The 243,793-nt window shown below is 35.6% G+C and overlaps 2 protein-coding genes, 1 non-coding gene and 4 pseudogenes across 9 annotated transcripts; 1 reads left to right on the plus strand and 6 right to left on the minus strand.

Moving 5' to 3' along the window:
- Positions 1 to 54,882: 54,882 nt before the first annotated feature.
- On the plus strand, positions 54,883 to 221,963 carry PIK3CB (phosphatidylinositol-4,5-bisphosphate 3-kinase catalytic subunit beta). Of its 3 annotated transcripts, none has more exons than XM_016151202.2 (25): positions 54,883 to 55,055; positions 90,990 to 91,094; positions 132,474 to 132,660; positions 135,352 to 135,577; positions 144,748 to 144,971; positions 153,799 to 153,978; positions 156,415 to 156,585; positions 157,461 to 157,538; positions 164,192 to 164,443; positions 169,524 to 169,620; positions 172,322 to 172,452; positions 174,807 to 174,857; positions 184,597 to 184,785; positions 186,973 to 187,086; positions 188,860 to 188,981; positions 190,563 to 190,706; positions 191,953 to 192,052; positions 200,482 to 200,660; positions 201,505 to 201,614; positions 202,772 to 202,850; positions 215,022 to 215,189; positions 216,205 to 216,328; positions 219,953 to 220,098; positions 221,192 to 221,324; positions 221,697 to 221,963. In XM_016151202.2, the coding sequence occupies exons 3-25, from the start codon at positions 132,508 to 132,510 to the stop codon at positions 221,832 to 221,834; spliced, it is 3,309 nt and encodes a 1,102-aa protein (XP_016006688.1). In that variant the 5' UTR covers positions 54,883 to 55,055; positions 90,990 to 91,094; positions 132,474 to 132,507; the 3' UTR covers positions 221,835 to 221,963. The 3 variants fall into 3 exon arrangements, with proteins under 3 accessions (XP_016006688.1, XP_016006690.1, XP_016006689.1); XM_016151203.2 differs by lacking the exon at positions 54,883 to 55,055 and adding an exon at positions 55,148 to 55,279; XM_016151204.2 differs by lacking the exon at positions 186,973 to 187,086 and having other exon boundaries at positions 54,884 to 55,055.
- LOC107513960 lies at positions 100,352 to 100,823 on the minus strand (annotated as a pseudogene).
- Positions 108,188 to 108,306, minus strand: LOC118602502 (annotated as a pseudogene).
- On the minus strand, positions 126,765 to 126,883 carry LOC118602480 (annotated as a pseudogene).
- LOC107513961 lies at positions 127,592 to 129,375 on the minus strand (annotated as a pseudogene).
- LOC118602349 lies at positions 185,950 to 186,089 on the minus strand. Its single transcript, XR_004950688.1, has one exon. It is a non-coding gene; the product is annotated as a small nucleolar RNA SNORA15 (small nucleolar RNA).
- Positions 221,964 to 222,122: 159 nt separating the features above from the next.
- Positions 222,123 to 243,076, minus strand: FAIM (Fas apoptotic inhibitory molecule). 5 transcript variants are annotated; one of them, XM_016151208.2, is made up of 6 exons: positions 242,940 to 243,074; positions 239,128 to 239,186; positions 237,700 to 237,832; positions 237,127 to 237,355; positions 232,101 to 232,150; positions 222,123 to 229,672 (listed from the first exon to the last, which is right to left on the minus strand). In XM_016151208.2, the coding sequence occupies exons 2-6, from the start codon at positions 239,169 to 239,171 to the stop codon at positions 229,523 to 229,525; spliced, it is 606 nt and encodes a 201-aa protein (XP_016006694.1). In that variant the 5' UTR covers positions 239,172 to 239,186; positions 242,940 to 243,074; the 3' UTR covers positions 222,123 to 229,522. The 5 variants fall into 5 exon arrangements, with proteins under 5 accessions (XP_016006694.1, XP_016006693.1, XP_016006696.1 ...); XM_016151207.2 differs by lacking the exon at positions 242,940 to 243,074 and adding an exon at positions 242,491 to 242,739; XM_016151210.2 differs by lacking the exon at positions 239,128 to 239,186 and having other exon boundaries at positions 242,940 to 243,076.
- Between the last annotated feature and the right edge of the window lie 717 nt (positions 243,077 to 243,793).

A 243,793-nucleotide genomic window follows, 5' to 3' on the forward strand; every position in this document is an offset into this window, starting at 1 on the left:
AAAGGAAGATCCATTTTTAATTTTTTAAGAAACCTCCAGACTGTTTTCCATAGAGGCTGTACCAATTTGCAATTCCACCAACAATGTTTAAGGGTTTCCTTTTCTCTGCATCCTCACCAACATTTGTCATTCTTTGATTTATTGATGATAGCCATTATGACAGGTATGAAGTGATATCTCAATGTGGTTTCAATTTGCATTTCTCTGATGATTAGTGACCTTGAGCACTTTTTCATATGTTTATTAGCCATCTGTATTTCCTCTTCGGAAAAGTATCTGTTCATTTTTTAATTGGATTGTTTGGAGGTTTTTTGTTGTTGTTGAGTTGTATGAGTTCTTTATATACTTTAGATAGTAACCTCTTAGCAGATGTATCATTAAAGAATAACTTCTCCCAGTCTGTTGTCTTTTTGTTTTGTTGATGTTTTCCTTTGCCGTACAAAATATTTTTAGTTTGATGTAGTCCCATTTGTTTATTTTTTCTTTTGTTTCCCTTACCCAGGGAATAGATCCAAAAAAAATTACTGTTAGTAATATCAGAGTGTTTAGTGCCTATGTTTTCTTCTAGAACTTTTATGGTTTCAGGTCTTACATTTAAGTCTTTAATCCATTTTGAGTCTATTCTTGTATGCAGTGTAAGAAGGTAGTCCGGTTTCTTTTCTTTTCCTTTTGCATGTATCTGTCCAACTTTCCCAACACCACCTGTTAAAGAGACTGTCTTTACCCAATTGTATATTCTTACCTTCTTTGTCATATACTAACTGAGCATATAGGCATGGATTTATTTTTGGGCTCTCTATTCTGTTCCATTGATTAATGTATCTATTTATATGCCAGTACCATGCTGTTTTGATTACCGTAGACTTGTAGGATAGTTTGATAACAGGTAGTGTGATACCTCCAACTTTGTTCTTCTTTCTCAAGATTACTATGGCTATTTGGGGTCTTTTATGGTTCATATAAATTTTAGGATTGTTTGTTCTAGCTCTCCGAAAAAAAATGTCATTGGTATTTTGGTAGGGATTGGATTAAATCTATACATTGCTTAGGGAAGTATGGCCATTTTAATGATGTTGATTCTTCCTACCCATGAGCACGGTATATGCTTCCATTTATTTGTATCTTCTTTGATCCCTTTTCTCAATGACTTTTAATTTTCTGAGAACAGGCCTTTTACTTTCTTGGTTAATTTGATTCCTAGGTAGTTTATTGGTTTTGATACAATTGTAAATGGGATTGTTTTCTTAATTTCTCTTTCTGAAAGTTCATCATTGGTATATAAAAATGCCACTGACTTCTAAATAATAAGTCAGTGGCATTTTTACTGAAATGCCACTGACTTATCTGCTACTTTACCGAATTCATTGATCAGTTCTAACAGTTTTTTGGTGGAGTCTTTAGATTTCTCTCTATATAGTATCATGTCATCAACAAATAATGAGAGTTTTACTTCTTCCTTTCCAATTTGAATGCCTTTTATTCCTCTTTCTTGTCTTATTGCTGTGGCTAAGACTTCCAATAAAATGTTGAAGAGGAGTGGTGAAAGTGGGCATCCTTGTCTTGTTCCCGATCTTAAGGAAAATGCTTTTAGCCTTTCCCCATTGAGTATAATGTTAGCTGTAGGTTTGTCATATATGGCCTTTATTATGTTGAGGTATGTTCCTTCTATATCCACTTTGCTCAGAGATTTTATCATAAAGGGATGCCAGATTTTGTTGAATGCTTTTTCTGTACCTATCAATATAATTATATGGTTCTCTTTCGATTTGTTAACATAGTGTATCACATTAATTGATTTGCAGATTTTGTATCAACCTTGTATGCCAGGAATAAATCCAACTTGATCATGGTGTATGATATTTTTAATGTATTGCTGAATTCAGTTCACTATTTAACAACTGTACAATACTCAGCCATGTTTATGTGGTCAAATTTATTTAACTCCAATTTAGTAGGTTCCCAAGTTTTTCACTATCATACAAAGAAAACGTGGCAATGAACATCTTTGATAGTTAACTGTTTCTTTCCTTTGTTTGTTGAAGAGTTTATACTATATTTTAATAACTCTTATGTGATTATGCAGGCAACAGATATTTTTGCATGGAATTTGAAAATTTCAGAACATTATAAAAAAATAAGTAAAAATCAACTATAACCCAAATCCCTTTTTGCTAATCAAGCTTCTCTCACCTCTGAACTCCTGCAGCACATCCCTATACTCCTAGGACTTCATTTACTTTCATCTGTCAGGTCTTGTGTATTTAATGGCTGTTTGTCTTTTCCATACACTTATATTATAATATTATTGAAGCAAAGACCATACCTTTTCATCTGGATAATAACCATAATAGTTAGTTTTTGTTGGGCACCTAGTTTCCTTTTACTGCGTGAGGAAAGTGAGGCTGAGCATAATTAAACAAGTTATGCAGGGTAACCCAGCTGACTTCACATTTATGCCCTTTACACAATATGAACATAGAGAATTGCATTGATAGATGGCCTCTAAAATTTCTTCTGATTCAGGACTATATTGATCTGGTTGTGATTAATAAAATTCTGTATCTTTGTACCAATTATAATACTTTGGGACTGAAAAAAAACTTAAACAGTGAGGGCTTTATTTCTCACAAAAGAGAAGACTTAGAGGGTAGTGGCTCCAGGCTATCAAAATAGTCACTCAAAGACTCATGTCTGAGTCCTGCTACTTGTCATCTTTCCCCTGTGTGGACTATGGCAGGTCCAAGTACATTCAGATTGTAAAATGTCTGATGGGAAAAGGAATCATTTCTTCTAGGCTCTTTCTTAGGAGTCTGGACCACTTTCCCAGAAGCTCTCAGCAGACATTCTCATTCATCTCCTGGGCCAGGATGGAGCCACACACTTGTTCCTATTTGCTGACAAAAAGATGAGACCACCATGGCTGGCTCAGGCTAACTGGAGTAGATAGTATTCAAGTTACCTGCATCCCTGAACAAAGAGAGGGGAAAATGGTTATTAGTGAGGCAGCTAACATCATAATCTTAAAGGGAAATATACCCCAAAATTAATGCACATGAGCTAAAGTGAAAACAATTTGAAATTTCCTCCTCCCATTTGGAATTTTATTATTAGTCTTTAAATCTATCTGTAGATGTAAGTAAATCAGTTAAGTGTCAATGGACAAATTTGTGTTTTAGTTAGACTATGAAATTTCTTTGAGGAAAGAAAAAGGGGGTCAATTGTATGGCCTTGAGACTGGATTGCCTTCAGGATAATAACTTTCTCTGTGTCTTTTTCTCTTCAAGCTCTGGGTCTCTCCCAGGGCCTCCTGCTTCCCTTGAACATCCCCCTGTTCTCTGCCTTATCAACCTTCCCCTCAGACTACTGGCTCCCTGCTAGATTCGGTGGATATGGAGGCCCATCCAATCCCAGCTCTCCCTGCAATTAAGAACCTCTCTCGGAGATTCCTAATTCCCACCTGCAAGAGAAGTAGATGTGTTTGGAGCTGCTCTTCCTGTCAAGACAAGCCAGCAAGCCACCTCAGAGGTTGTTGGTGTGGCCAGCATCTGGAGTGGCTGTGCTGGAGTAAGAGCTATCCAATAAGCACTGACCAAGGAAAGTAGGGCCACTTGTCACAAAACCTGACTGCTGACATCTGCCCTTTTTGGAAGAGAGGCAGGTCTAGGCACTACCCATTAGAAGGCCTGATCCTTGGAGTTCATTTTTCTTTTCTATAGCTGAACCTATGCTCCTGGTAAACCAAATGTTATCTAATTCAAATCTGAGCACATAGTAAGTGCTCGATAAATACAAGCTGGTTGGTCAACTCCTCCTAAGGAGCTTTTATAAGCCAGTGTTGATTCCACTTTAATGCACATGGAAAATCACCTGGACCTTTTTAAAATTCATATTTTCTTTCATTCGGAAGTCTTGGTGTGGCCCGAGCTCTGCTTTTCTAACAGGTTCACAGGTGATGCAGCTGCAGCCCCTCTGGAGCACACTTTCTGCAACACGGGTGTAGGTGACCTTTCGACTTTCTTCAAACCCAAGATATCTGTAGTTTTCAGATTCCATCAGCATGTACCCTTCCCTCCTGCCAGACTGCCTGTGACCTGCCCCCATCAACCAGACACTTTTTCCATCTGCTGAACCTTTGCTTGGGCAGTCCCTCTGTTTGGAATGTCCTCCCTTGGTTCCATGCTGTCCAGACTACTGCAGCACTATTGACATCTGGGACCAGCTTGTTCTTTGTTGTAAAGGGCTGTCTCGTACACTGGAAGATGTTTAGCAGCATTCCTATTCTCTGCCCATTAGACGCCAGTAGCGCCCCCCTCAGTTGTGACAACCAAAAATGTCTCCAGACACAGTCAGATGTCTCCAGGGAGTGGGGTGGTCAGGAGTAAAATCAACCTGGTTGAGAACCACTGTTCTTAAGACCTTTAAACAGAATCCATCTTTTCAAGAGACCCTGAGTGATTTACAAGCGCATTAAATTTTGAGAAGCATTGCTCTATGATACAGCTCCAATCCAAACATTCACCCTGTCCTCTGAACTCTCACAGTCCTGGCTATCTGCACTTCTCATCTGAGAGGTCCTCACACCCCATCTATGCTGACATTTAGCTACAATTAGGCTCCCAGCTTGAGCCTCACTTGTTCTCAATGCAGGGATGCAGATGAGCACACTTCTGAAGTTTTGTTCCTGCCTGGCCTCTACTCTCCTTTCATCTTCTAAAAGAACCTTGATTTTTTTTTTTTTTTTTTTTTGCATATCGTGAAACCCAATTTTACTATAGACTAATTCATAGGCATCTTCTCAACATTACAATGAAACTGTTATCTGAGGACCTGCTGTGTATGTATATGTACTTCTCCCTTCCCATACACCTCAGAAAATTGCACATTGGAAGCAGTGTCTTTGATGTTGCCTTTCTCCTCTTGCAGTCAGATTTCAATGGATTACAAGTGGATACTTACTGGGCCTTCCCCAATATTCATCCACCTGAGATAACAGCAACTCCCCCAGAGTATGAATCTGTAATTGCCTGAGCCTCTTTTATAAGCATCGAGAAAGTGAACCTCATAAAGAGAGAGCAAAATAATGGCCATAACCTTTATTTTCTATAGGGGAACTACTTCTCCCTATCTCTCATTTCAGCAGTTTCAGAAGGAACCGTACACACCTCCACCTCCGCTCCTATGGAAGGGGATGTATTTTTCATCCCCACTTCCCACAGACAAGTAAATTAAGCCAAGGAGACCCACTTCCAGAACTTTTGTAGGGACTAAAGGTAAAGATTAGCTCTCTTTCCACCAAGACTGATCGCTGTAGGGAAGACATAAGCCTAGAACTTTTCGAGGCACACAAGTGGAGAAAGTCTGCCTGAGAGTGAAGCCAACACAAAGAAAAGCATAACGGGCAGGAGAGAGGCCAAGTTCTGACCACACTGTTTGAGCTCCTGGTTCCAGCCATTCTTGGAGACTTACCATGAGTTTTCAGTGATACAAACCAATAAATTCCCTTAAAAAAAATAGTAGGCAACTTAAGTTGAGTTTTCATCACCTGCAAACAGCAGACTCCTGACTAATATGAGAGGCCAGCCTGAGGAGTTAGGTCATCAAGTATGCATGTCAGGGTCCTATAAGGCCACAGGCTGAGGCTGAAGATGCCTCGACAGGAGGCTCCTAAGAGCCCCAGTACCACAGGCAGCACTGTATCTATGCCCAGGTCATAAGGTACTACACTGAGTGAGGGGGGGGGGGGGACATCCTCCCACCTCTGACGAGGTCACAGCCTGGCTGCAGAGAGACCCTCTGGATTCTCTGGAACTGCAGTTTTAAGGGGCTGGCAAATGCCCCCTGGACAGGAAGATAGCCTCACAGCCAAAACAGTCCTGGACAGCAATGACAGTAAAGAGTCACCATCAAGTGGCTTCACAGGCAGCCAAATTCCACAAGGGGGCAGGGCAGTCCCAAGTAGAAGATGAGCAAAATGTTAGTAAGCTCTCAGGAAATATTCCCTGGAAACTCTAGAAGCATTGGGATGGTGCAGTTTTGCTACAAGTTGAGGTCTTGCCTTCTGCAGATGGAGACTGTAGCCACAGAGTTGAGGTTAGGGCTGGGTCCCCTAGCACTCACAGACAGAAAAGACTCAGTGGATCTAAGTTTCAAAAAGTTCTGAAGGTGCCATAGGGAGGTGGTAGCTGCTCAGCAGGGGTGATCACAGGCTACAGCTGTGACTTGGACAGCAGGGCTCCCAGCTCCACCAGCCTGGTGCTGAGACAGCAGAAATGCCAGCCCCAAAGGGACCATACAGTCTTGGGCAGCAAATAACTTGGCAGTGATATCTGAGGACCCCTGTCCCTCTCCAATGCAAGCTGGCAGCAAAAGGAAGGTCTTCGTATGCCTGAGAAGAGACCTATAAGAGACCTACAAGAGCCCGATGTTTTCATGTCTTGGGGGCTTTATCCCTAGGAGCCTACGTGCACCTGGAGTGAAGTCTGAGGCATCTTCTGGAGCTGGATGGCACAGCCACAATTCAGCCACATGGCTGGTCTCCTCAGCATAAATACAAGTGCCCCAACCTGCCCCCACTTACAAAGCAGAAAACAGACTTAGTCAAGTAAACAGACTGGCAGAAACTCTGCTTTGCAGGTGGAAGCACACGCCAGACTCAGAGGCTCTTAGATGGAAAACTCCAGCCCAGCCTCCTCAGGAAACCAAAAACCAGAGGAAAAAAGGAACTTGCCTAAGGTCACACTGTGAGTTGATGACACAGCCAGAAACCAAAGCCAGGGTTCCCAACCCCAGGTCTTGCGCTCTATGACCTGTACTGCAGGATCCCTTACCAAGAGAGATATCTCCTCCACGTTTCAGATGAAGAAAGGGACAAAGAGTTCCGTGCCATGTATTTACCTTTGAACTTAACATTCTGGAATTTTAGAGTGGGAGCTCATTCTTTTCAATTTCTTGAGATAATGCCCATTGCCCTGACCCATAAAACTGCAGTCTTATTTATTGCCCCAAACCAGCAGGAGCCACCACTGAGGTAGATGGTAACAACAGTAGCCATTATTCATTGAACACTGCATCAGTCGGGGGGGGGGGGGGGGGGGGCGGGTGCGGGAAATGGGAAATGGGAGGTGGGGGAGAGATTTTAAGGAATTGGCTCACATGATTATGGGGTCTGGCAAGTCTGAAATCCTGAAATCTGCAAGGCATGTTGGCAGGCTGGAAATTCTAGCAAAAGTCCATGTTGCAGTCTTGAGTCCAAAGGCGGCCTAGAGGCAGAATTCCTTTGTCTTCAGGGGACCTCAGTCTTTTCTTCGAAGGCTTTCAATTGTTTAGATGAGGCTCACTCACATTATTAGAGGTTCATCTGCTTAATTCAAAGTCTACCAATTTAAATATTAATCACATCTGAGGGGAAGCAGAGTTTGGGACCCCAAAATATGCCTTTTGGGATATTGATTATTTTAAGCTGATTATTTTCAAGAAGCAAAAGACTCAGGAAAAACCTTTAACCTTCCCCCTGTCTAAAAAAAATGTAGATAAGAGGACCTGCTCCAGGAAGGGAGCTATCATCATAGGTTATCATTTAATATGAACTAGGTGTGATAGGGAAAAACCTAGTAAGGCCTGTTTGATCAAAGTCCTCTCTGTATCCCGTTGTTAAAGATGGCCCAGCAAACATTTACTTACCAAACATTTGGTTTTACACCTCCATGTAAATTGGTATCCTGCCCTCTGAAGTCCCAAACCACTACTTCCCCTTCCTTCTTAGCTCAAGATGGCATATAAGCCTTAACTGTCAGACTTGTCCAGGAGTCCTATACTCTTATGGAATCCACTTTTGTTAACCTGTCTCATGTTAATTTGACTACTAGTCCAGCTAGAATAATTTAGAAAAGTTTGAATAAAAGTATTTTTTTCAGCCCCACACATATAAAAAAATAACTTCATATCAACACCTAGTCTAGTGTTCGACCAAATAGCTGAGTACTATAGCCTAGACAAGTTGAGGCAGAGCAGATAGTGCAGGGACGCCCCCTCCCCCTCCAGGAAATGGCTCCAGCAATTTTTCCTTTCTTCAGACCTCCCTCTGTTTTAGCCCCAGAAGGCAAAGTTCCCAGAGATTCCCACTTATGTGAAGCCTCAAGCCATTGTCTGGTGGGGTGGGTCCCTAGTTCATGAACCTGTGAAATAGCCCCCACAGCTATGCAACAAAAAAAGTGAGAAACCTTGGAGAGGGTGCCCTTTGTCTCCCCTCTACCCCCAAACTCCACCAATCCTAGAGCTGCCTCCAGTGTGGGTCCAGCCCTGGAGTAGATAGGACAGTCCTGCTGAAATCAGGAAGGAGATGGACTTGACCCATCAGTCCTGCCAGGATCAAGGAAAGAGAACCAGCAAATTTGCACTTCCGGGGAGCACAGACCTATGTTCCAGTGAAAGGGAGAACTTCCAACAGAAACATATTTTCTTTAAAAAAGAAAAAAGAAAAAAAAAGACGGCCTTTTGAGCCACTCTTCTCTTGCTCAGACCCGCTTCCACATCTGGAAGTGTACTTTCCCGTCTAATAAAACTTTTCTTTCTACTGTAAAAAAAAGAAATGACTATGCATTTCTTTTATAATCACCAGAATATAAAAACCAGAATAAAAAGAACAATGTAGATGCAGTGGGCGAGGGTGCAGAGGGGAGAGGAGAGAGGACCACTTGGGGCCCTCACGCCATCCATCAAGGTAGAAAACTTAAGTGCTAACGCCAAGAAGAATCATCCTGTTATTGTCATTCATCAACTCTTCAAAACTTTTCCCCACCTCATCGCGCATATTTCCAATGATCCAGGCCCCGGATCTCTAAATGAAACGGACCCAGAATCCTGCGCTAAGACTCCCAGCACCAGGATCTCGCTGGCCAAAAGGCCCTAAAGGCGCGTTGGGGCTGCGGACGGCCGCCGCTAGGTGGCGCCCTGACATCTGCTCGCGCGGCCGCCGGCTCTTTCTTCCCAAGTTCCTGAGCAGGGCGGTCCACCCACACAGTGTCCGGAGGGACGCGCCTACTGCCCGCGGACCGTGGAGAAGCTCGAGCCCGGCACAGTGGTACCGCCTGCTTTAACCTCAAACTCCTAGTACAGGGCCCGTGGAACTCCCGGTTCCAGGGAGGACAGTGGCACGGCCCATGCCTCCGCCTTATGACCTTGCAGCACCTCGACTCCCGACGGGGAGAAAGGGCGGAAAGTGAGACCGGAGCTGCGCCGGGGAAAGCAAGGCCGTCCAAAAATGACGGGAAAAGCACGTCTCGCGGCTGACGCGATGGGAGAAGGCTCCAGAATTCTGACCTTCATTCCCCTTCCCCGCAGGCCTCGCCCTGCGCTCCGCCTTCCCTCAGCCTTCCTTCCTTTTCCCGCTCGGGGCAAAAGCAGAACTGTGCGAGAGAACGCAGAAACGAGTCCGGGAGTTCTCGGGGTTCCCAGCGGGCCGGCGGAAGGCGGGTGCCATTGCACAGCCCGGCGCAGCTCCGACTTGGGCCGCAGGGAAGCGCGCGCCGCCAGAGGGCGCTGTAGGGTGGGCTGGCCGCGCCTCCCCTACATTCAGGATATGAAAATGAGAGATGTACCCCTTGCAGGGAAAAGGGGCCTTCACACTCACTCTGGTGGGACCAGAGAATGGTGCGGCCTTCTTGGAGAATAATTTGACAGGGTGTCACTTTTAAATGTGGTCATCCTTTGAGCCAAAGCTTTGGTCCGGGACTCCAGCCAGGCCAGGCACCTCAGTATGGTGGTCAGGACCACTGACTGCAGCTGGGTTTTAACCAGCCCCATCTTTTATCAACTCTAGGACCTTGGAAATATTATTTACCTGTGTGCTTTCACATCTATAAAATTAAGCTAATAGTAATAATACCTAACTCAAAGACTTTTTGAGAAAATACATTGTAAAGGATTTAGAGCAGTGCCTAGCTCATAGCAAGTGCTCTGTAAATGTTAGCTATTATTTGCTTAGGCAACTGTTTGCGCAAAAGCGCAAGTTGACCTGTTCGCCAAAATGCTTTTTGCAAAATTATCTATATAGCTCCATACTGGAGCAACCTCAGTAAAGGTGCAACAATAGGGAGATGACTAAGCAGATTATGGTGCATCCATTCTATAGAATAAAACGTAATTTTAGAAAGATTGTGCCAATGAAAGACATCTTGAGACCCATATCAGCAAGTCAAACCAGATATCAAAAAGTGGTGAGTATTGTGGAATGCTAGGATGTGTAGCATAAGAGGACCAGGGAGGATGTGGCTCTGGGGACCTCAGTTCCTCCAATGAGAGCTAATCTGAGCTGTTATCTGAATAGTCAGTATCCATCAAAAATTTTAAAATGCACTTATCCTTTGACCCAGCAATTCTACTTCCAGGAGCTTACCCTAAAAATATACTTCCACATTTGCACAAAGACACATGAACAAGAAGATTTGTGGCAACATTGTAAGAAATGGAAACAACCTTGTTGTCCATTAACAGGAATAGTTAAATAAATTATGAAGACTCCATCCAGTGAAAGATTACATGGCCATTAAAGTTACTGAAGCAGACCTATGTGTGCTAATGTGAAAATATCTCCAAGATGCATTAAGTTAAATAGGCATCAGGACCACAATGACTTACCACTATATACCCATGAAAATGGCTAAAATTAAAAAGACTGACAACACAAAATATTTGTAAAAATGTGGAGCAAACGGAACTCTTATACATTGCTAGTGGTCACATAAAATGGCACAATCATTTTGGAAAACAGTTTGGTAGGGGGTGTGTGTGCGTGTGTGTGTGTGTGTGTGTGTGTATGTTTGAATAAAGTTAAACATACACCTAAGGGGAGACCTAGCAAATGCACTCCTAGGTATTACCCAAGAGAAATCAAAATGTATGCCCTCGTATATTACACACAAATGCTGGTAGCAACTTTATTTGTTAATAACTCAAAACTAGAAACAACTCAAATGTCCGACTAGTATGTGATGTAACTATTCAACTGTTCGGATGGTGTTCTGCCTCCAGGAGCTCACTACTGTGAACTTACATCTCCTAATCAACAATAAAAAGGAACGGACTATTATGCAACAACATGAACGAATCTCAAAAATATTCTGAGTGAAAGAAGCTAGTACAAAAAGAGTGCCAAGTTCTATAACAGGCAAAACTATGCTAGGATGATAGAAAACAGAACAAAGGATTGGGGTGGAGGGGGGTAAATGGAAGGGGTCACCAGGAAATTTCCTGTGGTGACTGAAACATTCCATATCTTGGTTGGTGTATATGCGTTATCAAAAGTCAGAAAACTCTTAAGATTTGTGCATTTTATTATATGTAAATATTCCTCAGTTATAAAAGAAAAGAAAAGTCCAGGACTTTACAATAAGAATCCTGAAGAATTTGAAAGGGGAAGGGGCTGCTCTGGTGACCTCAGGAAGAGATGCACTCTCATAGCGGTGAACTCCTGGAGACAGAACCCCATGCAGTTCTGCTGCGTTCTTCTCTCCACCCTCTGTACAGGACAGGGCATGACAAGCATTTCCTGAGCACCACAGGGAAAGAGGAGATGATAGGACAGACAAGCACCTCTGAAGCTCATAACAAGCAGCCCCTCGGAGTGATGGCAAATCACAGTCCAGGAGGGCGAGTGCCATGGGCCTGCAAGACTGTTGGATGTGCAGAGCACAGGGCCCCCATCGTTTGGTCCTTGCTCATGCTCTGGGCTAGGCTGAAGCAGCTTGTCTTGGTTGCTGTAGAACAAATACAAAAACTCAGAGATTGCTTAGTAAGACCTACTGATCCTCTCGCAGCTAGCTAAGCCCAAGAGCTTCCTGGCTTTGTCTCATCACACATACCCATTGAGGCTTCTTACATGGTTCCTGTAAATCTTGCCCCCCCCCCAGCTCATCTTCCTACAAAGGATCGTCTTAATCCCAAATACCCAGTACCTCCCTCCCCAATATCCTGAAGTCCACAGAGTTTAAAACAGGCAGATCCCTTGCTGCCAAGGTGGTCGGTCCCAGAGCAGCCCATTCTTGAAATGACTGACAGCAGACCTGAATTCATCCATTATACCTGCCCCATATAAAAAAGGCATATCTAACTATGGCCTAAATCCACAAAATAAAAGACTTATAAATTCAACTAAATGAATTTAAAAAAAATACTTGATTGTAAAAACCACCATAAGCAAATTCAGAGACAAACTGGGAAAACATTTTTCAATTCATACAACAGAATATGAGCTTCATTTCTCTAACGTAAAAGAGCTCCTGTAAATCAATAAAAACCAACCCCCAATTTAAAAATGACAAGTTCTGAAAAGAAAGTTATAGGCAGATGACTCTTAAGATTAAAAAATTCTCGGTCTCAAACAGCGAGAGGAATAAAACCACATAAAATTGCTGATATTCAACAATTATTTTTACCTAAAAAAACAAATTTCATTTGGCCAATAATACAAATTAAAATGTCATTTAGATGCTAGCCTTATCCTTTAATACTGGCAAAGATTAAAAGGTTTGTTAACACCTCATGTTGGCAAAACTGGGGAAACAAGGATATTAAGGACAGAAAGCTAACTTGTACAATCTATTTGGAAGTTGTTTTGATAATTGTCTCTCAAATTGCAAATGTAAATATGCTTTGATCCAGCTGTTCTACTGCTAGGAAATTATTCTATAAATGTACTCACACACCTGTATATACCCAATTATTCACAACAGTGTAATCTCAAACAATTAGAAAAAAACTAGATGCCCATCAATCGATAGACTGGTTCAATAAATTATAGTGCATTCACACATACATACACACACATATAACAAAGCATCAATAAAAATAGAATGATGAATCTCTTTAGGTACTGAATTGAGGTAATCTCTAAGATACACTGTTAGGTTTTTGAAAACCATACACACAAGGTTCAGAACAATATGTATAGAACGTCACCATCTGGGTAAATGTGTTATGATATCTGAAAGAACTGAAAACATTTGTTCTGCCTAAAAAAGGGATCTTAGGTGGCTGGAAATAGAGATAGGAGGAAAACATTGAATTCTGTTTTATTCCTTTTGAATTTTGAACCCTGCAAATAATTACCCATTCAAAAGAAACAACAAATGAAACAGCCAGCCCTGGCAAACCTCTCAATATATCCTATCAAAGTACCACACTCTAACTAAAGCATTAGCAGAGCAAGTTTAGACAGATAGATAAACTTAGCAATGAGGGTCCCTCCTCCAAAAGTCTGCCCTATTCTTGTGATGTGTATTGTTTCAGGACATTTTGTCTGGACAAACACCTGTGGAGCCATTTGGTAACACTAGGCCCAAGGTCTTAGACAGGTGCTGGTCTGAGCTTCTGAGCCCCTGCTGGGCTAGCCCTGACCCTGAAGAATCAATGAGGCTTCCCAGAGGGGGAAGCCAGGCACCTGGTGGCAGGAGCTTGGAGGCAAAACTAATCCAAGTGGGAGACTGAATTAAGAGACAAGGCAGGAAAGACTGGGGTGCAGACTGCCAAGAGAAAATAGGTCACCTAAGCCAGAGAAGAAGGTGATCTGCAGTGGACCAGGAAGTCAACCTGGGTCTGAGAACCACAGTGTGGAAACAGAGGTGGTCCATTTACCATCACTTCCATGACCCACTTTTGTGCTTCCCATGTGTGCAAGTCAGCTCTGCAAGGTTGGAGGTTCTGGTCTTGAAAGGGGCTCCAGTCTTGCCAAGGGACACAACAAGGGTCCCATTGAGCTACGACTTCTCACCAGGTGCCTATATGAGAGGAGGCAAGGGTAATTGACCCTGATCGGCAGAAGGAGGTAGAACTGCTTTTAGAGCTGCTTTCTGGCAGTGTGTGATAAAGCCTATCTGTGCAGTGCAAGAAGGTGGCTAACGTGGCCACGAGAATGTGCCGCTCAGATCTCCATCTGTAGGAGGGTTTGACTATCACCACTTCCCACAAGCTGCTCACAATCAATGACTGAGCACAACAGGGACACTAAGGCAGGCCTGTCCACAGGAGATGTGACGCCTTCGACAGACAACTTTGGCTCAGGGATTCCTTATTGGCATGACCAGAACTTTCTTAGAACGGCACTGCCCTCTAAGACCTCTTATCTAACATTCCTTCTTCCTCTCCCCTCCACACACATCAGACCTGCATCACAGTCTGATGCTCTCCCAACCACCTCTGGCTTCCTAATCGTTTTCCCTCCCAGGTCTTGTCCCTGTAATTCTTGGGGTCTGTCCCCATCTTGGCCTTGACTTCTTGGAAGACCTGAACTAATTCAAATGCTATTGCTATTATATGTAAAACTTACTTCTGAGCTTTCTGGAAATCATAGGGAAAATACTGTTTTATTGTATGATAGTTATCGTGCTCTTCATCAAATTCTTTTAGTTCCCCCACTTCTGAGCACACTGGTAAGATTGCTTCCTTGAATTGAATTGCTCAAAGTCAATAAGATTTGGAGAATCGTTTTCATAACCCTCACCCAGCCTTTCCTGACTAATATACAGTCGTTTTTTTTCTCCAATTCAGTGTTTGCCAATAACAGCGCTATTGACATTTTGGATCAGATAATTCTTTGCTGTGGGAGACAGTATTGTGCATTGCAGGACGGTTAGCAGCATCACTGGCCTCTACCAGTGATACCAGTAACACCTCCACAGTCACGACAACAAAAAGTGTCCAGACGTTGCAGATGTCACCAGGGGAGCAAAATCACTGTCAGTTGAGAACCACTAATGTAACCAATATCGGCAAAACTTTCCTTCAAAAAGGTATCAGTATTTACATATAGAATAATATAAAGTGCTCGATTAAAGCCAGAGAAAGTAGAGAGAAAGGGGAGAAAAGAAATAAAGAACAAGTAAGTACAGCAAATAGAAAACAGTTGCAACATGGTGGATATTAATGTAGCAATGTTATTAATCACTTTAAGTGTGAATTGTCTCATGAAAATGAGAAGACAAGCCACAAACTGGGAGAAAATATCTGAGAAGTCTCTACTTTCTGCTCAATTTTGCTGTAAGCCTAAAATTGTTCTAAAATAGAAGTATATTTAAACAATAATTTTAAAATATGACTAAAAAAAGAGATCGGCCAAATGGGCAAGAAAACCTACAGCTAACCTCATACTCAATAGTGAGAAACTGGATGCTTCCTCCCTGAAATGGGGACAAGGCAAGGGTGTATTCTCTCACATGTCTTCTTGCCACCCTTATTCAACATTGTACTAGACGTCCTAGCTGCTGCGGTAAGACAAGAAAAGGAATGAAAGGTATGTGAATTGGGAAGGAGTTGTAGATGACATGATTGTCTATGCAGAAAACCCCAAAATAACTTTTGGAGCAAGTAAGCAAGTATAGCAAAGTGGTAGTTCGTACCAATATAAATAAATGATTAAACACACAAACAAATAGGGGAGAAGCAATAAATTTCCTATGTGGAAGAATTCCAAATGATTATAAAGATAATAAATATATGTTGCTTTCAGCCACTAAGTTTGTGGTGTTTTGCTATAGCAGTAAACTCTTCTGTACTATTGCCTCAATTTTTATATAAGCCTAACTGTTCTGAAAAATGAAGTCTATTTAAAAGTTTTAAAAAGATGACAAAACATCAATGCTACAAAGATGTCATCAATATTTTTCCCAAAATGCTATAAAAGTTAATAGAATGTTTTAAAAAGACATCAAGTTTATTCTGGTACTTACTCTAAGAAAATTTGCCACTGCATCTTTATACCAGTGCTGGTGGTCACTGTAATAAGCCATTTGTCTGCTGAAGTTTTGTGTTCTTTGTGGCAGAACTGTTTACTGTGTGACAGCTTCGTTTGGTGACCATAGATGAAAGATTAGGGCCTGAAAGCCAACCTGGCCATGTGATCCTTTATGAATACACAGAATAATAATCCTGGCTAATGCATAGCACTTGCTATTATTTCTTCACATTGCGTTATGAAAACTGAGGCACAGAAAGCTTTAATAACTTGCCTAAATCATATAGCAAGTAAAGGCTTAGCTGAGATTTGAACCCAATTCAGTTATCTCCAGACTCTCTATCTAGACGCTTTAGCATATTGTCAGAAGCCAAACTGTAGTAGAGAATTTCATAATACCCTACAAAATCAGGGGAAGAGGGAGGCTGGAAGGGTGTTTTATGCTAGGCATAATAAACTATCCCAGCCTCAAGACTTAGTACATTTGTAAAGGAAGCATAGCATAGGGATTGAAAATTTGAGATATAAACCTAAAAGCAACAAATGAACAGGACAAACAAACAGAGATTCATGGACATGGATAACTAATGGTTACCAGAGGGAAGGGGGAGGGGGGTAAACAGGGGGAAAATTTTTAAATCATTTCTTCAATTAAAAAAAATAATTAATTTGAAAAAAAAAATGTGGGCCCTGGAACCAAACTTCCAGACCTTAAATTTAATCTCTACTGCTGACTCTCTGTGTAATCAAGGCCCAGTTGTTTACCTTCTATGGTAGAAGGAATAACAGCCCCTCCAAAGATGTCCATGTCCTAATCCCCAGAACCTGTGAGTATATTAGGTTACATAGCAAAGGAGAATTAAGGTGCAGATGGAATTAAGGTGACTACTCAGCTAACCTTAAGACAGGGAGATTATGGGTTGTTGGGTTAGGACCAATGTAATCAGAAGGATCCTTAAAAATGGATGAAAGAGGCAGAAGAGAGATTCAGTCAAGAGTCAGAGAAGATGTGACAACAGAAGCAAGATCAGAATGATGCTGTATGAGAAAAACTTGACTCACCATTGTTGCCTTTGAAGCTTGAAGCCAAGGAATGCGTGCAGGCAGCCTCTAAAAGCTGGAAAAGGCAAGGAAACAGATTTTTCCCGAGAGCCTTTAGAAGGAAAGCAGCCCTGCTCACAACTTCATTTCAGTCCAGGAAGACCCATTTCAAACTTCTGACCTCCAGAACTCTTAAAGTAATAAATTTATGTTGCTTTAAGCCACTAAGTTTACAGTGTTTTGTTATAGCAGCAATAGAAAACCAATATATCTTCCGTATGTCTCAGTTTCCTCCCTTGTAAAGTGGAGAAAACTGAATTATAGGGTTATCATGTTGATTAAAGAGAAACTGCAGATAAAACCCCTAGAAGAGTGCCAAATATATGGTACTTTGCTCAATAAATGCTAGAAAAATAATAAATATAAATAATTGAGGGAAGGAACCAAAATGGGTGCTAAAAATAGGCGAAATGTTACTTAGAAACAGGATGTTAGAATGGTGACCTAGGGTTATTTCATAGTTCACATCCTAATTGCAAAATTCCTTACAGTGGATAAATCTGGCAACAACTATCTGACCTCAGTCTTCACCAAAATATCACCAAAAGTGGGACAACCTGACCTTGATATCCCTCCTGATAGGATGCTATATGAAGTAAAACATTATCTGTGAAATATTTCTTACTGGAAAAGCTAACCTGAGTCTAATAAGCAATAGAGCTGACTTTCAGTTTGCAGGAAATGCAAGAAATAGAGGAAGAAGTTAAATAACAACATGAAGAAACATTCAAGACAAATCCTGAATGTGGGGACAGTATACACTTATCTCTTCAAAAGTTCCATGTCATGAAATTTAAAGGTTGTGAGGAAGTGGTTCTCTGCTCCATTTAGTCATCAGGAACCCAGGCCACTTCTACCTGTGATGCTGCCATTGCTAGCACGTTTTCTATAAGGAAGGGGAAGAGAGCATGCAGGATCTTACAGGGTGGCTTTTACTAGGCCACCCCTGAAAGTGGTATACACCAACTTCGACTTGCATTTCTTTGCCCATAACTTCATCTGGCCCCCACCTAACTGCAAGAGGACTGAGAAACGTGGCTGGAAGATTAGGAAGAAGAAAAAAGGTGTTTGGTGAGCATCTAGCCAATCTCAACACACAAAACACCACTTACCCATCTAGTAGTGCAGGTCTCAGCATAGTCTCTGCCAGGCAATCTTGAGCCACGCTATTCCTTGGTCTGAGATGGACCAGCAACCCAATGTCCTCCTTTCTCCCCTCATCCCCCAGAGCCGGTCAATCACCAAATGCCACTATTTCCTCCCTGCATATATATAGATAGCCATCATCTCTCCAACTGCAACTGCCAGAGCTTAGTGCATCAGCCTCTATCTGGCCTCCCTTCATACAAGGCTTCTACACTTAGGGGGTTTATGTATTTTTATAAGGCTGCAAGTGATCAAATAAATAAGTGGACAAGATAAGATAATGACAGGTGCTATGAAGGAACAAAAGGCTGAGAAGGCAAAGAATGACTCTTCAGGGTATGGAGAAGGAGCTAATTAGTATAAGGTAGTAAGTAAATGTCACACTGAGGAAGTAGCTATGGCAGATAATAGTACCCAGAATTATCCAGAAAAGTGATATTTCCATTTCTGTGCGCTATTGCAGAACTCTGCCACTCCCCCTTCAAGTGGTAGGGTCTATATTTTATCCATTTGAACTTGGATAGGTCTTTTTACTTGCTCATTTTAATAAAGTACAACAGAAGTGATGCCATGTGACTTTAGAGGCAAGGTCATGAAAGACGATACGACTTCCACCTAAGTCTTTGGGGACATTTTCCTAGGAACCCAGCTATATGAACGACCAAAGTCTCCAAGCTTCAGCCCTGGCTTAGCTCCTAGTCAGCTATCGGCAACAACTTGCCAGCCAAGTGAGTGAGCCATCATGGAAGCAGATCCTTAGTTCTTGGTTGATTCGCCCCAGTTGATGCTGCACAGAGCGAAATGCATCTTCTCCATCAAGCTCTGCTCAAATTACAGATACATAAGCAAAACAGATGACTGCTGTTTTGAAGCCACTAAGCTTTGGAAGGTTTCATTATGGAGCAACATACTGAACTGAGGCCTAAATACTGAGGAGCCAGCCACAAGGAAATCTTCACAGAGCATCTTAAGTTTTGCCAACAACAATCCCATGGCTCTATGACAGAAACATGCTTGGCATGCTGAAGGAACAGACAAGGCCATGTGGCTGAGAGGGAGAGCAGTAAAACATGTGACTGAAGAGAAAGGTTGCAGTCACTTTATACAGAGCCTCATGCACTATGGTCAGAAGTTTGAAATGTATCAAAAGTAGTGGGAGTCTTTGGAGGGTTATGGTCAGGGGATGTGGCTTGTCCTTGAAAGGTGGCTTTGGCTGCTGTGAGGAGAGTGATCTGTAGCAAGGCATGAGTGGAAGCAGAGAGACCAGTTAGCAGACCACTGCAGTTGTCCAAGATGAACACAATTGTCACTAAGTGGTGGAGAGAAGATAGATTCTGGGCATATTTTATAGAGGCAATAGGCCTTGCTAATAGATAGGATGAGAAGCAAGGGATAAGGAAGAATAAAGGTGAATTGTTAGGTTTCTCTTTCAAGCAGCCAGGTGAATAACAGTGCTACTGGCTAGATGGGAAAGGCTTGGGGAGAAGCAGGGTGGGGGTGAGGAATGTCCCTTTCCCTGAGGAGATCCAATTTCTATGTGATTATGGAAAGAACTCAAGCCAGTTAAATAATTCTCACTAAGCACTTATGGGCAAGGGAGTACAGAGCTTCTGAATCTCATGGGAGTGGTGATTCTGATAACCACTTGGCTTAAGAATTTCTTACTATTTATTTGTTTGCCTATATAACTTTAAGAGCCTCCCTGTAGAGCATGGTTATTATTATTACTATGGCAAAGATCCCGGTTGGAAGTTAAAACACACCCAAAGGAGGAAATTGAACTCAACATGTAAGGTACCCAGCCAAGCACTTTTCCCAAACCACACATGCTCCATTAGCCAGTCTGGAGAAGAGCCCTTGAGTGACCAAGGTGCGTACTAGAAGAATGGCTTAAATGAGTCAAGAGAAACAACTATGAACTTCTGGAAGAAGTGTCTGGAGTCTCGCTCTCGGCTCTTTTAGTCTCAAAGGACTAAAAGAATGGCTTAAATGAGTCAAGAGAAACAACTATGAACTTCTGGAAGGAACAGACCTAAGAGCAGACCTAAACTTTTGGAAGCAGCTGCTGGATTTCCAGCGGGGAGAAGAAGGAGAGGGTATTGTGTGGCCCAGGAGGAGAGGAAAAGATTCTAGGCCCGGCCACACCCAGATGCCCTCTTTACCTTTCCTCTCCATCAGTTCGAGGAGTTCGCCCAATCCACATAATTCCCTCCCTCTACAGGATGCACCCCAAATGCTCAGAAGGAAACTGCTCTCTTCACCTGGTCTTTATCAAGCGTCATTCACCTGTTCAGGCTTCTTGGAGATCCCCTTCTTGGAGACCCTGGATTGGACCGATTGAAGGAGGGAAGCAGGATAACCAGCCAGGCTGTATATGGGCAAAGGATGGGCAATCGCAACAGCAAGGACAGGACCTTCAGTGACATAGAGTACCTGAGCTGATTCCCGTGGTGACTTAGAGTCCTAATTCCACTGACTACTCTCTCCTGTCTTTTTCATGTTTTCTTCAACTTTCTTCCCTGTTGTTTCCCCCATGGGCCCAGAGTACTTGCTGTCTAAATATTACTTCTTCCCACTCTCTCCCCAAAATATAGCAAGGGGTGTCAAGTTTAACCATGAGCCACCAAAGAGCCAATATAACTCATACCTGAGCATCGCTTTATTTATTCATTCAATAATTATCTATCGAGCTCCTACAGTGTGATCATTAGGAGGCTATTACACTAATCCAAGTGAGAGATGATAGAGACTTTGACCAGTATGGTAGTGGTGGGGATGATGAGAAGTGGTTGGATGTTGTATGTATATCAAAAGGTGTAGCAAACAGGATTCACCGATGGATTGGACATGAGGTATAAGAGAAGAACAGAAAGATTCTTCCCAGTTTTTGGTCAAAGCATCCAAAAGGGTGGGGTCGTCATTTTCTGAGGTAGGAAAGTCTGCAAGACAAGCAGGTTGAAAGAACTAAATCGAGAGCTTGATTTCAGGACATATTAAGTTCGAGGGGCTTATTTAGACATTCCAGTGGCCAGATTCAGTTAGCAGTCTGGATTCCTGAGAAAGGTCCAGGCTGGAGATAAAAATTTCAAAACCTTAGCCTGCCTTTCTGGGCTCATAAGCAAAACGAAGTGTTGAAATCAGAGGGAGCCTGCAGATTGCCTTCTTGCACTTACTAGTTTGCATTTAAGCGTCCTCCATATCTCTTCATGGCTTGGTAGCTCATTTCTTTTTAGCACTGAATATGCCATGTACTGATGTACAATGGACATATTGTATTGATATAACCCTGTTATTTACCTATTCACCTACTGCCTTCAGTAGATGGTTATTCTGGGTTGCCCTCTGGATGTCTTTAATATAGTCCCCCTATCTTTGCTCTTCTTCAGTTTCCCTTTAAAGAATGTAGGTGTGGATTTATTTTTTTTTAATTTTTATGTATTTTTATTTTTGAGATTCATTCTGACTTCTGAATCAGAAGATTCATATAATTCTAGAAAATTTTTCAGACATTTTTCTTTGAATAATATCTCTTTTCCATGTTCTTTATTTTTTTCTTCTGGAACCCGGTTGTATATCTATTAACCTTCTCATTATATCATTCACGTTTCCTAACATCTCTTTATTTCTCTGTATGGTCTGAAAAATTTCTGCATATCTATCTTCTAATTTATTAATGCCCTCTTCAGTTATATCTAATTTGCTTTTTGACCTGTTCATTTAGGGTTTTATACTTTTTAATTGTCAAAAACACATAACATAAAATTTACCATCTCATCCATTTTTAAGTGTACATTTCAGTAAAGTATATTCAAATTGTACGCAACCAATCTACAGAAGTTTTTCATCTTGCAAAACTGAAACTTTGTACTCATTAAACAACTCCCCTTTCACCACTACCCCAGCGACCACCATTCAACTGTTTCTATGAATTCAACTGCTTTATATACCACACGTAAGTGAAATCATACAGTATTTGTCTTTTTGGGATTGTCTTGTATCACATAGCATGGTATCCTACAAGTTCATCCATGCTGTAGCATGTAACAGGGTTTCTTCCTTTTTAAGGCTGAAGAATATTCCATTGTGTGTGTATGTATATATATATAAATATTATAGATATAGATATAGATATAGATATAGATATAGATATAGATACCCCATTTGTTTATCCACTCATTCATAAATGGACACTGGGTTGCTTCCATGGTTTATCAGTTGTGAATAATACTGCTATAAACATGGGTGTGAAAATATCTCTTCCAGGCCTTGTTCTTAATTCTTTGGGGTATATACTCAGAAGTGGGATTGTTGGATCAGATGATAATTCTATTCTTTAACTTTTTGAGTGCTGTCATCCTATTTTCCACAATGGCTGTAACATTTTACATTCCCACCAATATGTGCAAACTTCTCATTTCTCTACTCCTCATTAACACTTGTTATTTTCTGCATTTAGGGTTGCAGGAGGTTTCTATGAATTTAACTACTTTATATACCACATGTAAGTTAAATCATACAACATTTGTCTTTTTGTGATTATCTTGTTTCACATAGCATGATACACTCAAAGTTCATCCATGCTGTAGGATGTATGCAGAATAAAGCATTATTGTCCTAAATCAACAAACATAGACTCTTCAATTTTTAAGTTCCTCATTTCTGAGAACAACTTTTACCCACCCCACTTGTGGTTAATTGTTCATTGGCCAGCCTGAGATCCGGACTCCTAAATGCGGAGTTTCTTTGACGTGTGAAAATAACTAGTGTGACAGTGTTTTTCCACAAATTCCAGAGGTCAGTCCCCAGAGAAACTTGAAAATACAACTCTAGAGAAAAGTTGGGGAAAGAAAGGACTCCTGAGTAGCAGAAGACCATGGCTACTTCCTCAGGGTGACCAGAGACTAGCAGGTCCTGTGAGCAGGTTTCCCTATTCCCTTCCCCTTCAAGGGCAGGAATTCCTCTGCCATTGTCAGAGAATAGAGGCCTGCTGTATTTATGTGGAAAGGGATCCTAACCAGAAGACACAGTCAGCTTTTTAAAAACTGTGACTTTCTTTAGTGGAAAGAACACTGCACTAGGAATCTGGAGCTCAGAACCCTGGGTTTCAGTTCTTTGGCTCAGAGGCTATGCGGTATTCACTTTCTCCAGAAATTTCCTTTTTCAAGGTATACAAGGCACTCACTTGCTCTGGACACAAGGCTGAGACAACAACCCTCAGAATGTAGGTGTGGATTTATTTTTATTTTTAAATTTTTATGTATTTTTATTTTTGAGATTCATTCTGACTTTTGAATCAGAGGATTCATATTTTTTCAATCCTGGAAAAATTTTCAGACATTGTATCTTTGAATAATCTCTTTCCCATTTTCTTTATGCTTTTCTTCTGGAACCCAGTTGTCTATATATTAGACCTTTATAGAACAATGTAAAACTTACCTTTATGAGAAATCTCGGCATTACTATATGGTTCTTTCCAACACAGTAAGCTAGGCAAAAATATGACTGTGTGTAATCCCCACTCGGAGAAGTATATAGAAATGAAATGACTCATGCTACGGTAGTGATACTACTAAGTGGGGAGTGGGGAAGGTATAGGGTGTGGCAGTTTCTTTTTTAAAATTTAGCTCAACTTTGCATATTTTCTATTTAATGGCAATATTTAAACACAAAATTATACAATAGCTTCTTATAAATTATTCAAGTTTTTGTAAGAGAACAAAATGTGAAAAAGCCATCCACTTATCCTCCACCCTTTGTTGTAGGGTGAGTACCACGGGAAATAAACTCTGAGACAAATTTGTGTGCAGGTGATTTATTGGGAATTATTCTCGGAAACAACATTTGTAAGGGAATGAGAGTAGTGAGATTAAGCATGGAGAGAAGTTAGGCTGCAAAGCAGTTACAGTTGCAACAGAGGCTGCCCAATACCTTGGAGAGCTCTGAAGTATGGCCCTTCAGAACTGTCCCAAATTGAGGCAAAGGGGACATGCACTTGTATTGCATAAAACCAGTCATTGGATTCAATCTGTCCCCAAGGAGGGGCTTGAACTTGGCAATGCATCTACATGCAGATGAGGACAATGCCTGGAGAGGCACTCTGTCTAAGCTGTCAGCACACAACATTCCTGGCAACTGGGCGAAGTGCCCTGGTTCTAAAGAGAGGCATCTGGATAACACCCTATAGTATCCAGGACAGTCCTATACTCCTATTGCCCTCCCCAGAAACAAAACCATGACAGTTAAGTGTGTACCCCTTCTGTTTTTAAAATTCATATGTATATATATTTTCATACAAAAGTATATATGTAAATACCTTTTATGTTTCTACTTCAAGAGATACATAAGATATACATTGTTCTATTGCTTTGTTCACTTGTGTTGGCAATCTTTCCATTCTGTTATAAATAACTCTCTTTTTTTCTTTAAACAACTGCTTAATATTCCATATTGTAGATGTTCAATTTCATCAAATGCTTCTTTGACATCTTTTGGTATGATCGTATGGTCATCTTTAAGCTTATCTGATTCTCAAGATAGTTTGAATTAAAAATGCTTGAAAAAAATGCTCGAGCACAACAAAGAACATTAAAAAAATGATCCATAATGGGAAAAGTTATCCTTTCAGATAACAATCATAGTAAAAGGCAACAATAATTGACACAATATGGTATCATTGCAGGAATAGACAGATAAACAGAATGAATAAAAAACCTCAAAACAGGAGAATTTGAGATCTTGCTCCTTGATGTATGTTGTCAGTTTGGCTCAAACAAACTCTTTAAAAAAAAAAAAAAAAAGGGAAGAAAACCCCCAAATAGCTCAATGTATATCTTAAAATATATTTAATTTATGATAAAGATGACATTTGCAAATCACTGGAATAAGTATTCAGTGTATGGTACTGACAACTAAATAATAACAAATTAAGTTATATTCTATTTCACATCATATACAAATAAACATCTCAAACATTTAAGAATGCAATATAGAAACCGTAAGTATTAGAGGAAAATATTATCATGAACTCAGTTTATGATCATTTTGAGTTTTTATTATATAATATTTAAAATCTATGCAACTAAACACACATAAAACAAAAAAAGATTAAAATACAAGTGATAAATTACATATATTTGAAATATATGTAATCATCCAACTCACTAATACACAGAATATATAATCAGTAAAAAAGAGATGGGACAAATTATAAAAGACGTGAGAGAAAGCAGATTTTGCCACCCCCAAATATGCCTTTTGGGATTTTGAATATTTTAAGCTGATGGTTTTTAAGAAGCAAAAGGCTCAGAAACTTTGAACTTACCCTTAGCCAGCCGCCTAGAGAATTTAGACAGAGGACCAGCTCCAGGAAGGGAGCTATCATCATGGATAACTACAGCTTAATGTAAACTAAGTGTGATTGATAGGGAAGACCTTAGCAAGGCCTGTTTGATCAAAGTCCTTTCTGTGTCCCATTGATAATGGCTCAGCAAACATTTATTTACCAAACATTTGTTTTTCTGTCTTCATGTGAATTTCCCTCCTGCCATTTGAAGTCCCAAACTAACCACCCTTCCCCTCTTCTCCTTAGCTCAAAATGAGATATGAGCCTTAACTGCCCTATCTGTCCTGGAGTGCCATGCTGTTACAGAAAACCCATATGTATATATGTAATAAATTTGGTCATTTTCTCTTGTTAATCTGGCTCATGTTAATTTGATTATTAGCCCAGCCAGAAGAACTTAGAAGGGTAGAATATTACTTTTCTTCCTCTACAGATAATAAAGATGTAATTTATAGAAGAAGAGATATAAATGTCTGCTAAAGATATGAAAAGTTACTGTTCTTACTAGTAATCAGAGAAATGTGAATTAAAACAACATAATATAATTGGGGAGGGACAGACTTATCGAGGATTTAAATATACAGTAATATTCATTACTGGCACAGCTATGGAATAATGAGTGCATTATTTTTTTGTTGAGCAGAAAATAAATTGGTAAAGAGAAGTTTAGCAAGTTGTATCCACAATTTAAGTAAAGATATCTTTGGTCCATAAATTCTATTTCTCTAAATTAATCCTGAAGAAATATACATGTATACAGGGAAGTACATGCAATAATCTTGAATACAGTATAGTCTGTAATTGCAGAACATTCTAAATAACCTAAATATTTACTAATGAGAACATTTAATCAAATTACAATACATTCATGCTATAAAATACTAAAAAAAGCTTTAAATAATGAAAGAGTTGACATTGAAGTCTTCAATACAGAGTGTGGAGAGAAAAAAAACCTGATCAATTATATGTTTAAAAATATGTATTCTCATTTAAATATATGTATGCATGCATGTATACACATACAATAAAATTTTATCTGTAGTTTTAAACCTGGGAGGAGACCAATATTGGTCCTTGGGTAAAATGACACTAACTTTTTATAAGTATTTTTCTGTGTGACTTGAAGATTTTACAACAAGCCTATGTTATTTTTGTGATTGAAAAACAATTTCAAAAGGAAAAAGTAATACTGGATAATACAAAAGGATATGAAGAAAAATCCCATTATTTTAAAATCCTATATATTTTTTTTCTTTAATGCCTATGGCACCTGGTATTCCAAGTGGTCTCCCATCCAAGTACTAACCAGGCCTGACCCTGCTTAGCTTCCAAGATCAGACAAGATCAGGCTGTTTGAGATGGTATGGCCATAATCTTAAAATTCCATTTTTAAGAGAAAACCTCTGTCAATATTTTAATGTAAATCTTTTCCATTCCTTTTCTGTATGTAATTAATTTTTTTTTAACATAGTCAAGATACAGACTGAATAGTATTTAAATTCTGTTTTATTTTCTTTTAGCTTTCTTTAGAAATTATGTAGTTTAGAATTCTCCCTATTCCATTGAAGTCACTATCTTTATTCAGGCTCTGCTTCTGGGTCAAAGTCAATGCTACTTGCTCTGGAAGGACTCTCCCCTGCTGACCACTAGGCTTGAGACTCCAGATCCTAAGCACAGGAGTGACCCCGCAGGTCACTGCCGCCTGGTCTGAGAGCTTCAGACTACTTTGAAACACTTGGGAAGTAAAGGCACACCAAGGCGCAAGGCTGACTCAGCTCGGGGATCAGACGAGGGGGCTGAGGAGACCCTGACTGTAGCTGACCTTGATTCTTTGAAAAGAAATACTCAAAAGACCACAGTAAAAAAAAAAGTATCCTTCAGGTGAAGCTCAGCACTACTTCTTTGGGGAATTAGAAGAAATTTACTCCTTTCATCTGGCTTGAAAGGCAACATGAGCTGAATGATTTTCTGCACAATGCTTTCTGCAATTAGGGATACCTTACACTTGAGCCTAGTTCAATGCGGACAGTGTTTGCTTAGAGATCAAGAGCAAATTCACACTTCTGGTTTACAAAGGACCCTTGAAAAAAGTTCCTGTAGACTTAAACAATGACAGTGGGAGCACGCCAAGTTAGGGAGTGAGTCTTAGCCAGAAAACTACTTGCAGTATCCTCCCAGATCCCAGCCACATGGATGCAAAATTGAACGTGTGGGAATCAGAGGGTGTCACAGTATGCAGAACCTACATGTGGATGAGTGGGCCCTGGCATTCAGGGAAGAGGTGACAAGTTGGATTAGCATCTGAATTTAATCTAATTGTGATCTTACACAGTATGGGATAAGAATCCATGTATAAATTTATAATCAGAGGAAGTAAACATTTAGTATACAAGAGTCAAGAAGGAGACAGAAAATCTGATTGTAAAACAGGAAAGTTACCAAGATTGTGAAGTGTTTGAGGATCTCTTTCCAGCAATCATTTTGCAATATATATATATATATATATATATATGTATCAAATCATTATGTTGTATATCTTAAACTAACACAAGGTTATGTCAATTTTATATTGTAATAAAACTAAAAAAATAAAACCCCTTTCCATAAAATAAAATGGTCCTCTGCCCTCCAGATCTAAACCCTAAAAGATTTTAGAAGTCCTTTAGTGAGCATACATGTTGATTTATACATGAACGCTACTGCAGTAAGACTGTCTTCATGATTAAGGCCCAGACCTGCCACCTCTTTACATCTCCAGCTCTTCTACCATAGTGAATAACTTCATGTTTATTGTTGATGGCAAAGCTGTTGAGTTTCTATAGTTGAATCTGATTATTCTCTCAAGAGAGTGAAAAAAAGCACAAATAACCCAAAATAATTGACTCTTGAATATATTTGATTTTAAAGTACATTGTGATAATTTTATGATAAATTGTCCTTTGTATTCACTTTATTAGTAGTTTAAATGTTTACTTCCTCAGATTATAAATTTATGAACTGAGCATTAATCAATTAGTTAATCTAGGCATTAACTCTCTTACTAAGGAAGCTCTAGTGTCCCTAGAGGATCCTTTCAACAGAAATTTCCATTCACTGCTTCAGTATGGCATGTGAGAGAAGCTTCATCAATTAAATCTCTCTCCCAGGGCTTCAGTGTTTGAACAAACAGAGAGGAGGGGTATGACCTTTGGTCTCAGAATGGAGTGGACCTCTGAAGACCAAAGGGAACTTATTGTCTATGTAGTAGACTCAAAAAGGGAAACTGGAATTCAATTCCTTTATTAAATTATTCATTTAACAAATATTTACTGAGCATGCAGTGTGTACTAGGGACTGTACTAGATGCTTGCCCATAATCATTTCATTTAACAGATGAGGACAAACTCAAAAACATTCAAGAAACTTCCTAAAGGTCACACAGCCAGGCCAAAAGGGCTAGGATTCAAGCTTTATTTACTAGTGCTGTATTTACTATTCCACAGTTGTCTACAAGGTTTACCCACAAGCAGTTTTAGGGGTAAATTAAAAGAAAAGAAAAGAAAAAAAAACCCAGATTCTTCTTAAACAGATGAGGTTGACTTTAAAAGTAAAACTATTTCAACAAAGTGAGTATTAGATCCTATTTACAGTCCCTGAGAACACATTGCTAGTAGGGGCAGAGCCTGGAAGGGAGGGAGATTTCCCAGGATAGAATGGGTGGGGACAAGCATGCATGGAACAGAACCTCCCTAGATCAGAGGTGTGAACCTCAAAGAGCCCATAGAAAGCTGCTGGTTGAGGTGTTTGGTGTGAATAAGGTAAACAGTGAAACTCTTGGCTGCAAGTGAAAGAAACCCAGTTCAACTAGTTTAGACAACCACAGAAAGCTCCTCAAGGGCAACTGCAACTAAGACTGGCTCTCCCTTTCTCTCCTTTCTTCTCCATTCTGAACATCTCTTTATACGTTAACTTCATTCTCTCTCAGATTAGTTTCTATATGTGAATGGAAGATAGCTGTTGGCAGTTTTAAGAACTTCACTCCTTCCCTTAGTGCCAATTCAAACATCCTGGTGCAGAATTAGGGGAGTTAGGTAGGAGGAGAGGAAGGTAGCCAGTGGCTTTGATTATTCAGAAGAAATGGAAATATATGAGCCTTCGGTGAAAACATTACATGGAGTTATAATTCTAATTGGTCTTTGTTCTTTCTGGTTATAATTACATCATCGTTTCCACAAATTCAGGAAAGATGTGGATGGAAAAGGAAGTTAATGAGCTCAGTTCTATCCCTCATCTGCATTAACAGCATCATTATTTTCATTTATGGGTATGGTATGTTCTGTTGATTAGCTTTTATGCCTATTAGCTCTTGACAGACTGTGACAAATAGAAATTTGATTGTGCTGATCATCTCTGATAACCATCCTTGATTTTTCTGTAGGTTTTTTTTCTTTCAACTTTGAATCTTACCTTCTATTTCTGTGTTGTGGTCCCTTAGCAAGAATAATTCCAAATACTGAAATATAACATATCAGAATTGATTAAGCATTGTATATCCCAAAGTTTGCTTACAAAAGAATTCGTTAGAGCCCCAGATTTTATTGTTTTCCTCTCATTTAGCAGAGATAAAGAAAGGGACCCAAACTGGGAAGGGACGTTGGCTAAGTTCTGTATACATTTAAATTTCCATTTTATTCTCTCTGAAATGTTACCTACTTAACAGGGATACTGGGAGAAGTAGAGATAACAGATGCTTAGTGCAAGGTGTGGGAGGCTTAATAAAAGGTTCTTATTGATTTTAGCCAAAGCCATTCTACAAATGCCCTGAGAAATCCTTATCCCGGTTGACACTACTCAGCAGTGCTCCACTACATACTCACCTGTTCAACTTATACAGAAAACCATCAGTCGGCAGTTTACAGCAATCTTCCCTCTCTGAGCTCAAATTGCCTTATATGACTCACAGTCAATTTGGTCTTCTCATTGCACTGTGTGCTGTAGGGCATGTCTTGCATTGTTAACTCAGACCATTAACTCCCACATTGTTTAATGTTTCACCATCAGTTGCCAAACTGACCTCATTTCCTGCCAAGCTAACCTCATTTCCGTTTTTGATAGGGTTACTAAACTGGATGGGTTCCGAGAATACTGCAGACACAATATATCTGGATTCTGTAAGGGGGATGATAAGGTCCCGTGGTCTCTCTGTGGCCAGAATGTCCAAAGAAACGTGGGAGATAAAGTAGATGCAGGAGTCAAAACTGGCTGAACAATTCCTTCTGAAGCCCAAGAAGAAGTTTAGTTGAGAAGTCAGTAGGTACAAAAAGATTAATCTGGGAATGAGAAGAACTGATGTGGTCGTGAACTCTATCCTCCAAAATCTAGAATAGGAAGCCCATCAACTCATTCATGTAGCAGATATTTACTGAGCGCCTGTGCGGGGCACCTTATAAGGCTCTGGAAATAGAAGAGAACAAAACAGACAAGACTCCTGTCTTTTTGGAGCTAGTGGCAGGAGAGAGACAATGAACACATAAAATGTCTGGAAATTGCTGAAACTCGTGTTACCAATAGCATGACTTGGGGCAGGAGAGGAGTGCTCCTTTAAGGTATGGTCATCTAATGGTCTAAATAATGAATAGCCAGCTCTGTGAGCTCTGAGGCTATAGCAATCTAGATAGAGGAGACAGCAAATACAAAGGACCTAAAATGAGAATGTGTTTGTTCTGTTTAAAGTCTAGAAAGAAAAGCAGGTTCTGGTCACTAAAATGAAGTGAGAGAAGTACAGATGGTCACAGAGTAAACCCTCTAGTGAAGAACCTCCCAGATGATGTGTCCCAGGGGGTTTCACACGGTCCCAGCTGTTGATCCCTTCAGCCTTTGAGTCAGCAGAAGTAGAGCCTGGGGCAGCCTGATTCCCTCCCTACCACCACCATCACCTTGGACTGCAAAAAGTTCCATTAACTTACCTCAGTGATCCAAGGACACATTATAATTTCATTCGTATTCCATGATGTGCAATGTTGGGAAGTGCTAATGTAGGTTTCTGTAGATCATGTTAAACACTTTAAATTTATATCCAGTGTAGTATCAAGGGACAAAGTTAGAACCATTGCCTAGAATATACAGAAAGACATGTACTTCAAAACAAGGTGGAACTTTAAAAACAGTCAGAACCATCCAATGATGGAATGCGTTGCCTCAAAAAAATAGTCTGGTAGGGGGAAAATATACATTATTTGATAAGAAGATGATGTTATAAAGATGTCAATTCACAATATACTAATCTGTACATTTAACATAACCAAGATTAAAACATCAAGTTTTTAAACTAGACAATTTTAAAATTTATATTCCAAGAATATCTGGGAAAATTCTGAAAAATAATTCAGAAAAAAAGGGGAGACCACCTTGTCTAGGTATGAAACATATTAAACATAGAATAATACAGTACAGGGATATGACTAGGCAGATAGATCAATGAAACAAAATTAAAAGCCCAGAAACATATATATGTAAAATTCCATATATTATATTTATATATTTCATTATAAAGATGGTATTCTAAATTAGTTGAGTAAAGATGGATTATTTAATAAAATGTGTTGGAGAAACTGGGGAGGGATCTGGAAAAATATAAATGTGGATCATTGCCTCATATTTTATAATAAAATACATTCTAAATGGAGGAAAGGCTGAAATGTAAAAAGTGAAAGACCAAAGGTACTAGAAGAAAACATGGGAGAATTTTTGTATGCATACAGTCTTGCTGTGGGCAAGCTTTCCTTAGCATGGTAAAACGAACACACATATAAATAAAACAAGCTTTAAAAAACACTAATAAATTCCAGCTTTTCTATCCAACCTTAAGGAAGTATGAGTTAAAAATAAAATTGTATATGAAGTGTATAATGTGATGTTTTGCTATACATATACATTGTGAAATGATTACCATAATTAAGCCAATTAACATTCCTGCCACCTCACAGTTACCTTTTTTTTTTTTTTTTGGTGGTGGTGATTGGTGATGTAAGAGAATAAAATAATCAGACTTTCTGATTCCTTCTTGCTCAAGCCTGCCCTGTTCCCAAAACATGTCCGTTAGCAAATTTTGCTTAGTTCTGCACATAGATATGCTAATCATTAAAGGAATCTAACCTGCAGCCCAGGAATTACTGAAAAAACTTCCTGACTCGAAACTACCTCCCCAAAGAGATAAGAAAGGTATGTACAAAAATAATGATTGTTAGTCTACGACCATGATACCCTGAACAAGTCCAATCCTGTCTGATCTTGGAAGCTAAGTAGGGTGGGGCCTGGTTAGTACTTGGACGGGAGACTACCTAGGAAGACCAAGTAAGTGCTGGAGGCATAAAAAAAATAAAATAAATAAAGGATTGTAAACTAACAAGTTCTTTGCAATCTGTATAGTCAACCAAGGGTTGACAAACAAATAAATAAATAAGTAATGATTTTTTTTTTTTTTTTTTTGTCAAAAGATGTATAGGAATCTCGAGTAGGACCACAGCAACTGGCTTTTGTTGACCAAAAGCAAAAAAGTTTCACCATCCCCCTTGAACCTTTCCTGATATCGGGTGTCTTTGGCATCAACCACCTCCTGACTTCAAACACCACATGTTCCTCCCTTCCCCTGACATAAAAGAAGTCTGAATTCTGTACTTTCTCAAGATCTTTAGGATGCTGGTCCACCATCTTCTTGGCCTGCTGGTTTTCTAAATAAAATGGTTTTCATTGCCCCCACTTCTCGTCACTCAATTTATTGGCTATAATTCAAAGAGTTCCAGCTTTCACTTGATTACAGTGAGAACCCCAGAAATCTACTCTCTTAGCAAATTTCACCTATACAGTATGTTATTATTAACTCTAGTCAACATGCTATCTATCAGGTGTCCAGAAATTATCTTATAACTGAAAATTTGTACCCTTTTACCAACATCTCCTTATTTCCTCCCCCTACTCCAGACACTAGTAATCATCATTCTACTCTTTGTTACTATGTGTTCCAAATTTTTAGATTTCATATATAAGTGAGTTCATGCAGTATTTGTCTTTTTTTTTCCAGCTGATTTCACTTAACTTCACTAAATTCAACTATTAATTTTTCTTTAACTTGTGTGTGGAAAAAAAGTCATAATAAAAATAACAAACTGGAAAATAGTTTCAATTTAAATTGAGCTAATTTAAAAATACATTAAAAGTTAGATATTGACAAGAAAAACAACAAAAAGAAAAAATGAATAGGACAAATTAGTAAAAAAACACAAATAGCCCTCATATATATATGAAAGGATGTTCAACTTCATTCATAATAAGAGAAGTACAAACGAAAACAACTAAGGGTAACTATTTTTGACCTGCTAAATTGGCAAAAGTATTTTTTTATAATTCATTAATATCCTGGTAACAGCATGAGGGAAAAAGTACTCTCATAATTGATGAAAGGAATGCAAATTGATACAGCCTCTATTGTTAGCAACTGGAAATATCTATCAAAATAGCAAATGCATCTGCCCTTTGATCCAGAAATTCTGCTTTTAGATATTTATTCTACAAATTTCCCCACATGCATGAAAAAATGTCTAGTCAAAGTTATTAACTGCGGTCTCGTTTGTAATAAAAGGTTGGTAACACCAAAATATTCATAAGTAGATTGAATTAATAAATTATGACATATCTGTTCAATGAAATGCTGTGCACATTTTAAAAAGAACAAAACACCTCTAAGTAATAATTATGGAATAATGTCTAAGATAACAAGGGGGAAGTATTGTATATGGTATGCTAACACTTGTATTGAAAAAAGAATATTAATGAGAGAGGAAAAAATATGGTGTAGATGATAGAAGCTCTGTTCATCCCTCTGGCAACCAAATCAAAGTTGTGACAGAAACAAGGAGCAGCAGCAAGGAACAATCACCTGGGATCTAGATGAACAAGCCATACAACTAGAGAGAAATACAAGAAATCACCCTACAATGACAGAAGGTAGGACGGGGCAAGGACAAGGGGCTGCCCAGTCTTGAGCAGCTGAGTGAGACAGAGGCTGCGGCAGCTGCAGCAGCAGATGCCTCTTAAAGGGGTCCGAGAGTGGATCTGCACAGTGACGGACCTGCTCGCTCAGAGAACCAGTGCCAATAGAGCTGAGCGCAGGGGGCACCAGGGATTTATAGGGAGACGTTGTCGGAATGAGGGTCAAGGGGAGACTCACTCTGCACAGAAGTGCTGGTGGTATCATTGTTCCCTGTTGAGCCCTTCCCCATATCAGTACACTGGACGGAGCACCACCATAACCATGATGTCATCAAACTGGATAATAGAGGTCGCTCCACCCAGATTCCCTGAAACTCTGCCTCCCCCAACTCACGGCCCCACCCAAGGCATATCCAGGTATATCCTCAGTGGTCAGGAGCTCCTTGCTGAGCAGTGCCTAGACTCGCACTGGAGGCAGCTGGCCTTGATTTTTGGTGTGGCCTTTTGAGGCAACTATAAGCACAGCATCTGTGGATTGCTTGCTGAATCTTAACAGGTGGCCCTGGAGGGACAGAGGCTTGGGCTAAGTTTGGCCTGCAGCTGAACCCCTCTCAGGACTATGCCTCTAGACACATACTTTACAAATCCACACTAATAAGACCGGGAGACTTAGAAGCTTTGCTTAGTACATAGAAACAGACACAGAAAAGCAGAAAAATGGGAAGACAAAGAAGCAGAAACCATAGGAGAGAACAGAACAGAGATCCAGATAGAACAGAATCAAGTCATCTAACAGATGCAGAGTTCAAAACAGTGGTTATAAAGATGCTCAATGATCTCTTGGGAAGTGTAGACAAAATCAGTGAGAACATCAACAAAGAGATAAAAAACATAAAAACGGAAATGGAAATCATAAAAGGGAACCAGTTTGAAAAGAAAAATATATTATCTGAGATGAGAAGTATATTAAATGGAACAAAAAAAGGAATAAACAAAACAAATAAAGAAAAGGATCAAATGTCGTATCTAGAGGACGAGAAAGCAAAAGACACACAATCAGATTGGCAAGAGATAAGATGCCAAAACTATAAAAATAATTTAAGGAGCATATGGGACACTATTAAGGGTCCAAATATCCATCTGATCTGCGTAACTGAAGAAAATCAAGATGTTGAACAGCTGTTTGAAGAAATAATGATGGGAAACATCTCTAACCTGGTGAAGGAAATGAACATAAAACCCCAGGAAGCTCAGAGAATTCCAAAAATGAGTGATCCAAAGAGGCCCTCACCAAGACACATCATAATTAAAACACTAAAGATTAAATATGGAGAAAGAATATTGAAAATGACAAGAGAAAAGCAGTTCATTACTTATAAGGGAACACCCATAAGACTGGCAGCTGATTTCTCAAAAGAAACTATGCGGGACAGAAGGGCTTGGCACAAAATATTTGACAGGATGATGATCCAGGATCTACAACTAAGGATACTTTATCCAGCAAAGCTATCATTTAGAGTTGAAAGACAGATAAAAAGCTTCTCAGACAAAAATAAGCTAAAGGAATTTATCACCACCAAGCCAGTATTACAGGAAATGTTGGAAGGACTTCTTTAAGAAGAAAAAATACAAAAGACTCATTTCAGATTAAAAGACACACACAGACTAAGGAAAGAAATGGAAAAAGATATTGTTCTGATGAACCTAGAAGATATTTAAGTCAGACAGAGAAAAATGAACACTATATGATTTCACTTATATATAGAATCTAAGGAATAAAAAGAACAAACTAATCAATAACAAACTCACAAATACAGTGGACAATGTGGTGATGGACAGAGGGGAGGGGGTTTGGGAGAATGGGGCAAATGGTTAAAGAAGTACAAATTAGTATCTGATGGATGGTCACGGGGATGGGGAGCACAGCACAGAGAATGCAGTTAGCGTTAATACATTTGCTAGGTAGAGGGTCAGGGGAGGGAGAAAGCAATTGGGGGGATCGTTTTACGAACTACATAGATATCTAACCGATGTCCTTCATACTTGAAACTAATCAAAATAAATAAATTATTTTAAAAAGAATATTAATATATATGCTTGCAAAATGCATGGACTGTCTCTGGAAGGATGCACATGAAAGCAGTAATAGTGGTTACCTCTAAGGAGAAGAACTGAGAGACTAGAGGGAGAGAGAAGGGAATAGAAGAGGCTTTCTCTTCATTGTATATTCTTTTTTATCATTTTGTATCTAATTTTTAAAAACAGATTACAATTGAAAGTATGGGGTGAAAATGTTTATATATGTGTTTGTACAAGGATAGAAAATAGCCATCTTCACCATTCTTAACATTCCTCACCAGATAGTGGAAGGTAGAAGATTGAAGGAGAGGTTTGACTTTTTACTTTTATACCCTGCCATATTGTTTCAAAGTGTTACCTCAAGCAAAAAAGTGTTACCTAATTCAAAAAATTAATAGTAGTTTCTTCACCAGAGAAGTGTTGGTACAAAGGCGAAAAAAGACCATTTGCGATATAGTTTTGTCCCCAAATGTGCAACATTCTGTATCTTTGAAAGTTTTTTACTCTAGCCTTAAAAATTCTGTCAAATAAAGAGATAGCTTTGTTTGCCAAACAAACAAACAAAAAGACCATTTACACAGTACTTTGTAAGGGGACTTCCACCTTGGTAGGGAATTTCAGGACCAGATGGGTCTCTAGGCAGCCTTCAACGTAAAACATTCCTTAATTCTATATCTCCAGGTGGATTGATCTTATTTCTAACTGGATTATAAGCTCCTTAAGGACAAGGAGTCTGAATTTTGCTTTTTTTTAAAAAAAAAAAATGCCCCTCATTTTTTAGCACAAAGTTATGTAAACTTGCCCCAAAAAGGCTGTCACTTGAATGCAGAGACACCTGTTTTTCACAGCTGACACAGTACAGACTCAGTGCCCAGAACTGTAAGGTCACATATTGTTGTTCTAACCTTTCCTATCACAAAGAGAAACGCAATACAATTTTCCTGGTAAAGAAGGCTCAGTCAGCATATTTTGTTTCTGGTTGGGTAAAACAAGGGCTTATTTGTTCAAAGTCAGTGGACCAAGAAGGATTGGCTAGCACATAGCCATGATCTCAATTTACACGTCAACAACACCGCTGCAGGTCTAAAGCCTGGGACCTTTTTCTGGGCTTCCAATTGGGTCTATGATTAATGATTATCAATCCCTGTGGCATAAAAGTTTATACTTAATAAAATTGTACTGAATAAATGAATGCACTAATGTGTAAATACATGTCCAAATGAATAGATGTGTTTGTCTACATTTTCTCATGCTCCCCCAAATAATCTAAACAAATTGTGTTCCTAGTGCCCTTGAATAATTCCTCATATGTAGTAGGTACTCAATAAATATCTGTTTAGCTAATAACTTATTTATAATAATAAAAATTAAAACTAATGTGGAAATAAAACAATAATGATTAAGTACATCTTGGCATAGTCTTTATGGTGTAGTCATTACAAATGTAATTATGATAATTATATCAACTTGGAAAATAGATATATTGTTAAGGGGGAAAGCAAAATGCAAAACAGTAGGTAGGTATGGTAGATTGATACAGCAATGGCTGCACTGAACCACACCTACCTATATCCGGACTTTCATCGAGACCCCTCTCAACTGACTCTGGGCTTTGCTGTGTGACTTGCTTTGGACAATGGGACATTAACAAAGATAATTCAGGCAGCAGCTTGAAAACTATTTGCTGCTTTGGAGCCCAGCTACCCAAGTAGCATGCTGGAAATACACCACCTGCCTCGTAGCCACTACCAGACACAGAATGTCTCACTCATCAAATGAGGTCATATTGTAGCATCCAGCCTCAGTTGAGCCACCAGAAGACTTGTGCGCAAGTAAAGCGGTGGTAGTTTTAAGCACTAATTTTTCGGAGTAGTTTGATATAATATCTACTTTGCTAAAATAAGTGTGCATGTGTAGAAGGAAAGCAGAAGTATCATTTACACAGAAAAGAACTCACAGCAATCCTGTGAGGAAAGGCCAGGTGAAGAGACCTCTTGACTAGGCATGATTTGACTTGGCCCCGCTTACCAGAACGGAGACCAACATACTCTAGAGAAAAAGTTATTTAATCAAGAAATAAAAATAAAAAGCACACAAATGAGTACAGAGGTTCAGTTGAGTGATAAAAAAAAGTTTTGGAACTAGATTGTGGTGATGGTTGTACAGCCTTGAGAAAGTAACTAACATCATTGAATTGTATATTTAAAAATGGTTAAAATGGCAAATTTTGTGGCACGTATATTTTACTGCAATTTAAAAAACAAACACAGACCCATATAATCAAAGTCACCCATCACAAACTTTGCCCCAATAACAGAAATCATCACTTAGGCTGAGTGATGAAACTCAATCCTGCCATCTTTTAAACAGGCATGAATGTCAGAACGGGGTGGTGGAGTTTACTTTCCTCAAAAGAACCAACCAGATGCCACTTGGCTGGATCCCCACAGTTACTCACTCTGTCCCAGGAGGCATCAAGGTGCACTATGTGATAATAGCCACACCCATTACCAAGAAGTTTCTTTCATTTCAAAGCACCTTTTCCTGTCCCCTACAGCAAGATGTAATACTTGCAACAATAATCTGACATGTACCCCTTCGCCTTCTGCTCTGTGTAAACCCTGGCTTTAGACAACTCTGACACTGAACAAAGGGTAGCATATCTGGAAGAAACCTCCTGGCAGAGGAAGGAAAGAGAGTTTAAAACAGCCCCTCACTCTCAGTCTCCATGCGAATGAGCCCTTGGGCTGAGTCCAGAGCCAATTTAGTTTCCCCGATCAGGAGGGGTTCCTCATTGGAATGGTCACCTAGCCTGCTCACCAGAAGTGTTTGCCCAGTGCCTTCCCTGAGGCTCTTGTACGCAGAACTTGGATCCACTGGGACTGACTCATTCCTCCCTTGCGGCACCGATACTCAACATGAGGCCACAGAAGCTGCTGCAAAATCCCAGACTGACTTGTAGCTTCTCCCCACCCTGCCTGGACCTGGTTCTTGCTGCCCACCTCAGGTTTCTCCAGTGCCTGTCCAGTTTGGCACTGAGGTTTTCACTTTTTTTGCTACCCCACACAAGTGAATATTTCTCACTAATTTCCCCACTCATCATCTCTGTGTGCTGTCTTCCAGCTCTTTTCTGGGAGTTAATTTCCCTCTGTTCCTGGGTCTGGGTAATTACCCCTTTTAACTCAATTACATGACCTCCACGCCTACACCTCCTCTTTCCTTCCATTGTTATACAGAGGGAGGCGAGGCTGTTGAATGATCAAGGCGAATTGGATTAGGGAGCAAGATATCTCTGCAGATTTCTTCCTGGTTTTGCCTCTGTCCTAGAGATCTCACTTCCAACAAGCCCCACACATGCTATATACTCTTCCCACCTACAAAATGGCCAAGGAGCCAGGAGTGTGGGAGAAATCAATAAGGAGGCCTTGGATGATGGCATCGTAGGGGAGGAAAAAGTTTTCCTCAACTCTCTTAGGACCCCTGGCTGGGTCTGAAAAATTATTATTATTATTATTATTAATATTATTATTATTTTTTACAGTAAAAAAGTTTTATTAGAAAGGAAAGTACACCTCCAGACATGGAAGCAGACCTGAGCAAGAGAAATGTGGCTCAAAAGGCCCGAGTCTGAAAATTAAACCGGCAAAGACAGAGTAATAGGAGAAAAGTATGCAAATTTTATTAAATTTTTACATGTACATGGGAGCCTTCACAAGACCTAAAGAAGACCTGAAGAAGAGACCAGAGCAGGAAGCTTTATATATCTTTTACACAAATATTGCATTTGTGAAGAATTGACAAGATGAAAGTTTTTGGATAGGAGTAGTAAGTGGTGAAGAAGTAAAGAGGAAGATAAAAGTTAGTTTAACGAGGGTCATTTATACAGCCTCATTCCCAAATTCCCTGTCCCTGGAGACAAGAATGTCCTCCTTTCTCCTGGTACCTAAAAGACGGGAGTTTTATGACCTGTTTCAGGAAAGAAGAGGAAGGAGGTCAGAGTGACCCTCCTGCTTCTGACACTTTTTAAAAATTCTCTCAGCTTAGATATTTAATATGCCAAGGTGCCTATTTCAGAGTGCCATATGTATCCTGAACCCCATCAGCGTCTTGTTACCACTTGCTCAGGTGAATGGGAGATCATGACATTACAAAATGACAAGCTCAAGAGATTACACACAGGAAGAAAACAGTAGTGTTGTAAAGAAAAGTGACTTGATTCAGGGAAGTCAATGCTGAGAGTATGTATATCAAGTCTCCATTCCAGAACTATTTTCTCAAATGATTATTCTTATCCTTTTGGGTGGACAGGCACCCCTTCAAAAATCTAATAAAATATAGCATCATATCCCCCAGGAAAATGCACACAAACATAGAAACCAAACCTTAGGAGCTCATTGCCTCCTTGAATCCAGGGTGAGTAGTGTAAGGAGTTGAGAGCTGCAATCAGGCTTTTCCTGCTTTGTAAATCCCATCCAGAGTTCAGCGTAGTTTGGAGAAAGCATTCATTTGTTCATTCATTCAACAAGCAACTCTTTGAGAAACTTCCAAGTGTCAGGCCCCATGCTGGGCCACATTGTGAGACAGAAAGAGGTGAATCGGACACAGCGCCTGCTCCAGGGATGCTCATGGCCTGGCTGGGGAGACCTACGGAGAACAGACAATGAGTGTACAGTGATTGGAGAGGCAGCAGAGGGAAGGGTAGAAGCCTGGAGAGGAGGGGGCAGAACGACTTCCCACAGTTCCCCCTTCCCACTTCAGTCAGTTCCTACACTTCCGACTACAAAGCAAAGTGATTTGAAAAAGCCCAACTCTTCCCAGCCATAGCTCTCACCCCTACTCCCACTGGGCCCCATTCAGCTCTCACACCTCCACTGGGATGGAGCTAGTTTTCCTAGCTCTCACCATGGACTCCCAGGGTGCTAAGCTAGCTTTCACAGCCATGTCACCCCCCACCTACCCCACAGGGGTTGTTCTTGGTTCCCTAGTTCAGTTTCTAAATAAGTAACCAATCCCTCTTGAATCCCCCCGACCCCGCCTTTCTTTGCTTAAATCCTGTTCATTTTACTAGTTCGGCTGCAAGGAAACAAGGAGTAACAAAAATAACTAACTTTAAGGAAGTTACAGATTTGCAAGAAACCTGGGGAGTCCTGGTATGAGTAGAATGGGGAGGAGTGTCATTATTCAGGGACTGAAGGCTGAGCCGGGCTTCTTCTCACCTCTTCCCAGAATTCTCCTTCCTGGGAGCCTTAGGGAAAAATTGCTAGCTTCAAGTTTGGGTGTCAGCACCCCTGCCTGGGTTAAACTCTAGGCCGCATCTGCTTGTCGTAGCTGCTCCCGTATCACACTTCTGGCACAGGCCCCTGAGCAACCTTTACAAGGTTCTGGCTGCCCCTCTTCCTGTCCTGGGTTCAGTTCTTGCCTCCCAAGAGAAAAAAGTCCCTCCCCCTTTTTAGTCTTTAAAGTGCCCTCCCCAGGGCGTCTTTCATTACTTACTCGCAAAGGTTTCTCTTAGATACCTGGAAGTCCTACTGTAATGTTCATTTGCTTTGTAGACTATTCATTTCTATTTTAGAAAATGAATAAGTTTATAGTTTATAGAATTTAAACAAAACCTTTTAGAAATTTGTTAAGTAAAGATAAGTACAAGATGTGTATATTAAACAAAGAAAGGAAGGAGGGACCAAGAAATGCCTAATGTTCTTGAAGTACTGAATATACATGAAGCACTGTATCTCTAAATATTCATGATATTCTAAATATACATGAGATACTAAATATTCATGCATGAAATCTTGATGTGGAGAATGACAATCATTCTGGCCCCATCCTTTCTTTAAAATATATAAATAAAACCCATAGCTGCTCAGCTGGCTAATTGGTGAGCTACCCTGATGACCAGGAATAAGGGGCTGTATATTTCTTTGCCATTAGTGTGTGCCATTGATCCAGGAAGACTTCCATCTGTGGGAGGGCTTTGCTCAGACCTCAACTGTGGTCCTTGTTAACTGCACCATTAGCAGGGAAGGCTGATGTGGCCAACAGACATGATATAAATATAATGCCCTCCTCAGATTCATGCTTTTTTTTTCATCCTACCCTAAAAGTATCATCCGATCCCATCATTTCCCTTGCTTTCCCCTATGTGTTTTTCCTTGGTTTAATAAAGTATGTGATTTGAACATTTTAACCTGGTTTGAGAGACTTTCTGTGGCCTCTGAGATAGCTGGCTTGGTACTGCACTTGGAGGCTACCATTCTATCACTATGTAACAACTACTCTAATAAACATTGTTTCTCCAAATCCCATTTGGCTGGTTATGACAATGAAGTTCAGCGTGGGCTCCCATCCTACATACATTTTGCCCCCATCTCTTCTCCCTCCCCTCATCCAGTGCCTGCCTCATCCCAAATTCTTCGCCTGACCACAGCAACCAGGGTCTGAATTACCACTGAATTACTACAATTAACACAGGTTCTGTTTTACAAAGGCAAGGCCCAGGCCCGCACCCCCTTCCCCCCACCCCGTGCCACTTCCCCTACCCCGTGTCTAGGACTACAATGTTCATTTTCAACTCCAGGTGAGCCCTTCTCTATTTCTGGGGTTCTTGGGTTTTGTTTGTTTGTTTATTTGTTTCTTTTCTGAATGTTAGGACCTCTTCTGCTCTAAGCACCTTGAAGGCAGACATTGTCTTGTCTCTGCTGTCCTTGCTCCTGTCACAGGATCTAGGACATACCAACTACTCTGTGACTACCAGACTCAGCGTGGATTAAATTCTCCATTTGATTCATTCATCTTAACAGTTCAGACTCCTATATTCAATCCATGACCAAGTCCTAGCACTTCTACAAAATCATTCTTAAATTTACTTCTCTTCATCTCCAGTATCATCACCACATCCTGGGCTAAGCCACTCTAACTAGATATTTTTCTAGCTAAAAATATATCATAGCTTCCCTGCTTTCTCTATAAACTCCTCTAACCTTTCCCCACACAGTTGATATAATGATTTGAGACAAAGAGAAGAAAGGAGAGGAAAAGAATAGAATAGAATGAAAAAGAAAAGAAATAAATAAAAAAATGACCAATCTCATAAGTCTGGAATGCTTGACACTTGGCACATTCCAGACAAATTTCTGATTCATGGAAGAAGTGTGTCTGTGACCCGCACACATATATTTCTGTTCTTATTTTTTAAAATAAATTAATTGACTTTTTACTCTTTCTTTCACTTGTAGTCATTATAAATAACGGAGAATCAACTAAAACCAGCACTAGCAAAGAATGGAGTTATTAGCTTAAACGCTTGTGAAGTGTTGCTGATCTGCTGGCCTCAAGCATGTCAGGGACCCAGAGTTTCAAATGATGTTCTTTCTCCCTCTCTTGCTCCTGCTGATGGCTCTCTTTTTCTCTGTTTTTCAACTCAATTTTCTGACCTGCTCTCTTCACACAATGAAAGAGAGCTCTAGCTTCACTTGCTATTACATCTGCAGTCCCAGAGAAAGAGATTCTTTCCATATACCAATTATAAAGATGACTTCGACTGGTCCAGTTAAGGTCAACTGCTCCTCCCTGAAACAATCACATTCATCACTGAAGCCAGAGAAATGGAGACCTCTGATTGGCCATCCTGGGTGCCCCATTCATACCTGTGGGATAGGGGTAGAGTGTCCACATAAGCGTACCAACCAGGCTCATGTAGAGTAGGATTGGAGCTTCCAAAGGAAAAGTAGGGGTAGAAACAACAAAGGTCCATGTCTTTTTGGTGAGGTATTCTACATGTGCCCAACTCCTTCTTGCCTCTGTTCATTGACATGTATGCTCTTTCTTCTTCCTGGAATGCCCTCCCCACTCCCTCGCCTTTCAAATCTTATGTGGCTAACTCCTACCTGGACTTTTGATCTCAGCTGAAATGTCACCTACTTTGAGAGATGCCTCCCCTGACCCCATACGTTAAGTTGTATCTATCTGACTAACATTCTCACAGCAATTTCTTAATTTTTAAACAATTATTTTAAATTTAATATTGGTTGAAAGTCTGTCTCCTTCAATAGGCTGTAAGCCCCACAGCTTTGGCTCTTAGTTTTGGCCATAGTTACATTCCTATTTCCCAATTCACTTGTACACAGTAGTAATGAAAGATGAGGTGAATCCTCCCCCCTTGGGGACTCAAGTCCTACACTGAGGGAGGGTCTTTGACTGTGCATAGGAAAGAATTCAAGCATGAGTCAGAGTTAGAAACTAAAGGAAAGTTTATTAGAGAAGGAATAATGCTCCACAGACAGAGATGTGTTCTTCTCTCAAAGCCAGAGAAAGAGACCCTGAGTGTTCAAATAATTGGGTTTTATATCCGTTTTTTCTTTTAGGATATGAGTTTTCAGTGTTAACAGCATGGGCAAGTAGTTGTTAGTAATCTCAGCAGGAATCTTCTGGTAGGTTTCCCATGGTCTGGCCATATGGTGATCAGCAGATTCCAGTGTCTAGAAACATGTAATAGGCTCTGGTTTAATATCTAGTCAATTTGTGTAGTTCTCATGCCTCTTCCTTGTATTATTTATTTATTTATTCGGCGTAGGGGAATGAGGGGGGCAATAAATGCTAAGGATACAGGTAAATAAGCTCTATGTGTTCCTGTACTCAAGGAGCAGCAACTTTTGCATATGCATTGGGTCAGAGTTTTTCAAATTGCAAGAGTCCCTGCGTGGTGAAATTAACTTGGTGGATTGCAACTACAATTCTTAAAACAAGAAATAGAATAGAGTAGAAAATACAAATGGACTAGAAAACATCAGAATTCATCACACATAATAAGGGTGTTATATTCCACCATATTTTTATTTCAACATATAATATAAAAATACACACACATTCATTGTGCTGTATACCTGAAACTAATATGAAATTTAAAAAAAATACACATATGTACTGGGTTGCATTGTAAAATGCTTTTAATAGTGGTTGGGTCAAAAAGCGTGTTAAGATAGTATCCTTACTGCTCAGAGCAACCCAGGGCTCCAGATATTGAGTCATGTCATCACTGGGAAATAACACCTGGGAAGCTCATTCAAAGAATCAGAGTGGAAGTGGAGACACAATTTCAGGATGCTGTTGCAGGGTGAACTCTGGATTTCTGTGCTTTGGTTGGCTCGTGTTACATCCTCAAGGCCATTTAATAATATGTACAGTCAGGTGTGTTTTCTCTACTTTTTGTTGTTGTTGTTGTTGTTGTTGCAAATAACAGATGACAACGATTTACAAAATTAAATACAAATTTAAAAAAAAAAATTTCCTGCCATATAAAGTCAGGCCATAAATTGCATATTCATAGAAAACAGTTGAATTAATTAAAACCCTGGAAGAATAGAACTCAGGGAGGCTGGAGGACAGAGGTTATCATGGTGTGGGAAGCACAGGGGCTATTGTCCTGAACAGATGGTGTTTGAGTTCCTGTTTCAGTACTTGCTGGCTATTTGGATTCAGGTGAAAGGAACTAATACATATTTGCTTAAGACTTACTCAGGACAAGCCCCTGTGTCAACTGTGGAAGGTATAAAAATAAACACTGTATCCATACCCTGTCCCCAAGGAGTTTACAATCTGGTAGGAGATATGACTGAGCCTAAGTTTCCTCATCTTGAAAATACATGTCATAATAGACTTAATTAATTTAGCTATTAGGAAGATTAAATGAACGAATTCAGATACAAATGGCCATGTTCCCTTCTGCCACAGGACTCTTGCATTGACTGTTTTGATTGGGAAGATTTTTGGCCCCACTCTTTGCCTTCTCTAATCTTCTTTCATACTGAAGCAAGTTTTCCCTTCCTTAGGGAAATGTTTGCATTCCCCTCTCAGTTAATTCCTCAATTATTATTTACTTTTACAGAATCAGGCACCCCCATCTTATGGTAATTTAGCTGTAATTTTCAGTTAATCATGTGACGACTTCATTAATGACTCTTTCTTCCTCTGCAGCATATGCTGTAGGAATCATGTAGTTTTGTTCACTCCTATATCACCACCATTTATCCCAATAGTTGGGACCGTTGCTGAATGAATGAAGAAGTGAATATTCTCAACAGTCTGGAAACATTTTTATACCCTCCAAGGAGTCTGCCTATTATTGAAATTTGGAAAACACTGCCTTACATGAATTCCTCTTAGTAGGTATTAAGGAGATACTCGACAAATACTTGCCAAGTTCGTTCTGAAAGTTTAGTCTAGATGGAACATCCTTGACCCCTCTGACAGTATAAATTTTGATCTTGTAAAAGGAACATTTATTGGCCCCTTGACCAGTCTGAAGAATTGAGGACTAGGAAAGTCATTTTGCATTCTCTCAGGTCTCAACCCTTTAGATTGAGTAATTCAGGTTTTTGTTGTTGAGACCCATTGTGTACCTTTTCGTTTGCATAGGTATTTCAAGACTGCTCTAGACTTCTGACCTCCGCTTGATTTAAGTACCAAAAGTTAGTGCAAGAAACCAAACTGTCTTATCTACCTACATTTTGAAATAAAGCCTTGCTTAAGATGTAGAAGTTAAAGAAAGTCAACTCTTCAATTTGTGTTTGCTTAATGAAAAAGATGTGATGGAGTCATTTTTTCAGCTAAAAAATTCTCTTTGAAGTAAGGGCTTTGTTTTGCAAATCTGAGGGCTTGTGAGCTGTCCAAGAAGCTGAATATAGGCTTCCAATAAAAGTCCAGTCATAGGTGAATTAGGGTGAAACTGCAAACAGGCCACTGGCATTTTGAGTGTGAGACATTTCTGCCTCTGATGGCTTCTTAATGAGCTAAAAAATTCTTGATTCAAGCTGTTCAAGGTAGCAGATTATTTAAAAATTAATTTAATTGCATTACATTATCTTCTATATTTATAAAAAATGGTTAGAGTCTCGGGTGGCTTGTCCTTAACAACAAACAGGGCAGCGCCTTTATTGTTAAATAGCTTACATTCCACAAGGCAGAGAGTCACACCCAAAACCCTAGGGAACCAGGGCTACAATCTTTGATCTACTTAACCCTGCATACGAGTGCTAATTGGTTTTAAAAGTGCCTGATTTATTATTTTTCAACATTCAATTTATTTTTTTTAATGAATGACTTCATTCTAGAGTTGAAAGTTAATAGGATTGAAGATTAATTGGGTTTAAAATACAGTGTGAGTAGCTTTCTCAATTTGTAAGCCTGGTCCCAGAGCCTACTTCCTGTCCTTCTAGTGCCCTCATTGCCACACCCGCTTGATCACTAGGCTCCACCCCTTCCTCTCTTGCTTTTTGCCTCTTCTTCAATGACAGCAATACCTCTTGTTAAATTACAACCCTTTTATATGATATATATAATGGCATATATTTTTATATTATATATAATAGGTATATGTTAATATGTTATATACCATATGATATACACAATATATATTTTATATTACATACCAGATAATATGTTAGTATATATATATCATATATCACATATATTATATATTTTATATTATACGTGATCAGTAGTACATTAGTATATATCATATATCATTTATCATATATATTGCATATTTTTATATTGTATATATAAAATATATATACAATATATATATAATAAGTAACATGTTAGAGAGGGGGAGCAGAGTCTGACACACCAAAATATGCCTTTATTGGGATATTGATTATTTTAAGCTTTTTACTTTTTTAAAATTTAATTTAAATTTTTTAAGCTTTTTATTTTTAAGATACAAAATTAAAAGGAAGAACCTTTGACCTTTCTTACCCCTAACTGTCTAAAAGACTTTAGATAAAGGACCTGCTCCAGGAAAGGAACTATCATCATTAGTAACTATGAACTAAGTGTGGCAATCAGGGAGGAACCTAGCAAGGCCTGTTTGTTAGACACCCCTCTGTGTCCCATTGTTTCTGGGTGGCCTGGCAAGAATTTGTTCACCAAATGTTTGTTCCTCCTCATCTACCTGTGAATTGCCTACTTTCCCTTTGAAGTCCAAACCACTACCCTCCTTTCTCTTTAGCTCAAGATAACATATAACCCTCAACTGTCCTATTTATCCTGAGGTCTCATGAGTCTTACTGAAGGCTCTTATGTACATAATTAAATTTGGTTATTTTCTCCCATTAATCTGTTTCATTTCAATTTGATTATTAGATTAGCCAGAAGAACTATGAGGGAAAGAGGGAAAATTTTCCCCTCTCCTACATGAGTATAAGTATGATAAAAATTTCAAATACCATAAAGAAGAAAAACCATAAAAATTAACTCTTCCTTCTACCCTTGTTGCCCAGCTTCTAGTTCTCCTTCTTACAGGGAATCACTGTTAGTTTCTTGTGTCTTTCTGATGATAATCTATGCACAATCAAACAGTAGCATATTTTATGGTTTTGCATCTTACCTATTTCATGAAAAAATATTTTGGAGATTGTTCGAGACCAGTTTATACAGAAATGTCTCATTCTTTTTAAAGTTGTATAATAACACATAATTCAGCTAAAATCTCTATGTGTGTATGTGCGTGTGTGCTCAGGTGCGTGAGTGTCTATATGTGTTTTATTAAAATTTTACCCACAGCCTTAAATATCTATTACTTTGCTTTATAGTAGAATATAATGTCTGGTTCCCTTTGTGTCCCAATGCCTGGCATTCTCCTTCTCAGAAATGCCCTCTCTATTCCTACAGGCTTCAGCTCTGTAGGTTGTACATTGGTGTGTCTGGACACTGGACCCTCTCCTAAAACAACATGGGTAAAAATGTGAGTAGAGCGGAGAAGTTGGTTCTTTAAAAGAAAGCCTTCAATTAAAACCAACTGACATTTGTGCTGGGACCTGATGACATGGAAGGGAGCAAGAAAGCATTCCAGCCCTCAAGTTTCTTGTATTCCACTGGAGAGGCAGGCTGGAAAAAACAGCGATTATCAGATTGAGAGGTGGGAGTCTGTTGGTATTGGTGTGATGATTTCAAATCCATTTGTTTACGACTTAAGCAAAGTTGTTTTAATCCACCTATGGCCACTGGACATTTAGACTATAAATACTGAGAGTTTCTGAAGATTGTCTGAGAGTTTTGGTCTGCGTAAAGGGATGCTTTACTGACCTAAACAGTTCTCCAGAGATCTTGAAACACTTGCTCCTGCTGTGGCCAAGGTGACTCTGGTTGGCAGTGGTGCTAAACTAACTGTATAATGGTACCTGGAGTGATAACCTTCAGAACAGCATAGCCTGTCTGGGAACAGTGGGATCTTTTTCCCCTAGCAATGTGTTCTAGCAACAAATTTCATTTTGCACTAGTAGCTGGAAGTCATCTTGCAGGTTGTTAGGCCATCTATCCCAAGAAACAAAACTCGTATAAATGGTACACCTCTAAATTTAGACTTGATTCTTTTTGCTTTCCCTTGCCTGTGATAAATCTATCATTTGTTTGGAGTATGTTTTTTTCTTTATTTGGCTTATTAAGAGATATAATCCTGTATGCTATTGGCTTGTGAAATTATTATAATTCCCACAATGAACCTGTGCTAAACAAATTGCTGGCAAAGACAGAATCGGTTTCTGAATATAACTTTGTTGCCTCTGCCAAAACAAGAACAAGAGTCTCATAGTGGAATAGGAAGAGATCAGCAGTCATAAAAAAGTGAAATTGAGTCTGAGGCCTTAGAGAAGGGTTGGCTAAGATAAAAAAGGCAGATGTAGCTTGGATTGTGGGGATGATAAAGAAAATCTAAGAAGCAGAACCTAAATCCTCCTGGACCTTCAGCACCAAAGTAGATATACCTCAGGAAGGCAAGCAGGAAAGATGTCACCAAACAGGATAAATCTACTCTCTGGTACCTATAAAAATGCACTTTGACTCCTCACACAAACCTATGAACACTGTATCAGTCCCGGCAACCCAGGAATGGTTCCTGAGTATTCCTAGAGAATTTCTCCTTCAGCCGGGAATGTTGGCATAAGCGGTGCTTGGGAACCTAATGAGGCCATTTCACTGGGTCATGAGGAGCAACTGGCAGCCTAGATGACCTGGGTTTCCATTGCCTCTGTGGCTTTGAGCAAGCCCGTTCACCTCTCTGGGCCTCAGATTCTTGCCATGTAATTCATTTATTAAAAAATATGTAATAAGCATCTACTATGTATTAGACATAAATCTTGGTTCTGGGGAGGCAGTAGATAAAAGAGACTAACGTGAGGAGACCAAATAATGTTACCCCAGATAGCCTGTTTAAAGTCAGCATTTTATATTTGCAAGTGATCTTACTGATAATCAGGCATTTGTAAAAATGCTTTTCTTGCCTGGAAAAAAGACAGAAATCCATGCCTTTTTGCCTCCCCTTCTGTCTCCAATATTACTGCCCCGTGAATCTGCTCCTCAAATTTTATTTTCTATTGCAGTTTATCTTTCCTCAAGTGGCTGCTGCTCATCCTTCTGCCGTCCCCTCTGCCCTACATCTGCCTTTCCTTTTCTGTCTCCTTCCATGGTTGGTGGCCATGGTGTGTGTGGCTGGGCCTTTTGTGCTGGTCTTTGAAGATAGTTGGAGAAGAAGAGGGGAGAGAGTGGCAGCATGCCAATAGCTGTGGGCAGGACAGGATGTTTGAGGTTGTGTTGGCTCTCTCTGATACTTGAGACCAGCATCCAAGCCTCCTTCAGAATCTGAGGATGATAATTAACTTGCTCTCTGGCTTTGTGCAAGTTAATTTCCATGCTTAAGGGCTTCGATTTCTCTCTGTGTAAGATGAGTGGGCTGTACAATATGATTTCTAAGTCTTCGAGCTTTGCATTCTAAAATCCCAAGAAAATAAGCTCTTAAATACTCTGTATTGGTGGTGTAAAGGGTATGTCTCATATAGAGGGTAATTTAGCAATAGCTTGCAAAATTACAAATACCTATACCTACTGACTGAAGCAATTCTACTTCTAAGAATTTATTCTGTTGTTACACTTGCATATTGCAAAATGATATAAATTTAAGGTTGTTCATTGTAGCATTGTTTGTATATGAAAATATTGGAATTAGTCTAAATATCCATCAATAAGGACAAGATAAATAAATTATAGTATATCTTTACAATGGAATATTACACGAGCATAAAATAGAATACAGATACAATGAAATACTATATAGCAATGAATGAACAAAGTACTGTTACATGCAGTAATGTATGAATATCAAAACAATGTAGAGGAAATGTAGAGCAAAAGAAACCAAACACAAAACGAGCATACACTGTATGAACCTATTTAATTGAAGTTCAAAAACAAGAGAAAAATAGTGGTAACTCCTGTGACTGGAAGTGGTCACGAGTGAGTTTTAAAATGTTTGTCATGTTCTCTTTATTGATTTGGGAACTGGTTACACGGATGTGTTTAGTTTGTGAAAATATGTGACATGTGCAGTTTTTTGGTATGTATTCTATACACCAACAAAAGTTTAAAAAGAATACATAAAGTATATGTACTGATATAAGAAAGCCTGATATGTATTATGTGAAAAAAAAGTACAAATCAAACACTTCCATTTGTATAAAATAAACAGGAAAATATGTCTACATTTGCTAATATATGCATACAATACTTTTGGAAGAATGCTCAAGAAACTGACAACACTGGTTGTCTGTAAAGTGACCTTTATAGCTGAGAGATTTTGTTTGGTTGTACATTTTGGATTCCAAACCATGTGAATATATTACTTATACAGTGAAAAGAAAGCACTCAAATTCTTAAAAAAAAAAAATCTGTAAGTCTAGGAAATATTCAGAAGTTTTCGGAAAGAAGAAAAATAGGAGAATAAGACCAAATTATGCATTGAAAGTATAGCTCAGAACTCAGTGGTGGGGAAATAGGGGTCATGGAGAACAACTCAATCTTCTCTTTACAGTCACAATTTTAGTCATTAACTAAAATCAGTCACATTTTTCTCTCTCTAAAACTGTGTTTATTAGATTAAAGAATAAGATAATACATATACTCGTTATAACAAGTAAGATAATTCAAAGATCTATAAAGAAATAGATGACTCCTTTCCACCTCACGCCCTCCTCTTTCAGCCCTCGGAGGCACCCAGTGTGATTGGCCTAGTGTTAATTCTTCTATCCCTTTCTCTATGCTCACATGAATATATACATAAATGGTCAGCAATGTACTAACAGGATCATACCATTCTTTATCACTTGAAAAAGTGCATTTTCCGCTTCAGCAATATACCATGGACGTCCCTCTGAGTCAATACAAATAAGTCTAACTCATTTTCATCATTGCATAATGTTTCATAGTATGGAGGCAGTACAATTGATTCACGGATTCCATTACCTATGGACAATCAGGTTGTTTCCACTTCATGTTTGTTTTGCACTACAAACAATACAATAAGCATCTGTATTGGTTTCCGTTGGCTACTTTATTAAATTACCACAAACTGAGTGGTTTAAAAAGCCAGAAATTTATTTGCTCACAGTTCTGAAGTCCAGAAGTCTGAAATCAAGGTGCAGCAAGGTTAGTTCCTTCCATAGGCTCTGAGGGAGAATCTGTTCTATGTCCTCCTAGCTTCTGGTAGGTAGCTGCCAGCAATCCTTGGCATTCTTGGCTTGTACATGCATCACCCTCATCTCTGCCTCCTTCCTCATATTTTCTTCATCTCTTTGTCTCTATATCTCAAATCTCCCTCTGCTGTTCTCTTATAAGGACACCTGTCATTGAAGTTATGGCTCACCCTGAATCTAGGATGAGCTCATTTCATGTTCCTTAATTACATCTGCATGGATTCAATTTCCACATAAGGCTATGTTCACAGGTTTCAGGCAGATATATCTTTTGGAGGACCGACATTAAACCCACTACAGCATCCTTGTATATATCCTTACAACTGGTCATTTCTGTAGTTTTTCTACAGGGAAGAGTTGGTGTATTTTTTGGTCAATGAGCAGGTATGTATATTTCAAATTTTAATAGATATTCCTAGATTACTCCTAGAAAGTTGTTGGAAATTTACATTTCCACCAGTGATGTACCAGGGCTCATTTCCACATATATCATTGATGGTTCTTGTGAATGTTTGCCAATCTAATGAGAGAAAAATGGATTATTGTTTTAATTTGCTTTTCCATGCTATTGGTGAAATAAGCATCTAATTAATTTAGATTTTTGTCTTCCATTAATTGCCTGCTTGTACTTTGCCCACATTTTAGAAACACTGAGCTATTTGGCTTTTAAAAAAATCCATTTATGTAAACTCTTTTATGTTAGAGATACAATGTGTTTGCCATATGTTTGGTGTAGTTCTATTGTTTTTTACTTTTTGTAACTTGTCTTATTATGATGTCATGCAAAACTTTCAGAATATCTATGGAGACAAAAGTTTTTATTTTTTCTTTAATGATTCTGGCCTTCCTGTCTTGCTTAAAGTCCCCTCACTATGTTTCTATTCTTTAAAAAATTTCTTCTAAGTCTTTAATTCGTATATCTTATATCTTTAATTCTTCTGGAATTTATTTTTAAATATAGTATGATCCTCTTTTTTTATTATGAAGAGTCAATTAAACCAGGATCATTTATCAAATAAACTATTCGTTTATCACTGGCTTGTTTGCCACCTTTGCTTTATATTAGATTCTACTTCTAGATTCTATCAGACTACTCAACTATTTGCCTGTACTATTAGAGTAAGTTACAATAACTTTGCAGTATAGTAGCTTTACAATAAGATAAAATTCTGGTTTTCAAATAAGTGAAATTCGAGTGTGCCAGCTAAGAAAGAGAGCCATGAAATTTCCTGGTTGAGGTCAAAGAATAACAGGAGATAAGGTATGCGAAAAGGCTGGGTAAACTATAAGGCTCTGCAGACAAATGTTAGCTGCTGTTATAGCAAAAATGAACACACAGAAAAAGAATCTTGGGCTTGGAACGCTAGACTTTTTTTTTTTTTTTTGGACCATTAGCAATGCCAGGATTGAAGGGCCAGGTGAGGGGCAGCCGACCTAGATAGAGTCCCCTCCCCACAACCAGAGTGACAAAGGGGAAGTGGGAAAAGCAAAGTACTGCCACAGGAACCGAAGGCTGTGTTCAAAGTCGCATAACAGAATTAGGGAGAGGAACTGCGAAGAGAAGGCTAGCAACGAGGCCCAGAAACACAGGGGGTCTCTCAGGAAGGGCGTGCCACGGTTGAGGCAGGTGATGGGTCTCTCCTGAAGGTGGCTTGCTGAAGATTCCCGATCCTGTAGTTCCCCCACAACAGCAAAGAGGAGCACAACTGCCGCGAAACAGCTGTGCTGCGCGGTGGGCAGCAGCAGACTGCAGAGCTGCCTCTCCCTCTGCCCCTCCCGTCCCGTCCCGTCCCGTCCCGTCCCGTCCCGTCCTGTCCCGTCCGGTAGGGCTGCGGCAGCCGCCGCGGAGTCGGCGATTGGCTCGAGCAGCGCGCGGGGCGGGGTGAAGGCTGCTGGGAGGCCGGTTGGGGCGGTGCGCGCGCGCGCGCGCGCGCGCGCGAACACTGTCACGGCGGCGGCGCGCGCGTGCTCTGTCGGTCGGTGCGGCGGCGGCGGCGGCGGCGCGGCGGCGGCAGAGGAACCGGCCATGGCAGTGGACAGCGGGCTGGTGTAGCGCCGCATGGGGCAGGCGGGAGGTGGCTGAGAGAGGCGGGATGGGGACGCCGCAGCTGCACCGTCGCTGTGGTCTGGGCTGCTGACCGTGCACTCGGAGCCGGGAGCCGGTGGCGCCGGGCAGGTGAGTGCGGCGGCGCGGGACCCGGATATGCCGCGCGGCTCAGAGGCGGCGCGGTCGCAGCAGCCCGCTGAGGTGCCCCCACGCGGGCCGGAGGCGCGCTCTTGCTGGCCACAGTCTGTGGCGCCGGCGGCTTCGTTGTCTGCGCCGCGCTTCCTGCGGGTTCGGAGGACGCCAGCTCGGCGGGGGCACCTCGCTTGACTGCGGCCCTCCCGGGTTTCTCCAAGGTGAGCGGTGCTCCCCGGCCTCCCGCGGCAGAGACGCAGCCGAGGCTCCGGGCCGCCGGCGCTTTTGGTCGCGTTCCTGAAGGGCGCGTCTGTGGAGAGGCGGTGTCTTGCTCCCTGCGGACACCACCGGAGCTTCCCGACCCTCAGGTGTCTTTTTGCGCAGGAGTGTGTTGTAGGGGCGGGGATCCTGGACTGTTGGGGTTATGGTCGTGTTTTCAAATCCTAGCGCTGCCACTGACCAGCTCTGGGGCCTTGGGCCAAAGTGCCCTGATTTGTTAATGAGAATAATAATAAGTACTTTACAGGGTTTTTGTGAGGATAGGACAAGACGATGTTCATGACCAAACAGCAAGTGACCGGGAAATGGTAGGCTGTGAGGGAGCAACCCTGGTGCAGCAGCTTGTTAGCTGTTGCTGATTCCGGGCTGCGTGTGTACGTTTGGGGAGCAGCACATTGTTTCCGAACTACTCGTATTGCAGTAACCTCTACTGGAGTTGCTTAGTATCGGAGTCTGTTATCTTACAGTGGTCTGGATAGAATCCTGTAGTCTCATTCTGGATTCCTGTAGTCTCTTTCTGGCTAACGCTGCCTTGGAATACCTGTCTCAGGTACCGAGTGGGAATTACTGCTGAAATAAAACCCAGCGACATTTAGAGTTAGCTTGGGATGGAAGATGGTAGTACACATAAACTTGAAGCGCTTTTGCTAGCCTGTCACACTTGTTACAGCGTATAAACACAAAGAATATGGAAACAGACTCCTTTTTCTACATTGCTACATCTGAAGGGAGTGACAAGTGCTTTTGTAAACATCGTTGTGGGCAGTGTTACTGTCTGGTGAAGTCATCATAATTAAATTAGATGAGCATTTTTGAAGCACTGAATATATGTTTGGAAATATGATTCCTAATTAAATCATCTCCAGCGAGTCAGAATTCTCAGCAGTTCATTAATCATTTGGGGCTTTTTATGCTATTCTGTAGGATTTTTATGGTAAAAGCAGAACTGTTTAAGTCATGCTATTGTAGCGTACGAGAGGGTGTTTGGGATAATGGTCTTAACCTAGTTTCAGGAATCATGTGTGTGACACAAACTCTTTAAAACGGGAGTGTATTCACTAAAGCAAAAATGACCAAAACCAAAAAACTTTGTTTTACACCCCCTGGTTCACACTCTTATGAGGATCATTCACTGTCAGGTTGTTTTTTGAAAGTAGAGAAAATCGAGCTGGGTGTTGATTTATCGCAGTTTTGTACCTCTCGCCTGTATTTCCTGCTTTTCTTAGCCAATCACTCAGACTTTTGATCCATCTTGCTTTGTGAATGTGAACAAAATACATAGAAAATAATTAAAAACGAACCTTGTACTCTAATTATGTTCTTCCTAAATTACCATCTGCCTTGTTGTCTAACTTTAGACTGGTCAACTCCACAGTAGAAGCACTGTTAGCCACTGTGAAAAGGCTAGGGGTCAGAAGTCACATTTTGGTTGTAGTTGGACGTGGGTCCCAAATATCTGGGGCTTTCAGGATGCCACAGTCTTTCTGGGCCTCGGTTTTTTTATTTATGGTATTTGAGTGTGTGTCACCAGCAGATTGGGAGGGTGGTGGTGAACTAGAGGATCATATATAAAGGATAGTCTAGGATATTATACTTTTCCTTCTCTTTCACTCTTTCTCTCTGTCCTGTTGACTTTTTCTTTTCCCGAATTCAAACATTCTAATGACTTAGGGCTCCCAAGCCTGGCCCTCTTCTTTTTTCTACCTGTACTCTCTCTGGGTGATTCTATCTTTCATGCCCCGTGGTCTAATGTGCTGTTGTTGACCCAGATTTTTATCTCCTCCAGTCCTGAACTTCAGATTTCTTCTTGCTTGCGTGGCATCTTCTTTTGTCTATAGGCATCTTAAACTTACCAAGTTTAAAGTGAAGCTCTTCATTTCCATCTCCCAATCTATTCCTTCCCCAGCAGTTTCCATTTCATAAGCGCACCCCTCTACCTTCCTCCTCTACCCTGCTTGAGGTGTCCATTCTCAATTCATCCTTTTGCCACACTGCTCCCCCACCTACACAAATGACCAGTCCTTGAACAAATTCTGTCGATTTTACCTCCAGCGTATATCCTGAATATATTAGTTTGCTTTTATTGCTACCACGTCAGTTATTCTTGGGTAGTAGCTTCCTAACTGATCTTGCCTTTGCTCTTGCTCTCCTATAGTCAGTCTATTTTGAAACAGCAAGCAGAGTGATCTTTACTTCCTTTCCTCTAGTAGCTTCTCATTCCGCTAAAAAGTAAATCCAAACTCCTTACCTGCATTATCTGCTGATTATCTTGCTGCTTTTCTTGGTCATTTGTTGATGGTTTTTTTCCTCCAACATATTATGAGCTCTCTGATGGCAGAGACTTTGTCTTCCCTGGGGTATTCTCGGTAACTAGGAGATCGGTGTCTGGAACATTTAACTAATGTTAATGAATGTGTGAATGAAATATAGAATCTTCTGATTCCAAGTATAACATACTCAACACACTTTACACTTTTTTTTGGTTCCGGATTTGTGCAAATGAGGAAGTAATCAGAAGGCCTAGAGTTATTATTAGACATCCTTATTCCCTCAGTCTTCATTAACATCCTGTACCTCCTGAAAAGGCTAACAAGCGTTTAGAAATTAAGCCATTGATAAGAAAACAAATGTGAATTTTGTTAATTATGTGCTGGATCGCTAGTATTTTTGAAAATAAGAAACTAAACAAGCTTTCCAGCCTTGTTTTGTTCTTTTGAAGCATTGAGTTTTGGTCTTGGCTAGAGGGGATTGGTTCTTGAATGTGGTAGTTTGATCTAGTATTGCATACCAAATTCTGTAGGCTTGCAGTTGGAATTTTTACAGAGCAGGTCGTTTTATTTCGGTTCCATTATTTAAAAAAAAATCTGAGACACGCCTCCCCCCACTTCCTGTGAATGTGCACGCACCTGTGTATGTATGTATGTATCCTCTGATTTGATTTAGAGTTATCATAGTTTACTAAATCTTGGGGATAGATCCATATCATTTGGTTTCTATCAACTGCTCATTTGACAGTTTTGTCATGTTGTAGAAAGAGTCAAATAATTTAGGATTTTTTCCCTCTGCCTAAGACTGACTGTAGCCCTGAAAACTATCTAGCAGGTATGTGAATAAAGGTATGGAAAAATTAGAAGTGTACAATTCCATTGTCAAAGTGGAAATAAAGAAAAACTATAAGTTGGAGGAGGAAATCTTAGGCTAGAAGAATTCTAGTGACCGAACCTTTAGTAGAAGAAAAGAAGGAAGATAGGAGAGAAGGTCATAGATTTTCAGGCTTTTGTGGGATCACTTTACTTCTCTCTCATTCCTCTTACCTTTCACCTCCCTCCCCAAATTTTGAAACTTGGGTTTTTTTTTTTTTTTCTCTGCCCCCTCTCCATTCTCTGATTTTCATGGGCTGTTTTTTTAGAGAAGTGTCTATGAACCAGTAGTTGTGTCAGCTAGAACACTTTGCATGAGAGGAAACTCTCTTGCAGAGGCCTTTCTACTTTTTTTTTTTTTTTTTTATAATTAAGCTTCGTTGTCTTGGATTTTCCAGCCATTGGGTCCAGCTTTACCTTTTAGAAAGTGGCTTCGAACTGGTGTACTTCCTTTTTAAGTCATTCTCCTATATATTCAATGGTAGACTTTATGTTATATCAGGTTAAATAATTCTGAGTCATAAACCTGTAGTTGAGGGAAAATGACAGGGACTAGATGTATAATTGGGTACGTATAGTGTGTTAGCCACCAGTTGCTCTGATAAAGCAGAATGCATATTTCTAACTTAGACCTTTCTTTTTTTGAGTCAGTGGACTTATTTTTTTTAGAAAACTAAAGAATTTAATAAAGAACATTTCTATAAGGGGAGCGACAATGAATTAAAAATTATTCACACAGTAAAAACTTTTTTCATGTATAATCCTATGAATTTTAACCCATGCATAAATTCTTGTAACTACTACAGCTAACAGTATACAGAACAATTCCAACACCCCAAAGAATTCCCCCATGTTATTACCTATTTTTAGCCCCCCCCCCCCCCAGTTCTTAACACTTGGACTTAATTGTTTTTTAAAGAAAATTTCTCACAGCTAGAAGGTGTCAGAACTGGAATGAGTGGATAATAGATCAATCTAATTATTGGAGATATATATATATATATATATATATATATATATATATATATATATTCCAGTCTTCAACATAATGGGTTTACATGCAATGAAGTAATTAACTTTGTAGATGGAGGAATGTTTATAAAGTCTTTAAATTAAAAAAAATTGTAACTATTGGAACCTCTCAAGTGAGGCAAATCCCATCATATCAAGTTATATAATAGGAACCATCTAACAAATTTGAGGGCCAAGTCTGTGATAAAATTGTAACAGACATCATCACATATCCTCTCATCTCTTTATAGTAAACCCAGAATTCCCCTTCATTGCTATCACAGGGTAGAGATTAAAGGATTACATTATAAAGTCTCATCTTTTCTCCTTGATTTCGCTCTAGCATTGTCATTTTCTGCTAGTCTATCCATTTTATTCCAGTATTTAAGAGTTGATTTAGGTATTCAGCTCTCCTGGGGATTGAGGGGAGTATATGTTACCTGTATAGCTTGAAGTGTATTGTAGATGTAGATTTCCATTATCCTGTTAATTTGCTTCCAGCCTAACGCAGTTAAAAATCTAGAAATTCCATTGTTTCCTCAGAAAATTCACAATTCTTCCCCCTGAGTCTTGGCTCCAGGATTTAGCTACCTTTCCCCTGCTTCTTCACTAAGAATGTATATCTTCTTATTTCCTTGAATATTTAAAGCAGGTCACCTGAGATTACTATCAATTGACCCTTTAACCTAGGGGTAAAGCATGTTAATCTGGATAGTTCCCTATCCTGGTACTGTTAGAGCCAGGTCTGCACTCAGAATCCCTTTAGTGCAAAACCTGGAGGGACCGACTATAGCTTGTCTCTCTTGTGGCTCCAGCCATTTGGGAGACCACCAGGCAAATGCTCATTTGCCTTCAAGGGAAATGTGATCCTGATTATCCGTGCCTTCAGGAGGAGGATTATGTGGATTAAAAGAAATCCATGGGTAATCCAGAAGCTTTATTTAAACTGCCGTTTACCCACATTCCTGACCATAGGTTTTCCTTGCATTTCTAATAACTAATTTATAATATTTACTAATTTCATATCTGTCACCTTCTACCATTTAGAAGTAATGACAGTCGGGAAGTGGAGAAAAGAGGGGAGGAGTCAAAGGAGTTAGATAATCATCAGGCATTGCCCTACATAATTTAGTGTTGACTAGGTGGTTTAACCACAATGCTTACTAAACCTTAAAGACCTGAATTCCATGAATTCTTTACCTGCTGAGCCACTGTAAGAAATTTGAGGTGACTGTCAACAAGAGGTCAAACTCCATTTTGAGAAATTTGCAATTTACTAGCTTAAATGATTGCGCTTTTGTGACTTAAATGAGATTTCAGATTGTCAGAATTTTAATTTTAATGCAATTTGAACTTTTCTTTAATGTTCATTTAATAATTTAACCTATTGACAATTTTTATAGGAATTAAACTGAAGACCTGCTATTTGAAATAGAGATGCTCAGTTTTTGTAGCCAGGCCACTAATTACTACCTCCAAAAAGTTACATGTAGCTACACAGTAATTAGTTTTTATTAAATACTTAAAATATAGTTATTTAAAATTATTTACTCTTGAACTATTGTTTTAGTGTAGGTCTTGTATTTGTGTTACCTGCCATTGAGTAGGCTGTGATTCCTGGTGATCCTGTGAATGAGTGATGTCCACAGTGTCTTGTCCTTAATAGCCCTGCTCAGCTCCTGTAGACTCTTGCCTATGGCTTCTTTTATGGAGTCAGTTCATCTCATATTTGGTTTTCTAATTTTTCTGCTGCCTTCTATTTTTGCCAAAATTATTGTCTTCCAAAGAAAAGACATGCTGGAATTATTTTATTTTTGTTCTTTTGATGGTCGTGGAAATATCACCACCTTTTCATTAGAAATCATTAGTTGTCTTAAATCTTGATCCACTTTACCCACCATTCCATTATTAATATTTCTTCTAACTGAGAGGCTCCTGATTTTAGGTATTCATTCTACCTACAAGGACTGTAATTGTAGGTGTGTGTGTTTGTGTATGTGTATGCATGTACCTTTTTTTTTTTTTTCCTTAGAGAGCTGTATATTGCCATACTAACCAGCAACAATGATTTTATCTTTAACTTATGAAGAATTCACTGCCTTCTCCTTGAGTCCTAGGCAGTTAGTTTTAATCAGTGATTCTTTAATCAGTGATTCTGTGTATTCTGTGTATTGTTATATGCTTCTTTTATGTTCTTTTTAAATTTAAAACTGTGACTGTTAATATGGCATAATAGGAAAACTCTCTGTGTGGCTTACTATATATAATTAGACTATAACAATAGTTAACATTAGATGCTTAATTATGTGTCAGGTTATGCTAAGTGTTCTTTCTATATTATTTCATTTTGTCTTATAACAAACTTGTGACGAAGGTCTTAATGGTATTCTCATTTCAGAGATGAGTAAACTGAAGCTTTGAGAAAATAACATGCCAAGTGCACACAGCTTTTAAGTGAGAGTCGGGTTTTAAACTCAGGTCTGCCTGGCTCTAGAATTTAGGCTTTCAGTGATTATCTCATACAGTTCTTTGTTTTTTAAGTCTTTCAGAGGAAGGTTAAAAGAGACCATATAAGTGTAAAGTGTTAGGTTTTTTAGTGTAATAATCACCACTTTCATTTACTACTTGTGTATTTGAAAATAGGAAACAATTTTCCAGTCATTTAACCATTAACTTTCTTTCCCTCACTACTATTAAACAAATTTGTATGGATATAGTACAGTTTTATGGATAAGAGTTGAGTTAACGAATTAGTTATTTGATGTAGTATACCTTTGTTTTGAATGGACAATAGGTTTTCCTTTTGCCTTGGCTTTACAATTAGACTGTGGTTTTGTGGTTTGTCGTATATATGTAACAAAAGTGCTTAAAGTGTGACCTAGTATAGTTAGATGTTCTAGAAAGCTTGTGTAGATCATCTTAACAGAGGTTTAGAATAAGAAAACTGAAAATATTTTTTCCCCTTTGCTCAGGTTATTTGTTTTGGTAGTATATTGAAACGTGTTCCTAAGCTTGATCCTAAAGAATTGGAAATAGAGGAAGGAAGCCATAAATCCATTTTTGAATAAATGAGCCAGTAGACTAATTAATCATCTTTAACTTAAAAAACGAATAAAGAAACATTATACATTTGGCCCTTTTTAAAATATTCACGAGAAAGGAATATGAGCCTTAACATTACATCTACCATTAATAGTACTCAGATACATAGAATGAAATGCATAGGACATAGGGCCTAACTGAATGAAGCCCACTCCCATGGTTATTTTGAGTGAGCCACTAATTTTGAATTATATTATAAGCATAGTTTCTATAGATGAGGCCTGGGTAGTTTTAAAATTAAAAGTATTAATTCTTCATTACTGGGCATAGAGACTTAAAGCCACTGAAATATTAGTACATTTTGAAAATGAGTTATTTAATAAGTTAGAGAAGTTTTGCATTTTACTACATTTAGTTTTATGCTAATCTTGGGATCTGATTTCAGTAAAGGAAATTTTTTAAAAGCAGTCCAGTCCTTTTTGAAGGCTTCTAAATTATTGATGGGGTCAATAATGTTTGCTTCAAAATGTGTCAGTAATGTTTGCTTTAAAATGCAATCTTAAGAAAAAGCATTTTTGGGGTGGATTTACATAGTGAAATACTTTTAAGAAAAACATAAATTATTTTAAATGATACTGAAGTAACTTTTACCTATCAGCTTGGCAGAAATAAAAATATTTTAATACTTTTGAGTAGGATTTGGGGAAAATATCTTTATATATTTTTCCCGAAAGTATATATTGGTACCACTTCTAGGCAGGGCAGTTTAGCAATATCAAAATTATGAATTCACATACTCAGAAATTATCCTATAGTTATACTCACGCGTGCAAAATGATGCATGTATAAGGTTATTTATTGCATTATTGTTTATAATAGCAAAATTCTCGAAGCAACGTGAATGTTCATTAGTAGTGGATTAACTTTTAAAAAGTAGTACATCCATATGGTTGAATGCTCTGTTGCTATAAAACAGAATGAGTTTTTATGTACTGATGTGGAATGATTTCACCACATAAATGGGTAAAGTTAAAAAAAAGTGAGGTCACAGTATGTGTAGAATTCTACCATTACTATTTTTTAAGAAGAAGGTAGTAGAATATACATATTTAATTGCTTGTAAGTGAGATATTTCTGAAATGAAATCCAAATAACTGGTATATGTTGTTCCTTCTGGGAAGAGGAACTTGAATTAACTGAGGGAATTGGGTGGTAGGGAGACTTAATTGTATATCCTTTTGTGCTTTTGAATTTTGAATAAGATTCACCACAAAAGGTGAATATAATAAATGCACATAATTAAAAAGTAAAGAAATTCAAGTATTTTGAAGTTTAAAAAGATACCTATAAGGTATGACAAAATTAAAGTGGACACTAATTACAATGTTTAGTTTAAGTATCATTAAAACTGAAAAAAATATACTTATTCTGTCTTCTACGTTAACTAGTATTATACTAGTACTGCAGTTAATGCATAGGTAGGTAAGATGCAGGTCTCTTTATTTGCATTCATTTTTGATTGAAAACTAAGCCACCTGCATACCTTCCCCCTACTGGAAGTTTTTACCTTATAGAAGTAGTTTTGGGTTTAGCATCAGGAACAAAACAAAAGACAAAATTGGATGATCTTAGCTTTACCACTCACCAGTCACTGTATTAATTTGAGCAAGGAATTTAACCCTGGATGTGAAGGAATATTTGTTGTATGCGTGTTTGTGTATGTTAATGTTAGGCATATTAAAAATGATATTCCAAGTTTTTGGAATGCTTACAATGTACTAAACACAATGCTGCCTTTTATATACATTATCTCCTAATCCTTTCAAAAAGTCTGTTAAGTAGTGTGGTGTTATCTCTAGTTTACATAGGAATAAACTTGAATTTTTAAAAATGGATTATTTATCCAACGGTACACAATTTGAGTAGGAGACCTGGAATTCACATTCTGCTTTACTAGACCTTAAAGCCTGCTTCGCTATATACAGGCCATTCTCGGCTTATATTGGTTCTCCTTTTGTGTAGCTTATACTTTTGTGTGTTACGTGCTGTCATCTTTACCTTAAACTAAATTCAGCCTTCAGTACATTGCCCGATGATTTGGAGCTTTAGCCTGCGGACATTAATGGTTTGCTGCTTCCTCTCTGGAGGAAAGGCTACTGTCAAGAATATTAATTTGATTGACTCTAGCCATAGATTATTTGGAGAATTGCTCAACTGCCCTTTTGATTGCCTTAGTACAAGTAACCCAGGATCCTTGGAGTAGAATTGTAAAATATATTTCTGTGATCTGAAGTCAGGCTTGGAAGGATTTTCTTCACTGATAGGGAAACTGGGGATGGGGAGGTGAGAGGGTGATAGGGGGCTGGAGGGAGGTATTACAATAATCCAGAAGAGCAGTGAAGGATGCTTACCTATGACAGTCTGCATGGGGAGGGGAAATTTGTATTAGAGAGATATTAAACATTTTGGAAATTACTGAGTTTCTAGGAAAAGACCTTTTAATTTTTAAAAGGTCTATGTATGTTTATGTTCATTTGTGTATATGGTATGTAAGATTCAGATTTTGACTAATTTTCTTTTGTGAAGAAAAAATTGCTTTTAGAAAAAGATAACACTCCTGCTATTTTCAGGTTTTAAGAAATAAAGTTAATGGGAATTTGCTTTAAGGTAGGTACATTTTCACCTTTCTGAGATGTCCGTAGTTATTCAGTAACTATATACTAATTGTAAAAAAAATTAGAGAAGGAAAATAGAGAAAAATAGTCCCCTTTTAGACCTCTTCTGTTCTCCTGATTCATATTGCCCTTCTCTAAGATAACAACTGTTTACATACCTTTCTCTGCACATTTTTATCGATATAATTTGTTTTAAATATGATCATTTTAATTTTATGTAAGTATCTCTTTTAATTTTCATTGAATTTCACACAGTCAGTTATCATTTTTCTATTTAACACATATTTTCCAAACACTGTGTGTTCGAACTGTGCTACACAGACTTTTTCCTTGAAGAGATTTTTCGAAATCTAGTCAAATTGAGGAACTATGTGGAGATTCAGGGGATGGATACCCAGAAACACAAATGTGGTTGGAGAAATAGAATAATTATTATTTAATTATCTCAGAATCTGAGAATTTAAGAGGACTCGACTCAGGAATCACTTAGTTGCTAGACTAGAAATGGATCTCTTTGGTCTCTAGTGTTCAAGATGAATATTTCCAGTCTGCTGTGTTTCCGTTTACATAGAGTTTCAATCTCTGGAACTCTCTTTGGCAATAAGATGGAGATATGAGAATGGATGATAGGGCCATTACATGGTTTTAAGTATGTTTTTTGCTCGTCTATAGAATAGTTGCTTAATGGATACTGTGTCAAGCTAGAGGGCCGTCACACATTGAAAGATAATTCTTGAATTTAACTCTCTTTTTTAAAAGTAGATAATACATTTAAAAATTGAAAATACCAAAGGCTTTCTTCCTCCAGCCATGTAGTCATCTTCCCCACAGGCAACCAAAGCCATCAGTTTCTCATGTGTTCTTCTGAGATGTTTTTTACTTTTTCAAACCAATGTATACCTGTGTGTATAGTCTTCTACACACTATTTACATATATATGTATATATGTCTACATATGTGTATATGTGTTAGCAGAGTCTACACACTTTTATGTATAGTATTTTTTTTGACAATTTTATAAACTAGTGATTAGAACTAATAGTGAAAAAGTACTTATGAAATTTTCAGGTGACATACTGGGAGTCGTAGCTGAGATTAATTCTGTATGTTGAATAATAGGATCCAAGTTCTAAGAGAGTTCAACAGACCAAATAAAATGAAATTTTACACCTAACAATTAACTTTTTATTTTAAAATTTCAAAAATAATTCTCTCAAATATGAAAGATATTTTTCTTCTTTTTTTGTTTTCCTTCTTCCCCTTCTCACATTCCATATATCTTTCCAATTTTATTTTCATATTATGTATATTTTTGAAAAACAAAATTGGAATTGCATTATCCATAGTTCTGCTGCCAATTTTCTTTCCTTAATATAGTAACATTTTCAAGTTATTAAATATTTTTTACAACATGATTTTTAATGTCCATATAGTGTTCTATCACATGGATGTAACACAATTTAATCTTTTGTTTGATACTTTTGTTAGTAGTTAATTTACTTTAATTCGCTTTTGTTGTTATGAATGACCTTATAGTGAGAATCTTGAAAGTAAATCTTTATATACAACTATGTATTATTTCTTGGGGCCGACATATTAAGACTTAGAATTATTGGGTCCCAGTGTTTGCTTCTGCATCTCAGCTACTAGGTATATGAAAAAAAATTCTGTGCTTTTTTCTCTAAGTAAGCAGTTTATCTATTTTTACTTTATTTCTTGACTTTTTGTTATATATTTAGTAAGCATTTATTGTCTGCTATGTGTGGAGTCTGCTCCTCCCCCCCCCCATTTTTGGGGCAACAACTTTATTGACATATAATTCACATACCATACCATTCATCCATGTAAAATGTACAGTTCAGTGGTTTTTAGTATATTCAGAATTGCGCAACCATACCAAAATCAATTTTAGAAAATTTTCACCTCAAAAAAGAAACCTTTTAGCTGTTATTGTCCAATCCCATCCTTGCTCCCAGCCCTAAGCAATGACTGATCTACTATATGTCTATAGATTTGACTATTCTGCACATTTCATATAAATGGAATCATGTAATGTGCAGACTTTTGTGGCTGGCTTCTTTTCCTTAGTATAATGCTCCCAAGGTTCATTCATATTGTAGCATGTTTTAGAACTTCCTTTTTATTGCTGAATAATTGTTTCTTTTTTCAATTCTATTAATAAATGTGTTTCACTGAGTATTAGGGCTGTTAATCATTATCCTTGCCCTAGGTTTGCCTTCTGTATGTTATCTGATTCTTAACATTTTGCTGTGTATTATTAATCTCTAAGAGTATTGGCATAGAGAGGGAAAAGATATGAACCTCAAAGCAGGCAGTTTAACTGTTCGTAATATCATCGGCAAGAATTTTATTTTAAAAGGAGTTTGAAACTATGGAATAAAATTAAATGAAACTTGGAAATTGCTCCAGGATTTTACTTTTTATGTTTTCCCTCAACCCCTGTTATATAATGTCTGTATTTGAACCTAAATTAAGGAGAAAGATAGTCAGATGTAGAATTGGAGTGTTGGAAAATAGACAGTTTCATATTCAGAGCACTCATATCCTCAAACCCAGTCCAGACTCAGTCTCCCACAGAGAGTTTCACAGAACACCTTAAGCTGTCTCACTTTAATCTTAGATGTGTAATTTGTAGTGTGTATATTTTAAAAAATGATTTGTCAACTAATCTATCAGGCTTAAAGGAACATTTAACTCTTATTGTTGTCTTTATAAAGAGATTGGATTTCGTTAACTAATGTGTCCATAAAAAAAAAAAAAAAGATTCCTGACATATTTTGCTTAGGTTTTTGTTTTTGTTTTTGTTTTTCGTTTTTTGTTTTGGCTCTAATGGGCTTTTTCACGAATATATAGGAGGATTTTTCCCCTCCGTATAAGTATTTTAAGATCTTTTTCATGAACATAGGAAGCATCTCTTTAGACCGATGATGTCTCTATGTTGACTTTTCAGGAAATAGAACTAGTATGCTAAGAATTTATGAGTAGGCTTAGTTGTCTTGATGCATCACTGCTCAAAAGTGTGATCTCTGTGCTGATCGCCATGTTCACTATGCTCTCCTACAGAATAAAATATGGGCTTATAGTTTGTCTTTTACTTTTCTACTTATTCTTTCTTTTTATTATATTTTAGGAAACTATTAGATTACTACACTGGGGATGGGGAAACCCATTAGTTCTTTACTACTGACAGTTCGAAAAGCACAGAGGACTGTCAGATGTCCAGTTTCCAGCTTTAGGGAGCCTTTAGCTCAGTGGATTTAGGTTTTCAGACTTTTTTAAATTGAAAATTCGAATGAGCTAATTGTAGATTCTTGTGCAGTTGTATTAAATGATACAGAGAAATCCTTCGTATATTTGACTGGGTGTCCCCTAATGATAATATTTTGTAAAACTGATATAGGTAGTATCATGACATTTATATATAGTCCACTAACATTATCAGACTTCCCCGGTTTTACTTGGACTTGTATGTGCAAGTATTAATTTTATGCAATTTTATCACCTGTGTAGGTTTTTGTATGCACCATTGCAGTCAGTGTACTGAACAGTTCCAACACCATAAGGATCCCTTGTGTTTCATGTTTATAACCACACCTACCTATAGCACCCTCTCCTCCTGCCTTCTGCTCCCCTTTGTGGTCTCTAACCCCTGGCATCCACTAATCTGTCCTCCATTTTGTCACTCCAAAATGGTTATATAAATGAAATCAAACAGTATATAACTTTTTCAGATTTTTGTTTTCATTTGTCATAATTTCCCGAACATTTATCCAAGTGTTGCAAGTATTAATAGTTTATTCCTTTTTATTACTGAATAGAATTCATGATATGGATGAACCACCAGTTTGTTTAACCATTCAGCTGTTGAAAGATTTGGATTGTTTTCAGTTAAAGCAGGCATGAACATTTGTTTTTTGTGTGAACACAGGTTTGTGCAACTTAAGTTTTCGTTTCTTTGGGATAAATGCTCAAGAGTGTGATTGCTGAATTGTGTGGTAATTGCATGTTTAATTTGATAAGAAACTGTCGACAGTCCCTTTTATAATACAAGGAGTAACAGAGACATCTTATATAAACAGATGCTAGCCGCAGTATATAAACAGACCCTAGCTAAGCTGCTGTTCTGGTGAAGTAAGCTCAGAGTTCAACCTGCTTGATCACTGTCCAGGGTCTGTGCCAGCCTTGTCTACTTTCTTCACCCAAGCTGGAACTGAGAGCCAGATAGGTAAAGTGACTTTAAATTAGAAAACAAAACAAAACAAACAAACAAGAAAAAGAAAAGATTTAGAAGAGATGTTAGGCTTCTTACTGCCAAAGTTGGTATTGGAATTCAGGTTTCTTGATTCCTAGTTTTTTGTTGTTTTTGTAAATCAGAGTTATTCTTTCATGTGTATTGTTTGAATGGTTAAATAGTCCTCCAAGATTTGTTACGAAAAACAATAGTGTTCTGCTGCTTCACTCCCCCCAAAAGTAATTGTACTAGAGCATTTACCCTTAGCTTATATATTGTTTTGTACTAAATGTTCCTTTTATTCTTTATAATATAGTTAGGATTTTATGTATAGCATATACATATATAATTATTTAAAATTAAGTTTAGTTTATATTATGTATAAATTTTATTTTAGGGTGATAAGAGATGTTATGAAATATTTGTTATTTTAAAAAAAGGAACATTGGGTCTGACATGGCTGAGAACACCTAGGATAGGTAGGATATGAGGGGTGTAGCGCATGAGAAAACTGGTGAGAGGGAGCCTGGCATCTTGGAGAAACTGAAAGGAGGCCGTATGTAGCTTGAGAGGAGAGAGTGAGGGTGAGAGATGTGTAGGATAAGGGATATGTAGGATGAGTCCAAGAGGGGGGCAGGGGCCATGTGGGACCTTCTAAGAAGAAGCTTTGATAGTTGTTTGACTAGAACAAAAGCTAAGGTAAGGTATAGTTTCTTGACCATGTGGAATTTATAGTTGAAATGGACTTTAAAGATCATATAATTTAAACATCCCACTTTACAAATAAGAAAATGGAAATTAAGGGAACTTTCCTAAGGTTAAACAGTTAGTTAATGGATGAGATGGAATTAGAACTTGATGGAGCTAATTGATCATTTACACTTGCTAGGCAGAGGGGTTAAATTTTAGATAGTTGGGTTTTGAGCAAGAGAATTCCAAGATGGAGATGGTAGGATAGCTGTGTGTAGGCTGGAGGCAGTGGGTAATGGAAAGCCACAAAGACAAGGCCCCATGATTTTATGTTCTGGTCAAACCGAATCACTAAATATGTGTTCTTATCTTGACTTAAGATTAGTTTTTAAATAGTTTTTTGTGTTAGTGTTCTTGTCTCCCATTCTAAATTGTATGCCCTATACTTTTTACTTTTTGTATATTCTGGTTTAATACTTTATTTGAATTGTTTAAGTTCATGAACTTACAAGAATCTTCATTTCATCTTTCTTCATTAACTTTTTACCTGCTTATGTATTTTGGTTCAGTAGACTTATGGTTGCCTGCAGAGATTGGTTCATGCTCTGTATAGCAAAGCTCTTCTCTAGCAACATGCTTTGATGACTATACTTTGAAGTAATACTGAAAATAAAGAAATAGGAGTTTTGTGGTTTAAATCAGGGGTCCCCAACTCTTGGGCCACTGATTGGTACCAGTCTGTTAGGAACCAGTCCACACAGCAGGAGGTGAGCAGCAGGGGAGTGAGTGAAGCTTCATCTGTATTTGCAGCCGCTCCCCAGCGCTAGCTAGCATCACTGCATCAGCACTACTTCAGATCATCAGGCATTAGATTCTCAAAGGAGCAACTAGTCCCTGGTGCCAAAAATGTTGAGGACCACTGGTTTAGATCATATTCAGAAGATTATTTAAGAAAAGAATTTATGTGTACTTAATTCTCTCTCGTATTAGTCATGGATTGGTCCTAAAGTGATGCATTATCTGCTTTCCTGGATAAGGTGAATAAGCTCTTATGAGTCCCTGGTACCATTTGATAATGTATACTGAGGGCAGGTCCATTGTTACTAGCAAGTAAATAACAGTCTCCAAGGAGACTTAACTACTTTAACAATGTATTTGATATTATGTATCTGTAGGTATGGAACCTGCTTTACTCTTTTTCATGGTTTCTTAGTATTACATTGTGTCAATGTAATATAATTTTTCTCTGTGTGCTAAGGTATGTGTGGAGATAGGGAAAGAGAGAAAACTATGATAATGATTGAGTCAAGAAAGGAAGATGAGCAGGAGAACATCTAGGGAGAGCTTGAAGAAGCATGAAGGAAAGAGAAGTCAAGGAGAGAAAAATAAAGGATAGCATTGAAGTAGTCATGTCCTCCCACGGCAGATATTGAATGAAACCCAAGATTTAACCTTTCTAAGACTGTCTTGGAACTTGACTGAATTCATGGTTATTAGCCATGTAATCTTGTGCAAGTCTTCTATTCTTTTGTGCTTCTGTTTCCTCATCTGTAAAATGGGATAAATGGGATAATAACACCTCATCATGTGCATCATGTGTTAATTCATATAGAGCTGTTAGTACAGCATCCATCCACATCCATCCACATGGAGAAAGGTTTCTGCTATTCAACCCCCCACCCCCATCTTTGCCCTTATTCAATGTGTTTTTAGCTCAGGTATACTTTTCCCTGAAACCATCTAGGTTACACTAAGAGCAACACTTCTGTATCCTATACCTTTGTCTTATCTTTCATCCCAGTGCTTTGAAATTCCTATATCTAATTATTTACTACTATCTGAGGGTAGGAAACCATCTCTTGTAATGTCTTGTATAATTTAGTTTTACCTTGTGGCCACCACTAAAATAGTTGACACAGTTCCTGGCATATAGTAGGCATTTGATAATATTTGAACTAAACGGAAGAAAGCCTTGGGCCTTAGGAACATTGAACCTAGAGAAATGTTAACCTTTCCACACTTTCCTCTGCCACCCAGTTTTCATTCTCTGAGGCAAGCAATGCTTAAAAATGCCTTTTTTCTAATGTTTATATAAACAAATACATAAATATTTACATATATTTATATATCCTCTCTCCCTTCCTTTAAAAAATAAAATAGTAACATACTCTGAACATTGTTCTGCACATTGTGGTCACTTCAACAAAGGAATGGTGTTCAGTTAAAGGCACCATTGATTTTGAGATAATTGTAGATACACATGTATTTGTAAGATTATACAGAGAAATCTTGGTTACCCTTTACTCCCCAACGGTAACATCTTGCATAACTATAGAAAAATATCACAACCAAGAAATTTACTTTGATATGGTCCATTCACCTTATTCAGATTTCACCAGTTTAAATGCACTTATTCATATATTTAGTTTTATCTAGTTTTATTACACGTGTGGATTTGTGTGATCACCACCACAGTCATGATACAAGTTACATCACAAGAATCTTTCATGCCACATATTTATAGCTCAGCCACCTCCTTCCCTCCAACTCTTCCTAACCTCTGGTAACTAGTAATCTGTTTTCCATCTCTATGATTTTGTCATTTTGAGAATACTCTGTAAATGGAATTATATAGTATATAACCTTTGAGATTGCCTTTTTTCACTCAGCGTAATTCCCTGAAGATCTATCCAAGTTGTTGCACGTATCAGTAGACATTTTCTTACATACCCATAGTATAGTTATCAAATTTAGGAAGTTTAACATTAATAGAATATTATTGTCTGATATATAGTCCATATTTCAGTTTTACCAATTGTACTCATCTTTATGCCACCACCACCACCACCCAATCTAGTATCACATTATGCATATGATCGTGAGGTCTCTAATTTTCTTTAATCTGAAATAATTCCTTTGCCTATTTTTTTTTTTTGTCTTTAATAATTTTTATATATTTGGAAAGTACAGGTCAGTTTATGTTGTAGAATGTTTCTCAGTTTGGGTTTGTCTTTTCTTTATGATTAGATCCAGGTTATGCATTTTTGGCAAGAGCATCACAGAAGTGATGTATGTCCCTCAGCATATGCAAGATGACAGTTCATGCCATTATTGGTCATTTTAACTTTGATCACTTGTTAAAGTGATGTCAGCCTGATTTCTCCACTTAAAGTTATTATATTTTGCTTTCGTTATTAATAAGTATTTTCATGGGAAGATACTTTGAGTCTAAATAAAGATCCTGCATTTTAGCATTCATTCAAGTTTTTGGTTTTTTTGGATTCCTGAATCATGGTTGTAAAATGGTGATAAATTTTTAAAGGTCAGCAAAAAGGCAAAGCTAACTTCTTTATTACCCAGTTAACAAGTAGAAAAAACAGTTCTTTCATATATTAATATAAAACCAAGCCTAAAAAAAGCAAGAGTTAAATTGTATAGAAAAGGATAAATAAATTTGATCCTCCCAAAAGTATAATATTTAAGAGAACAATGTTGAAGGGGCAGTTCTCAAGAAATTAAGATAATAAATTACAAAATAATAAAAGCATGTTTGAGAATCTGAAGGCAGAGGTAGTTAAAAATTGTTTTAAGAACAGTTTTAGATTTATAGAAAAATTACCAAGATAGTCCAGAGTTCCCATATACTTTGCATGTAATTTCTCCTATTATTAACATTAATGTGGTATGTTTGTTAAATTTAGTGAACCAATGTTTATATGTTATTATTAACTAAAGTCCATATTTTATTCAGCTTTCTTTAGTTTTTACCTAATATCTTTTTTTTCTGTTCTAGGATGCCATCCAGGATACTACATTGCATTTAGTTTTCATATTTCCTTCAAGTTCCTATTAGCTTTTCCTTAAAGTTCCTTTAGCTTCTTTTTTTCCCCAGATACTGTTTGTTTTTTAAGACCTTGGCAGTTTTGAGAAATACTGATCAGAACTTTGTATAATATCCTTCAATTGGATTTCTCTGATGACTTTTGAAAAATGATTAGACTGGATTACGGATTTTTGGGAGGAAGACCACAGACATAAAGTGTCATTTTATGATGTTATATCAAGGTACTTGTTATCAGCGTGACTTATTGCTGTTGGTGTTGACTGTGATTGCCTGTCTGAGGTAGTGTTTTTCAGATTTCTCTCTTACAGTTACTGTCCCTATCCCCTACCCTGCCCTTTCACATTTTACTCTATAAAAGGAAAGCACTATGTGCCATCCATGCTTAAGGAGTGGGGAGTATTTATATTTATATAAATTACTTGGAATTCCTTTGTGTGGGAGATTTGTCTCCTTCTTTACCCCCATTTATTTATTTATTTATCATTTATATTAGTATGGACTAGTAGATATTTATTTTATACTTTAGGTTATAATCTAATACTACTTTCTTGATTTTATTATTTGAATGTTCTGACTTTGGCTATTGGGAGCTTTTTCAGTTGGCTTCTGTGTGTGTTTGACATACCCCCATTGGTGTGGTTTCTTTTTATCTTTTTTTCCTTTCTTTTCCTTTTCTTTCCTTCCCCTCCCTTCCCCTCCTTTCTCCTCCCTTCCCCTCCTCTCCCCTCCCTTCCCCTCACCTCTTCTCCCTTCCCTCCCCTCTCCTCCCCTCCCTTCTCCTCCCCTCCTCTGTACTTTCTTACTTTCTGGTACTACAAGATATTCCGAGCTTATCTTGTTTCCTGCCTTAGTCCTAAGATCAGTTATTTCTCAAGGAGCCCTGGTTCCTTTTATTGGAATGTGGTCTAAGAAACTAAGATCTGGGCATTAAGTGTGTTAATTACTACTGGGGTATCATTGCTTCTAGGCTTTCTTGGCTGACATAGTATGGAAATATAGGAGTATATTAATCTGTGAATATACACATGTCTATAAATATTCCTATATTTAACCATTCCTATCTGTGTTAAGCTAAATATTAGTTTATATTGATGTTTTCAATTCTAATCCATTCTGGCTTCTTCTTGTTGCTTAACTGCCCCACTTCAATGGTGAGTAACAGCTTTTGATTTTCTTAACACTGACTTTCACAGAACAGAAGTTTTGAATTTTAATAAAGTCTGGTTTACCCCCCATTCACCCCCACCATGGATCATACTTTTGTCATTGTTTAAAAAACTCATACCTCCATCCATGGCCAAACTCATAGCCAAACCTAAGTTCATCTAGGTTTTCTCGTAGAAGTTTTATAGTTTTGCATTTTATATCAGAGATAGCTTTTTGAACTTTTAACTAAGAGGATTTTGACTGTTTCTATAAGTAATAAATTTTGGCTATTTTCCTCCTTTTTATTTCTTGGATAGAACCTATATGTCAGTTACAAGTTTCATAGTTAGAAAAAGAAATGGTGAAATGAAATTTTAGAAGTTTTTGAGGGGTGAATAAAAAGTTCTAATAATATCAGAATTGAAATATTGTATGTTATAGGGAGAAGATAGATCCATCGTTTCCCAGCCCTTAATCTGATAGAGGATAAAAACATATATAATAAAATGATCAGCACTGTAAGACAACATATAGTGTAATGCTTAATTGTGTTTAAAAAAACCCTAAAATACTGAGACCAAGGTCATTGTCAGCTGGACTAGTAAGGTGAGGCTTTCTGGAAGCCAGACTTAAATTAGGTCTTGAAGAACTTGGCGATAATACTTTCTCAATTGAGGCATGGGACACAATCTAGATTGTAGGCAGTAAGGGAGTTACTGGGGAGAGACAAATGAAGATAATCTTGGCTGTAAGGAAAGAAGAGAAAAAGAATGGGAGGAAAGGAAGAAGGACAAGCTAGGTGTTCAGTTTTTTGGTGTCAGGTAAAAGATCCAGTGGGTAGGAGGAGTTGAAAGTGCTAGCAGAGGAGATAAGTACAGGCAGGAATGAGATGCCTCAAGATTCTGGAGTTAGTTCTTATTTTTTATTTATTGTTTTTTGATTAGGTAACAGGTAATACACTCCTATGATTCAAAATTCAAAAGGAAACAGAGCATACAGTAAAAAGTCTCCGTTCTATGTGTTTCATTCCCGGAGGTAACCAATGGCTTCAAATGCATTTTTCCTGTGCGTTTATATTAGCAAATACATATGTATTTATGTATTCCCCTTTTTCATTCCCGGTTTCATTCCCGGAGGTAACCAATGGCTTCAAATGCATTTTTCCTGTCGTTTATATTAGCAAATACATATGTATTTACGTATTCCCCCTTTTTTAAATTTACAAAATGATAGCATTTTCTAAACATTGCACATTTTTTAAATCACTTTTCAGTTTTTTTTTTTTTTATAGTTGCAGAGCATTCCATTATGTGGATGTACCTAGTCCCCTATTGATGGACTTTTGGTTTACAGTCTTTTGACATTACAAGTGGTCCTGTACTGAATAAATACGGTTTAGATTTTACTTTGAAACATTTGGTTCAGATTCTTTATGATCCAAGGTATGGATTATGACCGATGAAAGAAACAACAAAGGCAAATTGACGTACTGCAATAAATGGTTCAGATTCAGAATAGTGGTTAACACATCTGTATGTATGCACATAATTTATGTATTTGAGGGCACTTCCACAAAGCTGTAGGAGCTGTGGAATGTTTGCACATAGTATAAATTTTAAAAGTACAAAAGTTTATTGTGAAGAGTAAGCACTTAGTTGTCTGCCTAGGGATTCCTGCAATGTTCCAGTTTCTTGTGTTTTGATGATGGTGTTTTTCAATGTCCAGCCATGTGCAGTATCACCACTGGCCAATTGACTTATTTTCCAGGGTGATCCCAGAAATCTCTCATTTTCTCCCTTTTCTTGTAATGTGAGCTTATTTTGCTGCTGGCCATTCCAGCTCTTTAATTCCTGTTGGTCTCTTTTCAAGTCTGATTTATTCCAGATTACTTCTGAATAAACAGGCTCCAGGATTCCTGGGATTCAGAGCCACTTCTCTTCTGTCTCAGCCTTGACTAGATTGGGTGTCAACTCAGTCATTCCTGGGACTAGTCTTTTGCGGAGTATGTTGAGTTATCATGTGGCTGAATGACTATAACAGTAATAGTCCTCTGTAATATTTCTTTTCAACTCTAAAAAAATCGCTGAAGATTTTATAAACAAACCACTGATGTATTTATAAATTGTGTTAATACACCTTTCTCTTTATACAGAAACTGTTTCTCTGCTGATCTAATTAGGGAGAGCCTGATTCTTTTTGTAGGGAAGAATCCTTATAAAATGGGAAGTGGACTTACTAATGCTGATTTTTATACTTATTGAGTTTTTTGAAGACCGCTCATGGTATGCCTAGGAAAAATTGCAGAAATTAAGAATTCTTAAGGAGTTATATGTCTTACATTTAATGACAAGATTTTAGCTTATTTTGTAGAGACGTTCTTAACTTTATCCACTTAAAGGCCATAGAAAGCTTTTTGAATAGGTAACATAAGAAATTAAAGTCTGTTTTCTAAACCATGACATTATTTAGGTTCTGTGAACTGTGTTCCAATGGTATGCCAACTTGAATGTCTGTCATGGTGTCATATTTAATATAGTACATATTTAACATAGGGAATGGGAAATTATTTTAATTATTATTTTCTAAAATATTCACATGGCTTTTCTCTATAAAAGGTCAAGTTATTTGGTTACTTCTGTTTCTATTTCCTTATCTAGAAGATCTGGTAACAGTATTAACCTTTTTGTTGTAAGTGATCTAATAGTATTTGAATGCTTTGCCAATATGATATGGAATACTAGCCAGCTGTCTGGTTAAAATTCAGACCTTTGGAGTGTCAGATTTGTTCTGCCAGGAGATTGGGGCTTTCCTGGGCAACAGAGACTTCCTGAAAATCATGTCAGAGAGCCACTGCATTTAGAACTTCATTTTACAGTTGAGAGTGGAGACCTAGAGAAGGCAGCCATCAGCTCTAGGGTGTGCAGGCTGTAGTGGCTCTATAGAGCCTCAGGCCCATTTAGGTCTGCACTGAATTTCCCCTTCACTCCTGAGAATTGTTCCAAGAGCTTTTGTCATCTTGGTTTGTGTGCCATCCCACCCCTACCCCATCCTAGGTCTTACTGCAAAGGATTTCTTTTTACCTGGCACAAGTACTACTTCAGATACGCAGTTAATGAACAAACCTAGACATATTGATTAATTATCAAGGTACTGGACTAAAATAAGTGAGAGAGACAAATATGTGTCCTGTCGTCAGTAATATGGCGTAGGTGTTTAATTGAATTGGGAGAGTGATGTTCATTTGTAGAAGTAAAAGGAGGTATTGATTTGAAAAACAGGCCAATATAAGCAGGGAAAATATTTTTTATATCCTAATATGATTGATAGAATTTCAAGAAATTCATAAGCCGAGAATACCTGTTCAATTCTTGGTTATCAGCCACTGGCATTCTCCCTATCTTGACACCACATTCCCTCTCTCTGCTCCACTGTTTTTTTTAAAACAGTAGTTTAATTGTCTTGCTGCAGAGGTGGATACCTTTATTCTGTCAGAAGACTGGGGCAGTGGGTGTTTGTTTACAGTCTAAGATGTTTTTTAGGATCTACTTTCCTTGTTTCCTCAAGGGTGAACTTTGAAAAGGTCTAATAGAGTGTGGTTAAGCCAGCCCTGAATGTATCCTTTTTTTTACTTATGGCATTGTTATGAATTTATCATAAGATTTTTCTTTTATAAATTTCTGTTAGCTAAATAATTGGCCATGGGGAAATCTGGTTCATTCACATGTACCTCTTTATATTAGAATGTGTGAATATTTTCCTATATTTATCATTTTATTCATGGAATGTTTATTGTGAGGATATATGCTATATGCTTTGTGAGGCACAGGGGTGCATAGCTGAAGAAGGCTCATGGCTCATAGCTTTAAGGAACTTAAAGACAGACAAATGAACAGATAATTCTGATACTGCGTGATAAGTGCAAATAATAGAGCCTATCCAGAGTATTGGGGGAGCACAGAATGGAGCACTGACTCTCAAAGTATGGTCTGGGGACTCCTGGAGGCCCCTGCAAGTTCAAAAATATTTTCATAACATAAAACAATATTTGCTTTTTGGGGGGATCTTATTTGCTTACAAATATATGATGGAGTTTCCAGAGGCAGTGTAATTTGTGATATTGCAATATATTGAAGGTGGAAGCAGAGATGAGAATTTGCTATCTTCTATTAAGCTTGATGTTAAGGAGATTTGCAGAAATGTAGAACAAGTATCACTCTTCTCACTAAAAATTTTGTATTGAAAAATGTTTTTTAAAACTAAAATATACTTAAAAATATTTTTCAGTAAATATTTGATAAGCTTATTTTTTATGTGAATAAATATTTTTAAATTCACCTTTTTAATTTCAAATTCAGTAAATATTAATAGCTATAATCTACATAGACAAGAGTTTGTGTGTCCTCAATAATTTTTAAGAGTGTGAAGGGGAACTTAAACCAAAAGTTAGGAGAACCACTTGACTAGAAATTTCCAAGCTAGTCCTCAGAAAAAAGGCAGCCAAGGAAGCATTCCTGTAGGAGCATGTAAAGTGGGAGGGAGTTTTTGAAGGTAAGTATGTAGAAGTGGACTGAGAGTATGCTAGACCGAGAAGTTTGTTACAGCTCCTATAATTAGAAATAATGAGTTTTAAAATGTTAATTTTTACTCTTTTGAAATACTGTTGGGAGCTGTTTTACTCTATATGTATTTTTAAGTATAAAGACGTTAGAAGATTGTGTTTCTGATTTTGTGTGATTTGCTGAATGGGCAATCAGCATTTTATATATCAAAGGGTATTCTGTACACAACTATTTTAGTTTTGACAACATATGAATAATCTCTGGCTTCAAGTCCTTATACTACCTAAATGAAGATATTGTATTTCCTGTAAAATGTAGATTTCAAGTACCCATTTATTGGTGATACCAAATTCTTATAAATTGTTTTTGATGTGCTGGCTATGGTTATAAGCTAATATTGACAGAGATCTTCTAAATCTGGAGGTAAGTTGATAGGAAAATGCAGATCTTAATGTTCAAATAGAGGACCAATGGGAAAAACATATCAAATAAGGAATATATAAAGAACATTTACAAGTCAATAATATATTTTAAATAATCTAATTTAAAAATTGGCCAAGTGTTTAAATAAATATTTTCCAAGGAAGATATACAAATGACTAATAAGCATATGATCAGTTACTCAGCATCATTAGTCATTAGGGAAATGCAAATCAAAACCATAATGAGATACCATTTCACACTACTAAGACGGCTATAACCAAAAGATGGGCAATAACAAGTGTTTTGTATGTAGAGTTGGAACCTTCATACATTGCTGGTTGGATTGTAAAATAGTGTAACCATTTTGGAAAAAGCAGTTTGTCAGTTCCTCAAAAAGTTAAACATAGAGTTACCATATGACCCAGCAATTCTACTCCTAGGTATATACCTAAGAGAATTGAAACACATGTCCATATAAAAAAACTTGTACATGTATGTTTAAAGCATCATTATTTATAATAGCCAAAAAGTGGAAAAAACCACAGATATCCATCAACTGGTGAATAGATAAATAAAATATAGTTTATCTTTACAATGGATTAGTGTTCAGCCTTAAAAAGGAATGCAGTTCACATTATACATGCTACAACATGCAAGCATGAACCTTGAAAATATTATGGTATGTGAAGAAGCCAGTCACAAGACTGTATATTGTATGATTCCATTTATATAAAATGTCCAGAATAGTCAATTTCATAGACAGTTATTTGAAATAATTTCAGATTTAGAGACAAGCTTAAAGAATAAAGTTGTGTGCAGTAAAAGCTATCCTCAAGATTCCCTATTTTTCAGTGGAAGAACAAAAATATAAATAATGAGAATTGGAAGTACTAATAACTATTATAAAGGTGATAAAGTGGTAGTGAATGTCAATTTAAGAAAGTCCAAACCTGTAGAGAATTTTTATAAAAATTTATTTGAGCCAAGGACACTCCTGGAAGCAAGATCTCAACAGACTGAGAAAAATGCTTGTTAGAACGACAGCTTGCAGCTTCTTTTATGCATTTGCAATTAAGGAGGGAAAGTAAGGAAGATTATATGAAGGTGGGAGAAAGCAAGATGAAGGCTGGATTACAGTATAAATAACAAGATTATGTACTCTCTTGATTGCTTCTGAGGAGTCTGAAAAGGCGTTTGAAAGGTGTGCTAACTTAGATGCACTAAAACAATGGATAGACTTTGCTTTAAAGCAAAGATAAACCTTTGACTAAAGAAATTATAGGCCTGGGACATGATTACCCATCCTCCGCTGCTCAGTTAGGAATTTATGATTAGATCACCCTCTGAGATTACTTTCTGTAGAACCTCCTTTTCATCCATAAGAAGGACCCAGGTCACCCTTAAAAGAGGTGGCTTTTGAGTTGGGACAGGAATGTTAGAAGGTGGTAGATGACCTGGGGCAGAACATTCCAAGCTGAAAGAACACAGTATAGAAGGATTAAAATATGTGAGGAACAGAAAGCAAAATCAGTATGGCTAGAGAGTAGTGAATGAGGAAGAGAGTGGAAGATGAGGTCAGAAGTAGACAGATATTGTTGTAGCCGCCAGCCCCTGAAAGACACACGGACCACCAGAACTCAGTGAGTTATAGGAAACACTCTTTATTCAGCCAGCTGGGTCTGTCAGGGGTACGCAGACCCCAAATTAAGCTGCCCCGAAATGTAGAGGTACAGGATTTTTAAGCCCAAAATCCCATTTTTCTGTCTAAACACAAAGGGCTATCTTTCTTCTATTCATTATCTGTCAGCTCACAGGTCAGGTGCATAAGCGGGGGGTATAGAAGCAGAAAGCTTATTGTTAGAATGTTATGTTCTTATGGGTGACAGCCTATGTTCCCATGGACATAGCCATGTTCCCATGGACATAGCCAAGCAGTAATTTTCCTTCAAGTAATAAATTTCTAGCAGTCATTTTTCAGGCATTACAATATCAGATCATATAGGGTCTTTGTAAGCCATAGTTGCAATTCAGGGTTACAGTGGGAAGCTTTTGGAAAGTTTTAAGCAAGAAATTGGAGTGATTTGACTTATGCTCTATGAGGTACATTTTGGTTTCTCTGGCACAGATGAATCGTAGAGATGGTAGAGTGGATGCAGAGAGACTGATTAGGCGGTTGTCGGTTGTTGGAGCAAAGCAGCCAGGCAATGCTGATAAATGGCTTAGACTGAGGCTGTGTCAAGGACAATGGGAGTGTTGGGTGAGTTTGTTATGTTTTGGAGGTAGAGCCAGTTTTTCTGTTTTTGTTTTGGGTTGAGATGTTGTTTGAGGGGGGACAGGACAAAAGAATATCAATAGTTTATATTGTAGCATTGTAAAAATACTGGAAGCAATCTAAATAACCATAAATTGGTATACCCATACAGTAGGGTACAGTGCAGATGTAAAAAAAGAATGAGAAAGATGTCTATGAACTGATATAATTTCCAGAACATATTGTTAATGAAAAATAGAGTGCAAAAGAATAACCACAGTATGCTAATGCTACCTTTTAGGTAAGAAAAAGAGGGAAACAAGAATATAGATATGTATTTGCACATTTGTGCGAAAATAAACACAGGAGTGGTAAGCTAGAAACTAATGATGTTGGTTTTCTACAGGATTTAGGTGGGAACAGTGTGGAAAAGTTGAAGGTTATGGGAATGAAGCAGTAGGGATGGAGAGACGGTTGCTTTTCTGAGTATTTTTTTTTATGTACATGTCTGACTTTTAGAACCATATTAATGTTTCACATAATCAAAAACAAATACATAAAATCTATCAGGATGAGAAGAAAAAACCCCAAGTGAAATACAGACAAACGAACCTAACTGGGTTTTTAATGAATTAACAATCAAATTGAAAGGGAGAATAAAAATCTAAACCAATTAACTACAGAGAAATTTTAACTTTAAACCCCAGGCTAAAACAAAATTTCTATAAACAAATACCGAACTCTAGTTAGTATACTTGTTTTTCATACTGGATTGCGTTAGGAATTTCATAACTGCTTTATGTGAATTTTAGGATTGAGCAAGTTAAGTTTTTCATTACATTGAAGATGATGAGAATTAGATTTTTGACTGGTAATAATGAAAGTTTGTGGTTTTGGGTTGGAATCTGAGTATGAATTCTTGCTCTTTTTAGATAGAAATATGGGTAGATGCATGTATGCATGGGTCAGTATACATGCATTTTCTTTCTTAGTTCTGTTTACTCTTTTTTTTTTTTTTATTATTCTCTGATAGAAAATAGAAAGCTGCTGAATTCCTGGATTTTGAGGATAGCATTTGGAGGACAGGCTTATGGTTAAGTAGAGGCATCCTTAATGTTTGCTTTTCTCCTGGGTTCCCAGTTTTTACCAGTGTTTGATGAAATTTGAAAATCTACCCTGAATTACAAACACCAGCCATACAATTCTTGGGTATATGTGAATAGTTGATTATTCTGTTCTCTGCTTGCTCTTCCTCAGGCCACTAGGAACAGCCCATATGGGAAAGTCCATATAAGTAAATGTTCAAGGCACTATGTGGAAAAAGCCCTGTAACCTCGTCTGCCTTCGTAGAAGCTGTTATATATCCTTATTTTTGTTGTCATTGTTGTTATATCTCAGAATTTCTTAAAAACAAAACATGAACAAAAGGTCATAAAATTTAGCACTCTAATATCGGTTTTTTCTTTACCTTTTAATAGATATACATACTTTTTACAGCTTTGTGCAACACTTCTGAAGTGACTGAGATACGTTCTTGATATTTTCAGTTGTTTTATACATATGAAAACCTTATATCTAAGATGTTGATATATTTAACTAAGGAAAAGTATTGGAGGTGCTGTTCTTCAAAACAGGGGGGACTGAATGAAGTAAAATGCTTTTTGGGGTTAAGCAGAACATTAAATGGGATTTCAGCCACATTCATAATTTGTCATCTACATGTGTCATTTCTTTAATTCATTCAGTGAACATTTTTGATTACCTGCTATATTCAAAGGTGCTTTGCTAGTTACTTGGATTATGAGTATGACTTTCTCCTTGTCCTGAGGAATCCACAGTCCAATAGGGGAGACAAGCAAACTGATATTTGTAATGCACTGTAATAAACAAGATACATAGAGGTCACAACAGGATCTAATGGGATTGAGCATTGAGAAATCACAGCTCTAAAGAAAATGTCACCTGAACTGGTGCAGGTGTATAGGAACTGGCCTGATGGACAGGATGCTGGAATGAGCAGCATCTACACAGGCACCAGAGGTTTGGCCCTCATACTCTCATACTTAATCTTGGTATTACCAGAATTTAGTCAAATAGCATTTGGCATTTTAGGTAAATGAGAGATGGATGATATAATTTACTATGGAAGACACTTCAGGATAGGGGTTATCTCACTGATTTAGTTTAGGATGAGACATTATCGGTGGTGAACTTTGAATGTCTTCCTTTTGTAGGTTTCCTTATTTATTAGACCATGACTTAGTTATTAGGGTGAATTACTGTGGTGAGTAGAAAAGACAGGTGAGTGTGAGAGAACCCTTAAGTGGGGCTTTTGTTCAGAAGAGACATGAGGCTTTATATAACTAGGGAAGAGGTTCACCCTAACCTTAAGAGAAGCAAAATGGAATTATGCAGAAAATACTCTTTCTCAAGGAGACTCATGTTAGACATCTTGGGAAAATGACTTAAGCCAGATGGACAGGGTCACATTACAGAACTCAGTGAGATGGACAATACTGGAGTCTTAGTTACAGACATGGTAAAAAGAATAATTTTTGTCATCATGTGTGTTTGTTGATAGTATTTGGACTTTATTTTGGCTTGTTAACATACTAATCTATATATAGTAGTAATAGATGACTATGGGGTTAAAAACTTTTCAATATATAAACAGTGGAAACACTCTAACCCCCAGCCCTCAGCCACACTGTTTCTATTCACCCCATTCTTCTAACAGTCTACCCTGCCCAGAGAACTATTTCTTAGTCTCTTATGTATTTTTCTATAGTTTCTTTATATAAATAAAGACAATAAAAATACAGATTGTTCTTTCTTTCTGTCTTAACCCAAAAACCCATCAACTCCAGAGGTGGCATATTGTACCTATTGTGCAAATTGATCTTCCTATCTTCCCTTTGCCTACTGTGTTTTTTTACTTAACAATGGAGATCTTCACAGTTTCCACAGTGAATAGTTTTGTGTTGCTTTTTAACTTGTGTGGTTTCCCTTTGGATAATTTATTCAACCAGTTCTCTATCGGTAGAAGTTTGAGTTGTTTCCAGTTTTTTATTATTGTAACAGTGTTGCAGTGAATTACCTGGTACATATGTCATTTTGCACATATGCAAATATATAATTATGGAATAAATTCAGATGTGATATTATTAATCAAAGGCCGTATATCTTTTAATTTTGATGAATAGTGCCATAGTGCCCTTATGTTTGAACCCAGGCTCTCCTACTAAAATAAGGGATTATGTGTATTTTTCCTTCCCCAGCTTTATTAAGATTTAATTGACATATAACATTGCTAAGTTTAAGGTGTAAAATGTGATGATTTGATACATGTATATATTGCAAAATATTTACTACAATATGGTTAGTTAACACAATCCTTCACACAATTTATGTAATTATCATTTTGTTGTTGTTATGGTAAATAGGTAATGTGTATTTCTTCACACCCTTGCCAACAAAATAACTTGCCAAAGAGGGATTTTGGCCAATTTGGTGTGTTGAAAATGGTGTCTCAGTGTAGTTTTAATTTGCATTTTTCTAATAAGTGAAGTCTATTATTCTAATGTGTGGGATTAAGAGTCTGTTCATATTCTTAAGACATTTTTTCTTTTCTTTGAACTTTCCTTAACTATATCCTGGAATGTTGAAGCAGAAATGATATTATCCTTATTTATACTTCTTTTTCCCCTCCTGATTCAGTATAACATGTATAACAAAGAGCCTAGGTTTTACGAGTATAGTGAAATGGATTTTCATTAGCCTCTGACACTCATTCTAGTGGTTTTGGTGATTTTTACCAGAAGATGTCAACAAAGATTTCAGACCACAGCCAAGATATTTATTCTAACCTCAAACGATCCTTTCATGGTTTGTGTACTGAAATATTAATGGGTCTTAGTTGTTTTATTAGGCCGTCAGGAAAAAGAATCAAGTTTACATGTACAGGCAATGACCTGTGAGTCATACCTGCTGCCTGACTGATAGTGACTGTAAGATGCATTTCTATATCAAAGGTGTAAAAAGGTGTAAAAAGTGTCATCTTAAAATTGATGAAATATGTTAGGTAATACTAGACTCTTTCCCTAAATGGTCATTGAAATTTATACTGTCACCAGGAAGAGTAAAATGTTTTGAATGTTCCCCATTCTCACAAACAGTTGATACCATCAGTCCTTTTAGTTAGTCTGGCAAATGTGAAATCATGGTTCACTGTGGTTTTTTGTTTTCTCCTTTTAACTTTTTTCCGGTAAATTATAATACATGTAGTAAAAGATAAAAAATCATCAATGTATAACATCATGACTTACCTCAAATTAAACAGACCCATGTAATCGCTGCCAAGTAGAACATTGCTAGGACTCCAGAAACTCTCCTTATGTGTTAAGCCCCCATTACCACTGCTTACCTCTTTCTCAAAGATAGTCACTGTCTGACAGTTAACATCACAGGTTAGTTTTTTTGAACATTATAACATGGCATCATATAGTAAGGATGCCTTTGGATCTGATGTCTTATTCAGCAATATGCTTGTGAGATTTTTCTTTTAGTTGTGTAATTGTGAGTTGCTCCACATAGCTTAATAAAATGGACAAAGTTATTATTTTCATTTTTATGATATGTAGAAGAGTAATTCCCATTTGTGTGTTTGAGGTACACTTTTGTTTTTTATTTTTTTGAGGGATTTGGGAATTATTTTTGTTTTTAAAATATCTTTTTGTATTCAGATGCTCACATTTAAATTGATTAAAAAAATACATGTTATGGAATTTGAATCTTTTTTCTGGATTATTTACATTTGTAGTATATAATAGATCCCTGTTGTTAAAAAGTAAAACGTATAAAAAGATAAACAGTCTCCTACCCCTATTCCCAACTACCGAAATCATATCCACTGCAACCTCCTAACATCTCACTCTGTCTAGGAAACTAGTATTTCTAGTTTCTTGTGTAATCTTTCAATGTCTCTTATATACATAAGCAAATAATAATACAGATTTTTATTTCTTTACATCTTTATCCCTCTGCCAAAATCACATTATAGCTATTATCCTGTACTTTATTATTTTTTGCTTAATGTCTCACATATTTTTATGTATCAGTTCATTTTTATAAAGCTCTAAGGTACTTAATTTATTTTCATTGCAATATAGTATTCCATCGTGATAATATATCATAATTTATCCATTCCGTTTTGGGTTTACTGTTTTTGGCTTTTCTGAATAATGCTGCTGTGACCATTCTAGTAAATTTGTTGAAATGTTTACACATTTCTTTTGGATGTATATCTAGGGTGGAGTTCCTGTGTCTTAAGGTATGTGAATTTCCACATCCCTGACAAGACTGGGTATTGTTAGTTTCTTTAATTTTTTTTTTTTTTTTTACCCATTCTGGTGGATACCAGTGGTATCTTATTGTGGTTTTAATTTTTTATTTTTTGGAGCACTAATGAAATTATGTATTTTTTCTTATGTTAATTGGCTATATTTGTTTTTTAAAAAATCTTTATTTTAAAATCCAGAATAAATAATCCCCATTTGTTGAAATGAAAAAAAACAACCAAAAAAACAAAAAAACCAACAACAAATAAATTGACAAACTCATGCACTAGCAGTCTTAATCTAGTTATTTCTCGAGTAATAGGTTTCAAAGTATATTTTTGACTGTTCTTGTTGCATTTTGTAAATATAAATGGTGGAGTAGAAATTACATTCCTTTGATTAGGACTTCGTGGTTGGACTACATGAGGGGTACGTACTCTGGGTTCAGTAGGAAGGGAGAGAGATGAGCACTTCTCTACCATGAAGGGATTTTGGAATTAAATGGCTCGATTGCTTGCTTGTTTGTGGGTGGAGAATGAGTGGTTGAAATGTTTGTTACTTAAATAGAATAGTTTAGTTAGCTCTCGAGTTATGATATAAATTGCATGATTGAGGCATAGTGTGTTTTTGTTTTGTTTTTGTTGAAAAGTACTTTTACTTGAAAACAGACCAGAGATAGAACTTGTGTAGGGATTTGGTTTGGTCATGGGCCATTCTCAGTGCTTGGGTGAACTTTTGAAATTCTTCTCCCTTTAAAGTTTAATGGATATTTATTTTTTTTAGAATTCTGTTTCCTTTTTTTTTTTTCCCACAATAAAGTTGTATGAGTGGATCTTCGTGTCGTTGTTTATACCTAAGTCATTATTAGGAACTTTAAGAATAATTTTTTGAATTCTGTTTGATGAAATCAGAGTCATTTTATTGGCTGCCCAAGAATAGTAAGCAATATCACTTGCATCATTATTAGCCAATATTGTGTCGTTTTTTTTTTTTTTTTGGTGCAATTGAAACATTTTCTTTACGCATTCCCTTCTTAAATAAACCCTATTTTTTAGAGCAGTTTTAGGTTCACAACAAAATTGAGCAGGAAGTACAAAAGAGTTCTCATATATACCTTCCCCCCCCCCCACTCCCCCACAGCCTCCCACACTGTCATCATCCTGCACCATCAAATTGGTTATTTTTGAGTTGACCAATTCTTTTACTTTTGGGAAAGTAAGCAGTTTGATATATTTTGACATCGTTTTAAAATTTGTTTTATAACATTTTGCTCACTTAAAAAAGAATATTATTGACCTTATTTCAAAAACAAAGACAACTTGAATTAAATTACTTGTTTCCTAGCTGAATTTTATTTTGAAGGTTCAATGTAAAAAAGATTTTCATTTTTATTAGCAACGATTATGCTCTTCTTTGATTCCTACTAATTTTTATGAAACTTGAAGATTTTCAGCCTTTTTTTCCCTTTTACATATAAAATATTCTAACCAAATACTTGAAATTTTTTATTAAAATATCTGACTTGGAGAAATGTAATTCCAAACTTGGTTTATAGCACAACCTCCAATCCAATTTTTTTTGGGCTTTCTCAGAAATGAATTAAGTGATATTGATTAGGATTGATTAGGATACTGTTATAAAGGTCATAAAATGCTATTAAATATTATTAGCAAAGAATGGGACCTTATAGCTGTGAGCTCACCGATCCTTGGAAAGCACCCATGGTTTAGGGCTCAAACTGAAAGGCAAAGTCATAAAACTTTCTAAAGACTAGAGGATTTTTTCAGTGAGACAGAAGAATCAACTGAAAAAAGATATTTTGACCACATTAAAATTAATGTTCATCTAAAGACATCATAAAGAAAATGAAAAGATAAGCCATAAGCTTGGAAAAAAATACTTGTAATATATGTAATAGAGAATTATTGTCCCGAACAGGGCTGCCTTCATAGATACACAACCTGCGCAGTCACACAGGACCCCACACTTATTTTAATGCTAAGCTATCAGTGTCTTGAAATTCTGAATTTTTGAATAAGTGGCCCTGTTTTTTTTTCTTTTACACTGGGCCCTGCAATTTATGTAGCCTGGTCTTTAATGTATAAAGCCTACTAATTAATAAGAAAAAGACAACCCAATAATAAGGGTCAAAAGCTGTGAACAAGGGAACATAGATAATTAATAAACATATAAAAAGATCTTCAGCATTATTGGATCTTCAACCTAATTAAGCCAATACAAATGGAAATCACAGTGCAATACCATTTTATATGTTCTGTAGTGTTACAAATTGAGAAATCTAACTTCATCAAGTATTGGAGAAGATATGTTATTGATTCATATACGTTATCGATTCATATACTGCTGGTGCCTTGGTAAAGAGATACAATTGGAAGACAATTTGACATTTTTGGTTAGGTTGGAAATTTGCATGTCTTATGACCCATCAATTCCACTTCTAGGTTTAAAGCATACCCTAAAGAAATTTTTGTTTAAGTACACCTGGAGACTTGTATAATAATGTTGATAAAAGCAGACAATTATAAACCATCCAAATGTCTTGTCAACAGAATGGGTAAATACATTGTAGCATATTTATATAATGAAATGCTATAGAGCATTGAAAATGTAATATGGATAAAGCTTAGAAAAATATTGAATGAAAAAAATTCAAATTTCTTAATACTTCATATAGTCATACCAATTTGTCAAGCTGAAAAAGAGAGCAGGGTACACAAACAAAATATTTAGGGATATATACCTATGTGACAGTTCTTTTTAAAAAAGTAATAGAATAATAAGTATTCAGGAATAAAGGATGGGATGAGAGGATCATATAGGTGATGTTATTGATGTGGGATGGCGACCCACAGTGTCCGTTATATGCTTGCTTACATGGATATTTTCATATGTTTTATGTGTCAAATTACATTAAAGAAGCAAATGGGAAAAAATGAAATAAGCTACTATATTTAGCAGCTTATAAAGTAGATATAAAAATGGATTGAGAAGTAGAAAGAAAACTACCTTATTACAGAAAAGAAGTTTTAAAGAGAGGTTGATCTTAATGAGAGCATTTAGTTGCACATGACATCTACTTAAGTCCCTTCTGGTTCTAACGTTCTATATTTTAATGTTGTGATTCATGTGTTTTCTATATTTTCCCTGTAATTAAAAATGTAGAGTTATAAGCAGTTCAGTGGCATATAAGTAATAAAATTTATTCATTTTTAATTTAGCTCATTTTAGTGTTAATACCTTTTATCTTGGCTCTTTTTTGCAGTGTATCTTCTAATCTGAAAAAGTCTTCCATGAAAACTTCATTTTTTAAAAATAAGTAATGCTACCTGTTTTCCTAAATGACTGAAATGGGGGCTACAATTTCGAGGTAAGTATCCAGTTTTGTGTCTTTGATTACTTAAATTATTTTTCTAGAAGTTAAATATAGAAAGAAAATGTAAATATTGGTTAGGTTCTAAATCTTTTAGAGTTTCTGGGGTGGAGTGGAATCCTAGGCCTTGTTTTCAGACAGTTGTATATTTAGAATGAAGTTTACTACAGAGTTAATAGAGCTTCATGAAAGAGAGAGGAGGGGCCAGTAGTCGAAACCTTTTTAGAGAGATTAATTGAAAACTGAAGAATTTGGCACTTAGGAGGTCATGTAGCTGGCCCTAGTAGGGCCCATTGTAGGATGACTTTTGTGGTTGAGAATAAGCTTGCAGTTAAAAATGAAGAAGTGATAAAGTGAATATTTCAGCTCTTAATTCATTTATTAAACCAATATGTAGTATGTGTTTAGAATGCAGCAATCTTTCCATAAGCACTGGAGTTATAGTTAGCATGACCATATATTCTGGTTTAAGCCTCTTGTAGATCAGTTAATGCGCAACTTTTTTCCCCCAACTTTGAGATATAATTGACACAACATTGTGTAATTTCTGAACTATTTTCAATGCCCTCTATTACTCTCAAGTCTGCTGATTTAGATAAGTAACACGGTTCACCCTAGTTATACTGTTAACACGGGCTGATATTCCCTGTCTGAGGTTATGTTGCCTGCTAGACTGGGCCTTTAGTCTAGCAGGCAAGTTAGATGCTTAACAGATAGTTATGAAATTAATGGTTAATTATAACATTAAGTGCTGAAGAAGTGAAATAATGACTACTTGAATGAGTGGTGGGAGTGGAAGTCAGTGAGCTGTGAGTTCATTTTACAAGGTTGATTTTATAGGTAGATTTGTCAGGGAATATGGAAGAAAGAAGTCATATAAATGAATTCAAAATTTTGAGTTCCAGTGGTTGAAAGTATGATGGTACCCTGAGCAGAAGTAAGGAACTCATGAGGAAAGACTGGTATTAGGAGGTGAGAAGGTGGGACTGTAACATGGTGAATTCTCTTAGACATGTTTTGATTTTTGAGGTATACGTAGAACTTTGAGAATTATCTCCTTAATTGTGGAAATACGAGACTGAAACTTAGGAAAAGATAATTTAGGACTTGAAGATAAAAAATTTGGAGTGATTCACAGAGTTTAAGCTTTGGTAGCATTTTCAGTGTCCTTGCACATAGCAGAGACATAGAGATAAAGCACTGAACTTTAGGAAGTGCCTATTGTAAATGAATGGCTGTTGTTGAAAACTACCAGTAAAGGAAAAATAAGAAGAAAAGATACGAAAGATGCCAGAATTGTGCAGTGTTTCTCTTTGAAGCACAATAAAGAATTTTAAGGGGAGGCTCTCTGAGAGATGAGATACTGTAGAAAGATTAAGGATTTTAGTACCCTAGAAGGGGGTTGTTGAATTTAATTATTGACAGGTTATTGGTAACTGAGAGAACATATTGAGTAGACCAGGATGAATTGTAACAGGTAAATAAATGGTTTTATAAAATATATAGCAGGAAGAATAAAATAGAATGTTTTTCAAGGAGTTTGTGCCAGTGATCATTTTGAGGACTTTCCACATAGGAAAAGATATTTTAGCATTAGCACCTGGTATATTTTAGGTAAAAGGGAATGATCCATTAGAGTAGTTTGAACATGTAGTTTAAATATTAGAATGATTAATTGTTCAGAGGAAGTAACACAATTTGAGGTCAAGGATATGGGCAAAAAGCTTAACTTTTCTGAAAGAGTAGTAATCTTTCTGGTTAGAAATCAGACAAATGGAAGAAAGGATGAATCAGAAGTTTTTAGGCAAAGAGAAGGAAAACTAAATCAATCATGGCCTCCATGATTGTAGAATTTCTTATTCTACTTTTTTAATAAGGTAGAGATTGAGGTTATCTACTAGGCATATAGTTAATCAGTGGCAAGGTTGGTATCCTGGAAGAAGAAAACATTTAGGAAAAACATTGTAGAGTAATTACCAAATTACTCTAATATTTATTCAACATTTATTGAACACCTGCTTTGTCCCAGGCACTCTATAGGCAAGATCATTGTTCTTATGGAACCAGTCATTGAAATGAATAAGACAAGTACCAACTCATGATGTGATATGAAGAGCATTAAAACAGGGCAGTTGATGGAGTGACTGGGTGTCTACTTCAGGTGACATTAATATAAAGTGTGAAAGTCAAGACTCCAGTCACTTGAAAGTCAAGCTAGTGTAAAATCCTCAAGGTGGAAATGAGCTTGGTCTGCTTGAGGAATGGGAAAAGTCCAGTGTTCTGGAAAAGAGAAGATGAGCACCATAATGTCATGAGACGAAGTTAAAGTAAGCTGGGCCAGGCCATGTTGGTCTCTGTGGCCATGGTAAGAAGTTTAGTTAGGTTCAAGGAAGTCTTTTATGAAAGGTTTTAAGCAGAAAAATGTCATGATATAATACATGTTTTAAAGACTTCCCTGGCTGCTTTATTGAAGATGGATATAGGAGTAAAGGGAAACCAGGAAGGTCAGTTAAGAGGCTGTTGGAATGACCAGGCCAGAAACGATGATGGAGAAACTTAATATCATCACTAGGATAGAAGAGAAAGGATTGCCGAGCAATAATAATGAAGGCTCAGTTTAAGATAAACTAGCATGACATGGTAGGCAGTGTGAATTTAGCTAGTATAACCTTTTAGATAGGAATGAGATATTTGACATTGGTGGTTGAAATTACTGTCTATGGGATGCAGGCTTGGTGACAGGGAATGCATCAAGGGACTGATATAGTATGTATTGATTTAGTATGATTGATTTAGTATGTATTCGTTGAGCATGTACTAATATACCAAGAACTGTGCTAGATGCTAGGGTTACAACAAAAAACAAAAACAGAGGTCCCTTTCTCATGGAATTGGTATTCTAATGAGGTGTGGAAGATAAACTGTAAGTAAATATATGCTGTGTTGCATGAGTAGTGAGAAATACTATTAAAACGTATTAGGGAAAGGTAGACATTGATGTGGGTAGGGCAGGCTTACTGTTTTATCAGGCGGATTAGGGAAGCCTTCTCTGATTAGGTGACATTTGAGTTGACAGCTCTAAATGAAATAAGGGAGCAGGCAAGGTAGATATTTGGGGTGGGGGAAATGGCAGAGCATTACAGGATGAAAGAACTTAAATACAAAGACTTTGAGGCTGGATGTGTCCTAGGAGGAGTGTTGAGAGGGCCAAGTGTGGCTGGAATGGAGTTAGTGAGGGAGGAGGTAGTAGAAGCTGACATTGTGAAGGTAGAAAAGGCTTAAGTCAAGGTGTAGACCAGGGTTTGGCCTTCGTGTTTTCTTCTACGTGATAGTGGAGATGAAGATCCAGGGGTGAGGATGGGAGAGGAGTGAAAGGTAAGGCTATAACTGAGAAGTGTAACTTGTGGTTAATGAACTATGAGGCCAGGTGTTTGAAGTATCTAAAAGTGATAAGAGGGATGTACAATAACATTAATTAGAATCACAGGGAGATAGGAAGAGTAGAAAAAGGTGAGTTGGAGAAACAGAGGGCTTATAGTTCCTGAAAAGTTTATTTGGATTTTTTTACATTGTAAAATATGCATAACAAAATTGACCATTTTAACAATTTTGAAGTGTACAATTCACTGGCGTTACGTTCACAGTATTGTGCAACCATCACCAGTCTCCATCTCCAGAACTTTTTCATCATCCCAAACTGACAGTCTGAACTCACTAAACAATAATTCCCCATTGCCTTCTCACCCCTCGTTCCTGTCCACTATTTTACTTTCTGTCTTTATGAATTTGCCTATACTAGATATCTCATGTAAGTGGAATCATGCAATATTTATCCTTTTGTGGCTGGTTTATTTCACTTAGCATAATGTCCTCAAGTTTCATCCACATTGTAGCATATTTATTACAATGTTTTTTTTTTTTTTTTTAATGGCTGATAATATTCCATTGTATGTATATATACCCCATTTTGTTTTTATCTGTCCACTCATCGATGGTTGTTTGGCTATTGCTGTCAATGTGAGTATACAAATCCTTATTTTGAGTCCTTGCTTTTAATTCTTTTGGGTATTTATATCCAGAATTAGAATAACTGGATCATATGGTAATTCCGTTTAAATTTTTAGGAAATTGCCAAACTTTTTCACAGCAGTTACAATATTTTACATTTTGATCAGTAATACAGAAAGGTTACAGTTACTCCATATTTTTGCCTGGATTTGGTTTATAGGGTACCTTTGATTTTGGGCAGTAGAATATTTTAAATATCTTTCCTTAAAAGAATGTAATCATAGATCATTTTCTAGTAGTTTTGGCAGTAACACAAATCCTCATGCCCTGCTGTGAGGTCAGAGTTGGTAAACAAGGTTGTCTTCTAGTTAAATTTTAGTGAGAAATCCTCTCTGGAATTAAAATTCTGTAATTTTAAAAAGAATGGGTTGTTAGACAGTCGTGGTTACTGTATCTATGTAACTATGGATATGAAGTCTAATAAACGAAGTATCTTCAATTGACTCAGTGGAAAGGTATGAGTTTTGATTCCTAGGCAGGGATAATTGCTCTCTCAGGATTGGACAAGATAGTTAAATGAGCTGGAATGATTTTTTTTTTTTTCAAAGAGGATACTTGTTAACCTCTGAGATTGGGAATTTTATAAGAGCTGGAGAAATTTTCATCTTGCTGTTAATTGACACATTTTCTGTGTAACAGATGGGAAAAGACATTCCTTGTTCGGATGGATAATAGACCAATAAAAATTATTAAGGGAAAAATGTTGGTGGGATTACAGCCTCTGCAGAGGTTTTTGAATTTTACACCTTGTTTGCAGTTGTCATTAAGATCTGGAAATTTTGAAGTAGGTCATATTGTCTTTAATACTGTTATAATTTTGCTTTTTCTTGACAAATTATGTTTTAATTTAAAAATGTTTACCTTAGCAGCTTCTTATTATAGTATCTGAACACTATGAGTAAACTGAGTGATTTATATTTGCCTTCCAGTTTTTACTGGTTCTTCCTCCAGTTCTTTGTCTTTGCCTCAGGGTGCTTTTCTTTAATTGCATTGGATGTTTACGCAGTTATAAAAAATGTTCATAAAGATTATATTATTGAGTGCCCACTGTTTCTGGTCCTTTGATAACATGCTTTTTGATTTTGCTCAGAAAATAACTATGGTCAGATTGTCCTATAGGCTGCCATAGACAGTAAGGATATTGTGAAAGAAATTCTGGCTGTCTGTGTAGCATGACCTTTCAAAACTGTTTTTTTTTTTTTTTTTGCTGTAAGCATCTCACTTAGCCTTTTGACTGCCACATGACAGAGGAAGTAGTATATAAAGGGCAACATAAATGGCTGCCTTGTTGATGTCAATACAGTTTTCCAATATAAGAACACGCTTAACAGTTACATACATTATTAAACATCATTGTTTTGTTTATGTGGAGGATTAACTAGTTTTATGCATAATACAGTATATTTAAAGTGTAATTTTATAAAATTTATAATATTTAAATTTTAAATAAAAAAAATTTATGTTACTTTGAAAAAGTATCTAGATTTTTATTTAAAGCACTACGAATTATTAGTGAATGGAGATTATTATATATAGCCATGACTACAAATCCACTCTTTTTGTGGACAACAATATTAAAGCAACTTCGGAGGCATCTTTCTGCTGTTCTTGAGCAGCTGAAAGAGGCTTCTTTAAATCTGTGAATGGGCCTGGGGAACATGAGTAAGTACCAGTCTGATTGTGAACTTTAATCTTATTTTCTACTAGTAATATAGCTCTATAATGCATGTGTTTATTTGTTCTTTGTTCAGAGAATAGTTACTGAGGACTTGTATCAGGCAATGTGTGGAACCTTAAAGATGAAAGAGCCTGTTCCTGTCATTTAGAACCTCACTATCTAGATAATAAGAAAGGATGGCAGGAATAAAGTTTAGCAGGGTCATACTCCTTGCTCTAGTTGCTAATGTCACTTCCCTCCTAGAATCTAGAGATAAAGGCAAAAGTTATAAGCAGTAGGGATGTGAGGATGGTCAGGATTCTTAGATGTGAAGAGGAGAAGCAGCTGCAGATGACAGGAAAAATCTGGAGCTTGGGTTTGATTATCATGAACACTGAGGTCATAGGCAGAGTAAAATGGGGAATAGGTTCCTATTAAATGGATTCTCCATGCCAGTTGCTACCGAGGAGATTTACATATGTCATTGCTACTAAACCAATTCATTTTTTAAAAAGTGTGAAATTTTGCACATATACAGAAGAGCACATGGAAACTTAAATTTATTATTTGAAGAATAATAAAAAATAAAACTTGTGCATGACAGCCAAGCTGAGCCAATCATATGTGCCTTCCTTTAGCATCTTTCTTTCTATCCCTCTCCTGAAGATACACTTTGCTGAATTACTTATTTCCTTGCTTTTCTTTATAACTTTATTATCTACATTTGTATGAACTGTATTTAACTTTATATTTATGCTTGAATAAATAGAATATTGTATATTTTTTAATTTGCTTCTCTTAACGTTGTGAGGTTTATTAATTATGTGTAGCTGAATTTTATTAATTTTCTATAATGTAAAATATTCAATACAATTTATTGATCCATTTTATTAATGTACATTTAGGTTGTGTATCGGTTTTGGGTGTTCTGAAAAATTCCATGTTGAACATATGACACCTTTGGATAAAAATTTTCCTTGCATACATACCTAGTAATGGAATTTTTGATGTCAAAATCTTTGGAAGAGATTGAATCGGTTTATTCTCCCACCAGTAGTGATCTATGAAATGGCATACCATTTACATTTCTTTGGTGACTAATGAGGTTGAACATTTTTGCCTCTGTATACTTAGAGTTTTTTAGTGCTTGTGAAATTTGTTTAATTATTTTACCCATTTTGGGATAAATATATAGGGTTTGTGTTATTTACATATTCATTTTTTCACTATAATATGTAACAATTACTTGATTAATTTTTACCTGTTTAACATTCTTCATTGAGTTTCTTCTTGTTTTTTTTTTGCATCAAGAGCAACACTTTATATGGCGTACCAGAATCTGGATCTAGCCAGCCTCTCCAGTACTATTCTGATTCTGTTTTCTTTCTCTCTGTGTTCCTTAACTTTGAATTCCTCAAATTGTTAAGGTTGCTTAGGTCTTTGCTTACGTTGTTTCGCCCTTTACTTAATTTCTTCTCTTTCTTCAAATCTGTGTTAAAATTCCTCTTTCCTAGGAAAGTACTCTTGGCTTTACCTTCCTTAAATCTATATACTTCATGCCTCTACATTTATATTTGAAAAATATAATAGTTCTCATCAGTTGACCAGTCAGGAACAGAAAGAGACGAGTCAGTGTGTTCATTTCTACCAGGGGATTAAAAAATGCACTTTGCGAAGTGATAAAGATGAAAGCTGTTGAGTTTAAATGAAGAGAATGATTTGCTGGTGTCATGATGGTATTCTCATTAATGTTGTCCTCTCAAGTCTCTTCATGATTCTGTTTGGATGGAGAAGTGCGATAAGGGATACACAGTGGTAAACAGCACTGGACCGAATATGATGGAAGGAAGATAATAGGTTTTAACCATGGCCTTGCAACTATCCAAACTGTATATTTGATTAAATTAACGAAGCCCAAATTGCTGTAACAGACTGAAAAATGAATAATGGCTCAAATACAGCAGTTGTTTATTTCTTATTCATGAAACAGTCTAAGGTGGATTGTCTTCTTGGTGGGTAGTTCTCTTCCAGGTGGTTTCTTCTATCTCATGACTCATTCTCTGTAACCAGTGAAAGAGAAAAGAGAAGGTGTAGGCAGCACACTAACTTTATTAAAAAATTTCACCTGAAGTGGCGCAGGTCTTTTCCATTTAACATTCCTCTGGAGAGAACTTAGTACATGGCTGTTTCTTACTGCACAGAAAGTTGGAGTATCTAGCCTACCATGTGTCCAGCCACAGTCTCATAACTGTGGAAGGAGAAAAGCAGTCTCTGTCACAGTGGCCCTGGGAAAGTTATGTTATTTCTGTAGATCTCAGGTCCTAAGGTATAAAATAACGGATATATACTCAGAAGATTTATAATACACATACCCCTTAAATATTAAATTTGAAAGGCATGAGGAAAGTGTTTCCAGTGTGTCTCCATTCACCTTGTTCCAAGGCAGTTTTGAAGGAATATGAGATGCTAAAGCTTTTTCATCACTATTGGCTCCTCATTATCATAACCAGGCTACTCATAGCTTTTTCATCACTATTGGCTCCTCATTATCATAACCAGGCTACTCATAGCTTTATCTAGGTCCTGGGTATAAACTGTATCATGGTCTTATGGAAGCTTATTATGTGAGATGAAATAATTCTGAGGTTATGTGATGGTGCCAAGCTATAGGCAAATGTATTAGTTTTCAAATACTAAATTAAGAACCTGTTTAAATATTCTACATTTTCTTTGGAAAACAAGAATTTTAATATATTCATAAACATCTAATTAAGGAAGCTGACTAGAGCTTGTCAGCTTATTCATAAATTTAGACTCTAAGTTTCAATCATTATGATTTCAGGGAAACTGCCTTGATGATTTTTTTTTTTGAAAAACACTCCTTTTAATGTTTTAAAAGACAGACAAAAAATGATAGGCAAGGTAGTCTAGACCAATTAGAACTAAGGCAAGTATAACAAAACTGAATACAATACAATGTTTTGCCCTCATGAAGGAAATGACTAAAATAAAATTTCAAGTTTCTGCATGTTAGTAATAATATTAATCACAAAATAACAAAAATGCAAAGTATGAATTTCACCTTTTAGGTTTATAATAAACTATCAAACCTACTTAATGCATTTTCTTTTGTAAGCCTTCTGTTTAGCAGCACATGCTACATAAATACATAGACTAGTATTTTACCATGAGAAATAATAGTTTTCGTCTCAAACTAGTGACTTGTTTTTTTATTCAGTTATATACATTTCATTTCCATTATAAGATATGACCTTTCTAATGGTAAATTTTAATCAACATATTACATAAATGAATCTTGGTTTTTAAAATGAATCTTTTTAGTACTGTAGCATGATGGGTTTAATTAAACAATTGAAGCATAATATGGTAACTACACTGTATTATTTTAAACTAATTCACAGATATAAGAAAATATTTGATTTTTAAAATATATATAACCAAGGTGAGACCGAATAGTTATGAGCAGTAAAATACTAAAAAACAGCAAATTAATAAGGTGTCTTTTTCATCAGTGGCCATTTATTAGTTTGCTCTTAGGACCCTGGAAGAAATTGTCTTGAGTTTCGAATGTTATGGCAAATCTAGTCGTTTCTTAGCTTCCTCAGTATCACCTTGAATTACTGAAATAAGTGATCTAAAGAATCAAAGTTCTTTTCTGGTCTGAGGTAGCCAACAATGGCCACATTGAAGAGTTCCCCATAGAAGTCCTCTTTGAAGGTATGTATGATATGAGTTTCCAAGGACTTTTTTGTATTCTTGTAGTATGCGTTCCTTCCTTTGCTCACCACCATCTTATGGACATCTCCATTTCCAAAACTGGCCCAACCATAATAAATGCCAGTGGATACATCAACTGAAAGATTATCTACCACTTGTTCAGGAAAGTTAGCCGTGGGGGTGCCCAGCTGCTTGGAGCCGCGGCCAAAACCCTGCACAACTTGCCCGCGGCAGAAGTAAGTCAGGAGCCTCATGACGCCATCCGCTCGGCATGCGAGCTGTTGCCCGGTGCACAGGTCTCGTGGAGCCGCCATACAGCCAGTGCCCGGATCCCCCAGACCAGCCGGGGGACATGGGCGGGAACATGGCCCGCGAGCTGAGCTGACGTACTACTGGCCAGGAGGTGCCGGTGACCTGCCGCAGCAAGCCCCTTGCGCAGCTGACCTGATGATTTTTGTAGCTGAAGTTTGGTAGATCAGAGTTAGGTAGTGGAAGTTTCATTTTTCTATATAGTCATTTAAAAGTCATTTAACATATACCTCCCTTTGGGGCAGGGAGTGGGGGAAGGGATGATAGCATTGAGATTATCACAGGAAATTTAATTTTAGCTTTTTAGTTTTCAGTTCCATTTAAATTTCAGTAGAATTTTGGTCTGAGTAATTCTAATTTCAGAGGTTAATTTGTTTGCTAAAATACAGAATCTATTTGTACATAAGAAGAAAATATTTATGATGAATGCTCTTGAGAAAAATTTATAAGAAAATGTATGTGTGTCTCTATATATATTTATAGAAGCAAATGATTTAACTCTTGGCTGTAGTAGTTGCATAACTTGATCTCTTAATCTAATAGATCATGTTTCAATTATCAATAGTTGCAATGAACCACCCCAAAACTTACTGGTATAAAACATCTATTTTATTATGTCCTTGCTCAGTGGTTAGGAATTTAGACAAGGCACAACTTGTCTGTGTTCCATAATGTCTGGACCTTATATTGACAAGCTCAAAGTCTGAGGGCTGAAGTCATGAAGGCCTCTACACTCAAAATCTAGATGTTGATGCTGGCAGTCAGTTGGGGTTGGTCAGAATACCCCCACATGGCTCTTAGAATTGAGCATCTCACAAGCAAATGTCTTAAGAGATAGCAAGTGGAAGCTACTAGTTTCTAAACCCTGGGTCCAAAAACTAGTAGAGCATTATCTCAGCTTTATTCATTTTGTCAAATGGTTACAGAGCTCATTCATATCCAAGGGAAGGGAGCATCGGCCACACTTCCCAATAGGAGGAATATAAAAGAATTTAGGGATTGTTTTAACATCATTTCAGGTCAGGGAGAAAAAAGTGGCGTAGATGATAGAGGCTTTGTTCATCCCTCTTATGACCAAATTAAAGTTGTGACAGAAACATGGAACAAACAGCAAGGAAAGTCGCCTGGGATCTAGATGAACAAACCCTACAACTAGGGAGAGCGATAAGAAATCACCCTGCAACGACAGGAGGTAGGACAGGGCAAGGACGCAAGGCTGCCAGTCCTGAGTGGCCGAGTGAGACTGAGGCTTTGGCAGCGGCAGCAACAGCGGCAGCTTGCAGTAGCAGACATTCCTCTTAAAGGGACCGTGTCTGCCACCGGACTTTTGCGGTGACAGACTTGCTCACTCTGAGCACCAGTGCCTAATTGGAGGCTCAGGGGGCACCAGGGACTTAGAGGTGGACACTGAGTTGTCAGAGCAAGGGCTGGAGGCGAGACTTCTCATGGGCAGAAGTGCTGGCAGTATCCATTTTTTCTCTGTTGAGCCTTTCACCCTCCCATTGTGCTGACCCAGTGCCGCCATAGTTGAGAGGTCATCAAACTGGATAACAGAGGTCACTCCACCCAGAGGATTCCCTGAAACTCCACCTCCCCCAACTCATGGACACACACAAGCCACATCATGGTATATCCTTGGTGAGTCAGATGTTCCTTGCTGAGCACTGCCAAGACTCACACTGGTGGCGGCTGGCCTAAGTTTCTAGTGTGCTTTTTTGAGGGAACTATAAGCACAGCATCTGTGGATTGCTTGCTGAATCTTAAGAGGAGGCACAGGCTGAAGCTAAATTTGGCCTGCAACTGAACCCCTCTCAGGACTGCCACTGGATGCCTACTATACAAAGCCATACTAATAAGACCAAGAGACTCAGGAGCTTTGCTTAGTATATACAAACAGACACAGAAAAGCAATCAAATGGGGAAATAAAGAAGCAGAAACCATATGAGAGACCAAAACAGAGATCCAGATATAATCTAACAGATTCAGAGTTCAAAACACTGGTTATAAAGCTGCTCAGTAAACTTAGGGGAAGTACAGATGAATTCAGTGAGAACTTTAACAAAAAGATAAAAAACAAATGTGGAAATGGAAATTATAAAAGGGAACTAGTCAGAAATGAAGAACATATTATTTGAGGTGAAGAGTCTATTAGATGGAATCAACAAAGTGGATAAAGAAGAGGACTGAACCACCGATATAGAGGCAAGGGAATCCAAGGACACTCAATGAGAACAGCAAGATAAAAGAAGCCAAGACTATAATAATGATTTAAGGAGTCTGTGGGATACTATTAAATGTAAAAATATTTATGTCTTAGGGGTACTTGAAGAAAAATAAATGTTGAAGAGTTATTTGAAGAAATAATGATGGAAAACTTCTCTCACCTCATGAAGGAAATAGATGTGTAACCCCAGGAAGCTCAGAGAGTCCCTAGAAGGATGAACCCAAAGAGGCTCACACCAAGACACATTATAATTAAAATCCCAAAGGTTAAATACAAAGAGAAAATCTTAAAAGTAGCAAGAGAAAAGCAGTTGGATACCAACAAGGGAGCACCCATAAGACCGGCAGCTGATTTCTGTAAAGAAACCATGCAGGGCAGAGGGCGTGACACAAAATTTTCAAAGTGATGAAAATCTAGGATCTACAACCAAGAATGCTTTATCCAGAAAAGCTATCATTTAAAGTCAAAGGACAGATAAAGAGCTTCCCAGACAAAAATTAGCTAAAGGAATTTATCAACAAGAAGGCAGTATTACAGGAAATGTTGGAGGGACTTAAGGAAAAATATGTATCAAAAACAGGAATAGAGAATGGTAGTAATACATTCCTGTCAACAAGTACCTCAAATGGAAAAGATGTATGTGCTCCAAGCAAAAGATAGAGTGGCTGAATGGATGAGAAAACAAGATCTCTACATATGCTGCCTGCAAGAGACTCAATTCTGATTAAAAAACACACAGACTAAAAAGAAGGGAATGGAAAAAGATACTGCCTTGACGGACCTAGAAGATGTTATGCTGAATGAAATGGGTCGGATACAGAAAGACAAATATTGCATGATTTCACGTACATGTGGAATGTAAAGAACAAAATATGCAACAATAACAAAAGCAGTAATAAACTCATAGATACAGAGAATATTTTGAAGGCTACTAGATGGGAGGGAGGTTCGAGGGATGGGAAAAAAAAGCAAAGGGATTAAGGAGTAGAACTGGGTAGTTGCAGAATAGACATGGAGATGTACAGCGTAGCATCGGGAAGTTGGTTAATAATGTAATAATTATGTAAGGAGGAAGAGGGGTACTAGATTTAGTGGGTTGATCGCTTTGAGTTATATAGATCTGATCGCTAAGCTGTACAACTGAAACTAGTATATTGTATGCCAACTGTAATTGAAAAAAACTTATTGAATTGTATAATGTAAATAAGCAACTAATTATCTGTTATATTTCAATAAAACAAAAAAAAATCATTTCAGGTCATTAGGCAGGACTCTATCACGTAATTATGAGTCTTTTGGAGCTAGTTTTCAATACTCGACAAGCTTCTTAAATTGTTAATGTTTTAGCTAATACGTTCTTTTAAGTTTATTGGGTTCATGTTGGTTAATACAATTATATAATTTTCAGGTGTACATTATAATTTGACATCTATATAGTCTATTGTGTGGTTACCACCCAGATTCTAGTTTCCTTCAGCTACCATATATTTGATCCCCTTTACCCACTTCACCCTCTGCCACCCCTTATATTTGACCCCTTTTACCCCATCTACTTCCTCCCTCCTTCCCCACCTCCCCTATCCTCTGGTAACCACTAGTCCATTGTCCATGTCCATGAGTCTCTGTTTGTCCTGTTCATTTGTTGCTTTTAGGTTTATATCCCACATATAAGTGATATCATGTCATTTTCAACTTTTTCTGTCTGGCTTATTTCACTCAGCATGATTATCTCGAGGTCCATCCAGGTTGTTGCAAATAGCAGTATTTCATCTCTTCTTATGGCTGAGTAATATTCCATTGTGTATATGTACCACAGCTTCTTTAGCCAGTTATCTATCATAGGACACGTGGGTTGCTTCCATGTCTTGGCTGCTGCGAATAATGTTGCTATGAACATCAGTATGCAAATATATTTACAGATATGAGTTTTCAAGTCTTTGGGATAAATACCCAATAGAGTGATTGCTGGATCATATGATAGATCAATTCTTAGTTTTGTGAGGAGCCTCCATACTGTTTTCCATAGTTGCTGTACCAATTTGCAGTCCCACCAACAGTGTATGAGGGTTCCTTTTCGTCCGCATCCTCTCCAGCATTTGTTATTACTTGTCCTGTTGATTATAGCTATTTTAATCTCATTGTGGTTTTGAATTGCATTTCCCTAATAGCTAGCGATGTTGAGCAGCTTTTCAAATGTTTGCCTGCCATTTGTATGTCCTCTAGGGAGAAGTATCTGTTCAGGTCCTCTGCCCATTTTTTGATCGGATCGTTTGTTTTTTTGTTGTTCTTGAGTTGAGTGAGTTCTTTGTATATTTTGGATATTAGGCCCTTATTGGAGGCGTCGCTTGCAAATGTATTTTCCCATTCGTGTGATTGTCTCTCTACCTTGTCGATGACTTCTTTTGCTGAGCAGAAGAAGCTTTTGAGTTTGATGTAGTCCCATTCATTTATTTTTGCTTTTACTTCCCTTGCCTTTGAGGTCAAATTCATAAAATCCTCTTTAAGTCCAAGGTCCTTGAGTTTCGTTCCTATGTTTTCTTGTATGCATTTTATTGTTTCAGGTCTTGTATTCAGGTCCTTAATCCATTTTGAGTTAATTTTGGTGTATGGTGATAGACAACAGTCTAGTTTCATTCTTCTGCAGATGGTCTTCCAATTTTTCCAGCATCATTTATTGAAGAGGCTTTCCTTTCTCTCCACTGTATGTTTTTGGCTTTTTCGTTGAAGATTATTTGCCCATATAAATATGGGTTTACTTCTGGACTCTCGATTCCATTCCACTGGTCCTTGTGTCTGTTTTGCTGCCATTACCATGCTATTTTGATTACTGTCTCTTTGTAGAATATTTGAAGTCAGGCAGAGTGATTCCTCCAGCCTCATTCTTTTTTCTCAGGATGACTTTGGCAATTTGGGGTCTTTTGTGCTTCCATACAAATCTGATAATTTTTTGTTCTATTTCTTTAAACAAAAAGCCAATGGGATTTTGATAGGGATTGCATTAAATCTGTATAAGACTTTAGGTAATATGGTCATTTTAACTATGTTGATTCTTCTAATCCAAGAACACGGAATATCTTTCTATTTCTTTGTATCTTCTTCGATTTCTTTTAATAGGATCTTGTAGTTTTCATTATATAGGTCCTTCTCATGTTTTGTTAAATTTATTCCTAGGTATTTTATTCTTTTTATTGCAATTGCAAAAGGAATTGTTTTTTCTACTTCTTTTTCTGACACTTCATTATTAGAGTATAGGAACAGTATGGATTTTTGGACATTGATTTTCTATCCAGAGACTTTACTGTATTTGCTTATTGTTTCTAGTAGTGTTCTTGTGGAGTCTTTAGGGTTTTCTATATAGCAATCCCTGGTCTGTGTGTCTGTTTTGCTGCCATTACCGTGCTATTTTGATTACTGTCACTTTGTAGAATATTTGAAGTCAGGCGGAGTGATGCCTCCAGCCTCATTCTTTTTTCTCAGGATGACTTTGGCAATTTGGAGTCTTTTGTGCTTCCATACAAATCTGATAATTTTTTGTTCTATTTCTTTTTTTAAAAACTCCGGGATTTTGATGGGGATGATGTTTTCGTTTCCTATTTGGATGCCTTTTGTATCTTTCTCAAACTTGGTCACACTTGCTAGGACCTCCAAGGCTAATACATTTTTAAAGTATTTTTTAACTTTTTAATTACAGTTGGTGTAAAATAATATATTATTTAAAATTATATATTATTTAAATTAAAAAATATATAATATATTATTTAAAATAATATATTATTTAAAATTAGTTTCAGATGTAAAACATAGCGATTAGATATTTATATTACTTATGATGTATTCACCGTGATTAGTCTGGTACCCACTTTGCACCATACATAGTACAATATTATTATATATATTCTCTATGCTGTACTTTATTTCCCCTTTTCGTAACTACCAGTTTGTACTTCTTAATTGCTTCCCCTTTTTCATGCATTCCCCCTTTCCTCCTCCCATCTGGCAACCATCAAAATATTTTCTGTATCAGTGAGTTTGTTTTGTTTGTCCATTTACTTTGGTTTTTAGCTCCCACATATAAGTGAAATCACATGGTATTTGTCTTTGTCTGACTTATTTCACTTAGCAGAACACCCTCTTTGTCCATCTATGTTTTCATAGATGGCAAGATTTCATTGTTTTTTTATGACATATTGTACATATTGCCACTTCTTTACCTATTCATCTGTTGATGAACACTTTGGTTGCTTCCATGTCTTGACTATTAAAAATAATGCTGCTATAAATATATAGATGCTTATGTCTTTTTGAATTAGTGTTTTTGTTTTCTTTGAATAAATACCCAAAAGTGGGATTACTGGGTCTTTGTTTCTTGTTGTAGCCTTTATTTTGAAGTCTGTTTTGTCTAAGTGTTTCTACCCTAGCTTTTTAAATTTTGTTTCCATTTTCATGAAATATCTTTTTCTATTCCTTTACTTTCAGTCCGTGTGTATGTCTTTTGATCTAAAGTGAGTCTCTTGTAGATAGCATATGTAAGGGTCTTATTTTTCTTCTCCATTCAGCCACCTTATGTCTTTTGATTGGAGCATTTACTTTTAAGGTAATTGCTGATAGATATGTAGTTATTGCCATTTTATTATTTATATTTTTGATATTTTTTTCTTTGTCTTCTTAAGGAAGTCCTTTAACATTTCTTGGAATACTAGTTTGGTGGTGATGAACTCCTTTAGCTTTTTTTCTGTCTGAGAAGCTCTTTCTCTGTCCCTCCCTCGTTTTAACTGTAGCATGTGGGTATGGGAGCAGTCCTTTTGGTGTCTCGACCCCTTCTGCTGGTCTCGATGTGGCTTCATATGTATATCCTTAGTTATAGGATTTCTGTTTGGCTAGACTTCAGGCAGTTCTCAAAGATGGGTGTTCTGTAGTTTAGTTGTAATTTTGATGTGGTTGTGTGAGGTGGTGAGCACAGCATTTACCTATTCTGCCATCATAACTGGAAGCCTAAGCAAAATATTTTAAATTCTGTAAGTGTATCCCTCAGTTTTTTATTTTATTTTATATATTTTATTTTATTTTTTATTTCATTTATTTATTATTTTTTATGCCTACAGCACCCAGTGTTCCTAGGTGATCTCCCATCCAAGTATTAACCAGGCCCGACTCTTCTTAGCTTCCAAGATCAGATGGGATTGGGGGTGCTCAGGGTGGCATGGCCGTAGACTCCCTTAGTTTTTAGATGGTGTTGGTTTTGAAGCTGAGAAGTCAAAAAGACCTTTAATATTAAGTTTTACTTAAAAAAAAAATGAGAGAAAGTGTAGGTTGGCTTTTATAGCTACATTCAATCAGGAAACATCTATAATTATTTAGCCGTCCTAATGGTGGTATGAAATTGATACTAATGACACCTTTTAAGTTATTTACTCTTACTCATTAATTCATTTGACAGTAAGCAGTGTGGTGGTATGAATGAGTTTGTTCCCAACACAGCAACATTTTATATGGTGTATCAAGAATTAGGAGGTAAAAAAGAAGGAGAGGTTAAGAAGTAGAAATTAGCAGTTAGAAAATAATCATGGAGATGTAAAGTACAGCATAAGGAATATAGTCAATAACATTCTATTATGTATGGTGCCAAGTGCATAGTAGACTTATCTAGAGGTTTAATGCATAAGTTAGATAAATGTTTAACTGTGCCATATATCTGAAACTAAAATAGTATTGAATGTCAACTGTAATTGAAAAATTAAAAAACTAAGAGGAGAGACAAAAATAATGTGGTTTTAATGCCAGTAAATTAAACAGCCTATAAGAAATGGATAAGTGTCTGGAAACATGTAATGTACCAAGACTGAATCATGAAGAAATAGAAAATCTGAACATTCTGATCGCAAGTAAGGAGATCGAATCAATAATCAAAAACCTCCCAACAAACAAGTGTATGGGACCCAACGGCTTCACTGGTGCATTCTACAAAACATTTAAAGAAGAATTCATGCCAGTTCTTCTCAAACTCTTCTAAATATTAGAAGAGGAGGGAACACTTTCATACTCATTTTATGAAGTCAGCATTACCCTGATACCAAATCCAGATTAGGACACCACACGAAAAGAAAATTACCAGCCTGTATTCCTTATGAACATAGCTGCAGAAATTTTTAACAAAATATTAGCAAACCAAGTTCAACAATACATTATACAGTTCATACACCATGATCAAGTGGAATTTATTCCAGAGATGCAAGGATGGTTCAACATCCACGAATCAGTCAGTGTGATACACTACATTAATAAAATGAAGGATAACAATCATAGAATCATCTCAATAGATGTAGAAAAAGCATTTGAGATAATTCAACATCATTTATAATAAAAGCTCTCAACAAAGTAGATATAGTTAGTATATACCTCAACATAAAAAGGCCATTTATGTCAAGCCCACAGCTTGTGAGACTCAACAGTGAAAACATAACAGCTTTTTTAATAAGGTCAGGAACAAGATGAGGATGCCCTCTCTTGCCTGCCTGTTTTCTTCAGCAGTTCCAGGTAAAGCAATTAAGCAAGATTAAGAAAAGGCATCCAAATTGAAGGGAAGAAGTAAAATTGTCACTGTTTATAGATGACATGATATAATATATAAAAAATCTTGAAGACTTTACCAAAGAACTACTGGAACTAAAAGAAATTCAGTAAAGTTAGAGGATAGAAAAAGCAATATACAAAAATTTGTTGAGTTTCTATACCCTGCTAATGAACTATGAGAGAAATTAAGAAAACAGTTCCAGTTATAATTGCATCACGAAGAATAAAATACCTAGGAATAAGTTTAACGAAGGAGGTGAAAGACCTGTACATTGAAAACTAAGACATTGAAGAAATAAATTGAAGAGACAAATAAATGGAAAGATACTTCATGTTCATTGATTGGAAGAATTAATATTATTAGAATGTGTATACTATCCAAAGCAATCTACAGATTCAGTGTAATTCCTATCAAAATTCCAATGGAAGTTTTTACAGAAATAGAAAAAACAATCTTAAAATTTGTATGGAAACACTAAAGATTCCAGATATCCAAAGTAGTCTTGAGAAAGAAAGACAAAGCTGGAGACATTACATGTCCTCATTTCAAACTACATTACAAAGTTACGGTAATACAAATAGTATGATATTGGCAGAATTACAGATACATGGGTCAATGGAACAGAATTGAGAGCCCAGAAATAAGCCCACAGATATTTGTTCATTTAATTTATGACAAAGGAGCTAAGAATGTACAATGTGGAAAGGACAGTCTCATTAATAAATGGTGCTGGGAATTTATGAATTTAAAGAGGACAGAAATAATCCATTTTACTGGGAAACACTCACTTATGTAGAATGGAATCTTCTTGATGATATGTTAATGAGGTGGCTGCCAAAACCTGATCCTGCTGGCCCAAGTAAGAGGTGCTTTGGCCTACTGGCATCCTCCACCTCCCCTTATTCAGGAGAACACTCCTGCCTGCGACCTTACTTGTTATTCTTCTCCTCCCTCCCTTTTTAGAGCTTGACCTCTCTGTGCATAGATATACACACAGCCTGATATATGGGCTAGACTTCTCTTGATTTCCGGAACCAATCAACCCAAGATGGATGTGGCTTCTTACCTGATCTTAGCATTTATTATTCCTCATCTAAAATACCATCCATTTCTTTTGTACAGTTAAAGTACTTGTATAAATGTCTAATCACTATGCTGTACACCTGAAACTAGTATAAAATAATACTGAATATCAACTATAATTGAAAATAAATAAAAATAAAGTACTGGTGGTTTTAATGAAAAAAACTAGAGACATTTTAATTTTGTGAACCATGTGTTCCCATTTAATAAGGGTTTAATTTGATTAAAAAATAAATAGATGGTGCTGCGAAAACTGAACAGCCAGCCACATGCAAAAGAATGAAACTGGACTACTATCTTCCATCTTAAAAAACAATTAACTCAAAATGGATAAAGACTTGAATGTAAGACCTGAAATCATAAAGCTCCTAGAAGAAAACATAGGGATAAGCTCCTTGAAATTGGTCTTGGCAATGATTTTTTGTATCTGACTCCAAAAGCTAAGTCAACAAAAGCAAAAATAAAAATGTGGGACTATATCAAACTAAAAAAAAGCTTCTACACAGTAAGTGAGCCATCAGCAAAATGAAAAGACACCTTTCTGATTGGGAGAAAATATTTGTAAATTATATACCTGATGAAGAGTTAATATCCAAATTATATAAAGAACACATACAACTCAGTAACAAAGAAACAATTTAATTATAAAATGGGTAGAAGATCTGAATAGACATTTTTCAAAGAAGACATACGGATTGTCAACAGGTACACAAAAAAATGTTCGACATTACTAATTGTTAAGAAAATGCATATTTAAACCACAGTGAGATATCACGTTACAATAGCTGTTATCAAAAAGAGAGGAAATAAGTGTTGGCAAGAATGAGGAGAAAGGGATCTCTTGTGCACTGTTGGTGGGAATATAGATTGGTGCAGCCTCTATGGAAAAAAGTATGGAGGTTCCTCAAAAAATTAAAAATAGAACTGATATATGATCCTGCAATACTATTACTGAGTATTTATCCAAAGAAACAGAAAAAAGAACTTGAAAAGGTATCTGCATGCTTATGTTCATTGCAGTATTATTTACAATGGCTAAGGCATGTTAATAGTCTCTTTCTATCAGTGGGTGAATGGATAAAGAAGATGTGGTATATTTATACAATGGATATTATTCAGTCATAAAAAGAAGAAAGTCTTGCATTTGTGACAACATGGATGGATCTTGAGGGCATTATGCCAAGTGATATAAGTCAGACAGGGAAAGACAAATACTGTTTGATTTCATCTGTGGAACTAAAAACAAGAACATAAAAACTAAGAAAGTAGTCAAAGTTAAAGATACAGAGAACAGTTGGTGGTTGCTAGATAGATGCTGGGGGTTGGAGGCTGGCAAAATGAATGAAGGGGATCAAAAGGAACAAACTTTCAATTATAAATAAGTCTTGGGGATGTAATGTATAGCATAGTGACTATAGTTAATAATACTATGTTGTATATTTGAAAGTTAAGATAGGTCTTAAAAGTTTTCATCACAAGAAAAAAATAATGCAGCTTTAAAAATAATGCTGTATTTGAAGTTTTTGAAATAATGTGATAGAGTAACTACAGGGTAATATTATAAATGAAATACAGGACAGTATTCCAAAAGCTGAGTTTGAAGCAGAAATAGGTGAAGATTTCAGATCTTTTGGGAATCTAGACATAGTGAACTGTAATGAATCATTATACTCCAAAACATGTAACTGCCAGTAGTTATTCTATTGTGTGCTGGTCATAGGCTGGAGCAGTGAGAGGGTTTCATGCCAGCGATACTGTGGTGGTGTTTCATCTTTTCAAGTCAGGTTTCCTGGTGTCCAGACATGACCTTCCAAACTTTCTTATGTAAAGTTCATACTTCCCTTTCCCAGTATTCCATCCTCATTTCTTGTGGTTGAGGCTCTTTGGGACCTGAGGTGGAAAACAGTTCAACCAGTCACCTAAGCCTTCACTACCTTTTTCTCTTTCATTCTCCCCAGCAGTCTAAGAAGGAGCATTACCTGAACAGACATAATAGATGTTCCTGCTACTTGTTTTTCTCAGCTGACCTAAGTGCTTTGGTATGGCCTGGGTTGTAGACTGCTCCATGTTTTAGTTTTGTAATCCTCTCTTTCCCAAATCCGGTATATGATATCATATCTTAAACAGAAGGAGTACTTAGTAAATATTTATTAACTCGAAGTCCAATAATTTTTTCTCTCTCTTCTCTTGATCAAGGCCTAGCACTGAGATGACATCATCAGCCTGTCTCTTGACTTACTGTGTCCTCTAGAGAAAGTAGTCAGTGAAAAAAGAGTTGGCACCAAAGACAGATATTGCTTTAATTTTCCCTATGTGGTGTTTTTTTCTTTTGAGGGGGCGGGTGGGGGGTTTGTTAATTCTCAGTTTATGTCAGTAGTGAATGAAAAATAAAAGCTACACACACAAGCATTTGTCATTCATGGCTGGATAGCTTAGGAGGAAAATTGGTCTCCAAGGAAAAGCTTTAAAATAGACAAATACTTGCATAGACTAACTTAGTGTGCAGAAGAGAAATCCTGAAGTGACTTGGGAGAAATGCCAGCTTTTTAGGATGCTCTGTTAATTTTTATATATTGTAACATTTTTAAAATGACAGCAGACAGAAATAATTAAAAGGTTCAGAGTCTGGAATAGTGCTTTTTCTACAGCTGTAAGCTATTTAAAATTCTTCTTGTGTTACTGTTTGTCATCCAGATGGCTTTCTGGCACTGGTTCAGTTCCTAGATGTGAAGGCTATTGGTTAGTTACTAGCTTTACCATACTCTTATACGATTTGGCTCATGACTCAAGCTCATAGCACTTATACGTGGGTACCCTTTGCCATACAATTATTCATTATTGTCATGATGTCACATGTTATAACCAAGTGCCAGAATTAATTGGCTACCATTTCTGGGATGGAGATTTGTTGACATTCAAAAGAACACCCTGGTTAGTCTGTTGGTTCCATTGCTACTGGAGTGAGAAACAGAAGAAACAGAAGCAGTTGTCTAGACAGTGAAACTTTGTGCATGATAGGTACAAAAGTGTATCCCATATACCAAAATTATTTGCTTCACTCTTATACTATTAACTAAAATGATTAAAAAGCAAAAAAAGGCTTACCACAGAAGAAAATGTTGTGGTGAGAGGCTGGGGAGAAGAAGGGGATTACTATCTGGAAGGAACACCCAAGGAGTCTTGGATATGCTGATGTGTTGTATTTCTTGATCTGAAATGTGATTTGCTTTACAGTAGGTGTTTGCTTTTCAATAATTCATTGGGTACTTTTTTGTTTATATATTATTTTAAACAATAAAAATGGAAAATACTTGCCCATTATATAGGCGAAGTCTCTTCAAAGGTCATTGTATTTTATACTAGATATATGGCTTGTTTCAAACTATATTACATGTTCATTGATTATCAGTGGAAGGAGCAAGAACAAGATAGGGTAAAAGTATGAGTAGAGTACCCTGTGGTTTGGTGTTTCCCATGCATTTTGAGATTCATTGTGTTTCTCACTCTGTTCTGCAGCATACAGACTGCTACTGAGATTCTGCTGCCCTGGGTGATCTTCAAGGTTTTATTTGGAATGTAGAACATCTAGGAAGCTGTGTTAGTAAAACTGGATTGCAATTCTTAGACTATGGAGAGACCCTCCCCAGGCCTCTGGAATTAGCCTTGACTATTTCTGATTGTGGAGAGGCCTAAATCCTTACCACATAAAAATCCTCAGTAGAGAAGACACCTTACCAATTAGAAATGAAAAACACTGACACTCCAAAATGGGCAGTAGATAACAAAAGTTAATTTATAAAACAGGATGTCTTTTACTTGAATACTGAATACTTTCTGTTAGTATACAGAGTGTACTGAGAATGGAATTTTTTTAAAGAAAAGTATGGTAGCAATACAATTAAAATAGAAAATATAATTTCTAATATAACAGAAATGACATGTAGATATGTTAGCATTTTGTGAAGTCCGCTTAGTGCATTCCATTATTTGATAAGCTGTTCTTGAAACTTACTGTCTGATGAGTATTTAAAATGAAATGTATTTGGATTTTTTTTTCTTGGAAAATAAGGATCTTATTACTTGATGTCTTTTAGAGATTTATGTGGTCTATTTTATCACAATGGGAATTATTCTCAAAGCAAATATTCTCTAGGATACAAAATTATTCAGTTTATATACATAGAGTATGTTAGCATATTAAAAGTTAAAAAGCCTGAAATAAGCAAGCAACAAATCAGAATCACAGCTCAGAATTCTACCATTTTTACATGGTATCATTCATTATGAAATACAAAAGGATTATTAATGTTTAAGTGGAATGATCTCTAACCTGTAAATTACATTAGTGTGACCAAATACATCCAGAAATACAGATTCTAGTAAATATAAAAAATGTTTGATTTTATAAGTAGAGGAATGCAAATTAACATTTTTTGACTTTAGAAAATTGATTAAGATTAAAAAGCTCTGTTACAATCCTGTTTACGGATACTACATACAACCATTAATATAGTGGGAATACAAAGGATAAACTCTTTCTAGGAAATTTGTCAACATGTATAAAGAACCTTAAAGAAGTTTATACTAGTGATTCTAAATCCTGTTAGGCGCAAACCCCTTTTTGATAATATGTTTTGTAATACTTGGTTTACTATATTGAAATGAAATATATAGAAAATATAATCTACCTACACATATAATAAGAAAAATATTATGCTTTAATTGTAATATAAAGGAAATAATTTGTGATAAAATATATTGTGCTTTTCAATATGTGAATACTCAGGCACACTGTAGTAGACCATAGTCAGAAGCTTATATTTGTACTTAGTTCACTGTGAGTGTATTGATGACAAGTAAAAATTGACACAGGAATGTTGTATTGACAACTTAAATCCAATGAGTAGCTGCTACTTTTGATTCTATATCATGGCTCACAAAATAGTAGACTAAATAAAAAATCCTTACTGTAGTTGAATGGCTTTTTATTCATAAACAGAACAAGAGGTCATTGAGCACTTTTCCCTCAGAAACCGTAATGAACACTCCAGGGGTTTTGGCTTTCATAAAGCAAAATTTCTACTAATATACATGTGTGGTATAATTGCTCTGACATATTATATACCACTGATATACAATGCCCAGTGTTGTAATTCAGTAAAGAAATTTTGCAGTAGCTCATTCTCCTTTCTCTCTGAGCATGGTCATTAACTTTATCATGGCTTTGAAACTTTTTAGTAGTTGTATAAATTGTGTTTGTTTTGTAGGTAGAACCATATCATGTAAACGGTTTCTTGGTGTTGAAATAATAAAACCTGTGGATTTAGTTCAATCAGTATTGAATGAGCCTTATTCTAGATTAAAGAGAATGATAGAATGAAATACATAATGATTATTTTATAAAATTAGATCTTATTTTAAACATTCTAAGTTAGAAAAAGTAACTTTTACACATTGGATAATTTTATCTGAAATGATTCCTTTATTAAATTTGAAATTTGTAATTTGAAGCTTGTCTTTTAAGACCCAATGACATTATATGTATTTTTTATTTTTCGAGGGAAACTTTAGTTATGGATATTTTGTTAAATCTATACTATTTTAGTTTTAGATACATGCTTTCCTCTTCAGGATATTTACTGTGATGGGTGCCAACTGTTTGTGCATTATGGATTGCTTATTAGAAAAAGTTTTAAAAGAGGAATTCTTTAAGCAACACAGGAGTTAATTTTGTCTGTCTTTGCTTAGCCACAGAGTTCATTTTATTATATTAAGTATTTGTGTGGTGGTTTGAAAAAAATTTCTCTACATTTATGGATGTTGAAATAAATCTGGCTTATAATAAGTAGACTCGTTTTACAAAGGCAAACTAAGTATTTATAAGCATTCCATTTATAGTTAGGTTAAATACTAAGAATGTAAGTTTATGGAAGTACTGATGAACACACATATTAAGAATAGATAGCTTAGTTCTAACCAGAGTCCTTCCTCTGGATTCTTCAAAGGGCCCTGAAGATAGAACTTAAAAAAAAGGTAATAAGATGTATGCCCTCATTAATAAAATATGGAAAAAAGGAAATATTTATTTATAGTTTCGAACTACGTTAACATATTTCCTTGCAGCCTAAATTTCTATGCGTTAGGTTATACTCATGGCTTTTTATTTTTACAGTAAGTAGAATTCTGATTATACTTTTGTACTGTTTTATTATTTTGCTATTTTTGTGTCATTTATGAAGATTTCCATAGTATACACACTTGACAAATTGTAGTTTAAATAGCTGCTTAATATGTCATCAAGTGGGTATGTCATTCATTGTTTAACTATTGCTTCATGTTCGGACAGTTTATTTGCAAATTTGTCATATTTATATATTTTGTGTGTATAATTTTTCTGTTATCAAGTTTTAAATATGATATTACCAGGTTAGTAAGTATGAAATATTTCAAGGAAGAGTGCATATTTGCAGATTTGTTTCTAAAAGCAATTTAGAGTGCCACCTTCTATTTGAGAGGGTAAATTTACAATGTTTTAGCAATTATTCTTTAGTAATTTGTAAAATTAGAGATATTTCTTACATAGAATTACAGTTATTCAGATAAAGTAACCATCTCTATAAAATGAAGTTCTACACTGTTCAGTTGTTCATTGCTCAGTATAATGTATACTTCACTGTAAACAAATCAACAGTTAGGGATGATTCATTTTGTTTGAACAATGGGAGCAGGAGGGCTGAAGCCCAGATGAGTCAAGATCCCTTACTTAAATTGTCTCTGATAGAAACCTAAAAGGTGAATGAATAGTAAACGTAGTGCTCATCATTGGTATATGGCTACTTCCAGTGCTAATGTTCTATTATTTTATAAATATGCGCTTTCCTTATAGCTATATCATATAATAGGAAAGAGAAAAGTACTAAGTAACACTGTTGCATTGAATTTTTAAAAATTCCCTTTCAGTCTCTTTTAAAATTTTTCCATGATTTTCCAAAGTAGTTTTTGGTTTAACTTATTCATCTATGTAATAGTTTAATGTTGGTTTCTGCTTGTCATTTGACTTGAAGAGGTAAAATCCAGTGGCTCTCCTGGCACTTGTCTTGGAAGTTGAGAACATTTAAACTCTTTCCTCTCTTTCTGCCATTGAACAATTGACAGGATATGGGTTTGTAACAGTTTAAGGGTTTAGTTGAGCCAACTGTCACTGTGCCCTCTCATAGCTTTCTCGAAAAGTTGTTTTCATAGTTTTTTCATGCTTGTCCTCAGCCTTTCATCATTTGGTAGATGCTCAAACAAAAGAGTGATAGAGACTGAAGGTCTTGCTGGGCCAGGTAACCCTGTGGAGAACATATCCTTTAAAAAAAAAAGAAAGAAAAAATAAAAAGTAAGGAATTCAAAAGTATACTAAATTGCTTGGAAAAATATCTTTCTTTTGGTTCCTGGCTCTACCTCTATGTCATCTTAGATAATTTATTTAATCTCTCTGGACCTTAGTTTCCTTATCTTTAAAATGAGAAGGGTCTGTAACTCCTAAGGCACCTACCTCTTAAACTGAAACTCTGTGTTACTTTACAAACTGGATTCTTGTGTGTGGTGCTCCCTATAACATCAGGGTGACAAGAAGAACCAGAATATATTTAATTTTCGATTACGTGACAATAATTTTATTTATTTTTTTACAAAATATCTGTACAAAAGGTTATGTGTTAGCAGTTGGTTTGTTACCCCAGTTGTTCAGCTAGACTGAATTGTGTCACAATTTTAGGTATGACAAAGGACATGCTATTTTAATTACAGCTAACACATCTTGTAAGTATGTTCTCATTCTCAATACTTATCTTAAAATATTGTGCATGAAGCTCTGAAGAGCTACAAATTATCCTGTGGTTTTAGTTAGACCACTCTGTCTATTGGTATGTTTGTTTACTACTGGGTTTACAGTCCTCTGATCACTTAAGAGGCTAAAGTTTTTTATTTTTTGTTTTGACTTAGAGTGCCTTTTACCCTTCAAGAATTAGCTAAGGACAATATAGCCAAATACATGAAACCCGATTGATTGGCAAGTGGAAATGTATACTAAGTTATGATCATCAATATTTTAAGTACAGATTATAAGTAGGTCTGGATGAATTGTGTTGAGAGCCTATTACTACTTTGAGAAATAGTAATTATCCTAGTGTAGTGGTTCTGAAAGTGGACAATGTGAACTCCCCCCATAATGCTTTTGAATTTTGTCGGGAGTGATTTTGTTGTACTTGTTGAGGGAGTGATTGGGGGAGGTTCTCTTATGTAAGGGATAGTTGGACATCCTGCAATGCATAGGCGAGTATTGGACAAAAAGAAAATGTCTCATGTACAGCAAAATTTTTGAATTTCCTTCCAGTTATTCATGTAGGTGAAAAGTCTCTTTATTGTGTCTGATACTAGATCTTAACTCTATATTACAAAAAAATATAATACAAAGTTTTTATATAATTTCAATATACTGATTTTAGAAGATAAAGACTTGGAATACATAGTTTTGGAAAATCTGTTACCAGAGGCATTTGGTATTTGATCATCTGTACAACATACTTGGATCAGTCTGCATTTGTACTTGTCATAGCCATGGTGATTCTATGTATAAATTCAAACCTCATTAAGCAGTGGTATAGTCATGTCCAAGTGTCCACATACTGAGATATACATTATTAGTTTATTTCTTCTTTACATTACAATTAGGATGTTATATGGGTTTATTTTCAAATGAAGTATATATTTTGTATGTAAGTTATATTAATTATTTCAGATATTTAAAGTATTTGTAAAATATTTGTTTTAAAAGAATATTGAATATGAGAGGATTGAAAATCATTCTTCTAGATAGTATTTAGCTTAAAGTATTTGAAAACTGGTCTAAAGAGAGTGCTGTTATTAAAGTGACACACAAGTACAACCCATATTTTAGATTGTAATTATGTACTATATGTCTACATGGAGTGTTTACAGAGTGTGACAACTAGTTTAACTCAGTTATTAGTAAACTATTAATATGAAATTATCAAGGTAGAAGTTTATGTATCTGGGCATAACCTTGTAATGTTTCCTTTGATAATTTACTCCTTGTTGAGGAAAACATTTCTGCATCTCTTATTTAAACACATTAATGCTTTACAAGCATCTTCAGTATCTTGCTGAATCATTAGATGCTTTGTAAATTGTTGACATTTTGAATGTGAGGATTTCGTCCTTCAAGTTGAAAATAGAGGAATTGATTTTGGAGATTGGCGTGATGTTGTTTAGTAAGCAAAGAACATGGTTAACTGTAAAGCTAAAGGATTAAACTTTCCTTTATGATGCATTTTGAGATAGCATGAGAAAAATACTTGATTTTTGCAACTTATTTTGCCAATTACTAAATGTTTAAGACATTTTTATTGTGAAATATAACATATATAAAAGTAAACAAAATGTAAATATACAGTTTAGTGAATTTTTCTGAAGTGAATTCCTGTGTTCTTTTTCTCTACATTAAAAATAATGGGAGTTGATATCATGGGAGTTCCTCAGTCTGTCTAAATTAAACAGAAGATAACATTTTATGGGAATAAGCAATACTGTAGTCAAACAGTTGAAATACATAATTTTTGGAAGTAATGCCTGTGACATTAGTGGAATTGCAACGCAGCGGGGGGGACAGTACTTAAGTTGTGGGAGAGATTTATTTCATGTTCCTCTTCACATGACAGAAGTTAATGATTGGATACAAGGTGATGTTAGGCAAAGCCTGATCCACTACCATTAATTATGCAGTTAGAGTTCTATATGTTACTATTTTTCTACTTTGCTCTTTTATGGAAAAGTAACATCTATTATAAAATATAGACTGAGGTTTTGTAAAGCCATATGCAAATAAACTTTACTGCTATCTGACTTAAATTATATCAGTTTTTTTAAATATGAGGAATTCTGGGAGATCTAGATGTATATGGAATTTTATCTATGATATTTTATCTGTGTATTGGTAAAATATTACCTTGGCTTCACATAAAGATGTCACCTTTGGAGACTATTTATGGTATTTCTTAGACTAGGCATTAAAAGACGACATTGGAGGGCACATAATTTTTCCTGTCAAGCATAACTTAAATCACAATTTTAATTACCCAATATAATTGTTCTGCTAGTGACTGCCATAAAATTTTTTCATTTATTCATTCAGCTATAAGTAAATATTTATGAGATCTTAATATGTGTCAGGAGCTACAGGTAAAGAGCTGGAAATAATAGGAGATTGGGGACCTATCAGTAAGCAGTGAGCTTCAATATAGTGTTCTTGCGCTATGACAAAGGTATGCTCTGGTGCTTGGGTGCACAGAAGAGTATTAGGAAAGTATTCCAAGAGTCTAGAAGAGTAAGAGTTTGTCAGGAGATAAGTGGGTGAGGATATCCTAAGGAGAGGGAATGATGAGTTTAAAGCGGAAGGCAGGAAGTACCTTCCGCTGGTAAGTACCTGTCATTCAGTTTGGCTGGATTAAGATAATTAGTGTGTGTGAGTGTTGAGTGTCAGATCTTGAAAGGAAGGAAGGTCAGGGCCCATGAATTAATTCTTGTAATTCATTTTAGGTATAACTGTTTCATTAAGAAATTCTTAAATGTACTGTAGTGCTTTTTCCTGTAATACCCCAGAAGTTCAGAATTTTGTATCTGGGGAGTTGATGCTGTTAGGGTGATGAGGTGTAATCAGTCTCTGAAAAGAATTCTACCCTGGGCTCCAGGCTGCAGGAAGCCTCATTATTTCCAGTTGTCTGATAAGAGTGAGATCTTAGAGTTTTTGTTTTTATAATTTCATGTTCCCTTATTACTGCTGTTATTTACTAGCTGATTTGGTTTCAGTTTGAGAATCTTGCCGAAAATCTGTGCTGAAGAAATCAGGTGTGTACAGGTTTATCATGATTGTAATTCTGTGGCAGTCAGCTGATATTTCATAAATGCTTCTCAATTTTAAATCCTTATTTTTGTTTTTTTCCCATCTCAGCTTTTGCTGATATCTCTTGATTCATTTGTTGTATTTGCTGTGACTTGGTATTCAGAAGCTGGCTTGCCCCTCCATTTGTCTTTGCATAGTGGTATTTGAACATAAACAAAGCATGGTCTTTTTAATTTGATGTAACATGTTTTCATTCAGGAGATACTTCTTGGACACCTAATACTTGCAAGGTGTAGAAGCCCTCTACTGAAGACAGTCTCCATAGGCCGTCTTGCCTAAAGCAATTCCAGGACCATGGACTATTAATGACATTTGTTGTAACTTTGTGTAGTTTTGTTCTTGTCTACGAAAATTTATCAATTTAGAGTTCCTAAGTATAGTGACTTCTCCTTGCGCTATGTTGAGACAATACTTTAAAAAGCATGGTGCAAACCCTCCTGGAGCTTGCAGTCAACATAGTGTGGTTTATTATGGTTAAATAAATGTCTGAGACTTTTTTTTCTGGTGCTTCAATAGTTATTATGTAGAGTGTGGTGTAGGGCTCACTCTCTCAAACTCAAATCCTGGGACTGCCACTGTTAGCCATGAGATGTCACCCTCTCTAAGCCTTAGGTACTTCCTTAGGGAGTGTAATATTACCACAGAGTGGTAGTAAAGGATAAAATATAGTAAGTCATGTATGTAAAGAACTTTGTAGAATGCTGAGGCATAGTATATATTAAGTTTTAGCTATTATTAATTCTGTTATCCTATGAGCTTAATTTTTTTAATCGTGGGAGAAGGGATAACAAAATATGTCTTAAATTCATTAAACAAATACTAAATGGCTATTATGTGCTGATCTCTTTTAGGGGAAAAAGTAGTTGAAAAATAACAGCTCGAAAGAACTTATGGCTTTTGAATAAATGAAAAAAAAAGTAGCAGTAAACACTTAGGTTGGGCTTAACTATATTCTGGGCATTCCTTACTCAGTTTTCATAACTATGCCATGAGGTAGATACTATTGTTTTCACCATTTCACAGATAAGGGAACTTAAGTAGGGAGAAGATATGTAATTTGCCCAAGGTCTCTCAGCTAATGAGTGATGGAGTCAGGTCTCAAAACTAACCTGTTAGACTCCGAAGTCAAATATTTAATTCCTGCACTGTTCTGTGTACAGAAATGAGGCTGGAATTTCTGAAAGATTCAGGACCTGTGTGACAGTATCGATGTGATGGGTCTAGCCTATAAAAGGTGTGAAAGTTAGGAGGGAGAGGTCATGGAAAGAAGAGAGCTGTAATTTACTACCACCTACAGTGTATAAGGCTTTCAAGCTTAGCTGCTTTAATTGTGATCCCGAAGAGATACATTTTATTATTATTCACTTTCTCATTTTTATTTATTTTTCCCAACATTTTTTTTCTTATTGGTGTATAAAATGCAACAGATTTCTATATATTGATTCTGTATCATGCAACTTTATTGAATTCATTTATTAGTTCTAGTAGTTTTTTGGAGTATTTAGTGTTTTCTAAGTAGAATAGCATGCTATCTGCAAATAATGAGAGCTTTGCTTCTTCTTTTCTGATTTAGATGCATTTTCTTTCTCTTTTTTTTGTCTGATTGCTGTGGCCAGGACTTCTAATAATGTGTTGAATAGAAGTGGTGATGGTGGATACTCTTGTCCTGTTCCTGATCTTAGAGGAAAAGCTTTCAGCTTTTCCCTATTGAGTATGGTATTAGCTATAGGCCTGTTATATATGGCTTTTATTATGTTGAGGTACATTTTCACTGTACCCACTTTGTTGAGAGTTTTTATCATGAATGTTGAATTTTGTTAAATGCTTTTCCTCAATCTGTTGATATGATCATATGGTTTATATCCTTTATTTTGTTAATGTGTTGGATTGTATTAATTGACTTATGGATGTTGAACCATCCCTGCATCCCTAGGATGAATCTCACTTTGTGTGTGATCCTCGTAATGTATTATTGAATGCAGTTGGTAATATTTTGTTGATAATTTTTGCATCTGTGATCATCAAGGATATTGGTCTGTTTTCCTTTATAATGTCTGTCTGGTTTTGATATCAGGGTAATTCTGGCTTCATAGAATGAGTTTGGAAGCATTTATTCTTCCATTTTTTGAAATAGTTTAAACATAGGTATTCATTCTTCTTTGAATGTCTTGTAGAATTTGCCTGAGAAGCTGCCTATTTCTGTACTTTTATTTGTTGGGAGTTTTTGGCTGCTGATTCAGTTTCATTGATAGTAGTAATTGGTTTGTTTACATTTCATATTTCTTTCTGGATCAGTTTTGGAAGGTTATATACTTCTAGAAATTTATCCATTTCTTCTCAGTTTTTGAATCTATTGGCATATGATAGTTCGTAGTGTTCTTTAATAATTCTTTGTATTTCTGCCATGTTGATTGTAACTTTTTCTATTTCATTTATGATTTTATTTGGCTTTTTCTCTTCCTTGATGAATTAGGCTAATGGCTTGTCAATTTTATTTTTCAAAGAACAGGATCTTAGTTTTATTAATCTTATCTATTTTTAAAATCTTTATTTCTGCTCTGATCTTAACTGGTTTCCCCCCCCCCCCCTTTCTGTTTACTGTAGGTTGGTTCTTCTATTTCTAGTTCTTTCAGGTATAGATTTAGGTTGTTTATTTTGACTATTTCTTATTTCTTGAGGTAGGCCTGTATAGTAATGAACTTCCCTCCTGGAACTGCTTTTGCTGCATCCCATAAATTTTGAAAAGTTGTGTTTTCAATTTTATTTGTTTCAAGCTAGTTATCGATTTCCTCTTTGATCTGTTTGTTGTTTAATAACATGTTGTTTAGTCTCGACATATTTTTCCACTCAGTTTTCTTTCTGGTGTTGATTTCTAGTTTCATGCCGTTATTGTCAGAACAGATGCTTGGTATGATTTCAGTCTTCTTGGATTTTTTTTGTGGTCTGATATGTTATCTGTCCTGGATAATGTTCCATGTGCACTTGAAAAAATATGTATTCTGTTGTTTCTGGATAAAATGTTGTATAAAGGTCTATTAAGTTGATCTATTGTGACATTTATGACTATTATTTCCTTATCAATTTTATGTCTGGTTCATTTATCCATTGATGTAAATAGCATATTAAAATCTCATATTATTATATTACTGTGGATTTCTCTCTTTTGTTCATTAATAATTGCTGTATATATTTAGGTGCTCTGATGTTGAGTGCATAGGCATTTATGATTGTTATATCCTCTTTTTTGATCGACCCCTTTATAATTATGTATTGTCTCTCTTTGTCTCTTTTATCTGATATGAATATTTTATCTGATATGAGCTTTCTTTTCACTTCTGTTTGCATGGTGTATTTTTCCATCATTCACTTTCAGTCTCTTTCGAATTGAAGTGAGCCTCTTGTAAGCAGCATATAGATATTATGGTTATTAATTCATTTAGCTAACCTATGTCTTTTTATTGGAGCATTTAATCCATTTACATTTAAACTAATTATTGATAAGTGTGTATTTATTGCCATTTTGTTAATTGACTTTTGGTTGTTATTTATACTTTTTCTCTGTTCCTTTCTTCTCTTAATCTCTTTAGTGGTTTGCTGGTTTTCTGTAATGTTAGGTGTTCCTTTTTCTTTATTCTTTGCATGTCTTTTGTAATTTTTGGTTTATGGTTGCCACGAGGTTTATTTATATTCTTCTATATCTATAGTAGTCTATTTTAAGCAAATAAGCATTTAAGTGTGACTATATTCTGTAAGGTGTACATTTTTACCACCCCCCATGCTTTATATTACTGATGTCATGTTTTAGATCTTTTTGTGTCATGTTGTGTATGTGCTGTCTATTAAATTTAGTTTGATTGTGAGTTTGATACTTTTTTCTTTTGTAGTAGCTTTAAAAATGTCCGCTTTGCTGTATTTATTAAATATTTGACTTTACCTTTGAGATTTTTTTCCCCTTTCTCATATTTTCTTATAATTGGTTATGGCCTTTCTTTTTCTGCTTAAAGAAGACCCTTTAACATTTCTTGTAAAGCTGGTTTAATGGTGATTAACTTTAGTTTCTGCTTTTCCAGGAAACTCGATTTCTCCTTCAATTCTAAATGATAAACTTGTGTGATAAATTATTCTAGGTTGTGGGGTCCTTTCTTTCAGCACTTTAAAGGTGTTTTGTAACTCCTTTCTTCCCTATAAAGTTGCTGCTGAGAAATTGGCTGATACCCTTATGGGGTTTCCTTTGTATGAAACTTGTTTGTTTCTTTCTCTTGCTTCCTTCAAAATTGTGTCTTTCTCTTTAACTTTTGCCTTTTTAATTACAATATGTCTTGGTGTAGGTCTCTTTGGATTAATCTTGTTTGGAACTTTCTGTGCTTCTTGGATTTGCATGTCCGTTTCTTTTTTCAGGTTAGGAGAGTTTTCAGGCATTATTCATATTTTCATTCCTCCCTTTTTCCCTCCTCAGTCAAATTTTATTTTTCAAAAAAAGCAGCAGATCTACCTTACAATTCAAGAACTTAATCTAAATACGCACTGACTGACAATGAAACACATCTGAATATGGAGTGAAAACAGTTTCTAAAAAACCATCAAATATATCATCTCTAAATACCCAAATAATAAATCACTTTGCAGGCCTTTTGTTGAGTGGAATCATAAACAAAAAAAACCTAAAGATTTATTGTTGTGAAAACAAATCTGTAGTACAGTAGTATGAATCTTGGGTATTAAGCATAATCAGTTGAATCAAGTTAAGAAGGGGAAAATCTAATAAGAAGTTGGTGTACGTGTTAAAGTCTATAAGCCACTTGACCCAAGAGCAACTGAGATATCCAACTTGTTTACTGAGACCAGACATCATTTTAAATATACGTTTTTGGAAGGCAATTAAAAATTATAATTCTAATAGGCTACAAAACAAATTATAAAAGTTGTAGAAAGCAATTAAAACTATGTTTTGTTCGGTTTTGTTTTTTAGGCAAGGCAGCCCTTGGTTGACTTCACAGATTGCACGGACCTTGTCAGTTTATAGCCCTTTATTTATTTTTTATTTTTTTTACGCCTATAGCACCTGATCTTCCTAGGTGATCTTCCATCCAAGTACTAACCAGGCCCAACCCTGCTTAGCTTCCAAGATCAGACAGGATTGGGCTTGTTCAGGGTGGCATAGCTGTAGACAAAACCATGTTCAAAGAGCCATTTTTTACAGCTCTATTTCAGCACCCCAGGGAGAAATAAAAAGGCATCCATGACTCACAGAAGAAAACAAAATGAATGTTATTGGAATCAGTTATTTTTTCCCAGTGAGGTATAAAACCTATATAGATATTTGATACTATACTATAACAAATTGCACCTCTCATAGTCCTGTTTAATTTCCTTTAAACTCTGTTTTTAATATCGTTTCTAGAAACTGTTGTAAAAATGTTGTTTTCATGATTCTGAAGCTGGTTTCAGTTTTTTTCATATATCTTTATATCAATACTTCATATACTGGCTATCAGTTATAAAAAAAGCTTGAAATCTCTTCATTATGATAGCACATTCATCGGAAATTACTGATGTGCAAGCAGCCCTAAGAGGTGCAGCTTTCTGGAGAGCACATTTTGTTGATTGCTTCATTGCCTGAATATTCTTTTTAATGACTCTTGATGAAAGCCTCTTTCAGTTTTGTAAACACCGATGTGCAGACTCACTACATTGCAATTGCATGTCCTTGGATAGGAAGACTGTTTCAGTTTGTGAGGAGAGGAGTCTAAGTTTTAATGGCCGAGAAACTTTGCATCCTGCAGAAGAGAATCTCTTTTATATTTTTGTTACTTAAGTATATCATAGAGATATGCTGAGATAGCCCAGTCAATCCTTAATTTTCTTCTTTTTGTATAAATTTGAGCTCAGAATATTTCTGGAAGGGTGGCATTTTGAAAAAGCCAGCTTCCATTGCTGTCTGTAATGCTGAGTACCTGGTTGTCTTCCTCCGTGGCTTTATCTAGGTACTGATTACTGTTCACATGCTGTAGGGTTAATTTCACAGGGTCATACTCCCAAAGTTGGTTGCCTTTTAGGTGGTAGCATTTGAGCATTGTGACTGGGCCATTCAGTTTGGAGACATCCCAGCAAAGGCCATCTATTATAATTTCTTTATTGGTAGTATAAGAGAAAACTTGATTACCTCCCATACCATGACAGTTAAAAATTCCAACTTACTAATTCCCTTTTCTAATCGTGTTATCTGGACACTGATTTGTTTCCACATTTTGTATTTCTTTCTAAGAGAAATAATGACATGGAATCTGAGAATCAGGATAAATATTCTCCAGGTACCAACAGAAAGGTTTACATTGGAGTTTGTCTTAGATTTCTATAGTCTATCTTCGTAACACCTGGAGAAATTATATAGAAGATATTCTTGAATTCATTCGTCTGCACATTGTCTGTCTGTATCTATCTATCTATCTATCTATCTATCTATCTATCTATCTGTCATCAACCAATCAATCATCCATTTATGCCTATAGCACTTGGTATTTCTAGGTGGTCTCCCATCCAAGTACTAACCAGATTTGACCCTGCTTAGCTTCCGAGATCAGATGAGATTGGTCACATTCAGGGTGGCATGGTCATAGACTATTAGTCTTATTGTTATTGATAACCTGTCCTGTGCCTCCTGGTAATGTGTAAGATGTAGCTTTCTGAAACACATGTTCACCATGTGAGCAGGTAACATTCTCCAAAGTTCCTCCAAAATGCCAAATTCTAAAGAAAATTACCAGGATTTCTCCTCCCCAAGTATCCATTCCAGGATCATGTGTTCCAATTTCCTGAAAGTAAATTCTATTGAAAAAATGCCTCCTGCCATTGTAGATGTTCTAGCAGGGACAATCTCTTCTGTCCATTTCTCTTCGGGGATCAGGATACCAGTGAAAATTGAGTGTCCAGTTGAATCCACTATAGTTCATAATCAGAACCTGCCATGTACTCAAAAGTATCATAGCTGATCCCATCAAGGATAGGATATAGCACTTTTCATGTTATGTTTGATCTTGCCTAGGAGAGGTTCCAGCCATCTCACTGTATACTAATGGTGAGCATCTATGGTGATCACTTGGCTTTTAGACACAGCAGCTCCTTTTAATCTAGGCTCTGATGAATCCAGAACATTTTTCCATTCGAATTACATGATCTGGTACTTTTAATTTTTTCATGTAACTCTCTCAAAGCCTTTTCAAAAAGTCTCTTTCACTGGCGTTATCTACTTAGCATGTGCAATTAATGATACTGTGGACAGTTCACAGAAGTATGCTGCTCCAAGCATCGCTGTGGAAAACAATCACCGCACATGTTGTAGGAAGATTATCTGGATACACCTTTGTTTTATCTTTCTAACCTAACGTCTGGTAAAGATCTGTTGAGTACAGTCATCTCACTTGCCACGAAATGAAAATCATGGATTTTAAACATTTAGGAATGATGACTAGTTTCCCCATTTTCCAGGACCTTCATGAGGCTTTTGTACTGGTTCTAGAACATCCTCAGAAGGAAGCCCTTTCTCTTTTTTTATTAAAATCACATTTGTTGCATTTACTGAAGTAGAGCAGCAGGAACATATCCAACAGTAGTCAAATCAAGGAAGTGGCCAGGACCACCTTACAGTATGCAAATTTTCTCATGACGCTCTGGGTCAAATATAAAATGAAAAAAAAACATATAAATATACAAAGATCATGAAAAATTTTCCAATCCAATTTTATCAGAAATTATGTTCATAACTCCGAAGTGGTTTTTCAAATGAATTCATATTCCAACTTCACATGTCCCACATTTCCTCGGTCTCTGGGTGCAGTGGCAACCACAGGTCGTGGTGGTAGCTGGTGGTGGTGGCAGGTGCTCTGCTGGCTTGCCTGGGTGGTTGCAGTGTGGTCACATGGGCTGCAGCACTGGCTCTACTTGGACTGAACCACCTGCTTGGCCACTGCCCCAGTCATTATCTCTTTAAATACAATTCGTTTCTTTCTTCTCCTTCTAGGATTCTCATAATGTGAATATTTGAGTGCTTGATGTCATCTCAGAGGTCACTTAAATTATCCTCATTATTATTTTTTTGCTGTTTTGATTGGTTGATTTCCACTAATCTTTTAGGTCACCGACCCATTATTCTGTTATATTTCAGTTATTTTCTTCAGGTCTGCTTAGTTCTTTATTATACTTTCTCACTGTTTTTTTGTAATTTTCCCGTAGTTCCCCTATTCCATGCTCACATTTGGGAAGCATCTTATTTATTTATTTTTAATTTTAACTTTATTTTTTACTTTTCAATTACAGTTGATATTCAGTATTATTTTATATTAGTTAGAGGCGTACAGCGTAGTGGTTAGACATTTATATAATTTATGAGGTGATCCCCCAAATTAGTGTAGTACCCATTATATTTCCTATGCTGTACTTCACATCTCTGTGATGGTTTTATTTTTGACATTTTTTAAAAATTTAAGTTCATTGGGGTAACTTTGATTAATGCAATTATATAATTTTTAGGTGTACATTATAATTTGACATCTGTATATTCTATTGTGTGGGTTTTTGATCCATTCTGCAACTCTGTGCCTTTTTATTGGTGAGTTTAGTCCATTTACATTTAGAGTGATTATCGAAATATGAAGTCTTCTTATAGTCTTTTTACCTTTTGCTTTCTGGTGGCTCGGTGTTTCCATTGCTTCCCTGTCCTTGTGTTTCTGTTTTCTTTATTTTGGTTGGCTTCTGTGGGTTTTGCCTCTGGTTCTTCTTGGTTTATGTTATATACTTCAGTTCTGAATCTTTGATGCGTGGTTACCATTACAAATATGTAAAGGACAGTTATATATATACAGTTACACACACACACACACACACACACACACATATATAATCATCTATTTTCTTCTCCATGTTACTTATCTGCATTTGGGGAGCATCTTTGTGACTGTTTCTTTGAATTTTTTCATCTGGCAAATTACTTATCTCTTTCCTTAGGATTTTCTCCTGGAGATTTTTCTTGTTCTAATAAGAAAGATGTTTTTCTGTCTTTTTATTTTGTTAATATGAATTAGACATAGTAGCTGTCTCTCACAGTCTTGAAAAAGTTCCCATAAGTACAAGTTGCCTGTGTATAGGCTGTGTATGAGGGTGGTTTTGGCAAGCTGGTAGGAGTTGAGCAGGTACCTAAGGCATCCTGTTCAGTCGCCTGCTGAGCTGGATTACCTTGGTGTGGGTAGGTCAGGTGTGTGTTGTAATGCCCTGTTGATCCTGCTTGCTGCCGTTTTTCGAGACAGAAATGGGCTTAGGCTATGTGTCCAGGAATGTGCTGTAGGGACCTCATACGTTGACCAGAGTTTGTATATATAGAAGCCCTGCACACCTTGTTGTGGTGGATGGGGATGTTAACAGTGGCGCTTACTGGCATCTTTTATCCTGGAGAATTCTTGCATTCCCTGGAGAGTTCCCATAGCTCTTCAGCCTTTCTATAGAGGCTTTCCTGTTTGTTTTACACAAATTGTCCTTGTAAAGAAGTGGGTACTGGCTTGCCAGACTGCAGGATTTCCCAGCAGGGAGGCCAGGTATGTGTGGTGAGGGCCTGTTTCTGTTTGATCCTTGTGTTCAGTGGCAAAAAGCTCCAAGCAATATAACTGGGAATGTGCTATGGCCATTCATAGGTAGGCGAAAGCACCGGAATAGAGCCGATGTCACCATATGTAAGTGGAAGACTTTGTAAATAATGGTGCTCACTGGCTCCTCTGGCTTGGAGAGTTCTGCAACTCCTGAGGGACTCCTACAGTTACCAATCCTTCTCTATTTGGTCTTTTTCTTTTGTTTGTTTTTCAGAAACTGTTCATTTGACTCTAGTTATCAATTTTCAAAATAGTGAGTTGGTTTTAACTGTCGCCAGTAGTGACAAGTAAAGGTTTTTTTTTCTATCACTGTTCACATATTTGTATATATTTGATGTGTTTCACTCAGTCCGTCAGTTATTATTTCTGTTCAAAATGCTTTAAGTTGGATCTTATGTCTTTTGATGTGATACTTTCATTCTTTGAATAAATGTGATTTAAGTCTTGGTAATTTCAAAGCCCATATTCTTCCTATTGTTATTGTTGTGCCTTCTTGAAGGAAGTCCTTAAAGGATAGATGAGACTTACATAGAACAGTTGAAAAGTTCATTTGCTGGGATAGGGGTTTGATGCAAGAGTGTCAGCCTATGTAGATGTAGCAGCAGGAAGGCAAAAGGCACTTGTGGTATAAGGCCTCGGCTATGGAATGGTAGGACACGCAAAGGAATATAAACTGGAAGCAGCACCAAGGGCTTTGCTAGCTGGCTTGTGGGATTTGGTCTTTTTTAATACTAAGGTGATGGGTTATAGGACTAAGATCATGATATTTTGTTTCTCTTATAAGATTGATAGAAAATTATTTTTAAAAGAAGGCCCTCTTGATCATTTTCATTGGAGTTTGCAAAGAAAAACTCAGTCCCATAATTCTTAACCTTTTATCTTTCACATATGATACACTTAGGTTGAATTTGAGCCAGTGTGTTATGTGTATATATAGTTTATATAGTGATAACCAAAAGTATATTTAAATAACTTATTTCTGGTGATTTACTCTTGCTTGATTTAATTGGCTTTGTGTTACATTAGTGGCTATATTGAAATTATGGATTGGTGAGGTTTATCATGTTTTAGTGTAACATTTGGGTAATTATCTGTTTCACTAAATTTTACTCACTGATTTATAGGGCCTCGTGGTTATGAGCGTGCTTCAGTTTCATAATGCCTCCTGCTATGGCAGACATCCTTGACATTTGGGCAGTGGATTCACAGATAGCATCTGATGGCTCCATACTCGTGGATTTCCTTTTGCCCACTGGGATTTATATCCAGTTGGAGGTACCTCGGGAAGCTACCATTTCTTCTATTAAACAGGTATGTTAATAGGTGGAATTTCTACAGATGTGGCTTATTACATTGTAACTTAGGAGAATATGTTCTTCTATTATAGAAAATGTTAATAATGTTAATCATGTGGTAAATTTGAGGGAAAGTTATCCTTTAGGTTATGATGTTTTAAAGATTTTGATACATGCTTTGTGTTTTGCGGGCATATAAAACATCCTCATTTTTGCTCATTTTTAATTGTTTTTAGTCCATATGTGATAGCCGAATTAAGAAAAATTGGCTATGTTAGATTGTTTAAGATGTTTGTTCAGGTTATTAAAAGGAATTTGACGTTGTCAAAGAAAGTTTTACTTTGAGTTAAAATCTTTGTAATTACTATCTTTGAGCTTATTACACTTTTTTTTTAAATGCAATTTTTGGTTGGTCGTCTCTTTTCTTCTTTCCTTCCCTTTCTTCTCCCCTTTCTCCTCCCCTTTTCCCCTCTCCAGCGCCACTATTTTTCATGGTGGCTCTTGGGGAAGAAAATGTTTTCTGCTGTTCACAGGATTTTCTTTCCCTAGTAATGAATGGTATGTCCTCAGTTGGAAGCAAATTCTTTCACATAACAAAGCTTGCCTGTTTTGTTGGATTATTTTTTCAGGTGAATTGATGAGTGCCATTAATTTGTGAAGACCACATCATATAAATGAAATTGTTTTTCTAAATTTTCCTCTTTAACATTTTTTAAATAGCTGAACTCAAGGGTTATGGTTTTTTTTAGGGGGAGGAAGTTATATTTTTTAAGAAAAAAATATTTAGATGACAGACCTTTTTAAAGCTTATTGTTTTGGACAGCCTCTTAACTTTTAACTCAAGGAGACATGAAAATTCTAAAATTTCATGATCCCTAGAATTAAAAACAAAATTATTTGAGACACCTCACAGTTGCAGAGAGTACTTTCTTTTATTGTTGCCAGTGACAGGTATGGATGCCTGTGGCTTTACCTGAAGCTGGATTAACCACTGGTACCTCTTTTTTTTTTAAAGTTTGTTATGAAATATGTATAACATAACATTTACCATTAGAGTTGTTTTTATGTGCACAATTCCATGACATTAAGTACATTCACAGTGTCACCTTATTATTACCAATATCCATTTCCAGCACTTTTTTTTTTTTTTATCATTTCAAACACTAACTCTGTGTTCATTAAATAATAAACTTTCCACTTTCCTAGTCCTGGTGATCTCTATTCTAATTTTCATTTCTATAAATTTGTGTATTCTAGGTAGTTTATATAAGTGGAATAATGCAATAGTTGTCCTTTTGCGTTTGACTTCTTTCACTTAGCATAATACTTTATAAGTTCACCCATGTTGTAACATGTATCCAAATTTTATTTCTTTTTAAGACTGAATATTATTCTACTGTATGGATATACCACATCTCTGTTTATTTATCTTTTGATGCACATTTTGGCTATAAATGTCTTGGCTATTGTGAATAATGGTGCTATGAACATTGGTGCACAAGTTTTTTTGTGTGTGTGTGTATGCATGTGCGTATATATGTAGAAGTGGAATCGTTGCATCATATGATAATTCTGTTTTAACTTTTTAAGGAACTCCCAAACTATTTTCCATGGTGACTATACCGTTTTATATCAGCAATACACAAGGGTTCTAGTTTCTTTATATCCTGGCTAATACCTGTGATTTTCTATTTTCTTTTCTTTTTTTTGTTTTTTATTTTAAATAATGTCCTCATGGCTGTGAAATAGTATCTTATTGTAGTTTTTATTCGTTTTTTTCCCCTAATGAATAAGGTTTTTATGTTCTTGTTGGCCATTTTTAGAATTGTCTGTTCAAGTTGATTCTCATTTTTAAAATTCACTTATTTGTTTTTTCTTTTTCTTTTTTTTTATGGAAAATAATAAACCTTTTATTTATTTTTAATAAGTTTGTTGGGGTAACATTGGTTAATACAATTATAATTTAGTTATAATTATAATTGTTGTTATTGTTGCCTAGTACTCTTTTCTCCTATTTGTTTTTGTATAATGGAATCTGGGGATTGGCCATGAATCTTACCTCAGGTCTCTGACCCTCAGTTCTTGGCTTTTATACTGGCTGTAGTTAAAATACATAAACCCACCTGTGTTTGTATGGTTATTATTTTATGTGAGCTCATATTTTATATGCCCTGGGGGCAGGGGAGAGATGATGAGAGCTCTGTTCACCTTGGCAGGGCAATTTTAGTTAATAAAGACAACCCTAGTGAATAGAAAAAAATGCAGGACAGAAATACTCATTTTGTATGGGGGTCATGACACATACTTTAAAATTCCTGTTTTAAAGTTATTTGTGTTCACAGGCATTTTAAATATGGCAATCTTCACTGATTATTACTCTTCATAGATATTCACTTTCAAAATTTTTATATTACTTTATAAAAATGTGTTAATATCATATATTCTCTTGCAATTTTTTATTTTAAAAAACATCAACCTTAATATATCTTTGATAGCTTTTCATGTTAGCAGTGTATTTCTATTTTATTTTCATAGTTCTTTAATATTCTATAATTTACTTAACTAATCCCTATTGCTAAACATTTGTTTTATCCTTAGTTTTTCAGTTTTACAAAATAGTGCTACAGTGAGCATCCTTGTAGGTATAGCTTTGTACACTCGAGCAAAGTTTCCATTTCAGGCAATGTCTTATTATTTTTTCCTGCAGATGTTGTGGAAGCAGGTTCACAATTACCCAATGTTTAACCTCCTTATGGAAATTGACTCCTATATGTTTGCATGTGTGAATCAAACTGCTGTATATGAGGAACTCGAAGATGAAACAAGAAGACTGTGTGATGTCAGACCTTTTCTTCCAGTTCTCAAGTTAGTGACAAGAAGTTGTGACCCAGGGGAAAAATTAGACTCAAAAATTGGAGTCCTTATAGGAAAAGGTAATTTTTAAAGTTCTTCGTATGACTTCTTACAGTGTGTTGCTTTATGTATAATCATATAATAAGTATGATCTAAGACATTGTTTTGCAAAATATCGTCTAGGGACCAATGCTGTTCTATATTGTTACCAGTCTGACATAAGGCAAGTAGAGAAATCAAGAGTAAATGTTTAGAAACTCCTCTAGCAATATGGTAGTGCTGCAGTATCCAAAGGCTTATATTTTGTGCATCTTTTTCTTTTCTAGTGACTTATTTTTATTTTGCAAAAATGCTGGGTTTTTGTTTTTTTTTTTTTTTTTACTGGAAATAAAAAAGTTGTTCCTGTGCTTTAGATAGTTTTTGAAGCCCTTTTCTAAGAGGTACATCCTCAGTTTCTTGTGAACTACACTTACAGTATGAACATACTTTATATACAACTCTACACTGACCAAGACTTTAGGCTGATAAGTTTCCATAAGTAACCCATATTATTGACAGACTTTACTCCATAACTAAAACTATCTTTAGGAAGGAGTTATTTTTGTAGTGAGTCAGAATGTATCATGTCTATATCATTCTTTGCAAATAAATTCCAGGGAGAATTGTGAGTAATAAAATAAAAAACATAGAAGAATCTTTCTTGCCATAGTAATCTTAGATGTCTCAGGGGCTAATGGTATACTGTCATTACTCTGCTTAGATGAGATACCAATTTGAATTAGGTACTAGAAGGGATTATTGAGGATGGGAGTACAAATACAAAACCAAAAAATCCATTGGATGTTTTTGGATCTGGACTGGCTACCTGTACTGATCACATTTACCATTAGTGGCTAAATGTAGTACCATCTTTAAGATACTGTAGTGATCCCCCAAAGAACCATTCCATTTAAGATAATATTCTTTGAGCTTGATCTTAGGTAATTCAGCCTAGCTAATGATTACACCGTCAGACTGAACTCTTCCCTCTGAGTACTTAGAACAGAACCGTGTTGATTTACTGAATGACACCCTGGTCATTAAAAATGTTTGATTACTTCAGAGGATAGTTAGTTTGCTTTTGGCAATAACCCCTTCTCCCCATTAAATAGGTTTGTAATTATATACCATACAATTTTTTTTCTTATATATTAATGGACCCAGTAGAAAACATTCTTTTCTATTTTCTAGCACTCCAGAATATTTTAATAGATTAATTTTTCTCTATTAGAAAAAGTTTTCCTTTTTTTTTTTGAGTTGAAGAATATATGGGAAAGTAGGAATAATATAAAAATCACTTATAAGTTTTATCATCCAGGACAATCCACTGATAATATTTTGATGTAGTAAAATATTTGATAATCCGAAAGGTTAGTACCACAGAGAGAACTAACTTCTTTAGAATATGGGTATCTTTTTTGAAGTATACCATCTTTTTAAAACATAGATCACTACATTCTCTTCTGGTTTTGATTTTCAAAACATATGGAGTCATTAGCTACCTAACCTCTACCCAAGCTTTCAAATTTAGTAAATAAAAATACAGGAGATCCAGATATTACATAGGTTATACTCAGGCTGAAAAATCATTCATTGTTTATCTAAAATTAAAATAGAACTAGTTATTTACTTATTTATTTATTTTTAAATTCGGCAACCCTAAGTTTACCTTACTACAACACAGGGATCTTTTATATATACATATTAGAATTTCTCTTTCTTTCTTCTTTCTTTCTTTCTTTCTTTCTTTCTTTCTTTCTTTCTTTCTTTCTTTCTTTCTTTCTCTTTTTCTTTTTTCTTTTCTTTTCTTTTCTTCTTTCTTTCTTTCTTTCTTTCTTTCTTTCTTTCTTTCTTTCTTTCATAAACAATGCATTATACTTCATTAAGCTTATTGTACAATTTTTTTTTCATACAGTGTGCCCTGCAGTTTGAATGATCAAGATGTAAGGAATGTGTCACTAAATTAAGCAATTTATAAGCTCTTAACTATTTATAAATTGTACTTTAGGACTTTAACATCTCTAGAAAAACTGGTGGTGTGGTTATATACACAAATTCAAATACTAACATTCATTTAGGAAGTTGAGTGTCTGTTTTAATATTTTAGAATGAATTTTTACTTTACATACCTAACAAGTCAGTTTTTGCAGTTGCTGATTTGTATTTCATGACTGTAACCGGGCCCAGTGAGGTCATGCCTCCTGGGAAAACAATAAACAATTATTTCAATTTAACTTCAGGAACAAGTTTGCAGCCTCCGCCTCCCCAAAGAAAACAATAGAATCTTTACAGACATAACTGCCCTTGTGAGTCTAAAAATACATTCTCTTAAATATGTCCCTGATCATTTTATTTTTTATATTTAATTCTAAATTATTATTTATAGAGCAACTGTTTGGGTTCTGATTATTCTCTATAATGAAGGCATATGTCACCCTTGAATTAATTTCTCCAAACATCCAGTAGTAAATGTTGATTAGAGCATCTTATTAGCATCCTGAAAAAATCATTTGAAAACTTCGTTATTTTTCCTGACGTATCTAAAACTGTGACCTATCTTAATGTGAAGTAAACATGTAGTCTGCGGGATTTTGACAATATCTTTAGTATGAAGACACTGTTCACTCAGTATTTTTTTTTTAATGTTAAAATATTTGCGAACTATACAGTAGTCTTATCCTAAAATTTAAGGTTTGTTAAATCACAGTGCCATACCAGAAAATATGTAGCAAATTAACTGAGTTTAAAATTAAATTACACAGCCTAACTTCTTATTTTCAGCAGTTTCTATTTTTCAGAGATCTTTGTAGTGGTTCCTAGATGCAAGCTTCATCAGTTTCTTTAAAAGCAGATTCTCAAAGATTGAGATTCAGTGAATTTGTGATGAATTAAAGAAATCTGTACTTCTCAGTTGATTCTAACACTTATGTGAACAGAATTCTTTATTTGTAATATATTGATAAAAATAACCAACACGGTAGCAATTGCAATTTAATTGTAGTTTGTTGAGTGTTTATATTTTGGACTACAGCAGTTAACTTGGGTGATGTGGTCTTTGTCTGCTTTGAGCTCATGATCCAGTGGGAAAGATGGATCAGGAAATAGACAATTACAATACAATGTGTACATTGCAGTAAATCACAGGGGTGAGTCAGGGACAGGCTCTTAGAGGTCACGCAGCTAAACTGAGCCTTCACTGCTGATTAGGAATTGAACAAGTGAAAAGCAGTTGGAAGAATGAAAAACTAGAACAAGTGGCGTATGAGAAAATGGCCTATTCGAGGAATAAAAGAAATTGCTTATGATTTGTTTAGGGGGACAGCTAGGACAAGCAGGAAGGCCAGAGATGCAAGCATCTTCAGAGCATGAAGAGCCACCCAGGCCATATAAAAAGTGGAGACATACTCCTAAGGGCACTTGGGAGCTGTTGAAGGGATTTAAGTAGGAGAGTAACATGATCAGATTTGCATTTAAAAAAATTAATTTATTTTCCAATTACAATTGACATATTATATTAGTTACAGCATGTATGTGTAGCATAGTGATTAGGTACTTATATACCTTACAAAGTGATCACCACAATTAGTCTAGTACCCATCTGATACCAGACATAATTATTGCAATATTATTGACTATATTCTCTATGCTGTACTTTATACATCCCTGAGACTATTTTTATAACTGGCAATTTGTACTTCTTAATATCTTTCAACTTTTTGCCCCATCCTTGAACATCCCTCCCATCTGGTTACCATCAGTTTTTTCATTGTATCTATGAGTTTGTTTCTGTTTTGTTTGTTCATTTATTTTGTTTTTTTTTTAGATTCTACATAAAAGTGGAATCATGGTAGTTGTATTTTTCTGACTTAATTCTCTTAGCCATAATACCTTCTAGGTCCATTCATGTTCTCAAAATGGTAAGATTTCATTCTTTTTTTTTTTATGGCTGAATAATATTTCATTGTATAAATGTATCATATCTTCTTCAGCAATTTGTTTATCGGTAGACACCTACGTTGCTTCCATATTTTGGCTATCGTAAATAATGCTGCTTTGAATTAGTGTTTTGGATTTCTTTGGATAAATACCCAGAAGTGGAATTACTGGTCATATGGTAGTTCTATTTTTAATTTCTTGAGGAACCACCATACTGTTTTCCATAGTGTCTGCACCAATTTATAATTCCACCGACAGTGCACAAGGGTTCCCTTTTCTCCACATTCTTGTTAACACTTATTTGTTGATTTATTGATGATAGCCATTGTGACAGGTGTGAGGTGATATCTAGCTCATTGTGATTTTAACTTGCATTCCCCTGATGATTAGTTATGTTGGACATGTTTTCATATGTCTTTTGCCTATCTGTATGTCCTCTTTGGAGAAATGTCTATTCCAGTTCTCTGCCAGTTTTTAAATCAGATTGTTTGTTCTTTTGGTTTTAAGTTGTATGAGTTCTTTATATATTTTGGTTATTAGCCCCTTATTGGATGTATCATTAGCGAATATCTTTTCTCATTCAGTAGGTTGTCTTTTCATTTTGTTGATGGTTTCTTTCACTGTGCAAAAACTTTTTAGTTTAATGTAGTCTCATTTATTTTTTTCCTTTGTTTCTCTTACTGGATGAGACATATCCAAAAACATATTGCTGAAAACAATGTCAAAGAGTTTACTGCTTAAATTTTCTTTTAGGAGTTTTATGGTTTTGAGTCTTAACATCTAAGTCTTTAATCCATTTTGAGTTTATTTTTGTATATGATATAAGAAGGCGGTCTAGTTTCTTTTCGTTTCTTTTTTTTTGTATATATCTGCCGAATTTTCTTAATCCTTTATTGAAGAGACCATCTTTACCCCATTGTGTATTCTTGTTTCCTTTGTCATAGATTAATTGAACACATAGGCGTCGTTTTATTTCTGGGCTCTCTATTCTGTTCATTGATCTATATCTCTTTTTATACCAGTATCATGCTATTTTGATTACTATAGACATGTAGTGTAGTTTGATATCAGGTAGTGTGATACCTTCAACTTCGTTCTATCTCAAGGTCACCTTGGTTGTTTGGGGTCTTTTGTGTTTCCATACAAATTTTAGGATTGTTTGTTATATTTCTGTGAAAATGACCTTGGGATTTTAGTAAGCATTGCATTGAATCTGTAGGTTGCTTTGGGTATTATGGACATTTTAACAATGTTTATTTTTCTAATCCTTGAGCATGGTGTATCCTTCTATTTATTTGTATCTTCTTCACTTTCTTTCTTCATCGTCTTAGTATTTTCTTAGAGTTTTCTTTTATCAACTTGGTTATATTTATTCCTAGATATTCTTTGTAATGCAGTTGGGGTTGTATTTTTAATTTATCTTTCTGATAGCTTGTTATTGGTATATAAAAATGCACCTGATCTGAATATTAATTTTGTATCATGCTACTTTACTGAATTCATTTCTTAGTTCTGATAGTTTTTTTGGTGGATTCTTTAAGGTTCTCCATATATAATATCATGTCATCAGTAAATAATGACAGTTTTAGTTCTTCCTTTTCAACTTAGATACCTTTTATTTCTTTTCCTTATTTCATTGCTGTGGCTAGGACTTCTAATGCTAAGTTGAATGAAGATGGTGAAAGTGGACATTCTTGTCTTGTTCCTGATCTTAATGAAAAAGACTTTAGCTTTTCACTGTTGACTATGATATTAGTCATGAGTTTGTTATATATGACTTTTATTATGTTGAGTTGTGTTCCTTGTTTCCCCACTTTGATGAGAGTTTTGTCATAAATGGAAGTCAGATTTTGTCCAGTGTTTTTCCAGTGTCGATATGATCATATGATTTTTATCCTTAATATTGTTTGCGTGGTTCATAACATTAATTGATTTGTAGATGTTGAACCACCTTGCATCCCAGGAATAAATACAACATGATTACGGTGTATGATCTTTTTAATGTTTTGCTGAATTTAGTTTACTAATATTTTGAGGATTTCTGCATCTGTAGTCATCAGGGGTATTGATTGGGTTATAATTTTGTAATGTCTTTGTCTGATTTTGATATCAGGGTAATGCCAGCTTTGTAAAATGGGTTTGTAAGCCTTCCATCCTCTTCAATTTTTTGCAATATTTTGAAAGGGCTAGGTATTATTAAGTCCTCTTTGAATGTTTGGTAAAATTCACCTGTGAAGCCATTAGGTCTAGGGCTTTTGTTTGTTGGGAGTTTTTTAATTACTGATACACTTTCATTAGCAGTTATTGCTGTGCTCTGATTTTATGTTTCTTCCTGATTCACTGTTAGAAGGTTGTATGTTTCTAGGAATTTATCAATTTTTTCTCGGTTGTCCAATTTGTTGGCATGTAATTGTTCATAGTATTTTGTTATAATCCTTTGTATTTGTGGTGTTTGCTTTTACTTCTCTTTCATTTCTGCTATTATTCATTTGAGCTCGGTCTCTTTTTCCTGGTGAGTCTGACTAAAAGTTTATCAATTTTGTTTATCTGTTCTTTTTCTTTTTTCTTTTTTAGAGGAAAGAGAATTTATTAACTGGCGGAGAGTGTGGGGCTTAACAGCACCAAAGCATGAGCTCAGTTTATCTTTTCAAAGAACTTTCTCTTGGTTTAATTGATCTTTTGTCTTGTTTCATTTAGCCTCTATTTTGTGTATTTCTGCTTTGATAGTTATTATTTTCTTTTTTCTACTCACTTTGGGTTTTGTTTGTTCTAGTTTTTTAGGTGTAAGTTTAGATTACTTATTCAGATTTTTTCATTTCTGAAAGTAAACCTGTATTGCTAGCAGTTTCCCTCTTAGAACTGCTTTGGCTCTGTTCTATAGATTTTATATTATTGCATTTTCATTTTCATTTGTCCCATGGTATCTTTTGATTTCCTTCTTTATATCATTGTTAACCCATTCATTATTAAGTAGCGTGTTATTTAGCCTCCATGTGTTGGTGTGCTTTTTAGTTTCCTTCTTGTAATTCATTTCTAGTTTTATACCATTGTGATCAGAGAAGATTCTTGATATGATATCATCTTAAATTTATTTTGTGACTTTTGAGTTCTACCATGTGGACTGTTCTGTATAGTGTTCCATGTGCACTTGAAAAGAATGCTGCTTTTGGATGAAGTGTTCTAAAACAATCATATTTTTATTTGAGAAACATTATTCAAGTTGGATAATGGAGGACAGATTAGAGGGATTAAGACTGGCAGTAGAGAAATTAGTGAAAAACTGCTGTAGTCATCATCTAAGAAAGGGATGATGATGTCCATGAGTAACTGGAAGAAGTAAATAGAGTTGAGTAATATTTAGAAAGTAAATTAGACATGACTTTAAGTAGATAAAGGGAGAATAAGAGTTTAATTTTTGTTATATATAAGCGACTCATTTCCCTTTTCTTAACCTATAATACCTATTATCTGTGAGTAGAAAGCGTCTGTCTGAACACTGCTGCAGAAAAAGATGCTTCAGCTGGTCTTCCTAAATTAAAGTCCATTCGTATATGATTTAGAGTAATGTATTTTTATTCCAGAACTAAACCTAACTAGGAAATCATCTTGTACCTTCAAGATTTTACCTTTTCTGTGTTATACAACTTAAACATTTTTATTTCCCTATATTTAATACTACAAATTGATTCTTATTTTTCAAATAATAATTGTTTTAATACATAAATGTAAATAAAGAATGCAGATAAGTCCACTCTCTAGATAACCCTTGATGACATGCATGTATTCAAGTACTATACATTCAAATGGTATGGTATTGAATAGCTTTGTGGAATAAAAAGTAACAGATTGTCTCACTGTGCCTCCTGTTCCCCAATACCATGAAATGCTATTAATATTGTCCCCTCAAGCATCTTTCCAAAACAAAGTTTATACATATTCTATATTCTTGCTTTTGAATATGCATAAAAGGAATCTCGTGAGACCCATTCTTTCCCTCCTTTTTAAACTTACTATCTCTGAGGCTTTTAACACATTGACCAATAGATCTAATATATTCATTTTATCACTTGTACTACTGTGTAATGGAATATGGATGTATCTTAATTTTTTTAAATCAGGTCTTAATAATTAACTATAGCTCTTTAATTTTTAATTATTATAAACAATTTCAGTGAACATTTTTATACTTATATTATTTGTACAGAGGTTTGTGGAAATAAACTAAGACCACTAAATGAGAACAGACTATTTACTCAGAGCTTCCTATAGTAAAGAGACTTTGTGTTTGCTATTGACTCAAGTTTTACGCCGAGAAAAGATATGCCTGATTGGAAGTTGTGGCAGTAGGAAGCTGGAGGTTGGTTCACTAGAAGCTGGGCATCTTATATGATTGGTTTGCAAGCATATTTGTCTTTCTTTGCTTGGTCCAGCTTCTCTCAGGTTGAAATTCCTTTTGGTGCAGTTTCGAAGATGAAGGATGTATATGTATGTGTGAATGTGTGTATATAAATTCTAATACATTTTAAATAAATTCTAATTAATGTTAAATAAATATGCCTGTTTCTATCCCTTCTTCCACAGGGTATTGTCAGCCATGTATAAAAATTTACATGCGTTTATTTTTTTTATATTTCTAGTATCATTTATTAGAATAATCATAACTTTATAAGACAGTTATATATAGTTATCTTCACTGCTTAAGTGTTCATACTTAAGTACAACAAACATAATTTTATGTTTACGACCTTTTTGACTAATTGATATACTGTGATCATTGTTGAAAATACACAGCAAATTGAAAGTTTAATCTAAGTTAAATCATAACTTGAGTTTTAGGCCTCTGGTAATTTCAGGATAAAGTATTCTACTAATACAGTATTTGGAAAGTTTTCAGATTCTTAGCTTTTTTCAGATATTTCAAATGTGACTCAGTTTATAAGAAAAACTAGATCTCTTATATGTGGTTTTAAATGTGTACTGTGGATTTCAGTGAGTATCTTTGTAAAACTGGTAACCATATCTTTATAAAAGTGGTAACCAATTAAATTTTTTGTGAGGTTTCAATTTTGTATTCTTTAGAAATCTAAATTGTATAATTGTCTTCTGTACATGAAATTTATTATTTTACTTATTTGATTTTTTAAAAATATTTTCAGGCCTGTTTTGTTTTCTTGATAAAACCTAATTATCCAAATAAGTTTTAGCTGAATATAGTTTGTATTTTCTTTTATTATTATTAGCTACTCAAAATGACACCTTTAACAAATATGTTTAGGTCTACATGAATTTGATGCCTTGAAGGATCCTGAAGTCAATGAATTCCGAATAAAAATGCGCAAGTTGAGTGAGGAAAAAATTCAGTCGCTTGTGGGATTGTCTTGGATGGACTGGCTAAAGCAAACATATCCACCAGAACATGAACCATCCATTCTTGAAAACTTAGAAGATAAGCTTTATGGAGGAAAGCTCATTGTGGCTATTCATTTTGAAAATTGTCAGGTAGTGTAATATTATTTTAAGAAATACTTTGTAATAAATCTGTGGTTTTCACCTGAATGCAGCTCCAGTCTCAGAAGAGGCTCTTGCTCACCTACTAAACATTACAAAGAACATTTTTATATTTAAGATAGAAATAAATTTAGGATTATGTGTAGTAATCTAAAATGACACATCGTTTGCTCATAAATGATTTTTTTGGTGCAGTAGTTTGTTAGTCTAGATCGGGGTCAGTAAACTTTACTGTTTTTGAATGGTTTTTACATTTTTAATAGGATATACAAAAACAAAATATTATAAAGGGATGTTAAAAAAGAAAAGAAAGAATATATGACAGATACTCCTGGTCCTTTACAGTAAAAGTTTGCTAACCCTTATTTAGATAATGTTCTTTAGTGTGAATATTATTTTCTCATGTGCTTTTTCTCTTGTCTATAAAATGAAAGATTTGATTAAATGATCTTTTTCTCTATATTTTTATATTTGTTTTCTATGAATATGCATATTATGTACTGATATGGAATTGGGCATTATAATGAGTGTATATTCAGTTAATCCATATCTGAATATTCAGAGTAATTTTACAAACTAGATTACTGCTATTGTCTTTGTATCAAACATTGTTATTTATCATCTAGAGTCCGCCTTAAATTAAGGTAGGAGTTAAAGGATATTTTGTTTTGTTCTTCTGCTATAACAACAATGACAAAATTCGTATCTATATCCATTCTTTACTGAGCACTAATACTATGCTGGGAGCCATGAAATGTTTTTTAATATATTTGGCACTTTTCACAACAACTCCATAAAGTGTTGTCTTCTTATTTTACAGTGAAGAAACTGAAGAGAAGTTTAGTTATTTGTGCCAGACCTCCTGGCACAAATTAGTGGTAGAGCCACAATTTTATCCAAGTGTTTATGGTTCTATCTCCTTTCAAACAACATGTTACTAAGTATTAGGACAAACATGAAAAAAGGATCCTGCCTTCTGGCATTTTACAAAAGAAGATATCTATTTTACAAAGGATATTTTTATCCTGAGATATATTGAGACTAAAGTTCAGTTTATGCCAAGATTCAGATATTAATATGTCAAGATCAAATTTAAAATACTGTTTAGGGGATTCTACAGTGTTTGAAGATCAGGAATAGGGAATTTTACTGTTAAAAGGTGATCAGAATTTAACTTGAAAACAGTGGCTCAGTGTTTTCAAGGTAAGTCTGAATTTCTAGATCGGTCTGAAATTCATTACATATGGTCAGATCTCCCTACTAGACATACAGATTTTAATGTAATCATCTTTGTAATAAAGTATATGAGAAAAGAAGTGTTTTAAAGTTAGAAGAGTAATGGAGATAATGGGAAATCTTATTGGATTCCAAGCAGTCAGAATTTAAAGCTGAAAGGAATTTAGAGATCATGTTGTCAGACTCTTTCTATAATATAATAATTATTTTCACCAAGTCTTATATCGCATATCTCTAACCAAATACATCCATTGCTAGGGGGAACACGCTACCTTCTGGAGCAGCACGTTTTCACTGTGGGCAAGCACACATTTACATTTTGAATTTGGAATTAAAATTTTTTTAAAATTTAAATGAGCGTCTGTGACTTTTGCCCATCTGGTTAGACTTTCCTGTTTTGGATAAGAACCCATTCAATCTTCCCTTTATTCTACATGCCAGATATTCAGAGAGTAGAAATGTAGCTATCATATCTCTCCTTAGTCTCCATTCCTTCTGACTTAATATTTCCCCAGGGATTAAAACAAAAGTTCCCAGACTTTTAGATTATATAGACTAGTAAAATTATTAAATTATCAAAGGAAAATGGCATAGGTGATAGAGGCTTTGTTCATCTCCTCTTACAACCAAATCAAAGTTGTGATGGAAACATGGAGCAAGCAGCAAGCAGAGTCACCAGGGGTCTAGATGAACAGAAGCCCTTCAACTAAGGAGAGAAATAAGAAATCACCCTGCAATGGGAGGAGATAGGAGGGAGCAAAGACACAAGGCTACCCAGTCCGAGCAGCTGAGTGGGACAGACGCTAGGGCAGTGGCAGCTGGCAGCTGCAGATATTTTTCTTAAAGTGGCCATGTCCACAGCTGGACTTTTGCAGTGACCGACTTGCACACTCTGAGCACTAGTGCTGGGTTGGCTGTTCAGGGGGCACCAGAGACTTACAGGAGGACTCTGAGTTGTCGGAGTGAGGGCCGGAGGCGAGGCTTTCTCCCAGGCAGAAGTGCCTGCGGTATCCATTGTTCCTCTGTTGATCCCTTGCCTCTCCCAGTGTGCTGACCCAGTGCCACCATAGTTGAGACATTATCAAACTGGATAACAGAGGTCAGGTCACTCTGCTCAGAGGATTCCTGGAAACTTTGCCTCCCTCAACTCCCAGCCCTCCCCAAGTTACATCCAGCTGTGTCTTTGAAGAGTCTTGTGCCTCTTGCTGAGCAGCTTCAAGGTCCACACTGGTGGCAGCTGACCTTAGTTTCTCATGTGGCCTTTTGAGGTAACTATAAGCACAGCCTCTGTGTATTGCTTGCCGAATCTTAATAAGCGGCCCTGGAGGGGCACAGGCTGGGACTAAACTTGGCCTGCAGCTGAACCCCTCTCAGAACTGTGCCACTGGACACCTAATGCACAAAAGCCATGTTAATAAGACCGGGAGACTTAGGAGCTTTGCTCAGTACATGGAAACAGACACAGAAAGGCAGCCAAATGGGAAGGCAAAGAATCAGAAGCCATATAAGAGAACAGAACAGGGATCCAGGAAAAATGGAGTCAAGCAATCTAACAGATGCAGAATTTAAAACGCTGGTTATCAAGATGCTCAGTGAAATTAAAGGAAGTGTAGATGAAGTAGGGTGAGAATTTTAACAAAGAGTTAAAAAACATAAAAATAGAAATTATAAAAGGGAACCAGTCAAAAATGAAGAACACATTATCTGAGATGAAGAGTGTATTAGAGGAAATCAACAGAGTGGAGGAAGAAGAGGATCGAACCACTGATACAGAGAATGGGGAAGCCAAGGACACCCAATCAATACAGCAAGAATAAAGCCAAGAATATAATAATAATTTAAGGAGCCTATGGGACACTATTAAATGTAAAAATATTTGTGTCATAGAGGTACCTGAAGGATGAAGAGGAAGAACAAGAAGTTTAAAACCTATTTGAAGAAATAATGATAGAAAACTTTCCTAGCTTGGTGGAGGAAGTAAATATACAACCCTAGGAAGCTTAGAGAGTCCAAAAAAGATGAACCGAAAGACGCCCTCACCAAAAACACATTATAAGTAAAATTCCAAAGGTTAAATACAACAACGTTAAAAGCAGCAAGAGAAAAGCAATTATTTACCTACAAGGGAGCACCCATAAGACCGGGAGCTGGTTCTCAAAATAAACTTTGCAGGACAGAAGGGCTTTGGCACAAAATATTCAATGTGATAAAAACCCAGGATCTACAACCAAGAATACTTTATCCATCAAAGCTATCATTTGGAGTTGAAGGACAATTAAAGAGCTTCCAAGACCAAAGAAAAAAGAAAAAGCTAAAGGAATTTATCATCGCCAAGCCAGTATTACAGGAAATGTTGGAGAGACTTCTTTAAGAAGAAAAAACATGTATTAAAAACAGGAATAAAGAATGGTAATAACTACATTTCTGTCAAGAAGTATCTCAAATAGAAAAGAACTAAGTGCTCCAACCAAAAAAAAAAAAGAGTGGCTGAATGGATAAGAAAACAAGACTCATACATATGCAACTTACAAGAGACTCACTTCAGTTTAAAAGACACACAGACTATAAGGAAGGGGATGGGCAAATTAGCACCTTGATGGACTTAGAGGGTATTGCACTGAGTAAAGTAAGTCAGATAGAGAAAGACAAATAACACATGATTTCACATACATGTGGAATCTATAGAACAAAATAAACAATAACAACAACAAAAATGGAAACATTCTTAGATACAGAGAATATTTTGAGGGATACAAGACAGGAGGTGGGTTGTTGGAGGACAGTGAAAAAGGGCACAGGGATTAAGAAGTACAAATGGATAGTTACAAAATAGTCATAGAGATATAAAGTATTGCATAAGGAAAATAGTCAACAATGTTGTAATAAATATGTAAGGGGAACGGGTACTAGATTTAGTGGGGTGAGCTCTTTTTGAGATACATATTTCTAATCACTGTGCTGTACAACTGAAACTAATATATTATTATATGCCAACTGTAATTGAAAAAAAAATGAATTGTACAGTATAAATGTGAGCAGCTAATTGAATATCGAATGAAATATAATTATCTTATATTTCAATAAAGCTGTAAAAAAAGTACAAATTTCATTTATAAGACAAATTAGTTCTGGAGATATAATGTATAACACAGTGATTATAGTTAATAATACCATATTACACACTTGAAAGTTGCTCAGGGAGTAGATCTTAAATGATCTCACCACAAAAAAAGAAATAGTAATTATATGAAGTGATAGGCGTGTTAACTGAAGCTTTTACAGTTATCATTTTGCAATATATCAAATCAACACATTGTACACCTTAAACTTCCACTTAAGCGTTATATGTCAGTTATGTTTTTAAAAAGATGTAAACATTATCTTACTGACAAGCAAGGTCACAGCATATATGGTTTTTCTTTATTAGCATTCTGGTGTCTTATCTCTAATTTTGAATGTTCAGAGTTAGTTTTGAGCGTAGTAGCACTAAACTCTAGGATCTTATGTCCAGTCCCTGGCTTCGTGGGTGTGGTGAGACAGTTGCAACAGTAGCAGTGGCTGCTTCCTGTTCCTTGGATTGCAGCCTGATGGTCTGTCTTCAACCTAGAAGTCCCAGTGCCACCACAGACTGTCACAGGACCCCACCTGCACAACCTCTGATTCCCATCTTGCTGCCTGTGGCAGAGGTCAAAGCGGTTATACTCAGGTCATTTGTTCTGTAAGAGTTTGGAAGCCCCACCATCTGATGTTCACTTCTCTTTCCCTTTCAACAATTTTGTAATCACCTAATTCCTAGTATTAATTGCTTTTTTGCTTAAATTGCTAGATTTTTGAATCACTGAATGCTGAATGGTTCAGAAGGTTTTTTTTTAGTGTTTGTTATTTATATCTCACAATTGGATCGTTATTGGAGAATATATTCTGTATGATATTGAATCTTTGGTATGTGTAAAAGCTAGATTTGTGATCTAGTATATGGACAATTTTATTAAATTCTATATGTTCTAAAAATTATTAAAGAATTATGGGAAGTCAAATAAAGTATACAGCTTTTTATTTAATTTAGTATAGCAAGTAAGACTAAATTCAGATTTAGAAATCCAGAACCATAATTTATTATCAGCACTATTTTATAAATAAATAAAAGTTTACCACCAAAAATATAGAAATGACAGAATTAGAATAAAGGATGTTTGGCAACCATCGTATATGCATTTTCTCTTTTGCCCCTCCCATTTCTACAAAATTCTCATTTGGCCATTTCATCATCACTGCTGATGACCAACATTGGAAAAGCAGCATGTGAACACTAAAGTAAAAATGACATGAAATGTAACAAGGTATTCATTTAGGTTAAAAATAATTTTCCAGAATTTGTACCGGGAAAACTAGGCAGCAATTTCTGTGAAAAATGCAGAGCTTTATATGACCACAAAGTCCATATCAGCCAGCTGTAGAACATGGCTCTTAAGCAAGGTAAATATGGAACTATTGTGTCTCAATTTTACAAAACAGTAGCCGCAGTGGCCAGATAATAGATGCCTTGTTTTTTATGTCAAGATTCATTGTAAAGAATACTGATAAACCCAAGCAGCACTTTTAAACTTGTTTTTTACTTAAGGTGTATGAAATAATTCTGTCAACAAAGGGAGGAGTAATTTGAAATAGTCTCCTGTGTTTTAGGGGATGGAGGGAAGAAAAAGAAACGACGAGTATTTGGGGGGGGGGCGAGGGGTAGAATTCCAGAGACTGTATCAGAAGCATGAGCAGAAATTGAGGAACATGAAGCATGTAGAGTAAAACTCTCAAGAATAAGTATTTCCTCTCCTGAGTAGCCATTATCTGAATAACCACAGTTGTGATGATATAGACATAGTCAGTAATGAATTGTATCCCCCCCCCCCCCCCCGTTCCCACCCATACGCCCAGTGTATTTGTTAGATAGTCTCTCATCTGTAGCTTTTGGTAAGTATTGGACAATACGTCACAAATTGCCCAGGAAAATTACAAGTCTCATAAAAGACGTAATATTTTCTCAAGTATATGAAAGTGATGTTGGAAAACTGAAATATAGGAAGAACCAGTCAAGTTGAATTCTGATCAGATCAGTCCAGTTAACAGTTTATGTGGAGAAAATTAACAAAGGTGATGATGTCTCACTACTACATCTTTACAACACATAAATTTAATTATCCAGAGATTAAGATAGGCCTTTGGAGGAAAGGTTGGAGTTCTTGGTACTATATACAATTCCATTATATAGATTCCATTGTCTTGATTGCATCTTGCTTAAAGCTGGCGAGGATGATTCTTTTCACATTTTTGAAACATTTGTACTTCTGTTATGTTTGTTTATTTTTTTATTGATTTGTTGAAGGTCTCAATATTTTGAGGCTAGTGATTCTTTGTCATTAATTTGTTAATTCTCCCAATATGTGGCTTATCTTTTCATTTTTTGTTTTGTTTTACTGTGCTTACTTTTTTATCCTTAACTTCTAGTCATGTTCAAATTTCACTTGTCATGCATGTATGTACATGTATATACACAGTAGATCAAGTTCAACATTGCTGTTGCATAGACTAATGCTGATTTATGTATTTCCATTGCATACACACACACACACACACACACACACACATACATACACATACACCTAGGAACAGAATTAGGTATACATGCATAATCGGTTTTTAATAGGTACTACCAAATAGTTTTTCAAATTTACATTCCTACCAATGGTATATTGAGAGGTTGATTTCCCTACATCTTTGCTAATGCTTGATATTGTCAGTCTTTTAAAATCTTTTTAAATTTGCCATTTTCTTTTATTTTGAATTTAAAATTTTACATAATATGTTGTATTCCTTGTTCTCTTTGAGTTTTCCTCAGATACACTTGCTCTTTATTCATTTTCAAGCCGCTTTTAATTCTTGAAAAACACTAACCATACTTGCTCCATTTTCTGACTTAATTTTAATACCTGTAGTTTTTCAAGCGCAGTTGTGTTTTCTATAGGTTTTATGCTCTCTGATAATGAGATCGTTCTTTAGGTTTGTATTTCTGAAGAGTTTATGTGTAAAATAGAGTAGATGGGGATCACAGAATAATTTATATAAAGGAGCCTGGCCTTTATCATTTAGACCTGTGCTATTTAATATGGTAGCCACTAGCCTCATGTGTATATTTAATTTTATTTAAAAATTCAGTTCTGTGCAGTAGCCACAAAATCAAGTTCTCAAGAGCCAATTGTGGCTAATGGTTATTGTACTGGACAGCACAGAATATTTATATTACTAAAGAAAGTTCTATTTGGTACCACTGCTTTAGACAATTATGACTGTTTGTGTTATGTTAAAAAAGAGAATATCTTTGGAGCTCTTCTTTTAAAGATAGATTACTTTCTAACCTGGGTGAAGAGTCGTTTTGAGGTGGATAGTGCAAGAGGTAGGGAGATCAAATCAGAAGCTATGTTGCTCTTTAGGAGAGATCTAAAGAATCATTGAAGAGAGTTTAAGTAGAAGAGATCATTACTAGAGATGGAAAGAAGGTGACAATTGGCAACCTTTAGTATATAAGATCATTGGTATGTTATTGGGAGATGAGGTGGGAGAGGAAAGGGGAATGATGTGACTTCTCGAGTGACTTTGTGGATCTTAGCTCCAGTGCTTTGATGCACATGGCACAAACTCATATAGAAAATACAAGACAAAAGGGTAGAAATACTGGAGAAAGTACATTGGAAGACCCAGTAGGTTTAGGTTTTAAAAGTTTGAATTTGTGATACTTTGTGGAAGAGGGAGGTCACTTAAATTAATTTGGTAGAAAATATTGCAAAATCAATTTAGGTCAAATATAGAGAATTTTCTAATAATCATAATTGCCCAAAGTAGTAGTTGGTTGCCTTGGAAATAGAGAGCTTTCTTAAATCTTTGATATATGATCATATGGTGGGAAATTATTCTGCTGGATTATGAGATGATTCAGGTATTATTAAATAATCTTTAATTTCTGTACCTTTGAGATTTATGGTGAATGAATTTAATAATATTCCATCTCAACTATATATATCTTCATTTTTCAACAATTAAAATTTCTTCATCTCTTTTAACATGTTTGTAAAATCAGAATTGTTAATTTATGGGTTAATTGGTATAAAGTATAGATCTCCTCTTACCAGTAACAAGATATAATTTTTTACTTAACACAGACTAAATCTGAACAATTACAGGTTTTTTTGTTTTAAACGTTTTGAAAGAAAGATATTTACTGGGATAAACTACCTGATGAGGAACTTTAAATATTAGTAATCTTTAGTTAAATATTAATGTGATCTGTGAAGACTGTGTTATTTGGTATAGTGTAAGATGAATTACAGATGATCAGAAATCTTAACAAAGTTGACATGGGCACATTTTTACTTAGAAAATAGGAAAATTTACTGGAATGTTGAGTGTAAAGGATATACATATGTAAAAATTATGTATGGCTGTTTAAATGTAGTAGTGTAAGTACATATATAAAGAGTGATTTTTTTTTTAGCACAAATATAAAATTGCTACTTTTTTCTACCCCCTTCTTTAGGATGTGTTTAGTTTTCAAGTATCTCCTAATATGAATCCCATCAAAGTAAATGAATTGGCAATCCAAAAACGTTTGACTATTCACGGGAAAGAAGATGAAGTTAGCCCCTGTGACTATGTTTTGCAAGTCAGTGGGAGAGTAGAATATGTGTTTGGTGATCACCCATTAATTCAGTTCCAGGTATGTGTATTAACTATCATTTTACGAGAGAAGGGTGTGTGTATATATTTAACAATTTAAATTTCTGATAAAAAAATATTACTGCAATAGAACATGTGGAACCTAGAGCATATTGTACAGAATTAAATAACAGATGCCCATAATCCTACCTACTTCGAGGATAACCATTGTTAACATTTTGGCATGTTTTTGTCATTTTATTTGGAGTTATATATTTTTTTTGTCATAATGATTATATATGTTTATGTATGTATCTATATATTATGCTTTCATTCTGCTTTTTGATTGAGTTGTTCTAGTGTTATAATGTTGTCTATTATGAATTCTTAATACAATTTGTTATAACCGTCTACTATTTCATTATAGAAACATAATGATTTAGATATGAAATATTCTAGGGGAAGTAAAATAAAATATTTTGACTAAATGGGCATTAATTGAATTGTATAAAAACTTATTGTGATTATCAGTTAACTAGGTAAAGTAATATTAATTATCACTGTGTATCAGAGAACTTTTCAATTTCACTCTAATATTTTTATGTATATTTTCCCTTCCCCTACCTTTTTTTGTTACTTCCAATGTAGTAGGAATTTTGTAAACATGGGTATGACCATTCTCAAAAGCTTGCCTTAATCTTTGAGATATTTATTACCATTTAATCATAAATTCTCTGATTATATGCTTTATGGAAGGCGCTTAACTGCCTCAGATTACTTTTGGAATAAAGTGGAGTTTAAATAAGATATGTACAGTGCAATACTCCTTTCTCCACCATTAAGTATGCTATTTAAAAATGGGTAAGATCCTGGCTTTGCCTTCAAAGGACTTGGAGATATATTTGTTGAAATTACATTTGGAGACAAAAAATGGTCATTACATAAAGAATAATAGGCTAAGTGCCAACTTGTATAAATAGATAAAGAGTAACAAGATTTTAGAAAAATATGTGATCATTTTTATTTGTATTTTGTTATTTTGTTTTATTTTAAGAAAGAGGAGTACAGGCATGCCAAGTATTAAGTGATATTTGAGAATAAGAAGCTGTGATTTATTAGCCAATAACAGGGAATTTTACACCTTTGCTTTTAGAGTTTTGGTGTGTCTTCTAATTCTTGTGCTTTAGTAGGTGGAGAGTCTAACAGGAGTTATAACTTCTGTGCACAGCTTTGTGAGTTGTGCTTGAAACAGTAGCACGTGAGAGGAAGAAGAAAGTTGGGAAGTGCTCAATGGGAGCATAAAAGTACTGATTTCTTCCCTTCGTGTTCTGCTATCTTTTAAGTAGCCTCCTGCTTCTTTAACACTTTTATCGTATCTTGATAAGGGAAAGGTATATTATTTTTCCAAACACTAAAATTGGTTATTATAAAGAAAGATAAAGGCATGCATATGTTTTTGTACAAGATCACATGAGACAATATATAAATGTAGGCAAAGGAATGTGAAGGGCATGGAATAATATCTCTCCTATTGAAAAGTTTTCAGTCAATATATTTATCACAGTATCATGTATCTCCCACTTATCGTCCAGTCTGGAAATTTTTTTTTAATTTCAAAAAATATATTTTTAGCGGTTCTGAATTGAATATAATACATGAAATTACACTTCATAATTTTATAGGAATGTTATTCTTTTGAGTAATACATTTGATTTCTATTCAGTTTGTTAGGACTCTTTGGTAATGTGAATAACCGCCCCCTTTTTTATATGCCTCTGGAGAGTCATTATGGTTTTATAGAAATAAAACAGAGCACTAAACTGCGGTGGCTGGTAGGTTTTTTCTTGGGAGACAGTAAGGTTGCCTGGAGGGAGACCTGTGCTGAAAAGATACCAGGTCTACCTCAAAGATCCATGGGAAAGTATGAGTTGGCCACTCGAGGACTTAAGAAATGGTCACATGTGTACTACATACACGTCCACCTTTCCTGACTGATTGAGGAAAGCTCGCACTGTGATATCTGTCTATGATGATAAAGCCCTGCCCCTGTGCTGATTAGTCAAACTCTCAGGTATTAAGTGCAGAGAAGAGAAGACAAAACATCTAGTCTGAGGCACATATTACTTTAAGGGTTAGCAAATAAACAACAACAAAAACAAGTAGGCAGGTGGATTTAAATCTAGGTTTTAAAGATACTAGGTCTGTAACTTAATCCTGATTTTTGTTCTTTAATCTATTAAATGGGGGATAATCTCACAGTTTTTATGAAGATTAGCTATAACATATAAGAAGTGTCTAGCTCAGTTCTTATGTCCTTAGATGTTCAGTTAATGGTAGCTTTTTTATGTTGTGATTTTAATTCCTCATATTCTTGACATCAAGTTAAGATGTACTTTCATAGTGCATTTGATATCGTGTTATTCAGCTTAATTTTATTCTTCTGTTGATTTAAGTATTTGGATGAATATCCTTATCTTATTGTTTCTTACCACTTTAGTATATCCGAAACTGTGTAATGAACAGGACCTTGCCGCATTTTATACTTGTGGAATGTTGCAAGATCAAAAAGATGTATGAACAGGAAATGATTGCCATAGAGGCTGCCATAAATCGAAATTCATCTAACCTTCCTCTTCCTTTACCACCAAAGAAAACTCGAATTATTTCTGTAAGTTTCATGTGTGAACTTTTGACAACCCGAAGAAGCATGTGATTTTGTTAGGTTGTATGCTTAAGTCTCACATATTTTCTTTGCTTCTGCTTCTGTGAAAACCAATGCATATTTGCCAAAGACCCATCACCATTTATCAATAATTATCTGTCTAGCTACTATCTTTTTTTTTTACTCAAGCTACCTGTAAATATGCCTTTATATTTTTGGTAATCTTTTGGTGCCAAAGCAAAACACCATTAAATTAGAGATTTTTTGAGTTTAGAGCTAACGATAGGACTTCAATGAGCAATTTGAGACATAGCAAAAAGGTAGAAAAGGTAGATTTGCAGAAATTGTTAATTTACTGGTACATTTCATTTCTATCAGCTTGGCTATGATAGTGTTTGTGTTATAATTTGTCTGTCTTATTGAATACTTTTAGATTTTAAGTGTATCGAAGGCATCATTTTTTCAAGAATGTAATACATTTGTATAAAGCAAATTTTAAGTTTGCGTTGATGGGAATAATTAACATTTAAAAAAAAGTTATTCAGTCTTAACAAATTGTATGTTTAGCCATTCCTTGATGATTAAAATTTATCTGTATATTAATTTAAATGATCTATTTCTAATTTATTCAAAGCTATTTGGTTTCGGTATTTAATTTAGTAAATCTCTTAGCAGTATTTGAATGCTGCCTGTATTTTGCCAAGAGAACTAAGTGCTGGTGGTCATGATGCTTAATTTAATATTTGTGACTTTCAGTTGTTAGTTTGGAGGTCTGTTGTCATTATTTTGCGAGTGGACATGAGAACTGATAAGATGATTTCATTACTAGCATAAAATATTCATGTCTTTCTTAAAATACTCTATTTATTTCATTCTTACAGCATGTTTGGGAAAATAACAACCCTTTCCAAATTGTCTTGGTTAAGGGAAATAAACTTAACACAGAAGAAACTGTAAAAGTGAGTACTTACTAAGATTTGAATTTGTTACCTGCTTCATTATTTGAATAACTTACTGATATGCTCAATGAATGTAACATTGGAGATTAAATTTTACCTGTTTTGGTTAATTACATAAGATAGAAATATGGCAATTTATTTTAAGACAATTAAGAATTATTGTTTTAAAGTGTTCTTTGACTAGTTGGTGATGTACCGGACAGAATGACATTTTCCAGTATATATTATGTAAAAGACATTGCCTGAGATCAGGAATTTAGCAAGTGAAATTTAAACTGAAACTATAGGTCACATGTTTGTATGCAGGCTTACTCTCCTTTCTCAGCCTTGCTTAGAGCTGCACCCAGCCTCCTCTCTCAGGCTTTATTTTTTCTTTTAAACTGCTGAACATAGAAAATGTAATACCATTTCCTGGAAGAAAATAGATGACTGCATTACAGACCACAAGTTGTTAACACATAGAGATTTATTGCACAACCTCATACAATTAAGTGAAGGCTTAACAAGGCATTTTGTCTCAAAGTATAAAGCATGCATTTTCTCCTATTTTGCTTGGCAGGAAATTAAGTGAATAGTTTTGTGATCTAAGAAAGAGATTCATTTAGTTTGAGATGTTTGCTGGCATGGAGATATATTCAGGAACACCTTGCCAAAGATTACCAATGGCTTGCTTTTGTAAATGGACATTAAAGATTCTTTGGGTAGCTGTCATTAAAATAAGGGCTTTTTTACTCTTATAGTCTCAGCTAGATTTGAATTTTTAATGAACGTGCTTATGCTAATTAGCCTTCATTTTCTATTTTAGTGATAATTTTATTTTTTCCTTTAATTAAAAATTTTCTTATTAATTTTTTTCAATTGCAAAAGTATGACCTTATTACAATAGATAAAAAAAAGTCTAAACATAAACAAGAAAAAAACTACTGATCTCTCTTACTCATTTTTTGTGATCATATGGGATTTAAGGTTACTGAGTGACCTCCATATTTATACAAATACATATAAACATATGGTTTGGGGATTGAAAGGGTTTAGTTTTGTTTATTTTGCTGATTGGTTGGTTTGTTAAACAAAAAGTGATATTATATACATTATTCTAGAACTTGATTTATTTGATTTATTTACTTTATAGTTCATCTTAGTCATAAGTATTCAATAGAGTTTCATGATAATATATTCCTAAAGGCAGAAGTCACATATAGGTAGATCTATCCTCAAGTCATATGGAGTATTTTTTATATATATACCATTATATATTATGTCTTTGTCAGTGACATTTTATTTCCATAGGTTTTGCCAACTTCCTTCAGCTCTTTCAAACTGGATTGATTCTATTACTTGTGGTTATATGTTCTTAGGAGTAGTGGTCTTAATGATGTGTACTATTTAAAGTATCCCTCATTCCATGTCATCTAGTTCTGTAGTCTCGCCTTGCCAACTCTTTTTCCAGTGGGGTTATACAGTTGAATGTAAGTAAGTTAATGTAATTATGACATGGTTTTCTTATAGATACACCTTATTCTGTGTAAGTGCTGCACAGGTTAGGAGCTCTAGTACAATGTTGAAAAAAAATCCGAAGAAGAAAAAAAATAGGGGTGTGCAACTTTTCTTCTTTCAAAACTTTTGTTTGGCTGAGACCTTCAATATGATGTTAAATATAAAGCAATGAGAGTGAATATATCAGTCAGGATTCTCCAGAGAAACAAACAGAACCAATAGGATGTGTGTGTGTGTGTGTGTGTGTGCGCGCGCGCGCGCGCACACATGTACACATAGGCATGCACATGCAGACACATTTATTGAAGGAATTACCTCACATGATTATAGAGTTGGTTGTCTCCTATGGTCTGCAGGCTTTGTTGGTAAACTAGAGACCCAGGAGAGTCAATAGTTTAGCTCTAGTGTGAGTCTGAAGGCCTAAGAACTAGGAGATCCTGTTGTGTAGTTCCTATTGAAGGCTGGCAGGCTCAAGACCCAGGAAGAGCTGTTGGTTCAGCTCTACTCTGAAGGTAAGAGAAAAGCTGTTAATCAGACAGGCCTTTCTTACTCAGAGAATGGTCAGCTTTTTTGTTCTGTTTAGTTCTTCAACAGATTGTATTGGGGCCACCCACATTATGGAAAGTAATCTGCTTTAGTCAGTCTTCCATTTAGATGTTTATCCTATCTAAAAACTTACAGGAACACCCAGAATATCTGGACATCCCAAGGCCTAATCAAGTTGACATATGAACCATCATAGTAGATGTCCTTATTTTCATCTTAATCTTAAAGGAAAGCATTAAGTGTTTCAAGTTAAAGTGTAATGTTGGTTGTAGGTTTTTATAAATGCCCTTTATAAAAGAAATTCTCTTCTTTTTCTACTTTGCTGAGAGTTTTTATCTTGTAAGGCAGCCGTCCTCAACCTTTTTGGCACCAGGCACCAGTGCTCCTATGAGAATCTGAAGCCTGATGATCTGAAGTGGAGCTGAGGTGACAGTGCTAGTGCTGGAGAGTGGCTGCAAATATAGATGAAGTTTCGCTTAATCACCTGCCCCTCACCTCCTGCTATGGGGCCCAGTTGGCTGGGGATTGCTCTCAGTTACTAGCGGCATCTTTCAGGTCCTGGCTATGTGGCTCTTTTCATTTTTAAATCTAGAAATGGAGAATTTCTTAAGTATCAGATCCTTCTCGCTCTTCAAATCTATTGCCAGGAAGAGCTACATCCCATTTATGGGCTCATGGGTCAGACCCCTGAAAGATAATCTTCCTTCCTTAAAGTCAACTATGTCATATAGTATGACCTAATCTTGGGAGTGAGATCCGTTATACTCACAGTCCCAGAGATCTTACATGACACATGGTTCTCTGGAGTCTGTAATGAAAATCATAGCTGCTAAATGAAGATTCACTGCTCTGCCTGGCAGGCATTTGAATGTTTTTCAACACTGTAAGAGTACTTAGAATTCTATAACATACACCTTCTTTCCTGGTCATTCTTTTCCCGACCTTGTGATATCTCACTTTTCTGTTGTGCTTCTTAATATTCAGCAGAAGCCTGAACTCAGTACTGCCTAAAATCTAAAAGATGGTGTTAGTGTAATCAGAGAGCACTCAAGAGGCCGTTTGGTTATAGCCGTAGTGGAAAAGGGGTCTTCTAACTCTCATAGAAAGTGAAGTTCTCCCCATTTTTTTTCTTTCTTTTCTGTTTCCTATTCTTTTCTTTGTTCTCATTTGCCCTAGTCTCTAAGAAGTCCCGTGGCAGCAGCAACAGTAGTGGGGACAGGCTTAAAATGCAAAGTTGAACCTTTCTCTTTAATTAAAGGAATTGTAGTCTCAAGAGAATGGGGTAAATCCTCATTGACTTTCCCCACCCCTCATTTTTGTTCTGTTCTCTGGCATAGCTGCAGAACGTATGGGTGAATAAAGCCCCAGCTTTCTGGCAGAGTGACAAGAAAAGGGGAGTCCCAGGTGACATAAAAATACTTGGATGATTGCAGAGTGGGCGGAGCTTGGGAAAGCTACCCCTTAAGGTTGTTTATGCTCATATGTTTATTCCTGAGCAGTACATGTGGATCTGAGTCTTAACCACCTACATACTTTGTGAACTGAAATGTGGCGTAAATTACCACAGAGATCTTCAACTGGTCACTGTATGATACAGATATAGGATAGAGGCAAATAGCCCCACAAAGAGCTTGAAAACTGAACTGGTATTGGAACCACAGCATACAGAAGGCTTTTCAGAATGTGCAGCCTAAACCAAGTTATTGTTGCTTAAAACAAACATATAAACATTTTCTGTAGGATGTAAATGCAACCAAGAGTCATATAACATAATGATCAAGTGTGTAGGATACAATTTAAAATTAATTGGCATGTAAACTAGGAAAATCTCAAATTTTATGTATAAAGATAACCAACAAATATCAATACAGAGATAACATAGATTTCGAAATTATCTGACAAAGGTGTATTAAAGCATATTATGGAAGTTATTAAAGTTATTATAAAAATGCTCCAGCAACTAAGGGCAAACATAGTTAAAAGGAATGGAAAAATAGAAAGTCTCAAGCATGAAATAGAAGATATAAGGAAGAACCAAATTGTAAATTTAGGAATGAAAAATAAAATAACTCACTCAATGGATTCAATAGTGGAATGGTAAAGAAAAAGGAATGAGTCAGTGAACTTGAAGATTAATCAATAAAAAATTACCAATTTGGACAAAAAAGAGAAAAAATGATTGGGGGAGAAGAAATCTGCAGAGCCTATGACAATATCAGAAGGCCTAACATTTGTGTAATTTGAATCCCAGAAAGAAAGAGTACAATTCAGAAAAACTGTTTAAAGAAATTATCACTGGGAGCAGTCCACAGTTGTTGAAAGATGTAAATATTATAATAGATTCAAGAAGCTTAGTGAATCCCAAACAGGTAAACCCAGAAAATTTCAAGCCCATATACATCGCATATCACACTTATTAATCATAAATCATAACACCTCATAGCCTAGTTATATTGTCTTAGCACACCAAACCTGTTAAATATATATAATTGGAAAGAAATTGTAACTTAATCTTTTAAAATTCTTATTTTAGTGTCTAGACTTTAAATAAATATTTGTGCAATGAGTTAATACATTTTAATTTAATATCTGTAACATCTTTGTATCCTTGGATAAAGGTAGTACACAAAAACACACGACATCTCAATCTTCTGCAAATCAGAACAAATCTGCCTCGTTACAAAATGATTTACTTCATAAAACCATGGGAATTCAGCCTATTCATGCTAGTGTGTGTGTGTGTGTGTGTGTGTGTGTGTGTGTGTGTGTGTGTGTGTGTGTATCTAATATTTAAAGGCAAAATGTAGCGGGTTTTGGCCATATTTGTAGAACAAGAAGGAAGTTAGGTGTTGATCTTGGGAAAAAGTTTTATATCTTGCCCAACACTGAACATTTTTAATTGGTAAGTTCAGCAATGCAGTTTGTGTGGAGGCTTGGCACATCCTTGCTGTAGCAGAGTGGCAAGTCCTTTGTATTATAAAGCCTGTCTTCTCTTCCTCTTCAAGTGTTCTGAGGCTTGCAAAAAAGCATTTCTCTGGAAGTTTACTACAGCCAGACAATAAAATGTGTGACTGTGGTAAGCATAATGGTGCTTTAAAATTCTTCCCTTTTCAGAGGCTGAAGATGATCCAGACCAAGCATCAGGAAATGGAACAATTTTGACAAAATTTCATGTGATATAAGTTTAGAGAATGATTTTTCTTACTGCATTTTTCCAAAAACAAAAACTTTTAAATATCTTATTCCATGGGCGAATTTAAGTTCAGTAAACACAATTTTTAAAATTTTATTTTAAATGTAGATAATTTATTCTACTCTTGTTTGTTCTTAACCATGTATCAACTTTAGTTATTGAAAGGACATTTCTCAAGCAGACATAGTATTAATGACTCAGTCTTACATAAATCATATCTTGACTATTAGTGAATGATACTTCAGGAAATTTCTTCAGAATATGCAGGGTGTCTTTTTTTGTTACCATGCCCAAATTACACTCATTCTTCATTGTTATTCTTTTCCAGATCATACCCTCTGCTGTTGCTGTTTACAGCTAATATAGGATTTTTCTATCCCTTATACTTGAGATTTTTTTTTTAGCTTTATAGCCAGCTGATTTATAATTTTGCTTCATTCCTTATGACTGAATTTTGCCAGAAGTTGATTGATAGAATTATAAGTAGCATTGTTCATTTTCTTTTTAAAAAAAGTATTAACTAACATTTATTGAATACTTATGTAGTAGGTAATTGCTAGTTTGTATTTCTCAGAAATTATCAAAAACCAAGAGATGTTAATGTTTCTAAAGTCAGCAATTTATTTTAAGTAGCTTGGCTTTATCACAAAAACATTGAAAATTAATTCATTTTTTAAACTTGTAATTTTTCTGAATAAACTATATTTATATTCTGTATGCAAAATATATTTTATGTATATTTCATTTTACTTACGATTTACTTAATCTCACAAATGATTTGAGGTAAGTGTGCTCCCACTTTGCATGCTTTTGCTTGCACTCTTGCTTTCCACACACACATACACATACAGTCTCACTCTCACATACATGCACAAAATATAGAAAATTTTGACTTTTTAAAAAATAATTGAGGGTATTAAATGGACCTGAGTCTTTACAAAAAATGAAAGACAGTGATGTGTAGGATAATCAAATATGGATAGAAGATCTTTAGTTGGCTCTTTATAATGATAAATTATTTAGAATTAGAAAGAGACTCGGGAGTCATTTTATCCATCCCTTCCTTCCCAATTATACAGAAAAGTAAGACAAGATAGACCCCAAGTAAATGAAATTAGTGGAAGCAAGCATATGATAGTATTTTTATACTTATGGTCTCAGTTTCTTGAGATCTGTTTTATCATTGATATCCTTGATATTTTTTTTTAGCTCGTCTACTTAGTAAGTGAAAAGTAGGTTAAACAGTTTAGTAAACAATATACTAATTCTAGTGTGATGCTTCTATGAGCAAATAGGCTTTTCTGGAGTTAATGTGCTTCTTCTCCCAGTATATGTTTCTTCATTCTCCAAAATAGAGATGTTTCTGTAATGCAATATTCATGATTCTGTTATTTCTTTTTTGTCTCTCTTATTACAGGTTCATGTCAGGGCTGGCCTTTTTCATGGTACTGAACTCCTGTGTAAAACGATTGTAAGCTCAGAGATATCAGGGAAAAACGATCACATTTGGAATGAACCACTGGAATTTGATATTAATACTTGTGACCTCCCACGAATGGCTAGATTATGTTTGGCTGTTTATGCAGTTTTGGATAAAGTGAAAACAAAAAAATCAACTAAAACAATGAATCCCTCTAAATATCAGACTATCAGGAAATCTGGGAAAGTGGTAATTATATACTAACTTCTATAAAATTTTTTATAATGGAATAATTTAATAGAATAAAAATACTATAGTAGAATAATTTTATAACCCTTTGAAATAATTGAGTATTATAGGGAAAATTATATAACTTTGCTACCTAAGAACTGATTTCAAAAAGACAATAAATCTATATTTTTATGTCCTGTTTATTCATTTCTCTTTTGGCAAATTTACTTTAGTGAATGTTATACTATAAGTACTCATTTATAAATATTACACTTTTTAGAAGGTACACATAAAGAGAATGAAGAAATGAAAAAAATTAAAGGTTCACAGTCTCTTAAGTGAAATTCTAGGTGCCAGATACGTTCGAGTATTCAGAATTTTGTACGTTTTTTTAAGATCATAGGTTGCAGTTCACTCACTACACCTTGTAGGGTCTGGAGCTCAAATCTGTAATCAAACACATCAGTATCTAGTAGTGAAATATATGAATATTCACACTAAATGAGATAAATGAAGATTATCAGGTTTTTTTTTTTTTTATAAATTTTTAAACAGTTTTTATACATGTAGATCTAGTCCTTTTTAAAAAAATTAAGTTTAATGGGGTAACATTGGTTAATACAATTATATAATTTTCAGGTGTACATTCTAATTTGACATCTGTATATTCTATTGTGTTTACCAACCAAAGTCCAGTTTCCTACAGCTACCACATATTTGACTCTCTTTACCCTGCTCCTTCCCCACCCCACTGCTGATCGGTCTATTTAAATTTTCCAGTTCTTCTTATTCAGTCTAGGAAGGGTGTATTTTTCTAAGTCCTGGTCCATTTCTTCTATGTTACTAAATTTGGCTTTATATACTTTTCATAGTATTCTCGTATGATCCTTTGTATTTCTGTGATGTCATAATTTCCCCTCTTTCATCCCTGATGTTGTTTGTTTGTGTCCTTTCTCTTTTTTCTTTAGTGAGTCTAGCCAGGGTCTTGTAAATTTTTTTGACCTTCTTGAAGATCCAGCTCTTTGTTGCATTTATTTTTTCTATCATTTTTTGTTTTCAATTTCATTTATTTCTGCTCTAATTTGGATTATTTCTTTCCTTCTGCTAACTTTAGGTTTCATTTGTTCTTCCTTTTCTAGTTTTTTAAGATGAAGCATTAGGTTGTTTATTTGGGCTCGTTCTTGTTTTTGGAGATGGGCCTATAATGCTAAGAACTTTCCTCTTATAATCGCTTTTGCTGTGTCTCAAAAGTTTCGATATGTTGTACTATCATTATCATTTGTATCTATGTATCTCTTAATCTCTTTTTATTCCTTCCCTGACCCAATTATTATTCAGTAGCATGTTGTTTAATCTCTATGTATTTGTGGTTCTTCCTGATTTCTTTTTGCAGTTGATCTCCAGTTTCAAGGCATTATGATCAGAGAATGTGGTTGCTATGATTTCAACCCTTTTATATTTGTTGAGGTTATCTCTGTGTCCCAGTATGTGGTCGATTCTTGACAATGTTCCATGTGCACTAGAGAAGAATGTATAAGCGGCTGTTTTGGGATGGAAGGCTCTGTAACTGTCAATTATGTCCATTTGGTCTAATGTGTCATTTAAGGATTTAATTTCCATATTGATTTTTCTGTTTGGATGATCTGTCCATATCCGACAATGGAGTCTGTTTCTCCCTTTAGTTCTGTTAGTAATTGCTTTACATATTTCAGGGCTCCCTGATTGGGAGCATAGATATTAATAAGTGTTATGTCTTCTTGGTGCATCATTCCCTTTACCATTGTGAAGTGTCCCTCAGTATCTTTCTTTACCTTTTTTAGTTTGAAGTTTATTTCATTCACTATTAGTACTGGTACTCCCACTTTCCTCTGAATGCCATTTGCTTGAAATTTCATTTTCCACCCTTTCACTTTGAGTCTATATTTGTCTTTGAAGCTGAGATGTGTCTCCTGAAGGCAGCATATGGTTGAGTTTTGTTTTTTGATTCATTCTGCAACTCTGTGCCTTTTTATTGGTGAGCGAGTTCAGTCCGTTTACATTTAGAGAGATTATTGAAATATGAGGTCTTCTTATAGCCATTTTATCTTTTGCTTTCTGGTGGCTCGGTGTTTCCATTGCTTCCTTGTCCTTGTGTTTCTGTTTTCTTTATTTTAGTTGGCTTCTGTGGGTTTTGCCTCTGGTTCTTCTTGTTTTATGTTATATACTTCATCTCTGAGTCTTTGATTTTTGTTACCATTATATATATGTAAAGGATATATATATATATATATATATATATATATATATATATATAGTCATCCGTTTTCATTTTCTTCTGCTTTATTTCCCTTTGCAAATTTGGATCTTTGACTCCTCCCCTTTCCCGTCATTGTTATCTGTTTTCCCTATGTATGCTGACCATTCATTACTATCTTTCTATAGCAATTCTCTTATTATTTAAGCTTATAAAGGCCTGTTCTAAGTAGGTGTCCACCCCTCTGCTTCTATTTTCCTGATAGTCACTTTATTCCTAATTATGGTTTTTTTTGTTTTTGTTTTTGTCATTTTGTTTTAGGTGAGCCGACCCCTTTCAGTATTTCCTGTAGTGCAGGCTTCGTAATGGAGAATTCCCTTAATTTTTGTATGTCTGGAAAGGGCTTAATTTCTCCTTCATATCTAAAGGAGAGCCTAGCTGGATATATTATTCTAGGCTGGTAGTCCCTTTCACTTATAGTTTAAATATTTGATTCCATTCCTTTCTGGCTTGTAAGGTCTATGCCGAGAAGTCTGAGGATAATCTAATGGGTTTTCCATTATAAATGACCATTTTCTTCTCTTTGGCTACCCTCAGAATTCTGTCTTTGTCATTGATTTTTTTTTTTTTTTTGATAATTTTAATACAATGTGTCTTGGTCAGGGCCTTTTTGGGTTGAGGTAATTGGATGTTCTGTTGATTTCTTGAATTCCAAGTTCTAGCTCTTGCCTTAGATTTGGGAAATTCTCATCAACTATTTGTCTGAAAATGCTTTCTAGTCCCTGTTCCTTTTCCTCGCCTTCAATAATGACCATTATTCTTATGTTCCCTCTCCTGATGGTATTAGCTAGTTCTTGTATTTCCCCTTCATTATTTTTCATTCTTCAGTTTTTCTCTTCTTCCTTCTGATTTATTTCTAGATTTCTGTCTTCAATATCACTGACCCTTTTCTCCATTTAGTTGACTCTATTTCCCAAGCTTGCTATTTTGTTTTTCAACTCTTGCAGTATATATTTTTTAATCTCCAGAATTTCTATTTGGTTCTTTTTTGAGGGGTTCAGTCTCCTTGCTCTGCTCATCTAGTTGTTTTTCAATTCCTGAAATTGTTGGTATGACTCGCTTTGGAACTCACTGAATTTTTTTCAGAAGTACCATCCTGAGTTCTCTGTCATTTAAGTTGCATGTTTCTGTCTGTAAGCTTATTTTCTGGAGATTTTTCTCTTTCTTTCTGAGATGCCTTATCACCTTGGTTGTTCATGGTGCTTAATGGACTGTTTCTCTGCCTGGGCGTTAATGGAAATGTGTTCTGCTTTTTTCCCCAGAAAGATTTATTATATAAAGGTTTGTTTTTAGCCTGCTGCAAAAAAGGTGATTTTCTTTTGGTTCCCAGTAGGTGGCGGCTAAGCCTCTTGGGTCCTACCTTTATATAAAGCCTTAATGCCTTTATATGCCTTTGTTTTCTTGTAGATATTTATTCACGCTGGCTACCCTCAGTTTCAGTTCCTGTCAACAATGGTTTCATTAGCATTTGCTTTGATTCCCCTGGGGCAGGGGATTGGTCTTAGAGAATAAGAGGGGGAGGGGTCCTCTGGATTGGGAATGGGGGCTGCGGCTTGGCCTCGGTTTTGCAACCCTGGCTGGTAATAGTCAACTGTTGTTTCTCTACCTTCCTGCTTCTCTGCTTTCTGCCCTGATGACTGGGCCTTGCTGCTGGCTGTATAGAACTCACAAACTGTCCCAGGCCAGGCTGTTTAGGGAAGTCACAGCAACTTCTCCCCAGTCCCTCCCACTACAGGGAGCACTGGGAGAGGCAGCTTCTTTATTTCTCCCAGTCTACCACCTAACACACGGGGTTCTGACCTGTGGTAGCTCTCATGCGCAGATCCCACGCTCAGACGCGCTGGTGTGCAGTTGGGTGGTTTCTGTCGAGTTTTAGATGTTCAGCTTATTTAGTTTCAAGGGGTGAGATCTGGGGACATCTCTCACTTTGCCATGTTTTTTTTTCTATAACTTTATTTCATGTCCTTTCTAGTTTTGTTTGTTTGTTTGTTTGTTTTTTTTACTGGATTATGAACAAAACTTTACTTTTCAGTTTCTTAGATTTTGAAATTGTGGATAAAGGATGGTAGACTTTCTTTCATATTCTAATCTTCCATTTTATATTTTTAGCTAAGTTTTTTTTATTTGTGAAAGTTTTTTTTTTGTTTTTAGAGGGATGGGGACATGAATTTTATACCTTAAAAACCTGATTACTATACTTACATGAATTTATATCCTTTTATTCTTAACATCAGAAGGTAAGTTTTTTCTCTGGTTATTATAGTAAATTTAAAAAATAAATTTTTCATGAAAAAGTCACAGAAGAGGTACTCTGTTAGTGTTTATAAGGTTTTAGCTACACCAAGTTAATTAGCGTAAGTGTCTACATAAATGTCCTGTCAGCTTGGTACTTCGTTTTTAGAAGTATAAATTTTATGGTATCTAGAGACATTGCCTTCTCCTTCCTATATTAAGAGTTATATATACTGAAAGTTCTTAAAACATACAACCTGACAATATGTCACAAATTTTCTGGAATCATTAAAAGATCCTTATCATTCTCAGTGGTTGTACAATAAAAATTCTGTTTTTTAGATACACCATTTTAAGACATTAATTGGCTTTTAGGGTTTTCTGAAACCATTATAAAAGATAGTAAACATTTTTCTATCCACATCTTGTTTTTATTTTGGATGATTTTTGAGAAAATTATTTAGAACTCTAGAAATTTCTAAAACCAGGATTATTTAAACAAAGGACATGTACGTGTTCATAACTTTAAAATTGATTCTTAGCATATTTATGCAATTGTATCTTTTTTGACAGCATTATCCTGTAGCGTGGGTAAATACGATGGTTTTTGACTTTAAAGGACAGTTGAGATCTGGAGACATAGTATTGCACAGTTGGTCTTCATTTCCTGGTAAGATTTACATCCTAATTCTTAGTGTTAAAGAGTAACTTTTGGCATGTGGACTAGTTCATGTTTCTCTATGACTTTCTGTTCTTTCAGTTTAGTAAAGAAACCATTATTTCATATCTTTATTGTTTATTCTAAGACAAATTTCCATAGGTTATTTTAATATATTCAAAAGTGATTTGTATCTGCATGTATTTTCTCACTGTAAACATTTTATATAGGTTTCTGAGAAATTGTCATAAGGAATATCTGTTATTCCTAGTTGTACTAAATTTTTATACTAGTGGAAGGAACATTTACTAATATGGGGAGAATATTAAAAACATTTATTTCTTTGGCTTTAGCTTGAAATTTGAACTAAGAGGAACATCTTCCACCTGACTGTATTTTTCAGATACTACTCAGAGTACCTCTAACCAATGAAGTTGATGGCTTTACTCCCATTTTATAAATGAGGAAAGTAAACCTTAGAGATGATAAGTTAGTCTGTTAGTTTTACATAATTTGTTCAAACCTGGGTTTTGTACAAGAGACTGCTCGATTCTTGCCATTATTCTGTACTGTTTTCCCAAATGTTGAAAATTTTTAGTGTAAACCTTGCATTATAATAAGGGTGGGTGGTTTTTTGTTTTTTGTCTTCATAGTTCGTTTATATATTTAGTATAATTTCGAACTTACTTGTCTTTTTATTTTGTGGGTTGCAAACCTTTGAAAATGTTCCTATATTGGTAGTTACTACCCGAGAAATTATTTTTAGTTGGATGGCTGTGTGTATGTATGTGTGTGTGTCTGTGCGCACATGCGCGTGCACGTACACACACATATATATACAATTGGTTAGGACAAATTACAATAAATTATTTACGAACATGTTTATATATTTCTCATATTCCAATATTTTATGTCTGTGTATATTCTTTTATTCCTACCCTTTCTTGCATATACCTCCAGTATTTTTCACTAATCATGTTAGTCCCTAAATATATAAGAAGAGAGCGGTGCGCAAATACACATTTCTTAAGAGAAACTATAGTTTCAGAGTTAGAGTAAAAATTATGCATTTCACAATATTCTTTTTTGGAAATGTTAATTTAGACTCAAACATGTTCTCCAGAGTCATCAAGCAACTTAACTAGTATTTTTAGAAAAACTTTTAGCAGTATCGACTTGGCATACCATGAACCTCACTTTATCTCCAACAAAATGTAAGATGAAGAATAATAAATGAATACATTTGCCCTACATGTATCAGCTCTAGAATTGTCACATTTATCCCAGTAGGAGCAAGCCAGAAATGAACTTCTTCTTAATGTAGAGTTATCTTTTGGTAGTTTAAACAGTGTTATAATGAACCTTGCTTATATAAGGTATATATCTAAGATAAGTTTTCAGAGGTTGATTTATTGTGTCAAAGAATAAGTACATTTGTAATTTTGATAAATAATCACTAATGTTCTTCAGCAGAGATTGGACCAATCTGTAACCTCCATTCATAATACATTAGAATGCCTTTTTTGTGATCATTTTTAATCAAGGTTACTTCCATATGTTTGGGGCTAATAAGAGTAACAAATGCTACTTTTGACTTTAGATAGGTTGCATTTGTTAGGACAAATAAGTACAATTCTACTAGTTAGCAAATATAGGTTTGTAATTTTCTGAGAAAGCAGCTTTAGAGGTGTATAAATTATAAGAGTTGCTTCAGTCCAGGTGAAAATAGCATCTGTGAGATGAGAGAGTATTAAAAAAGATGAGCAAAAGATGATTAAGTAGCTAGAATATGTAAATACTTTTAAAGATTTTCTAGCTTTGAGAGAGAATTCTGATTGTGTATACTATGTCGACATTAGGCCTAGATAGAATGGACTTTTATCTTTATTTCCTCAGGAAATATAATGAGAAGAACTATGATAAAAATCAGTGTAAGAAAAGAAAGTTTGTAAAGGGGAGACTTCAGGTTGCACTGCTAATTCTGTTGTCTCCTCTTGAGTTTAATCTCTTTTCAATACTTTACTTATCTATGAAATGAGAAAGTTATATGAACTCCAAGGTTTTGTGACAACACTGAAGTGTTAAGATTCCCATTCACAATTCTGTGAATGAACCCCATTTAGAGTGGTTGAAAAAGAGGAGTACCTTGAAGAAAAAAGCAGTTGATGAGGTTAAAAGAGCACCACTTGAATGGAGTGTTATAGAAACTACTAGAAAAGGCGTTTAACTATATCAGCAGTTATGGAATAATAGAGGACCATTAAGTTTGTCAAAAAGAATGTCATTGACGACTTTGAAAATATCAATTTGAGTACTGTGATGACCATCAGATTAATCACATCAGATTACATGTGATTAAGAAGTCCATCTATAGTGATGAATTGATAACAATTCCTCTGTGCCACCTAATTTTGTGTTGGAAAAGCAGTCTCAATTAAGTTTTTTTCTTCCCCAAATTGAGACTACTTACCAAATTGAAGAATGAGACAAGGTAACTATTCATTTTTGTTAGTTTCTCATTTTAAAGATGTATATAAACTCATATTTAAATTTTGTTCCAAGTATTAACAGAAAATTAGAGATTTACTGATATAATTGCCAAACTTCTTTAGGTGACACTTTTTAAATCATTTTCATGGTTGAAATTTATTAAAAGTTTTGCTTTAGTTTCAAAAATATTTTCTTAAATATCAAAATTATTTGCATGTTTTAGATGAACTTGAAGAAATGTTGAATCCAATGGGAACTGTTCAAACAAATCCATATACGGAAAATGCAACAGCTTTGCATATCAAATTCCCAGAGAATAAAAAACAACCTTATTATTACCCTCCCTTTGATAAGGTAAGCTAATTATTTAAAGGGCTACTATGCATGAAATAATTGAATGATTAGTTTCTGGAGCTATATGTTTATAGTTTAAGCTCTGTATGTCTATTTCTTTTTCCAAACTTCACACACACACACACACACACACACACACACACACACACACACCATCACATATATTAACAGCTTGGTTCAGTGGAAAGATCAGTGAACAGGGAGCCAACTCTACTTAGTCCTAGCTTTATGACTGACCAAGTGAGACATATTATCTGTGGAGTTCAGGTTTGTCATTTATATGAGGAACTCATAATCGTTCTCTGAGGTCCTTTTCAATTTAAGAGGGCTATAAATGCAGTCATATGTAACTTTGAACATATGGAATGTTCAGTGGAATATGCCCAGCATGTTAGTTCAGAGATTAAAGACATAATCACTGCTGTGTTAGAGTTGATATCCAAAGAACAGATAATCTATGTTGAATACTACTATTCATAAGACTTCCTAAGGTACTGTTATTTTTATAGAAACTATTACAAAGACCTCAGTTTCTAAACACCTTTCCTTTGTATGAAGCTGCATGTCTTGAGGATAAGGAGAATATCTGGTGGGGACTGTGATAATTTAAACGCTAAGAGAGCTAAGCTGCCATATGTTTTATATTTAGGTGTGGCATCTTTGTTTCAGGTATGATTGATGCTGATTTTCTGATGAAATCTTGGAGTAAATTCTCAAATAATAAACAAGAAGTTTCTTTTGATTCTTTATTCCATTTGAGAACTCTCTATCTTTAAAAATTGATATTATGCTAAAATTTAAATTAATCCATCTGTAAACTAATTTTAATGTTCAGCACTATCAGACCTACCTATAGAAAGTATATTTTTATAGTAAGTAAATTAAATTTACGTAATTTAATGTTTCTTTCTTTACTTTCATTTTAATTCAGTTTTATCCACTTAAGCTATAGCTTTTCATTTCAAATTCTTCTAAATGTGTTTTTCTGATAATAATATACAATTAAATTAAATTTTGTGATTATTACAGTAGTTTTCCAAATATTTCAAGAATCATATACCTTATGGGAATCACTGTATAATAAGTACAATAAGTAGAAAAAGGTACATTTTGACTCATCTATTACATTTATGCCATTTCTTTATTCCTTAGTATAGGAATTTATAAGCCATAGCTACTTTTGATAGTTGTCCGAACTGTGGCTATTTCTGTATTCAATTATAGTATGTGTTCAACAATCAATTACAGTTTGTTTTAGATCAAATGAGATGCTTTTTGAAGCATTTTTAACAAATATAAATTCTTGTGAAAATATAAGTATTTTTAATCTAATATTTCAAGAGAATTTCAGTTTTTTAAGATGTGCCATTTCAGCATTGCTTAAATCATCTACAGCTGGTCACTAAACTTTCCTTTTGCCTTCATAATCCCTTGGAGAGTCTGTCTTTGAAGATCAACTTTGGATGGAGATTTTAGTCTTTAAATATGTGTAAATATATTTATACATATCGAGTTTCTTTAATAGTATAATTTGTATATGATCATTATAAAACAAATGAAATAATATAGATATAAAAATGAAAGTTCCCTGTATTCTTTTTATTTAATGTTTTTTGCTATAATAACTTGCATACATTTAGCTTTTCAGATCAATTTTGTTTCTGGCTTAATTTTAATAACCACAATCTCATTTTATCATATTAACAATCCTATGAAATAGAGTGTGAATTATCACTACTATCATATTAACAATCCTATGAAATAGAGCATGAATTATTACACATGAGGATACAGAGAAATTATTAGTTTAGGATTACTTGACTCAATAACCAGATATAGATTTTCACATTCTTTACCACTGATCTTCCTCCTGGACCAGTAGGTTCCCATCTTTTCAAGAATTAGAGCCCCCTTTGAACTTAATAACTTTAAAAATATTTTGAGTTTTGTTAATTCAGAACAAAACACCATGAGAAATAACAAAAACTTATTATGTATTTAGTAACTCTTACATACCTTTTCATTTTTTGAACCAGAATACATTTACTTATATTAAAAAATTTGCTTTTCACATACACATGCAAGCCACTTCTCATTTTATCTGTATTCAATCCTAGTACATCCTCTGAGTCATAGTCCCTTATAGTAATACAATTGCTTCCCAGTGTCAGGAGTTTGAAGATTGGGAATCACTGTATAATACCATTTTGTATTTAAAATTCACATTTACATTATAAAATATAGAAATGCCAGACCATATGTAGTTTCTTGTAGTCTAAGTGCAAGTATAGTCATTTGCATTTAAAATTTTACAAATCTAGAGCCAAAATTTAATTTAAAATTTTTTTTAACAGATAATCGAAAAGGCAGCTGAGATTGCAAGCAGTGATAGTGCTAATGTATCAGTAAGTATCAAGGTTTTAAAACAGCCCTTTCTTATTATAAAGTTGTGCTTATTATTAGCTACCTTCATCTCATTTATGGCAGTGAACTTACAGAAGACCATACTCATATGAAAGAGTAGTCTATGAACATGCATATGTACATACTGTTTTTTTTTTAAATGGCAGCTGTTTGTAGGTGTACTGTGTTCAATGGTAAGCCTTTTTTTAAATATAAGCATGGGTTTAGCAGCTAGTTTGTAAGGAGTGCTATGACATCTAGTAGATGAACAATACTGTTTTTGTGAATACTACAGTTGAATGAGAAGGCTGTAATTTTCTTTATTTCTCTCATGTAAAAGAGCAGATATAATCAGGCAAGGCTTCATGGTGCTGGGAACCCAGGTATCTTCCATCTAGGTGTGCTGCCATGTTTTAACATGTGGTTTCTATCTTATGGTTTAATATTGGTGCTCGAGCTTCCTAGGTTACTGTGTTCCAGCCAGCGAGAAAAGGAAAAGCAGGACTAGGAGCCACACTCATTCTTTTTAAGAATATCATTAACATGCCTCATTTCTGCTCACATCTCACTAGCAGAACTTAGTTACATGGCTATTCTGAACTCTAAGTGAGGCTGAGAAATGTAGTCTAGCTGGGCAGTCATGTGCTTGGTTAAGAGTAAGAGCTAGTTACTAAAGCAAGAAGAGGAAAATGCATACTGAGGGAGAAACAACTCTCTTCCACACACTATTTTCATTCTTTCTGCCCAAAGACTACAGAATAGATTACTTTGTTTATAGCTTACAATATATAATATTTCTACATTATACTTTTTAATTTATAATTTTTTCAAATTAACACGTTGCTTAATTCTAATCTGATATTGTCTTTTCATGTCATCAGTTTACAACTTTTAAGTGTCTTCAGTAAAACCACTCTGTATAGATTGGTAATTATATAGTGACCAGCAGGCAAATTGGAGAAAATGTATATGTTTTTGTTATTTGCACTGAATTAAAGAACTATTTAATCTTGGCTAATTGGAGAAATGTCTGGCCCAGGCTATCCTCTACTTTGCCATTAGAGTTCTCAATAATATCTATAACCCTGCAATACAAATCATCCCCTACTACAAGTACTTTGAGAGTAGTTCTCTAGTGAAACAGAAGAATTTCATTGTAACTATACGCTTATAAGTTAGGCACTTACGGACACATTACAGTGTAAGAGGTAACAATTATGTGGTAGCTAAAAAAATTAATACTTTTTCTAAGTTCTTTTAGCTGGGCTGATTAACAGAGACAGATTGACAGGAGGAAATCAAAAATTTAATACATGCACATGGGGAATTCACAGAAGCATGAAAATTACAAAAATAGTGAGGCGACATTGGGTATATAAGACATTTTTGGACAAAGGAGAAAGGACAGACAATGGAGTATTAGATTTCACAAGTAAGAATGGGTGATTTATAGGTAGTTATAGTAGAGGAGAACATACATGGCAGTCAAATTCTTGCTAGGCAACTCAGAAATGATGGGATACTGGGTATCTAGCTAACAGGCTTGGAGTCTTCCTGACTAATGCTAGAGTGAAGACTCTTAAGGTGATTAAGCCATGGCTTCCTTCCTGCAGTAGATTTTTCTGTCTGAATCTCTTGGGCAGGAAATGGGGGGCCTGACCCTCAAAGGTTCTTTCTGGGTCTTGTTTCTTAATAAATAGCTTAAAATCGGTATCCCAAAAAGCAACCCCAGGGTGGGAAAAATTTAGTTCCCTTCAGTTATATAAGGGTATCTTCATTCTGATGCCTATTTTTAGTTACCCTTTATTAGTCTTAATATTGCTCTTTGAACATCAGAAGCATAAAATAGTTTTTTCTATTTCTACTTTGATCTGCTACCTTACCTAAATCAGTTCCCTCCTTTCTGAGAATGTAATATTCTTGCCCAGATTTGATTTACCTTTTTTTTTTTTTAATTAGATATGTAGTACACTTAGTAAATTGTGAAACCAAAAATAAAAGGTTTTTTCTCTAACCCTCATTAACTTTCCTCCTTAGAGATAACTGTTAGCAGTTCAGCATGTAGCTACCAATCCTAATGTTATGTATGCATTTAGATACCTTTGCGTGTAAATATCTATATCCTTTTTTGAAAAAAAAAAAAGTCAATGAGATCTTTATTATATAATCTTTCTCCTTTTCATTTAATGCATTTTGTGGATCTTGTCATGTCTATGAAGAGGTCCAATTCACTCTTTTTAAAGCCTTCTTGAAATTTCATAACATTAATTGTTAGTATCCATTAGTTATCAAACATACATACTCTTACTGATGAATGTTTTGCTTATTTCCAGTTATTCTCCACAAAAATAGTGCTGCAGTGAATATTTTGTACATATTTATTTATACGTACATATTTAATAAAAGGATGGATTTCTGGAAATGAAATTATTAGATCAAAATGTATGTGCCTTTTTCATAAGAATCTTGCCAAAATGCATACCATAAAAGATGGAAAATTTACAGCCCACCCACACTGTGGAAAAGTTTCTACCTTATTGCATTTCTGCCAGTCCTTTTAATATGTTACTCTAGTGGACAAAAAATAGTACCACATTATTTTAAGTTGAATTCCTTTATTGTTAATGAGGTAGAGGTTTGTTTCTTTTTACTTTTTAAAATTTCAGTAATCTTTTAAAGGATTTCTGATTATGTCTTTTTCATGGCTATCATGTCATCTTAGTTCTCTCTGAGGAATTAAATAATCTTGTTTTTCAAGTGATCTTGCTTCTCTTGGCATCTTTCTTCATATGATTTTTTCAAATATTTGGTGATTCTTAGTTTAGCTCTTTTTATACTTGGGACTTCCTGGCTTTCTTCCTATTTGGTAATTGTAGGAGTTAGGGTAGACTGTGCTAACACTCGGGATCTCCTGTGTGTGAAGGTTTCCATGCCTTCCAGAGTTGGGTGGCTCCAGAGGGCTCAGTACCCATGCTACTCTGTATGGAGCCCATGCCATTGCTGTTAAAGCTCAGATGAAGGGGCGTACTTGACCAAAACAGCTGCTCCATCTGCAGAGCTTTTGATAATCTTTCTGATGATTCCCCTGTCCTCTCCCGATGCTCCTTGTATCCCTTGATTCTGAACTGGAGTTTTCTAGAACTCTTCCTCATTACGGCATGGCTCTTAGCCATGTGTTAGGCACTCTTTCTCATTTTCCAGAGCTGTTATTGATTAGTATTTTTTAAAAGATATATCTTTTCTGACACTGATCTTTTGAATGAAAGGAATGAATACATTCTCATTCCACTGTTTTAATTGACTATTCGTGTATATGATAAGAGCAGATTACATTTCTTATTTAGATCATGGTAAGTTGACTTGTTGAATGTGTGTGTGTATTTATACGTGTGTGTGTATGTGTGTGTGTGATATATATATATATGGCATGTATACATATGTATAATATGTACACAAACAATTCATCAGATGAATTCAACATCACCTTACTAAGGAACTTAAACCTGCTCTTGAAATTAAAATACAAATAATAAAACTTATTATTTTAATCATCTTTAAGTATATAGTCCAGAAGTGTTATGTATATATTCATAGTATTCTTAACACATTAAGTGCAACTGATCTTCAGAACTTTTTCATCTTGCAAAACTAAAACTCCGTATCCATTAAACAACTTGGTTTCCTCCTCTTCTATCAGCCCTTGATAGCCACTATTCTACTTTGACTCTATGAATTCGACCATCTAAATACCTCATAGAAGTGAAATCATACAGTATTTTCTTTTTTTGTGACTGGCTTATTTCACTTAGCATAATGTCTGAAATTTTCTTGTTTGTCACAACCCGGAAGTGCTTCTGAGGTGCCACTATATTTTCTACAATGCATAGGACTGTCCTACAACAAAATATCAATAGAACTGAGGCTGAGAAACTCTGCTCTAATATAAAATACCTATGTTATAAATTAACTCTGTCTTATTTTCTTACTGAAAAAACTCAGGCGCAAAATATTAATGACTGGCTTTGGAGAACACAGATGATTACCTAGCCTTTAGTTCAGAGGTTCCAGGGATCCTTTTAGAATTTTTTCTTTGTAGAATGATTTGGAATCTTTACAGCCTTTAATTTTAGGGAAAGGAAATAATAAACATTAAAAATAATTTCAAACTTACTGAAAACTTGCAAGAAGAGTACAAAGAATTCCCATGTAGCCTTCATTCAGCTTACCTGTTAAAATTTTACTACATTCGTTTTACCAATCTTTGTGTATGTATTTTTTTATGAATCATTTGAGATTAAGTGGTATACATCATGTTCTTTGCTTCCTTAATTGTTCAGTGTGTATTCCTAAAAACAAAATATTCTCATACTTAACTAGAATTCATTCATAAAAATCAGGAAAATAACATTGATACAGTTCTGTTGTATAAACTACACATTCCATTCAAACTTGGTCAGTTGTCTCAATAATGTCCTTTATAGGTCCAGGACTGAACTCAGGATTATTTGTTGCATATCTTTGTCGTGTGTCTTTAGTTCCTTTCATTCTAAGACAGTTCTTGGTCTTTCCTTATGTTTAATGACTGATAATAAATATACAAGCCAGTTGTTTTGCAGAATGTCACTCTCTTTGGATTTGCCTAATGTTTGTCATGATCAGATTCCAGTTATGCATTTTTAGCATGAATACGATAGAAATGGTGTTCTTCTTACTGCGTTTTATCAGGAAGCAAATAGTGTCAATTTGTTATATTAACTATTGATGTTAATTGTTACCACTCGATGAGGATAGTATCTGCTAGGTTGTTGTATAAAGATAAGTATTTTATGAGGGAATATTTTGACTCTAAACATCCTATTTAACATCAAATTTTTACCCAGTTTTAATATTTATTAATATATCTTGCTAGTATTTATTAATACATCTTGCTTGAATCATTATTATTATGGTTTCCCAAGTACTGATTTTTAAATTTATTTTACCTTTTGGATTTATTATTTGATTTATGGCATAAGGTAAAAGTATTTCTTCATTTATTTACTTATTTTATTTTGACTTATAGTAGTATGGATTTATGATTTCTGTTTTATTGAATAACATAATTAGTTTCTGTCATTTATTTTGATGTTCAAAATGACCCATATTTGGACCAGTGGCAGCTATTCAAGCTCTCTCCTGTGTCTTTTTGACATGTCTCTATCATTCTTTGAGCATTTCCTTCTTTCTGGTACAATAAAGTATTCCAGGTTCATCTGGGACATCTATGCCACTTTGGAATTAGTCTTATCTCCAGGGAGTCCTGACTCCTTTCATATGTGAAAAGTATTTAGAATTTAGGATCTGGGGACTGGGTATGCACATTGTTACTGGGATATAATTGCATTTAGGCCTTTTCATGAAACAGCTAGATAATATATGTATATATTTGAGTAAATACAGGCACAGGGATGTATTTCTTTATCTATTAAAAACCATGAGTTCTTATCTGTGCTTCTAATTTGGATGCACTCCATAGGATTTTTTCTAGCCTTTGCATTTCCATATTTTTAATTTCCTTTTGTGACAGAAATTTGGATTCCAATTAACTTCAATATATTTATTTGCTTAATTCCTTTTGTATTCAGTCTCTCAGTCATAAAACCCATCTTCTCAGTTTCTGTCCCACCAGCTTGATTTTATGGACTGTCTCATCCCTAGCTGGATGTTGATTATTTTCCCATTGGGCCAGCCACTGATTAATTCTATCCCTGGCAAACATACTGCAAACATGCTATTGGAGTCTACAGTCCCTCTGAACATGACAGATGAGTTTTCTAGCCCACCCCATAGAGAAGGGGAAAGAGACAGTCTTTTTTCTCAGTATGCTTATAGCAAGATATATAATTTTGTTTTATTTTGGTTGGTAGTCATTATTATGTGTATGATTTTGAAAAATCTAAACAAAGAAAAGGAGAGAATATGGGTATTAATTTTCATTGCTTTCAATCATTGTTTTCCATTATTTTAGTTCAAGCATTTGAACATAAGTATAAGTTCACCAATTACATTGTACAATATAATTTTTCCGTACTAATTATTCTGGGTTTTGTAAAAGAATGTAAGATTCTATGTTTTGTTGGGCTTCCTGCCACATTTCTGGTAGGTTTTTTTTTCTTTTTATCTTGGCCTTATTCAGTGCTGTGCTCTTTATAGCTCAGTAAACAATCACAGTACAATTATACAGCAAACCTGTTCAGGATATTTATTTACAGTAGATTTGTAAAGTCTGATTTTGATTTACGATATTACAGTAGGTCTGCTCGCTTTTTGCAATATTTAACTTACCAGCAGTTTGCCTTTCTCTGACGTGAACAATTTATAGTGTGTTGTTTGCAGTATCAGGTTTCATTTAAGATATAAGTGTAGGAGTTTTATTTTCAAACTGACTTTTCGTGATCACTTTTCAGAGAAACCCTAATCATAATATCAGCAGCCCCCAACCTTTTTGGCACCAGGGACCAGTGCTCCTTTGAGAATCTAATGACTGATGATCTGAACTGAAGCTGAGGTAGTGATGCTAGTGCTGGAGAGAGGCTTCAAATACAGATGAAACTTCACTCAGTCCCCCGCCTCTCACCTCCTGCTGTGTTGACCAGTTACTATCAGGCCAGGGACTGGTACTGGTCTGCAGCCCAGGAATTGGGGACCCTTGATATAGAGTGCCCTTTTTAAGCTGAGGCACTGAATATAAAACCAGTACAATCATACATAAAGTCTTGGTGTGGTTTTTTTGTTGTTGTTTTTTAAGAGCAATTTTAGGTTCACAACAAAATTGGGAGGAAGGTACAGAGATTTTCCACATATCCCCAGCCCCTATGTATGCCTAGCTTCCCCTGTTATCTTCATCACTTAGTAGAATGGTGCATTTGTTACCACGACTGAACCTACACTAACATATCATAATCACCCAAAGTCCAAAGTTGTCGTTAGGATTCAGCCTTGATGTTGTGTATTCTATGGGTTTAGACAAATGTATAATAACATAATCTATCATTATAATATACAGAGTATTATCATATCTGCAAACCTTTTGTGCTCTGCCTAGTCATATTCTCACCCCAAACCTCTACCCCTGGCAAACACTAATTATTTTTTTTTTACTGTATTTCAGTTTACCTAAAATAAAAAGTTTTGCCTTTTTCAGTGTGTCACCTTTTCAGATTGGCTTCTTTCATTAAGTAATATACATTTAAGGCTCTTCCATGTCTTTCCGTGGTATGACAGCTCATTTCCTTTTAGTGCTATATAATATTCCATTGTAATATGTATTACAGTTTACCCATTTACCTAATGAAGTACATTTTGGTGCTTCCAAGTTTTTGACATTTTTGAATAAAGCTGCTATGAATATCCATGTGCATGTTTTTGTATGGACCTAAGTTTTGAGTTTCTTTTATTAAACACTAAGGAGCGTGATTACTGGATTGTAAGGTAATAGTATATTTAGTTTTGTAAGAAAAAGCCAAATTATCTTTCTAAGTAGTTGTAGTAGTTTGCATTTCTACCAGCAATGATTGAGGGTTGCTCCATGTCCTCAGCAGCATTTGGTGTTGTCAGTGTTCTGAATTTTGGCCATTCTAATAGATGTGTAGTTGTATCTCATTTCCGTTTTACCTCACTTTCTCTGATGACATATGATGTTTTCATCAGGCATTAGATTTTCATAGAAGCAGCAGTCCTTGGTGCCAAAAAGGTTGGGGCTGCTGCTATCAAAGGATTGACTTGGATTTCTCTGAAAAGTGATCATGAAAAGTCAGTTTGAAAATAAAACTCCTATACTGAAAGTGAAATCCGTTACTGCAAACAATACAGTGTAAATTGTTCATGTCAGAGAAAGGCAGACTGCTGGTAAGTTAAATACTGCAAAAAGCAGTATTTCAGACCTACTGTAATATCGTGGATCAAAATCAGACTTTACAGACCTACTGTAAGTAAATATCCTGTTTCTTTTCATATGCTTATTAGCCATATGTGTATCTTATTTGGTAAAGTGTCTGTTCAGGTATTTAACCCATATTTTAGTCTGGTGATTTATTTTCTTGTTGAGTTTTGAGAGTTCTTTATATATTTTAAGTATCGGTCCATTATGAGATATCTTTTCTTGCAGATATTTTCTTTCCATCTTTTCATTCTTTTGACAGTGTCTTCGAGGCAGATAATTTTAAATTTTATGATATCTAGCTTATCAGTTCTTTTTTTGCAGGATCATGCGTTTGGTATCATATGCTGAAAGTCATTGCCAAACCCACTGTCATCTAGATTTTCTCCTATGTTATCTTCAGTTTTATAGTTTTGTGTTTCATGTTTATTTTTACATAAATTGGATGGTGCTAGTCTTTAACTTTGTTCTTCAATATTGTGTTGGCTTTTCTGAGTCTTTTTTTTTCCTCCATATAAACTTTAGAATAAGTTTGTTGATAGCCGCAATATAACTTACTTGGATTTTGATTAGTTTTGTATCAAATCTATTCATTAAGTTGGAAGGAACTGACATTTTAACAATGTTGAGTCTTCCCATCCATGAACATGGAATATGGAATACCTTACATTTATTTGATTTCATTCATCAGAGTTCTATAGTTTTCCTCATATAGATCTTGTACATATTTTGTTAGTTTTATACCTAAATTTTCACATTTTGGTATAAATGTAATGTAAGTGATATTGTGTTTTTAATTTCAAATTCCAGTTGTTTGTTGCTGATGTATAGGAAAGCAGTTTACTTTTGTATATTGACCTTGTATCCTGCAACCTTGCTTTAATTGCTAATTAGTTCCAGTAGTGTTTTTGTTGAGCCTTTCAGATATTCTACATAGAGAATCAAGTTATACCCATTCTTTCTTACATACGCATATGCTATTTTAAATCTCACTACTTTAGAAAATTAGTAATATTATTTTTTTATTTTAATGTCTATATCAAATCCCAGTTAAAATAATGTCAAGTACAAAGTAATATAATGAAATATAAATTCTTACAGAATATTGTCAGATAATCTGGAGAAGTTTTGTGTGTGTGTGTGTGTGTGTGTGTGTGTGTGTGTGTGTGTTTAAAATTTGTTTCAGCCTAACAGGTATAGTTTTTCTTTAAGTATGAGGAAATGTACCTCTTTCTTTTAATGTTAGTACAATTGAGTCTAGATCCAAAAAATAGCATGAATGTTTTTCTTTATTTTAGTATAAGGATTGGGAAAGAAAATGGTTAATTATATTTTTTTCATGTTTAGCCAAGATTCAATTCTTAATTTAAGTGGTTTTATGTCTCTAAGCCAAGAAAGCACCCATTCCTTTTTTTTAAAACCTCATCCGTTTGGTTCATTTTGTTGTTGTTTATTTATTAATTTAATAGAAACTGAAAATTAAAGGAAAGAAATCTAATTCAAATAAGACTCCTTTTTAATACAAGTCACAATTCTGCCACCTAGTGTTTGCACATAGTGTTCCTTGTGTACACGAGCTGCTTTTTCAGAACTGTTTGAAAATAATCCTTTGCTTAATCCTTAGCTTACAAATGTTATGTTTGGCAATAAAAGCTTTAAAAGTGAGATCCATTTTATTAGTCTTTTTAAGGAATTATATTTTTAGTATCTTATATGTTAAAGCTCATAAATTGTTTATAAATTCATTGTATATAAATTTGCTAACTGTTCGTCAGGGATGTTTGCACAATTCTAATCTGTAATGAGTAATTTTACTTTCTTAGAGTCGAGGTGGAAAAAAGTTTCTTGTTGAACTGAAGGAAATCTTGGACAGGGATCCCTTGTCTCAGCTATGTGAGAATGAAATGGATCTTATTTGGACTTTGCGACAAGACTGCCGCGAGAATTTTCCACAGTCACTGCCAAAATTATTACTGTCGATCAAGTGGAATAAACTTGAAGATGTTGCTCAGGTAACAAAAGATTTTTTCTGTAACACTTTTTTGGGAGAATATATTTGCCAATTTTGTGTGAATTGTCCTTTCCTACATAAGTATATTTTCTGGTTGATAATTTTCTGCAGGAGAAATTTTGAGGTTTTAAACTGTTCCATATATGGTCTAAATGGTAGACCAGAAAGTTTCTAAATTTAGAAATCCCAGATTCTGTGTAGGTTTTCTATATCTTCCACTAAACACAGTAAAAATATTGGTTTTGTTGTAAACCTCTGTAGCAATTATCAGTTATGTTGTAGGTCCTGGGCTACTTCTAAAAGTTTCATCAGTAAACTCCGAAGTTTTAATCCTAAGACTGTTCTAAAATGACAATGTATTGTGTGAAATTACCTCTACTTGTAGAGATTAACATTTTAGAGCATAAGCCATTCAGATCAGTTTTAATATTCATTTTCATTTGGCAGTGTTGAATGTTGCCTTTAGGCAGAATAGAGAAGGGGAAAAGAATTTGCTTCAAAAAGGCCACCAAATTTTAGTTTCTCGATTGAATTTTCCAAAACTCTGTCAAAAAACACTGGCATTTATTAAATTCAGTTGGTCATTAATGTTCTATAGAAAGATCCTTGAAATGATTTTTAATCAGAATGAATATATTTGGCATATTAAAATCACCAAGATTTTTCGCTTATTCGAATTCACCAATTTTTAAAAAAGTTTTCTGGTCTTACTATAATGACTTTAAATTTTTATTTTAATCATATGCTTTTTTAAAATCTTCGATTTTATAGTTTTACTTTTCAAATTAAGTTTAGAAAGGATTTGTTTTGAGTTTCTTAATATGTTAATGATTTTTTAAATCTTGTGTAATTATATTATTAAGGGCTTCATGTAGACTGTTTCCACAGTTAGGCCACATGAACATTACTTACTCTGAAAAGGAACCAATTTTGTTATTTGGATAGGTTTGAATTGTTCTGACATAGTTATCTTCTAACCACTTATTTATTTAATTTCAAGCTTAATTTTCTATGAACCCCTATAATGGTGGAATATAAGGTATAAACATGTTTTAGTTGGCACATTTGCCTACTTCTCATGGATAGTGTCCACCCTCCACCAAGAAATACATTATTTTGTATAGAATTAGAGTAGAACCATTTCTTGCTGTATTTTTTTTCATTTATTTATATTTACCTTTAATAATGATACGCTTTGAAAAAACTTGGAATACCATCATAGCCATTTTAAAAGGAAGTCTTTACTTTTGCATGATGTCTGGCTGTGTAAGCTACTGGTAAAAAGAACACAGTATTCAGCCATGCCTTCCTGCTGTATTCTTAAAAGATGTCTGAGAGGCAGATTTCTTATGTCAATTGTCAGAAAATGGAATGAGCTAATTTATGCTTAATATTTCTTTATTTGGACCCTAGGTACAGTAATTTTTACATTCAGGAATTTAGCATGCTTGTCTCATTTCCATGAGGGAATCTAAAGCATCATTTTCAAACATAACTTAACGTCCTCCATTTTGATAGAAGAAAGCTAGTAGTGTAACTTCATACTCAAGTAGAAACATCTAAATATGTGTAAACAGTGTAGGAAGGCATGAATTTCACAATCCTAATTTACTTCTTTAGTAGTCTAGGAAGAAAGTTAATGGAATAAAAAGTAATGTTTGGCTTCTCCCCTGACCCTATCGTATTGCCAATTATAGTGAACTGGTACAAAAGAATATAAACTTTGTTTTCATTAAATTGATTACCTTAAGAAGTGGAAAGCCAGAAGCTTGGCACAAAGTTTGTACTCTGATTCGGCAGGTATAAGCCATGGATGTGAAAATTTTATAGATAAGTAGCCTCACATTAATCCACAAGAAAATATTCTGTTGACGTATGCATAAAGAATTTCAAGTCACATTTCCTTTCTCCAAAGGAAACCTAATAACTTCTATTTGGTTTCCTCAAACTAAAGTGATGGGTTTTGGTAATTCATTTAATTTTATGTTTATGTAATTGATTTTTAAATAATTATAAGTAATCTTACCAAAGGTAATTATTTTCCAGTAGTAAGGTGGTGTTAACCCATAATGTAGTCAAACCTCTATTATTACAAAATGTTATTTATCATTTGCAATATTTTTTCTGTGAAGCAGTATATTTCAAGTGTTAACTGAAGTTGCTAAGAGTTGTTTTATTATTCTTTTAGACCCTCAGAAAATGGTCCCCACTAACTCCTTTATCCATAATGAGGACTGCTGGTTCATTAGGGCCTTGGGGAAGGCAGGGAGGGGGCCCCATCAATGAGAAAAAGTGGGGTAAGGTAGGTAGGTGTTTCATATCTTCATACCAGTATTTCTCAATCTTTTTTCATTATTATCATTAGGAGAAAGCTTTTTAGATATTTTTTCCCCTAATAGTCCTATCCACATGAGATTCTGATACCACAGACAAGTGTATGTCTGTTTATGTACTGTATATATGTGTGCTTTATACATAAAAAGAGCAAGTATAAAACTTTCTTTATTCAATGCAAATTTAAGAATAATTAAAATTTCAGGTAAAAGTTAAAATTAAAAAACTGACATTTTAATATATTTGGTGCATAACCTTGATGTAATTTACTTAAATTGAAATACATTTTACATTTATGTTAGAGGTTGATATAAATATATACTAATAATGGCAATGGAATCAAATTTAAAAACTTATTCAAAAGCTATTTTTCTGTAAAAGTTCCTGAGTGAACTTCAAAACTTGATACAAGAAAATACCTTTTAATTGAGCTGCTAGTCAGTAACATTCAAATATTACTGACTTTTTTGTGGCACTTGACATAATGAAGGGCAGAATAATATGTAGGATTAAAATAGTAAACTATTTTTACTTAATTCTTAAAGCCCAAGTTTCACATAAAATCTCAATAAGTAAAATTTTCACACCCATGGCTTATATACCTGACATACACAAGGCAGCTAGTAGATACTAACAGGCCATGCTACATGACTTTGAAACATAACTTTGAGATTGAGCAGTCAGTTAAGAGAAAGCCCTCCAATTATTGCCATCTATTTGCCATATTTTTGTAACTCTGATCCTGTATACATTTTGAGTATCTTCCTTGGATTCAATGTCAGTGATAACCACAAAAACCAGACGAGATGAATCAAATATTAAGGAATAAAATTTTGTCAGATACGGTTGAACTTGGGAGGGCTACGAATTGTAATTATCTTTTTTTTTTTTTTCTCGCTCTCTTCTCCATAATAAGTTTTCTTCTCACTTACCATCCCTGATAAGAGTGCATGCTATCAACATATTCTCACTGCTCTGATGGGAGGCAGATAAAATGTAAACTATTTTAATATAATTCTCAAAGCCCACATCTCACACAAAAGTTCAAGAGATTTGAACTCTCTGATCTAGGGTTTCCAAAGATGTGGCCCTGTGTACCTAAACCCACCCTCCAATTGCGGTCTCTGCTCATCTCCCCAAGGATTCTTTTTTTATCCTATGTCTAGATCATTTCTACATGGCATCTGTAAATAGGAGACTGCCTGTATTTTCTTGTTTATAGAAAATAAACAACTAGGTACTATTTATTTCTAATGGGTTACTCATTACGATGTAAAGGGTTTAAATTTATGGTCAATTAAAAATTCTGTTAAGTGATAAATTCTCTTAAAAGAGCTAAAAGTAAATGCTTAAGATAATTTTATGTTGTTGTTAATGAACTTTATATGTAAATTGCCTGTCATTAATTTGAGCCCTGTAGCTTATATTTGTACTTTGAATTTTACCTTTAAGTTCCTTGATCACTTTGCCCGCGTGCTTATGTGCATGCTCTCCTTCCCTCTCTTTCCTTTTAAAAATTATTTAATGGTTAATGATCATAGAATTATATATTCAGCGCATCATAATATTTCAACTAAGACAATATTTATTAATCCATATTATCAGGAATGGATTTTTGGAGGCCTCCATAATTACATATGCTTTTCTTTCTTTTGACCCATCTCTGCTCCTATATGCCAAGAAAAAATAAATTACTTTTTTCCCCCCTATAATTTCTGAACCAGTTTCAATTTTTAAACAGCTTCAGGCACTGCTACAGATTTGGCCTAAACTGCCCCCCCGGGAGGCCCTGGAGCTTCTAGATTTCAACTATCCAGATCAGTATGTGCGGGAATATGCTGTGGGCTGCCTGCGACAAATGAGGTATCTCATGTAGTTGGCTTTCTTTGGGGCAAGGAATAACTTGGGGATGGGTAGAGAAGGTGATGTCTGCTTAAATATCTCATAAGAAAGGAAAAGGCTAGGAATTATTCAGAGTTCAAAGTAGTCATTCCCTTTCTCCCCTCCCCTCTTCTCTCTTTTTTGTCTCTCATTCTCCTTCACATTTACTCTATATTGTAAAGAACCCCTCCCCCACACACACCAAAAAAAATGTAGAACAAAACGTCCTGAGTCCGAGGTCCCCACATTACCCTCAGGTTCCATGATTCACTAGGAAGACTTGAAGAACATAGCATATAGTTGTACTCTTGGCTGTGATTTATTACAGCAAAAGGATACAGAGCAGAATTGTCAAAGGATAAAGACTCACGAGGAAAAGTATGGAGGAAACCAGACAAAAGTTCCTAAGGTTTCTTTCCTAATGGAAAGAAATATACTCAATTTCTCTAGCAACAAGTTGTAACAACATGTCTGAAATGTTGTCTACTGGGAAGCTTATTGGAAACTTGGTGGCTAGGGTTTTTATTGGTGGCTAGTCACAAGAACCCTCTGCCTAGCACATACCAAAAATTTAGACTCCCAGAAGGAAACTGAGTATTTGTATAGTTTAGGTACCATGAGCCATTCTTACCCATTAGGGTGGTAGGAAGCCTTTTGAAATCTATGTTTCCAGATAACAGCCAAAGGCCAAACTTTTTCAAAGGATAGTCAGGCCTGTTATGTTAACTCTTCATCTGTTTTAACCACTCAAAATTAATGTTACTATTTTGTCATGATTATTTAAACTTTTTAATTTTTTATTAAGCAAATAACATTACAGCTAAAGATGAAGTCCTCACAGTTTCCTTACCCTAGTGTGATAGAAAGAGATTCTGATTACTTTCACTTTCCAGAAGCAACAATAGTCATGAATTTCATATATATATTTCCATACCACATTTTTCTGTTTTTACCACATTTTTATATCTATAATCATAGACACAGAATAACATTATACATTTCAAAATATAATGTGTCTTGCCTTATGTATCGCTTTACATTTTGAAATTCAGCTTTAGGTTTCTGAGGTCAGTCTCTCCCATGACATATAAATGTAGTAATTTATTCCTTTTACTATAGTATAATATTCTGACATAGAGATATATCTTATTCCACTCTCCTATTGAGGAATATTTTAAATTTTCTCCTTATTTGTCTGTTATAAACCATGCTGCAGTGAACATGCTTATACAGTCCCCTTTGGGAAATACATATGTTTGAATCTCTGGATTTATTTGAAATGTTATTATTGAGATAGTCTCAGAAAATGGGCATTTTCAGGTTTATCCATTTCTTTTTAGCCTCTTTGCTCCCTTTCATTCTCCCTCCTGCCCATTTGAAATCCTCAGTTTTTCTTGTGTCATGGTTAGAGTGAAACAGTGAATGTGAGTATGCAACAAGCTTGACCCAAAAGAACTATTGTGTTTCAGTAAATTAGTATTTGATAGTTTGATAGGAAGGGATCTTTTTCTGGCACAAGGTGTTGAGAAACTTACTGTGTCTTTTTTTTTTTTTTTTTCCCAGTGATGAAGAACTTTCTCAGTATCTTTTACAGCTGGTGCAAGTTTTAAAATATGAGCCTTTTCTTGATTGCGCCCTCTCTAGATTTTTATTAGAAAGAGCACTTGCTAATCGGAGGATAGGACAATTTCTCTTTTGGCACCTTAGGTAAGTATTTTAGATTTCAGTTTGAGTCCACCTGTTCTTTTGTAAATATAAATCAGCATACTGTAGGACATTTAGCCAAAACAGTGACCTGCTTTAGCTGTTTCTGAGTCATCTATAATATTGATACTCTCTTTGTGTCTTCTCCTTTTATTGATACCCAATCCCTTCATTTTCAATATTTGGCAAAGTAATTCAGATAAGTTTCCCTCCACACCTCCTTGATTTTTAACTGAAACTAATAATTAGTGTATTGCTGTTTTCTTTTAAAGTGTATTTATTGTGTTACATATTTGTACTAAAAAACATTTATTTCTTCCAAAAGGTTGTGAGTAGTAATATTATATATCATTGCTACTATTAGGTCGAGGTTTTAAAGTTTTTCTATAACAATGGCAATGTTATTTTCAACTTCTTTGTTAACTTAGGTCATTTTCAGAAACACATGAACCTTATTTCATCAAATTATATAGGAGTAAAATCAGGAAAAAGAACTAAGTTTATTTAGTTTTCAATGAAAATTATTGATTCCTCAGTTCTGACTCTATACTGAGACATTTTTGGTTTTTTCATCTGGACTTCAGAGTATTGAAAGTAATGAGTATAAGGGGGGAAAAAACTTTTAGGCTGAGCTTCTTAAGGAAAATAATCTCTATAATATTTTCTCATGTTAATTTTTGAGTTCTAGTTCTAGATCTTGATTTAATTATTAAGAATGTTCCTTTCTTATTTTTAACTTGTATTCTTTTCTCATCCAGTTCAATCTCCTTGTTTATACCTCTCAGAGAATAACAAAATACAGTATTCCTTTCCTCCTCCACCCCCACCCCCCACCCCCCACCCCCCGCCCCCCACCCCAAATAAGTACACTATTCTTTAGGAGAGAGAAAATTGAATAGAAGCTAATTGAGAGATTAGTCAATTGTGTAATGAGTCAGATTTTTATGTTTCATATTAATTGTCTCTAAATTGGTAATATTACCTTTTCACTCAAAAACATGTAAGGTGAGATGTGAAAATTTTGAATTTCTTAGAATAAAGAATTAACTAATTATAAAATCTCATATCTTTTTGAACTATGGTGTTTAAAGAATTCAAAAGTTGACCAACTAATAATTTTTCACAAAAGGATGTGTCCTTCTTTGGTTAGCATCATAGTTAATTTTATAATAGAATAAAGAAGTCAGTAATTTTATTTCCTGATATGAAGTGTTTGATAAATTATCTTAATATTATTAACTTTCTGCAGATCAGAAGTGCACATCCCTGCTGTCTGCATACAATTTGGTGTCATCCTCGAAGCATACTGCCGGGGAAGCGTCGGGCACATGAAAGTGCTTTCCAAGCAGGTATCAACTTGTTTTAATCTTCATTCAGTTTGCCACATGGCATACGATAAATTGTATCATATCCTGTTTCTTTCATTGACTTTTCAATAACTGAACCTGATAAATACATTTTTAAATCAAAATTTAAGTCAAGCAGTGAAGTTTCAACAAACAATAAAAGAGCATTAATTGAACAATGGGTTTGTCGGTGATGGTGACAACGGTCATGAAACCTTTAGACCCTGTATATTCATATTACTGAGCTACTCTTTCCTGTTAGTGTAGTGTTGATGATTCATTAGTTTTAGACTGAGCTATTTTAAAACCTAAATCAATAGTTGTTGTAGCATCTAGAATTCAGAATCCTAAACCTGCATTTTCAAACCATGTGTATATATATGTGTGTGATATTAGTGATTTGATTAGGTCATATATTAATTGCTTGTTCTATACCAGGAACCATCAGAAGAGTTTTAATTATGTTATCTTATTGTACTCCTAATAACACGCCACAGTACTTACCAAACACTCTGGATTTGACAAGGGGAAAACCTAAGGCTCCAAGAAATTAAGTAACTTGCCTAAAACCTCACAACTTTAAATAACAGAAATAAGTTTCTAAGTGAGGCCTGTCCAGCTATAAAACTGAAGTGTTTTGTTTTGTCTTTAAATACTGGGAGTTTTCAAATCTTTTTAGCAGCACAACTCTTTCCTTTTAAAATCAAAACTTAAACAAAGATCCAATATGTGAAATAGAAAATAATGTCATTTTATCAGTATAAATGTATTTTTGAAGCCAAAATAAAGCAAAAGCCATTTAACAGAATCATGAAGCTTTTTTACTGAACATAGAACTTCAAAATTGGATTATTATTGATAATTATAGCCTCGATATCCAATTATTTCTGTATTTGTTTAGGAGATGATCCTGATTTATATATAGTTAAGTAATTGCAAATAGTAATAGGTTTATTTAATAGCTTGTTTGCAAATGAGAAGCACAATCATGACCCAGGCTCGATTTGCTTTGGGACCTTGGTCCCCTGAAGGATGACATGAGAGCATTTCTGCCCTCAAGATAAAGCAGCACTGAATTCGAGCTTCTTCATGCTGAAACCCTTCATTGCCAGATAACAACCATATGCTTTTGTTCTCTAGCAGTAATTTTTTCTGAATTGAGTGTTATCTAACCTCACACAAGGTTTTCTTATGGTTTAATATATATTTACTCAGAACCTAGTATATGCCAGGATTTATATTAGGTATTGGTGATGTGAAGTCAAATTAGCTGTGTTGCTGTCATCAAGGAGTTTATATTCCATAGAGTAGGTGTACATATCAGTGATTAAGTATTATGATACAAGTTTTTTACGTGCATATTATAGAAGCACAAAAAAGAGATACATAACCTATTTTAGGGCATTAAGAAAGAATTCACAGTAGAGGTGACCCTTATGGTTGGTTTTGATGGTCTGGTTGGTCTTAGCCAGATGAAGGGTGTTAGTGTTCTACAGAGAAACAAAACCAATAAGATCTGTGTGTGTGTGTATATAGAGAGAAAGTGAACAGGGAGTGAGATTGAGATTTATTATAAAGAATTGGTTCATATTATGGAGGCGAAGAAGTCCCAAGATCTGGAGTCAAGCAGGCTGGAAACCCAAGAGAGCTGATGGTGCAGTTTCAGTCCAAGTTTGAAAGACTAAGAACCAAGAGAGCCAATAGTATGTAAGTTCTAGTCTGAAAGCAGTCAAGCTTGATACCCAAGAAGAGCTGATGTTTCAGTTCAAGTCCAAAGATGGGAAAAGACCTATGTCCACTCTCAAAGCAGTGGGCAGATGGGGTTCCTCTTACTCACGAAGGGTTTGCCTTTTTGTTCTATCCAAGTCTTCAGATGTTTGGATGAGGCCCACTCACATCATGGAGGGCAATCTGCTTTTCTCAATCTATTGATTCCAGTGTTAATCACATCTGAAAACACCCTTAGAGCCACACTTAGAATAATGTTGGACCAAATATCTGGGTACCTCATGGCCCAGTCAAGTTGATACATAAAATTAACCAGGGCAGATCAATAAGCATCCATACACAGATCCTTAAACCATACTTAATCTCCAAATGAAGACAATAACAAGGTCACAGTTTTACCAAACAAGATAGAACTACCCTGAGTATGACCAAAAAAGTGCTCTAACAGACTCTTTCCCAGAGAGGCAGTAATGTCCTTGAGTGGTATTTATCCTTCTTCTTGATATCCTGTAAATTATATACTATGATGTAAAATTAATAACACTTCAATACTATGATATAAAGGCAATACATCTTATGTTACATGGTAAGAGAATAAGTATGGGGAAAAAAAACAAAAGACATTTGCTGTACATACACAACACACGAACACATATAACAAATGAGCAGGAAATATTCATGACAATTAGCCTTCATTTTTATGACTGGTCATGTAATCATAGCTGTATTTATCACTACTTTCTTTTAACCTATTCTGTATTCCCTTTGTTGTGGTCTTTACCTGCTGGAATGACCCAAACCTTCATTCTTAAAGAGTCTAGGCCATTAATAGTACTCCCTGGATTGGCTTATAATTTCCTATTGATCTTAATTACAGGGCCTGGTAATGCTAAGAGATCTCCTGTATTCTAGACATACTTTTCCTTACCTCCATTTTGGAGTAGTAAGCCAATTTCCCCATGGTAGTCAAGATCGGTCACTTCAGCCAGCCTTCTTTGCCTGTTGTCCCAGAAGAATGAGGAGTGCAAAGTGGCTGGGAAGGAATCTTAACTTCCAGTTCACTAGCATGATTGTTATGTCTGCCAGCGGAAGCGTTCCTCCCTTTGTAAGTAAAGACCACTATGCCAGAAGAGCATAAGGTTGCAAGAACAGAAAGTAGAAGAGTTGAGAGTGGATCATCATGAGAGCAGTCATGGTACCACCTCCATTTCCACACCATGATTCCTAGACCCATGAATCTTAGCTGTGGGAGAAACAGCATCATATGTTGGCCACTGATTCAGAGCAGATACAGCCTTCTGGAGAACTGTGCCCTAGCTTGCAAGGTATTGCCACCTAGTTGGCACTGCAACTGAGTCTTCAAAAGGTCATTTCATTTTATTAAGCTAACTACGTTAGGATGGTGGGGAATGTGGTAAGACCAACGAATTTCATGAGCACAAGCCCATTGCTGTACTTTGTTTGCTATGAAATGAGCTTCTTGATCAGAAGCAATGCTGTATAGAATACCATGATGGTGTCCACGGTTGGTAGTTTTGACAGAAGCATTGAATGTAGGGAAGGCAAGTCTGTATCCAGAATGTATGTTCCAATAAGAACAAAACACTTTCTCTCTCATAATGGAAGCAGTCCAATGTAATCAACCTGTTACCAGATAGCTGGCTGACCACTCTGGGTAAATGGTGCCACATGGGGCACTCAGTGTTGGTCTCTGCTGCTGGCACTCAGCAATGGTCATAGCCAGATGGGCTTTGATGAGTGGAGGTCCATGTTGCTGAGCCCATGCATAACCTCTATCCTTGTCACCTTGGCCACTTTGTATATGAACCCATTGGGTGATGACAGGGATGGCTGAGGAAAGAGGCTGAGTGGTATCCACAGAATGGGTCATTCTATCCACCTGATTATAAAAATCTTTCTCTTCCAAGGTCACCCTTTGGGCATCCAATAGGATGCAAATATCTTTATGTTTTTGTCCATTCAGAGAGGTTTGTCACATACTTTCCCCCTAAATTTCCTTGTAACTAATTTTCCAGTTGTGTTTCTTCTGAGTCCCTCACCGTCAGCCAAACATTGGTCACAGCTCATGAATTGGTATGTAATTTCACATATTCTCCTTCCAAGTAGAATAAACAGCCAGGTACACTTTCCAGAGTTGTGCTGACTTTGGAAGGATTTCCCTTCACCATTGCCCGTCAGGAGTGTTCCAGAAAGGGGTGTAGTATCATAGTTTTCCACTTTGTGTAGTGCCAACATATTGTGTAAAACCACCTGTAAACCATGTTTGAGTCTTCTCTTCCTATGTCATCTGATGATAGGGAACTCCTCATGTGGCCATAGGTACAAGCTGGGAGAGAAAAGGTAGTAAAACAAGAGTGGGAGACCTTGGACATCCGGGTCACTTCTTCATGTAATTTACTTGTGTCTTCAGAGCCTGCTCAATCTCGTATATGCCACTTTGATTTGGTGATGGAACACTGCTGTGCTTCACCCATTTTTATGGCTTGGTGGATCAGATAACACCCAGTTCATGACAGGCAGTTCAGGTTGCATGGTTACTTGGTGGCCAGTGGTTAAGCATTTAGTCTCTACTGAAGCCCAGTAGCAAGCTAAGAGCAGATTCTCCAAAGGAGAGTATTTATCTGCAGAGGATGGCAGGCATTTTTTTTTTTTTTTAAGAATCCTAAGATCCTGTGCTATGATTCGCCTATAGGGGACTGAGAAAGGCTCCAAACAGTATCCCTATGTGCCACTGACAATGCAACACCATTGAATCTGCTGAATCATATGTCCCTAGTAGCAGAGCAGCTTGCACGGCAGTCTGGACCTATTGTAAACACTCGTCTTGTTCTGGACCTCACCTTGTTCAGGTTACTTGGTAAATAGATCAGAGTACATACCCACAGGAGGAATATGTTTTCTGTAGAACAGGCCCCCTAGGTGTCATTCTTTATTTTTAGTTGCAGAAGTGGCCAGAGCAAGAAATTATTCTTCACCTTAGAAATATTCTGACATGCCCCACACCACTAGAACTTTGGCATTTTAAATGAGATAGAAGGCCCCCAATTTTTGTCAGATTTACTTCCTACCCACTAATGTAGAAATTTCTTTAAGTCTAGAGTAGTTGCTACTTCTTACTCAATAGATTCAGTCAGCATAATGTTATCAGTGTAATGGACCAGAGTGGTACCTTGTGGAAGGGAAAGGCAACCAATATCTCTGTGAAATGAATTACAATATGGAGCTGGAGAGTTGATATACCCCTGAGGAAGGACAGTGAAAGTATATTGTTGGCTTTGACAGCTTAAGCAAGCTGCTTCTAGTGGTCCTTATTGACAGGTATGGAGATAAAAGTGTCAGATCAATAGCTACATACCAGGTACCAAGGGATGTGTTACTTTGCCCAGGCGATGAAACCACATCTGGCATACCACCTGGTGAGTGTTATGATAATCCGCTATAAATCTCCAAGATCCATCTGTCTTCTGCACAGGCCAAATAGGCAAGCTGAGTGGAGATGTGATGGGAATCACCACCCCTGCATATTTTAAGTTGTTGATGATGGCACTAATCTGTGCAATCACTCCAGGAATGCATCCAACTTTTGGCTTACTGTTTTCTTAATAAAGGCAGTTGTAATAATGTCCACTTGGCCTTTCCCACCATAATAGTCCCCATTCCACATGTCAGGGAACCAATAATGGGATTTTGCCAGCTGATGAGTATATCTATTTCAATTTTGCATTCCAGAACTGGAGAAAGAACCACAGGATGGGTTTGGGCCCACTGGGCCCATTGTGAAACAGCTCTGTGGTAAAACTTAATTGTTAACTTGACCTGTGTAAGCCCTTACTCTGGTGGCTCTCTGACATTTTGGGTCTTCTGGAATTAATATCAGTTTAGAGTCAGTGTCCACAAGTCCTTGATAAGTTTGATTACTTTCTTTTTTCCAGTGTGCATTTGCTATGGTAAAAGGCCATAGGTCCCTTTGGGGAAGCCAGGGAAAATTTATTTTCAGTCTGGTATAGGAGAATTTGGCACAGGTATCATTTAGCACAATGAAATGTTGGGGCAATTATAAACTTTAGTGTGGTTAGGTCTGTGGGTTCATGTTAAAGAAATGAGTCCTAAATTTTTACAACTTAAGTGTTTATTATTGTCGCGTAAATGTCAAACTATTAGTTGTATATGATTAAAAGTAAAGCAGGGGAGCTTCACCTAACTGATATTATCTGAAACCAGTATATTCAGTCAATTTAGCTAAAATGTCCTCTAGTATTAAAAATTCTCTCTCAGGCTTTTATTTTTGGTAAATTTTTATTTTTCTCATGGCAGAGATTCCCCTATCTTGCTATCCTTTCTAACCTCTCTTTCATTTGAAGGCCATTTGTTTCTCTGCTCCTAAACTTCTAATCATTCCTGGCATCCCAACCTATTTTTAAAGTAGATCCCTGTAGTAATTCCCAGTTCCACTATACTTTTTTTTATCTCATTTGCATTGCCATAGCTTTTCATAGATGATTTAATATTGATGGTTTTTCATTCATGTTAAAACCAATTATATCTGATCCCTCCCTTTTGGAAAGCCTATTAATGATGGTAATAATTGCTAACACTTATTCACTGCTTATTATGGCTCACTTATTCTTCACAATAGTATGAGTTAGTTGAGATAGTTACTATAAATCATCTTAATTTTATAGTCCCCTTAAATCTATCTCATACCTATCAATGTCTCATGTTCATGACTACCATTCTAGCCCAATTCATTATCCTTTCTCACCTGGATGTCTTCATTAACCTCCTAAATTGTGCCCTTTGTTTCCATTCTTGTCCCCCCAAACTCCCACCCCAATTCTGTATACAGCAGATATCTTTTTAAAATGTAGATGTATTATGTCATCCCCCCTCTTTTTCTGTCATTTCTCTTTTTTAAATCCCTGCAGTAATTTTTATTCCATGGGGAATAAAATCCAAACTCTTCGTCAAAGTCTATAAGGCCACACTTGATGAAGTCTCTATTTCTTTGACCTCACTCATATAATCAAACACACTGGACATTTTCTTGATTCTCAGGAACCTCAGCTTAACTTTTATAACAGCAATCATATGACACATGTATGATTGAATTATTCTTACTCTTGACTGATGTATAACAAGAGGAGACTACCTTTTACATGGCAGTTCTTGTTATCACTGTAAACCTATAAAAAAGACAAGGTGTTGAAACACTTAAAGTATTTGACTTATGGCTATGTGAGTATTCAGGACACTGTTCTAGGAAATGGATATCAACACAATTAGCGATGGAGCATGAAAATTCACAACTGTACAAACATGAAAGAAATTCAAATTTGAAATACTTCAAGGAGTTCCTATTTGCATAGTCTATTTTTTTAGCTGGTTCCCTTTTCACCAGTGTTTGTACAACTCTTGAAATTGTTGAGAAATGGAATGTCTGTGGTTTTAACAGATGACTAACTTGACAAATTTCAGCCATCACGATTTTATCAACAAGCTACATAGAACTTTCTCAGTTTCCTGTGAGCAACCCCTCAGCCTGTCTGTAGAAACCATATGTCTGAATTCACCTCCTGACAAAGTCTTAGTGGTTTTTTGCATAGAAGCAAGGTTTGAAAATGAAAATATGATGTCAAGTAAATCTTCTGTTTATGGAAATTCAAGCCATAGTGTTCATAATGTTTGTATGCGTATTTTATATGCTTGTTATGTACAACTTACATGTTGTACATACTCTTTATCATAATATTTGCATGAATATTTTATGTACTTATGTACAACTTATGTGATATACGTACTCTGTTTTTGTGGGGGTTTTTTTTGCATACTCTGTTTTAATCATTAGTTGTTTCCAGTTTTAATACCATAAAGACAAAATAAAATATTCCTTTTGATTTAGAGTTGGTCAAGGCCGTCTTATGCAGTTTTACATATCATGACATGGAAAGACCCTCAGTTATTAAACAATAAAGTCAACTTTTAAACACAATGGTTTTGATTCAGTTGGCCATTGTTGATTCACCTTGTACTACTTGCATAAACTTTTTTTCATTCGCATAAGTTTTGATACCCAGAGTTACTTCATTATAAAAACAATTTCAACTTGCATGTCTATATTATTATTTTATTATATGAAAATTCATTTTAACTTATTAGTGGAAAGAGAAGATACTGAAAAGATATTATATAAGAGTGATGACAAGAAGTAAATAGTAGTGTTAAATGTCAGGAACCCCAGGGTTTTCTTGTACATTGATTTTCATCTTAATACTATGGAGTTGGGCAAATAGAGTGAGTGGTTCACGTTAGTTGTGTTTCAAATTCTATTACTCAATGAGCTGCAGAGTTCTGAGTGGTTTAGGTTTCATACATATCTTCTTACCCACAATCTGTCTCCCTTTATTTTTCTCTGATTTGTTTAAATTTCATTTAAGAAAAAGGTTAAAGAAAGTTTGAAAAATGATACTTTACTTAACACTTGGTAAAAGTAAGCTTTTTATTTTGTTACATCTAATATGTTTGTCATAAGCCAAGCACTGTTTTTACTTTAGCTGATTGCCACTGTGTGTGCATGTGTGTGTGTGGAGAGTGGTTATTGATTAATATGATCACATGATATTTTAGTACTTTATATTATTTTTAACCATAAATGAATTTTGGTGGTGGGGAAACTTATTTTTCAGGTTGAAGCACTCAATAAGTTAAAAACTTTAAATAGTTTAATCAAACTGAATGCAATGAAGCTAAACAGAGCCAAAGGGAAAGAGGCCATGCACACTTGTTTAAAACAGAATGCTTACCGGGAAGCCCTCTCTGACCTGCAGTCACCTCTGAACCCATGTGTCATCCTCTCAGAACTCTAGTAAGTGACAGTCTGTGCTGTGCTCACTGAATCTCCCATGAAAATAGCAATAAAGAAAGGATTTCTAAGTGACTGCCTTGGGGGAGGAATAGGGCTAGCTGTTATCCCAGTAAGTGGAATGTAATTAAAGAAGAGAAATATAAAGTCCTCAAGTTGATTTTTTGTGTTCACTACGATGTATGTCTACTAGCTAACTTTACCTCTTGGGTTAGTGAAAGGTATTACAAGTTAATTTCCTTTCAGTTGTATGAAATTAAATTTGTTCTCTATTACTGGTTTCTAAGAGTTGAAAATCCTATGTAAGCAAAATATTGGCAACCATCATTTACTAATTAACTTATTTTAAAATTATTTACTAATTAACGTTTCTATTTCAAAATGAGATCTTGAATGAATATGGAAAATTATTTCTCACTTTTTCATTTTCTACAGAAGTAGTAATGGAAAAGTAATAATGTGCAGTCAGTATTTAAAACTGATCCCTTTTTAAGAAATCAAGAATGAACTCTTAATAATCCTAATTTTATTCCAATAATATGTTCTGTTATTGATTATATATAACAACATGAAGTTAAGGAAGAATAGGAAAGAAAAGGAGAAATTTTAAATGTAGGTAGTGAGAAGAGCAAACCTAGGTTTTCAGTCCAGCCCATCTGGCGTCACTACCTGCCAACCAAGGCTGTCATCTTGGTTCCTTTTCTATCAAGAGAAAATGTTCTAGTTCTGACTTCTGCAGACTGGAACAGGTAAGGGGTTCTCCCAAGCCTAGTCTATCACGGCAAAATTACAGTCTTGCCATATCTTTAAATCGAAGTGGGCTAATTTTCCCCTTGTTTGATTTCAGTGTTGAAAAGTGTAAATACATGGATTCTAAAATGAAGCCTTTGTGGCTGGTGTACAACAACAAAGTGTTTGGTGAGGATTCAGTCGGAGTGATTTTTAAAAATGGTGATGGTATGTACTGAGGTTTTTACAGTGCCAAATTCCTTAGTATTTCTTCATTTGTTGTCAATTTACTTTATTTGAAAGGTGATATGAAATGTGTCACAATGGCAGCCAGAAGAGGTAGCTATCAATGGTCATAAGGTTGAATTCAGCATGTTCTAAATTTAGCCCTTCTTTCCCTTTTGGAAATTGACTTCTACAGCTTACTTACCTACATTGTTCTAATAAAACTCCTTTTCCTCCAAAATAAAAGTCTGTCTATTCCTTTCGTGAAAAGCTTGTGACATATAAGAGTATTTTCAATAATGTGTTCATATATCTTATTTCAGTGATAACAATTTTGATATTTCTGCCATAGTTTTATATTTTAATAAAATATCTCACATATTTTATAAAGGAAATACCTCTGAAGTAACCACACCAACCAGAAGGCAGTCATGACTGCTAACACTTGCTAGTTGTGTGACTAAAGGCAAGTTATGCAAAATTAATTGAGCTTCAGGTTCTTTGTGTCCATGAAGATTATAGCATCTATATGTTGGGGTTCTTAAAAGGAATTATGTGAACTAACATAAGTAAATGTGCTAACCATAATATATGCTTACAACTATTTTTAAAAGATCTTGTAGTGTTTTGCCAGATATTTAACACCACTTGACTGTATGAATGTCATTATGTGGAAGTTACTACTTTTCACAGCCTCTCTTACCTCAAAATTATGCTTGGAAATCATAAATAAAATAAACTATTACTGTTTTATGAACTCATCATGCAGTTACTACTTATGTGATTTTTAAGAACTTCCTGTGCATCTTTAAACAAGAAGGAAAAAAATTAACAATGTGATTTATGTGGATGCCCTAATACTGCATTACTGTGTTATAACAGTGTTACAGTATCCATACAAATAGTATAGTAGCTTACACATTGTAAACAGTTAAAATATTTTCATACTTAATTTCTGAAATAGTGTTACAGGGATTTGTTAATCAACAAACCTAGTATTTAACATTATGAATATGATCAGCATTGAAATTTTAGGAAAAAGTAAGCACAGAATTTGTCAACGGTTTTAGTTAATTCTAACTGAATTAGCTAATTTTGAATTAGTGTTAGTAGTCATAAAATGAAAAGCATTTATAATAAAGCAGGGTTTTTCCCCTCAGATTTACGACAGGATATGTTGACACTCCAAATGCTGCGCTTGATGGATTTACTGTGGAAAGAAGCTGGTCTTGATCTTCGGTGAGATTTCTAGTGAATTATTTTTGTTTCATGTTGTTATTCCTTCCATAGCAAAATTTTAAAAACATGTTGTTAATTCCTTCCCTCCTGCTATTATTATTAACTTTTTGCAGAATAATATTTATATAGCATTTTGCAGTTTGCAGTGTACTCTCAAGTAGATTATTTAAACCTCATCAGGTATACAATTATATATGTGATGGCGATTCTGGAAAGAAGGCGTAGGTTTGAACTTCTGTTAAAGCCTGGACAGACAGCAAGAGTCATGTGGTAACCCATGGTTTTAAAATTGCTATCAGGGAGCATGCACTGATGGTTATAGGAGTGACAAGGCTAGAGAAAGGACTGCCCCCTCCACTTACTTGGCCTAATAATATTGATTCCTGTGCTTACTTGAAAGGGAAGAGTTTAGGTAGGCTCTTAGGGTTTTTAGCTTGCCACCATTATTTAGGGTAGACAGTAAGGAAGGTTTATGGCAACAGAAAAAAAGGAAACAATGGATTTTAAAAGCTTAATTACTATCAAATTTTCTAAGGTAAAGAGCAAATAATGATAAATCCAAATAAAATATTGATATATTTACATAAAAATATAATATTTGAATGTCAGCCAACAAAATTAAAAGTTAGACCTCACACTGGGCATTATATTTATAATGAATAATATGGGGGATAATAATCTAATAATCCTAAATATTTAAAGAACTCATAAAAATAAATATATGGGAAAAATCTGGAAAAGCTATTTATACAAGATATAAAATAGATAAGCTAATAATTATGTGAACACTGTCAGTTCCAATGCAAAAGTACAAATTATAAGAACAATTAGATACCATTGATTTCCTAGCAAAAATTTTGTTGAATGATATTCTAGTCTAGGACACTATTGGAGCGACAGAAATGAAAGTATTTTTATATACCATTATAAATTATTATGTCTCTGTAGCAAGTATTTTCAGAATTTACTTTAAAATTAGAAATGTAGACAGATTTATGCACAAAGACATTCATCCTTGCTTTATTTAAAATTTAAAAAATTGGACCTTCCTTTTGAACATTTGCTCAAATAGTAAAATAAAAGTTTAAAAAATTATGAGCTTTTCCATGTGTCCAAATATCTCAGGTATTTAAAAATATTATTTATAGAGAATTGCTAACAATTTGGAGAAAGTACTTATCTTCAAGTATCAAATAAGTATGATGCAAAAGTAGTTTCATAAAATTATTTCAATTGTGTTAAAAATTTACTGAACTATGATGCAGTGAACTGTTGACAGAAACTAAAATGGTAATAGTCGTTTCTGAGAGGTGGGTTTAAAGGTGATTCTCGCCCCACCGACCTTTATTCATATCTCTAGAGAGAAAAAAAAATAAGCATGTTTCATGATGAATGCAGGTCCATACAGTTTTTAAACTTTTATAATTAATTTCATCATTTACCTAATTCTTTACATATATATTTTTAAATTGTGTACTGTTTCAAATATGAAAATACAGAAGATAATTTAAAACAATTTTTATTTTCTAACCTAAATTTAATAAACACATTTAGCAGTTAAATGACAGATGTTAGCATGTTTCCATATTTACTTTTCTTAAAAGGAATTAAATGTGCAGATAAAGTTAATGTATTCTCATCCTATTCTCCTTACATCTCAGAATTAACCGTTATTCTAAAGCTGTAATACATGTTTTTGTGCTTTTACTGTATATTATATATCTGTTGTATATTCTAACTTTAAATAGATGCTATATTACAAGTAACTTTTGCAGTTTACTTTTTTCTCATTTTTTTGATTTATCAAGATTATTATGTGAAGTTCTAATTCATTATTTTTACTTTGCTATTAAGGCTTCGAATAAATATAAAAATTTATCCATTCCTTTACTAGTAATTGTTTGTGTTCACCTTTCTGCTCCCCAAAAAAATTCCTATAGTTTACACACTACTAAATCTCTCTCTGTTCACATATGGAAGAGTCCTTTAGTTTATATAGCCAGAAGTGGAATTGCAGAGTCATAAGATGTATTTTCAGCTTTACTGCTGTTGTCCAAATGCCTTCACAAATGGTTGTACCAGTATTATGTTTCCACACAGAAATATCTTCGTGCACTCATTAATTTTATGCAAATCTAATGGCTTATAACATGGTATCACATAGAATTGTAATTTGCATTTCTTTTGTTAGTAGTTGGGGTGAGTATGTTTTCAGTGTTTATAAGTATTGTGTTTTCTCTCTGCTATAACTTACTTAGGTTCTTTTAAGGATTATTGTCTTCGCTATATTATTTTTTAAAAATCTTTCCATGTAAAATTATATTAAAAGTATTCTATTTTTTAAAAATGTTAATTGAGGTGATATTGGTTAATAACATTATGTACATTTCAAGTGTACAATTCTGTAATACATCATCTATACATTGCATTGTTTACTTGCCACCCAAAGTCTAGTATTCTTTTGTCATCATATATTTGACTTCCTTTATCCTCTTTGTCCTCCCCTTACAGACTGTTCCCTATGGTAACCACCATACTGTTCTCTGTATGTTTGTTTTGTTTATTCATTTGTTGCTTCCTCTTTTATATCCCTCATACAAGTGAAATCATATGATTCTTGCCCTCTTCTGTCTATTTCACTTAGCATGATACTCCCAAGAACCATCCATGTTGTCCCAAATGGCAATATTTCATCCTTTCTTATGGCTAAGTAGTATTCCATTGTATATATGTACCACATCTTTAAAGATACTCTCTCATATTTTATTTTGCAAATTTTAAACTAGATGTGCTTTCCCGTCTTCTTCTGTTTCTGCAAAAGTTTGGAATTGGTGTTGCTTTGAGTCTAGGTTTTTTTGATTACTTATTTTCCTTAAGGGTTTTTGGACTCTTCAGATTGTTTTCCTCTTGAGTCAGTTTTGAGGCTAAGAATTGTCCAGTTCATTATCAATATTTTCAATGTATTACCATACATTTCTTATAACATCCTCTTGTAATTTTAAAACCTCTGCTCTGTTTGTTCTTTTTCTCCTTTTACATGTATAAAATTATTTTATATGCACTGTTTTTTCCTTATTAGTCTTATTAGGGGTTTGATTCCTAGTGTTTTAAAAGAATGGGTTTCTAATTTTATGTTTTTTCTTTTACCAGTTATTACCTCTTTTTGGTTTTTTTCTTTTTCTTGTGTTTATTCTACTAGTTTGATTTTTGAGATGAACACTTCGAACATTAATTTCCATTCTTTTTTCATACATCTAATTAAACCATAAATTTTATTTATTGCCTTAATTGCACCCTACACTTTCTTGATATTGTTCTTCAAAGCACAAAGTTTTAAACTTTGATAAAGTTGAATTTGTCTGTTTTTTCTTTTGTAACTTGTGTTTTCGGTGTTAGGTCTGAGAAACCATTGTCTAATACACTGTCATGAAGATTTACACCTGTGTTTTCTTCTAAAATTTTTATAATTTGAGCTTTTATAATGGAAGCTATTAATTCACTTTTATTTTCACATTTTTATGTGGTATGTCGAAGGAGTCCAATTTATTATTTTATGTTAGGATATCAGGTTATTTCAGCATCATTTGTTGAAAAGACTATTATTCTTTATTGCATTGTCCTGACATTCTCGGTTCAGTTGCCTAAATGGAGGGTTTTTTCTTGGTTTCTCAGTGCTGTTTCATTGATCTACATGTTCTTCTTTATATACAGTCTTGATTACTGTGGCTTTGCAGTAAGTTTTGAAGTTTCGCAAGTTTTGAAGCTGAGTCCTCCATCTTTTGTTTTTTCTGTTTTTATTTTAATTAGAATGTCTTAATTTCTCCTTTGTTTTTTAAGGATAATTTTACTGGTTATTGAATTTGTGATTGCCAGTGTTTTAGCACTTTGAATAAATCATCCCACTGCCTTCTGGCCTCTAAGAATTCTAATGAGAAATTAGCTGTTAATTTTATTGAGGATCCCTGTAAGCAATGTTATCTTTCTTGCTACTTTCAAGATTCTCATTTTTTGAATCTTGACAGTTTGATTATAATATGTCTAATCCTACTTAGAGTTTATCTGACTTTGAATTTGTTGAGCTTCTTAGATGTGTAGCTTATTGTTTTTCATCACATTTCAAAAGTTTTCAACTATTCTTTTTTCAAATATTTTTTCTGTCTTTTTTTTCCTGTCCTGAGACTGCTGTTATGTACTTTTTGGTATGTTGAATGGTATTCCACAGTTCCCTGAAGCTCTGTTCATTTTTCATTTTTTTTCTTTTGTTCCTCTGATTGGATACTTGACCTATCTTTTGCTGATTCTTTCTTAAGGCTGTTCAAATCTGCTGTTGTGGCCCTCTAGTGAATTTTGTATCTCAGCTATTGTATTTTTCAACTCCAGAATTTCTATTTGGTTCATTGTTAATAATTTCTATTGATAGTCTTACTTGATGATTCATCATTCTCATACTTTTCTTTAGTTCTTTAGACATTGTTCCTTTTAGTTCTTTGAATGTACTTACAATAAGCGTTTTAAAATTTTTGTCTAATATGTTTTGTCTAATTTGAGTTTTCTCAGGGACACTATAGGGTGCTGTTTTCTTGTATATGGGTCATATTTTCTTGTTTCCTTGTATGTTTTATGATTTTGTTGTTGTTGAAACTAACACTTTAATTTGGCAACTCTGAAAATCAGATTCTCTGGATTTTTATTGTTGCTGTTTATTTAGTGACTTTTTGAACTAAATATGTAAGGTATGTATTCTTTGCCGTTTGTCGTCATTGATTTCTCTACTTGGTTAGTTAATTATTCAGCTAATGATTGAATATAGATTTCTTCAAATGCCTGGAATCGATGTCTTCCAGTCTTTACACAGGGGCTCTGTATCAATGCTGGGGCATGCCTTCAGCAGTCATCCAGGCAGTTCAGAACGGTGCCTTAGCTTTAATGTGTGCAAAGCCTCAAAGTTAGCAAGGTGAGAGTTTGGGTCTCCTAAGTTCTTTCCAGTACCTGTGCATAACCCAGGGCATGCATATGGCCTTTTAGATTTATATGAATATGTTGGAGTTTTTCATTGTACCCTGTGGACATGTCACTCTCTGGCTTTTCCTTTAACCTTTTTGGTTAATTCGCCTATTGTTTGCCCCAACTATTATTTATCCTTTAGACAGCTGTAGTATTAAACAATTGATTCTGATTATTTTCAAGAAACACCCCCAGGTAAAAGGCAGTTCACACATGGTGAAGTTTAAGTCAGGTCAAAGAAACAATTGTGATTGGGGTATTCCTGGGAAACACTAGAGAATTCAAAGAATGACAATCATGTAGAAATGGGGCTTTGAAGAACTTCCAGCTCCATTTTGCCCCCTCTACTGGCTATGAGATTGCTGTTTTCAACATGATTGTGGACTGTTCATTGTCAAGTTCCTCTGATTGGATACTCGACCTGTCTTTAAGGTTGCTGGTTAGTAGAAGAGATGGAATAGGTTATGATAAAACACAACTGAGATATAGCTCTTTTCTTCAATAAACACTCCCTAGATTACCAGAAGTCTTTCTGGTATTTTTTCATGTTACCGAAATAGTTAATTTTGAAAATGTTTTGCCAATTTTCAGAGGTTCTTAACTTCCTGTTTTTGATGATATCACCTGGTTATAGAATTTTAAAAATCTAAATTGATAGCTGCTTTTCTTAGAAACCTTGAAGACTTTACATTGTATTCTGACTTCTGTTGTTATTTTTGAAAAGTCTGTTGTCAATCTAAATAATCTTTTTTTTAACCCCATTGCAGAACAAAATCTGTCTTTGGTTTCTGCAGTTTTACCATAGTTTGTCCCTGTGTGGATTTCTTTTCATTTATTTTTCCTTCCCCATTCTCATTGTATCTTTCAATCAAAGAAAATCACATCTTTTAGTTTCTACAGAAGGTATTCATATTCTTTAACATTGTAGTTCTCCTACTCTCCATCTTTTTCCGCAATTTTAATAGACATGTGTTGCACTTTCCTGTTCTGTCCTGCATATCTCTTAACCTATCTTTTCTATTTCCTGTATTTTTATCTTTATGTGACATTCTTTACAGTTTCTTGTATTCTGTCTTCCAGTTCACTAATTATCTCTTCAACATTGTCAAGTTTCTTGCATATTCAATGTGGTGTGTTTATTTCAATGACTATATTTATATAGGAGTTGTATTTTATTTTGCTTTTGTGTGCCTTTTTTTGAATATTGTACTTTTTAAATACTTTGTTCTTTTTCATGTCTTTCATCCTTTTAGAGTCTCTTTCATATTGCTCTGTTTTATCTCTTGGCGCCTTTTCGTTTATCTGCTTAATCTTATACATTTCCTTGTGTAGTTAATAATATTTGGTTTTGAATTGATTATTGGTGGGGATTGTGTTTTTTATGAGGGTATTTTGCTCTCTAGGGTGTGAAAGTATCCCCCCAAAATGACTTCGTGTTTAGTTTGTGCTGTTCCCCTAGGTTCTTACACACAATCAACCAGTTTTTATGTTAACTCTTTGTCTTTAGGCCCTCATACCTTATAGGATCTCATGAGAATGTGGGAAGGGAAGCTTTTTCAGTTTCTGCACTTTCTTGAAACTTCTTTTCATTGCTCACTAGTACCCAGGGTAGATGGCAGACTTTCGTGCCATATGCTCTAGTTTGTAAGCAGACATTTTGTAGTTCTCTTTTCACACATTCTCTTTCAGAGCCCCCACTTTGTGTAGGATCTCGGGTCCAGATCCTGCTTCTCACAGGCTTAAGACTATTGTCTCTTTTCTCATGGGAGCTAAAATGTCAACCAAGTCAGTAACTTTCTAGGCTACTACCTTGGATAAGCTCTGTATTTCTGGGACCTAGAGGTCTCCTTTCTTTATTAACTGTAATTATTGATAAAAAACATTTTGACTTTATTTACCTATCATTTTTAAAATATGTTTTAGTGTCTGTAGCAACTTAGTCCATAAAGTGGCTGGAAACAGTTGTAATTGACATTATCCCTGGCAGATTATAAGCATTTCCTGATTATGCCTGAATTATTTTTGTTTTTTAATTTTTTTAAACTTAAAAAATTTTAAGTTATTGTTTATTGACTGAACCAGGCATTGTATTAAGTTTTTCATATGTGTCATGTCATGTAATCTTTATAACTCTATGAGGTTGTGTTGTTCCTTTTTAACAGATGAGAAAATTAGGTTTCAGCTGATTTTAAACAATTTATCAAAGTTGTAAAGATACTAAATTGCAGAGCCACATTCAAATCCAACCCTGTCAGATTCTAAGCTTGATGTCATCTTTCTATTATTTTACCAAAGTGAGAAACCAATTGTGGTAAGACATATCTAGTAATAAAGTTTTCTGGTACCCAAAATATATGATTTCCTTCCTTCCTTCCTTCCTTCCTTCCTTCCTTCCTTCTCAATTCCTCCTTCTTCCTTCCGTACTTCTCCTTTCTCCTGGAATCCTTGATATGAGAGATCTCGTTATATCTTCTAGTATGATTCTTTTATGGCTAGTTCTTGTATGTTCTTAGTTATCTTTTGATTCTGTCGTGAGTCCTCCAGACACTCCCTCCCTCCCCTTTCACTTTAATTCCTTTCCTGTTTACCTTTCCTTTCCTTTCCTTTCCTTTCCTTTCCTTTCCTTTCCTTTCCTTTCCTTTCCTTTCCTTTCCTGTTCTTTTCTTTTCTTTTCTTTTGTTTTCTTTTCTTTTCTTTCTTTCTTTTTTTTTTTTAAGGAAAGTTTTCTAGTGTTAGATCCTTCCAGGGTAAACTTCTACTATGCTGTTGAAATAGAAAGAACAGTTTTCTGTGGGTATTGTTCCTTTAATGGGATTTGAAGATGTGATTGGAGTAAGGAAGAAAGATTATAGTTCATCGAAAAAGGATCATGTGAACACAGTAAATGATAGTGTTTTTAATAAAAAAAAAATTAGGAATTTCTAATATAGCCATGTAAAAATGGAATTAGTAGTTTTGAATAGGTAGCAAGTTTTTTTGGTTAACCACTTACTCAAGAAATACTGCATAGATAAGAGGAATGGGTGATTATGAGAAACTCTGCTTGAGAAACATAAATCCAGAGGTATGGGGGTGGGCTGGCATTTTTAAAAATAAAATTTTATGGGCACACAGTCACAACCTATTTGTTTACATATTATCTGTGGATGCTTTTATGCTGTTAACTACAGAATTGAATAGTGACATAATAGTCTGCAGCACCTAAAATATTTAGTATCAGTCTCATTCCAGCAAAAGTTTACAGACCCTTCTGAAAAAGGTAAACCCAGACAAAAATGTTTTCACTTGATTTATACCATAAAAAGTGGGGGAAACTTTCAAGCTTAGACTAATAACTCATTGATTCTTTCCAAGGTTAGCACATATGCTACACAATGGTCTCCTTTTGCTACAAGCAGATTCAGGCCAATATGATTAATCTTACTTAGTTATGAAAGGCTGAGCTAAAGACTTTGCCCTTAGTTCCATTAGCTTAACTGAAAACCCCAACCAACTTCTTTTGTCTTAGTTTTGATTTTACTTTCTATTCAAATGTAAAGCACATTTAGCATCAAATGAAGTTCTTTGTGACCTCTGGCAAAGGGAGGCAGCTACATGTAGAAGTGCTAGAAATAACCTATTATCTGTCTGATAGGAAGCAATGTGTGTCTGACAAGAAAAAAGAACTTGTCTGTCTTGTGAGATCTTTGCTTACTTTTTGTACTCTGACCTCATGTTTAAAAAAATATTCAGGACTTTAATTCTTTTGAGTTCATTTTCAAACTAATACCTTTTTCTTACCAAACATTTTTACTGTTTCTATAAATACACAGACTCCAGTGTTCCCTATTGTTTTTTTTTTTTTTTTTTTTTTTTGGCCAGTTGTTCAGGTTAAACTGGGTCACGTAGCACACACTGTTTTAAGTTCAATCTCAAGTCTGATGGCCCTTCTGTACATTACTACTTTGATCACAATATTTTAGTACTTGTAATAGTTTCATTTTAGCATGAATGAAAATGCGTATTTCTCATTTTAATTTTTCCATGATGTCTCAAAATACTCTTGGCATCTTTCATTCCAAATGAAATGAAAGAACATTTATAAGCGAAATGAAAGAACATTTATAAGCCATCAATATGACTTCATCAGTCAGCAAATAATAGGCAAGTAGCCTTTTCTGTCAAGTCTGATATGTTTTCTACATTTAAATCTATCTGGCCTTTGGTAGATTTGACACCCTGTCCATCCATCCTTCCACCCTTCCATTCCCATAAATACATGTGACACTAAATTTTGGACAGTTGTCTTTATTGTGACTTTACATCTGAGTTGCAATGGGGTTTACTTCCCTTTTAAGAGAGCTATACAGGAGTTCTTTAATGAAACTAGAAAGGTAACAAATTACTCTTTGCATCAGTGAGTCTCAGAAAGGAAGGTAAACATTACTAACTGCTGTCACAGCCTTTATGAGAAGTGTAGAAGTTGAGTGCAAAGAGGGCCCATGTAAGATGGTCAGGATTTGTCCCCATCTTGACTTCTGTCAAACTGTCTATCTGACAAGAGTGTTTTTTCCTTCCCATTGTGAGTGTTCCATCCTCAAGACACTGAATGCTTTCATCATTGTCTACTTTTGAAGAGGAAGTTAGTTGCTGGACTTTTGCCCAGTTTGGCTGCAAGTGGGGTGAGAGAAGAGGCAGGAAAGTGAGCCAAAGTGCACTTTAATTGGGCAGTGTTTACTTCACATGTGTTTGTCACGATAAGGATAGAGGTGCTGGTAAAAACCTTTCATGCTCTGTAACTACCTTTCTTATTGAAGGGTACTATTTTCAAAGGATAAACAAATTAATAGTGAAGATGTAAAACCGTCTGTTAGTATATCAGGCTACCAGCATGTAGTTTGACAGTTCTGCTTCCAATCTTATTTTGATGGAACTAGGAAAATGCTTAAAGAGGCATAAATTTGATGGAAGGAAATTTAGGAACTGTTGTGATTGTTATGTGCTATCTGATTATTTTATGCACTAACACACACACATATTTCCTCCAACACGTGTACACACACACATGCACACTCTTTCATAAAGTCCTTCAAAGGCTTTTTCAGTGCTTCTGGGAGAATGACAGAAGCCTTTACATGGCCCATAAAGCCCTGCACGATCTTTCCAACACTGATTGTTTCTTGTCCTCACGCTGCTTTTGTGTTCGCCTTGTATCCTCCTGCAGCCATGCTGACCTTTCTCCTCACGGAGATCTTTCTTAACTTTTAACATGTTCTCATGGCACTTCTCATTCATACAAAGATCATATGTAATAGTACATTGTGCATTTGTGCTTTGTCTCAGTGAGAGGCTGGTGATTTTGCACATTTCTATCACTAGCAGCTAACACAATGCTTGACACATAGCTGCACTCAAATATTTATTGAATCCATGAATTCCATCCATTGCATTTCCTGTAGTTGCTTGACTTTTATGGAACTTCCCAAGGTATCTTATTCCATTTTAGAGTTGCTCTAATGATAATACCGTTTTTAAAAACTGGAGAAAATGAGAAAAGGATATTATTAATATATAAAGAACTCATATAGGTCACTAAGGAAAATGTTTAAAAACCTAGTAGGCAAAGGATATAATAGCTAATTCACAAAAGAAATTCTTAAAATGATTAAAAGAGATCTAGGGAAAATTTTATTTTCACTAGGGATCATATAAATGCAAATCAAAGCAAAATGATGCCTATCAATTTGCCAAAACTTATTTCCAAGAGAAGCAGCCCAAGTGTCTTCTTATGTAGTCAGTGACACTGGAGTACTGTGTTAGGTTAAAAAGATAGATGTAGAGCCACACAGACATAGCTTTAAGTGTTGGATTTTCCACTTGATTAAATATATGACTGCAACTTACTTTTGTTTCTCATTTGTAAAACTGGGAACTTAACCTTATAGGGATTTTGTTATTAAATTTGTTTATTCATTCAAAAATATTGAGTGCCTGCTTTATGCCAGGCACATTCTCAGGCAGTGAGGATACAGGAGTGAACAAAACATCCCTACCTGTTGGACCTTACAACTTGATGGTGGAAACAGACAGTAAATAAATAAAACGTACAGGATGTTGGATAGTGTTGAGGGCTGTAGAGGGAAATAAAGCAGGGAAGAGATAGCAAGTGTTGTGTCGCAGATAGTGTTGCTATTTTAAATAGGATAATCTGAGAATTTCTCACTGAGATGGTGACATTTCCGCAATGATTTCCAAGAGGTTTGGGTGTGGACCATGTAAATGTCTTAGGGAAGAATGTTCCAGGCAGAGAAAATAACACCTGTAAAGGAGTGCAGGGGTATTGTGCCTGATATGTTTGAAGAGTAGCAGGGAAGCCAGTGTAGTAGTAACAACTTCAGGTAACAAAGTAAGCAAGGGGAGGATATGAGGAGAGGTGAAGGCAGAGTAGATCCAAGGCCTTGCAAGTTATGGCTTTCGCTCTAAGTTGGGAAGCCACTACAGACATTTCGATCAGGAGAGTGACATAATACATTTTAAATGGATTATGTTGCTGTTGAATCTAGAACAGACTATAATTAGGGAAACTAATTCGGAAACTGTTGAATAATTGAGTAAGGGTTGACGGTAACTTGGACTAGGGTGGTAGCAGAAGGAAGGGTAAAGGCAGAGTAGTACTTAGACCCTGTATACATCTTCAAGACAGATAAATGTTGGGCATGAGAAAGTCAAAGATGACCTTAAGGTTGTGGGTTTAAACACTGGGAAGGATGAATTGCCATTAATCAAGGTAATGTGAAGTGCTTAGACTGCTGTGTGTTACCTATTAGTTGCTCCATGAAGGTTGATTCCTTTCTCCAAAATTTAAAGTAAAAATGAAATATTTTTTTTCTTTTTTCTGATGTGCTTTTGTCCACCTACACAAACAAATATAATAGTTCACCAGGACAACTAGATACCAAATTATACAGATAGCTTGCACATTGGAATTATAGTAAATTACTATGTTGGCCAAGAGATTTTTTTTCCTCACAGAAGGTAGAACTCATACTGTTCCGTATGACAATAATATAATAATGGCAAGGGTGTCAACAGTAATGAAACATTTAAAAAATCAAAGAAAAAACTTACTCTGTTAATGTTTCTATGGGTGATATACACATGTGACTATGCCCATTTTTTTCCTTTCAGAATGTTGCCTTATGGCTGTTTAGCAACAGGAGATCGCTCTGGCCTCATTGAAGTTGTGAGCACCTCTGAAACAATTGCTGACATTCAGCTGAACAGTAGCAACGTGGCTGCTACAGCAGCCTTCAATAAAGATGCTCTTCTGAACTGGCTTAAAGAATACAATTCTGGGTTAGTTTATTTTGTTTCATTATTATTTTTTTGAACAAACAGATGAATATAACTGTTCTTCCAATTAGAATCATCAGTGTCCTAAAAGAAATATTAGTGTTATTTATTGTTTCATTTCAGGTTAGATCAAAATGACAAATAAACTTTGCTAAAGTCTTACAAATGATTAGCATTGAATTCTGTGCTGTCTAGATCAAATTTCAGAGCCCTGCAGTAGTTAAAATCTAAGTATTTTCAACATAACATGTAAGTTTTTGTTTAAAGGCATCAACTTCTATAACTTAAGTTCTCAGTAGTTTTTTGCAATGGAAATAAATGAGTTTGTAGAGTGAGCTCTTTAAACTAAAAAAAAAATAAAGTGCCTGGAACTGTGTTTTTTATGGTTATTGTTTTAGAAAAGCCTTAATACATAGGAAATTATGGAATTATACGATGAGGGGAAAACACTCTGCAAATATTTTTGGCTAAAGATTTCAATGTCATTCTTAAATTTTACCATTGGCAAAATCTAATTGTATGTGATAATCAGTTTCCAAATTTTGATCTTGGTGCCTTGTCTCTAAAGGGTGTGTATTATTCATTCTAAGTCAGTGACTTGGATCATAGGAACTGCAATACTTAACTTTTAAATATGGAATTCAAGTCATAGGTCAAAACTGACCAAAATATTCTAAAGTCCTAGCACTATCCAGCAAAGCTAATGGTCTCCTCTCATTTCTATGCATATGAACCTATCCCATCCCCACTGAAACATGACCCCCAGGACACATCAGTTTAAATGGCTGAATTTCAGTTATCTGATATCTTAGAGCCAGCCTAGCCTGCGCACTCCTTTCTGCCTGGTTCCTATGATGATCATACCTTTTTGGCTGATCCAGCATGTTCTCCTCATGGTTTTATCAGCTCTGTATTGTAGTTCTTCCCACAATTAAAAAGGAAACAAGTGTGGATTGGGTCACATCTCACATTTGGAGGCTGAAAACCTTTGTTGCTTCTGTTTTTTTCTCTTGTTCAGGGATGACCTGGACCGAGCCATTGAGGAGTTTACCCTGTCCTGTGCTGGCTACTGTGTAGCTTCTTATGTCCTTGGGATTGGTGACAGACATAGTGACAACATCATGGTAAAAAAAAATGGCCAGGTAAGCTGTTTCCCCAGAGTCTACCAAAGGCTTCAGTCATGCTTGTTTACATTCAGTACAGTCTCTTGTGAAACTCAAGCAGATTTTTTAGTGATTCTCAGTCATGTATTTGTCTTCATTTCCCTATCCCTCGTTTCACATACCATCCACTTCATATATTATTTGTTTTGTTTGCCTAAAATTAGGTGATAAGAATTTATTTAAATGTTTAAAAAATATTATGTTTATTTAAAAGTGACCTATTCTTTCAGTATAAGAAATTATTGTGTTTTTGTTGTTATTGTTGTTGTTGTTGTTGATGCTGTTGTTTTGACACTAATACCTAAGAGTAGAAGAAACAGATGATATGCAGGATTGTTGACTTTAAATAAGATAACCAGTGCTTAAAAAAAAAAGTTGAGATGAACCTCACTTGAGCCATTTTATCTTTTAGAACATCAAATGTAATCATATATAGGAGTAAGGAGAAATGGAGTATGAATAACAACATTTTGGGATAGCTACAGAACCAGGCTAGGTTCTTGAAGAAGATCTTAGTTTTCAAATGAAAATTTTTTATTTTTCAGAATGACATATTTGCTTTGTAAATTCTTTTATATTAAGCAAAGACAGATAGAGTTTTAATTAAACCTGCTGGGAGATCTGGGTAGTTCTGGCTTGGGCTTCGAGAGTTGAACCTTGTATTTACAGTTAAAAGGATTCCCTTGGACTTCTGGTTAATCATATTGAACACATAAGTTTTTCTTTATTCTTTCTTGATATTCTAATATGATATTAAGGAATAAAATATAAAAGTCCGAGAAATTGAAGATAATAGGAAAAGAGGCCACAGTGGAAAAAGACACTCACAGATTTGAGGATGATAGAAAGGATGATGCGAAAGTGTCAATGACTTAGCATAGCTGAGGAAAATGGAAATCTGTGTACTTTTAAAGGGGTATGTCAGTCTGAGTGAAGCTCTGGAATCAGATGCACAAGGTACTGCAGAAGGCAAAGCTGGGGGAGGAGGCCGAAAATAGACTTGATTGGCAGTTTTTATATGGAGCAATTAGATGCTTAAGTCTCTTTCCCAACTCCAGTAAGGAGGTGGATGAAGTGGATTCTTTTGACTCAAGGACACCAGGTTCTACATAAGCTGAGGGAAAGGTGCCATGTTAAAAATGGGGATGACGTGAAAGTTGGCAAAAATGGTACAATTCTTAGCGACTTTCGCTTGCTTTGGTCCAAGAACACTAGCAACCAGGTATATATTGCCACACTTAGCAAGAGTCTAGGTGATTGTTCTCAGAAAATCTGATTCTTACCAGTGAAAAGACCTACACATCCTGACAATTGAGGTCTCTTCCAAGTTGCTCTGCAAGTAAGCTTACCAATCAACAGTCCTGCCATTCATAGAATTTTTATTCAGTTTTTTTTAGTGACTCATTCTTAAATATGGATGGTCAGTCAAGGATTAGCTGACATTTGAGGGAAACCTCCACTATGAAAGAGACCAAAACAAAATAGGGGAAAAAAAGAGCTCTGGGAAAACAAAGTAATTGCAGTAAACAGAGGATGATTTAAAAAATCAAAACAAATGAGACATTACATCTATTAAGAAATAATAGTGTTCTGCTTTTAAAAACTGAAAAATAGAATTCTTGGAAATTAAAAAGAGGAATAAAATGTTAAAATAGAATCAGTTTAAACTAAAGATTAGCTAGTTTTTATTGACTCTTAACTTGTGGAAGGCGCAGTTCTAGTTAACTTCTTCAGTCCTCATGATAGCCGTACAGAGTAACTGGTAGTAGTATCCCCATTTATAGGTGAGAAAATCGAGGCACCAGAAGTAGTATGCATACCAGGATTTAAATCCTGGTATTTTGGCTCAGATTCTGTTTTTTTTAGCCATCGTGCTTTGTATTGCCCTTTAATATCCCAAAAAGAACTAATTTTTTTTGATATAGAAGAAAGAGAATCCAGTATTGATAGTGAATCAGTCCAGGGAGATATACCATCAGCCTAATAGAGGAGTTCCAGAAAGAAGTAACAGAAGAGGAAGGGAAGGAACTTACTAAGCAAATAATACAAATATATTTCCTGAAGCTGATGTTCATGAATATCCAAAGGGGCATAAAAGTTCCCTGATAGTGGATGAAAAGACCCTCCCTAAAGCCCTTCATGATATTTCATTGTATCAGGCATAAAGAGATGGTGCTAAAACCTTCCCAGAGACCCAGCAGTCCACATAACCAGGGCTCAGGAGTCAGAACGATTTGGCTTCTCAATAGCAACATTGGAAACTTAAGACGGTGAAAATTAGCCTTCATAATTTTGAGAATAGATAATTCTAACCTAGAATTCTAACCAAACTATGAATCAAGTATAAAGGTAGAATAAAGACGTTTTCAAACATACAAGGTCTCAAAAGCTGTGTCTCCTCTGCATGTGTTCTGAGGAGGCTGCCAGAATAAGGACATCTACCAAAGCAGGGGTCTAAACCAGTAGTTCTAAACTGAGGTGCTTTTGTCCTCAGGGGACATTTGTCAATGTCTAAAGATATTACTGGTCGTCATAACTGGGAAGGGAGCTGTTTTGTTGGCATCTAGTGGGGAGAGCCTAGGGATGGTGCTAACACTCTTATAGTGTACAGAACAGAACCTCAAAATATAGAACTATCGGGCTCAAAATGTCAGTAATTTCAATATTGAGAAACCCTGGTCTAAATCAAAGAGAATGTGATGTAGGACTTGGGAAACATGGACTCCAAAGGGGACAAGAGTTGAAGGGAGAGCCCAGGATGATGGTTGTACAGCAGGCCTAGAGAACAGCTAACACAGACAGGAGCTAATAGATTACCTGACCATGTGGGAAAATGTTCTGAAAATGATTTTTAGATTTTTAAGAAGATTTGGGGAAGAATTAATAATGATGGAGCCATAGAACTCTTAAGTCCAAAAAAAAAAAAGGTGAACAAAAAAAGAAATATAGTTTTAGTATACCACTACCTTGTCACTTAGCTTTGAAATGTATTTATATAGTCTGAACAATATAAACATTGAATATTGATTTAACCAGGAATTATAATGTGCCACATTGTGTAGCATTGTATCAGCACAAGAGTACTAAATCCTTACCTTCCATAGTAAGAATAGTAATCCAAAATTAGGAAGTAAAAAATAAGTATAAATTTATTATTTCAAAAAACGTAGACAAGTATCAGGAAAAATATGTGAAAGAGTGATACCTCAAGATGAGGAGCTGGCAGGGCAAGAATATACTCTTTTCAATATGTTTCTATGTGTAGAACTGTTGATGTAGAAGTAGGTTTATACAAACAATAGTTTTATACGTAGAACTATTTGACTTTTTAAAATCAGACATGTTTATTATTTGGATTTTTTTTTTAAGTTTCACTTTCACTACTGTGTATATGAAGTTTAATATCAGGGTTATTATTGAATATAAAAGATGTGTGCATTTAAGATACAGTCTCTTCCCTCATGGCCCAGTAAGTTGTGTAAAGAGAGGAGGGCTCAGATGAGGGCGGCTATCGTGCATGGGGTTTTAAGACTGCTAATACCTTGCCTTTTTATTTGGAACCCATCAGAAAAACAAGGAAAATTGAATCTCATTTGTTTCTAGCTCTTCCACATTGACTTTGGACATATTCTTGGAAATTTCAAGTCTAAATTTGGCATTAAAAGGGAACGAGTGCCTTTTATTCTTACTTATGATTTCATTCACGTGATTCAACAAGGAAAAACAGGAAACACAGAAAAATTTGGCCGGTGAGTATTGCCTTTGTGTCAAGGGTATACACATCAAACATTTTCTCATCTGACCAGCCGGATAGCATTTCTTTGCTGATATATTTAGGTCTGGTAGATAGTCAATCTGCTAACAGGGGTCATTTGGGGGATTTGCTTCTCAGATCCATATTGAGGTTCAGATATACTCAGAGAAGAAAAACAGTGCTAGAAATTCAAAATAAGTTACTATGTATTAATCCAATAGAATACCACTGTTTATCGTAGAAAATTCTTTGAAATTATTAAGACATTTGATAGTGAGATGCTGAAAATGCATTTTGCTCTCTTTCAGTGTGGAGTACAGTAAGGGAGCCAGGGTTCAGGGACATTCTTTGTAATCTCTGATCTGTTTCTTGCTCTTTTTACGTTTCCAGGCACATTATTGTCTTCCTGTCTCTGTTTCTTCATCTTCAAATGGGGACAAAAATAATTAAATTTCAGGGCTATTATGATAGTTAGAAATATGTTATATGGTGGTACCAATTCATATTATAGCCTTACCAAATAATTGCTCTTATCATTTTCTAGTTCTTCCTGAGTTTCTGCAGAATATACCCTCTGGGTTTATTTTTCTCTTTTGTAAAATTAGGGAGATAGGATTGAATTATCCTCTTGAATGACCATCTTGAAAAGGTGTAGTACAAAAGCATGGACACTGATTTAGAGAACATGAGAGAAATCAGTCTTGAGTCGGACCACAAATTTAGAATCTAGAAGTATGTTCTGAAGTTCTCATAGATTTTAATTATCATTTGTTTCGTAATCATTTTTGGGGGGCCTCATAGGATTTAAAATCCTAAATTAAGTGATTATATTGCCTTTTATCATAAATTTCTATTTAGTTTTGTTTTTGAAAAAGATATGTTTGATTTTAGAGAGCTTGACTTTCTTCATGTAAATTTTAGTCCTGGGACAATTTTCAAAGAACTAAAAATTAGAAACAAACCTTTAGTTCAATAGAAATTTTCCAGCTGTTATGGAAAGTCTAGATATATCTCTCTTGTTTTCCTTTATGAAATTTGCTATCTCCCTCTAATATCATGCTCTTGTGATTTGCTGCATCAAATTAAAGGTTCCGCCAGTGTTGTGAAGATGCATATCTGATACTACGACGGCATGGGAATCTCTTCATCACTCTCTTCGCACTAATGTTGACTGCAGGGCTTCCTGAGCTCACATCAGTCAAGGATATACAGTATCTTAAGGTACACACCCCTTTCTCTGTATACTGGAGCTCAACTGTACCTGCCTGTTTCATTCAAATGTTCAAAGGGAATGGAACGAGTAATTTGCTGTGAGATAGTTCTTAACCAGTAGTGGTAGTAGCAAGCAGCTGAGTGGTTGTCTTGCAGGAATTGTAAATTCGTTTCATCATCAAAAATCCTTTGTCAGAGGTCATATTATCATCCTACTCTGGTGTTCATTCTCTCTCCTGCAGATGGCCTTTAAATAAAAACATGAGGCACATTGCCTGATGGTGGCTGGATTGGTGAGGCCAAGCAAGCCTCCTGCAGACTCTGACATTTGTATGTCACTTCGGAGGATGTATAAAATCAGATTTTTTCCTTCATTTTTAGGATTCTCTTGCCTTAGGGAAGAGTGAAGAAGAAGCACTCAAGCAATTTAAGCAAAAATTTGATGAGGCACTCAGGGAAAGCTGGACTACTAAAGTGAACTGGATGGCCCACACAGTTCGGAAAGACTACAGATCTTAATGATCAGCCTTTGCTCCTAATGTATTTGTTGGTTTTATTAAGTTTTCATTTTGCACTTGCACTAAATGGAACATGATCCTGCCAGAGATGTTATAAAGGGAATAAAATTCTGAATCTCAGTTCATTTAAGAACAAGGCATCCCACAGAACCTAATCTGAACAATCCCTGATGACCACCCTCTGCTTTTTGAATGCTTCCAAGATTTATCATGAAAACTGTCAACATTAAGGATAATCACTTCCTGCTGACTTTGCACGCCAAGGAATGCTATTAGAGATTGCTTTTTGTCTTTCTGTCTGTCTCTCTCTCTCTTTTTAATTTTAAGTATTTGGTACTTTTCTGGAAAGGTGTAAATACTTCTTTTTTGAATTGTGACCAAGTGTTATCTATCACTCAGCCAACTTATCCACAGCTGGGGACCGGTGGCTGTTCTTAATTTCCAAATGAGACTTAAAGTTATCTTCCCTTTTTAAATTGTGTAAACTACAAGTAATAGTATAATTTGAAATTACGATTATTTTTCAAAAGAACTCTTTAAGCCTGTGGAAACATTAATTCTTTTGTTGATATTTATTGATAGCATCATCCCAACCAGATTTGCTGAAAATCTATTGGTGAGGCAAATATAATATAAATATATATATATATATATGCTGCATATATATTTATAAAATTACTAGTGGAAGGTCTATATAAAAAGTTTTTTTTTTTTTTTTTTTTTGGTTTTCTTTAGCCTGTGTTTTACAAAAAGCAGAGCATTTTCCTAAGTTACTTTTTAGTTAACTATACGATCCAGTTCTTCCAGATGCTTCTGTAATGAGGCACATATTAATATAGTTTATACATGGTATCTATGAATAAAGTTCACTTCATAGAGCATAATACTTGAGCAAATGTACCCAAGACAGAAAGCAAGTGAAAAGGAAACTATTTATGAAATAAACTCCAGACCTAAAATTCAGTATTTTAGTAAAATACCAACTGTTCTTACTATATTTATTAAAACTTGTAATAATGTGATTTTTCAAGGATATCAGTTCAAATTGAAATGGTTTCATGCCACATGGAATTCTTTATTTGTTGAGGTACCATATTTAGGGTGCTAGATGGCAAATAATGTTAATATGTGCAATAGGAACTACTGGTTTGAATGTGTAAATGAATGCTCTTTCTGAGTTCTGGCAACATCCAGCAAAACTACTGCTTATTCTCCAAAGACTATTGGAAGCTCTAAATCCTCAATGACATGGGGAAGAGAACTGAATATTTGCCCTGTGACTGAGTTTTCTATAGGAATTTTATAAAGATTGTTTAATTTTGTTGTCTTCCTTCATGTTCTCAGTCAAATAAATGGGTGAGCTGGTTTTGGCTGCTTTTAGGATGTGTGGGCCTCTTCTTTATGGGCAGCATAGACCTTTCAACTTTGCCTCTGGGACGCTTTAAGAAATGGCCAGGTCAAGACAAACCAACCTCAGGAATTATGAGGCACATGGTCTCTTCCCTGACTTCTGTCCTTGCCGCCCAGTCCCATCAGGCAATATTGGAGGCCTCTTGAATTTGATGGGAGTCTGAGGCAAGAGGGTACCCTCATCAAGTTTCCATACCTTTGGGAGGTACCCTAAGGTCCAGAAGAATGCCTCTCCAGTTACTCAGTACTCAAGCCAAGGCCCGACTGTATGACTTTGGTTCTCTCTTCCATGGAGCAGATGCTCAGAACAGGTCACAGTTTCTTGGAAATAACTAAGCGGAGGTTGGGAGTTGACCTTTGAACTTAACATTCCGAGGGCTCGTCTAGACTCTGTGAGAGTTCAGGAATTGGACTGTAGAAGGACAGTTTGTTCAGGTATTTTTGTCCAATATCAGTCCACCGTTACACTCACCAGGTTGTAGGTTAGGGTTTGAATGTGTAAACAGAAGTGGGTACAGCTGTTTTCAGAGAGGTCTTCTTAGCCCATAGGGGACCTTGGTAAATATATGCCAAATCAGTGAACATGAATGTCTTTAAGAGCAAGAAAGGGAAATGAACCTCCCCGGATAATGCTGGACCCGAATCCAGAATGGCTCTTCTCATACCCACCACCAGCTGTCAGCCCCCCAGAGATGCCAGGACACTGTGACACAGTAACCCTCAGTAGCTGCTGAGCACCACTAGCAGGTGCTTTCTCCATACTTGCTGAATTGCATGTCTGATTCTTGGGCTCTGGCTGAACCGTAGAGGAGGAGGTGGAAAGCAGAGGATAGCCAGCCTCTGGATGGGTTCGGGCCTGAACTGCAGGATGACCTTGCACAGGGGCTGGTTACTCAGTGCCTTTACTAGTAAGTGCTCTCTGATCAGTAGTGAATCTTACCCCAAAACACTTCACTCCCTTTCTCTTGGCACTTTTCCAAATTTCTCCAAAACAAAGTTTTGGAAAACCCTGTACAGTTCCACACTCAAGGAAGACATCTGTTTCTAACCAGCTCTGGGAATGCAAAGGATGACTGTTGAGTAAGTAATTCCTGAGAATCCACCTCACGTCTATAGGCAGACCCTGGGCTACAGAGGCCAATATTTGTAATCCAGCTCTGCCTCTGTGACCCTTGAGTAAGGTATTTATATTATTTCTTGGAGTCTGAGCTTCCTAGTTTATGAAATGGGACTGATAGTAACCGCCCCACTCACTTCTGTGGTGTAGGGAGAGGCTAGGTTAAGACTGTGTGAATGAGAATGTGCTAAGTCCCAACTCAGAAGCAAACTCATTTCTTTCCCTGCTTCCACCTCTTGAAGGCCACTGCAGGGAGGAATCTCAGGGAAGGTAAGCCCTTTCCAGACCTCTGTCCCTGTCTCCTGTCTGGGTAGGCCCCTTCAGTGCATTCTTGATTCTGCCTTGTCCATTCCATATCCCTGTCAGCTGGGATTTCTTAAAGAGGGCCTCTGAGCTGAGTCTTCAAGGACAGATAGCAGTAAAGGAGTGAAGGGAAGAGCAGACTAAGCAGGAAAGAAAGCATATGTAAAAGCCAGGAGGTGAGAAAAAGCAGATTCATGGGCATTAACAGGCTCAACAATCATTTCTATCTGCCTCTTCTCCTTCCTCGCTCCAGAATGCTGCACCTCTTCTCAGGGATCCAGATAGGATCTAAACGTCAGTCATTTGGATTTTCTCATTTGTGAAATACCTGCTTAGAGCTATTTATTTGGTTACCTGGCACTTATGTTTTGGGTTTTTTTTGTTTTTGTTTTTTGAGGACTTTTTTCTTCCTTTTTTGTGTGAAATTATGTATTTTGTATGTAAAACCTTTGGTCATATGTGTTGAAAATTCTAATCATTCTCATAAAGGTTTCTTGTAACACAATCTTAATGTCAAATATATCATTTTCCTTTATGGTTAATATTTCTTATATAGTATTTAAGAAATCTTGCCCCATCCCAAGGTCATGAAGATATTCTTCTGGATTATCCTAAAACTTTTATTTATTTTTTAACCTATTCCATTTAGATCTATAATCTGCCTGTAATTGCTTTTTATGTGAGGTGGGGTCAAATTTTGTTTTTTCTCATATGGGCACCAAGTTGTCTCAGTGTCTTCAATTGGAAAAATAATCCTCCTGCACTGTTCTGTAGATCTACCTTTGTCATAAACCATGTGTTCATATATGCATGACTCTGCTCCTGGATATCTAGTAGACTTCATCCCCCTATTTTTATTTTATCTTACTTACCAAATGCATACATACCACTTAGCATGTTCCCATTCCCACATCTAAACTATATATATTTAATCCTTATCACATTCTTATGTGATAGGTACAATTGTTCTTTCCCGCTTTACAGATGAGAAAACTAAAGCACAGAGGTTAAATCATTTGTCCAGAGTCACAAAGTAGGAGCCAGTATTCAAACTCAGGGAGTCTGTCAGGAGTCCGTCGTTAAGTGTCCATGCTTTTTCCTCACAATTATCAATGATGCCTCTGTATACATTTCAGAATCTACAAAAAGAAACCTATTGAAATTTCGAGTAGGATTGCATTAAATTACAGATTAGATGGAGTGAAATCTTCAGAATATTGACTCTTCTAATCTATGGCAATGGAGTACCCTTTATTTAAATCCTCTGTAATTTATATCCACTATATATATATATATAGTTTTCTATGTATATTCTTGTATATCTTTTGTTAGATTCCTGGGTATTTGATTTTAAGTTTCATTGTTGCTAATATATAGCTGTAGTTCTCAAAGTGTGGTCCTCCGACGAGGAGTATTATCATCATCTGGGAACTGATTAGAAGTGCAAATTCTTGAGCCCTACCCAGATCTGCTGAGTCAGAAACTCAAGATGAAATCTAACAATGTGTGTTTTAATAAAATTTTAGTTTCAGAGCAATCAATAGAAATACAATTGACATATTTGGCAAACTTACTAAACATTCTTATCAATCTTAACTATAGAAATTATTTTGATTTTGCATATATCATCTATAAATAATTGCAGCTTTCTTCTTCCTATTCCCTTCAACATTTTCTTTTTTGCTGTTTTGTACTGGTTAGGAATTCCAATAAAACATTTAATAAAAGCAATATTCAACCTAATATACCGATCACCGAGAAAGTTTTCAACATTAAGTATAGTGTTTGCCTTGGAATCCTGATCTTTTACCAGATTAAGGAAGCACACTTCAATTCCCAAGGGTCTTTTTTGTTTTTTTTAAATCATGGAAGAGCGCTTCTGGATTGGTGAATACATTGGCATATCCCGACTGCACGGGGCACAGAAGCTCCTACACTCAGGGCACACCCAGACCAGGATCTATGGACCTCTTCATCAGTATGTTCATTTGTAAACTATAATAAACTAATAATATTGTCTTTTAAAATCACAAAAGGATGAATTGTATCAAATTATTTTCCTATATTAAAATGATGGGGGTTTTTTCCCCTCATTTGGTGAGTTATATTTATTGCTGTGCAAATATTAAACCAAGTTTACATTCCTGGAATGAACAACTTGATTGTGATGTATTATCTTTTTTATATATTGCTGGATTTGATTACCAATATTTCATTTTGGATTTTTGCCATCTATTTTCATCAGTGGGATTGGCCCATAAGTTTAAGGGTTATGTATAGAATTTTGCCAGTGACCTTAAGTCAGATGGTTTCTTTGTGGTTTGGCTTTTTCTTTAATAGCCAGAGGAATATTTAGATATTAATATCTTCTTGTGTTCATTTTAATGAGTTGTAATTTTCTAGGAATGTGTTCATTTCATCTACGTTTTCAAATTTTTTACAAATCATGCATCGAGTTTATTAATGTTGCAGCATTGATAGTGATGTCCTCTTTTTTATTCTTGGTATTGGATAGTGCCTTCTTTATTTTCTTAGTCTCACTGGAGGTTTTTCAATTGCATCAGTCTTTACAAAGAATCAGCTTTTGGCTTTTTTGATTTTCTGTTGTATGTTTGTTTTCTACTTTCTATTTATCCTTATTATTTCTCCTTCCTTCTACTTTCCTTCTATCTATTTTGCTGTTATTCCTTCACTCTAATTTTATAAGATGGTTACTTAGCTGATCAATTATAGCCTTTATAATAGCAATCTTTATCTGCATCCCGTAAGTTTTGATATGAAACTTTAACCATTCAGTACAAAATATTTTCTAATTTCCACTTTGGTTATTTAGAAGTATATTTATTGATTTCCATATAATCACTCATAGATTTTCTTAGTACCATTTTGTTGATTTCTAGATTGATTGCATGGCATTTGGAGAACGTATTCTATATAATTGCAGTTCTTGCAAATTTGTGGGACTTGTTTTTATGACTGACAGTATGGTCAAATACATTCAGTGTGCATGTGAAAAATCTGTATTCTGCAATTATCAGTTTAAGTGTTCTATATAAGTTCATTAGATCAATTCTGAGAATAGTGTTAAGTTTACACATCTTTACTGAGTGTTTGCCTGACCTTTATGGTAGAAGTCAAAATATCTCACTATGATTTTAGATATTTATTTTAGTTATGTCAATTTTTATTTTACAGAGTTTGAGTCAATATTATTAGGTGCATACAAATTTAGAGTTGATTTATATCCCTGATGAACCATTTAAAAAATTATTTTAAAATGTTCTCCGTATTTCTGGTAATGCTTTTAGCTTTAAAGTCTGCTTTAACTGATATTAATAGTTATTCCAGCTTTCTTTTTTTAATTCTGCTATATCTTTATTTTCCTGTTTTCTGAAATTCTCAGAATTGTCTTTCATTACATTGAACCTCTTAAACATAGTTATAATAAGTTCTACATCTAATGAATTCTTAATCTGTAGTCCTTGTAGGTCTGTTTCTGTTGTTGCCTATTTCTGTATGCCCATTCATGTTGTCCTCTCATTTGCCTGCATATTTATGTATTTATGACCTTTGTTATCTACATTACAAATATTTCCCCCAAATATGTTGTATATTAGCTTTGTTTTTGGTATCTTTTACCATACAACTAAAAATTTCTAGATAATTAAATGTCTGTCTTTTGTTTTCTAGCTTCAGGATTTCCTTACTTAATGAAGATCTCCTTTGTCCTTAACCAGTCTTAGTGCTGTAGCTCTTCAGGGTTTAATCTTAGGCTCCCCGCCGGCCCCCCCCCCCCCACCTTTTTTTCTTTAAGCTCCCTAGCTGATGTTATCCATTACCATTACTTTAAAGACTTCTATACAGGCAAACCTTGTGTTATTGAACTTCACTTTATTGTGCTTTTCAGACATTGCGTTTTTTTACAAATTGAAAGTTTGTGGCAATCTTGTATGGAGCAAGTTTATTGGCCCCATTTTTCCAATAGGCTCAGATAATAGCATTTTTTAGCAATAAAGTATTTTTTAATTAAGATGTAGATTGCTTTTTTAGACATAATGCTATTGCACACTTAATAGACTACAGTATGAATAACTTCTATATGCACTGGGAAACCAGAATATTCATGTGACTCACTTGTGATATTCACTTTATTACAGTAGTCTGGAACTAAACCCACAATATCTCCAAGGTATGGCTGTGTATGTTGATGATACCCACGTTTATCTCCAACCTAGACTTCTCCTAAGCTACAATAATATGAATCCCACCACCTACCATCAGTGAGGGGCATGCTAGGTCCTGACGAACAGTGGTATGCAGTTCCTATCCTCAGAGCTCAATAGAGGAAGCAGATACTGTATTACATTGAAGGGATGACTAGGAAACTTTCCATCTATTGTTTATTTTGTACTGGAATACATGTGACACTATTTGACATTTCCTTAATATTAAGATTCCAGATAGAAAACATCTACAGTTAAACTAATATCATTATGTACCAACTGCTTTAAACTAGAGAGACAGCCTATCTGCACAGATTAGAAAGTTATGAAGATGTCCGCTTTTAGAACACAAATCAAGCAGCACCAATTTTATTTTACAGTGTTTATTATAGTAAAAGTTCCTCTTGTAAAACATTAGTGATTTTGGTCCGTATCTTATTTTCCATTTGGCTTTAACACATTTTACATTATTTACAAAATGAACTGCAGGGGTTTTTTGCATATAATTTTTTCTTGACCTTTGGTACATTATATGGCAGACTAATGTACCAAGATGTACATATTGAACATATTTAATTATCAAAGTAATTTAAAAGTCCTGATCTTTACTTAAGATTAATGTTCATTAACATGAAGTCATTCAAGAATCTCTGAGATTTCTCTATTATCCACAATGAGAGTATGAATAATCCCTTCTTTCCGCTTTCCACTACTGACAGCCTTTATGTAACAGTCATGGTTCGCAATACTGAAGTGAGTTTCAGTCCCATCATCTACAAACTCACCCTAGGCCAACAAAAGAAGGAGGAATTAGTGTCAGGAAAAATTTGTCTTTATCTAGAGCACTAACACCATCTAAAAGGATGGAATAATGAAATACAGATTAGTTAATGTTAAGCTTTGCAAAATCAGAAGCCTGTCTTTAGATGCTTTTTACATTCTGCTATGAATTGGAAGTTTCTTGTTTGTACCCCCTACATTCTAAGAACCTAAATGTTCACAAGGGAAAAAAAACATACACCTAATGGCTATGTGTCTATAACATGTACTATGTAGACATATAGAATTTTTTAAAAGTAAAAATGATAAACATTAGTTACTCTACACCAAGAATAGTTTACCTGCATTACTTCATTGCGTTCTCACAATAACTCTAATTGAAGTACTATTATCCTTATTTTACAGATGAGGAAATTGAGGCACAGTGGTTAAGTTAAATAACTTGCTGAAGGTCCCAGTTAGTAAGGATGCAGTATTCTTAACTACTCTGAAAATCTGATTTCTCAGGGTGTAAATTGGTTTACAATAAAATACACAGATAACAAAATCAACCACTACTAAATCTAGACCTGCTCTGTCCAATACAGTAGCCACTAGCCACGTGTAGCAAGTGAACACTTAAAAAATGTGAGTCTGACATGAGACTTGCTTTTAAGTGTAAAATATACACTGGATATACAGCTTCTTGGCAATGTTACAGATACTTTGAGATGAAAAGAAGAAAATCAGCTGTAACACAACAGGCAGCAAGAGCAGGTGTGGAGAGTACTGGGGAGGTTGCCCAGAAACGGAGCCACCGAAATGCCCTGCAAACTAGGCTGTAGTTACAATGCAGAGGCAACTGGGTTATGAAGAGCTACCGTCCACACGCTTGTGGTGTCCTGTCAATTACTGAGGGACAAAGACATTGTGAATGAACATTATTTTCAACTTCTTATTTATAACCACATTCTTAATACCATAAAACAACATTCTCTTTACATTTGCACTGGAGAATTCCTTGAGGGTGGAAGGGAATGTAACTTACAACTGCTGATTCTCCATAGAGAATTACAGGGTAGGAAAGTAAGAACAGGAGGGAGGGACCACCAGATGTGGAATTGGGCACATCGTAGGTACTCAACCTATGTTAATGGTAATTGGAGCTCTTCTAAAAGGGGCCATAAATATCGAAGAGTTCTCAGAGCCTCTCTGCATAAAAGTCCCTATCAGTAGATTTAACTGCTCAAGCTTGGGAGGATCAATTTTGAGTGAGTCCTGGTTAAATTTCCCATCAAGAATTAATACCAGGATTAAGAAATCATAACTTTTGATTGCCGGTTTGGGTGCTTGTCAAGAAGCAAAAGGCCAACTATAAAACCCAGCAGGTTCTAGGTAGTCTGCTGAGTAACTTCATCCCACACTTCTTCTCACCTTTCTGTACCTATACAAAAGGAAATAATGGCAGCAACTATAATTGTGCAACTAGCAAAAATGTGACCAGAGAAGAGAGCTGCTGCTTCTCTCTAGCTTTGGTGTTCACTCAAAGCCAGCATGAAAGGTGGATACCAAGGATACTACCCATAGTACCCCCTGCTTGCCAGCAGACCCCATACATAACATGAGAGTTTCCATCCAGTGATTTCAGCTCCTAGTCCCACACTCCATTTCCCACAATAGTTTCCACTTCCTCCCTATGCTGTGTACACTGCACCACTATTATTTCATTTCCATTTGAAATTCACTCCTACATTCATCCCACCCACAACATTAACGGCACACGCAGCCATTGGGGTTTAGATGGGGATTTCATTGTGCATGGCTACAATGAGTGAATAGCCTCTTAGCACTGCTAATCTACAAATTCCATTGTCTTCTGGGGTTTGTAACAGTGCCTGTTCCTGTTTGCCTTCATGTTGTCATCCGACATTATTGTGTATCACTTCTTTTTCAAAAATTTCGCTTTTAGAAAAGTACCATCTGCTTTGAGTGTATGGTGTAAAGCCTTCTATGCAAAGTATGACCTGTGGACCAGCAGTATGGGCATCAGGAAGGAAATGTTAGAATTTGCATTTTAACAAGACCCCAGGTGATTTCTATGCACATGAGTTGGAGAAGCAGTGGTATAAAGCACCTCTTTAACACAGATAAACACAGCAGGATGCAGCTTTTATAGGAGAAATTTTTTAGTGTGGGAACTCTTAAGGATATTGTCTAGGAAAAGAAAGCATGTGAGGTTGGTGCAAGCTCACAACGAAATTCTTTCCAAATCCTTACTGCCTCAGGTACTGTCCAGGAGAGGTTTTGAGGTTTGGGAGTCTGGAGTAGTTCATTTCCTTTTTGTTTTCAATCAACTGAACTTTTTAATTATAAAGTCTCCATAATTAGGAAGTGGATCAACATTTCAGGGTAACTTCTACACATGGTGCTAAGAGTAATCAAAAGGTCAACTTACTGCTGTCTCCATTTTTTTACCATTGCACCATACATCCATAGTGTCTTTTTCTGTAAAATAACAAATTAAGAAATTATAATGTCTGATATAAAACTAAAGTTAAGTCTTTATATTTATTATATTAAGAAAAATTTGATACGCTGGATTTCTAAAAGTCTATTAACTTTTTATAGCTTTGAAATTCTTCTAAATTAGAAGGAATTTTGTTCATAGACAAAATCAGAATTAAACAAAACACTCTTTTAAAAGAAAATCATGGTCCCAATACAAACTGATGAAGACCTAGTAAATAAATACTGAAGCACGGGAGGATGCGTACAAATGAATGTGAGGAGGGACCTTTCCACACGGAATGTCCTTTAATAGGTCACTAGATGATTCCCCTGCCTCTCGCGCTGACCCAACTGGATGATGGCACAAAGGGACCACCAAAAAAGGCTGCCCAAGGCGTCAGATAGGATACACAGTATGTCGGATTTAGAAATTTAGCCTTAAATTTCTTACTGGATAGCAATAATCTCTATTCATTTTTGTAATGGTTTCACCTTAGGGAAATATTATTGGATTATAAGAAAACATACAGGAATACTTGGGAGACTGTTAAATACAGTGCTGGGCATTAGGTAAACTGCCACAGCTCATTCAGGGAGGTGTGTATGTGTGTGTATGTGCACAAGTGTATGTGCATTTTGGGGAGAGGATCCCCAGGCCCACCTGTGAATATTAGGGCAACTGGGCAAAATCTACTAAAATGACAAATGCAGGAAGAGAAGACTGTGCTCATCAAGCAACCAGAGATGAGCTTTGGGTAGTATAATGAAGACTAGAGAGAAGCATGACCTGTGTGTGTGCACAAAGGAGTCCAGGGGTTTAAAAACTGGCCTGGGGATCAAGGCTGAGGCACCAGTCTGGAGCTTGATACTGTCAGGCCATATACTCTGGAACATAGTCTTAGGGGGATTCTTCCCACACCTCAAGATGGGAGCCTCACTCAGAGAGTGAAGAAAGGACTTTAAGCTAAGCCAGAGGGAGAGAGAAAGGCAGCCTGAGAAGCATCGACAGCCACTGCTGCAAGGAAACCCAGCTTGTCTCAACATGTGACCAGATCACACAGTGCTAAAATAAACCATGATGGTGGTGAAAATTGGAATTTTATTAAGTATGCCTACTGAACATGTGCATATGCTCAGATTTTCTAATATAGCTAATAACATGCCTCTGAAGAACATCAATAATCCAGAAGCCATAAAAGAAAAATGGGATAAATTTGACTACATAAAAGTAAAAAAGATTTCTGCATTAAAAAAACCATGCACACACATACGTAAAGGCATACAATAATTGTCAAACTGGGAAAAAAATATTTGAAACTCACAGCACATACAGAGGGCTAATCTTAGTAATATAAGGACCCCTACAAATCAAGGAAAGACCAACAAAAGAAAATGATTCAAGGGACACAGGCATTAGCAGAAAAGAAACACAAAAGGACCTTAAACACATGAAAAGATGTTCAACCTCACTGACTTGGAAAGAGGCAAATAAAAACACTAAAATACCATTTTTCACCTGGAAGGATACAAAAAAGTCTCAAAATCCAACAACATGCTTTGTTGAAGTACCTGTGGAAAAATAGGTAGTGAGCGTACACAATGGTAAAAACACCACCGAGGACAACTGGGCAAAATCTACTAAGATGACAAATGCAATTATTGTTTGACCTAGCAATCCTACTTTCCCACTGCTGGGAATTTGTCCTGAAGAGAGATGTGCACTATATTCCAAGAGCATGTGAACAAAGCTATTCATTCAACACTGTTTCTAACAGCAATAGATGAGAAACAGGCCATGTCCATCAGTTGGGAATGAGTTAAAAACTATTTTATTTACTACTGAAATTTACCTTGAAGCTATATAAAAAAAAATGCATCATAAAGTTCTTTATATACTGATATAAAAGGATCTTCAGAATGTTAATAGATCAATAATAAAGATGATTTGATGTAATAAGGGAGGAATAAAATATTTATATTTGCTCGAAGCTGAATAAAGAAACACTAGGACTCACTTAAAAATGGCTATCTTTATGGGGGAAATGGTGAATGGGAACAGGAAGCAATATTTCTTAAAGTATCTTTTTATATCATTTTGATTTTTTGAATTATATATCACCTATTCAAAAGTATATGTTAACAAAAGAAATATCAATCTGATAAACCATGAAATCAATTATAGCTCAAAAGTGGATTCAGTGAATTATAGGAGGTACTGGAGCATGTTCACCTGGGAGCCTCTCCTCTCTGCCTACCTGCAGATTCCCTCAGCTCACATGACCAATAGCTGGGGAGTCTACAGATAAATTCTGAGCAGGTAACTGTTCAGCAACTGCTCTCATAGAAGTGCAAGGTTTCAGAGCAGAAAGAGAATTTCCTCCCAACAAGAAGTTTCAGCATAATAGTACTTTACTCTTACTGTCTTCATTTTTCTCTCACAGTGTTGAGTGGGGTGGTGATTCCAGACCTAACAATTCTGACCAGAGCTATCTTCCTAAGAAATGTACTAGAGAACATGTTTCAGACAAGCAAAATGGTCAGAGACAGGAGTAATCTAATGACTTAAAAGCAATAAATAAATATTTACTTGTAGAACTAAGTATGGGTTGGAAGGAAGAGAGCATAGTATAAAATGGTGGTTCTGACAAACGTAAATACAGTACAATTAGAAAACGATATGCAAAAACTTTTAAATTTCTTTGGTAACTATTAATAGTGGTAGTATCTGTATTGTTAATGGAAATTATTATGTAAATTATGTGGCATAAAGCAAATGAGTAATTATGTTCTAATTGCATCATTCTCTGTGTCCTTGAGAAGGAAGAATCTCAGTGTGAAAGAAAGAAGAAACAGATGTTAGGTGAGGTTAAGTAAAAACCTACTATTATTCCTTAATTTGAATTACAAGTATCAGTACAAACTCATAAGCTATTTTATCTATAAATAAATCCCTTCCTCCCTCTTTCCATTCATCTGTTCATCCGTCTGTCCATCCATCCATCCATCCATCCATCCATCCATCCATCCATCCGTCCGTCCATCCATCCATCCGTCTGTCCGTCCATCCATCCATCCTTCCACCTATGCATGTATATAATTTCCTTGATCCATCCACTGAAAACCTAAAAATAATTAATGAGTATCCTTAAGGTAAGTCCAGAGTGTGCTCTTAAAATGCCATTTTTCTCTAACAAAAACCAGGTCATCTTGGAGAAAGAGATTTTTCCAGATGTGAGAAAAAAAACGTTCAAAATGAGCTTAGAACATTTTGTCATACCAGATAGCAAGGAAGCTATCAAAGTCTATAAAATGTGTCAAAAGGAATCAGGAGCCAATATAAAGAGCATCCCATTGGCCAAAAATGGAAAAATTTGAGCATCAATATGGATAATAACTGCAATGTACTGAAATGAATCAAAATGTTTAAATCTATGAGTTAATTATGATTTAAAAAACAAACTTAAATGATTGTCTTTGAAGAAGAATAAGGAGCCAATTCAATACAAATTATATTTGTTCAGGGCTATATGTCACCCTGAACAAGCCCAATCTCGTCTGATCTCAGAAGCTAAGCAGGGTTGGGTCTGGTTGGTACTTGGATAGGAGACCATCTAGGAAGACCAGGTTCTATAGGTGTAAAAAATAAAAAATAAGAGATTGTAAACTGACAAGGTTCTTGCAATCTATAAAGTCACCCAAGGGTTACCTTGCCTAAAAAAATAAAAAATAAATGAAAAATACAAATTATACCTCTGTGTAACCAAATAGTATATAATAGAAAGTTTCTCATTATAGAAGTATTCTAGCTAATGAATAAGGAATGATAGAATCAGAATATCACCATTTGGAAACTGCTAATGAGTTAATGGATGTAAGCACTAGGTATTAATGGTTACAATCATCATAAAAAACTGACAAATACCATGTGTCTCTTAATATAACAAACTGTAAAGTGGACTTCCCAGGGGGAAAAAAAATACTAAAATTTGACCAATTCTTCACAGTCAACTACCAATTTACAGGAAATATTAAAGACAGGAACATTGCAGGAATGCAATCTACAAATTTCAGACCATAGAAAACTCTTCAGGACAAACTGATCTAGTTTCTTCAAAAAATAAGCTAGCTATATAGGAGTTTCTGGTTTCTTTTTTTCAATTATGTGTATTTATTACATTTGTGTATTTATTACTTGATAAACATTTTTAATTCTTAAAAAAAAAATTGTGTTAAAGGCATTTGCTAGCATTTGACTAGACTATCGACTCTTTAAAAGCATAGACTAGGTCTCTTCATCTTTGTATCCTCAGTGCCTGGTACCCTAACTGGCATTTAGTAGGTATTCAATATTACTTAAGTAAAAGAATTAATGAATTAATGAGATGATCTAAACAGTCTTAACTTAATGAAAAAAGAAGTGGGATATACTAGGAGTAACCAGAAGAGATAAAAGGTAGTAATTGATAAATATTTGTCTCACAAGTTTGAAGGCCAATAGAAACTGAGAACACAGAACGCAATGTGTAACAACAGAACTTACCTTAAAGATCAACAGCTTATTACTTTTTAATTTTTAATCTATTTTATCTGAACTCTGACAATTTTGATTTGCTGCAGTCTTAATCCTATTGCTACCTAGAGAAAAACGCTCTTCTTACTGAGGAATCTTAAATTCCCACCTGCCTTTAGACATGCTTTTAAAGTGAAATATCAAATAATAGCAATGTCTACATCAATATTTTTTTTAAAGCTCAAGTTTATAATCCTCAAATCCATCGCTATAAAATCTGGATCTCATGTTTTATGTATAAATCAGTCAATTAAATGTACTTCATTCATATAGAACACATTACAAATACATCTGCACTTACCCCCTCCCCTAATCAAAGCTCCCATTTAAGGTCTGGACAGTTAGGGAAAGTAAACGGCCGTCATAAAAGCCAATAAATTCTGCAAAAATAGCACTCACTTACCCAACACAACTCTGAAGTCCTCACCATCCAAATGCAATACCCATGTATTGGTGGTTTTTGATCTGTTCTCCATATACTTCTTGAGACTTTTCCCATTAATTTCCAGAGTATATTCATAAGCAAAACCACTGACAGCATCTATATTTATGGTTGCTTTTGTCTTTGCAGCTCCAACGCAGAAGGTTTCTTTGCCCACTAATTTGAACATCCATTCTCTTCTTACCTCTTCCTAAGTAATAAAAAAGTTGAAAACACACAAATGGAATTAAATTTAGTATTTAATTTTAGAAATAATATAATTAAAATGAGCAGATGACAATGCTGGTTAGATGTAATTTTATTAATTCATGATACAAAGGTTTTAGAAAATAAATGCATTTTAAGTTTAAATAGTAAATGTTATAGTCTATGAATTCTATAATTATTGTTTTGCTTTTATGGCAAAATGATACAGGCCAAAATATAAGATGACCACAATAAGAGCAGAGCCTGAATTCACATACAAAGAATCTACATTAACAAAAGTAACCTTCTCTGTATACCATCCTTTACAAAGTAATGTTTTTTCCCTACCTTCCCATCTACATACACCACTCGTTTGCCTGATGTGGTCCCATGTTCAAATTCAATCTTATGGACTCCATCACTTAAAGCAACATCCCAAACAGCTACAAGGTCTGTCATTTTTTCCAGGCTATAAGGAGGGCTAATGGAATAAAATAAAGCAATTATAATAGGCTAAAAACAGTAATAGCCAATCAATTCTTCCAAAATAAAAAAATATCAGATTTTTAAAAACCCTAAAATTATCGAATATTAAAGTGATATTACCTAATAAATCCTAGTTACAGTACATGTAACTATCTTCTCTCTCTTAGGCACTCTTCAAGGTGAAACTACTACATGTGGGTATATAGTCGGATAATTCCAAACAAAGTCACCTTAATATTAATAGGATTAAGAATCCATCAGTTTATCCATGATAGTATTCTAAGCGAGGCTACAGAATAATGCTTGGAAAGGTCAGTAAAAAGTCTCTACTTCTCCCTTCCCCCATGTAAAAAGCAAAGTACTTACTATTTTTCTTTTTCAGATCTAATCACTTCAAGAGTTCTACGAATCTTTCGTACTTAAACTAATAACTAGGAATTCATTTTAACAAAAAAGTTTTATTACACTAAGACTGAGAAAAAGAGGTGTCATGGAAGAAATGTCTTACAATAGTGATTAAAATGTTATGAGAATAATTCTTGTCATTACTATATGAAATCTTATTTTAAAATATTGTTTTGTCAGAAATTTCTGGCACAATTTAAACACATTATTGAGATTATTTTAATGTAAGACAACATATTATATGTGTCCCATGTGAATGATATATATTTTATTATTGATATTTTTTCTTTGAGTGAAGTAACACTTTTTACAGCATTGTCATAGCTAACAGTTAAGTGCCAATCACTGTTCTAAGAGCTTTACATATATTAACTCATAGAATCCCACCATGAAATAGGTACTATTATTATCCCTATTTTATAGATGAGGAAACTGAGGCTCAGAGAGGTTAAGGGCTTGTCTAAGTTAACAATGACAGTGAGTGGCAGACGAGATTTAAATTTAGGACCCTGGTTCCAGACCCTGTTCTTTTAACTATATCCTGTTCTTTTAACTACATCCTATTCGTCATTCCTTGTAATCTCCTTTGTATGCTCTAAATCAGAGATGCTAAAAGGGTTTTGTATCATTTTGAAGTGACTGCCAAGATTTGGAAACCTTACATCCAGGTCCTGTGGAAAAGGATGCCACATTAGTGGTGGGCATCTATCTCCATGCCAGGTGTTTACTACCCTTGTTCTATGTCACAGAAAAGCAAAACCATGCATTCTTCAATTTTACAAAATGTATCCTTAAAAAAGTAGCCTGGATAAATAACTCTTCTGAATGATTAAAATCATCTTGAAAGCTGCAAAAGCAAGTTTTATTGCAATGCAAGACATTTACCTTTCGTCATCTTCAAAGATAGGACTGTCATCTCCAGATGCCATGGTTGGCAAAACAGCCTGTTATCCAATTAGCAGCCAGGAAAGAAAAAGGCAGAATTGCAGCAAAGAAAGGTTGAGAGCAACAAAGATGATGTCTGCAAAGGGATTTTCTAATTTTGCAATCTATTTCTTAAATTGCATGCAGTTTCTGATGAAACAGCTTTTACATACAATAGAATTACAATCTCTGCTTTTCAGGGAAAGAAGTTAAGTAAGTCATGCAAATTAGCCAATCATGTTTCATTGCTATGCTTTTATAATTTCCTAAAACTAGAGAATAAACTCTAGTTAATTTCAAGTATCACAGCACATCAGAGCTTCAAGAGACCTAGAGGTCCTCTGGGTCCCATGCTTCTCAAATTGAGGCACAAGAAGCCCCAAGGGTATGAGGCAGTGAGTCAGGGACTAAAATTACTCCAGGGTAAACAATGCACCTTCTGGAAGCATCAATGTTACAGGGTGATAACAAATTTAAAATGCAATCTGTATATTAAATTTTAGAAGGCTATATTATAGAATATATAATTTAAAAGTTTTTCAAGTAACTTCAAAGAAATATTGACTTTGCAGGAAGCAGACAGATATGCTAGTTCACTTTCTAAAAGCAATCTTAATTTACCTGCTTACTCAAGCCCACTTAATTTGCTAGTGCCAATAATGAATCCACAACAGGTATGTGGTTTGCTCAGCTCACTAGCAGGGCCCATGACAAAACTTGAGCCCAGTACTGTGCAAGTAACTAAACAGTAACTGGGCTGTAATGCTAATTAAGTTTTACTGAGATGAGAAGCAGAGATATACTCACATGCACAGGAAACTCTCCACATTTGAAGATTTGGGATTAACAGTTTTACTCCTGCCAAACCTATTGAAAAATAGGCTTACTATTTTTGGCTTCTAAGATCTAGGCTAACCTAACCTTGTCCCCACAGATGCCAAAAGGTGCTCTTTCCTTGTTAAAAAAATGCGAGATTGCCAACCCTCTTTGGCTGGAAACAGCCAGAAGCCACGAATTGTTTTTTAAAAGATGTTAAGGAAGAGATGAGCAACCATAAAAACAATACAACAGGCAATGATAAGCTTAGAATTTTAGAATGAAAACTAGATATTCAAAGCACTTTGCACCTAAAATAAATCCTTTTTTTATTATTAACACCTTAAAATTTGTACACTGTTCTAGTCTTAGGAAACCTATGGTATCTCCTATGAAAGTGGAGAGTATCCTGCAAATATGAAAGCAAAGGGAATACAGCACAATAGAGTAAGCCAAACAGCATAACAACTTGGATAAGGCATCCTCTGCAAATCAGAGTGAACTTAGGGATATCATTCAAATTGTGCCCTACAACTTTTAGAGACTAGAAAACTCAGAAATTCAACATCCAGACTTGAAAGAACTGCCTGGTTTTCCATTATAAGGAACTTATGTGTTAGTATTATCATACTAACATATGGCATGGTACCATCTTAATTACAATAACTTTTGTATAAAAGACAACACAGCAAATTAGAAGGAAGGTTAGAAATCAAGATCATATTTATTAAAAAAAATTTTTTCTCTAAACTATCAACATTCGTTCATATATTCAATATTTATTTATGGACTATCTGTTTAAGGCGTTGAAACAGTTTTGAAATAGTGGATATGGTTGTACAACACTGTAACTATACTTAATGTTACTGAATTGTTAACACCTAAAATTGGTTAAAGTGGCAAATTTTAGCACAACTTAAAAAAAGTAATACTGTAATATACCAAAAAAGTGAATCATACACTTTAAATGGGTATGTGAATCATACGCTTTAGATTATATGGTATGTGAATTATATGTCAACAAAGTTGTTAAAAAAAAATCAGTCCTGCCAGTTGTGTCTCTTCGAATGTGATTACACTTATAACCAAGAGATGATCACAGATGTCCTTGTCCCTAATTTCTACCTTACTCATTTCAATGAGGAATAATAACTCACACAGATCTCCAAGTTACAAACTGGACTTAATAAACATGTCATATTCTAAATTCATCCACCATGCTTATCAATCACTTATGTGATAGGTACTAAGCTGGCACTAAGCTCTGAGTGAGGGAATCTGGAGTGACCAAAAGATAATTACAGCACAGCCATGGCATTGGCTTGCAAAAGGAAGCAGTAAAAGATGGAATGGGCCCCACAAAGAAGGGATCTTAGCCTGCCAAATGGGCCGAAAGGCCAGGAAAGGCTTTGGTTTAAAACTTGGGAGAAAAGAATTAACTCATTGACATTTTAAAACTCTTACACATAAATTTAATTTTCAGGGTCATGTGACCAAATAGGAAAACAATCATTACAAAGAAAAATTCCCTCTATTTCAGCAAAAAGTTTTAAAAATGTAAATGAAATGCACTGGTTTTTCTTTGGAGCATATAAATCACCTTTCACTAAAAATGTAAATGAAAAGGACAGAAAAATAAATTTCATTTACTTTCACTGATGAGGATACCACTCACTTGAAACTTATTACGTCTTCAAAGAAAGCTTTTTGAGTATCCAGTGACTACCCAGCAGTATAATCTTTTAAAATCCCTTCCTTAGCAACCTAACACCCATGTTTCAGTGTATGACTTAAACATTACAACGTTTCAACTTTTTATCTAACCCCATCTTGAATTTTATGTTAATTTAGGTTTAACCATATTGAGGATTGTAGTGCTTTGTCCAAGCTAAACCTAAGTCAGCTTTTTAAATTATTAAGATACTCATAGTTCCCTTTTCAGCAAAAACTCTAAGGAAGGCCTGTCATAAGGCAGGTCGCTCCTTAGCAAGCAAGTGTTGATACTGTGTGCCAGGTCCCTTGTGAAGCACTGACACTCACAACAAAGTCGGGAAGTAACTTGGGCCAGGTATTCCCGAACACTACTGGAGGTACAAAAAAGAATAACTTTTCCGAGAAGCATTTTGTAACATATACTACAAGCCTTACGAAAGAGTCACTCTAAACAATGATGCTCAAAAACCAGGTGGAAGAGTGCTCAACAAACTGCTTTTGTAACAACTAAAAACTCAAAACCACCAGTATTTTCACCATCAGGGAGAGAATCCATTAAGGAAATCACAGTCCGGTCATCACTCAACAAACTGAAGGTCAAGCCTGGGCCAGAATGCAGGGTAGGATGCAGAGGTCAACCTGGCACACACACGAACGTAGTCCAGTGCAGTTAAGAAGAAACGTAAAAAAAAAACATTTAAAACCACGAGAAGATAATGTATTAAGAGAAAGGAGTCAAATTACAGAACTTTCTGATCCAGATCCTGTAAAAATAGTTTGATCACGCTTACTTACACGGAAAAGGGGACTGAAAAGAAATACACGTTAAGGTTAGTTAACCCGGATTCTCTCTGGGGAGCAGGGGGTCAGCTCGTGTGTTTCCTTCCTTGTGCTTTTCTGCTCCACTTTTTCGACAGCGACAAGTATTAATTTTATAGTTGCGGACGAAGCCAGAGCGGCCGATCGCAGGGCCGGGCCGGGTAGGGGTGCCCAGGCGCCGGGCCGGGTTCCCGCCTCTGCCTGCGGCCGGGCCGACAGGCGACGCCCGGAACACGCCGCGCGCGGCCCCGCGCCTCACCGCACGCTCTCGCGGGCTGCGTAGACGCCGCCCACGGCTCGCAGCGCCCGCCGCTCCCGCAGCCGGAGATGGCGGCCGCCCGCGCCGCAGCGGGGGCGCCCGGCACTGCGCGCAGGGGCTTCCGGGGGCCCGACCGGCGCCGCCCCACCTGGGCCGCGGGTCTCACCTGTACGCAGTCGGCTGCCGGAGCCTCTGGGCCACGCCTCGGGGCGGGGTGGCGCCGACTCCGCCACTTAGGCCGCGGGGCTTTGTTTTCTTCGCGGAGAATCGGACGCAGCCTCCGCCGAAACTAAAGCTCGACCAGTGCGAGTACCAAGCGCGTTGTTTGTCGCGCTTCAGGTCCCCTGAGGTCCCCAGCGCAGGCCGCCACCCGCCTTCCCGCAGGGCAGAGCCAGCCCCGCCCGCTGCCTCCACGGATGGCTCAGTGTTCTCTGCAGAGGCCCTTCCAAAACCCCCACCCGAGAAATACAGTCCCGCATCGCATGCAGTTCACCTTGCCAACAGTGGTGGCAAGAACTAGCTGATGGCAGGCTGTGGGCTGGACGCTGCGGATAACCTGGTGGGGAAAAAACGGGCCCTGTGCCTGTGCCGAAGCCCCGAGGCAGGTCAACTTGATTATGGCATTCTCTCCTTGAAATCTCTTTTACGGGTTCTGGTTACTAACTTACTTTAGAGACCAAATCTCCTTGTGGTAAGGGATAAAGCCTCCAGTTTGTATGATGTAGCGCTTGCCTACCTGCCTTCATTTAGGAACTCAAATGATGCAAGCTCCTTGCTTCTTCCCCTTGGTAACGTCCATTTTGTTGAAATTGTTTTCCCAGGTCATTTCTTAAGGAAAACTATCTTGGCCCCTAAGACTTGTAACACCTGTAATTCTCCTTCTTTGTCCCTTTCAAGGTATACAATTATTTGTAACTTTTGCTGAGCCTGTTATTAAGAAAGTATTAATTGTGCTTGAAGAAAAATCTGAGCCCTGTCTTCGAGCCCTAGTACTCCTCTGCCCAGGGACCCCGGAGTGTG

The sequence above is a fragment of the Rousettus aegyptiacus genome, unplaced genomic scaffold (assembly GCF_014176215.1).
Source record: "Rousettus aegyptiacus isolate mRouAeg1 unplaced genomic scaffold, mRouAeg1.p scaffold_m13_p_4, whole genome shotgun sequence".
Lineage (NCBI taxonomy): Eukaryota > Metazoa > Chordata > Mammalia > Chiroptera > Pteropodidae > Rousettus > Rousettus aegyptiacus.

What these genes read in the sequence shown, in the direction of transcription:
- FAIM (XM_016151208.2), bottom strand. Translation starts at nt 239,171, where the DNA reads ATGGCATCTGGAGATGACAGTCCTATCTTTGAAGATGACGAAAG. An exon ending in GGACTTCAGAGTTGTGTTGG is followed by an intron (nt 232,151 to 237,126) that starts GTAAGTGAGTGC and finishes GTTATTTTACAG; the next exon opens with AAAAAGACACTATGGATGTA. An exon ending in GTAAAAAAATGGAGACAGCA is followed by an intron (nt 229,673 to 232,100) that starts GTAAGTTGACCT and finishes TTGTTGGCCTAG; the next exon opens with GGTGAGTTTGTAGATGATGG.
- PIK3CB (XM_016151202.2), top strand. Translation starts at nt 132,508, where the DNA reads ATGCCTCCTGCTATGGCAGACATCCTTGACATTTGGGCAGTGGATTCA. An exon ending in ATTACCCTCCCTTTGATAAG is followed by an intron (nt 172,453 to 174,806) that starts GTAAGCTAATTA and finishes TTTTTTTAACAG; the next exon opens with ATAATCGAAAAGGCAGCTGA. An exon ending in AACTTGAAGATGTTGCTCAG is followed by an intron (nt 184,786 to 186,972) that starts GTAACAAAAGAT and finishes TTATTCTTTTAG; the next exon opens with ACCCTCAGAAAATGGTCCCC.